Genomic DNA, 288,358 nt, shown 5'->3' on the forward strand with positions numbered 1-288,358 from the left:
ATCTCATGCTTTAGCAGAAAAAGATTACAAGAAGAAAGGGGGAGAAAAATTGATTTCAAAAATTGACAAAGGCAAGGTTGCTTTAACACTAGACAAAGATCTTTTGATAATCGGAATAGAAATTGGCGGCCACTATATCTAAAGTATCATTATTCTGTTATGAATTAAAGAAAAAGAGAGAAGATACAAAGAAGGAACTAGACAAGATAAGTGATGCATACATATCGGTATAGGATTTCGCTTTGAATTTTGGTAAATTTGTTGATGCCTTGCACCACATATTAGAAGTTTATGATTTTGAACAGGTGAAGTAGATAAGATCCTTGAAGGAGATGAAGAATCAACTAATTTTGAAAGTTGAAATTTTACAGAGAGCATACAAGGATTTTGAAGCAATTTTGGCTAGCCTAGAGATGAACATTGTTGATGCTATGGAAGAATTTGCTGCACAGATTTTGACACATGTTGAAATCACTGAGACACTGTTAGAAACATGGGAAAATGACCTTAAATAGTTGAAGTTTCATTTCAGTGATATTTTCTTGAGAATTGCATTGTAAAGACTTCAAAACTCTTATATATATATATATATATATATATATATATATATATATATATATATATATATATATATATATGCAGTTTTTGATGACAAATTTTGATGTAATGTATATAATTTACTTTTCTGTTTGGCATTGTTGTCAAAGGGGGAGTAGAATTAGTTTAAGAATAAAAGTTTTGTATGTGCTATTAAGGGGGAGTAATGAGATCATTTTTGTAATGACATGCAATTGCTAAGGGGGAGTGTATGTCATGGAGTCAATTTTTGTTTCGCACACTTGGTTAACAAAATTTTCCTAAGTGTTGCCATCAATGCCAAAGGGGGAGAATGTTGTCTTGATGATGATTTTTGTATTTGATGACTTTATGTGTTGTCATTGATGGCACACATATGTTCTAATTGTCATAGTCATCTTAGTATACCAGTTAAGGTAAACCAGTACTATTGAGTCATTATATTGTTAACCGGTATCATATGTATGGAGAAGTCTAACCGGTATGAAGATGTCTAAACCGTTATATGTAGATAAGGCAATTGGTTTCAATTAGTTCCACAGTTACCAGTTTTGAGATACAGCAGAGAGAGACAAGGAGATGCATGGAGACAATCACTGAGTATGAATTCAAGTGAATCAGTCTATGAGTTTGAAGCATTCAACACTTAACCGGTATCAATGTTCCAACCGGTTTTCCCAGTTTGTGTGATGAGTTATCATCGGTTGTGATGTGTTACTGTCGACTGACACTTTGGTGACAATTTGGGTTGTGTTAAGAAAGATTGTCTAGATTCACTGAGCCTAGGAAATTATGTCAAGGTTCAGGAGCTGACATGAAATTTAATGTCTATAAAAAGACATTGTGATGAGTTATTTGGTACAGAAGATACAAGTTATGATATATGAGTTGGAGCAGATGTGATTTATTGAAGGTATTGCAGAATATGTCGATAATGTAGTAACGTTTGTGCAAAAAAGGATCTAAACTAGCTGAAGGTGCTATTCTTAGATCATTCCCACTGTTGTTCTCTAACAACTACAACAGTAAAATCCCTTAATCGGGTAAGCTCTAACAAGCTTCATTGTATAAATCCTCTAACAAGGTGATTCATTAACTTGGATCTGAATCCTCCATCGAGGTTATCTTTAACCAGGTATAACTCCTAACAGGGCTTGAGATCTTTAACAGGATATGCTCCTAACAAAGTATTTGTAGACCTTAACCAATCAATTATCTATTTCTGCAGATAGTTAACTTGTGATTTCCATCTCACCGTGGTTTTTCCCAGTTGGGTTTTCCACGTATAAATATTTGTGTTATGGTGAATGTTTTGATTGTGGTGAATGATTTTATAACACTTTGGATTATAGATAAAGTCATTGGTAAATTGATTAAGTGTTTTTACCAGTTTGCAATTAAACTGTTACTATTTTTGCTTTCACTCATTCACCCCCCCCCCTCTCAATGCTTTATAAGTTTATCATAGACATCTGGGGTTATTGAAAAAGTGAGTCTCTCACTTTGTTGGGGTCAGAGAGAAACCAAGGTAGTCTACCTCTTCCTAAGAAATCCAAGATGAATCTTCAAGTAGTCTATCATTCCACTTCACAAGATACTCCTTATACTGACTACTCTGAGTACTTCACCCACTCCTACTGTGCAAACTTTCTTCAATATGATCTGGTTCCTTTCGGGACAACTGTTTCTCCAAGTCTACAATATTGTCCTTACTGAATTATATTTCATGATACTCATGGAGATCTACAACGTTAAACACAAATTAAATACTTAGACTATTTGGTAACTCCACTTCATATGCATTTCCAGAACTGAACTTCCTCAAAATCATGCAAGGTCCAAACTTTTTCATCTGCAATTTGTTATAAGTTCCAACCAAGAATCTTTCTTTTCTCAAATATACCATCACTTCATTGCCAACTTCAAATTCCTTATGTCTCCTCTTCTTATCTAGCTTCTCCTTATACTTGCATGTCCTCCAAATGTTGCTTAACCTGAATATGTAAGGCTACAAGTCTTCTACTTCTGAACTTCTCTGGTCTTCATTGCTAATATCTCTTAATTCTGATATACCTCTAGGATGCACTCTGGTAACAATCTCAAAAGGTATTCTTCTGGTACTCCTATTTGCTGAATTATTGTAGATAAACTTTGCTTATGCAAGGATAAAATCCCAAGTTCCAGTTTTATCTCCAACTAAACATCTCAACAAATTTCCCAAGCTCCGGTTAACTACTTTTGTCTATCCATAAGTCTATGGGTGAAAAGTAGAACTGAACTTCAAATCTATCTTCATCTTTTTCCAAAGTGTTCTCCCAAAATAGCCAACAAACTTAGTGTCTTTGTCTGAAACTATGCTCTTAGGTAATCCATGCAATCTCACTACTTCACTGAAAAATAGGTCTACTACATGAAATGCATATGATGTCTTCTTACAAGGTATGAAATGAGCCATCTTCGAGAATCTATCCACTACCACAAATATAGAATCATTCCATCTCTGTGTTTTAGGTAATCCAAGTATGAAATCCATGCCTATATCCTCCCAACATCTTACCAGTACTGTCAAAGGTTTATACAATCCCACATTCTAACTACTACCCTTTGCAACTTGACAAACTCTACAACTTTGCACATATTTCTTAACATCCTTAATTATGAATCTGGGGCCAAAAGTGTTGCTCACTCACCAATGCTACTATTTTGTCAATACCAAAATGTCCAACTAATCCTCCATTATCATATTCTCCCTCATATAACTCTTAGGTATGCACAATTGAACTCCTTTGAATAGCATCCCATCCTGAATGTAGTAAACCAACCACTTGCTTCTATCTACCATAACCGGTTCTCTACATTCTTTCCAAGGTTCTGCAAAATCTGTGTCATCATCATACAAGGTCTTTAATTCCCCAAATCCTAATATTGTCACTCTCATTTATGTCAGCAGATTTCTTCTCCTACTCAATGCATCAACAACTTTTTTATATTTCCCAGTTCTATGCTTCAACACAAAGGTGTAACTCTGCAAAAGTTCTACCCAACTCATATGTCTTTGATTCAACTTACTTTGATTGTTCAAATACTGCAAGGCTTGATGATATGTATACAACACAAACTCCTTAGGCAACAAGTAATGTCTCCACTTCTTCAAGGATTGAACTATGGCATAAAACTCCTTATCATATACTAATTATCTCCTTCAGGCATCATTCAATTTCTCACTAAAATAGGCTACTGCTCTCCCCATCTGACTCAATACTACTCCTATTGTTGTTCCACTTGCATCACAATCCACTTGAAATACTTTATTGAAATCTGGTAAAGCCAACACAGGCTGCTCATTCACTTTCTGCTTCAATAGTTCAAAACTTTAGTTTGCTCTGGTGGTCCACTTGAATTGTTTCTTATCTCCTCTCATGGTCTCGGTCATAGGGTTGCAAACTGAACTAAAATATGATGAACTTCCGGTAGAAACTAGCCAATCCATGAACTGATCTTACCTCTCAAATGCTTTCTGGTGTAGGCCATTCAACAATTTCTTTCACTCCCTCAAGGTCCATCTTCAAACCATCCTCAGATATCACAAATCCCAAATAGACTAACTCATCCTTCATGAAAGTACACTTCTTAATATTTATCAGCAACTTTTCTTCTCTCAACCTCTGCAAAACTTGTCTCAAATGCAACAAATGCTCTTCTTTTGTCATACTAAAAATCAGAATGTCATCCAAATACACAATAACAAACTTACCCAATAATTTCTTCAATACCTCATTCATCAGCCTCATGAAAGTACTCGGTGTATTAGTTAACCCAAAAGGCATCACCAACCATTCATATAGTCCTTCATTTGTCTTGAATGTTGTATTCCACTCATCTCCTTCTCTGATCCTGATCTGTCGATATCCACTCTTCAAATCTATCTTTGTAAAGTATTTTTCTCCACTCAAACAGTCCATTATGTCATCCATCCTAAGTAAGGGAAATCGGTATTTCACTATGATTTTGTTAATTGCTCTAGAATTGGTACACATTTTCCACTCTCCATTCTTCTTAGGTGCTAATACTATTGGTACTGCACAAGGGCTCGGACTTTCCCTAATCAAACCTTTCTTCAACAACTCCCTCACTTGTCTGTTCAATTCTTCATTCTATGTCAGTGTCATCTGGTGTGCAGCTTTGTTAGGTAAACTAGCTCTAGGAACCAGGTCCATGCAATGACTAATACTTCTCATAGGTGGCAATCCATCAGGCACATTATCTGAAATGGTGTCTTCATATTCTATTAGCAAATCTTTTATCTCTTTCGGTTGTTCCTCCTCATTCTCTGGTTTCTCAGTCTTCTTAGGAATTAAGGCAAAACACACATTCTCATGTCTCAATCCATCCAGGAATTTCCTTCCATCTAACAAATAGATTATAGAATTCGTACAGACTTCACTCTTCAAAGGTTCCTCCAAGGGCAACAAGGTTTGCTTCATCCCATTGGCCACAATAGTGTATATATTCTTCCTCCCATCATGTACTGCCTGTCTATCAAACTGTCGAGGTCTACCCAACAAAAGATGGAAAATATCCATAGACATAATATCACACAAGACTTCATCATGATAATTCACAATTTTCAATTTCACCTAACATTGTTCACTTACTAACAACTTATGTTCATCACGAATCCATGCTATCCGATAAGGTTTAGGGTGTTTCAATCTCTCCAAACTCAACTTATTCACCATCTCTTCTAAAACAAGATTATTTGAACTACTACTATCAATAAGAACTTTACAACACTTACCGGACACCTTACATCTGGTCTTAAATAAATTCTTCCTCTACAAGGGCTCTTCATCTATCTCGGTATGACACAAAGCTCTCCTCATCATCAACAGTTCTCCATCTTCCGGTTTATTGTCTGATCTGGTGGGGTTTTCTTCCACCACTGGTGCTCTTTCGATATTCTCTATCTTCTTACACTCGAAATCATGATGTCCTTCTCCTCTACACATATAGAAAGTTCCTCTAAATGCTCTCTTGTCTTGTCGTCCAAAATTCTCATTCTGGTAGCCATCCGGTTCTCTCCTCCAGTAGAAATTTATATCATCTTTCTAGTATGAATTACCTTCTTTGCTTACTTCCTTGTCCTTGTTTTGATATGTACAGGTACCTCTTCCTCTAGTATATCCTCTTCCTCCTTGAAATCTACCTCCAGTAAACCTTCCACCTCTACCTGTTTGCCTCTGCTTATGTCTTTTGTTTAACTTCTCTTCTACCTTTAGGGCATACTAGTAAGCCTCTTCAACACACTATAATTTGATCAAACTAAGTTCATCCAGTAGAGACATCCACAATCCATTCAAATATCTTGCAACTTGTTCAACTTCGTCATCAACATGTCTAGATCTGATATTCAACTTGTTAAATGCTTCAGTGTACTCCTTCACAATAGATTCTTTCAGTCTCAAATTCTGCAACTTCCGAAACAGATCCACTTGATAATTCGCGAGCATAAATTTTGACTTCAACTTAGCAACCATCTAATCCCATGTCTTGATATTCTCTTTACCTCTCCTTTGTCTATCAACTTGCAAATACTCCCACCAAAGAGATGCATGACCTTTCAACTGGGTATAGGAATATTTCACCTTCCTTTCTTCTACAGTGTTTTCAAAATCAAAATATTTCTCCATCTTCGAGATCCAATCCATCAATTCATCTGAATCCAACTTTACATCATATTATAATGGGGTAAAATGAGGTTTAGTATTCACCCTACTCAAAACCATCAAAAGCCTTTCCTCATCCGGATCAACCGTCGATGGGTTTACCTATTGTCGGTGATTATTTTCCTTCATCTTCACTTACATATTCAATATGTTGGCCTCTTCTCTGGGTTGTCTCCATGACTTCCAATCGGGCTGCTATCCCTCGCAACATTTCCATCACAACAGGGTTTGCATTCCCACATGCTCCACCATTCCTAGTTCCTCTTTGTGCCATCTTCTACGTCAGTCCTCTGCAGTTGCAGGTCGGATCCATAGTCCGCCACCCTACAACAAAAATCTTAGGACACACAACCTCCGGAATGAAAACTCGCTTTGATACCACTTGAAGCAGTCACTGGTTAGGAGGGACCTCAAAGAGATCAATCTAGACTGGTTAGCAAGAGTAAACATAATGGAAACACAAAGATATGATGGAAATAATGTAGAACGGATTGTTTTATTTTATGAAAACTGATTACAACCAACCGGTAACAACCGGGTTATAGAAATCGGCTCACTGACCTGCTAAAACATGCTCAAGTACAGAATAGGTCACAACTAGAACCCTCGATCTTAATATCTATCTTCTACGCTCAGTCTAGCTACTTGATTCTTTGATTGTTATATTCTAATTCTCAATTACAATTATATATATGATCCAAGGGGATCCGGTCGGCCCAAAAAGGGATCAAAACCCGAAGAACAAGACCTAACGTGTATAACCAACAAGGTCGGCCTCTGCCAAGAGATTCCTCCGAAAAATCCAAAGGATGAAGTGTAGATCATGGGAAAAGGTTGGCCAAATGCCAAGGAACATCGAAATCAACACCCAAGGCTCCGCAAGCTTTGGAAGGGGTTCTGGTAGATTACCAAAACAGGTCTAGGCAACTGGTAACAAGAAATTGTCAACCAGTAACAGGAAACTGTCATGGAAATCGATAGTGATAACTTGCCGAAAATGACCCAATTGCAATGGGGTTTGGAAATAAGAAAGAGGATCAAGTCTTCAAGTAGAATCCAACTCCATAAGATCCGGTGAACCAAAATCGGTACACACATAAAGAAATGTTGAAACTGCAAACAAAAAGCAAAACAAAAAGAAAAATGTTTTGGGTTGATGCAAGATTGTCATGAACCACGGATGCTCCTGCATCACATAATATGTTTGATCTTCTTTGTTTCAAGATTTTGGTTCTCAATTATTGTCATTGCAACATGTTGTGAGCCATGAACAATATTTGATTAGAAGATGGATTATCTTTTGTAAGGGGTGTTGGTGTCGTATGGAGCTCTTGGATTTTGCCTTTAGATTCTAGTGAGAGTTTGACATCTTTCATTCTATTGACGAAGGATGTGCATTTAAATTTTCTTGGTTCAAAGATCATGGTTTGACTCTTCCTTTTGGGAGCTCTTGGTTGAGCTCTTTAATCATGTTGAGGCCATAGAGGATCTTCAATTAAAATATGGTTGTCACGATGCCTAGAGAGATTAGATACATGGTTTAGTGGGAGTTTTGGAAATGATATGGATTCATAATTTGATAATGGATAGCTATGTTCATGTGGTTTGGAGATGGTGACATCTTGGTTTACCATAAAGGACCATTGAGTCTTTGGTGAGGTGTTTTTGTTTCTCTTTGGTTGTTAGTATTAATCATTTTCTTAGAGCTTCGTGATTTTGCAGGATTACATTTGAAGTTATCATGAATTGATTGGTAGATGCTCATGGAGACTAGAGAGACTAGGGTGAGGCTATGTTCAAACTCATAATTTTTGGGATCATGTGTTGAGATGGCTACTCTTTGATGAGGATTTCAATAGAGACCAAGGAGCCTACACCTAGTTATGGATGTGAATCTACTATGAACACAGAGAGAAGCTTGTCATTTATTGTAGCTTTTATTGCTTGGTATTTCAAGAACAATACAATATTGTTTCCCACTCTTGGTCTACTTGGCAAGGAAATTACCTAGGAGGTATTCCTCACTTGGTTATCAGATGCATTATTTATTTTGTATCTTGTTTTCTCATGTGAGAGAGACTTGTGTGAGACAGCTCTGATAACCAGTGAACAACTGAGGGGGGGGCGTAAATCAGTTGTCAATGGATTATAGAACTTTAAGAATTAAAACCTTATTACTGAAATACATAAACCAAATACCAGAATAGCAAATATAACAGTTAAGCACAAATATAAACCACAGAACATTTACCAACCATCCACAAAAGATAACACCAAGATTTGTACATGGAAAACCTGGTAAAGGGAAAAACCATGGTGGGAAGCCTACCCACAGGCAGATAATACTCCTACAGTAAGTATGTGATCAAAAAAAGAGGGGAATGCACATGCAGGAAGGCCAATAGCCTAGAGCGCACTGATCATCACAAAAGAAGCCTCACTAATTACAAAATAAATCCAGACTACAATCCGAAAAGAAGAGTCAACTACAAGAATAACATCTCCTATGCCTGAATACAGTTCTAGTTAAGCTCAGTACCGGAGCTCTTAAACCTCTTCCACCAACCCAATTCAATCACCTATAATAGACAACCTTTTCATATGATTACAACCTCATTCGCACACAGATAATCCTATATCTGATGTAGAGTGGATTGTCTCTCACCAGTTTGTGCTACCTTGTCTAGGTATCTCCTCCAATATACACAAGAACCATCCAATGATTCTACTACTCACACCCTCCAAGTGTCTGCAAGACTTGACCTCTTTGACCTTCCCAAGGTCCTTAGGCTAGGATAAGCTCTTGTTGTTTTGTAAGTTCCATTTTCTTGCTTCGAAGACCTTATTTTCCCACTCCCTTTCACACTCAACCTGAGAGTTCAACTCCTCTACCACAGGATCTTCATTCCCCACACTAAACACATTAGGATGGATTATTTTGGATGGATTACCAATCCTACTCCTTTCTCAATAACTTTGACACTTTACCGGTTTGGTGTTTTACAAACAAACTGCACTTTTAAGCCTAATCAGTTTTAGTAGCCCTGTCAGCGAGGTATTCTGCATTCACCGGTTGAACTTATTGAACAACCCTATGAAATATTTTACACTCCAAACACCCTTTTGGGGTTTACTTTCAATATCTCAAAATTGGAGGTGGGTTTGGTCACTAACATATCTAACCCTTACCAGTTAACTAGGCCTAATTGCCCCTTTCCAGGCCTTAAAAATAAGGATTGATCAAAACTCCTTCACTGGTTTGATTGCCTAAGTGAATTTATGATATTTTGGGGTATGTGCTTCCATATGGAATTCCAAACCAATTATACTTCTCCTTCACCCACCAGACTCACCCAATTAGGGCATCTTATCCATGATTCCTAACGCTTGCCAACTCAACGTGCCAAGCTTAGGGTATGGTGGCAAATCTTTGTTTTGACTTTCCCTGTCTCAAATACAAAAAGAAAACATAGAATAAATTTCAACCTAACAATTCACAAGGTTTTAGAGAGGAAATCCACCATGGAACGTTATGTTGGAGCCATTTTACTCTCAAACCCCTGGTTTTTAGGGCTCTTGGATCCGCCTGCAACAAAATGGAGTTTATTCACAAACTACAACACTTCAAGACTCCAAATCAAAAACAAAATGAAGGCAAGAGACCAGACTAATAATCCATGTCCCTGTTTTGGGATGCTTGATCCGTACAGGCCATACAAACTTGCAAAGAACAACACAACTCAATAGAACACACACAAATGGGAAACCAAAACTTGTTTATTTGCTTCAGATCTTCAACAAACTTCAACAATTGTTTGTCATCGTTCTTTCCAAGCATTATACTGGCCTTGGAGTAGTTACAAATGCTCACAACCAACTATGACAACCAACTAATAGTTGGTGTATGAGAAATGTTGCAAAGTTTCTATGAGCAACTTTTGCAACTTTTGCAATTTGTTGCATAGGTGAGCAACTTTGCTCAAACCCAAACTTGGTCACTTTTGCATGACTCATATGATCTTAACAACTTCAAAACAACATCAAACAACCTACATTAACCCAAAAACAACTTATCATATTAAGTGTTCTACCTAGTACCCTTAAGAGCTCACATGCCAACATTGGCCAAACAAAGACTCTTAGGGACCTTACAATCATTTGAGCACACACTCTATGGCCTCTTGGCCTTATTAAAAAACAAAATACATGATTACAACATCCTAGAAATAAACTCAACAAAAAATTGTTGTGCCCCTGCACTATACTCCTGGGGTAGGAAAAACTCAAGTCCCTTTAGTGGATAGGGCTTGAACAATGGTTTCATGCTTCAGTATATCTCCTTCAGACATCCATGTAGCTTCAGATTCAAGTAGACCTATCCATTTAACCAAGTAGTCTCTATAGACTCCTTTCCTAGTCCTTTTGACAATCTTGGTGTCCAGAATGCAGTCTAATGTCATTGATTGGCTTGGAGGTAGGTCTTGTATCCAATATACTTCTTCAATAGCAGTAGTCTCTTCTTGGTTTGCACCTGACTGAGTTCCTTTATGCTGGAACAGATCACATACATTAAAGATTGGTGATATTCCTAAGTTTGGTGGGAGTTCCACCTCATAGGCATTGTTGCCAAACTTGTGCACAACCTTAAGAGGTCCAATCTTCTTCATGCACAGTTTGCTAGGTTGTCCCTTAGGAATTCTTTCCTTTCTTAGATAGGCTATAACCAGATCACCTACCTTGTAGTGTACTTCTCTTCTTGTTTTGTTTGCTTGTGTCTTGTATTTCGCATTGTTCTATTGTGATGTTTTCTTCACTTGTTCATGGATCTCCTTCATATTCTCTGCAAATTTTTCACCTTGAGCACTCCTATGGTCCATAGAACTAAGGTCTCTAAGTTCTAAGATACCCCTTAGATGACATCCATATACAATCTCAAATGGACTCTGGCATGTGCTTCTATTGACAAAGTCATTGTAGGCATACTCTGCTTGTCCCAATACTAGATCCCAAACTTGACCATGTTTTTTGGTGAGACATCTTAGTAAATTACCCAAGGACCTATTTACTACTTCATTTTGACCATCAAACCGTGGATGGTATGTAGATTAAAAAAAAAGGTTAGTACCATTTTCTTCCACAAGGTTCTCCAAAAGTGGCTCAAAATTTTTGTATCTCTATCACTCACAATACTAAGTGGTAAACCATGGATCCTTACAATCTTTGTGAAGAATAACCTTGCTATGTAGGAGGCATCATTAGTGCATTTTCAAGGCACAAAGTGTGCCATCTTGCTGAATCTATCCACTATGACATTAACACTACCATATCCTCTTGGAGTTCTAGGTAAACCAAGAACAAAGTCCATACTCACACACTCCCATGACCTTGTTGGTATGGCTAGAGGCTGATATAAACTTGTATTGTTGGAAGTACCCTTAGCCCTTTGACAAATAGCACATTGATCCATAAATCTTCTAACATTTGACTGTAGTCTAGGCCAATGGTAGAACCTGCCAACCTACTCTAAGGTCTTGTCAAGACCAAAATGTCCACTTAGACTACCTTGATGCTTCTCCTTAATGATATTGTCTCTCATAGAGCACTATGGTATTCAAAGTAGGTGTACTTTAAACAATAATCCTTCCTGCAACATAAAATCAGAATAGGCAACATGACAAGCATTAGCAAACTTTGAGCAAACATCATATGCTTCACCAAAATCTTTGTCACCATGGTAGAGATCTTTGAGGTCATTTAACCCCACACTTTATAGTTGTACTTCTTGAATGGTTAGAATCCTTCTACTTAAGGCATCTACTACCTTATTAGTGACTCCTTTCTTGTGCTTGATGGAATATGTGTAGGCCTGCAAATACTCAACCCACTTGAGGTGTCTTTGATTCAATTTCTCCTGCCCATTGAAAAAACTAAGTGCATGATTATTAGTGTAGACTATGAGCTCTTTAGGTAACAAATAATTCCACCACTTCTTGAGTTCTTGCACCATAGCATATAACTCTAGATCATAGGTAGAATACTTTTGTTTTGCTTCATTAAGCTCAGAGAAAAATGCAACCGGGTGACCTTCTTGGATCAAAATGGCCCCTATAGCCAACTTGTTGGCATCACATCTAGAGTGAAGAGATGATTGAAATCAAGGAGCGTAAGGTAAGGAAGTTCTGCTACCTTTTGTTTTAACAACTCAAACCCTTTGTCTGCTATGCTAGTCCACTTAAACTGACATTTTATCCCACCATTGATGGTGTTCAAGATAGGTGCACACACATGGCTAAAACCTCTAATGAATTTCCTATAAAAAGAAGCTAAACCATGAAAACCTCTTACATCTCCTACTGACTTAGGAGTAGGCCAATTTACTATTGCTTCCACTTTTGATGGATTCATTTTTAAACAACCTTGAGAAACTACACAACCAAGATACACCAATTCATTTTTGAAAAACTCACATTTATCCAAGTTGATCATCAACTTTTCTTGATGTAGATTCCTCAAAACTTGATTCAGATGTTTGATATGCTCCTCCTTTGACTTGCTAAAAATCAGAATGTCATCAAGATAAACAATGACAAACTTACCAATGAACTCTGCAAGAATGTCATTCATGAGTCTCATGAAGGTGCTAGGTGCATTTGTGAGCCCAAAGGGCGTCACCAACCATTCATATAGCCCCTCATTTGTTTTAAAGGTTGTCTTCCATTCATCACTAGGTCTGATCCTAATTTGATGATAGCCCAATTTCAAATCCACCTAAGAAAAGTAGCAAGCTCCACCTAGGTAGTCCATTTGATCCTCAATCCTCGGTATTGGAAAATGGTATCTAGTTGTGACAAATTCATTTTTGAAAAACTCACATTTATCCAAGTTGATCATCAACTTTTCTTGATGTAGATTCCTTAAAACTTGATTCAGATGTTTGATATGCTCCTCCTTTGACCCGCTAAAAATCAAAATGTCATCAAGATAAACAATGACAAACTTACCAATGAACTCTGCAAGAATGTCATTCATGAGTCTCGTGAAGGTGCTAGGTGCATTTGTGAGCCCAAAGGGCATCACAACCATTCATATAGCCCCTCATTTTTTTTAAAGGTTGTCTTCCATTTATCACCAGGTCTGATCCTAATTTGACGATAGCCTGATTTCAAATCCACCTGAGAAAAGTAGCAAGCTCCACCTAAGTAGTCCATTAGATCCTCAATCCTTGGCATCGAAAAATGGTATCTAGTTGTGATTTTTTTTATGGCCCTTAAATCAGTGCACATCCTCCACTTACCATCTTTCTTAGGTGCCAAAATAGTAGGCACTGCACATGGACTTAAACTCTTCTTTATCAACCCCTTATCTAGCAATTCTTACACTTGCTTTGCTATTTCCTTAGTTTGAGTAGGTGTTATTTTGTAAGCAACTTTGTTTGGAAAAGTTGAACTAGGTACGAGGTCTATTTGATGGTCAATATCTCTCATAGGGGGTAAGGCATCTGGTATCTCATTAACAACTATGTCTTTGTACATGTCTAGTAAGGTCTGCACCTCTTGCGGTATCACCGGTTTGGTTTCAGTCTTTGTCTCTTCTTCGGGTTTCACTGCGAGAGCACATCCTTGGTTCCCTTCATGCTTCAACAATTTTAAGAACTCTTTCCCACCAAGCAACATAACACTTGATCCAATGTGTCTTTCTTCACCCTAATCGATCAAGGGATCCATTTGAAACTTTCTACCCTCCTTGGTGATAACATAGGAATTCTTCCCCACATCATGTATGGCTTTGACATCATACTGCCAGGGGCGTCCTAACAACAAGTGACATGCATCCATGGGTAATATGTCACATAGCACTCTATCCTTGTAATCTCCTATTTCAAAATCTACCCAAGCTTGCTCATCTACAAGCACACGTTGACCTTTACTCAACCAAGATACCTTATAGGGGGTGGTATGTGGCAACCTTTTCAATTTTAGTTTGTCTACCATCTCAACTACTACAATGTTCTCAGTACACCCTAAATCTACTATAACTTTACAAATCTTACCATGAGATCTGCAGGTGGTTTTGAAAAGTGTCTTCCTTTGTGTAGGTTCTTTGGATTGTGGTACCTTCACCAAGGTCCTTCTTAGCATCAGGTTCTCTCCATCTAGGACTGGTCCTTCCTTGCTGATTGGTGAGGTAACACTTTGACAATCCTCTTCTTGCACCAACTGAGTTCTCCTATCTCCAATGTGAGAGCTTAAATTCTTTTTAGGACACTGACTCATGGTATGCCCCACTTGATGACAATGGTAGCATTTGCCAGTGAAGACTGTGGTTCCTCTTCCCGAATTGCCAATATGCCTCTAGTTATTTCTCCCTCTAGAGTTTCCTCTAAACTATCCTTCTTTGTTAGGATTATCACCATCGTTCTATGATTGATTGCCTTCATAATTCTTACTGGGATTATAGCCCCTTCCAAAGGTTCCTCTTCCTATGTAACCTTTGCCACCTCTGCCCCTTTGATTATGTTCACCTTTCCTTTTGATCTTATCTTTTGCTCTCAAGACTAACTGAAATCATTTAAGGACTGTGTCAGGTGCTATCATGTTGATCTCATCTTGAATGTTTTGTCTACGGCCATTTAAGTACCTTGCAACCTTCTCCACTTCTTCCTCTTGAGTCCTAGCTCTTAAGGTAAGTTTGTTGAACTCCTCTGTATAAGTACACACATCCATTTCTCTTTGTTTCAAATTCTGCAACTTCTTATGCATCTGCACCTCATAATCTATAGGTAAGAATTAAGTTTTAACCTTGATCTTCATTCTCTCGCAAGAGATGATCTTCTTTCTCCTAGTTTGTTCTCTTTCTTCTTGCATCATGTTCCACCACACTAGGGCTGATCCCTTTGGTCTTGACTTGGCCAAATTGACTCTCTTTTCTTCTGCAACTTCCTTGTATTTGAAACGATTGTTCAAGGCTTCTATCTAATCCAATAGCTCTTCGTCATTTAGGCTTCCATTGTAGATAGGTAAACCTTATATGTTGTCTTTATTGAGTGACTTGAGGGCATCCAAGAAGATCTGCTGATCTTTTTCCAACTCCTTCTTTTCTATTATGACTCATATCACATCTGCATCTTCATCATCAGTTTCATCACCCCATTCAGTGACCTTCCCCTTGCCTTTCTTGGTTTCTTGCTCCCGAGCTTCACTAAGAATATCTTGGACCAACTTCCCGATGGCCTCTTGGCTCATTACTTTTGGTGGCATGTTGTTGGCTTCTAACTCTACCTCTGGGTCTGACATACACCACTTTGTTCAATCAATTGGCTCTGATACCAATATGATGTAGAGTGGATTGTCTCTCACTGGTTTGTGCTACCTTGTCTAGGTATCTCCTCCAAGCTACACAAGAACCATCCAATGATTCTACTCCTCACAGCCTTCAAGGGTCTGCAAGACTTACCCTCTTTGACCTTCCCAAGGTCCTTAGGCTAGGATAAGCTCTTGTTGTTTTGTGAGTTCCATTTTCTTGCTTCGGAGACCTTATTTTCCCACTCCCTTTAACACTCAACCTGAGAGTTCAACCCCTCTAGCACAGGATCTTCATTTCCCACACTACACACATTAGGATTGATGATTTTGGATGGATTACCAATCCTACTCCTTGCTCAAGAACTTTGACACTTTACCGATTTGGTGTTTTACAAACTGTTAGTGCCCCCCTTTTTTTTCATTAAAATTTCAATTCCAAGGTCACCCTTTGATGTTTATTTTCTCTTCGATCATGTATTTCTTCCCTTTGAACCTGAGTCATTGAACCTTTTCTAAGTTCAAAGTTTAAAGTTCAAAGTTCAAAGCGCCCTTTAAAGAATTTTCTTTGCAGCTTAGTTTTATGGAAAAAGTAAGCGCTTTGTTGAAAGTTGGATTGAACTTGAACCTTTGAACCTTTCAGTTCTTCATTCAAGGTTCAAATTTCAAAGTTGATCATTTGTCGGTTATGTTTTGGCTTGTTTATTATCCTTTGTTTTGTCACATTGATTTTTTTATGTGTTGCTCTGTGTTATTTTTCAATAGTGAACTTGAACCTTTGAACCTTTCGGTTCTTAGTTCAAGGTTCAGAGTTCGAAATTCATAATCTGAGGCTTCGTTAAGAAAATGGTGTGTGCAACATGGAGGGAAAATGGCAGCGGGAAAGGAGAATATTCTAAGAAGTTTGAAATATTAGTTTCTAATTATGGCAAGCAATCATGGTAGTTTGTGTGTTATATGATGGAATGACCCGAAATTAAATGCATGTCGGTTATACATCAAATTAGTTGTCAAATCACATGAGTTTACTTAATTAGTACACCTAGGTAGGATTTGAGTGTGATTTTGTCTATTTTTGTTACAAAAGCTAGTAGTTCTTCTAGTACCTTCTCAGTAGTCATGCAAGTGAGGAAAATTGGAGGTATTGTATCTGCATTCAGAAGGTTTCTGAGAATTTTCTGTCGAGATCAGGTTAGTTTCAATCATTCTCTCTTCTGTTGTATTTACTTGTTCAGGAAGCTAATTGTTGTTCATTCCCCTTTGTTGTGTAGAAGATTTCATTTCATTCTTGAAATTATTTGATTAAAATGAGAGGGGCCATTATGAGGCCAACTCTACCAAAATTGGGTTGCACTTCTTGCTTAGTTAGTTCACTTCCAGAAATGGGGCATACTTCATTAGCATAGGCAAACCTCTCTGGTTTTCTTGAGAGAGTTAAGAATCCAGCCCAAAATTCTCTGATGGAGAAGATTGTGTAGAGTGGTTTGGTTGAGGTTGTTGCATTTACCGTCTCTGCACGATGCCCGGAGCTAGTTTTGGAGTGTATGAACTGGTACGATGAGGAGCATAGATGTATCAGGGACATTCATGGTGAAGTGTTATTGAAGATAGACAAGGAGACTGTAATGGCAGCTATGGACATACCTCACAAAGAGCCATATGAAGACTGGACTATTGGGACTTCATACTCCTTCTTTTCTGAGAATAAGAGTACTTATAAAAGTGTGATTGCCAGGAATTGGTTATTGAAGATTCAAAAGGGAGGTTCCAGATTACCAAGGCCACTTACTAGAGAGCACTTCATAACAGAGGTACTGGACATTGTTGTTTTGTTGAATAGATTGAAAGGAAATGCCCATGCCTTTTACTAGGAAGATTGGATGTATTTCTACATCCAAGTCATGTTGAACAGAAGCACCTACCTGGACTGGGGATAGGTTGTAGCAGAGAGATTGCATGAGAGTTTAAATAAATTTGTGGGATTGAGTGGTTTCTATATGTTTTCTTATTTGTTTTATATGCTTTCTTATACCTGAGATTGGAATGGCCTACATCATGAACCCTAGAATGATGGAATAAGAGTATATGAATACTATCCTCACCTGCAGGAGCTGAGATATGTAGAAAATTTCATGAGATGGAATGACATTTTCGCAGAAAGATTACTTCATGAGTTGCAGGGTAATACAAACAGGAGATTGTCGAAAGAAGCAATGAAATTTATTGGTATTTATGGTAGTTTCTTTATTCAATTTACTTAGTTTACATATATTAGAGTTGGTGGTTTTCAGGGTGAACCTTTCAGGTTACCCAGATATGTTTTGGATAGCTATGTCATAATTGAAGTCAGCTGATAGCTAGCTTATATTGATAAGAGAAGTGGAGGAAAGTTTGGGGTGGTCTTTCCAGTAGAGCTTGGATACCATAGTTGTAGACCAATTTCAGCTGCCTTGAACCTTAAACTTGAATTCAAGAAGTTCAATCTACAATTATATGTTGCTAGATATAAATTTGATAGTCGAAGGTTTGCTATAGAAAACTTAAATGTTGATGATGGATTTTGTCATGAACCTCAGCTGGAAGATTATTGGGAAAATAGTAGTGATGAATTTTAAGTTAGAAGAAGATTGTGGTCGAGGTTCATGGTTCAATAAATTGTGACCATGGGTTTGTCCATGAATGTTTCTAATGTGCAAGAAGACGAAGGTGAGGAAGTTGTTGATCCTGAGTTCAATGAGAGAATACAAGGACAACCTATTCTAGAGGTTGATTAAGATAGGAAAGGGGACGATAACATTCAAGCCAGAACTTTCAATGTGATCAGATGAACAGAAAGATGGCTGAAAGATCGTTGTTTTGGACAGCACCCCTATCCGCACCTAAGAGTAGAAAAATTGGTCGAACTCGTGCAACTTCTAAAGGATCTCCTCCTCCTCCTTCTGACATTGTTGTTGATATTCCAGGTAATGAGAAATAGAGAATGGAGAAAACCAAAATTGCAAATTTAGGAGAATCTTCTCTAGGTTTCGCCTCTACTCGTGTCATTGGATCATGTAGTTGGAAAAGCGGTCAGAAAATCCTTGCAAGTTCACTTGTAGTAGACTTGGATTCTGAGGAAGAAACTCAAGGAGCAATGGATGCTCAGATGCAGGACAAACTTATTACAGGTGCAACTAATAAAGGAAAATAAATCCAAGAACCTAAGGATTCAGTGAATACCATGGTCGTCGTCACTACTAACCAGCAATCACCACCACCAAGGGAAACATCTACTATTCCTAAATGGTTGAGTGCCTCGCTCACTAAGAAAAGGAGTGTAATTCCCATCTCAATCCCAATGAAAGACATGGTCAGTAAATGTCTAGGAAGAACATCAAAGTCCAAAAGGCTTAAGACTGAAGTGATGATTGATGTGGATGACCAAACTGGATATTGGATTGCAGAGGTGGCTAGACCCCCAACAGACAAAGATATAGAGAATATGACTGAGAAGGACTTTGTCATTGAAAATATTGACCTAGGGGTGACCTCTCGAGTTGCAGATGATAAGAACTTGGAGACCTCCACCAAACAAATTCTTACCAGGACATGGAAAGATGAGAAATATAAAAATGAAATCAAGCAAATCATCATGCAAATGGCCCAATACATCAATGTTATACAAGATCCTAATCCTCAACCTCTTTCTCAAGTTCCCTTGTCATTTGACCCAAGATCCCCGATGAAACAAAAACTACTTGATCAAGTTCAAAGAAGCCAAATGGTTGCCAATTTTTTTAGCGAATGGCTAGAATGAATTGCTCAGCAAGGAACTAGCTACATTTCCAATCTAGTCAAGGTGTTTAAAAATATAGAGTCCGTAAGTAAAGAATTGGAAACAGAAATAGTTGCTTGGGAAAAGGAGAAAAGCAAGTGGGTGGTTGTATTGAAGCAAATGAGGGATACACAGAGGCATGGAGTAATGAATTTCTTAGCAGAAAAGTTGGTTCATGGTCCTGATGACAATGTACTTTTAGTGTGCAAAGAGAATATTGAGTGGAGAAATTCAATTATTGAGCAGGGACATGAGGAATCCATTAAACTTTTAAAGGAGTTAAAAGAACTGACTAATACTAGGCAGAAAGACATGAAATGTATAGATCTTTAACTCATAAAAGAGGATAAGCAGATGCTTGAGGACTCATCTGATATGATCCAAGCTTTCAAAGATCGAGTACAACAAATCCAAGAAGAAAATTCCTTGACCATATAGGATTTCTCGAAGATTGCAAGAATTGAATCCATGTTAGTGGTTTGTTTCAATCATCTTGAAACGCATAAGGGTAAGGTCGTGCAAGTAAGAAGAAAGAAAGAAGTGTGGAAGCAACAAATTCTACATATCAATCTTCCACACTATCATCTTATTCTTAACTTATCCTTATCTCACTTGGAGTGGCGAAACATTCGAAGCAACCCTTTGTCACAGGACAAACAGGTGGAGGCCATGTCATTGGCAAGAGCTTGATTATATCACTGTTGCTCGCGGCTTATGCCACTTTCCATGTTCAGTTGTTTTTTAGTTTTTAGGATAAACTTCTTTAACTCTTGTGAAGAGTTAATCTTTTACTCTGGTTCAAATATAACAAACTATCGTAGCCCAATGGCTATATATACTTAATTGCAAGCCTTGTCAAAGGTCGGAGAATTTTTGGTTAAGATAGAATAGATTGGCTTTGTCTTCCTTTTTAGCAATACTATGTACTTTGAAAAATAAAGGCAATTTTGTCTGTGAATAAAGTTGCAAAATTTTCCATTTTATAAAACTATGTGATTATGAATTGTAATGTGAGTCTATGTGAGGATTTGATTCAATTGTGGATCTTGTGATCTTTGAAATTCTGTGTACATGAATGTCTAAAAAGAAAGTTTTTTTCGAAATTGTTTATCTTGTTGATCAGAAAAATGAAAGCCTGTGAGCTTTAAGAAGAAATATGTACTTTAAAATATTGCAGTGTTCATTTTGTGTTGACATATGAATACTTAAATGCCTTTAATACTTTCCGGTAAAAAGTGTGCATGAGAATTGTTGTAATTTAAGTTGATTGAAAATCATTCTTGGGGAGTTGTACCCATATACAGAGGTTAACTGTTTAAGCAGTTATCCAACTATTGGTGTATTTTTGTCTTTTTTTATGGGCATGCAGAATTCAAAAGAATCAGAATGTGTAAGGGACAAATCTATTAACCAACACAAACAAACTGCACTTTTAAGCCTAATCGGTTCTAGTAGCCCTGTCAGCGAGGTATTTTGCATTCACCGGTTGAACTTCCTGAACAACCCTATGAACTCTTTTACATTCCAGACACCATTTTAGGGTTTACATACAATATCTAAATACTGGAGGTGGGTTTGGTCACTAACATATCTAACCCTTACCGGTTGACTAGGCCTAATTGCCCCTTTCCAGGCCTTAAAAATAGGGATTGATAAAAATTCCTTCACCGGTCTAATTACCTAAGTGAATTGATGATAGTTTGGGGTCTATACTTACATATGGAATTACAAACCAATCATATTTCTCCTTCACCCACCAGACTCACCCAATTAGGGCTTGTTATCCATGACTCCTAACGCTTGCCAACTCAACATGCCAAGCTTAGGGTATGGTGGCAAATCTTTGTTTTGACTTCCCCTGTCTCAAAGACAAAAAGAAAACATAGAATACATTTCAACCTAACATTCCAAAATGTTTCAGAGAGGAAATCCACCTTGGAACATTAGGTTGGAGCCATTTTACTCTCAAAACCCTAGTTTTAGGGCTCTTGGACCTGCCTGCAACAAAATGGAGTTTATTCACAAACTACAACACTTCAAGACTCCAAATCAAAAAAAAATGAAGGTAAGACACCAGACTAATAATCCATGCCCCTATTTTGGGATGCTCAATCCGTACAAGTCGTACAAACTTGCAAAGAACAACACAACTCGATAGAACACACACAAATGGGAAACCAAAACTTGTTTGTTTGCTTCAGATCTTCAACAAACTTCAACAACTATTTGTCATCGGTATTTCCAAGCATTATACTGGCCTTAGAGTAGTTACAAACTCTCACAACCAACTATGACAACCAACTAACCGTTGGTGTATGAAAAAAGTTACAAAGTTGCTACAAGCAACTTTTGCAATTTGTTCCATAGGTGAGCAACTTTTCTCAAACCCAAACTTGGTCACTTTCACATTACTCATATGATCTTAAAAACTTCAAAACAATATCAACCAACCTACATTAACCCAAAAATAACTCATCCTATTAAGTGCTCTACCTGACACCCTTAAGAGCTCACATGCCAACATTGGACAAACAAAGACTCTTAGGGCCCTTACAATCATTTGAGCACACGCTCTATAGCCTCTTGGCCTTTTTACAAAACAAAAAACATGATTCCAACATCCTGGAAATAAACTCAACAAAAAATTGCTAAGTGCCCCTGCACCAATATCCCATAAAACCCACTATCTACAAAGAGATCTTTGCATCATGTTTATACCAACCCGGGACCTAAACAATTAGGTCGGCCACCTAAAAGATAATACAATAAATTCATAACATAAACCCACAATCCAATGATCAACCAAATTGGCCTAAGACCGAAACAACATAATCCAATCAATAAATCCAACCGGAAACGCATCAGGATCATCCACCAACACGTTACATAAACTGGTCCATAACCTAGCAGAATAAGATATCATTAGGTTTGGTCCTAAATGCAACACCATCAATCAATCAAGGACATGAACAAGATAACCAAAAACATCTTGAAAACCATCTAGAAGCCACACCAACACCACTTATCAAGTGCATCAAAATATCTTCAACAAAGCTTTGTCGATAAAACCCTTACCGGTGACCAAAAGGCTTACTAGAACAAATGATAGCTCCTTAGTCATCAAATCCCAAACCAACTAATCATGATACACATTTGAAATAGCATGAATGACAGATCCAAACCAATTCCACAAACCAAAGCATACCGGATCATACCAGATCAATATCATAATCCAACTGCTCTACAAGAACCTACTGAAAACCGGTAAACAACCAAAACAATCGGTGTTGCCATCAATGACAAAACATCAATGCAAAACATAACCAATTTTCCAACAATCTCCCCCTTTTGTATTGATGGCAACACTAGATGTGAAAAACATCTGAGTGCCAATAAATGCCAAACAAGTCTCCCCCAAAGGAAGACATCCAATAATCTCCCATATGATGATATTACAATGAAGTTAACAAACTCCCCCTGTGAATGATATCCTTGTTAAGCTCCGATCTCTCCCCTTTGATTGATATTATGTTAAGCTCTGTTTTTCACATATCTCTCTCCCCCTTTGACATCAATGCCAAAAATCTAACATAAACATCAAAGAAAAATCATAGATCCACTGAACCACACAACTGACTACTCTCCTTGAGTAGTAGCACCAACACATCAATCCAGAATGAATAGTATCTCTCTAAATGCATACCAGATTGATGCCAATCAGCATCACTCAGGTCTCTACCAAAGGGGCAGAAACCCCCAATCTGCCTCTAAAGTACTCAAATAATTCCGTAGGCAAAGATCTAGTTAATATATATGCAATCTTCTCTTTAGTGTTTACATAAACTAGTTTGACTTCATTTGCTTCCACCTTCTCCTTCAAAAATTTGTACTTGATAGATATGTGCTTTGTCTTAGAATGAAATACCAGATTCTTTAATATGTCAATAGCAGCAGAGTTATCACAGTGAATAACTACTAGTTCATTACAATCCACCCTTATATCCTTAAACATTTGCTTCATCCATAGAACTTGTGTACAATTAGTAGCAGCAACAACATACTCAGCTTCAATAGTACATAAAGAGGTACATGACTGCTTCTTATTGATCCATGAAACAAGTTTCTTTCCAAGAAAGAAAGCTCCACCAGATGTGATCTTTCGGTCATCAACATCTCTAGCCCAATCTGCATCTGTATATGCACATGGTGTAAAACCATCATCTTTAGGATACCAAAAACCATATTCAGTTGTTCCTTGCAAATACCTAAAAAATCCTTTTCACCGCACTCTCACAATTCTCTCTAAGATCACTCTGATATCTTGATAGAATACAAATAGCATTCATTATATCTGATCTAGTCTGAATCAAATATAACAAACCTCCAATCATAGACTTGTACCTTGTAGGATTTACCGGTGTTGATGCATCTATCTTAGTCAATTTCTCACTTGTAACCATAGGAGTACCAACCGATTTAGAATTTTCCATCCCAAATTTCTTCAACAACTCCCTACCATACTTAGTTTGATAGATGAAAATACCTTTATCAGTCTGAGTAATCTGCAAACCTAAGAAAAATTCCATCTCCCCAATCATAGACATCTCAAATTCATTCTTCATATTATTAGAGAATTCCATACATAACTTATCCTCGCCTCCAAAAATGATATCATCAACAAAGACTTGAACAATCAATATGTCATCATCAATGATCTTATAATAAAAATTATTGTCAGCATTACCTTTAGTGAAACCAAGCTTCAAAAGATATTTATTCAATCTTGCATACCAAGCTCTAGGCACTTGTTTTAATCCATATAAATCTTTCCTTAACCTGTAGACCATGTTTTTGTCATCTGAAAGTGAAAATCCATCAGGTTTTTTCAATGTAAACTTCTTCTTCAAGATCTCCATTCAGAAATGCACGCTTAACATCCATCTGATAAACCTTGTAGTTCTTATGGGCGACATAAGCAAGAAATAACATCACAGCTTCAATCCTAGCTACCGGAGCAAAAGTCTCATCATAATCAATTCCTCCCTTATGAGAATATCCTTTACAAACCAATCTAGCCTTATTCCTCACAATTTGTCCATATTCATTCAATTTATTCCTAAAAACCCATTTATTCCAAATAACATTCTTATTTTTAGGTCGAGGAACCAAAGTCCATGTATTATTCTTTTCTATTTGATCTAATTCCTCTTCCATAGCTTTTATCCAACATTCATCTTTACATGCTTCAATTACTGATGTCGATTCAATTTGAGAAATTAAACATACCTCATCAGCTGCCAACCTTCTTCTTGTCATCACTCTTTTATTCTTATCTCCAATGATCTAATCTTCTGAATGATTTAACCTAATATAGTTAGGAGTCTTCCGATTTTCTGTTCATCTTCTTTGATCTTTAGTTACTATTGAATTTTTTGATATTGTCGGAGTAACTGGTTCAACATTTTGTTCTGGTGTAGGCGCTACCAGTTTAGTTATGATCATTTCCACTGTCGGTTCTCTCTCATAAGTTCTGACTGACTTATGTTCAACTCATCCACCTTGACATCAACGTTCTCCACAATTCTCTGCAATCTTTTATTATAACATCTATATGCTTTTCTTTCATTAGAATAACCAATAAATATCCCTTCATGACATCTAGGATCAAACTTTCTAGTGGAATCATCTCTTTTGATATAGAATTTACTACCAAAGATTTTGTAATGCTTAACTATAGGTGTATGACCAAACCATAACTCATAAGGTGTCTTATCGGTGTCTCCTTTGATATGAACTTTGTTGAATGTGTATACCGTCGTGTTCACAACTTCTCTCTAGTAGATATGAGGTAGATTAGCTTCCATCATCATAGTTCTAGCCGCATCCAAGATAGTTTTGTTCTTCCTTTCCACAACTCCATTTTGCTGAGGTGTACGAGGTGCAGATACGTCTCCTTATCCCATTCTTTTCACAATAATTGTTAAATTCACCGGATGTGAATTCTCCACACTGATTTGACCTTAAGCATTTAATCTTCAATCCTATCTTTGTCTCAACTTTATCTTTAAAGATCTCAAACTTTTCAAATGCTTCATAATTCTCCCTTAGAAAAGTAACCCACATCATTCTAGAATAGTCATCAATGATTAGCATAAAATATCTATCACCTTGAAAACTTTTGATTCTAGCAAGACCACACAAATCAGTATGAATAAGATCAATAACATCATTAGATTTGTCTTGTATACTCTTAAAAGAAGTTCTGACTTGCTTTTCCATTTGACATTCCTTACATACCAAATTATAGGGCTTCACAATCTTAGGTATATCTCTAACTGCCTTAGTAGAACTGATCTTTACAATGCAATCGTAATTCACATGACACAACCTCTTATTCCATAGCCAACTCTCATCAATTTGTGCAATCAAACATGTCTTCTCACTAGAGTTCAAATGAAAGATGTTACGTTTAGTCTGAGTACCGGTTGCAATCTTCAATCCAGATCTATTGATAATCTTGCATTTTCCATCCTTGAACTGTAATTGAAATCCCTTATCCACCAATTGTCCTACACTCAAAAGATTATTCCTTAAACCTTCAACATAATAAACATTATCAGTATCATGATTACCATCCAATGATATAGTTCCTCTTCCCTTGATCATGCACTATTTGTCATCTCCAAATCTAACCAGACCGCCATGAAATTATTGCAAAGATAGAAACTTCCTTTTATCTATAGTCATATGATGTGAACGTCCACTGTCTATCACCCATTCATCCTTATCTTCAACTTTAGCAGCAAGGGCCTTTTCTTCAGGTACCGAATCATCTTCCTTGATAACCAATAATACCCATTTCTTTATATTGCCAAATCCACTAGCTGAATCTTGTATCAGTTCATCATCAGAATCACTCACACCTTCCTCATCCGCACAATAGCATGATTTGTCTTTGTCCCTCTTGTACTTATGCTTTTTCTAATAATCATGGTTACGCCTAAAAAATCTTCTAGCTCTTTCCTCAAATCTTGAATTCCTTTCAGGACATCTAGATGCAAAATGACCTATCTTATTACATGAAAAACATTTTAAAGGTGATTTTCCTTCATACTTACTTCTTGTTGGACCTTTAGGTACTCTTCTAGAAAATAGGGCTTAAAGTTGCTCAAATTCTTCATCTTCTTTCTTCATTTACTCTAGTTCCTTAGCATATAAGGCTTTCTGATCACTCTTGCTGGTAGATGATGTAGATGCATTGGTTCAGATTTTGCAACTCCAAAAGGACCAAATTCGTCAAGCTCAAAAGCAGATAACTTCCCAACCAAGGTATCCCTTTTAATAGAGGTGTTTTCCATTATTTTCAACTCATTAATTGCAGTAGCCTTCATCTTATAAGCCGATGGCAAATCTCTTAATACTTTAGAGACTATTTCAACTTCGCTCAGAGATCCACCACAATACTGAATTCCCAGAACAATTTCATTAACTCTCTCCATAAAAGCAGTAATCCTTTCATCTTCTTCCATCTTCAGGTTCTCATATCTCACCCGATAACCATCAAGTTTAGCAATTTTAAGGTAGGGTCGCCTTCATTCAGAGTCTCCAATTTATCCCATACAACTTTTGCAGTTGATTTGTCAGTTAGTCCCATAACTTGCTGATCAGAAAGTGCACACAAAAGGGCTTGTCTAGCTCTACAATCATTTTCAATGTCCTTATCCAAGCCTGCCGGAGGAGGATTGCTAGATGCCAAATTATGAGGTGTATATCCTTTCTTAGTGATCTCCCAAATCTCCTTACCAATACATCTCAAATGAGTCTCCATCTGAATCTTCCATACTCTATAATTTATTCCATCAAGCCTAGGAATTTCTCTTTGGAAAACAATTGCAGATGAACTTGATGAACTTAAACTATTAGATGCCATAGGATCTTCCTCAAGCGGTTAAGCTTCTACAGAGAGGACCAGACTATGATACCAATTGTTAGACAACTCATATATAACCGGTGGACAACTAAGACGGGGGGGTGAATCAGTTGTCAACAGATTATAAAACTTTAAGCATTAAAACCTTATTACTGTAATACATAAACCAAATACCGGAATAAAAAATATAATAGTTAAGAACAAATATAAACCACATAATATTTACCAACCATCCACAAAAGATAATACCAAGATTTGTACATGGAAAACCCGGTAAAAGGAAAAACCACAGTGGGAAGCCTACCCATAGTCAGATAATACTTTTGTAGTAAGTATGTGATTACAAAAAGAGGGGCTTGCACATGTAGGAAGGCCAATAGCCTAAAGTGCACTGCTCATCACAAAAGGAGCCTCACTGACTACAAAATAGATCCAGACTACAATACAGAAAGAAGAGTGAACTACAAGAATAACATCTCCTATGCCTGAATACAGTTTTGGTTAAGCTCAGTACCAGAGGTCTTAAACCTCTTCCACCAACCCAATTCGATCACCTATGATCGACCAAAACCTTTGCATATGATTACAACCATTTTCGCACATAGATAATCCTATATCCCATAAAACCCACGATCTACAAAGAGATCTTTGCATCATATTTATACCAACCCGGGACCTAAATAATTAGGTCAACCACCTAAAAGATAATAAAATAAATTCATAACATAAACTCGCAATCCAATGATCAACCAAGTCGTCCTAAGATTGAAACAACATAATCCAATCAATAAATCTAACTGAAAACACATTGGGATCATCCACCAACACGTTACATAAACCGGTCCATAACCTAGCAAAATAAGATAGCATTAGGTCTGGTCCTAAATGCAACACCACTGATCAATTAGGAATACAAACAAGATAACCAACAACATCCTGAAATCCATCTAGAAGCCACACCAACACCACTTATCAAGTGCATCAAAATATCTTCAACAAAGCTTTGCTGGTAAAACCCTTACCGATGACCAAAAGGCTTACTAGAACAAATGATAGCTCCTTAGTCATCAAATCCTGAACCAATTGATCGTGATACACATCTTAATAGTATGAATGATAGATCCAAACCAATTCCACAAACCAAAGCATATCGGAGCATACTGGATCAATATCATAGTCCAACCGCTCTACCGGAACCTACCGGAAACCAATAAACAACCAAAACAACTGGTGTTGCCATCAATGCAACACATAATCAATTCCTCCAATTTTCCAACATCTTGAATGTAACAGTTTTGAGGACTTGTTGAGAACAAGATAAGTGGTTTTATGGATTTCCATTGTTCTCCTTGTTGTTGGTCTTGAGCTATGGATCTATTCCTAAGGATTTATATAAGAAAAGGTTTGTGGCTTTGGGCATATTTCCTTTGCTGTGGGAATGGATGGTCTGTTTGATCTACCTTCAGTATGAGGTTTACATCTACTACTATCATGTTTTATTTAATTGAATTTTATATTTTGATATCATTTTAGTATGGGAATGGTGAAGGAGATGTTACATTATACAACTTCATACATGCTAGTGTGGAACACGGATATGGCTTGATTTATAAATTCTCTCTTTGGTCTTGTTTTTCTTCTTGGATGTTTGTATTCACATGGTTGAGTGTGAAATACTTGGGAGAGATGCAGAGATTGATGGTGAGAGATGTATTACAACATATTTGGTTGTAGGATTTACAAATCAATGTATGTTTCTTTAATACTATATAATACATAAGTTAGTTGCATCTTCTATGTGAAGTACTATAGATAGACTTTGTCTCCTTTGATTTTATTTAGATTTAACATTACTCATGTATTGGGAGTTTATGGATATATGTCTAATTATCCTCTGTGATATCTTGGTTTGTTGATTACTATTGTGATTATGAGTTTGCATGTTTCATTAGATTTTGATCTAGAAGTTATGTAGTTGTGTAGGTTGATCACCTATCCAATTGTAGTGAGATGACTCTAATGTGGACTATCTTTATCCATGAGATTGTTTCAATGGTGATGCAAAAAAAAAAAAAAATTATTTTTTTGTGGTCATTTGTGCATTGGCATGTTTCTAAAGATAAGAGGTTAGATATAAAGAGACTTGATTGTAGATATAGAGTTGATATGTTAATGGCATGAGGTTTTATCTATGTTGGTATACCTTGGTTTGAGGTATAGTTAGCTTGGATGAATTTAAATTTGTTGTGGTTATTATTCTAGGTGGTATGAATTATTGGCATTTGCATGAAGATTGCATTAATGATATGTTATGTTGTCATTGATGTCAATTGAACCGGTAATGATATTGTTGACATTGTTGTTATTGTTGATATTGTCTTGTAATCGGTAGGAAGAGCTTTGTGAAGGTTATTGTAAACCGTTATCTAAGTTTGTGAGTTGAACCGGTAAGCGGAGTAAAAGGTTAAACCCTTTCTATGTTATGTAACCGGTAAACCCTACCAGTTGTTTTTATTAAACCCCAACTGATTAAGGTTGTTGAATTGGTTATGTTGGTTTATGATCTGACATTGAGCGGTAATGATGGTGAAAAGTAAGGTCATTGTATGAAGACAAGTTCAAAATGTTTTGGAGCGATTGTTTGTCTAGGGAATGAGCAAAATGTATTGCATCTAATGCAAAGCGCATGATGAGTTACTAAGATTGATGAAGTGATAATCAAGGAGCAGTTGAGGTTTTCTTGATTGATGTGTCGACTTGTTTGTAATCTCAATGAGAGGATTAGATTTTTCTTGTGTTACGGACCTAATTGGTTTATATTTAAGGTCGATGAAGTTATTTTGTTTAGTGTTGGCAAGAGTTGGCAGAAATCAGTTGAGTGTGTGATTTCCAAACCGGAGAATGAGTCTGTAGTTTGAGTAAAGGCAGATAGAAGCTTAAATGGATCTAATCAAGCAAATGTAGTGCTATTCAGACAGACCAAGAAACTCATGTTGTTTTCTAACAATTACAATAGAATTGAAATCCCCTAATCGGGTAAGCTCTAACAAGCTTGGTTACTTATTAAATCCTCTAACAAGGTGGTCCATTAGATTGGATTTTCAAATCCTCTACTGAGGTTACTCTTTACAGGGTATTTGCTTCTAACAAGGCATTTGTAGTCAATCCCTTAACTAGGTGATTCCTAACAGGATCAGTTCTTAACAAGACTTTTGTAAAAGCTTTAACAGGCTTGGCTCCTAACAGGGCGAACTTTAGATATTATCTTGTGAGTCTCATCTCACTGTGGTTTTTACCTATTTGGGTTTTCCATGAATAAATACTTGTGTCGTGTGATGATTCTTTTGTGGTTATGATCTTATGATTGATTTGATTAACTATTTTTGATAAGGCATGATAACCGAAAGCATTGAGAAGTGAAGTATTGACATATGATAAAGCATTTGGATGTTTACAATTTAAATGTTGTTTACTGTTAAGTTGTTGTAATAGTCAACCGGTATTCTTATGAGTATTTATCTTGATAGTGGTATTTCATTGATAAGATTACTTTGCATGTTTGAGTCTGAGTTTGGGAAGTTTGTATCAGTTTTTCTACTTACTGATTCACCCCCCCCCCCTTTCAGTAATCTAACGGATACTTATTATTTCATCATACCATCATGAATAAGGAAGTTACTCAGAGGCTTTGTTATCATTTGAATTAGATGCTTATGTTCATGTAGATAGTGGTATAGGTTTCAGTGACATTTGATATGTTTCACCTTTGGATGATGTGAGAAGTTTTTTGGCTCGATGGTGGTTATCGTGGTTGCTTTTATAGGTGTCTTGTTGGAGCATGAGAGCATGGTGAAGATTCAAATGCTACATGGATGACTAAGGGATGTTTTTCCCTTGTCTGTGATTCCTATGGATGTATTTACAATGTATGATGTCAAGTGGCAGAATGTTAGGATTAAGGTGCCATCTACCTTGTAAATCCCATGACATGGCTCCAACATCCTTGGAAAGTTTCATAAGGCATTTAAGATGTGTTGGGAAATCAAACTATAATATTTAATTCTCTCTATTATTTGTAATACATTCACAAGGGGTAATGGGTTTCATTAGCAACAATAAAAGTGGGTCATGAACACAATTATTTAATATTGTTTTCCCCACTTATGGATGTCTAAAATAATATATTTGTAATACATTCATAAGGGGTAATGAGTTTCATTAGCAACAATAAAAGTGGGTCATGAACACAATTATTTAATATTGTTTTCCCCACTTATGGATGTCTAAAATAATATATTTAATGACTTGAGGAAGTGGGAAAAGAGTGACCTTTATGCTCCTCCAAATGGGAAAATGGAAGAGGCAACATGTGTCTCTCGGTATTTGGTCATTTATTACATTTAATGTAATGTTTATCTTGCAAGAATGGGCACTTAAGTTGGATGAAAAATATTGGAAGCTAAATCAAAGTCTTTTCGAGTTTCATGGAGGCATTCCAAGGGATATGGTCATGAGGAATGAAGAGGCTCCTTTGGGAACATTTATTGGTAGTTTTGGAACTCTTGTCATTCTATAAATTCATCCTCTGAATGTAGATTTAATATGCAAAACTTGAATGTAGATTTCTCTCTTGGAACAAAGGATAGGTGGGAGGAATAAGGAGGTTGTTCACATGTGCATAGGTACTGCCATGGTGGGGGAAAATGGGAGAATGGAAGTGATTATATTGTTAGCACATTTATTGTTGATAATGCAAACTTGGCCTCTCTTATTGGTGGATTTTTTCCTGTAAGGGTTTCTCCATGTAAATCTTATGTTACATGTGTTGATATAATGTTGTTGATTTATGCATTATTTTTGCTATATTAAAATGATGTTAATCATATTTTATTGTTGTTATAAGTTCACATAAGATAGGTTGATTAAGCATGATAAACATGATAATTTTTGGCATCATAAGGAAGAAGGATCTAATCTTCATTTTCATAATTAAGGCAACTTAATTTTCAGATTTGCATATGATTTTCAGATTTTTCATGTTGTAGCTATCCAAGCCTTGTATCTCATCCGTGATTACTTTATTTAATATATATTGATCTTCAAAATCTTTGGTATTGAACTTGTTTATTTCATAACAACATTGAGATACAATTAGAATGCTAATCTATGCTTTACATGACCTTTTGTCTGGCACATAACTCAATGTATTCAATATTTCAATGATTAAATAGTTCCACATCATACCACCATGATCACTACTTCATCATTGTTAATATATTCAACACCATAAGAAAAAGAGAAATTAGAATGCCAAGAATAGTTAGAATGCCATTTTGTTTAGTTTTGGAAACTCGCCTATGCTTTTCGACATGATTCACATATGCAATAGAAAAAATAATGACAAAAAAGTTGTTTGCAAAAATTAAAACCTCCTTGCACCTCTCAAATTACCTGTCAAACATTAAACTACTGCATGTTAATGGAAGATGGTAGTACATGTTTTTTTCTCCCTTTATCAATCTCTCTTCCCATATCCATGTCATTGCCAATCTCTTTTGATTTCACATTTTTTATAGGCATAGAAATATTACATGCTTTGATACCATCAAAATTGTAGAGCATAGAACATTACAAGGCCACATCATAAACAATAAATATAAAATGATATTAATTTCAATTAGGTGGTTTTACAATGCATGTTGCAAATGCTTATAAAGCATCACATTCTCGTGATTAACCATTCACAAATAGCTTAGGGGAATGACTTCCCAATTGACCATTTTGTTTAGTACTATTAACTAATTTTATTTATTTATTATTCTAATTTACAATAAAAATTAACCTAATTAATGTAATAACCCAACACCCATAACCCAATAGAAACTATAGGGTTAGGGGCATAACAAAGTAAGGTTTCAAGAGTCACAAGTTAACTTGTACAATTTAAGAGGTAGTAAAATATGTAAAAGGTCAAAAAGTAAGAAGAAGAAGAAGAAATAAGATAGCTTTCTGAGAAAATAATTGGTATTATGAATGTAAAGTTACAAGAAGAGCTCTGAAAGGACTAGATAAAGATATCAAATAAAATTTTGTACAAATATATAATGAAATACAAAAAAGAGGAGTTTGTGAATACACAAAATCTATCTAGGGGAAAATAATCTAAAATTATTTTGGAGGCAAATCTAGTAGATAAAAATGTAAAGAGAGGATAAAATCACAACAATATAATGATTGGATAATGTAAAGTAGTTGCATGGACGTGAACAAGAAGAAGAGGTCCTTTCCACAATTAACACAACAAAAAAATTAATCACCTTACAAGAGGTTAAGGGATATATTAAAAAACTAGGCATAGGTAAGGTTTGTGACATGGATGAGATACAAATCAAATAATTAAAATGAGGAGTGAAAAAACTATCCACTCACATCAAGAGGACATTCAACATCATTCAACATGGTTTTGCAAGGGACTTGGCAACCAAACTAGAAATACCTCTCTTTAAGAGGATATGTATATAATCCTTCTAACTATCAAACTATCATGATTAATCTCCTATTTACAAACTTGTTTATAAGAATGATTGGGCATAGAATCAACAAGCGGGTAGAAGAAAAGGATAAGGGGCTAGTTGGTGTGAATGAGGTTATATCCTAACTAGTTCATAGTTAGAACCTATTTGCATGTTAAGTTTATGTAGGACCTAGCTTGCTTTAAAGTTATTTGTCATATAGTTACTTTATGTAATTTTTTATGCAATAACATTCATAGGATCATGTTAGTTATCCTAGGTGGCATACTAGAAGATATGAGGCCATGTCTCGTTATTTAATTTTTTTTTAGGCATTTATCATTATGAATCGTGCATTTAATGTTTGTGTCAAGGGTAGTTGTCATCCTACCTCATCACTTTGCCTATACATAGCAAGGCTCGTTTATACATTGTATCATATCAAGTGAATCATTTCCATATCTTACCGAGTAATTCAATCCCATGTTCATGCAAGTTCATATTGCAACATTCTATTATGGAAGGCATGTTTCTCGGTTGATCCTTTGAAGTGTGTACAACTTCATTATGGGTTCTTGATCATTCCAATGGGGCCAAAACAATAGGAATATTTTAGAGTAAAATATTTGAATAATACTTGAAAGTGCACTTAAAAGGTATCCAGTCAAAACAACTCAGCCAAAATAACCCACAACATAATAGCCCAGTCACAATAACTCAACGACAAAACATCCCAGGGTAATAATATCCCATCTTCACAATAACCCTATGTTAAATTACCCTAGATTCAAAACAACCCAATCATGGTAATTTCTTGTTGATAATATACTAAGGAATGTTGCTAACATGATGCAATTATTAGAAGTTACACCTTGAAGAAAACCAAACATATTATCATTGAACAATCAATTACAGAAGTCAGCTAATGATAAGAGAAACATTTTACTTGACACATCAACATAAAAGGAATATTGATTATGTATGCAAAATAGTAGTTAGTTAACAACTTATATAATATCAATTAAGGCAAGAATAATATCTATCAACTAATTGATATGAAGACGAACAATAGTGAGAACTTATTAGACGATAACTAATGAACAAGTTGAACTCTCTAAAACATAGAACACAATGTTGGTATTCAAAGAGCAATGATTTAGATGATGTATGCAATATTAATAAATGGCAAGTAGGTTGTATAATAGTTAGGGACAATGTTGAAGATATATTAATTCTAGTTGATGCCCATCAAGGTAGTGATTGATGAATGACAAAATATAACATATGGTCATGCAATTAATTAAGCCCTTAAAGCTCATTAAATCAATCTACTTGTCTTATGAGGAGATGTGATGGAGAGACATAATTAACAAGAGATATGTCTCTTAGAATGTAACCCTTCCTCTCATGCAAGATATAAGATGGAAATCAAACTCATGCTAAGAGGAATCATGGAATCTTAGAAATTGATTGATTGAGTTAATTGTTCCCTAATTCATAAAGGATAACAAAGGGGACATTACATGATGCCTCTTCAATTTTTTAATAAGCCAAAAAGTTAAGAAATTACTTGTTTTAAACGGTTACATATTTTTGATTCATCGACGAAGCACGAATAAAATGATTTGGTGTTGTATGAATTATTTTACAAACAAATGTTCAAGCTGATGCCATACTATGGTAGAAATAGAATTTGGTGATGTGATAAGCAGTACAAAACATAATCATGCTCCAAAACTTGAGATGATCATTATCAAACTTCAAAGGCATGGCGTGCTTGACTCAACATTCTATAAGAAATATCATTGTTGCTTCATGTTCTAATATTTCATTACCCACAACGAGAGAATTACCATCAACTAGTACATTTTCTAGGATGATTCAAAGAAAAATATTAAGGTCCAAAGCACCGCCACCAAATCCTTAGACATCGACATATCTTACCTTACCAATTAAATATGCAATTATTGATAGAGGGGAAAAATTTCTTTTTCATGATAGTAATGAAGAGAACCATTTTTTAATATCCACCACCACACAAAATTTGAAATTACTAAAAGATTTTGAAAACTGGTTCAGTGACAATGCATTCAAAATAGTGCCAAGTATTTTTCAACGGTTGTGTTGGCATTTGCATGAAGATTGTATTAATGATATGTTATGTTGTCATTGATGTCAATTAACCGGTAATGATATTGTTGTAATATTGTTACTGTAACCGGTAGGAAGAATTTGTGGAGTGAACTGGTAACCGGTGTAAACCTTATCTATTGTTGTAACCGGTAAACCCTACCTATTGTTTTTGATAAACCCTAACCGATTAAGTCTGGTGAATTGGTTATATTGGTTTATGATCTGATGATGAGCGGTAATGATTATGACACATATGATTATTGTATGAAGACAATTCCAAGAGATTTTGGCGAGTTGTTGTAACAGTTTTTTTCTAGGGAATGAGAAAATGTATTGCATCTAATGCAAAGCACGTGATGAGTTAATAAGTTTGATGAAGCGGTGATCAAGGAGCGATCAAGGTTTTCTTGATTGATGTGCAGAGATTGCTATGTAATCCAACAGTCATACTTGAACTGATTTATTTGTAATCTGCATGAGAATTAGGTTTTTGTTGTGTTACCGACTTGATTGATTTGTTTATAAGGTCGATGAAGTTATTTAGTTTAATGAGTTGGCAAAGAGCGAGAACAGATCAGTTGAGTGCATGGTTGCCGAACCGGATGATGTATCTGTAGTTTGAGTAAAGGCAAATAGGAGCATGAAATGGATCTGATCAAGCAAGTGTAGTGCTATTCAGACAGATCAATAAACTCTTGTTGTTTTCTAACAATTACAACATAATTGAAATCCTCTAACTGGGTAAGCTCTAACAAGGTGATCCATTAGATTGGATTTTCGAATCCTTTATCGAGGTTACTCCTTGCAGGGTATTGCTTCTAACAAGGCATTTGTAGTCAATCCCTTAACCGGGTGATTCCTAACAGGATCAGTTCTTAATAGGACTTTTTGTAAAGCTTTAATAGGCTAGGCTCCTAATAGGGCGAACTTCAAAAGAGTTCAGATAGTTATCTTGTAAGTCTCATCTCACCGTGATTTTTTACCTATTTTTGGTTTCCACGTCAAAAATATTTGTGTTAAGTGGTGAATGTTTTTGTGGTTATGTTTTCACGATTGATTTACTTAACTACTTAACTATTTTGATAATTCACGATAACCGAAAGCATTGAGAAATGAAGAAGTTATTTACTGTTAATTTGTTGTAACAGCCAACCAGTTTATCCTATGAGTTTTTATCTTGACAGTGGTATTACATTATTATTCTAAGTTTACTTTGAGAGAATGATTTTTGAGATTGGTGAAGTTTGTATCAGTTTTTCTATCTACTAATTCACCCCCCTCTCTCAGTAGTTGACCAGATACTTATTCTTTCATCATACCATCAGGTTGTACATGATCCATGGCTTTAAAACTGATGCAATATTTCAGCTCATTTATATTCTTACGACTAACAAAACAAGAACTACTTATACATAAGTACTTGAAAAATTAAAATAGCTTCAACCTGATCTAAACCCAAAAAATATACTTATTAATTTTGAATTAGGTTTCATGGGAGCTATGTCTAAATTTTTTCCAAACATGTCGATATTCGAGGATTTTTTTCCATTTCTCTCAATGCTTGTGGGGGAAAGTTCAAGAAGAAGGTCTACAAACACATTACAATGTCGATGAAGTCTTTGCATTTGAGATCAAGGAACTTGTTGTACATTAGCTTTCATGCCTCAGATAGACGTAATTGATGCATTTGAAACACTTCTACAATCTCTTTATTATACAAAACATGAGGAGAATTTGCAAGGAATGATTGATTATTTTGAAGATACTTGGATTGGAAGACTAACCAAAAGAGACAACAGACAATCACCCAAGTTTCCAATTGCAACGCGGAATTGCTATTCGACTATTTAGGATGATCTTCCCAAAACTAATAATGCTATTAAAGGATGACATGAAGGATTTAGTGAAATGCTTCAAGAATCACACGACTTGGTTTGGAAATTCATCAAAGTAGTGAAAAAAGAACAGGGTCTCCAAGAGAAAAAAAATAGAGAAATATATGGTTGGATGCACTGGGCAATCGAGCAAGAAAAAATATCGTGATATCAAAGCAAGACTAAAGATACTGGTTGATGATTATGACAACCGTAACATTGTAGATTATTTAAGAGGTATTGCTCATAATTTGGCACTACAATTGAAAATTTGAATAATAAAGTTTTTTCAGTGATGTACTTGTAATTTGTAAAAACTGGCTTCCTTCCTCTATAATCTTACATGGATATCCTTTCAATGAGTTATTTTTATCGGGGGTTATTTTTGCTCATAATGACATAGGGTTGTTTTTACATGGACTATTTCGAACAGGTTATTGTGTTGTGAGATATTTTAACTGGGTTATTTTGTCATGCAACCCACTTAAAAGCTTTGGATCACTTTTGAAAGGAGGTATGTATGCATATAAACACCAACAAGATTAAGATCTTGATCTTCTCCAGCCAAAAGAAATATTATTTTAATTTTTATATTTAAGGGGGTCTCCTAGAAGAAGCAATGATATATAAATATCTTATGATTTACTAAAACAATAAGATTAGATGGGAAACATGAAAAATGGAGAGAATTTTTTGAAGATAAAAGATATTTATTCACTACAAAATAAACTTAGAGAGATTAAATTATGAGACCAAAAAATTATACAAGTTTTATTTATGCTATTGGTATGGGATAGTACTACATTGGAACTAGAATGAATAAATATAGAGATGATTTAGGGGTGTTTTAAGTTACAAGAAAAATAAAAATAAAAGCATTAGTTCCTTATGAGGTTTTTCTAATATAAATAGTTACCTTCCTTGTTGAGAATGCACTTATTGTTGGCATTGATGATTGAACTCCTGCAACACTTTAGAAATGACCTATAATTAAAACACCCTATCACACAAGAGAAAAATAATTGATTTGTTATGAAGCTCGAGATTTTTCTATGGAAATCCAATCATCAACTCTTTAATATCTTTTTTTTTTTTGGTTATCCTCAGGGTATCCCCGCATCTCAGCTCAATGCTCGAACCTGGAATCTTACCTTGGCCATTAACAACCAAGTTGGGGCTCAGAAGAGAGATGAGTTGAGGCGAGACTAGTCCCTGGGGCTACACGACTATCAACACTTGCCCCCAAGTTTGCGTGACAGAATAATTCACGGGCCAGGGAGTCGAACCCAAGACCTCGGGGAGCAAACCCGAGACTCAAGCCAACTCCGCTAGCCCGCAAGGGACATCAACTCTTTAATATCTTTCTAATGTTGTAAGAATCACAAAAAATATAGATTTTGGTAAAAAAGTATGAGTTTGAAAGCTAAAAATGATGATCAAAATTCAACAAACAATAAAATTTATCATTACCAAAATTTTAAAAATATAATCACCACTAAAAATTCCTTGAAACTAGCTTTTTGACTATTATTCAATTTTGAAAACATGATACTATATGCACAAGTATGGAAAAACAAAGCTACCATTGTGAAAATGAGTTAGGGCAAGGTGGATCCCAAGTGGTTGGTTGGTGACAAGTAATTGATGCTACTAGATGGGGTGACATATCACTGTGTGGCTAAGCAATAGTGGTAGATGGATTAGGTTTCTCTTGGAGTGGTGCTTTGGTGGTGATTGTGCCAAAACCAATAGTGAAGGAAACACATTCGAGGGAACCAATATGGCTTGGGTGGCATGAGCTAAGCATTAATTTGATAAGGGCCAAAATTAAACCTCGATGAAGTGAACAACCACATATTTTTTAAACATCACCATATTTTAAAATATATCATCAAGATTTACAAAGACGACTGCCTAAAATTGGTGATGCGATTGCATTATAGGATTGATTTGTTTTAATGTTGATCATGACATTGTGTCCTTCATAAAAAAATGATTTTCTATGTGCACTTTGAACCAATATTGGGGAGATACTTGAAGACTCACAAATCTCTCCATTATCAAATGATCCTTGTATAGATAACCTCATACCCCTCGATGGTGTAGATAACACATCCTTTGATGTCAATACTTTGAAGGAGCTTGAGTATATTACAAGTCTTGCATATTTTGATGGTCCAAAGAATTCTCATCCTATTTAGATCACATATTCATCTTTTGTTGTTTATGACAAGATTGGCATCACTACATCCAAGGCTCATATTGTTTTAATGTATCAAGACATTCATTCTCTTTTAGATATAACTACTTGGAATTCCTAGACACATCAACCTCGTTTGTGGAGTCTCACATTACTAATGTGGAGGATTCATTAGAAGTTTTGTATTCTCTTTTTGATGGCAATAATATTATCACATCTTCAATATTTCCAAATACAGATCAAAATTTTCCCTCTCTTGACCTTCCACTTCTTTAATTGCCCATTTCAATCCTATTTTGGAGGAGACATGTTTTTCAGCACGAGGACACAAGAGTTGCATTAAGAGGTACATATTTAGATTTGGATTCCTTATTTATCAAGATTATGGGAATGTCATGTAATCGTTAGTGGATCTATTTCTTCCGAAAGGAAGAAATATTTTTTCTAGGCAATATGGATTGCATTCTATTTGAATATCTCACCATTCACACATGAGCTAATTCATTGTGGGGGATTTAGAGTTTCATCTTTTCTCTCATATAAGAGGATATACATTGTACATTTGTGACACAAAAAAAAATTAGGGGGTCATGCTGAGTCCTCCTTTCTTTCACCATATGTACACGTGCAAGATTATATTTTTCTTTTTTGGAGAGTTGTTTTTTCTTCTAAGTTCTTTTTTCTTTGATTATTAGATTTAATATTTTTATAGATGGTTATCTCATTAGGCCTTATAGTCAAAATCCATCCATGCATTCATCATTACTACATATTTACATTTCATCATCCTCCCTAAGTTGCTCTTAAGGGAGGTGTTAGATTGAAAAATGAGAAATCATCTAATTAATTATTACTAAGACATATTCACACTAGCATGCTTAATATTACTTAGGTCATGTGATTTTTTGTCTGAAGTCATAGGATTAGGACATATGTAATGATCTAATTATATGTCATCTAGAGCATTGATCTTATTTTTATAACAATTTTTTCATTGTATTGCAATAATAATCTTTTTGATTTTGATGATTGAACTCCGATAACATCCCAAAGATTACTTGCAATTAAAACAATCTATCACACAAGAAAAATAACTAATTTTTTACGAAGCTTGAGATTTAATTAGCTACAAAAGGATTATTATTGCAATATATATTGAAGTCCTTATTATAAGAACATGGAAACACTAGATGAGGATATAATTAGATCATGACATGTGTCCTAACTCTATGACTTCAATGAAAAAATACACAACTTAGTAAGCTTAAACATGCTAGTGTGAATAGGTCTTAATAATTAGGCAATAATCTACCTTTTTCACTTTAATAATTGTGATGGTCTGTCTCTTAAGATATTTGAAAAAAGTAAACATATAAATATACATAGATGGTCTAAAGTTTTCATCAAAGAAATTTAGAACAACAAAAATAAGAAATGGATGAAACAAAACAAGAAGTAGATAAATAAATGAAATAATAACTTGAAATCACCTAAAATAAAATAAAATAAAATGTTATGAAAACTGTGTGCGGGAAAAGTGGGTCTATGAAACTCAAAATGTGAAAATGCAGTCTCAAAGAGCTTGTTCACACACCCACAAGACTTCTTGGTGCAAGTTATGGAGTCATGAGGAATGACTCAACTTCCCAAGGTAGGTTCCATGGTTCTCTATCTCACAAGGTCCCTCAAGCCAATGCCTTTGCTCTCAGATCACTGAGCAAAGTGACTTAGGGATGACGAATGCAAGAAAGGGGGATGCTTTAGATTGATTTTAACATGAAATGCATCCTATCTATGCATGATTCTACAAATGAAGTAAACTAGATTATAAGATGACAAGGTTAGTAGCAATACTATCCTAACATGATATACTAGTTAATGATTTAAGCTAATGATAAAGGAAATACTCTAAAATGTTTATTAGATTCATTCATATTACAAAGAGAAGTTAGATGTATTGATAAATTTGAGCATAAATGAGATACTAAAAGCTTTTATGGATCCTTAAAATGGAGGAATGAGAGCTCTATTTATAGTGAAAATAGGGCAATGGATGGTCAAGATTGGAGGAGTTAATCAAGGGTCAGGATTGAAAGTTATCAATCCATGTTTACAATTTTCACCAATGTAATGGTGACAATTGTCAACACAAGACTGCTTGAGAAGACCTCATGGTAACCTTAGAAGGTAAGGGTTAAGGTTAGGTTAGGGTTATCCAATGGATAAAGCTTTTACCCAAGGGGTAAACTCTTGTGCAAAGGTTAAAGGGATAACCATGGTCAAAGCAATAAATGCTTGATGAGACCCCTGGGTTAGATGAGGGTTAAGTTAGTAAAAAAGTCTCTAACCATGCCACTAAGGGTTAGTTAACCATTAATGATTTGAAGACTTTGGGGACAAATTTATAAGAGTCCTTCCAAATTTGGGGGTATTCAACAAGTTAGCTTGTTGAAGGCATAAAGGCTTTAATGCCTTTTGAAGACTTTACTCCAAATTTGAGAAGTGACCTCAAATTTAGGGAAAAGGGATAATGAATGGGTTTGGGTTAATTGATTAGGATTAGATGGATTCTAGAAGAATTTAGGAAGGGGATTAAGATGCAAGTGGGAGATGTAGGAAAATGCAAGTGGATGAGGAATAATAGGATTAATTAAAATAAATTGCTTTATTTCAATTTGGTTGCAAGTTGTGAATAAATAAATTAGATTTATTTAATTGGGGTAAACTATTAATTAAATGTAAATTTAATTAAAAAGTAGGGAGAAGGGATTTAATTAAATAAAATGATTTATTCAATTAAATGACATAAAGGGCTTAAGCAAATTTAACTAAATAAATTGAATAATTTATTTAATTAAATAGAAGAATGTGGGTGATTTAATTAAATTAGATTTAACTAAATAGAGGAATGAGAATAAAATGAACATTGAATATTCATTTAGAAATATGATCATTTTTATACGTCTACAAAAACATTTTCAATAACCCAAATCAATATTGATGTGAAAAAAATAGATAAAAGAGACAAAAATAAATAATATATACTTTTTGCACATCTAAAATAATTGAAATAGAAAAACTACTTTTTGCACATCTAAAATAATTGAAATAGAAAAACAACTTGAAACATTTTGTAACATTCAAATTGAATATTTAAATATACTTGAAACATTATGTAACATTCAAATTGAATATTTAAATATTTTAACAATTAATTCATTGTAAAAATTTACTTTAAAATTAAGGAAAAAAAATCTATTACCTATTTAATAGTAATTCATCTTTTTTTAAAAATTCCTAATTACATAAGCTACCTTTAGCCTTGTATTCATTGAAAGCCACCTCTCCAATACGAATAAAAAGGAAGCAGCAGCGCGTAAATGGAAGCGGCTTCCTGACCAACCCACTTGTTTCCTTATGAATTCAAAGTGCTTCCTCAGATTTGTGAATCGGGCCATGGATAAATTACACATTTTATGACGTGTATATAATGGGAGGGTGGAGGCTTATCAGACAGGCCGCTCAAACCCTTCACGCTCGCTCCAAAACACTTAATTCCGCTCACTCTTCATTATTACACAGTCGCTCCCTGTGCTCAAACTCACATAATACGATTGATCTAAGCCAATATGCGCCGGAGCTCATCAGAAATTTCTCAATCATCGCTCATGTCGATCACGGTAAATCTACGCTGGCAGACCGTCTCTTGGAGCTCACCGGAACAATTAAGAAAGGCCATGGCCAGCCACAGTATCTGGACAAATTACAGGTACGCTTCTTTAAACCCTAAGCTGTTAAAACCCTAACAGTAGTTTTCTATTTACGCGAAACCCTATTTCTACCGCTCAAAAGCCAAACATACAACAGAAAGAAATAACTCAAATTAATGTCCATAAGTGACTAAACTAGCTGAATAGGTCTCAAAAAGTATGATTGTTATTTCATAGCAGTGCCTTTATAGAAAAGAACCCAAGGAGCTCTTGGGCGTTGAATGTGCTTTACCTTAAATTGTTGCGACCATTTTTGTAAAAGAACAATGTACAAGACATCCGGAGATGTGAAAAATTAAGAGACTTAAGACTTCCGCAGCCAATGACTGGAAAATGAAGCCTTTGGATGAGAGCTATGTTTGAATTTTTAACCATTGACTTTACATAATCCTAAGATGTTTGTGGACTACGTTGTTGATTAGAGTTCCTATTATAGAGAACTATTTGAAGTACAATCGACATCCCATGGGCCTAGCCTAGGAATGGTGTTAAGTATTTATAGTTTTTACTAACTGTTATGTAAGTTGCTCGCTAATAGTTAGAAATGGGCGATTAATCCTATTTTTCCATCTGCATACATAATTTATAAAATAGGTACATTCAATTAATTGTTCCTTAGGTTGTGGAACTTTTAAAACTTTTCGCAAGATGGATCTCACATAAACCCATGTGATGGTTAAGGTTGTTTGGGTGTTTGTTGACTTAAGTAGCTTCCTTGAAATGCCTCTTGTAGCAATATACTTGAGCAAAACACTTTGATAAAGAATGATGACAAAAGACGTTCAAATTCTTTGTAAGTGAATATTGCAAAAAGTATGCAGAAGTTCTTTCAGTATAACCATAAGATTCTCAATATCTAGTCTATCAAGGATAGTGAGAGAGTGTTATGTAGATCCCATCAGTACTTACATGACACTCTTCTTTCTTCACTGTTTATATTTGTCACTGGTAGATTAACTAGCCTAAGTGTCATGTAGACTAATTTTTATGATAGCAATAGCAAACGAAATTTGAATTTATCAAAAATATTTACTAGACAAATGGATTAAAATGATTGGTTATTTGCCACTGGTAGATTAACTAGTCCAAGTGAAGCTAATATTGAATATAGGTATTTTTGAACTTTTGGCATTGGAATCCCTTAGTATTAAGTTTGTAGGTTTGACTAAATCAAACTGAGTTTTGCCCGTCTATGAAGTTCACAAGTTGATGCATTAAGCAAGTTCTTAGAATTTGCTGTGGCTTCCAAATCTGAGCATGGATACATTACCAATTTTTTATAAACCTTGAAATCGTGAATAGTACTTTCATGACTTAGCTTTAAATTTTCTGGCATTGCAGCATTCATTCTGTTGCTTCATGATTCTCTCAGTGCAGCTTACTGCCACTTTATATTCTTGTTTTATTACAGCTATGTATTTTTTATTCAATATGTACTTTTTGGACTATATGCTTCATCTCAATTCTCTTGCTGATTCAAGGCCACTAGTGGAAATTAGTAACTAAATTAAAGTAGTACAGTTTGAAGAGAATACCGACCAATATCAAATCTACCCTGAAATGCATTTTGCACAATGTTTCAGAACAAAGGAAAACCATTTATTTTTAAAGTACCTAACAAGGTCCTTCAAGAGTTTGTAGAAAGTGTAATATCTACATGAAGGGTTACTCATATGGTTTCCAATAGATCAGTCATCCTGATGGTGGGGCATGAGGGTGTGACTTGAAATGCCAATTCTCTCAAAGAATTTGTTTGCATTTATCTCAAAGTTCTTTCTTTCAAAAAATCTATAGCAGTATAATCTTGGAAGTATCTTGTAGTGTAGTATCTGATCAAAAGTTCTTTACCTTTAGGATTAACCTAATGTTGGGCATACCAGAAGCTGCTTTAGAGGGTGGTTGTTGTGGGAATGAAATGGATTATTACCAATTCTGCGATTTCATGTTCTGTTGGAGTAGCTATCATGAATGGAGACCTCAGCATGTGTTCAATTCCAGCTTAAAATGCAGGACAGAGAGTGACAGTCTGCATGAAATATAAGTGTCAAGTTGTCAACATTTGGATTGTTGATTTGGTGAATAACAACACCCATATGGGCTGGAAGAGGGATGGATTTGGATGCATCGAACAGTCAATTAGTTTGATAACATTTACTACCAGTGCAATAGCAAAATGATTGACTCAGAGCAAAATCTTGGGATAAGTAGGACACCAGATTGTCTTTAGTGCGGTTCAGATTCTACAACTTTTACAAAGATACTAAGCTTAATATTTCAAAGGACTTCATAAAAGGCCCAAAGTGCTCAAGGATTTGGACCAGTCTCTGCAGAAACCACGTTTTGCATTCTAAATGATCTGTAATTGCTACAAATGCTGGCATTTATGGCTGCAAATTCACCTAACTACTCATATACTTCACTCTAAAATGTTTTCAATGAATTTTAGTGTTAAACTATGCTCACAATTCACTGGTAAAAACAAAAGCAAATGCCATAAACACTATACACATTTTTAACATGAGAAACACCCAATTTGTGAGGAAAAACTTAATTTGATAGGTGCCAAATAGCAGTCCTATCTTATTTATTACATCTATAATGTCCCTATTTTGAAATAGGATTTAATAATAAATAATAATAGACAAAAAATAATATTATATAATTAAAATTTAATTAAGTTAATGAATGATCAAAAGGCATGGAATGAAGAGTTGTGACTCTCTCAAACATGATATACAAGAGGGAGAAGAGATCATTTGAAAAGGGATAAGGAGGAGGGAAGAAATGAATGAACCATGTGAATCAAGGAAGGATTAATGGAAGAAGAAAGGAATGGGAAGTAGATAAGGTTGTGTCTTTTTCAAAGGTCAAGAATCATGGAGGAATAGGAAAATCATTCCTATAAAAAAAGAGCAACTTGCAGCAGAAAAAGGGCAGATCTCTGAAGTTTAGTAGCAGAAGATTAAATAGGAAATATATGCAGATCTGAGTGAATTATATTCAGGATTTATGAGCAGATCAAAGGGGGAAATTAGGGAAGATAATTCCTATTCAGAGCAGATATAAAGGAGAATAGATTGATCAAACAGTAGGGCCAATAAGAGAAGATCGACCCCTATATATATATAAGCAATCAGATCAGTAAATCATTTTTTATTGCAGGCTGTAGCATTACTGTTCAATTGTGGATCACAACCTGGATCTATCTTGTTCAACAATTGAAATTATATCTCTAATTCTATGCATTCCTTGCTTGGCTTGGAATTGTGATTTTAGGGTAAAAACTAGGGCATTCACAAAAGGGGACATTGCAATTGGTATCAGAGCATGATCCTGCCAGTCTGCAGGGAAAAGCTAAAACAATGAAATGCATTCTATTCAAAAGCAATTTGAAGGTCTGAGAGAGGGATCTATAAACTTAGTTCAAAAATAAAATCAAGTAGACCATCATTGCATGTCTATATATGTATGCGTGTGCTGAGCATGCTTGCTCCATGTATATTTAATATGCGTGCTTTTCTCATGAATGCCTTGTGTTTGCTTCATGTTTGATATGTTTTCAGCATGTATGCCTTGTGTCTTATGTGCATTTATGTGCTGCTTCATGACTGATGTATGTCCACTCCATGAGTGCCTTTCTCATATATGCTTTCTACCTTATGTGTAGTTATGTATTGCTTCGTGCTTTACATGTGTGCTTCATGCCTCCGTGTATTTATGTGAATTAATTCATGTTTTACATGTTTTACGTGTATGCTTCATGCCTCCGTGTATTTATGTGAATTAATTCATGTCTTACATGTTTTACGTGTATGCTTCATGCTTTATGCCTTGCGTGTATTCATGTGTATGATTCATACTTTACATGTAGTCATGTGTATAATTCACATGTATTTGTGTGTATACTTCATGCTTTACGTGTATGCTTCATTTCTTACATGTATTCATGTGTATACTTCAAACTTTACACCTTGCGTGTATTTGTGTGTATGATTCATGCTTTATGTGTATTCATGTGTATACTTGTTGTGACATATTCACACATCGCCCCATTGCAAATGGGGATCCCTGCTTTTTGCTCTCTAGGGTTTGTTTTCTGGGTCTTTTAGGGTTTGTCTGTTAGCCTTTGCATTTTGAGTGTCGCCAGGGGATCAATAGGATGGTAGGCTTTGCTTGAGCCAGGGGAGTCAGCAGGTGCTCCAGGTTAGGGTTTCTTTGAGAGTCTTCCTTAGGGTCTGGTTTTGCCCTTGTTGCTAATTGTGTCTTGCTTGGTGAGTGGGTATCATTCTTGAAGGTCTGAGCTAGGTCAAGTTGGTGAGTGATGAAGTCTGGAATGTCATCCTGATCTTCAAATGCCCTGAAATTTGGCTAAGTCTGGAATGTCTTGATCCTGAAATTTGGCTAAGTCTGGAATGTCCTGATCCTGAAATTTGACTAAGTCTGGAAAACTGAAGAATCCTCCAAAAACTAGATTTTGCAATATAACTCCTGGAGGTCCGAAACCACTCTCAAACATCCTGACAGTATATATGGAATATAACTTAAAGTATAAGTGACTTATACTTAAATGTTATATTCCATAAAATGATCCTGACGGAGAGACCAAAATGTCAAATTTCGCTCCTGACCCTTCCAAAGGGTCCAGAGCGAAATTCTCCATAAGACATTCTACTTTGACCAAAACCTAGAACTAACGCATTCCCAGGCTTGAATGAAGGTAAAAACGCTTGTTTGAATGAAGAAATGTGAAAATGAAGTCATGATCTTGGCCAAGAATAGGGATTTCGCTCTTGACCCTTCCAAAGGGTCCAGAGCGAAAATCCTTGACGACCTCAAATTCTCACTTATCAAGGCCAAATTTCTAGTTCCTAAGGTATGTTTGAAGGTATTTTCGAATGTTCTAGCCTTGTCAAGATTGAAAGATGAAGGATTTTAGTCAAGAAGATGAATTTCGCTCCTGACCCTTCCAGAGGGTCCAGAGTGAAATTCTTGAAAACACTCATTTTTCATTTAGCAAGAGTCAAGACCAAGGTGGAGATGCATGAGGAAGGATCTATGTTTGCCTCCCAAAGAGGATGAAAATAGGAAAAGTCAAGGATCCAACCCAAAACAAGAAATTCCTTCTTGACCCTTCCAAAGGGTCCAGAGCGAAAATCTTAGTAGCCCACATTTCCTTCCCAATTTTGGCTAAGTGTTGGTTTCTAAGGCATGTTTGAGGATGAATTGATATGTTTTTGCCTGGAGATGGAGTTGATTGATTTTGAAGAACAAGATTTTGGCCTAAAAGAGAATTTCGCTCCTGACCCTCCCAAAGGGTCCAGAGCGAAATTCATCATAAACCTTATTTGTTGCCTTGAATGGACTAGAAACCTTGTTCCTAATGTGGAAAATGATCTAATTTTGCCTTAGGAGGTGGTTTGAAGTTTGAAAAGTGAGCAATCTAGCCTGGAATGAGATTTTCGCTCCTGACCCTTCCAAAGGGTCCAAAGCGAAAATCTTCTTGAAGCTCATTTCCTCCTAAGTTTGACTAAATTTTGATTTGCAGGGTATCTTGGAAGGAAGGATGGACATTCTTGTTGCCTTTGAAATGTTTGAAAGCATTGAAAATGAAGGATTTAGGACCAAAAAGCAAATTTCGCAAAAAGCAAATTTCGCTCCTGACTCTTCCAAAGGGTCTAGAGCGAAATTCCTAAAAACTTTTATTTTTGCATTGAAGAAGGTCAAGTTCTTGGTCTTTTATGAATTGTATGGAAGGGAGATAGCTTGTCTTTGCCTCTTGAAGATGTTTTGAATTGAAAAAATGAAGAATCTAGCCCAAGCCAAGATTTTCGCTCCTAACCCTTCCAAAGGGTCCAGAGCGAAAATCTCTCTAAGAGGCATTTCTTTCCTTGTTTGGCCAAATCTTGATGACCAAGGCATGTTGAAGGAGATAATTGACATGTTGGAATCCTTGGGGATGCTTGGAAGTTATGAAAATGAAGGATTTTAGCCAAGAAAGGAAATTTCGCTCCTGATCCTCCCAAAGGGTCCAGAGCGAAATTCCTTATAAGCCTACTTTTTGACCTTTCTTGGACATGAAACCTTGTTCCTAGGGCAATGAAAGATGAAATTCTACCTTGCAAAGAAGTTTCAAGTTGAAAAAAAATGATGATTTTTGGTCAAGAATGAGAATTTCGCTCCTGACCCTTCCAAAGGGTCCAGAGCGAATTCTCTCAAAACTTCTCTTTGCTATCAATTTTTTGCTAGATCAAGTGTGGGATAAGGTAAAATCAAGGAGAAGTTGCCCTTGAGAGTGACTTTAAGTTGCTAGAAACCATGAAAGATGAAGGAATTGAGCTTAAAAGTGATTTTTGCTCCTGATCCTTCCAAAGGGTCTAGAGCGAAAATCCTAAAAACCATCTTTTCTTCCAAAATTTGAGCAAAGTTAAACTTGGACAAGGGTGAGAGAAGTCATTTGGATTGCCTTAGAATGGATTTTGGTCACCAAGAATGCAAATTTTGAAGCCAAATGAGAATTTCGCTCCTGACCCTTCCAAAGGGTCCAGAGCGAAATTCCTAGGATCACCCTTTTTTCCTTGCAAATGAAGTCAAGTTTTTGGTTTTTATACCCTGGAGAGGAGTGAGGCAAGGTGTTCTAAGTCTTGGAGGTAATTTGAAGTTGAAAGGATGGAGAAATAGCCCTAAAACAAGATTTTCGCTCCTGACCCTTCCAAAGGGTCCAGAGTGAAAATCCCAAAATCTACCTATTCCCTTCAAATTTTTGCTAAGCTATGCCTAGACCAAGGTAAAAGATGCTCATATACTTATACATATACATATACATATAGTACTTGAAAAACTAGTTTTGAAAAGATGTATGACAGTATTACAGTGTAAGAATTACATTTCAAATGAGACTATAGGAAATTTGAAATACTAAATCTAAATACCAAGATTTCTAAGTTGTGTTGTTATATGGAGCCTAATCAAACTCGGAGGTTAGATTTTTCCTACTTCTATCGGCGCAGTTTCTCCCTATATTTTTCAACGGGGGTTTGGGGGCAGCGCCCCCAAGTTGGAGTCAAGGGGCATCGCCCCTTGTGGGGTCAAGGGGCAGCGCCCCTTGTGCGTTCCTGTCGCGATACAGGGCGGGGTCGAGGGGCAGCGCCCCGCGAGGCCAAAAATACTTTTATTATTTTCTTAAGACGTTGGGTGTTATTTTTCTATTGGCCCACGTCCAATTAGAGTTACCCCTTAACCCTCAAAAAACTTAAAAACTCACTTTTTTTTTTAAATTTTAATTTTAAACATTGCATATAAGTGGGGGCGACAGGAGACGTCTGGGCATCTCCCCGTCTTTGGAGAGATGTCTGCACGTCTCTTGAAGGACGGGGAGACGCTTGGGCGTCTCCCAAGGAGACGTGGAGGCGTCTCCATGTCTCTCTGGGAGACGCCCAGACGTCTCCCAAGGAGATGTCTCCATGTCTCCTTGGGAGATGCGGGGATGTCTCCGCGTCCCGACGGCGCTTGGGTGGTGGTGGCGGTGGCGGGACGGTGGGGGACGTCGTGTCCCTGTCCCCCCGTCCCCGAGACGTTTCTGACGGGGGAATGCGCCCAAAAAGGGGGGGGACGCGTCCCCGTGGAACACTGTGATTTTAGGTCAGAGGAGGAAAATCGCTCTTGACCCTTCCAAAGGGTCTATGGCGAAAATCCTTCAATCACCTATTTTGCCTTGCAAAATCAAGTTAATCTTGGGTTGGATGAAAGAAGAGAAGTATTTCCTTGCCTTGTGAGGAGAATTCAAGATGAAATGATGAAGAAGGGACCTGCAAAAAGTGAATTTCGCTCCTGACCCTTCCAAAGGGTCCAGAGCGAAATTCATCAAAATCCCTATTTTCTCCTTGTGTCAAGTCAAGACTTTGAGTCCTAAGGCGTAGTTGAGGTTGAAATGATGTTTCTTTGCCCTGTAGGATGAATTGAAGTGAAGGAGATGAGGAATTAAGACCTAAATCTTGAATTTCGCTCTTGACCCTTCCAAAGGATCCAGAGCGAAATTCTTAAAACCTCCATTTTTGCCCCAAATTTACATCAAGCTTGGTGTTGGTTGAGAATGAGGACGTCCTTGGGCATGTATCTAGGCAAGTATGATCACTAGGTGAGAAGAATTTGAGCCAGGAATGCAAAATTCGCTCTTGACCCTTCCAAAGGGTCCAGGGCGAAATTCCTATAGGGCCTATCCCTGGAAAGACTCTTGAACAACTTAATTTTGATGTCTTCTTGTTGACGATTTAAGGTATAAAATGCTATGTTGAAATGAATTTATTATGTGTCCTTAATCATCTTTTTGTTTGTCTTGCAGTTAAAAGGAGACCAGGGCAAGACAAGGACGGCCTTCTCTAGCCCAGCATCATCAAGGACGACCTCTTCCAGTCCAGCATTTGAAGGAAAGGTACACTATCCATCCTGCACATCGAAGACAAAGGAAGTTAAAGCAAGGGTTTGTTGAAGAAGCAGACAGTTTCAGAAGAGTTGATTAAAGTTAGCTTCTCAGCATCATCAAATTGAATATCTACCAAGTTGCAAGTGTCAGACAAGGTGGCATCCTAGTCATCACTCCTCCAGTTGGATTGGTCCACCTCAGCGTGTCTAGATTCAATGTACCTACCCCGGTTATCCATTGGTCAAATATTTCAGAGAAGACATGTGTCCAAATAATGCAATTATTTCATTGGCCAAAATTGAGTTTGTTGTAACAAAACCCTAATTAGGGTTTTCATTGTAAAATCTCGGCCATTGATCTCAAGTTGATCTGAGCCATCGAATTGTATTAAGGGCGCTATATAAGCCCTGGCTCCTCATTTTGTAAAGGCTAACAATAGTTAGTCAATAGTTGATAGTAGGTGAATAGTTAGCTAGTAGTGAATAGTCAGTTGATAGAATAGCAAGAGAAGGCAAAGATTGTTGCCAAGATGTTGTTGTAAAAGACTTGTAAAACTTAATTGAAGAAATGGTGAAATCTATGGGTCGATTCAACAATTTGCATGGTCTTTATACTTCTCAGATTTGATTTCATGTTATTAGATGAGTGGAAGAAATGTGTTTGATTGATGGTGAAATTTGTATATCCATACTACTAGCAGTTTGTTGATTGCAGACTTGCCTTGTGTAGTCAACTGGAATCATTCAGCTTAAGCTTAACTTCAATTGTCGCTTCTTCATTGATATGCATCAGCCTAATGGTGTCTATGCTTGTAGCGATGATCTGAACATCATAAAGCTTTCCTCCAAAGATCGCACTAACCTTGTGGAGATGGTCTTGGGATGTCAAGACAAGACTTAGTTAGAATTTCATCAAAGGTCATTCATTGTTCCTACATTCTTAGTGTCAGAATTAGATCCTTCCCTCGCCCTCATCCTTTTTTCCCCTTTTTCAAAAAATCTAGGCTAGTGAAATCCTGTGTTCCAGCAATATTCAAAGCAAATCAGACGTTTAGGTTGTCAAGTGTAAGTCCCCTTGTGATTCCAACAAAATCACATCATACCGCGAAGAACTTATCCACGAGTAGAGATCCTACATGACAGGAACCTTGAAGCTTCTCCGATTGATCCTTCTGCGATATCTTTAGCATTCGGGAGCTTTATTCAAGAGAGGATAAGGTACCTTTAGGTATTTTATTCTGTGTTTGGTCGTGTACAAAATACACATCAACAATACCTCATACTTTGTGTTTGCTTCATACTAAATGTGTTTCAGCATGTTTACTCCTGTGTTTTATATGCATACCCTTCTCATGTATGCTTGGTGTCTTATATATATGATTCATATCTTACATGCATTTATGTGTTTGCCTCATGTCTGTAATGGTGTGTTGGCCTTCCTAATGTATGCCTTATGTCGTGAATATGTTTCGCATCATGTTTGATGTGTTTTCAACAAGTTTGTTCCATGTGTGTTTTCAAAGCAATTTCATATTGGGAATCATCTTGAACACTCCATGATCATTGCTTGAGGACAAGCAATCTTGGGTGGGGCGGACTGTAATGTCCCTATTTTGAAATGGGATTTAATAATCAATAGTAATAGACATAAAATAATAAAAATATAATATAATATAATTAAAATGTAATTAAGTTAATGGATGGTCAAAAGGCATGGAATGAAGAGTTGTGACTCTCTCAAACATGAGATATAAGAGGGAGAAGAGATCATTTTAAAAGGGATAAGGAGGAGGGAAGAAATGAATGAACCATGTGAATCAAGGAATGGAAAGTAGATAAGGTTGTGTCTCTTTCAAAGGTCAAGAATCATGGAGGAATTGGAAAATCATTACTAAAAAAAGAGCAAACTTGCAGCAGAAAAAGGGCAGATCTCTGAAGTTTAGTAGCAGAAGAATAAATAGGAAATATACTCAGATCTGAGTGAATAAATTTAGGATTTATGAGCAGATCAAAGGGGGAAATTAGGGAAGATCATTCCTATTTAGAGCAGATATAAAAGAGAATAGATCCATCAAACAGTAGCACCGATAAGAGCAGATCGATCCCTAGCATATATATAAGCAATCAGATCAATAAATCATTATTTATTGCAGGCTGTAGCATTACTGTTCAATTGTGGATCTCAACCTGGATCTATCCTGTTCAACAATTGAAATTATATCTCTAATTCTATTTCATTCCTTGCTTGGCTTGGGATTGTGATTTTAGTGCAAAAACTAGGGCATTCACAAAAAGGGACATTACAATGTCACATTTAGCACAAGAAGATGAATTATGATGTGTCACTTGTTTTATCCTTCCTGTTTGGCCAATGAATTGAATTGAGAGTTTGTTCTTTGTATGTGCTAAGTGCACTGTGCTCTCAATTGTCCAACAACCAATTCCTGACTTTCCTCTTCACTTTAATTCAATATTAGGCTGTACTCCTGTGCGTTGCAGTACTCCACCTTCCTAAGCATCTCAAGTGTTATGGTGTTTTGTATGCTTTCCTTTTTTGAGTTAGCTGTTGCAAAACTATTACTCATTTATAGAACCACACTTTTGTTTACGATTTTGTCCATTGTTGTTTTTATGTATTGTCCCCACTTTGAAATAGAATTTGATAATAAAATTAAAATATTAAAAATTAAATTAAAATATAAAAGAATATAATTAAATATAGTTAAAATTTAATTAAGTTAATGAATGGTCAAAAGACATAAAATGAAAAGTTGCGACTCCCTCAAACATGAGATATAAAAGGGAGAAAAAACCCTCATTTGAAAGGGGATAATTTGGGGAATCAGAATTGCAGATCTGATTTAAATAAGAAGTGCAGATCTGATTGTGAAAGGTTGTGTCCCTTTCAAAGGGCAGAAATAATGAAGAGTTGCTCTCTTTCAAAGGGTGCTAATGGTGAAAGGGTGTATCTCTTGCCAAAGGGCATACATGATGAGATATAAAGGAAAGGAATCAAAAGCATCCAATATCATCACCATCGATCAGATCAGATCAGAACTGTTATTAAGTTACAGGCAGTAACATCTTTGTTCTTGGTGGTATGCATGGTGATGTGCTTAATATGTATGCTTATTATACGAAGCCTGATAATGTTCTTATGCAGAATTTAATAGTAATATTAATATAGACTGCAATATGTATGACAGTCATACTTAATTTCAAATGCATTCATAAGACTTGAAAGGTTATTATATTATTGGCCTACTCTTAATTCATCTACCAAGTCCAATGAGGGGATAGGTTGGTGTGTGTAGGGAATGGCGAGTAAAACTATCACAAGTGATGGTGAGCCCAAGATGGGTAGGGGCGTAGTCCTGGGCGTTGAGGGAGCCTCTTTGTAGTTGCTGTCAGCGCCTATGGCAGTAAATCCCCATCCCTCATTAGGATTAGGAAAGAATCTAAGATAGGACTTATTATATTGAATGTTGAATGTGTTATGAATACTAATCTGTGTAATAGTTTAAGAAATATGAATTGAAGCATAATAATGTATAGTAATAAGTGTTAATTCATTGGGAAATAGGCAGCCTTATAGTAGGGAACATTACATTTTAAAACCATCCTTGCTAGAATTGCCGATTTTGTTTGTTGCAAAACAATGAGTACCTGCACTTGTTCAAATTTTGAACCAAATAATTTTATGGAAGCTTGTAAGAACCCTGCTGGTTCTAACTCTCCTGAAATACTATTGCTATTGTGTTTTTGGATTTTCAAGGTTTTTGAACAATTTTAAAGCATAAATGAACACATGTGCTAGGCAAGAATTACACATAAAACCAAATAGAAATAAAATTGAGAGCAACTGCTACTATATTATGAATAAGATACCTGCTACAATAAATCCTACTGCTAATTGCATACCTGTAGGTTCTTAGCTAATTTTAAATGAAACAATTTGGTGTTTGTCAGCCAAAACTGGCAAACTGACCAAAATGGCCGTACAAGTCTGGAACGCACTTTCTCCACGCCAGAAAGTAGACAAATCAACTTGTTAGAGCTAGGCGTTGGGGAATGTGCCACTAAACTGCAAAAAAGGAAGGCGTTTCAGCCTCCAGTAAAAAATGCCCAATATGGGACCCCACGTGCTAAGCTGGAATGGTACGGCCAGGAAGAAAACTTGTACGAATGGTTATTGAATTGATGCAATGCTGCTAATGAGGCGTCTAACCTGTAATGCCTCCTTCCTTATTCCAATTCTGCAAATAATTAACACAAGTAAACCTCTGATGAAGCACATAAAGACTCCCGTGTGAAGCCATCTTAGTTTGCAATAATTCAGCTGATCTTTCACAGCTTCAGAATCACAGATCCATGAAGAATGAACGTTCTTCAATAGCAAACTCTCTGAAACCCTTGTCTCAGACAATCCACTGAGAAAATATCAAGCAATGTCAAATAATCAATAATGGAGTTTGAATTGCTTCCAATTTCCTTATAACCCCAAAATGGCACGATTTTCACTAAGTACGCCCAAATGCATTTTAAATGCATTAAAATGTATTTAATTAACTTTGCATAGTTTGATATGACACCCTTGGTCCATCAGTGAGAACCGATCAGAGATATGTTCCATGGACCAGCGCGGCCCCAGTTGATCAAGGAGAGAAGAATCATGAAGCGTGAAGTGTTGCCTTGTCCGGAGGAAGTTCCTCCCTTTGCTTTTTCTTCTTCCTGGGAACTCCGGAACCCCGAGGTTTCGAAGTTCTTTGCCTTAGCCGCTTTCTTTCCTTCTCCGGAACTCCGGAACACCGAGGTTCCAAAGTTCCCTTCCCTTCCCTCATCTTTTCTCCAGTTTCTCTGGAACTCCGGAACCCCGAGGGTCCGAAGTTCCTTCCCTAGCTTAGCCCCTCCTCTCCTTAGCCTTTCTCTCCTTTTGCCCGGAACTCCGGAACCTCGAGGTTCTGAAGTTCCTTGTCCCTTTTCTCCTTTCTCTCCGGGACCCTGAGGTTCCGAAGTTCCTAGCCTTCCTTTCCTTCGCCTCTTCTCTAGCTTCTCCTTTGCCCAAAACTCCGGAACCCCGAGGTTTCGAAGTTCCTTTGTGAAGTTCCCCATAACTCCGGAACCTCGAGGTTCTGAAGTTCCCTTCCCTTGCCTTGCCCAGAACCCTGGAACCCTGAGGTTCCCTCCTCCCCCTTCTTCCTTCTTCTCCCCGGAACATCGGAACCCCGAGGTTTCGAAGTTCCTTCCCCTTTTGCCTTCTCTCTCGAGTTCCTCCGGAACTCCAAGGTTTCGAAGGTCTTTCCCTTCTCTTCCTCTCTCTATCTTGGAACTCTGGAACCCCATTCCTTTGAGCAGTTCCTCGGAACTTCGGAACCCTGAGGTTCCGAAGTTCCTTGCTCCTTCCCTTGTCTTCCTCACTTCGAGAGTCCGGTCTCCAAAGTCTTCCAAACTACCTCCGACTTGCAACACTTCCGGATGGCATGATCGACACTCAAAGCTTTAAATGCTTCGACAATTTTGGTGACTTTTTGTGGAGCCACAAGGGTGTATTAAATGTTTTGGTAGGATTTCTCTCAAGGGAGGTACGGGGGCCATGCTGGGTGACTTATGTCATGTCTGTCTTTGGAAGGTCAGTCAATCTATCTTCCTCAGAATTGCCTTTGGAGGTATGGCTAGGTTGCTTGCATGTACAAGTCAAGTACATGCACTTCCCTGCACTTCCAGACGGACATGCAGGGGTCATGATCACCATTGTAACCCATTTTTTATGTAAGGCTGTTAAGCCTCATTGTAAAGGGTTCTCTCCCTGCTGCCTTGAGCTTTCTTATGCTCTTCTCTTCTCTTGAAGACTTGTAAATTTTTGCATTTATGCAACTGTAAGATTGGCTTTTGGCCTTATGATTAATTGAAAATCACCATTCTTGCCTCTTTTCAACTTATGTATGTTGTGTATGCTTTCTTACCTCCATCATAGGTGTATGTCTTGTGGTTTTTTCTTTTCATATATGCTGTGTTAACTGGTTTTTTTGAGTGTGACTTGTGGGAATCCTTCTCCCCTCTTGGCATTCAATGAATTCTAACCTTCATATATGCATTGGGGTCACTCATACAACTGAAAAGTTGTGCACCTTCAGGGTGTTTCAGTTAATTACTTGTGTCATTTCGGTAGGGAGAGAAACAATCTCTTCTTGGTGCATCACCTCTTTTTATTTCAAGCATTTCTTTCTTCCCTTTACCTCTGCAATTTGTTAGGATAGGCTTAGGAGTTAGTTTGAAGTGTTGAGTTGGTTCTACACCTGCACCTATTTGAAGAAGGAAGCCGGCCTTCTCCAGAGATTCAACCCCTTGCGCAAGGTCCCACACTTCGGGGTCATTTCCATGTTTCACAAGGTTGCTGAGTTGATAGCTCAGCAAGGGTGCGAGCTTTTGTGATAACAGGAACATATCTGAAAATATATTTTCTCAGCACCAAGGCAGTTCTATATGAAATTGCTTTAGTGAGATTCGAGGGTTTTTCATCCTCAAATTCCTAATCTTTAACTCATTGCTGATCCCTGGCTAGAATCGCTCTGTGGAAGGCAAAGGGTTTTTGTGCTCAGCTTCAGCCTTTTGGGTTTTTGTCTGTTAGGCAACCATTGGGTTTTTTGTCTCACTAGCAGAAATTTGGGCACAAGCTCAAATCTCACAAAGAGAAATTATAAAAACTCTGAATGTCCTCCTTTTTTCTCCCTAGTCTTCTTTTATAGTCTTGTGTGAGACTTTGGATAATATATTTTAAAATCACTTCTGAATAATAATCCTTTTTCTCCAGAAAAGTGACTTAATATTAATTTACTTTTTGGCCCCTAAAAGTCACTTTATAAAAACAAATGTAATATTCACAATTAATTAAATGCAAGTTGCTTACAAGTATTAATTTAAAACAACTCAATTTATTTAATTAAATTATTTTCTTTTTGATCATTGAGGTTGAAAAAAGGTACATTACAACATGCTATGCCTTCAACCCATTGAGTGCATTGATATACGTGACAACTATCATAGTACTTGTTTATTAATCCCTAATTATGTTTATTGTAAGTTAGGCCGGCCTCATTTTAGGGGCTTAAATTGGTCAACAATGCCTATATATAGAAGCTAGTGAGTAGTTGTTAGCATGGTATTGGATGTTTTGTTTTTATTGTAAGATTTTCTGATTTCCCCTTTTGAATGGCTCATTTTAATCAAGTATTTGCATCTATGCTTTTCTTACATTTATCTCTTTTGTTAAGTAATTTCATTGCATTTTCCTTTCAACTTAAATCATTAGTTTTTGGCATACACTACCTTTACATGATAGACAAGCATATATTATCTTGGTCACAAGAAGCAACACTAACGCTTGCAAGTGATTTTTATGTAGTACGGTTATACATATCACCCACAGCAGCCATGGGTCTCAAGGAGAGTGGTATCCCGGGTATCCATTCAAGAAATTATTAAACGTTATAGTAAGGGTTTGCTTAAGGGGCCACACTCTTAATCTACTAGGGCCTTGTTAGGGGCTTGTGGATCTTAATCAAGGTTTCTCAATCCTAGTAAACTGCAAGGCACATAAGTAAGTGCTAGGGTCAATGTAATGTCCCCAACTAGGGATTACCTGAATTTTGTCCTAAATTAGTAATTCCATAATATAGTTTATCATTTTTTCAAATTATGAGAGTGACTTAATCTATTCATTCAATAAACTTACGAATTGACGAATAAATACATGGATTAATAGCACATATATTACAAAGAATGATAAACATGTCTTTCTACCTATAACCAATCATAGTTTAGTTTGGTAGGAAAGCCTTGAGAGGTGCCTGTAAACTGCTCAATCCAACTAAGCCCAAGAGCGCACAGCGTCCCACTATGACAACTCACCTCTTGGCCCACAAGAGGCAGGAACGTCCCACTATGACAATTCCATCCATTGGGGTGGCCTACTTAGCTTGGGAGAACTGGTAAACTCCAATTCCTTAACATACTTCCTCCATTCATTCCTTTGATTGATTACGAGATAAGACACACATATATAAATAATCTAAGAAAATATAATCAAGTATATATATATATATATATATCAAGCCAATATAAATCTTGCTAACATCATTATCATATATAAATCTATTATCCTTATTCTAATTTGAATATATATATATATATATATATATATATATATATATATATATATATAATTATATTACCAATATATTTGGTAATTACCTACTATATAAATTATTAACACCACTTCTACCTATTGTGGCTGTAAAAGCAGACAGATCTGACATGCGTCAGATCCGGTCTGCCACAGTAATGAAATTAAAAATGACTGTCATCGTATTGCAGTGTATATTAATATTATTATTAAATTCTGCATAATAACATTATCAGGCTTCATATATTAAGCATACGTATTAAGCACATCCCCATGCATACCACCAAGAACAAGGATGTTACTGCCTGTAACTTAATAACAGTTCTGTTCTGATTTGATCGATAATATATATTGATCTTCTGCAGTTTTAAACTTAAATCTGTTGTGATGGATATCTCCTCCCCTTCCTAATGAGTATGTGATTCTTATTAAATATATATTTGAATGGTTGAATGGTCACACCCTTTTGTTCGGTGATGGATACAACCTTTCCTTGATCGCACCTTTCCCTTTAGACAAATCGTGCCTCTTGATTAATGCGTTGACTAACAATTAATATTTTTAACATTCACATCGTTGTTGTTAATTATCGAACTTAGTAATCGTTGTTCATTGGTCATCACGAATATCGTTTACTAAAGCATATTAACCGATTGCTGTGTATTGTGTGGCTTCAACCTGAGTGTTCTTTTTTTGACACAAACAAATTCCTAGTTTTCTTGTTTTCTTATCCTTTGTCAAACTTGTTAGCAGATCCCTGTCTTAAAATTCATATATGGTTTATGTAATTGATGCAAAGGCAGACAGATCTGACATGCGTCAGATCTTGTCTGTCACTATGTGTTTATTCCCAAATCTAAATCATTGTTTATTAATGTTTTATCATACATCATCCGTCTTATCAACATTATTGTTGCCTTATAATTACTGTGTATATAAGAATATTAATTTTATGTAATGTTTAATGAATATTTAATGTTAATATGAATGTGACTAATAATCTGTTTATTATGTTTATGAATCTGATTATATAATATTAAAATAATTGATGCATTAGTATATTAAATATAAATGATTATCATTTGACAATATGGGGATATCACAGTCAAGGATTTTTACAAACTCAATATCAAACCTGAAATTTTTTTTGTATCCAGTAAAGGATAATTTGCATCTGAAATTTGTTAAGACTTACCCAAACTTATTAAACCCATTTCTTTGCTGTACTCTGCTGAATGTAAACATTATATCTGTGTGTCTAAAATAAGGTAATCTCTACATTCTTCTGGATCAATTGCCACCAATTGCCAACTATGTTTGGATCAAATCCTGTAGAGCAGCTAGAGAGAACTCTTTCTCTAAAAGTGGCATTTGATGAGAATAGGGTTGTGTTTGCATACTCATAAAATACAGTGCCATCCCCAAATATATCCACTCCTATAAGAATTGAATGAAAATCCTTGAAAAGACTGCAATTACAGCCACATATTTATTTTGAATAAAAAGTGATAAGTTTGGATGCCTTGAACCATAGTATGCTCACAGGGGACTTGTTGATGTGTATTTTGTACACGACCAAACACAGAATAAAATACCCAGAGGTATCTTATCCTCTCTTGAGTAAAGTCTCCGAATGCTGAAGATATCGCAAAAAGGATCAATCGGAAGGACTTCAAGGTTTTGCTTTGTTGGATCTCTACTTGCGGATAAGCACCAGTGGTCGTTGTGTTTGCTGTTTCTTCAAGGGGCCTGTTGACGTGTATTTTGTACACAATCATACACAGAATAAAATACCGACAGGCATCTTATCCTCTCTTGAGAAAATAGTCTCTAACTGCTGAAGATCTGCAAAAAAGGATCAGTTAGATGGACTCCAAGGTTCTTTTAGTGGGGTCTCCACGTGTGGACAAGCTTTTAGTGGTATGATGTGATTTGCTGTTTCCTTCAAGGCTTCTTACGGATTCAATGGTTCGAAGATTTCACTAATCTAAAAGGAACTTTCAAAAAAAATGGAAAAGGGACAGGGTTTAAGAGGTCTAATCTAGCCTAACCCTATGAACGACTTAGCATGAATGAGATTTGGCAAGACTCAACCAATTTCAATTTCGTCATAAGACAACAACTCAACTGAAATTAGTGCGATCTTCTAAGGTAATAATGGTGTTCAATGCATCAAAGACCAAGGACACTACTACGAAGGTACATATCCTAGATGCGAAAATGCTTGAAGGTTAAGGACTCAAAGTGTTTTCCAGTCGACCACGCAAGGCATTCCTACAATCAGCAAGAAGCTAGTGGTTTGGATTGCGAATCCTACCAAATATCAAATCTCACACTTAGTCTTTCTAATTAACAAACTACTTTGATTGAGCGTGATTCAAGTACATCCAACAACCATGAAGATAACTCAAGAAACTTGCAACAAAACACCATAACTTCAATATTTTATTGATTTCCAAGTCATCATATACAACAATTGCTTGAACTTCTCTCTTCAAGACTCAATCTTGCTACAAAATAAAAATTGCTTACAATTCTAATCTCTCTATTTCACTCTTAACTCTATTCTCTATTAACTGACTATTACAAATGAAATGAAAAATGGGGGTATAAATAGCATCCCCAATTACAATGAAAGGTCCAGATCTAAAGCAAATCAACGGACAAGATCATGACACCTAAACCCTAATTAGGGTTTGTTACAAATGACCTCCTTTTTACTGAACAATATTAAATACATAGCCAAATATTAAATTTGGCACAAAAATCTAGGAGGTATCAACCAATGAGAAATAAGATGTCATGTCATCTGTAACAACCTTTCATCTAGAATCTTATTCCCTTTCCAATTTTCCTTCTTAGCATATGCAATGAATTTCGTCACGATTCCTTCGATTTCTGTGATTGGAATCTCGGGAAGATTCTTGATACTCTCTTCTAAGTGGATAACCTGATCAAATGCATCTAGAAGAGCTGTGTCCCAAGTAGGTTCAAGTTCCTTTGTTCTATCAATCAGGAGCATGGTGGCATACATTTGATCATACTGCTCATCTGTAACATCTGCGTCCTTGCGAAAGATGATAGTGATTCTATCCTCAAACTCTTGTAAATCCACATCTGTCTCGACCTCGATCCTTCTGCCAAGAATGGTACGAAGTACCTCAAATACTCTGTCCTGGATCGGATTGATCACCTCCTCAACTTGACCACATCTAACACTGATGTCCTCAAAGAGAACACTCTTTATATGGAGTAAGGTTGACCACTGAAACAAACTGTGAGAATCACCTTCCAAGATCCTCTCTTGTGCTAAAATTCTTCTGGATGTGTGTCTTATAACTTTCAAGACAGGAATGACAACGTCCTTGGTATGGGCAAATGCAGCTACTGTTGCCATCAATCTGTGGATTATCTCAAGGACTTGGATAGCCTGATGGGTGATCTTCGACATCCTTGTAACAAACTCAATGGCCACCGTGTGAGATCTATCCATCCAACCACATGTACGCTGAACCATATTCCTGAATCTTTTTGCCTCATTGATTGATTGAAGGGGCAATGCCTGCAATGGTGATCTAACTGGATCCTGACGTCCCAAAGGTTCATTGATGTGACTGAAATATGTCCTCCATGCACCGACCTCTCTCTCGAGCTTTCTATTCTTTTCTACTTCTTCTCTAAACTTATCCTTCAATGCCTCAAATGTGTCGGTGGCATCATCTAAAGTCTGCTCTGCTGTGGACGGTCCTAACTCAATAGTCTGTATATGATAGTCTTCTGCTAGGATCTCACCCTCATATTTGTCTGCTGCCGGTGTAGCTATCTGCAGTTTTCTAGATCCAGTCTCATCTCGAATCATCTTGGACATCTTTGTAGCCTTCTTCTTCTCTGTTGTCATATGTGAGCGTCCAACAAGGCTCTCTAAATCGATTGCACTGTCCTCGTCCTCAATTACGATCACCTTAGTCAATCTTTCCTTCAACCAATCTGGGATATTTGATCTTGTCTCTTGAACTTGAATTTCTTTGTGTACTACTTCTTCTTGTCTGGGAGGAGATGTTACTTCATTATCATTATCTAAATCATAGTCTTGGAGAGATCCATCGGATGAAACATGCTGTGCCTGTTCTTCCTCATGTCTGTCATTCTGTACCATCGATTCCATGGATTCTTCCACTCGAACTGTTCTATCTTCTGGCCTGGAAGAAGTACCTGGTGTTTGATCTTTGTTAGCACCTTGCTTTTTCTTGGAAGGCTCTTTCTTTTCTGATCTTTCCTTTCTCTTTGAACCTCTCGGATGGAGATTGCCCTCACTGGCACATCGAAGGTTACCTTCTCCTGAATTCCTAGGATTAGGATTGCCTTCACTAACACTGGCTCCACCTTCGGCTGGCTTTTCTTCCAAAGTAAAAGACATGGCTATGCCTTGTTCTCTCAACTTCTGATGTTGAACGTCTACCCATCTGCGAGTACAAGACAAGACTGGTGCCATCAAATCATCTAAATCCACGGCTTCGGGCTCATTCCAATCCAAACTTATTGTTTTGCTTTCTCTATCATATGAAGATTGGATGTGCCTGCCGTTGTCCTGAGCTTGGTCGGCTACTCTGTAAATCTTACATTTCCTGATGAAATCCAAAGGCAATCTAGAATGTATCTTGCGTTTCACTTCAAGATCATCTAGGAGATTCATCATAAAATCTTCAAGTTGGTACTCATGTCTAAATCTTCTACCGACTGTCTCCTCTAAATGTCCATGAGGATCAAAACTATTCCTCCAAGCAAAAGATGAAAAAGGATACAAGGCTAACTCCCTCTCTGCGTCATCCATGGCTGAGACATTGGGACATACCTCAACTGAATTACCCAAAATAATAGGTACCTGAACTCCATTCTGATGTCTGTGTCTGAATGCCTTCACATATGCTGCCAACTGCCTTGTTACTTCAAGTAACACAATTCTATCTGTCGGGTACCTCGGCAACATGTATGGAGGTAAAGGACATCCATACACTCTAATGTAAGTGAACTTGGGAAACTGAATGAACCAAGCACCGTACCTCTTGATTAATTCCTGGGCATCCTGAGATAATCTGTTGTGAATCCCTCCTTGCAACGTCCTGGTGATGTTCATCGTGAAAGTATCATTGATTAACTTGTAGTTCTTCCCTGGTGGATGATGCAAGTAGGTATAGGATTCACAAACTCTGACCTCGCCGGGTCCTCTTCCAATCACTCCTCTGTGAGGTAGTCCTGCGTACTCAACGCTCCTGATTAAGGCATAGATGACGTATGAACTCATGTGGAAGGACTTAGTAGCCCTGAGTCTTCTCAACTGTACGTCTAAGCAATGGCTAATTATCCTAGCCCAATGTATTGTACCCTTTCCTTGAACAATCACCTGGATGAAATAAAACATCCATTTCTCAAAATAGAAGGCATGAGGTGCTCCTGTAACTCTGTTGAGCATGGTAATCAAATCTCTGTACTCCTCTTGGAAATCAATCCGGTGTGGTGTGTTCGGTACTTTGCTCAAACGGGGACGACTCTTAAGTAGTCAGTTCTTGTTGATTATGCTTAGGCAAGCATCTGGATCATCATCGTACACTGATCTGGCTCCTTCAATGCTCTTGTATATCATGTCCCTGTGCTCTGGAAGATGGAAGGCTTCACTTATGGCCTCCTCTGAAAGGTACGCCAAAGTGTTTCCCTCATTGGACACAATTGTCCTGGACTGTGGATTGTAATGACGGGCACACTCGATCATCGACTCGTGGCACCGAATAGCTGGAGGAAAACCGGCCGCCTTGATAATGCCACTCTCTATTATTCTCCGGGCGACAGGTGATGGCTTGCCGATGTAAGGGACCTCTCGGAACTTCTTCGTGCTAAAGTTTCCCAAGTTTGTATCTCCAATGTTGCTCCACTTGGACACGATCTTGGTCTCCACTTCTTCGGTCTTCTGATCTTCTTTCATGAGAGCCGAGCGACTGGTGGATGCTCCCGCCTTTGGGGTCGCCATACCTACACAACATTTCATTATAAGAAATAGATTTTGCAATAAATAACGTAAATAAGAGAGATAGATTTTAGGAAACCTCATGATAAGTCCCTAGAGTTATCATTTCCTAAAATACAACGATTGAGCTAAGAGATTTACAATTCAAAATTTGAAATATGACGATGAATGAATAAAACAATAATAATTAAATCGCCATACCTCGATAGAGAGCTAACTCTAGAATGCAAAAAACAAAATTTGCCTAGGCAAAATTGAGGTATGAAGATAATCTTCAATATGATCCCCTCAAACTTGATTTCGCCACCTCTGGAGAGAATGCGATCTTCAAATTCGCACAAATAAAACACCAAGTCCTTAGCAAATTCGCCTTAGGCGTGGTCTTGGATGGATCTTCAAATTCGCTCTACCTTTGATCTTCAATGCAATTCGCACCTCTTCAAACACACCTCGGACGCCTCACACCACCTTGGGAATGTCTAAGCGCCACCTTAGTTTGAAGTCGCACCACCTTTGGAATGTCTAAGCGCGCCACCCTTGGTCTTCAATTGAAATCGCACCACCTTTGGAATGTCTTCGCCACCTTGGATAAATGAAACTCGCACTATATTCGCCTCTTGTCAACTCGCATGAAGGAAGGTAAAATAATGATGTAGAAAATGATAATTCTACCCCCCTTATATAGCGCTTGCATCCTTTACCCCTTAGGCCGACTTAATAAAAATAAAACCATTTTTTAAATGATTTGCAATGACATAACAAGGCCGACCTCCATATATGAGCGCTTAAAATCGATTTTTTATTAATTAAATAATTAATTATTTAATGCCTTGCGTTTTTTAAATTGCAAATTTCGATTTTTAAATAAGGCAAAAATAATTAATAAATGTTTAACGCCACATTAAATGCCAATAAAAAATGGATTTTCAATTTTTAAAATTGATTTAGCATTTAAAGTAAATTCGAATTGTTTAATTTGGCGCCAAAACTGGAAAATAAAGGGACGTACCTCATCGCTCTGGTCCCTTGGAGAGGGACAGGAGCGATCCATGATTTTGGTCTAGATTCTTGCGTTTTCAACGTTCGACTCCTTCATTTCCACGTCCCAAATCGATCATCTGGTGGTCCTTCGAACTTGGATTTCTTTTCTTGTGCGAGCAAATGCATCCCATGACCATTATCGCCCTGGTCCCTTGGAGAGGGACAGGAGCGATCTCCATGTTTTTGCTTGAAATTCTTCATTTTGGTACGATCCTTTCCTTGCATCATCTTTTGAATGTTATTTAAAACCCTGTGCGTCCTTGATTTTCAAAGAATATCGTGTGTTTTGTCTAACATCGCCCTTGTCCCTTGGAGAGGGACAGGAGCGATCTCCATGTTTTCACGTTCACCTTATATCTTTGACCTTCGAAATATCATTGCTTGTGTCCTTTGCGCTTATTCCCATTCGCTTTTATCATGTGTTTGGATGCATTAAAGGGACCATCGCCCTTGTCCCTTGGAGAGGGACAGGAGCGATCCATTATTTCTCCTTGATCTTGGTGACTTTTAAACTTCGATCCTCTTTGCAATGTCCTCCAAATGTCGTCCTTCGCACTTCCTAACCTCGCCTCGCCTTGATCGTGAAGGAACGTGAGTGTTTTTAATGATATCGCCTTGGTCCTTGTCCAAAGGACAGGAGCGATGGGAGACTTTTAACTCGATTAGCAATGTTTGGACGTTTAAAACTCTTGCAAACTATCTTCAAACGATGTCCTGGAGCATATGTAACCTTGTGTATCTTTGTCTTTACGTAAATCTTGCATGGATTAATCTAATATATCAATATCGCTCTAGTCCCTTCCTGAGGGACAGGAGCGAAGTTCATCATAATGAGCTTGTTCTTGTTTATTTCAACTTACAATTATCTTCAATGCGTGGAATGATGTCCTTTCGACCCTCTTGGTAACTTGAAACTTGTTTGCCTTTTGAAATTTACGTCATTATGTAGATATCGCTCTGGTCCCTTGTAGAGGGACAGGAGCGATCTAGGTCTTTAGAGTGCAAATCCTTCCATGTGATGACCTTTGCAACGTTGCGCTTGATGGAAATGCCTTGAAATGTCCTCGCCATCCTTCGTCCTGACTTGGACCGGCCTTGAACCTTGGAGGGACGACCTTGAACTTTGGAGGGACGCATCATCACCCTTGTATCGCCCTGGTCCCTTGGAGAGGGACAGGAGCGATCCTTCCCTTGTGGCTTTCATCTCACTTTGCCATGCGCTAAGTTTATATTCAACGGATTCGTCCTTCTTCACTCTATCCGCCCATGCCTTGACATTGTTTGTAATTTTGCAAAAAAGGCAGTTATATCAAAAATCGCTCTAGTCCCTTCCTGAGGGACAGGAGCGAACTAGGCATTTAACAGTGGTATGGACGTCCCAAAAATCTTCAATTTATATTCAATGTGCTCATCTCATGTTCTCCTTTGTTTTTGAACGTAAACTTGCCTCGACCCTTGTCTGGATTTTGCAAAATGAAGGAAATCGCTCTGGTCCCTGGGAGAGGGACGAGAGCTACAAGGTACCTCGCCCTGGTCCCTTGGAGAGGGACAGGAGCGATTTAGTCAATATAGGTCATTTTCCTTCGTTTTTTGCATCTCAAATTATATTCATTTGGCAAAGTATCTTCCTTCGGACGTCCTCAAATCATTAAGTTTTCAAAATCTTGCAAGGACAAGGCGAAATTTGAATCGTAGCTCCGGTCCTTCACTGAGGGACAGGAGCGATTTTCCTCCTGGAGGCCTTTCTGCGCTCATGAAAATCTTCAATTTATATTCAAATGAAAGATCTTGTCGTTCTCTATCACTTCAAACGTAAAATTTGTCCGGACTCTGCAAGAATGATGAGATATCTGAAAATGAGCTCCCGTCCTTCACTGAGGGACAGGAGCGATTTTGCTCCTACAGGCCAAAATAACAAGATTTTTCACATTTTAACACTTCACGAGGCGAAAACAAATCAATTCCAATGCTCAGGATCAAACTTCAAAAAAAGTCAAAATTTGGTCAAAATATTCAGTCAGACAAAAATTCACATTGACGGTCATCATTTAGACAAGTTTAAGCTCTGCATGAACATTCCAATTGAAAATTAGACCATTTTGGCGAAATCATTGCATTCAAAATTTGCATTCCAGAAAAGGAAGCTCAAAAGCTCTCAAAAATGACTGGATTTTGGCTTGAAAAGGCAAAATTTAAAACCCTAAGGCTTAGCCCTAAATCCAGACAACTAACTGACTAACAAAACCCTAAAAACGAAAGCGAAAACAAGCGAAAAACAAGCAAAAAGAGGGGGTCCCCATTTGCGATGGGGCGATGTGTGAAATGGTCACAACAGGGCCTTACGTACTTTCAAAGAAAGCTTGTCCGTGTTACTATCTTTCCAAATGAGGGAACATGATTTTCCTAATACCAACAGATTTTCAAAAAGATCAAAAGATAAGGGTTTCAAGGAAAAGATACTTAAACTAATCCTAAGAATGACTTGATGAAGGCTGGTCTTGATAAGATTCTACCAATTTCAGTATCGCCAAAGGATTACAACTCCACTGGAATTGGTGCGATCTTCTAAGGGTATTCATGATTTTCAAATTACCAAGGAGATAGATACTATCAGGGAGATACGTACCAATACTTCCAATGATAATTGAACTCTTAATCAATTTCAATGTTTCTAGTTGACCACACAAGGCGTTCTTACAATCAATCAGAAGCTAGTAGTTTGGAATGTGAGTCTTATCAAAGATCAGGCACAACATTCGTCTTTCAAACTTAAAATCTAAATGATATTTCTACTAAGAGTGATTCAAGAAGATAAACAACCATGAAGATAACCACAAGGATTGCAACAAAACACCATAACTTCAATATTTCATTGATCTCATAGCCAAATAAACAACAACTGTTCAACTTTCTCTCTTCACTACTCAAATTTGCTACTAACAAAATTAAACTTATTTCTTTCCAACTTTCCAACTTTTTCTTTCTGTCTGTAACTCTTTCAAAATGAAATGAGCGAGGGCTTATATAGCATCCTCAAATACAATGAATGGCCCGGATCAAAAGAAGATCAATGGCTGAGATTTTGACACCTAAACCCTAATTAGGGTTTGTTACAAAAAAGTCCCCATTTAGATAAACATTATTAATCCATAGACAATACAAAATTGGCACAAATACCGAGGAGACATAGACCAATAGGAATTAAGTTGCCACATCATCCTATAACAACTTTTCATCTAGAACTTTGTTCCCTTTCCTATGCTCTTTTTTAGCATATTCAATGAATCTGGACACAATTCCCTCAATCTCAGCAATGCGAATCTCAGGAAGATTCTTCATTCGCTCTTCCAAGTGAAGGACTTGATCAAAAGCAGTGAGAAGAGTCGTCTCCCATCTAGGCTCAAGTTTTTTGGTCTTCTCAATCAGGAACATAGTAGTATACATTTGATCTCGTTGCTTTTTTGTGATGATGTTCTCTTTCTTGCAAAAGATGACCTTGATTCTGTCCTCCAACTCTTGGATGTCCACATTTGTCTCGATCTCGATCCGCCTGTCAAGGATGGTACACAACACCTCAAACACCTTGTCTTGAATTGGATGGATGATGCCTTCAACTTGGCTGCATCTGGTGTTGACGTCTTCAAAAAGGACTTTCTTCATCTAGAGCAGAGCTGACCACTGTAGGAGGCTATGGGTTCCTCCATCCATTATCTTTTCTTGCGTCAGAATCCGTCTTGGTGTTTCTCTTATCACTTGTAAGACTGGGATGATAACATTTCTAGTGTGAGTGAATGCAGCCATAGTTATCATTAGATTACGGATAATCTCAAGGACCTGGATAGCTCGATGAACTGTCTTCATCATTCTTGTTGCGAATTCAACGACTACCTTGTGAGATTCATCAATCCAAGAACTCATGAGTTGAACTAGGTTCTTCGCCCTTTCTGCCTCACTTATTGATTCAAGAGGAAGTGCATGTAAAGGAGATATTGCTGGATCCTGTCATCTCAAAGGCTGGTTAAGATGGCTAAAATAATTCCTCCAAGCTTTGACCTCCTTTTCAAGCTTCTTATTCTTTTCCACTTCCTCTTTGAGTTTGTCTTTGAGTGTTTTCAGTGAATCGGTTGCTTCTTCCATAGCCTGCTCGGTGGTAAGTGGACCAAGATCAAATGTTTCTAGATCATATTCTTCTGCTAGAATCTCATCCTCATATTTGTCCACCACTGGTTTAGCTATCTGCACTTTTTTGGATCCTGTCTCATCTCTAATTACCTTTGACATCTTTGTGGCCTTCTTCTTCTTTATTACTTCATGAGAATTTCCTATAAGGCTTTCCAAGTCAAATACATCTTCTTCCTCTTCAACCACAACTACCTTTGTCAGCCTCTCTTTCAGCCAATCCGTAATGGCAGATCTTGTTTCCCTCACTTGTATTTCTTTAGGTAGAGGTCTATCTTCCTGGAAAGGAGATGTTGCTTCATCATCATTCTTTTCTTCATGTTGCTCATTAGCACCAACTTGGGGAGATTGACTTGATGAATGCTGAGGTGTCTGTCCTTTGCCTTGTTTATCATTTTGTACCATGGATTCCATAGACTCATCAATTTCATATACTATCTGCCTTTGATCTTCTCCTTGACTTGCTTCCTTTTCATGCCTAGAGGATGTGCTTGGTGGGCGATCAGGATTTATTTTTTGCTTCTTCTTGGAAGGTTTTATCTTCTCAGGTCCTTCTTTCCTCTTTGAGCCTTTGGAATGAGAAGTATTCTCACTCACACTTGCCTCTCCTTCTTCTGGCCTTGCTTCCAAGGTGAATGTCATAGATACATTCTGCTCCTTCAACTTTTGATGCTGTACATCCACCCATCTGCGAGTGCAAGATAAAACGGGAGCCATCAAAGCTCTCAGGTCTAAAATCTTGGGCTCATTCCAATCTATCTTCACTTCTTTATCTTCCTTCTCATAGGATGACTGGAGGTATCTACCATTGTCCTGGGCTTGATCGGCTACTCCATAAATTTTGCATTTCCTGATGAGATCCAAGGGTAACCTGGAATGCATCTTTCTTTTTACCTCGACATCATCTTGGACATTCATCCAAAAGTCCTCCACCTGATACTCATGCCTGTACTTCTTCCCAACTGTTTCTTCTATATGGCCATGAGGATCAAAATTCTCTCTCGAGGCAAAGGATGTGAATGAGTATAGAGATAATTCCTTCTCTGCATCTTCCGCGGCTTGAGTATTAGGACACACTTCAACTGAGTTCCCTAGTATGTTGGGCACGGGAATTCCATTTCCATGCTTATGTCTGGATGCCTTCGCATAAGCTGCCAACTGCCTAGTCACCTCAAGTAGTACTATCCTGTCAGTAGGATATCTTGGCAACATGTAGGGAGGTGAAGGACACCCATGAACTCTGATGTATGTGAATTTTGGAAATTGAATGAAGCATGCACCATGCTTCTTCACGAGCTCTTGTGCGTCCAGAGACAGTTGATTGTGAATCCCACCTTGCAATATCCTAGTAATATTCATTGTGAAGGTGTCATTGACTAGCTTGTAGTCACTTCTGGGCGGATGATGTAGTTGAACATAAGAATCACAAACTCTTATTTCTCCGGGTCCTCTTCCAACAACTCCTCTGTGAGGTAGTCCTACATACTCAAAACCTCTGATCAAGGCATATACAACATATGAACTCATGTGGAATGACTTGGTAGGCCTTAGTCTTCTCAACTGCACGTCTAGGCTGTTGCTAATGATTCTAGCCCAATTGAGCATTCCCTTTCCTTGGACGATCAGTTGTATGAAGAAGAACATCTATTTGTCAAAGAAGAAAGCTCGAGAGGCACCCGTGACCCGATTGAGCAAGGTTATCAAATCCTTGAATTCTTCTTGGAAGTCAATTCTGTGCGGTGTATTGGGAATCTTGTTTAGGCGAGGTCTGCTCTTGAGTAGCCGATTCTTGTTGATGAAGTTCAGGCAAGAATCAGGATCATCCTCATAGATCAACCTAGCTCCTTCTAGACTTTTGTAAACCATGTCTCTATGTTCCGAGAGATGAAAAATTTCACTTATAGCTTCCTCCGAAAGATAGGCTAAGATAGTTCCATCCTCGGCCACGATCGTCCTTGAGTGTGAATCATAGTGCCGGGCACACTCAATCATCAACTCATGACACTTGACTGTGGGAGGAAAACCTGTAGCTTTGATGATGCCACCCTCAATTATCGTCTTTGCAATAGGTGACGGCTTGCCGATGTAGGGCGCTTCCCGAAACTTCTTCACATTGAAGTTTCCTAGGTTGGTGTTTCCGATATTGCTCCACTTGGACACGATCCTAGTCTCCAATTCGTCATTCCTCTGATCCTCCTTGATGAGAGCCTGTTGAGTAATGGATCCTCCGGCCTTGGGGGTCGTCATTTGACACCTACACAAAAGCTTAAAGTTAGGATTTGAGCATAATATCTTCATTATAGGAGATTTGAGACCTTTCAAGGAAATAACTAAATATTAATTTGAAAATAATGATAAATCTAAGAATTATGGATTTTCAAATTAAATTAAAAATCAGATTGTACAAGACTTAGATTTTCAAAATGATTACTATGGAAAAATCAAACTAAATCTTGAATAAAAAACTTCAAAAATCTGATTCTTCATACCTCTTCCTTGGATTTTAGCTATCAACCTTGAAAAATGAAAGAAAGAAGATGATGAATTTGCTGGGCAAGGATGTTTGATCTGAATTTCTGGTCTTCCTTTGGATGAATTACTTCAATCAGCCTTCAAAAGAATTTCGCTTTCTACTAGCCTTCAAATACTTGGCAAATTCTGGAAATTAACCTCCAACTAGCAAGAAATTCGCTCCTCCAACTTAGCTAGAATTCGCTCCTCTAGATCTGCTCTTCAAGTGCACATGAGAATAATGAATGAATGATTTAAATTCATCAAAATACCCCTCCCTTATATAGGGCGCTTAACTTAATTCTCCTTGAGGCCGACTTGACAAATATGAAATAAAATGAAATAAAACCCCTTTCAAGGATGGCCGACTTGACAAATAAAGGGAAAATAATAAGTATTGAGCGCTCAATCATAATTTTTTATTTTTTAAAATTAATTTCAAAGCTTTAAGGGTGGGTTTTTCATCTATTTCAAGGCTTAGAAATTAATTAATTAAATTATGAATGCCTTAATTCATGGCGAACTTGTTTCAGCCTCCCAAATGTCTTGTAATAGGCTAATTTTAGTGAAAATTTATGGGCTAGCTTAGGAATGTCAAAACTTGATTAAGGCTTGATGAATTTTTTATTCTCCTTAGGCATTAAAAATACCCAAAGTGATGTAGGTCTAAATCCTTTCAAGGCTTGTTTGGACCCCTTTTCTAGGCTTGTTCACTTCATGAATCAAAATCTTTTCAACCTAAATTTGCAATCTCCCATGTCCTTGTCTTCACAATTTTGCAACTTACCCTTGATTCAATCTAACTAAGATGAAAAATAGGTGTTTTTGAGGATTTCGCCCTGGACCCTTTGGAAGGGTCAGGAGCGATTTTCCTGACTAGGCCATGAATACCATACTTTCTTCACCTCTAAATCTTTCGGAAGGCGAGCTTACGCTTGTTTTGGCCTAACAAAGTCTTGGATTTCAATTTTTAGCTCTTCACATGAGTAAATTGGGTGAAAATAGGTATTTCGCTCTGGACCCTTTGGAAGGGTCAGGAGTGATTTTCATCATTTGGCTCAGTTCCTTCAAACTTGATAATTGTTGACCATTCAAGGACATGTCTAGAGGCATCTCTAATCTTGACCCACACTAGACTTGGCATAAATTTGAGGGAAAAGATAGGTTTTGAGAAAATTCACTCTGGACCCTTTGGAAGGGTCAGGAGCGATTTTCTTTTTTTTTAGGTCAAAATTCATCTTTGCTTGATCATTAACTTCCTCCAAGGCAATCTCCAGGGTCTATTCATCTCAACCAATAAGTTAGCTCAACAGGATTTTGAAGGAAACACTGCTTTTTAGGAATTTTCGCTCTGGACCCTTTGGAAGGGTCAGGAGCGAAATTCATCTCTTAGGGCAATTTTCCAATCTCCTTCACTTCAATTCATCAACATTCGCTCAGTTTGAACCCACTTCCCAACCTACTAGCATTGGTTTGATCTTCACAAGGCGAAAAAGGTCAATTTTGCTTAGTAACCTAGCCAGGGACAGGACCTATCCAAAATTTCGCTCTGGACCCTTTGGAAGGGTCAGGGGCGAAATTCTCTCTTGAGCTCAAAATTCACATTTTTTGGAGATCCAAATCTTTCCAAGGCATTCCAAATGGCTTCTTTCACTGCAATCCAGGCCTAGTTTTACTCAAACCTTGAAGGAAAAGGTGACTTTAGTGTTTTTCGCTCTGGACCCTTTGGAAGGGTCAGGAGCGATTTTCTCTTTTTGGAGCTCATTTTACATCATTCCCACTTCAATCCACCTCACAAGGCTAGGAAATAGTTTTCTTCTTTCACCCAATCCAAGTTTGATTTGGTTTTGCAAGGCAAAATAGGAGATTTTAGGATTTTCGCCCTGGACCCTTTGGAAGGGTCAGGAGCGAGTTTCCTCCTTTGGCCTAAAATCATCAGTCTTGGAAACAAACATCAACTGAAAGGTAGTCTCAAGGGCATTTCTTACCTTAATCTAGTCTTGTCTTGGCATAAATTTGAAAGGAATAGTTAAGTTTTAGGATTTTCGCTCTCGACCCTTTGGAAGGGTCAGGAGCGAAAATCTTGTTTTAGGGCTATCTTGCCATCCTTTCAACTTCAAATCACCTCCAAGGCATAGAACATCTTGTCTTTCTCCTTTCCAGGGTATAAAAACCAAAATCTTGTCTTGAATTGCAAGGAGAAAGGGGAATTTTAGAAATTTCGCTCTAGACCCTTTGGAAGGGTCAGGAGCGAAATTTTCATTAGGCTTTCATATTTGCATTCTTGGCAACCAAAATCTACTCTAAGGCAATCCAAATGCCTTCTCACACCCTTGTCCAAGCTTGGCCTTGCTCAAAATTTGGAAAAAAAATGTTTTCAAGGATTTTCGCTCTGGACCCTTTGGAAGGGTCAGGAGCGAAAATCACCTCTAGGCTCAATTCCTTCACCTTTCATGGTCTCTAGCAACTTAAAGTCACTCTTAAGGGCAACTTCCTCTTGATTTTGCCTTATCCCACACTTGACCTAGCAAAAAATTGATAGCAAAAAGAAGTTTTGAGAAAATTCCCTCTGGACCCTTTGGAAGGGTCAGGAGCAAAATTTTCATTTTGACCCAAAATCATCATTTTCTAAACTTGAAACTTCTTTGCAAGGTAGGATTTTGTCCTTCATTACCCTAGGAATAAGGTTTCATGTCCAAGAAAGGTCAAAAGGTAGGCTTATAAGGAATTTCGCCTTGGACCCTTTGGAAGGGTCAGGAGCGAAATTTTCTTTCCTGGCTAGAATCCTTCATTTTCTCAACTTCTAATCATCCCCAAAGGCTAGATCATGTTCATACTTCATCTCATCATTGCCTTGGACATCAAGTTTTGGCCAAATAAGGCAAGAAATGTCTCTTAGAGAGATTTTCGCTCTGGACCATTTGGAAGGGTCAGGAGTGAAAATCCCTTCTTGGGCTAAATCCTTCATTTCTCCTTTTCAAAACGACCTCAAGAGGCAAAAACAAGTTATTCTTCTTCCATCCATGCCATAATAAATCAAAAACTTGACTTCCTTTATTGCAAAAGTAAGAGCTTTTAGGAATTTCGCTCTGGACCCTTTGGAAGGGTCAAGAGCGAAATTTCCCTTTTTTGGTCCAAAATCCTTCATTTTCAACACTTTCAAACCTTTCAAAGGCAATAAGAATGTCCAAGCTTCCTTCCAAGATACCCTGCAAATCAAAATTTAGCCAAACTTAAGATGAAATGAGCTTTAGGAAGATTTTTGCTCTAGACCCTTTGGAAGGGTCAGGAGCGAAAATCTCATTCCTGGCTAAATTACTCATTTTTCAAGCTTCAAACCACTTCACAAGGCAAAATTAGATCATCATCCACATTAGGAGCAAGGTTTCTAATCCATTCAAGTCAAGAAACAAGGTTTATGATGAATTTCGCTCTGGACCCTTTGGAAGGGTCAGGAGCGAAATTCTCCTTTAGGTCGAAATCTTGTCCTTCAAAAATCCACCAACTCCATCTCAAGGCAAGATCAAATCAATTCACCCTCAAACATGCCCTAGAAAGCAACACTTAGCCAAAACTGAGAAGAAAAGGTGGTCTAGAAGGATTTTCGCTCTGGAACCTTTGGAAGGGTCAGGAGCGAAAATCAAGATTTTAGCTTGATTCTTGACCTTTTGAACTCTAATCCTCTTGAAGAAGTGAACACAAACCTTTCTTCACTCATCCCCATCAAGATCCTGCCTTTTGCCAAGTACAGATGAGAGCTTTCAAGAATTTCGCTCTAGACCCTTTGGAGGGGTCAGGAGCGAATTTCATTCTCTTGACTAGTTCTTCACCTTGGTTCGTTTCATTTCCTTCCTGCAAAACTCTCTCAATCATCATTAGGTGCATTCGCTCATTAGTTTCTGAAATAACCACTCCGATCTCCATCTGATCACTGACTTTGCTCAATCGACTCAGACCTGGAAGCAAACAGGACTCTAACAAGAAAACCATCAAACTGGACCTACCCTGACCTTAGACCTATCCACCTTGCTCTTCAATCTCACCATCCTGATTCTCCTGAAAGGAATACTTCATTTAAGGTTCCAGGCAAACGACTAATGACCCTCCCAAAACTAGGCCAGACTCAGCTTGAAAGAAACCCTAAAGCGGGCCCTCAGAGATTAACCCTAAACTAGCCAGCCCAGGCAACCACTCACTCACTACGAACCCAAGCAAGCAGAGAGAAAAACTAACTAAGGGAAAGCAAAACCCTAAGAAAAAGAGGGGGTCCCCATTCTGGTGGGGTGATGTGTGAAATGGTCACAACAGGACTGAAGCGTAAACTTCAAATAACTGAAGTAGAGTGTAGTGATGCCCTAATCATGAGCTTTTGATAAACTTTATATTTCATCATATTCATCCACATAAACACCACTCAAATGCCGTTGACTATGTATGGTCAGTCAACATATTAGAATAAGACTCATCAAACCTACATAATATCATTCCTTTTTATCATTGCTATCTCTTTTGTTCTGTTGAACCTTGCATAATGACAATCAAATTTGTCCCCTTTAATAAAGTGCCGAGTTCTTAACAAAGGTTATCTAGGGTCACTACTCAAAATAGCTTAATAAATGTTATGATCCACCTTCTAAATGCAAAAACACCAAACAACTATGGTATACACAAACAACTTATATACATGTTAAATATGAAACCAAAATAAACATCCATGCAACATTCATCAAACATATGTGAGGTACCTATATGGTGCATGCAACATCGTCATTTCCTCAGTTTTGCTCTTTCCGCTGTTCTTCACTGTGATGCCTTTTCCCACATGATACTCCTGCTCTTGTCCTTCCATGTGTTCCTGTCACACACATACAAGAAATGGATTAGTACAAGTATTACTAAAATCAGACTTGGCACATGTATTTGCTTGGCTGAATTTTAATGTACTTGGCAATATGTTAAAAAATCGGCCCATACTTTGCCACACTTGGCTAACCTCACTGACTCTGGCAAAACAAATTGGCAGCACTCATTTTGGCCTTCTTGGACTTGAAATGGGGAGATTCACTGATTACTTGGCAAGTCTTGTAACAATGGTTAGCACCTCATTATGATAAAAATCACATCAGGATGCATTACATCAAAAACATAACTGAAAATACATCCATACATAAATCTGTGTAATTGAAGGCCTTTAAGTTTTTTCACGTGATAAGTCATACCGATTACATTTGATACAATAAACTATGATTTGATTCCAAATAATTAAAGTCTGTTTAGAATAAACCAGTAATTAAATATCATAATAATAATCATCAATGTTGATAAACAATACAATAATAATTAATAATGTGAATATTTTTGGGGGTTATATTTTTTCGTTTACTTACATATATTTGAAAATGTATCTTGTTGAATTCCTGAGTTCTAAATTTCAGATTCTTATACACCTGCATAACATCATGCATTATGTAGCCTTCGATTCATCCATTTTGTCTGAATCTTGCAGTTCTTTGCATGTGTTGTATGGTAAAGAAATTTCAACAACAGTATGAGCTTTATCCTCCCTTTTTGTGACTGATTTTTGTGAATATTCAACAGTATTTTAATTGGGATTGTAGGTTTCTGAGAATGGGTTTTTCAACAGAAGCAATCATATCAGCTAGAGAAATGACCTCTCATTAGGGTTTAAATGATGGACAATGACAATCTTCGGAAGGAAGTCCACATACATGCTTTTGAAGATATATCTAATGCTGAATTCCTTTAGGCCTCTGACCACAAGTGCCCTTGCAACCATGCCTTGTGTAACTATGGATCCATTCTTCTTGCCAACAGACCTCTTCCAATCTTGTTGGGTAAGGAAATTGCTTCAAAATAGTATTTTTTTAATATTCCCGTTGTTTAATTGAATACACAAAATCTTTTTCCTTTCTGTGGTCAATTTTCTTGAATACGTGTTAATATTTTCATTGGGATTGTAGGTTTCTATCTTGAGTGCTTTCATCAAGTTGCAGCACATGCAACAGCTAGACAAATTACAATTGAACTTTTGATTGGGTCTTGTATGAGGTGGGTAGCATCAGCATTCTCATGAAAATTATGTGTACCTCTATAAAGAATGTCTGTAAGGAGTGGGTTGGAGCCGTGTTGTCTTGAGATGATAAAACAAAACTTTTTATGATAAAATTTTGTATGGAAGAGTGAGAAATTTACTATTTGGCAAATCAGCGATTTCTATTTTGGGCATATTTATGCAAAACTTATAGTTGGATTTAGTTATTTATTTTGGAACTAGTGGCATAATTCATTCTGTGGATAATTATAGACTATAGCTTTAGGAGTTCCATGTTTGTTTATCCTTTTTAAAAAAACCTCAAATTTGATATTCTTAATTACAGAAGTTTCCTTGCCATTTATGGTCTTTTGGCTTTTAGAATTGATGCTCTAGTTTATTGTATGATAACTAGAGCTCAAACACCCAAAGAAACAGTGACAACTCCCAAAAAAACTATTCAAACTTCTCACAATTGTTTTTATCAGAAAAATACATGAAATTAGTCCAGCAACAGCAAAACCATGGTCTTAAGGCTGCCAGTGGTTTAATTTAACTCGGAAATACAAATAACACAAACTACTAACGAACCCACACCAAAATGCATAGAGGAAAACTGTGAAATCTGAACCTTCAGCACAATGGTAACCTCTGAGTGAGATTCCACTACGATTGACCTCTGACTCCCATCCTTAATCCACATAGAAACCCTCAAACATCCCGTTCTTGAGCGTCCTTCTCCACAGGTTTGACAGCCTTTGAAGAACAGCAAAACAATTAGCAAAATATTAAGAGAATGAATGAGAAAATGGTACCAAAACCCTCTAAATAACAAGCATATTCAAAACCCATGGCCAAGAGGGAAGATTCATTGCAATTCCAAGAATGAAACTCCTCCTCCACTTGTCTTCCACCTCCTAACTCTCCGGGTTATAACCTGCAATTTGCCCATGTTGTCAAAAGTTTCCAAATGCCACTTAACATTCCAAAAATGTACTTTACATTTTCCCACACCATCTTTTGCCTCCAAAACATTTCAAATGTCATTTATTGATTTAACAAAATATCTAATTTAATCATTTAACCATGAAGGACAACATTTCCCAGTTTATCTGTAAGGTCTTGATTTACTATTTCTGGATAACCGGGCTTACTATAAATAGTAAGTATTATGTTTGGAAAGGAGACATGACATTTAGTAAGCATTTTTGAGAGTTATGTTATATTTTTGTTCGCCATGTTAAATCGTCTTTCCATTTCATACTTTTTTGGATCTATGTAAATGCATCGGGAATTCCCATGGATTTATATTTTTAATTTTTGTTGAAATTTTTTGGTACCCAGATATTTTTTAGGTTGAAGCAACTCATTGTTTAGATTGTGAGGCAGGGTAAGGACATGGATAAGTGTGATACCAGTGTTCTACAGTCAAAATTGTTTGACTTGCAGCAAGGAGGACTAATGAGGAAATTAAGTTACAGAAAAATTTAGGGCAAAAATGTGATTGAGAAAGGAGAAAATTAAAGAGTCATTTGTGACATTGTTAATACAGTCTATATGTGTTTCCAATGGTTTGGGTTAATGCAATAGAATTTTTTGCTAGAGATAAAAATTAGACCTTTGAAGCTCATCACATAAATTGATTAAAATTTAAACTGTATAAATACCATGGTGATGATAGAGTGGACAGTTTATGGAGTGTGGATGGAAGGAAGCTAAAAATGGGGTTAGGCTACAATTTCACAAGATTCCAAATATTAGCAAAGGTCTTAGTATTCCAACTAGTTGTATGAAAATGAGAAGGATGGGGGGTTGTAAGATGATTTTGGTAGATTTCTATATGTTAAAACAAGTCTTCACAATGGTTGGATGGACAGGTGTTGTAGACAATGATATAGACACAATGATATAGACACAATGATTTCTCTTTCACTGATTTTATACAAGTAAAAAATGATGATGCAGCTGATATTTTCTTAACACGGGAAAATAGTAGATAAAGAAATTATTTGAAAATATGACCGTCCAGATTGCTCTCTGTTATTATACCAATTATAGGGCTCGACTCACCCAACGAGCTAATGTGCAAGGGACAAGGATACTGGCGTTCTTCTCTACTCGACAATATAGTACCATTGGATAAACTTACTTATTTAGACTGGCAAACTGTTTTTATTGATGAGTAATCCAATATTGGTTGATGATTATAACCCTGCAGGAATATTTTAATCTTTTTGAATTAATCAGTTGAATATCACTCAGATATTAACATGATGTGCAAAAGATATATATCAGGTCAATGAGCAATACACTTGCTTTTCTCACGTTTCTTCTTTTTATTTTGATATTTTGCTTTCCCTGCATTGTATTTGCCTAATTGTACAAACAATTGATGTTCTTTCTAATATACGTTATTGCATGTTTTTGATGTTTCTGCCTGTTGTGTTTATCCCTTTGATTATGGTTTGTAGTTGTTTCACAATGGTCAAATAGTTTTATAATGCAGAATTTTCATTTTTATGTATTAGGTGGAGAGGGAAAGAGGAATAACAGTGAAAGCCCAAACTGCAACAATGTTCTTCAACTGTAGTTCAAATGGCAACACTGGGATTGTGTCAAAATCATCTCAAAATTTTTTACTTAATCTGATTGATACACCTGGGCATGTGGATTTTAACTATGAAGTATCCAGATCCCTTGCTGCATGTCAGGGAGTTCTTTTGGTGGTTGATGCTGCTCAAGGTGTTCAAGCACAGACAGTTGCCAATTTCTATCTTGCATTTGAAGCCAACCTTGCCATCGTTCCAGTCATAAATAAAATTGATCAGCCCACTGCTGATCCTGATAATGTTAAAGCTCAGTTGCAATCAATGTTTGACCTTGATCCTCAAGATGCTCTCTTAACTTCGGCTAAAACTGGTGAAGGTCTTCAGCATGTTCTTCCTGCTGTGATTGAACGTATTCCTCCCCCAAAAGGGCTAGTTTGCTCACCTCTGCGAATGCTTTTGTTGGATTCTTATTTTGATGAGTACAGGGGAGTTATTTGCCATGTTGCAGTTATTGATGGTGCTCTCAGAAAGGGAGATAAGATAGCATCAGCTGCAACTGGGCAGAGCTATGAAGCAATGGATGTTGGTATTTTGCATCCTGAACTTACACCTACAGGGATGCTTTTGACAGGTCAGGTGGGGTACATCATCAGTGGTATGCGCTCGACAAAAGAAGCTAGAGTGGGAGATACATTGCATCATGTGCGGAGTGTTGTTCAACCTCTCCCTGGTAAGATGGATTTTATTAAAGCATAGGTTAGGTGCTCTTTTCGTTGCAACAGCAGGCATATACTTTCATACTGAGGAATGTTGCAGCCTAAATTTTACTTTTTGGTAGTTGTTTGTGAGCATTAGTGATAAAGCAAAATCTTCTAATGACAAGTTAAATATTTTAAGTTTTTCTAATTTGAAATTATTTAATAATAATTGTTTCCATAGCAATTTTGTTTCTAGCTTGAAGATACAAAATATCTTAGACAGGGATATACTAAATATTACTTGTCTTTTGTGTTCACAGATCTCATTGCATCTATTGAGTTCGAGTGCTTGAAGCATGTTTTTTATTTTTTTTGATAAAAGAGGCATAGCCCCTTAAGCAGATATTTTATAATAAATTGAAGCATGTTATTGTACTTAAACATCTCTAATTCCGGCAAAATTGCTAGCTGATAGGTGTTTAGGAACACTACTGGCTTAAAAAAGTAACAGGTTCATGGGTGAATAGGCATGGCAATCAATTTCCGAGTCAATAATGATGGAATTGACGGGTAACTACATAAATTCTTATGTTCACCACATGTTGAATACATTAGTTTAACACACCATAAGGTGATAAATAATACAGTAATACTTAAATAACATTGTTCAATTGATATTAAATTATATCATTAGCTTGAGTAGGAGGTTGGTAATAATTCTTAGATTGAACTATTGGAAACAAGTACAAGTTTACAGTGCATATTTTTATGTTTTCAAGCAACTGTTTATTTGTGATATTGTTGTTTTAGACTCCATTTAACTTTCTCTAGTAGCAAAGATTTTTGGTATATTTGTAAAATCTGCCCCTCGGTTGCCATAGTTTATTATTTTATTTACTTCACAACAATTACCAACCATTCATCATGATGGTGACAACTCAACGTCATTGCTTATATGCTTACACATGAAAGTTATAAGCTCCCAAGGTTAGGGTCATCGCTAGACCTAGATCTAAACCTTGAGGGTTCATTTGTAATGAGCTTGCCTACATATTTCCTTTGGGAAATCTAAGGCTTTGTAGTTTGTACTCTAATGCTAGAGGGAGTTCATCCTCTTCTCTTTAATGGGATCTCCGATCTTGCTACTCATAACTATTAATTAGTGTAAGCATTTAAATTTAGTCCAATTATAATAGATTGATAACAATTTGCTATTGAGCGTTGGTTCCATACCACACAATAGTTTACAAACACACTTCATATAAGGGTCATATCATTTCATAATCTCAAGTTCACATAGTGACTACATTGAGCATACATCGCATATACACAAGGTGACTAGCTCATACATCACAAGTACAACAGTGACCAGCTCATACACATCACAAGTACAATAGTGATTAGCTCATACACACATCACAAGTATAATAGTTATTGACTCATACGCACATCACAAGTACAATAGTGATTGGCTTATATGTACATCACAAGTGTTGTGCGTTGCACACACTCCCCGTCGCCGGTAGGGTCCCCCCTTTTTCTTTTCTGATTTTTGTCTCGCCCCCAATGTGGGATTTTGATTTTTATCCGCCATTTGAGGTGCAACAGGTAGTAGTGAAGAAGTGATCCTGCAGGAGAGTGAGCTCGCCCGGTTCTTGAAGTCCTCAGGAGTTCGTATCAAAGGTCAGGCATGATCTCGTCTGGAATGAGAGGGTTGAATCATGAGCCGTACAAGGAGATGGGGCGTTTGTTAATTTAAGTTGTAGGGCCAAGGGGGTGAATTTGCAGAGAGTCGTAATTTTAAATGTTCAAAATTCTCACAAGGGAGACTAATTAGGCTAAGTAGGCTAAGTAGGCAAAAATGTTAGTTATCCGTGAGTTTTGCAAAAAGGGCTTTTCAGGCAGAATTTGGCTATAACTTAAAAAACATTTTTAAAGACCCTTACAAGCCGGAAAACACAAGTTAGGAAGGAGCGTTTTAACTTGGTAACTTTTTAAAATGGCCTTTTGACCCGAAAATAGAGAATAAGAGTAAGGCGTCATTTTTACGAACTTTGCAAAATGGCCGAAAACCCTGAAAATGATGTAAAGCGTTTAACTAATTAATTTTGCAAAATTATTCTTTGGGCCGAAAATGGACATCGCGGTGGAGGGAAAAGTTTTAACTTTTAAAGTTTGCAAAAAATGCTTTTGGCGCGAAATGCAAGTCATGATAAAAGTGTTATTTTTTGTAACTTTTCAAAAATACCTCCCAGCCCGAAAATGAGTTAGGCGTCACTTTTTAATGGCTTGCAAGAAATCCTTTTAGCCCGAAAATGCCAATGCAAGGAAGGCGTTAACTTAAAACATTTTCAAAAAGTTTTTTTAGCTCGAAATATAATACATGGAGAGCGTTTTAACTTTTAATAGCTTGCAAAAAATGCTTTTGGCCCCAAATCGCGAAATATATAAGTGAAGGTGTTAAACCTAAAACTTTTCAAAAGCCTTCTTCAGGCTGAAATTCGCGAAAACGCCCAAGAAGCCAAAAAAGTTAAGATTTACATTTTATCTTATCAACTCGAAAATCGCAAAAGAAAGAGGCGTTTTAAAATAAAACTTTTCTAAAGGCCTCTTTAGGCTGAATTTCAAGCATGAAGAGAGACGCTATCTTGAGAACTTGTTAAAACTCCCTTTTCTAGCCGAAAACGCGAAATTTAGTTGGGCATTCACAAAGTTTTCAAAAATGGGTTTTAGCCCGAAAATGGACAACACGAAATCACGAAATATATAAGCAAAGGTGTTAAAACATAAAAGGCTTTTCAAGCGCCTCTCCCAGCTCGAGGTCGCGTGAAGAGAAAGAGAGGTATTTAGTTCAACCGCAATTTACAGGGCCCTCTTTTATGCCAAAATACAAAATCGCGTAAGGAAAGGGGGCGTTGTTCTTAAGTTTTCCAAAAACCTCCCTCAGCCCTTGCAGTTCGAAGTCGCGTAAAAGGGAAAATAAGAAAAGGCGTTAAACTTGGCAAAAGGCCCTTGCAGTCCGAGGTCGCGCAAAAGGAAGAGAAGGGAAAGGCGGTAGACTTTGCAAAATCGCCGAAGTCTCCAAAGTTTCAAGAATCGCAATTTGTAGGTGGTCATTTTTGGCTGAAGATCATTCTGCGTTGGGCAGTCCGCCAGGTAAGATTCAATTCTCTCCTTCAAATCACTAATTTATGCAAAATAAATCATGATTTTAAAAACATCAAGCATAGCATGCAATAACAATAACCAGCTAGGGAAATTAACCGTTGAAATGAAAATTCAGACTTGGAGAAATTTTGAAAATTCAAATCTAAACAATCGAACCCCGAGTTGCAAGCTAGAACATTTGCTCTTGCCGTCATAATCAATCAGAAGCGGCATTTTTGAAACCTGCTCCAAGCAGCGAAATTTAAACAAAACCAACTTAATTTCCTGTTTCAAATAGCATTTCGTTTCCAAATAATCAGGCTCTTTTTATTGAAGCGTCATGCTTTTTCAAATTTGATTTTCCCATTGATCATTGGTTTTATGCGCTAACGTCGTCCTCTGTTTTGGCTAACCTGTTCTGTTGCTTTATCTCGTCTCGTAATCCGTGTTTGGTTGTGCAGGATAGATGCCTAGATTGGCAGTTGAATCCTCAAAGACACTTGGTGCAACCGGAACGTCTCAGGTTTCCAAGTTTGACGTTCCCCACAAAGGCGAGAAAATGAAGTACCAATACCAAAGAGGAGGAGTTAGGGAGTCCAAGGTCCAAAGTGTATGGGAGAACATAGGAGACACAGATTTGGGCCACATAGACATTCAAGATTTCTGGAACAGGGTATACTCTCCAAAAGTCTATGGCAAGCCCATGCGGATGATGGAGAGTGGTATTGCTCAGGCAACTGGTTTCCCTCCGGCTGTGCTGAATTATGAACTAGTGGTTGAGGCTGCTAGACATTATCAACCAAAAACCAGATTAGTGGTGCTAGAGGGGATGGTGCTAGCTGATTTCACACTCGAAGCCATTGGGGAGGCATTTGATATCCCATTTCCAGATAATCCTATTGCTACAACTATTGATGAGGCATAGGTCTTTTATGACATAAATCCTGCTAAATGCAAAATGTTGATAAACGAAGAATGGTACAAAGAAAGAAGACCCCCAAGCATTAGAATCAGTAAAAAGACCCCCAGAAGTGATTTTCATAACGAGTATGGTGATATGGTTACCTTACTTTGCCGGGTTATGGGACTCCCTCAATTTAATTTTTTTGAGGAATGGATGTTCTACTTTATTGAGCAGGTCTTCGCTGGGAAGTCCAAGTTTGACTGGGCTCAGATCATCAGTGACAATGTCCATACACAACTGGTCGAGCTTGAAGAAAAGAAGTACTTTACCATGACTTCCTACTTGATTTACATGTTTGCTCAACACCAGCCATTGACAGGGTTAATCAAGAAAGGTGAGATCGGGAATGGGCCGAATCAGGTGAAGGTGTACGAATGCTACCCTCAATTACATTATTATGACATTGCTCAAAGAGAAAAGAATAACATTGCCTACGCAGTTGGTCAGTATGAGTGTATCAATGATGCCTTTACAATGCGCCTAGCCAGATTAATGCAAGGAGGATTGCACATAAGGCTCTCAGAACAGGCTATCATTTTGATCCAGAAATATGGCACATGGTTTATCTAGTTTCCTAGGTTCACTTACATCAGAATAGCAAGCTTTGAGGGAGCACCATTTCGGCTTCCACGCTATCCGTCAGATAAAATAGTCCTCATGGAAGTTGCAAGACAGGCACACCCAACAGATAGTCTACTCAGAGATAAGAAGCAATCTGGGTTCACCTTCCCCATGATTTTGGGTACCCTTGATGTGCGTTTCAAAAATTTGGTGCAAGCTAAGGAGTCGTTTGCTGAATTGGTGTCCTATGGCCTACAGGAACATTTCCCTAGGAAGTGCTTCGATCATGATAAATTGGCAATTGTTTCGATGACTTTAAAGTCCGACGACGTGGGTATTCTAGGCTAAGTGTCCAGCAAATGTGGCTTTACGAGTACCGTCAGGTCCCAGATCAGGTGACGGATTATGATAATTGCTTGCAAGTTCGAGAATTTGAGGTAGTTAAATACCTCTTGCCAGGCATTGATTGGACTCAGGACCCAATCACTGATTTTGAGGCAGTCATGGAAGCTCCAAGGAGGTATACTGATTATTGGCTATCCCAACAAATTGAGAAACTGACCCATGAAGGGACCCAATTCACATACAATCTAATGGGCAGTCTCGATTCCCAGTCTTCGGAGGATGAAGCAACCTCAAGCACACCAAAGGAAGAGGTTGAGAAGCCTGGAAAGAAGAGGAAGAAAGTAAGAGCCAATAGAGGGACTCAGACATCAAAAAGAATAAGGAGAGAAAAGATCCCTATCAGGAGGTTGGAGGTTAGTTCCTCATCCAGAGACCCCAGTTCAGAGGATGATGTGGTTGAACTTAACTACATAGCCGCTTCGCCTTCAAAGAGTGATATTGATGCATTCGAGGCAAATAATCCTCAGGCACAAGGTGAGCAAGATGCAGAGGTAAGGGTCGTTGGCCTTGATGAACCTGGGAATCAAGTTGAGGAAGGAGAGATTGCACCTAATCAAGAGGCTGGTAAGCATGAGCTCACACAGGAAGTAGGCATGAATTGCAATTGAATAGTGGCGGCAAGGATGACACCACCATTGAGGGAGAACAAAAGGATGATGAGACTCAAGAACCTGACAAAATTGAAGAGCAACCATCACAGGAGGATACCCGACAGTTGTTCAGCGAGGTAGGAGAAAACTCAGCCATGAGTAAGGGATTGGATACTGCATCCGTTCCTTCGATGACCGATCAATTGCAGGTAGGCAGTGAGCTAGCTGATGCCTCCAAGGGACAAAATGGGAATTTGGCAATTACATCTGGACAGACCATCCCTCAAGACTAGCTGATTGCTCGTGTACAACGAAAAGAAGCCGTCAAGCCACTGATCAACCTGGAGGATATCTTCTCTTGCATAGGAGAAATAAAATCCAAAGGTAAGAAAAAGCCCAAGACCTACTCCAGGATCACTAAGGATGAGCAAAGGAACCACACCATTCATATTGCCACCCCACTTGCAGATAAACCAGCGGATCAGATTGCATTAGCTGATTATAGTATTGCGACCATCCCAATAGGGCGAGCCGCCAAAGAGTAGGAATGGGAAGAGTTCAAAGATTTCGTGCAGAATATGCTCAGATAGCTCGACGAATTGACCGCTGAGAAAGACATGTACCGAGCTCGTGTTGAGCAAGTTGAGGGGTACATTGATCACTTGCTGAAATTGTTGCAACATGTTGCTGAATCCCATGTTCCCCCATTGGCATTGGCACAAAGGACTACAACCGAGTTTGAAGGAGTGTGTGATACCGCCAAGGCCGTCAAGGAATGGATTCGGGACATTAAAGAAAAGGGAGAGCGGATCATTGAAGATGTGAAGGAAATGGCCCACCACCGAGAGACCATTCACGTCAAGATGTTTGAAGTGAAGAGGGAATGTTTCAAGGTGCACGAGGTGGTTGGTGTGATTCTTCCCCTCATAAGGGCTCTTTTCTGGACCCACACGCAGATTCTTACGTTGCCTACCATCCTGGATCCCTATGACATCAACACTTTCAAGGAGTGGTACTGGACTGCCAACATGAAAAATGATATGAAAGATACCATTAATAAAGAGCAAGAGGAGTGCAAGGAAATTTTGTCAAACATGAGGGATCTTGGTGGAAAGATCCTCAGATCAATGGTCCTTGGCTGGAAGAATAGTATGTCCGATAATGAAGTACAACCAAGCTGGGAGGATAGGCTAAGAATTGATAAGGTAGCATACTCCATAGGGGACCTGGTATTTGCCAGTGGGATGCATATGGACATATTAAGTTTTGAGGCTCAACGGTCCGATTGGAAGGATGGATTGAAGCATGTAGATCACCACCTGGAGGGTGTGCAATACAAAATACGCCATCCTTCTATGCCCCCAAGCATGGTGCTGTTCCAACTATGCATTAGATTTTAGGATTACGTTCGAGCAGAGCGTACAACAGGTCGGGACATCTAAAAGGAGTATTTGCACGGTGAGGCTGAATTTTTGGAAAAAGAGGGTCCACAACAGAGAAAGAAAAAGTGCTTTCCTAATGTATATGTTCCTTTTTAAATCATAAAATGCACTTTTTTAGACATAAAGTTCTTTCCTAACTACCAAAGCTGTTGTAAATTTTGAGCTCCTTGCATGTTCACTTTTTGGAGCAGCTTTTTGGGTAGTTATTGATTACCTTTTTGGTAGTTATTGTTTCCCCCTTTTGTTGTTGTTGATATTTTGCTTCCCATTTATGGGTATGTGCAGTTTTGATAGAGGATGAATCTGGCCCACTTGTTTAAGTTTAATCTTGGCCATTTATCCATTTTGAGAACTCTATATAAAGGAGTTAGTTTCTCCTTTATTTCAGGCAGAAAGTTAAAGATTGTTGCAAAAACTCTGGCAAAATATATACAGAATTTAATGGATGTTAAAGCTGTGTCTTTTTTTACTGTGAGTGCATGGTCCTCTCCTCCATCTATTTTATATTTCTGCAATTGTATTTATTTTCAGACAGTTTTTTTATGCATGTATTTGATGGAAATCTTGGTTTATACCATTAGGAAATAGTTTATTATTATTCCCTCTGCATGGTTAGTCTGAGCCTTTTTTGTGCTAAGTTCGGTTATTAGATTTGGATGAATGGGTGTAAGAGTCCATCATTTGTATTTAGTATCTTGAAAATTCAAAATCCCTAGATGTTTGCTCTGGTTTTTACCTAGTTGTACTATTTAGTTGGCAAAGTAATTTCTAGTTATTTTAAGACTTCCATCTATGTGTTCAAATATGTTGTCTTAGTTAAGTTAACTAGCTGTTCTTATTTACTCTTTATCCTTATCCCCCCTTTTCCCCCTTTTTATTATTAAAAGAAGCCGGCAAGTCAAGCTGAAGTAGCATCAATTAGAAGCAAATCAGATGAAATAGGATTGTAAGATTTTAGGGAACCTGTACGAAACCAATTCCGTCTAATCGTAAGTCCCCTTTGTGTTTCCAGCAAAACACATCAACTACTAAGCTATCCTGCAGTCAAGATCTGACAACCGAAACATTGAAGTCACCCCCATTGATCAATTTAACACAACATTATGGATTTCCTTATCTCAAGAGAGGATAGGATACTTAGCATTCTATTCTGCGTTGGCCGGATGAAGTCGTAGTTCCGCGACTTTAGACACGTCAACAACAAGTACAACAATGACTAGCTCAAGCATACATCAGATATATCTAGTGTGAATGATCCACACAATACATCACATGTTCACACAAAGAACAATCAACCTATAACATGTATCATCCCACTACTTGATTCACAATCACATAAACTTGTAAGCAAATCTCACTTGAAAAAGTAATGTTAGTGCATCCCATTCTTTTTCCAGTCAACTGTCATTTGTAATGGCAATCAAGCAATCCATATACTTGATGTCATCATTGGAAAGGGCATCAACAACAACGTGCACAAAACTTGAGGCCATTTACGCAAGTAAATAGTAAGTGACTAACATATGCATAGTGAGTGATTGACACATCCAAAAAGAGTGATTGACACCTACCCATAGTGCATCCCATATAGAAAAGGAATGTCAGTGCATTGTGCGCTAGATTGTGGGTCCCATCCATTTCCTTGGTCTTTTTCTCCAGTCATGATGATGACAAGCATCCCATACTCCTTTTGACACCAACAGATGACAATGAAGAGGATTCATTGTATTCCATACTACATCGGGGTCCACTCCATGCCAATGTTTCAAGTTAGATATCCACAAGAAGTGAACCTATCTAGCTCAGTGGATTCAAACTTCAATTGCCTACAAGCCTCCAATGACAAGTTTGTCCACTTAGGAAGAAGTAGCTTCCGACATATACCACCCTATGACCTTAGTCATATTGTTAACTATCTTCTTCACAACCCAGGCAATACTTGGCATCGTTCACCTCCATGCTATAGGTGATTGCTTGGTAGCTAAAGTTGCATGGACATGGATACGGATACAAATATGGGTACAGTATTAGATACGGATACAACCATTTTTTAAGACCCCCAATATGGATACGGTTGGATATGTCATTCATAAAAAAGACATGCATATATTTAACACAATTTTGTAAGTTATTAGAGGAATTTTTTATTACTTCAAAAGCAATATAGACACATAATTGCTGCATAAATTATTATAAGTTGATTTAACAATTTACAATATGCAAAAATAGTAGAGTTCCATTGGAAGATAACCCAAAAAATGGGTCACTGAAATAGAAAAACATTTCATTTGTCTTTCTCATTTGGTGTAGGTTTTGTTTATACCATTTTTTATTTATTTTTAATGCATGAATGGAGTTTTTTAAAATTAAATTAGGAAGATTTACATGATTTTTTAAAAAAAATCAAATCACACGACATCCAACATGGTTTGAAAATCAAGGTTTTTTGGGCATGTGTGGGTACAGTATCTAATGTGTATCTGGGCTGTATTGGGTACATATCCGTTTTGGATACAGGGATATGCGTGCCCGGGGAGGGACAAAGGAGTTTCCAGCTACTCTGTTGCTAACCCTCCTGATACAATAGTTAGCTACGGCTACCATTACTTGCACAATAGGGTAACTACTCGCCCAACCTTTTTTGTATTATAATTAGGGTAACCTTCACCTTCATGAACCAAATGAGTGTCGGCCAATTCTCTATAGTAGCCAAGGCAGCGATCATTAGCACGGTCCAATGACTACATGTCATTGCTCATTTTGATCAAGTGGACATAGATAAGTATGTCACAATCAATTGATTCAGGAGCCTATACTTAGAGTTGAATTTTATAAATACATAAGAATCGCATTGAACCAACATGAGATGGCCTCTATTTAACATGCACACACAAGCAAATATTGACTATAAAGTAGTCAAGCCCATTTATTTCATTCAAATTATAATTAAAAAACACATTATGTATTAAACACAAGCTATTAGGGTTTCTTAACTCATTCGTAACCATCTAATACCTATTACAGCCTCAAATTGAACCCTATTGAATAGGGAAGGTCAAATAAGTTAGGAACAACTCCAAACCTTATAGTTATCACCAACTAAACCCTCACCCTACAGACTTCACGTCATAGGGGCATCCTTTGCCCAAGGACTGCCTACATACTTGCTTCCAAATGGGATCAAAGTCATATGTAGTTCTCTTCACAATGTTTCTATCAAGGTACATATACTTGGAATTCTTATAGATAATACTGTGTCTAACTAATGAATAAGGGTAATACCATTTCCCACCCAAGGGAGTTAATTAAACCTTAGCAGATTAATATTAAGTGTTCCTTGCAAACCCACTATGGTTCTATACACATTAAGATTCTCTTGTGCAAGAGAATACAAGTGGACTAGGTTTTTGTCAAGAATATTGTTATCCACAATATATCTTTCCAGGCAAGTAGATCTAAACATACCGAGACACCAATGGCCATGCAATCCAAACTCAATCTAAGAACAAATATCAATAAAGAGTGTATGTTCCTACCAAGTAGTCAAAATATCATTATCATGCATAAGTTATGCCAAAAGAATTGATGGGGGTCCATGTGAAGCCACCCCTACAATATTGTTCTATAAAATCAAGTATCATAATCATATAGAAGTTTAGAACATCCCTCTAAACCTTGAAATATATATGGCAATAGATACATAATTTCTCTAAACATGAAAGTCATACTTGCAACCAATGGGCAACATTGTATCCTTTATATCATTGTATGAAGATGTACATTCGACAATATGAATAATAATATTCTTAACCCTCTATTCTCATCCACTTTATGGTGCAATCCAATACTCTTATACTAGTCCATTTCATTGACTATATAACATTTGCACTCATCACTTATGATTAATTATGATCTTAATAGTCAACAATAAGATGTTAGAAGATGCCATAACGCTTGATTGTAGATGGTTTGTCTCTTAATTGAATCTCAACAATGCCATTGAATTAAATCATAGTTTCCTTCTATTTAATCATGCAACAATTAGTAAAACTATAGTACCCTTCCCTTAGTTCACTTGATAGGTACACTATTAGGATTCTTATACTTAAGAGGTGTATTGTCATCATGTAATGTATAGAGCCTACATCTCAAATCTGAAGTAGATTACCAAAGGTATCAACTCACAACATATGTTTAATTTAATGTAGTTCTAATGCCATTAAAGGAACTCATTTTTACTTATATTATCATGCAATGTGCAAACCAAGCTTATACTAAGTAAATGTTGTTCCTAGTTCAATAAATAAGGATATAGTTTTTACTATATATTTAATCTAAAATTCCTTACCACCTTATTTGATATACGCTCTTAAGGTAAGAATATACATGACCATCACTTTTGTTTACAAGGTAGTTCAAACGTTCAAAAGTGAAATAATTTAACTTTTTTGGGTTAATCCCAATAATTCCTTTCTAAAAACATAGTCTTACAAGGCAACTCTCTCAATCTCGACACCCCCCCCCCCCCCGCCTCCTCTCATGAAAAGAATATTATAGAATTAAGTACAATTGTTTTTGGAAGAAAGTAATATTAGGGGATGTATGTACTTAGCTATAAGAATATGGAATATATTTATGACTTAAGCATTAGAATCGGCTCTTTTTATGGTGGCTAGTCAACAAAACTTCACACTTTATAAATACACTTCTCTACTATGCTGCTTTGTCATCCAGCTCTATCTGGCCATAGACTTTGTTCACTTTATCCATTATTTTCCCCAACAAAGTCTCGTTTGTAATAGGCCCACAACCATTGGAGGTCTTGTCGTAGGTTGAATGCAAGTGACTGGAGGTCCTTTTGGTCTTTGCTTGGGGGTATTTGAGTAGATTGTTGAATGGGCACAACTACCCATTGGGGTTAAAATATTTTTGGTGAATTATGGGGGTGGAGGTGGTGGATTCCCTTCAGTGCCTACTATGTAGGAGATAAAGCATCCTCTCCAAAAATTTGGAAAAGAAACTTGTAAATTAAATCTAAATATATTGCTTCCAATTCAACTTTGTATCACAAACATGTAGAGCTTCTTAATTAAGAATACACAGATATGCAAGATTTTATGTGTGCCAAACAAAGTCAGAGCATGCTGATCAAATGCCTTTTCAAAAGCTCTCCTCTCTTTGCACCCCCCTCTTACGAAGTTCCTGTTGTCACAAAAGTTTTCACCCTTGCTGAGCTATCAACTCAGTAACCTTGTGAAACATGGAAACAACCATGAAGTGTGGGACCTTGTGCAAAGGGGTTGGATCTCCAGAAAAGGCCGACTTCCTCCTCAATCCAAGTGCAGGTGTTGAACCAACTCAACACTCCCAATTCTACTTCTAAACCTATCCTAACATGTTGCAGAGGAAAAGGGAAGAAGGAAATGCTAAAATGAAAGGAGGTGATGCACCAAGATAAGAGATGTTCCTCTTGCCGCCTCAAAATGACAAAAAGAATCAATCGAAATACCCTGGAGATGCACAAAATTCAGTTGCATGAATGATATGTGTATGCTTTTGGATTTGATTGTGTGAGTTTTTTTGCATCAACGTTTCAGATCACACTCTGTGATCCATCATCAGGATGATAGTAGAGAGCACAAGGAGAAAATAGATAATGTTGCAGACCTGGACACAATAAAAAGATAGAGAAAGAGAGGCAAAATATTAGAATTTGATGAATGTCAAAGAGGAGAAAGTTTCCCACAAGTCACACTCAGAACAAGTTAACACAACATATACGTGAGAGAAAGCCACAAAACATACACTTATAATGAAGGTAAGGAAACATACACAACATGCATAAGTTGAAGAGAGGCAAGAATGATGATATCAATTCATTCTCAGGCCAATGGCCAAACTTGCAGTTGTTGGAATGCAAGAAAATTATACAAATCTTCAAGAGAAGTCAAAGAGGGCATAAAGTAGCTCAAGCCATCAAGGAGAGAACCCTTTACAATGAGGCTTAACAACCTATATATAGCAAACTGGTCACGAAGAAGAGACCAATGGTCAAAGAGGGGAAGGCTTGACCCTAGTGTATGCAGAGGAATGTCAGTTCGGGAAGTGCAAGGATCTGACATGGTTTTGCATGCAAGAAACCCATCCATACTCTAACATGGCAATCCCAAGAAGAAAAGACTTCTAGAAGGTAGATTGCTTGACATACCAAAGTTAGAGTGTACATACTTGACATGAAGGCCATCAAGTAACCATAAATAAACATGGCCTTGGACTCCACTTGATGACAATCCTGCAAAAACATTAAATTCACCCCTGCAGCTCCATAAATGAAAGTAGACAAGTCGCAAGAGTTGGTGGAGCATTAAGAGCCTTGAGTGTTGATCACACCTTTTGGAAGTATTGATGTTATTGGAGGTCGAACATTGAGCCTTCAAGAAAATGGTGCAAGGGAGAGGAGGCAGTAACCTCGAAGTCCAAAGGGATGAGAGGGAGGAGAAAGGGAAGTCCGAGTTTTGGGGAGACGAGATACCTCTTCCCAAAAGCGAAGGGGTAGACTGGTTCCCTGAATCCCGAAATCTAGAATTCTTAAGAAGGAAAAGGGAAGGAAAGAGGACCAACGGACTCCAAGGTGCGAAGGCAAGATGCAAGGGGAAAGGGGAAGGCCCAAAGCCTGCCTCACGACGAAAGAACACTTGAGCATTTCATGATTCCCTTGGTTTTGTGCTTGCTTAACTGGGGCAGTGCTGGTCCATGGAACATATGTCTAATCAGTTCTTGGTGATGGACCAAGGGTGTCATAGAATGACAACATTTTGGTGACCTCTGCGAGATGCTTTCCTGCTAAGCACGATATCCAAAGGTCTTGAGCATCCATTGGGCACTGAGTCACCGAGAGGACCCAAAACATGTGTGTGCCAACACTTAGAGGGAAGCTGGAAACTAGACATACACCCTCTTAAGGAGAATGTAGTAGGTGCAAAAGCACTTATGAAAGCAAACCAACCTCCGATCTATTATTTACATTGTCATCAAGACCCTCTTTAGAAGAAAGGTTTGAGATGAATCCCATTCGCTGGGATTGGAAGAAATTCACCATCAACCTTGAGAGATGAAAAGCATTGGCCTCCTTGCAATTGGTGATGACATACGAACCACTCTAGATAGCATCAAATTTGTAGTGTTGTTTGGCTTTGGCTCTATTTGCATCCCACTTGAGAACTAGGTTTCCCTCTTTGAAGACCCTATTAGTAGCCTTTTTGTCAAAACTTCTTTTGACCTGCTCCTAATGAACCTCAAGTGTATGCATGGCTTGGTTTCTAACTTCCTCTAGCTCCATTAGCTCAGCTAGCCTTACTGTCATGGCATCATTCTCTGTCAATTCTAGCTGATGTGCTAATTCAAGAGAGGGTAACTCTAGGGAAGATGGGAGTCTTGCTTCCTTCCCATACATTAGCATGAAAGGGGAGTTACCAATCGTCCTCTTGGTTGTGATCCTGTCAGCCCATAAGGGTGTCCTCAACTTAGTATTCCAAGACTTCTGATTGCTTTCAATTGTTCTTCTGATTATCCTGATGATGTTTTCATTGGAAGATTGAGCTAAGCCATTACCTTGAGGGTAATAATTGGATGATGTCTTTAAGTATGTACCATGCTTAACTGCCCAAGCATTGATTTGTGCTCCAACAAATGCCTTGGCGTTGTCTCATTTGATGGTGGAAGGGACATTGAATCTTGTTACAATGCCATCAAGGAATTCCAACGTTGAGACCTTTGTGGCATCCTTCAATGCTACCACCTAGTGAAGTAGTCCATAGCTGCCAAGATCCGCTTATGACCAACACTAGAAGGTGGATTTATCATGCCAATGAAGTCTAAACCCCATTATGCGAATGGCTGGTCTTCTTGAATAGGGTGGCGAGGAAGGGCAACTAGCCTATGCTGTCCTGAGAAGAAGGTACATTTTTTGCAATTCCTCACCCACCTATGCATAACAGTGAATAAGGTTGGCCAGTAATAACCAACCCTCATTACTTTGATAGTTGTAGTCCTTGCAGAGAAGTGGTCCCCCAAAGAGCCATCATGAAATTCTTCTAATAATCTGCTGACTTGGTTGTGCTCAACACATCTTAACAAGACTCCACTAGAGTCTTTTATGAAAAGGATGCCATCCACTAAGACATAGGGAATGGACTGCAACCTGAAATGTCTTCTTTTGGTCCTATCTAGACCTTGGGGATATCTACCTTCCTTTAAGAAGGTGGTCATGTTGCTCACCCAATGGAAAAAGTGTTGTTGCTAGATGGTTGATCCTCTTGTAACACAAGGGCCACCTCTGAAGGGGTTTCAAAAGATGAGACAAGCTATTCACATAGGTCCTTGCCTCTTGGAAGCTTGGTGATCTGGATTTTGATGTCGTATTCCATGACCTTGGTTATCTACCCAACCCTCGTCTCATTGATGTCCATGTTTAGAAGAAAATCCTTGACACTTGCATGTGGGACTAAGAGTTAGATCTTGTTGTTAGACAACATGTGTCTAAACTTCTTCCATGCTCTTACAACAATGATGACTTGCTTCTCTACATAGCTATACCTAAGATCATAATCCTTTAATCCCTCATTGAAGAAGGCAATAGGTTGCTCCAAGTTATCGTTGTTCAGTTGTGTTAGGATAGCTGAGATGCTAGATTCTCCTCCAAGGGTATAGAGGATAAATCCTTCTCATAGTTAGGATTGATAAGAGTAGGTGCCTGAGCAATTGCTTGCTTGATTTCTTCAAATCTGGCCTTTCCTTCGTTGGTCCAACTGAAGGCTAAGTTTTTTTTAGCATGGAGGTGAGGGGTTTTACCATGGTGGCAAGGTTGGGAATGAATCTCCTCATGAAGTTGATACTACCAAGGAAACTCTGTAATCCTTTTTTGTGACTAGGGAGTGGAAGAGAAAGAATAGGCTCTACCCGCTCTGGGTTGATGGCTAAGCCTTCCTTAGTTACAACGTGTCCCAACAATCTTCCTTGATCAGTAGCAAATACACATTTGCTTGGGTTCAAGGACACACCATATTCCCTGCATTTCATGAACACCTGCTCAAGATGATCAAAATGATCAGCTGTATGCTTTGAATAAATAGTTTTATCATCAAGGTATATAACCACAAACTTTGCTAATACACCATTGAAAGCCATGTCCATTGCCCTTTGAAAGGTGGCACCTACATTGGTTAGCCCATTAGGCATCTTACAATAAGCATAGGTACCCTACTTAGTAGTAAATGCAGTCTTGTATTGGTCTGACTCTTGGACCAAAATGATTGTAGCCTGAATACCTGTCCAAGAATGAAAATCTTTCTAAGCCACTGACCCTTTGTAGAATTTGTTCCATGGAGAAAAGGGGATAATGATTCTTAAAGGAGGCTCTATTGAGGTCCCTAAAGTCTACACATAGTCTGATTTCCCCACTCTTCTTTCTTATAGGGACAAGGTTAGCCACCCAAGAGGAATGTTTGATAGGGAAGATGATATTGGCTTCTATGAGTTTGGTTAATTCCTTCCTCATTAGTGGCTCAATTTTGGGGTTTATTAGCCTTTGCTTTTGTCTAATTGGTTTTGCATCCGGGTTTAGTTCTATAGTATGCTGGGTTAAGCTAGGGTCAAAACCTTGCTAGGTCCAAGCAACTATGTCATCATATTTTTGACAAAGCTTAACAAAGGCTTCTTGTTCGGTTGAGGAACATACCTTTCCCAAATTTAGTGATTTACCCTCGGTAACAACAATTGGCTTATAATCACCTTTCTATGCAGCCAGGTTTATCTCTTCCTCAGTCGATTATCTGAGTTGAATATGCCTTCCAATGTAACTAGACCTTTAGACAGCTTGTTGGATTTGAGTTGCATGATCTGATCTCCATATTTGTCTTGCAACATAGACTTATTTTGAGCAGAAAATTTTACTTCATTTTGCAAGAAATTGACTATCTGCTGATCACTTTCGAATACCTGCCAATTTGCTTGATTGTCTAGGACAGCAGGCCTTACAACCAGCCTGATTTGTCGTTCCTTCTTGCTTGTAACATGCGTTGGTATGTCAAGCTGAGCACCAACTGCTGCAAGCCTATCAACATGCTTATTCTGATTCCTAGGAACGTTCTGGATGTTGAAGGCTTCAAATCTTTCAATCAAGTCCCAAACCCTGTGTTTGTATGATTTGAGTAAGTTGTTCTTTGTTATTATTTGAGCTTTGATATGCTTAACAACTAACTCATTGTTCCCAAATACTTGCTAAGATCTGATCTTTCTTTTTTGTGCAAGTTGGAGACCTTGGATCAAGGCTTCATATGCAACCACATTGTTGGTGCAGCCAAAATGAAGCCTAAAAGAGAAGTAGTATTTCTCCTGCTTAGGAGAAACAAGCATTATACTAGCACATGCACTGATCTTGTTTTTTGAACCATCAAAAAACATGCTCCATAACCCCTCTAGATCTTCTTGTGTCTTGATGAGGTTAGGAATATGAGTATTCTCCTCATGAATGCAATAGGTGCCAAGCTAGGTCTCTTCAACTTCACTTAATGGATCAAATTGAAAAGCATTGGCCCATTCATCTAGTAAGCAATCAGGAACCTCCTTTAGAAGGGTAGTAGTTTCTTGGACAATACACTCCTCCCCCTCTTCACGCAAAGTGCAGTTCATGGGTTGGGGGTGTAGGGCTCAATGTGGTTTTGTGAAATGGGTTTTTCTTTTATGGTAACCTTGGTACCATACCTTGCTCGAAATAGCATGTGAGACCAATTTGAAGACAAGTATCCACCTATCTTTGTGGTGAAGTCTCTAGACAGACATATGGCAAAGAAGGCAGGGAGGTCTATGACTAATATGTCTTGTAAGATAGTGCAACCAAGCCATGTGTGCAAGGTTAACTTCAAATTTTTAACAACCCCTATTGTCTTAATAAAGTGCCATCTAGTTGGACAACCCCCTTAGTCATAGGTTCATATTCTATGCCAAGAAGATCAGCTACCTTCTTAGGCATGACTAAGCTACTAGCTCCTAAGTCTAACCTGCAATTGTGAACTAAGTTACCCCCTATGATTAAAGAGAGATAGAAGGGAGGTGGCTTACTGATTTTGCTTGAATCTTCTTTCTCCCTGGGTTGTACCAAACTGGTTGGAACTGTCCTCTTGTTGACCGTCGTCTTATCATTTGATTGGTTGATGTCCTTCAATGCCTCCTTCAACAAATCCCTTTGAGATGGGATGGAAAAGGCTTCCCACATAGTGACATTGAGGTTGGCCTTATTCATTTGGTCGACTATGTTAAAAGGAACGACAATTGTTTTTGAAGGCCCCTTTGTAGCAAGGTCTATCCTTGCTCTTGGGGTGACCTGAGGCTCTTGCCTCTTGCTTCCTTGAACAACATCCTGATTTGTATCCTAGACAACTCTCTTTTTTCTCCTTGTGTATTGTACCATAGCATCACCACTTGTCTGGTTTATACCACAAAATTTTGCTTCTTGCCAATTGACAAAAGTAGAATCTCCCTGTATATGAGCTTGATTGCCAACACTTGGCTGATTTGGATCATATTGCTGGCCGGAGGTGGTTGGCTCATTCTGCACTACTAGAGCCTGGACAAACTCTCCATTTTGGCATGCTCTTTGACTTTGTGGCTGATTGCATGGTTGACACCAATCGTGTTCTTGGGCGAGATTGTTTTGCATCAGAACTATTGCCTTTGAGTTACTTGCAGCTATAGGGTTCACACTATTCAAGGGCCTTGCATGATTCCATTGGTTTTGTCCTTGAAAAGGTGGCCTATTCTTTTGGTAATTCTGATTTTGTGCTTGATAAGGCCTGCTATGTTGAGCCTGTTGCCTCTTTAGTGTCACCAAGTCATTGCGAAAGTTCTGCAATAGAGTCTTGACCTCATGGAGCTCATTTGAGGATGAAGTGGATGTGGATGGCTGACATGTAGAGGTGATTGGAATAGGAGCCAAAGTGGGCTGTTGGGTAGGAACTTCTGGGAATAGAGGCATTGGCGGCCTTGGAGCTATCTTCCTAGCTTGTATTAAACAATTTTCTGCCCTTATGGCTATATCTTCCTAGCTTGACATAACTTCTCCCCTAATTCATCCCAATTGTGAATGGAGTTAGGTTGCAACCCCCTGTACCACTGCAAGGCTTTTCCTTTCAAGGATGTGGCCAAGAGTATGACATCAACATTATCCTCGGTGACATTATGGAGGGAGCAGTTGTTTGCAATGTCTTGAATGTGCTCTATGGAAGTAGTAGTTGTTTCACTAGTGAAATAGGGTATACTCTTTAATACAACCATTGGTATATCATTTCTTTGGGCTAAAATGAGAGGACTCCCCATTGAAGGCAACAAAAACCTGATTTCTAGCCATGTGAAATAATGGTCTATCGATATGAGTGGTGGGAGCCCTAGATTGCAATGGTAATGCAAATGGAGGGGTAGAACGAGACCTGGGTGATGGAGTGTTTACAACCTTAACATCCTTGATTGGTGACAATGAAGGTCTACCTCTCTGTCTTCTAGAACTTGAAAATAAAAGTTCTGAAAATTGGAAATTATCTCTAGAAGATGCCCTTGTATGAATTTGGTGCATGACTTCAACAAGAAGTCATGAACAAGAGACCGGATCTGTGAGCAAAGTCCCCAAGTGCTTGAATGATGATTGCCTCGAAAAGCTGAGTCGCTAAGAGAAGCATTGAATCCTTAGCATGAAGGTTGGAAGTCTGTGCCATCGGGCATGCCATAAACTGTTGTCACAAAAGTTTGCACCCTTGCCGAGCTATCAACTCAAGAACCTCGTGAAACATGGAAACAACCCCGAAGTGTGGGACCTTGCGCAAAGGGGTTGGATCTTTGGAGAAGGCTGGCTTCCTCAATCCAAGTGTAGGTTTTTGGCCAACTCAACACTCCAAATTCTACTTCTAAACCTATCCTAACAGCTTGCAGAAGAAAAGGGAAGAAGGAAATGCTAAAATGAAAGGAGGTGATGCACCAAGATAAGAGATGTTCCTCTCCCCACCTTGAAATGACACAAAGAATCAATGAAAATACCCTGGAGATGCGCAAGCTTCAGTTGCATGAATGATCCCAAACACATGTATGGAGGTTAGAATTTGATGAATGTCAAAGGGGAGAAGGTTTCCCACAACTCACACTCATAAGCAAGTTAACACAACATATACGTGAGAGAAAGCCACAAAACATACACTTATAATGAAGAGAGGCAAGAATGATGATTCTAATTCTTTCTCAGGTCAATGGCCAAACTTATAGTTGCAAAATGCAAGAAAATATACAAATCTTCAAGAGAAGTGAAAAAGTATAAAGTAGCTCAAGCCAACAGGGAGAGAACCCTTTACAATGAGGCTTAACAACCTATATATAGCAAACTGGTCGTAGAGAAAAGACCAATGGTCAAAGAGGGGAAGAAGTGCACGGATTTGACATGGTTGTGTGTGCAAGAAACCCTGCCATACTTTGAGATGGCAATCCCAAGAAGAAAAGACTAATGGGAGGTAGATTGCTTGACATTCCAAAGTCAGAGTGTACAAACATGACATGAAAGCCATCAAGTAACCATAAATAAGCATGGCCTTGGACTCCACTTGATGGCAATCCTAAAAGAACATGAAATGCGCCTTGTAGCTCCATAAATGAAAGTAGACAAGTTGCGGGAGTTGGTGGAGCATTAAGAGCCTTGAGTGTTGATCACACAATTTGGAAGTGTTGATGTCGCCAGAGGTCGGACGTTGAGCCTTCAGGAAAACATTGCAAGGGAGAGGAGGTGGGAACCTCAGAGTTCGAAGGGATGAGAGGGAGGAGAAAGGAAAGTCTGTGTTTCAGGGAGACGAGGAAGGGGTAGATCGGTTCTCCTAATCTCGAAATTCGGAAGGAAGGGAAATGCATAGTTTTGGGGTTCGAGGAGATGGGATACCTTTTCCCAAAAGGGAAGGGGTGGACCGGTTCTCGAATCTCGAAATTTGGAAGGAAGGGAAAGGCCGAGTTTCAAGGTTCGGGGAGATGGGAGACCTCTTCCCAAAAGGGAAGGGGTAGACCGGTTAAGGGAGTGGTAGAATGGTTCTCCAAATCTCGAAATCCAGAAGGAAGGGAAAGGCCGGGTTTCTTGGTTTGGGAAGATGTGATACCTCTTCCCACAAGGGGAGGGGTAGACCAATTCCACGAATCTTGAAATCCGTATGGAAGGGAAATGGTAGACCGGTTCCCCTTATCCCAAAATTCAGAAGGAAGGGAAAGGCTAGGTTTCAAGGTTCGAGGAGATAGTAGCTCTTCCCAAAAGGGGAGGGGTAGACCGGTTCCTCGAATCTTGAAATCTGGGAGGAAGGAAAAGGTTGGGTTTCGGGTTTTGGGGTTTGGGGAGATGAGATACCTCTTCCCAAAAGGGAAGGGGTAGATTGGTTTCCCGAATCTCGAAATTTGGAATTCCTAAGAAGGAAAAGGGAAGGAGAGAGGACCAACGGACTCCAAGGTGCGAAGGCAAGATGCAAGAGGAAAGGGGAAGGCTCGAAGCCCACCTCATGATGAAAGAACACTTGAGCATGTCATGATTCCATTGGTTTTGTGGTTGATCAACTGGGGCAGCGCTGGTCCATAAAACATATCTCTAATCGGTTTTCACTGATGGACCAAGGGTTTCATAGAATGACAACAGTTCCATTACCATTTATGCTTTTGATGGATGACCATAGCTCGTTTGTGGGCTCTAGTTGCTGCATAGGTAGGGAGGATATTGGCAATAGTTGCAAAATTTAGCTTTTCACCCGGTAAATACATTTCCTTCCCATTTCTCCCTTTTAACGAATGATTTCCTCTCTCTTGAGACCTAGATGGATGTCCCTAACCTGTTTGTGAGGTCTCATGGTGACGTAGGTGAGAAGGATGCAATTGAATGTTGTGGATTCTATATTTACACCTGTGGATTTTCAAAAATTTCTAAATTCAAATTATGTGCATATCTTGCGATCACGGTATTCTCTAAGAACACCTTACTTTTGATGGATTTCGCTCCATCTTCGTGCCTGCCCCTTGCTCTTATATTTTTGCATATATGTATGCCAGGGTAGTTGCAATGATTTCCACATCCCCCTTCCACTCACGTGTTCGACTTCTTCTCCTTCCTTTCTCTCCCTCTACCCTATTCACACGTTATTTTCCCCTTCATGTTTTTTTTTGCCTTTTTTTCTTTGCATTCAATACTCTCTTTCGCCTTTCTACCTTAGTGCCTATCAAAGCTCTCATATAAATGCATACAAGGAGAATGCTAGCAAAAGTTGTGGAATATGGCTTTACACTTGCACATTGCATTTGCTTAAAAATTTCTAAAGCCTTTTCAACAAATCCCTTTCATTCATATCCTGCAATCATGCATACCATCGTCCTTCTTGTAGGTAATTAATGCTGAGTGATGGATGCCATTCCTCCATTATGATGTGAAGGGTAGATTTCCCTCTCTGTCCTTACTAAGTGTCCATGCTTGTGCCTTACCTCCCCATCTCTTCTTCCTATTTCAGCAGACATGTAATTTATTTTTTTTGGAAGTATTTCCTAGATATTACATTAACGTCTAGAAGTGACCAAAGTAGGTGAATGGGACCCGAACATCCATTTATAATAGAAAAGTACTAGGGCGTAAAAGTTCCGGGTGCTGAAAAAGCAACTAAGAATCAAATCGCTAAAATGACAAGACAAAGAAAGCAAAGCTAAGGGACATAAACCCAAACCAAGTGAACCTTAAACTTTAGCCATAATATACCAAGCACAAATATAAAAAGGCATGTGAAGGAGCATATGTTTTCTTAAGATAAAACATAATTGTTCAGATGAATAAGGAGTTCTGATTTTTTTCTCATTGTAAATTTTTTTCATTGAGATGGAATATTTAAGATCATTGCACAACAAGTTTAGAGACATGGTGGTACACTCTGAGCCCTGTGTTTTCATCTAAATTCAATTATGGAAGGAACACAAAACGGCAAGTGACGAACCATAAAAGTTTCAAAACGGCATTCATAATGACAAGCATAAATAGTAAAAGCAAAATTTACAAAGAAAGCCTTATGTCAAGTATCAACATATCTAATTCTTGATGCAGATGCATGTCCTTATCATCTTTGTTTCTGGAAGCAAAGATAGGACCAGACATTTCCTTTGTACATGGGTTCCTCTTGTTGGCTTTAGCATCCAATCCATCATCGGAATGTCATCTTTTGGGAATGAGTTTGATGCATCAAGGGTTCTGATCTTTCATAGATACCCTAGCGCCTTTAATGAGGCCTCTCTGTATATTGATGTTATCCCCAACTGTGGAAGGGGTGCTTCTCCAATATTTAATTTATAATGTTAGAAATTTAGAAATTGTGAATCCTCCAATTTTTCAATTGCTGTGAGAGTTTTATTTCTATTTTTTGCTTATAGCTTGTTTTAAACTATGAAAGGATTCCAATGACAGCATTCTCCAAATAGATATTTCTTGAAAAATATTTTTGCCTGTATGTAGTCCAATCAACTCTTTGTTGGTGTTAAACTTCACTTCTTCTGAACGGTTTCTGGTTTGGTTTGGCTTTCTTATCTAGCCATAGCCATATTGAGCTTTTATGCTTATAATTGGACTGATGTTTTTCCTTTTCCCTGTTTGTAAAATGGATTAGGATATATTGATTCTTGATACTCAATATTTGTGATACTTGAAATGATATTGCATCAATTTGACCTCTTGTAGAGAGATAGTGAGGCGAATTCTCTTGTAGATCCCTGCTTCTGTCATGTTTCCATTACTAAGCTCTGTTTGACCATTCATCAGATGCCTTCACTTTATGTTTTTTATTTAAGATATATTCTCTGGGGAACCTGTCTCTGATTCCATCTCAGAGGGTGAGGATGCAGCTTTAGTCTTTGTTTACTTAGTATTTTGTATGTTGTTTGATGCTACACAAATATTTTTTGCATACTTTATGCTGCTATTAGTATTAAATGATTAAGCAGCAACAACCAAGCCAATAAATAGGCCCAAACTGTCTGTATTTGATTCTCTGCTTTGATGTGTTTAACAGCGGACCAAAATCAAGCTGGATCAGTATCATTTCTAAGTCCAATATCATATGTTCACATTTCTGCCTAATTTTACCCCTCTAGAAAATACTGGTTGTATCCTCTTCAGGTACCTATAATAAGTTTTCTGCTATACATTTATTGAATCATTTATCGTTTGTGTTTAGGCTAGTCCTTACAAGAGCTCCATAACACCTATATACATACTAAAGATTACTTCCTTTTTGCTGTCAGTTGCTTTGCATATATTTTCAAGCTGGTCTTTAGCACATATTGTGCTCTTCCAACCTATTAGAATGTTTAATCTTTTGATCATATTCTTTCGTTGCTCAATTCTTGGCTATTACTTTTATTTTCTGTGCCACTTCTTACTTTTCTTTTTGCTTCTTCTGTTTCCACTTTGAACTTTTCTGCTTTATCCTTTTTCCTTCATTCCCATCCAGTTCTTCTGTGTGATTATCTTATTCTTGCATTTCTTCACTGTGAGCTGTTTCCATCAAGTTCTTCCATCCTTTGTTCATAAATCATTCTCTATGGTAAATTGGTTGATAATTTTATGCAGCATGTTGGGAATATTAGTCAGATTTGATCAAGTTTTTTCATCTGTTATTCTTATATTCTTTTCTATGGTAAGTTGAATGACATAATTTAATGTAGCTTGTTGGAAATATTTGTCCGATTTGATCAAGTTCTCTTCCATCCTTTGTTATTACATTCTTCTCTAGAGCAATTTGAATGACATAATTTTATGCAGTGTGTTGGAAATATTAGTCAGTACAATATGTTTTTATTTGTTACATGTCTACAAAATATTATAATAGCTGGCAGTACTGTAATAATGTTTATTTTTATTAATTCAGCCTTTTGTTCTTAAGGTTTCAAACCAGCAAAGCATATGGTGTTTGCTGGTGTTTACCCTGCTGATGGATCAGATTTTGATGCTCTTAATGGAGCGATTGAAAAACTTACATGCAATGATGCTAGTGTCTCAGTTGCAAAGGAGAGCAGTGGAGCACTTGGTTTGGGCTTCAGGTCTGCTTCCCTTTGTAACAATTTTTTTCAATTTTATATATCTTTTCCATGTAATATCCTCTTTGGATGAATTACTTCTAAATATATCCACACCGAATGAAAAGGTCTCTGCAGAAAGAAGGGCAATTGAAAATTTGAAATACATAGTAGAAAGAAAAGGTCGTTATTCTATGTATTGGTATGGTTAATCGGATATATAAATAAATGGAAATGCATTTTATTGTTTTTCTAATTTATTTGAAATGGGGTTTTTCATTTAGATGTGGCTTCTTGGGACTTCTTCATATGGATGTGTTTCTTCAACGGCTTGAACAAGTATGGTCTCCTATATCTCTTTTGCTATTTCTTTTCATCAATTGTTTTTCTGCATACAAGTTCACAATTAGTTAGAATAATTCATCTAGTTTGATTTCTCACTGCTTCCTAGCTCTTGCTTATCATTGGCAACTGCTGAGTATAAATATTTAAATTCCATAGTTTTGCATCTAAATACCTTCAAGGGAGTGATCTGACTAAATTGGAGTTTGAAAATTAGTGAATAAACATTTTAATTTGACAAATCATTCGTCTTTGGTAAATTTCCTGTCTATTACAATTTTCTAATTTGTAGAATGACTTGAATCAATCCTCAAAAAATTGTCAGTTGCTATTCTAATGGAGGCCATATCTTGAGTTGCTGCTAGAGTATATGATAACAAATTCTTTTTGGATTCCAGATTGATGTATAGACATCGCCAATTCTACTTTGAAATTTCTATATATGTGGAGGAAGCAATTCCAAAATTTAATGCTTATGATGTTGTGAAATATCTCTAGAACTTGATACTTTTAACGTTGATGTGAAGACCATGATTGCTTTTATTGCAGCAACATGTTACTCTTGTTCTTTTGGGAAACTTTATTGAGCTAGGTTTGCTAGTAGTTGGACATATTATTTTGGCTCTGCTTATATGTTGTATCTGTATGAAATTTTTCATAGTGTCAAGTTGCAAACCAGAATTCGGTTGTTACTTGTTCATAAGTCAAATCTATGCCCTTGTTCCCTATACTTGTCATCATTAATTCAAACTTACATCTTCTAGGACTCATGAAATGTGTATCAGACAAGGTCATTCACCAAATTTGGATATGAGGAAAGGCGGTGAAGTCGTTGTCATGGATTTTCAGAGACATTTGAACTTAGGAAAAGGTAATTGAAGCCGAATATTAAGTATGGAAAAGATACACAAGTGGTCTAGAGTGTCCAAAGAAAGAGTGTCATACAAGGAAGTCAAAATCACTCAAAAGTGACGTCTAGGTTTGCCTTAGGAGGTCAAATAATGTGTTTTGAGTCAAAAATCATTTAATTGATAAAAGTACTTGCACGTTTAAATGTCAATGACAAATTAGATCGCTGAAGTGCCCTAAAAAACTCTTTTCAGTATAAGGCAAATGTCAATGAAGAATATAATGAAAAGATGACTTTTTGACTTTTTAAGTTATTAAAGTAATTATTTATTAGTTAATGGTCATTTATGTAATTTTGTTAGTTTTAGAATCTTTCTGTTTGTTTCAGTTTACGATTGTTTCTCTTATAGAAAACATCGTTTCTAAATTGTTATTTAAGGAGATCGAATCTCCTTTGGTAATTAATTAATACCTTACAATTTCATGGTATCAGAGCCAGTTATCTTTTTTGGCAGGATTTTTTTAAAAACAAAAATCTTGTGGTCATCCTGAAAAATGTTATTTTCAGAAGTTTTTTTGATTTTTTCAAAAACAAAATTGCTAGTTTCAAATCGTGGGAGCTAGTTTGTTGTGTTTCTGATCAAGGGTTCTAACACTTAACCGTTCGAAGATCACGAGTTTTCTTGATTTTAAATCACAGATATCTTCTTCCTCCCGCGTGGGTGCCCTTCGTGCGAGTCTTGGGTTTGTTTTCTTATGCGCGATCTCTGCACATCCACGACGAACTAAGGATTTTTCAGACGGGAAAGATTTTTCTAGGTGCCACATGAGTGTCTTCGAGTTGTGAGAATAGTATCCACACGATTATTGAAAATCATGCATTCTTTTTCTAAACGTGACAACTCTATTTCATTATTCGAGGGTTTTCTGGCTCATGGGTCTCTTGCAACCTATAGGTTTTTTGATTATTTTTGTCTAGATCTTGACCCAGAGTTTTTGATCCCAGTTTCAGCCAATGGCTAGGTTTTCTTGTGAATTTAGGTGTGTTATGCGAATTTCAAAGCTTCAAACTTAGGGTTTGTGCCGTATGCCTAGGGTTTTGTTGGCACATATCCCGAGGTGATCAACAAAAAAAGACTCCCCTTGATGTCTCTCTCCCTTCGCACTTCTCTCTTTCCCCTTGGCCCTCTTGCTTCTTCTCTCCTCTCCTCTTCCTTTCATTTGGTCCTTCCTTTTTTCAATCTTTGCTTTTTGGTAGCCTTCGTTTAAGTTGTTTCATTGCTTTGCTTCTTATCCTGTCTGGCGTAGGCGTTGGTTTGCCTTTTTTCTTTGTCTTTTTTGAGTATTTCGTTGTCTTCTTATCCTGTTTTTCTTTTTGTTCTTCTTTTGTTTGCCTTTTGATTGCGTTGTCTTTTTTGTTCTTGCTTTGTTTTTTTGTTCTTTTTTCTCATTTTAATCTTTCGCGTGTCCTCTTATTTTTCATTTCTTGGTTTATTTATTTATTTATTTTAATCTCTTATTTATTTCTTTTTAATCATGCTCATTTATTTTTTGATGTAAAATAATTTCCAATTTTTTTGGTTCTTTTTCTTTTTCTGTTTTCTTTATATTTGATTTTTATGGTTATTATTTTTGTTATCTTTATTATTTTTTTCTCATTCTTTCTCTTTTTTATTTTTTAATTAATTTTGTGTATTTTTAATTTTTATGTTGGTTTATCCTTATTCTCATTATTTTGTTTCTATTTCATTTTCTCTTTTTATTTTATATGTTTGGGTTTGTTATTAATTTTGTTATACTCATCTTTATTATCATTTTTTGTTTCTTATTCTTTTTCATCTCATTTTTATTTTATTTTATTCATTTTATTGTTTATTTTCTTTTATTATTATATTGCTCTGTGTGTGTGTGTGTGTGTGTGTGTGTGTGTGTGTGTGTGTGTGTGTGTGTGTGTATTTGACTTAGCAATGTCACCAAATTGGATTCATTTCATGGAATGAATATTTCTATTATGTTATCTTTAAATTTCTATTGAATGCTAAAGAATGATGGATTCATTTGGAAACTCTAAAACCAATGGGTGACCATCAATCATAGGTGCGTCGGTGAGCTGATTTGCAATGACTTGTCCTTTTATGTCACATTGGGAAATCGGTTATGTGTTGATCGGGGCTTGAAACCCGACCAACACAAGATATATGTTGGTTGGGTTTCAAACCTCGACAAATACGAGATAAACAATGTTTGGTGGTAAAGGGTGTTGTCCAAAATTTAGAACTTGGCCAACACAAAAGCCGTGTTGGTCATAATTTGAATCCCGACCAACAATATGTGCTTGGTAGTGTTGTGACCAAATCACACATCACCCCATTCCAAATGGGGACCCCCTACTTTTTTGGTCCTCATGGTCTTTTGGTTTTGGTTTTTGGGGTCTTTTTGCAACAATCCCTTTAGTCTTCCCGGTCTGCAAGTGTTTTGGTGAAATTTGATTAAGTCTGCAAGTTGTTTGAGTGAATTTGGCCAAGTCTAGAACCTGTTTTGCCTATTTTAGGCTTTTGCCCTTCAGACTTAGGTTTGAGGTCTTTTCGTTAGGGTTTTGGGAAATTTGAACGTTGCAATGAAGTCAAACCCTTCAAGGGAGCTACCAGTGAAATTTGAGCAGATTCTGAGTACTTACTATTTTTAGTAAGTTTCAGTGCGTCCTAGATTGGCCTAATTTTTGCCAAAAATCAAACTTACTATTTTTAGCAGTTTTTATTTTTTAGTAAGTTTCTATTTTTAGTAAGTGTCACCTTGTCCCGGTTTGCCCTAATTTGACATTTGGAAGTACTTATTATTTTTAGTAAGTCTATTTTTGGTAGGTCCATCTCATGCAGTGGTCAAGACATTGAGGGCAGAGCATTCTTGAAAATCCAAGTCTAAATCCAGAAAGTTGAAAAAGCAAACAAGTGGTAAAAGAAAACTGCTAAGTATGAAGTTCTTTTTGAAGTGGAAAAAGCATGAAAAATCATTCTAAGGCAGAGAAATCTACCGCATTCCAGAAATGGCACCCAAATCCAGATGATAACCAATAGTGGACAAGTGTAGAAGAAAATCCAAAAAATCCTTTACCATGGCAAAAATGTGCCCAAATCCGAAAAGGGGCGCCAAATGGAGGTCAAGGAGGAATTCCTTGAAACTTCAAAAAATCCTCCATCACGTGGTTTTAGTGCCCAACATAAGGATGGGGCGCTAGAGTAGGGTGAAGGAGGAATTTTCCTGCAAACATAAAATTCCTCCACCAAGCAAGAATTCCGTCCGTGGATAGTAGTTGGGCGGCAAAAGGACCTCAGGGAGGAATTTTCTTCCTTAGTCAAAATTCCTGCATCAATTGAAAATGCTGTCCAATTGGTGGTTAGGGCGCCAAACAAGTGTGAAGGAGGGATTTCCAAAGCAAAGTCAAAATCCTCCTCAAGGTGGAAAGTGCGCTCCAAGTTGGGCAACGACGCCAAAACATGGCGATGGAGGAATTTTCCTCCAAGTACAAAATTCCTCCTACATAGCTAATTTCCGCCCAAGCAAGTTCAAGGGCGCTAAAAAGGGGTAAGGGAGGAATTTTCTCCTCCAAGATAAAATCCTCCTCCTAGGCAAAATACCGCCCAAACATGAAGATGGGCGCCAAAATGATATAGAGGAGGAATTTCCTCTCAAAGACAAAATCCTCCACAACATGAGATTGACACCTAAGGACAAAATTGAGAAGGAAATTCAAAACAAAGGAAAAAGTCAAAATTCCTCTCTTAGGGATAGTTTTCGCCCAAGAAGAAGAAATTTCAAGAGTAACGTAAAAATTGACCAAGAGAGAGAATTTTCTCTCTGAAATTCCAAAGCTTAGAACAAAAAAAAATTCCTGAAAATAGGAAAAGTGATTGATTGATCAAAATTCTCCTTTAGAACAAGATGAACTCAAAAAACATGAAAAAATTCCTTCAAGATGAAAATTTCTCTCTACAAGAATTCTCTCTCCAAAAATCCAGACAAATAGGATTCCTGCCAAAGTGGATAAATTTGTCAAAATTCTTTCAAGGAAGGAAAATCTTTCAAAATATCCTTTTGAATCCAAAATGGAAAGATTTTCACAATCGGCAAGTTGGCGACATGCAAAGGGAATACTCCACATTTATGGCACATAACTTAAGAATTTATGGAAATCTCCATTTTGAACTCAACGTTGTCAAGGGAAACATGACGCATTTTAAATGCAACTGTTGAGTTTAACCTCTCGCCAACTAGCAACTTGTTAAGGAAATTCTATTTAAACGATGGATTGGATTTTATTTCTCTCGCAGGTTATTGGACAAATTTGAAGTTAGAGAGAGGTGGAGAAAAGTCAGAAGCGAAGAATTTATTTATTTCTAGGAAGTTGTTGTTCGCGGAGATTCTATTTTTTCCAAGTTTGGAATTCACACGTTGGAATTCCTTCACCATTTTATTAAATTCCTTATGATGATTTTAATGTTAATTTATTTTGTTTTGTAGGAATGGCGGAATCCAGCAAGGCTGCAAGCACTTCCCGAGGCACAAATCAAGAATGAGATGAAAGGATTCCTTCCAAAATCAAAGATTATTTCAAAGTGGAAAGAGATCAGTGGCGCCAACTTAGGGACTTTCCAGTTGGGAGAATTCTAGAACAAAATATTTGGAACAGTAGGACGTGCTCCATCAGCCACTTCTATCATGTTTGTCAAGAGTGGAATTGTTTCAGCTACCGGTTTCCCTCTAGCCGTCCAATGTTCGAAGCTGATTATGGAATCCGCGAAACACTACAATGTTGAGAGAAGAGCGATTTTGGCACCAAAGGACAAGCTCTTGGCCAACTTGACAGCTGAAGTAATTGGAGAGACATTTGGAATCCCGACATTCCAATCTATTACTTACAAGACCAAAGAGAGGGCGAGAATGATATGTGATGCTGGTGTGGAAAGATGTGTTGGAATAATTGACAAAGTTTGGATGCAAAAGTCAAAACCGCATGTTTCCAAGATGCCCAAGCAGATCACCAATTTTGACTTCAAGCAAGAGTATGTTGACCTCGTGATGATGTTGAGTAGAATTATGGGATGTCCACATGCCTTCATGTTCGAAACTTGGATGTTTTTCTTCACCAGTGAGGTAATGGAAGGCAGTGAAATAGTGGATTGGGCAAGATTGATCAGCCACTACTTGCATGATCGGTTGAAGAATTTGAAGTAGAAGCAGACTCAATCTTTTTATATGAGTTCATATGTTATCTATTCACTAACAATAATGGGCAAATTCAATGGCTTGCCTGGAAAGGGACCCATGGGATGTGGACCAAGTCAATTGAAGGTTCACAAGTGCTATCTGCAGTTGCACTTGTACGACACTACTTTCAAATTCAGTGGCTTGCCAGGAAAGGGACCCATGTGATGTGGACCAAGTCAATTGAAGGTTCACAAGTGCTATCTGCAGTTGCACTTGTACAACAGTACTTTCAAATTGGTAAACGACACCTTCACAATGCACATAACTAGGATGTTACAAGGTGGACTCCACACAAGGTTGCCATAGGAAGCTAGAAAGTTGATACAGAAGTTTGGAGCTTGGTACATTCAGTTTCCAAAGTTTACCTACATCTGAGTCCAAGGGTTTGCCTTTCAGCTGCATAAGCTACCGAGGTATCCAACGGACAAGATGGTATTGTTGGAGCTCACCAGGCAATTGACTGCCTATGACCAAATCCAGAAGAAGAAGAAGCTGCCAATTGAATTTCCTATTGTCTTAGGCGATTATGCAGAAATGTGTCTAACATTGGCAGCGGTTGAAAAGTCCGTAGAACTCTCATTTTATCACTTGACATCCCATACGGCCAGATCCTACTTTGATATGTAGAACAAAATCAGGATGGTTGCTGAAGTGAAACATGAGCATAAAATCCAGTTGGAGGATTACTGGGCAAATGCTAGGGATGATTTTGAAATTAGGAAAATGATGTTCTCTAGATTGTCCCTTGACATGATAAGTATTTGTGAGATTATTCAAGTGCCAGATCAAGTCAAGGAAGATGAGAACGTGGTTCAAACGGAATATGAAAATCTGAAGGATAGGCCTATTCAAGCTCCAGATTGGTTAGAGCCGGAAGTTGATGATTTGAATGTTTTAAGTAGGCCAATTATAAAATCCACAAGGCACTGGGTTGAACAACACATTGCGAAGTTAAAAGAAAGTGATGCTCGCCTAACCTACTAGCTAATGGGAGACCTGGATTCCCATAGTGAAGCAACGAAAGGGCCATCAATTGCCTAAGTTGGAGAAGTTCCACAAAAAGGAATAGAGCAAAGTAAAGAGAAGAATGTTCCTAAGAAGTCAAGAACAAAGAAGAGAAAAGAAGTTCAGCTGGAAGAGCCGCAGTAGAAAAGGCCAAGGGTGGAGGAAACACAATCATAGGAAAATGATAATACTGCACAGGCTCAAGATATTCTTGGCATTGGTGCCTCTCATAGACTTGTTCAGCCGGAAAATCAAGGGCAGGAATTTCCCCCCAATCCAGAATAGCAAGATCAGGATGGTTTCATAGAAACAATTCTTGGAGACTTGGAGGAAGTTTCACATGAACAAGTGCACATGGAGGTTCAGGATTAGTCAGCAATTGCTCCAGATTTGCTGAAGGAAAGGATGAGAAAGGAGCCAGAGGAAGAAATTGATCCTGCATAGGAGTTGGAAGAACTTCTAAGCAGAATAGACAAACCAACAGAAAAGAAGGCGGCTAGGAAGTTTTCCAAAATTACAAGAGATGAGATAGGATCCAAAACACTACATTTAGTTGCCCCCAGAGTGGAAAAGGACAAAAGTGAAATCACCCCTGACGAATATGAGATCAAAGAAGTCAATTTGGGGTGTGCTTCCACGACACAAGTGGTGGAAGATTTTGATGAATCTTCTTTGGCATTGAAAGAGAAAATGAAGAAGATGAAGGAAAAGAATAAAAGGCCGAAGAGCGAAAATAGGGCCTTGTGTGAATATGTTCGAAGCGTAAAGCATCCACTCAGAGAGGAAGATCCATTCTTTGTTCTTCCCCCTTTTCTTCCCAAAGAATCCATTGATGGCATTGAAGAAATAAGGAGAAGAGTTCAATATTCTAAGGAATGGGTGGAGGACGTCTTTGTTTTAGCTGGAAAATTCAGTGAAGACAACTCAATTTCAATGGAGAATTCATGCCATCGTGAGTAGGCTGGAGAGTGCACATAGTTTATGGGAAGATGTGCACATTTATCAGGATTTGACTATTCCGTGACTAAGAGCATTGATGAAAGTTCCTCGATAGACTTTGATTGATGGGAAGGTTGTCTAGGAGAACGATATTTATGACTTCCCAGGGTGGTTCTATGCCGTTTGCACTGGAAAGGAATTTTTTGAAAGATTTAGGATGGAGTCTACATTATTAAAAGACTTAGTTAGGACGATACAAGAAGTCTTCAACGTAGTTGAGACATTATTTGCTAGAATGTTGATTGAGGAGGAGCTGACAATTGACTTCCCGAAGGACAGATTGCACGAGTACTTCTTTGTGGAATCCTTTTCCAAGAGGCATTTGGAAAATGTTTCCGTGTTCTACAACACGATGCGAAGAACTCAAGAGTCGGCTGCAAGCTGGGAGAAAATTTTCTCCAAGTGCGAAGAGGATATTTCCTTGCAGGAATTCAAGACGGATTATCTACCGAGTGTCTCCGTAGGAGAATTGGAGGTTGTCATTACAAGATTCATTGCATTTGCCATTAATGAGTGAGATAATGGTCATCCTTTCTCTTTTGACCGCATGATGGCATAGTGGCGCATTCATTGCCGGAAACATTTGACCAAGGTGGCGGCTAAGTCATTGCATGACAACCATCATACTTAATGAAATAAATGAAGCATCTTTTGCATGTTGGGCAAATATGGATGTAGCGGAGCATTAATTGCATAGTGGCCGATCTTTGAGGTAGTGGTGCATTGATTGCACAATGGGGGAACTTTGCATAATGGTGCATTTATTGCATTATGGGCGCCATTTTTGGTAGAAAGTGTAATTAATTGATAATGGGTGTAGTGCATCATTAATGTAATTTCCCACTATGTGGTGTCATAAACTTGGAATCTTTGGTCAAACCCTAATTAGGGTTTGCATGTTGAATCTTAACCTTTGATCGATTTGTAATCTAGGCCGTCCATTTTCAAGCTGGAGGCCTATATAAGGGGGTCACCCCTTCATTGTAAGGGGGGAGAGTGTATGAAATTGCTGCGATAAGCTATTGAAGTAATAAATTGTGATACATTGTTCTTTGATGGTGTACACTTTTGTTATTTCTTAGCTTGCATGGTTTCACTTTCCTCACTTAGAGTAGATTTATTTCAAGCATTTAGATGAACAAGGTTGATTGCAATGTTTTAAGGTGAAGATCGCTTGCTCATACCTTTTGTTAATAGACGATTTTTATCAACAGTGCAAGGTTGGACTGAGCTATTTTATGTGTGTGCTTAATATAAATTGTTGGATGAGCATTGTTCTTTGATGGTGTTCATTAATAGTTTAAAATCCTTCGAACACAACCCCTGAAGATTGCACCCGCTTCGTGTAGTTGTCTTCAAGTGGCGAAGTGAAGTGTGGTTGATCTCATCCAAAGCATTGCCATCTATTGAGTTCTTAGCTTTAGAGTAGTTTTCTAAACCCTCTCCCTTTTACTTTTAGTATTATCCAATCGAAAAGTCCCAAAAAAGAGCCATTCATAGCCAAAACATTTACAAAAAATTTCCTTGAAAAATATAAATTTGTCCAAGTCTTCTTCAAAGTGTGCGTAAGTCCCCTTGGATTACCAACAACATCTACCACACGAGCCTACATCCACATAAAGTCGCTAGTACGTAGTTGGAACCTTGGAGTCATCGTATGATCTCCCTGTAATCTTGGCATACATTTGACTTTGATCAAGAGAGGATAGGGTAGCTGTTGGGAAACTTTATTTTGTGTTGGGCGTGGTCACAAAATGCACATCAACAGGTTGTAAAGATGGAGGAAAGGGCATGTTGGTTAGGACTTGGAATCCGACCAACATAGTACACACACACACACACACATATATATATTTCTTTCTGGCTTTTTACATTTTTCTTTTATTTATTTCATTTTGTTTTTCTTTAATTTTTATTTCGTTTTATTTTAAATTTTTGGTGCTTTTGATTTATTTTTCTTGTTTTCTATCTCTTCACTGTCTTTTGTGAGTTTTATTGTTTTCTTCTTTTTTATTGTTGACTTCGTATTGTTATATTTAGTTTCTATTTATTTGTTCCCTTCTTTTTCCTTGCTTAGTTCCTTTGATGGTTCTTTATTTCCTTGTTTTTATTTTAATTTTTCTTTTTTAATTTTCTTGTCTTGTCACCCATTCCTCCTTGGTCTTTGTGCTTCCTCCCTCCCTCTTTTTAGCCTTCCTGGTCTGCTTCTTGGCTATTTTTCAATTCTGCTTGCTCTCTATCATCCTGATGATGGATCATGGAGTGTGATCCAAAACGTTGATGCCAAAAAATTTCACACTATCTAATCCAGAAACAGCTGATTCTTAACATTATTCTCAACATTTGTAATACTAAAATGGGTATCAGATTAATCATTTGATTCTCTCTGTCTCTTTACTACAGCAGTTTTGTATTTGACAATTATATTTAAAGTTCTGAGTTTACACATTCTAATCATTAATTGTATGCCATAATGTGACAAGTGACAATACCATTCAACATTCAGCTCCTTTTAATAAAAATATTAATATATAAGTTTTTAATGACTGTCTGCTGGTCATCCCCAAAATCAGGGAAAATTTTTGCCGTCCCCAAAACCACACTCCATCCCTGAAACTTGGAGAAATACTGCTTTAATGATAAAAACCCTCGAATTTTAATGACAAACCTTGCCTTCTGTGTGCCAAAAACAAACCCTAGGATGTTAAATGAGACAGTTTATTCTCTTATTAGGTTGTATATTGAAATTTTTGTTTAAGTCAAGAAACTTAATGGTAAATTGTTAGTGGGGTGTATGATGTTTTACAAAACAGTTGCAGATCAGTTATTTTAAAGTGGAACTTCTCTTGTGATTATGAGATGGAACAACACAAGTTTTCGTAAAACTCAAATTGATACTAGGAAGAGAACATGTAGGCTTTCGATAATAAGTTATTTAATGTGATGATGGAATGCCATTGCATTATACCCTGTGTAAGCAGCAAGCTTATGTATGGATTGAGATGGATTCCTGAATTGTATTCTTCAAAAGAGGTTGAAAGCATTGAAATGACACAGCCAAATTCTTTTTTAACCCACCAGACAAATAATCCATCTGGTCCCTTGAGATGCGCATTTTCATATGGATGTTTTTGACAGATTCTATGTAGTAATATGTGGTCTCAGTTCTTCCCAATAAAATATTACTCTAAATTTACTCTGTAATGTCGACTTTGTTCCTTTCTGGATTTATAGTGACTTAGTGACTGTTTATTAAGCTAACAAGGTGCATTTTTATACAGGAGCATGGAGCAACAGTTATTACCACCACTCCCACAGTGCCCTATATATTTGAGTACTCTGATGGGAGGTATTGAAATCAAACATTTAGTTGGATGTAAATTTTTGTTTATAGAATTCACACAATTCAAATATTTCCCCTTCGATATCTGACTTTTAGCAATCCTTCAGTAAGGTGACCGTGCATAATCCTGCCTCTTTATCATCAAATCCTGGAAAAAATGTGGAAACATGCTGGGAACCAACAGTGATTGCAACTATAATTCTTCCCCGTGAGTAAGTGCTAAGCACTACATATTTTTCTTGTCATGTTGAAGTTTTGTTTTTCTTGCTGATGCAATGCTATGATTTATTTCTATGAGGACAACTTGTTTATGTTGTGCATTAGCTATGTCATTTGCGAGTGTAATGGTAAGAGCTATTTTGGTCTGTTAGTGCCTGTTTATTTTGTAATTAGCCATGTTCTTCAGCAAGTGTATTCATTAATTTGAGATAACGCCTTCAGATATGTGGGTGGTGTACTAAATCTATGCTCAGACAGAAGGGGCCAGCAGTTAGAACACTCATTCATTGACAGGTTTTCTATTTACTTAAAAACTATTTTGTGCTTATGATCTATCATTGAATTTCTTATTGATCTTTATATTGTGGATACGTTATCACTGCTTGTGCTGTTCTATGTAGTCAAAGGGCCTTATTGAAGTATCGGATGCCTTTAAGGGAAATTGTTGTGGATTTCTACAATGAACTGAAAAGTTTGACATCTGGCTATGCTTCATTTGATTATGAGGATGCTGAGTAAGTCCACCCATTTTCTCTGTATTCTGTTTACTCTATACAAGCGCTCATTTATATTTTTTGCTGTCTATTAATCAATGTGTATTATTTTATGAATTTTGCCTTAGGTTGTTAGTATGGCCTGTAATAAATTACTAATCACATTAAAATTTACTTTTCAGAGAATGCACAAAATAGCTATGTAGTTGTTAATTTTATGAAATGGCTTGTAAACTTGTAATAATTTGTTAAGTTTATTAAAATTTACTTTCAGAGAATGCAGGAAATACCTACGTGGTTGTTGTTTGTTAATTATAGAACATGGTATTCACCTTCTTGTTCTGGAATTAGTTTCTTGATCATTAAATTTTTGAACTCATTTTTTAGTCGATTGGAAAAGGTTTTAAATTGCTTCTTAATCCACGAGAGTGTCACTACAGGCATACAAATTTTTCATTCATAAGATCAATACCATAACCTGAAAGTTGCAACTGCCAACAAAGATCTGTAAAATAATCAAGTGACTTTATAGGCGAAGTGTAACACAGTTTATGAAACACATTATCTGGCGTATAGACACTAGGAGGAGGAAAAATGAAGCATTCTAGGCCACAGTGTGAGACTGCTGGTTTTGCTAGGCGATAGTTATGTAACTGCTGTGGCATCCACAGTTTCATACTGGAGTTGCTATTTCATTACTGCACATTGTAGCATTTTTGTTACTGTACAAAGTGGCAGTTTCATCACTGCACACCTAAGAATGTTTCAAATTTCATTCCAATTTGACTTCTGGCGATTCTTGATGGGTTTTTGGTTTGTACAAGCATAATAAATTTGGCATTTATTTGGATTCAATTGCAAGAATAGAAGGGATTGAAGTAGGGCTCCTTGAGGATGCATCCACTGGCTTGGCACCCCTGTTTCCTGCAGGGGATGTTTCAAAGACTCAAGGATGCTTAGGAAACACCTCTACCACCCTGTCCCTGATTAGTGCTGAAAAAGGGAACGTTTTTGACACCTCTCAAAAATGATTGGGTATGGCAAGGGATGTCTTGGCATCCCTCGATTGTCGTAGGGGTAGCTAGCCGTCCCCTATGGCCCAACAGCTAATTGAGCTGCATTTAAAAAAACACATTTTAAAATAAAAAAGTGATTTGCAGGTGCATAAGGACCCCTCTGCCCCCCAATCCCTTAAACAACATCTAAACCTAATTCATTTATCAAAACTACAAAAAAGAAAAAAACTCTCATTTTTCATTTGCAAACTTGTGTTAAAGAGCAGCGGTTGAAAGAGGAGAGAAAATCAGTTGAAATTGGAGGATAGGACATCAAATCCATTACGTTAGAGGTAAGTTATTCATTATACATTTGTTTTGCATTTTTTTGAAGTCAATACCTTCCACTTGAGCATACCCTTTGCAAACTAACCTTGCTTTATGCTGTATTATCTTGCCTTCTTTATTCATCTTATTCCTGTAGACCCACTTGGTACCTATGACATTCTTGTCTGCCGATCTAGGAACAAGGTTTCATGTTTGATTCTTCTCAATTTGTGTCAACTCTTCATCCATGGCATCTACCCATTTCTCACTTTTGCTAGCTTCATCAAAAGTTTTGGGTTCAAGTTCTATCATGAGGCAGAAATTTACTTGCTCATCATTCCGGGCTAGTCTTCTTCTGGTTTGCACACCTTCATTTTTATCTCCCATGATCTGTTCTTTCGGATGATTCTTTTGCACATACCGGTTGGAGTTCTTGCTTGGTGCTTCCTCTACTGGTCCATTTTTAGATTGATCTTCATGCTCATCATCTGAAACATCAATATAGGGTGCCGGTGTAGATTCTTTCTTGTGTAGGTCTTCATCTATTCTCACATTTATATTATCAACCATTTTTCTCAAATTCTTGTTGTAGCATTTGTAGGCTTTGCTCTTGGTTGAGTAGCCCAAGAAGATTCCTTCATCACTTCTGTAATTAAAACTTCCTAATCCATCTTCATCTCTCTTGATGAAGCACTTACTTCCAAACACTCTAAAATGCTTGAGTGATGGTTTCCGGTTGTACCATAACTCATAGGGAGTCATTCTACTGTTTACTCTTAGCTGTACCCGGTTTAGTGTATAGACAATAGTATGAATTGATTCCTTCCAGTATGTATCTGGTATGCTAGCCTAATTTAACATTGTTCTAGCCATTTCCTTTACTGTCCCATTCTTCCTTTATGCCACACCATTCTGTTGTGGTGTTCTTGCTGCTGAAATACTGTCTCCGGATTCCATGTTTCTCATAGTAGTCAATAAACTCATTTGAAGAATATTCTCCACCTCGGTCTGATCTTAAACACTTTAATCGGTGTCCACTGTCATTTTCAACCATCCTTCTAAAAATCTTGAATCTTTCAAATGCTTGTGATTTTTCATGCAAAAATGTCACCCAAGTCATCCTTGAGTAGTCATCAATGAACAACATGAAGTATCTCTCACCGGTCAGAGCCCTTGTCCTTGATGGCCCACACAAATCTGTATGCACTAATTCTAGAGGTCTTGAGGTATTGTACTCTTTTGTTTTGCAACTTACTTTGATTTGCTTGCCTCTGATACATTCATCACAAAAAGTACTTGCTGGTTTTGTTATTTGTGGAATGTTTCCTTTATACCGGTTCTTGCTTAACTTCACCAGATTGTCAAAGTTCACATGATCTAATCTCCGGTGCCACAACCAACTTTCATCAACTTGTCCCATCATGCATTGGGACTCATAACATTCCTTCAAATTGTAGATATTTCCATCTGTTCTCTTTCCTTCTGCCACAACCTGATCGGTACTCTGCTTTCTTATTTGACAACCGGTAGAGTCAAATGTGAACTTGCATCCTTTGTCACACATCTAACTTACACTCAACAGATTATGCTTCAGACCTTCCACGTAGTACACATCATGAGCCTTAAGCTTGCCATCAATATTCAATGTATCACGACCTTTAATCTTGATGGAGGAGTTGTCACGAAAACGAACAGAACCACCATTCAAGTCATCAAGCTTGATGAACTTTTTCTTGTCTCCGGTCATGTGATTTGAGCAGCCGCTATCAACTAACCATAAATTCTTCCTTTCAGCGTGTAGAGCAGTTTGCACAATCAAGCTTGACACTGTCTTGTTCTTCTCCTTCTCTATCCAAACCTGTTTCTCTTCTTTCTTCTCCTCTTTTGTCATCTTGTGTTCCGGTTTAGTCTCTATCTTCTGATCCGGTACAATTTTCTTTTGCTCACCAGTTATCAGCTTACAATGCCTTGCTATGTGACCAAAATTTTGACACTTATAACATTTTATATTAGCATTGAAAGATGTATCCAAAGCATTCTTGTAGCATGCTTCTCCTACACTCATAACTCTTATGACCAAACTCATTGCAATTATAGCAAGTGACATTTGTACTTTGTAAAGCAGCAAATGAGTTTCTACTCTCAAAACTAGGGTTTACATTCATTTTCCTATAGTTTGTCATTCTATGACCGAACTTATTACACCGGTGACAATAACCATGAAAGTTTGGAACATACCGGTTAGATTGTCTTGGTCTTGCAAATGACTGTCTCGTCGGATGTCTTCCTTTCATGCTGCTGATTTTGGTGAATCCTTCATGATCAACTCTTGCATTTCTCCTTTGATCTGCATGTTGGTGCATTGAGTATGGTCTCCGGTTCATTGATTGTGTATACTGGTTTGTGTGACGGTTCTTAACAACATCTGCATATCTTCTTACTGGTATCTTTGCTTATCGTGAATGTCTTCTTCTCTTCACCTTCATTTGAAGAAGTAAACAGTATCTCCTTACTAGATGTGTCTTTGCTATTTGAACTTTGACCCTCTTCAAATCCTAAGCCACCAGTATCCCTAGATTGCTCTGTTTGTTCAACATCTCGTCTAAAGCTTCAGTGCTGCCTTCATATTTGCTTCTCACTTTCATTTCTTCCTTGCTTTTCTCTACTTCCTTCCGAAGCTTGACAATTTCTTCTTCTAGGTTCTGAGGCTCTTTCTCCTTTTTACTCAAACCGGTGCTAGTAACTTCACAAATCCTCTTGGCTTCTTCCAATTGAAGTTTTAGATCTGCAATTGTTTTCTTGGACTCTTCAAGAGATTTCTCCAACATCTCTTGTTCTTCAGCTGCAACCTTTTTCACCTTTTTCAGATCTCTTCTTGTTTTCTTCAGCTCTTCCAAGGCACTGATGAGCTTTGCTTCAAGATCTACTTCTCCTTCTTGCTCTTCCTCTTCTCCTTCTTCAGGTACTGGAACTTCTTGGGCCATGAATAGGGTTGCACTGACATCATCTTCACTGCAACAGTCATCTGAGACACTTTCCTCATCTGTGGTATCATTTTCATGTGTGTAAAGACTGTTCTGCTTCCGGTTGCCTCTTCTACCATACCGGTAGACATTCTTATTCCTGTCCTTACCATATGATCTGTTACCACTTGATTGATCATCTTCATTCTTATCACCATAGGGACATTTGGCAGCAAAATATCCAATCTTTCCACAGTTGAAACATTTCAGGGGCAACTTGCCTTTGTATTTTCCTGAACCCTTCTTGAGTCTTCTGACAAAGTTTGCCATGATATTATCAGAGTCTTCACCGGTTCCATCATGAGCAGACACTTCTTTCCCTTTTCTTGATGTTTTGAATGCAGCTTCTTTCTTCACAGCCCTAGTACCGACAGTCCTCATTTCATAAGCGGTTAGGGAACCATACAACTTATCCATTGTAAAGACTTTAAGATCTTTTGCTTCTTCTATTGCTGAAACCTTTGTATCATACTTAGGTGTGAGCGATCTAAGTACTTTCTTCACTACCACCTCATCTTTTATTTCTTCTCCAAGCCCGCTAATGGTGTTTGTTGTTTCATCAATCCTTTGAAGAAAGTCAACAATCTTCTCTTCATCTCTCATCTTCAAACCCTCAAGCTGTGCTCTCAATGTCTATAACTTGGCTTTCTTGACTTTAGCATCGCCTTCAAATATTTTCTGCAACTTATTCCAAGTTGCTTTGGTAGATGAGCAGTGCATGACCTTAACAAAGTCATTATCAGATAACCCACTAAGAATAGCATTTTTTGCCTTAGCATTGTTCTCATATTCCTTCTTAGCATTTGGATCAGTTGGAGGATTATTAGGGACTGTATACCCATTCACAACCGACATCCATACATCACAACTTAGAGAGGACAAATAGGTTTCTATTCTTCTACTCTTTTACTCCAAAAGGCATAGTTGACACCATCAAACATAGGGGCTTTTGAGGAGGCTGATTCATTTCTTGCCATTGTGAACACTTAACAGGATCTACCCAAGCTAGAGAACGCTTTGACAAAATAGGGAACCTGGCTCTGATACCAATTGTTGGACACAATGGATCACTGAGAGGGGGGTGAATCAGTGATTTAAACAATTTTTACTTAATTAGAGCTATACCGGTTCAATATGAAATACACAAGATGCAGACCGGTTACCAACACAATGCAAACAATGTGTGTAGGAGAAATAAATAAAGGATTAATACTTCACACTCATGAAGATGCAACATAACACCACATGTACAAGGAAAACCCAATGTGGGAAAAACCTCGGTGAGAATAGTTGCTGGAGATCTTCTGCTCCAATCTAGCCTCACAATGAAAATATCTGATTACAAATTTTAGGGCACCAACCCAAGGAGCATCAACCCTTGATTTATGAGTACCAACTTAAAGGAGCACCAACCCCTACACAATTTATAGGCTACAACCTAAAGGAGCTACAACCCCTGTACTAAGCACCTACTCAGTGAAAGTAATATAAAAACTTAGATATACAAATGAGATCCTTGCTGCAAATGAAGTTTTGCAACCCTTCAAAGCTCTGCACTACCGGTTTCTATCTTACCAGTTTGAATCAACTCAACCCTCACTGCAACTTACCCTTTCTGCTAGTTCTAACTCTGCTTAATCTTCTCTCCCTCAGTTCTGCTGAATTCAAATCACACTTGGTCACTTTCTATCAGGTATTGCTTCTTTCAGTTTGTCACCTTTACATTCTATGCTCACTCTATTGGTTTGTTCCTTACATCGGTTTACCCTGTTTCTCCTTACCGGTACACTCTTCACTCTCAAACACTTAGAGCGTTTTTCTCTTCGGCTTTTAAACATCAATTTCACTCTTTTGTTCACCCTTCAGCCACTACACTATCTATCTTAGGTCGCCATATTTAAACTGAAGCTTTCTTGCCAAAAACTAGTTCAAACAGAGGGTGGCTAGGGTTTCCTTCTCCCGACCAAATCTACATCCAATCTGATCCGATCCGCCTTGGATCGCACCCCTGCATTGGAGGAATAAGCCATCACGCGTTTTTCATCTGTCCAAGGTATGTTTGCCAAAAATAGCAAACACGACCATGATTTCCAGCCTTGAAATCTGTCGACTCATTTATGACCCAGCTGTTTCCTTCTCGAGGTTCTCTTGCAATCCGATTTCTTTGCTTCGATCCAAGTGCCAACAACTCCCTGATCTTTCTTTGTCATTCATTCTCCCTCGAGCCGCATCAATCTGTTATCGACTCGTGATTTGTGGCTGTTTCATTTAATGTCGATGGAAACTTCATCGACCTTTGCATGCTCGCCACCTCAGCTCCATGTGGCATCACATCAACATACACTCAGCGCACCAACATAGGGTCAGTTTAAACTTGAACATTTAACAAACTCATATCGGCACAAGCACTTACCGGTGAGACCTTCTCGTGCTGCTAAACGACAGTATACACTATACCAGTAGCACAACTTCACCTCCGTTGGTTTGTGATCTCTTTGTCACTCTGCCTCTTTATCATAAACATTATCACAAACAAACAGCCAGCCTTTATACCGGTTACAACTTGTCATGCCAACACACAACTTCATATCACCTCTGACCGGTGATGTTACTGACAGTCTCGATACCTGCTTGTTTGCCACACCTTCATGCCGGTTTTGTCGTCCACCATACCGGTTGACAAGCCTTCATGTTAATTTTTCTTATGCCGGTTTGACATACCCTACCGGTAGCCTTCAATACCGGTTGACATCAATGATGACTTAATGCCAACAATGGTATGGGGGTGGGATTATAACTGAGCTGATTGATTATAGGATTGAATTGTAGGTAATTAAAGGTAAAAGGAAATTTAGTCTTATGGATAGATTTTTTACAAGATTGACCTTGCAGTCAAGCTATTTACTCTCAATGACACAAATTAGATCTTGGCTTTAATCTGATATGAGGGACCTTTTCTTTCAACCATTTCAAAGTTTCCTGCGTGAATTCTCTTGCTTTAGGTAGCGAGGATGGCCTGAATATCTTAGTGAGAAATCTTAGTGATTAAGAGAAGCATGGGCTGCATTATGTTAATAATGGCTACCTGTGATTGCTATTTAATATTTTCATACTATTTAATAAGAATAGTTAGAAGACATTACATTTGAGATATGGTGCTGAGATATGAACCTTATTTACTCCCTTCGTGCTTAGGGCTCAACAATTTTATAGTACATTTCATTTCGCATTTTCTGGATAACTAACGTTCCTTACTTATTTTTGATGCACAGTTGTGCTGCAGTTAGTTCCTAAGAGAGTTTCCTGATTTTATGAATATGCAGTTATCAACCATCAGACCTTGTGAAGCTTGATATACTTCTCAATGGTCAGCAAGTCGATGCTATGGCTACCATTGTGCATAAGTTAAAGTCTCAGCGTATTGGTCGCCAACTAGTAGAAAAACTTAAAACTTTTATTGACAGGTAAGTTTCTTAATAAATATTAGTACTAGGTTGATTTCACTTAAGAATTATTATATACTGAAATTGGGTGACCATTAAACTTGCAAATTATATTAAGCAGTATTTGGTGATCCTAAGTCAAATTGTGTATTATGTACTATGTGATTATTAAATGTATAGTATAATTTACTATTTTGTGTCACCACAGGCAAATGTTTGAGATCTCTATACAAGCAGCTATTGGATCAAAAATCATTGCACGAGAAACGTAAGAAGCTATAACTTTTTTCAATGCTGTGGCATATATAGTAATATCTAGCTAATAGAATCATTTTTCCTAGTACATAAAAGACTTCTAATTTATCTTAATGTTATTGTGACGAGAGAGCTAGCCAAAATAAATCAGATTCTAGTTTTAGTTCTATTTCCTTACACCAGTTTGAAGGGCATAAAACCAAATATTGTGTAGTTTCATATTCATGTCGGGAATAAATTCTATATGCATGTAAGTGGCAGTTTTTTAGATAGATTAGAATTAAGTTTCATCAGCCAGGATAATGCCTAATTTTTTTGATGTGATGAGCTTGGTTTTCTATCTTAATTTTACCACTTTTAACCATTCCAATTCTTCAAAAAGAGTGCATTCAGGGTTAGCTAGGGTGAGTTAGGTTTTTAAAATCTTATTTGTGTTTTTTAATCAATTAATTAAAAATAAACTTTTTTAGATCCTCTCAGGTTTGGTGAACTCATTGTTTGTTGCAATTGCCATGGTGTATTCCTTATTGTTAGAACTGCTAAACCCCTTTTTTACACCTAAATCGCCAAGGCAAACCATTTCTTTGCCTGTTTCAAGCTGGTCTTTGATAAGGGATGACAAATACAGTTGAGCATTATCATACGTACTGAGCTGGAGTGGTAAAAGTAGAAATTTACAATTTGTCTGATTTGCAAACAGGCAGGCAGGCATTGGAAGCAAAATCAAACTTTAATTGATTGATTCAGATATCTAGGTAAAATACAAGGTTACAAAAATAAAATAAAAAATTACCTGATATTAACTTAAACTTATTTTTTTAATTGAAGTTAAGAATGAATGAAGAGGGTAATGTAAAGGTTACAAATGAGTGGTTTTGTAATCGACAACATGGGGATTGAAGGTGATTTCTGCACAGTTGAAGAAGTGGATTATCATTTTTCTTTGTATTTATTGTTCTGCCCACGATAGTAATGAGGATTAGAAACCTGCAAACATTTATGAAAAGAAAATTTATATGTTGTAGGGATGACTTGCCAACTCCAGATGCTCTTTGTAGATGTGAATGCCCCCAAGGACATCCTATGCATTTTTAGGTGCATTTTTGGGTCATCTTTGGGATCAACCCCATTAGCAAGTGGCATTGAAAGGGACGACAAGGGATGTTTTGTTCTCATCTCACTGAACAGAAGGAAAATCCTTTTGATTGCTTTTAGTTTTTAGTTGCAATAGGCTAATCAAATAATGTCTTAGGAATTGTAGATAACTTGAAGGATTTGAAAATGTGTATCCTTAGCTTTTGTACCTCATGCTACCTGAAACAAGAGAAAATAAATGAGAGTCCTTATTGTATGTAGTAAACAATAAGTTCAACTCTGTTTTTGTATTTCTATTATGGGTTCCTTCAGCTTAAAGTTACAATAACAAGGAGTTTAATATGTTGGAAAATCCAAACTTTAGTAGTGGAAATGAAGCAAAGGAAAGTGCAGCCGAAGGGAGCAATCAAAAAGGTAGTTCATTTGTGAGTGTCATGAATTTTAATATATCTAAGATGATGTAAAAATTTGTTGAGGGTCGATTCAATAAGAAAAGCCTTTTACATAAAAATTCAACAAGATTAGATGTCAACAAAATTGTTAATTCATGTGATACTTGCCTATTGAAATGCCATTTGTGTGGCCCTGAATACCATAGTAAGATTTTACGACAGTGAATGCACACGAGTTGGGGTAAGTGGTTAGCTCTAACTTCAACAAAGGAATGAGATAGTGTAATTGTTTTAAGATGACATCTCCATACCTTATATTACCTTGGCATTGGCATTGGCACCTAGGACTATTGGCACTTGACATATGCGAGTTCCATTTTTCTTTTCTTTCAAGTGAGTAGAGCTTGTTGGTGATCTGAGTTAGTAGGCTGCAAATCCCTTAGGCTTGCTAATCTCCTAAGTTCTAGGGGTGTCAAACTTGGGAAGATCACCACAAACCTATATTTAGGTTTGGTAGTTGAGGACCAATTGTTGAGGTGGGTAAGATCTTCGCTTTTGGCTTTGCGAAACCAAGGAGGATTTCCCTAAAGTGCTAGGATAGATTTTACCATATGAGCATAGTACTTGTCATAAACCATACCTATTTGCATAATGCACTCATATTTTGGTTGTCACTTTGTGCCTATATACTGGTTTAATGAATACAAGGTCAACATATAATTGCAGCAAAACACATGCGGTACAAGTGTCTGAAAATGTATTTTTATTATAACCCCTTATGCTGCTACATACATTTAGACATGACAATGGGTCATACACACAAGTTAAACTAAAAGAGGTGTTGTAATAATCTAGATGTAGGCTGGGTTGGCCAACCAGCTCATAGGCGGTGTTAATTAAGACCCCTTTCTTGTGCAAGCGATTATTTAAAAAAATAATAAATATATATTAATCAATAAATAAATTATTAAATAAATGCCAATTATTAAATAATTTTTTCTTAGGCCAACTTCTTCATCGCGCAGGCCAATTTGAGGTTGGATGTTTGGCATTCACAAAGGAGGGCATTGAAGATTTATGTTTGCTGGCGCATACTACACATTCTATGTTTTCTAGGATGGAACCTCTGAAGACAACGATCAGGTAGTATGTCATCCCTACTTGTAACTCTACCTTATTTCAATGCATTTTGATCATTTGAGAGGTAACGAATTGTAGGCTGGATGTGATTTCAGGATAGGAGTGGCAAGGCGCAATTGGTTATTTGTTGCTGGTGTAACTTTTTGTAGACAACAATTAGCTTTCTTTGGTGTGTGTCATCTGAAACGAGTAAAGCAAAGGAGATTTGTGTAAGGAAGTGTTGGATTGAAAGTTGATATAGTCGGTTAAAAGGCACTGCTCTTGGCATTGTCTTAGTTCTAGTGAGTCATCTTTGTGAGTGATCCTGCGTATTTTGAGCTCCATTCCTTGGTACCAGTTTATAAATTTATACACTTAAGTTCCACTGGTCTTGTCGTTTGAGTCTTGGAGTGCCATTCTAATTCGTATTGTTGTGTTCTTACAATTCTGTATTTGAGAATATTAGAATAATATCATATTATTTATTATTAATGGTCAATATTGTAACTTATGTAAATATTAGGTAGTTTCTATTTTTACGATTGTGTCATTATGGAAACATCGTTTTGTAATTCTTTAAATGATCTTTCGATCATTTCTTTAATTCATTCAGTTTTTTACCAAAACATGGTATCAGAGTCGAAAATAAAATAATCTTGTTATTCAAACAAAAAATTTGAAAGGGAATTTTTGAAGAAATTTGAAAAACAATTTTTCTGCTAAAAATTTTCTTCCAACTTTGCTTCTGGGCGGATATTTTTTTTCTTCTAAAAATTGCTTTTTTGCTGGGCCAATTTTTTGTAGGGTCATGTTTTTATTCAACCCGCGAGTCGTGTTCTTCTTCTGGAGGTATTTTTTCTGCTCAATGCAAACTATGTTTTGCCCTTTCTGTGCGTGTGTTTTTCCTGACTTGGGTCTGTTTTTGGCGACAGACTTTGTTTTCTGGTCTGCTCTTTCCTCTGACGTTTTTCTTCTCAGAGCTCTGATGCGATTCGACGCGATTTTCTACATTGTGTCTAGTGTCTGTGTGCGTGTGACGAAATTTCTTTTACATGTGACACGATTTCCAGCTCGCAATTTCTTTGCAATCTCCTGCATTTTTCTTTACCCTGCCTACGACGAATTTCTCGTCTTTTGGCGCGATTTTACCTACATTCCTGCTCGATTTTGGACGAGATTTTTTGATTACCAACAGCTAGCTCAACCTTCCAATTTTTTGCTATCTACGGTTTTCGCATTGTGCACAGTTTGTTTTTTCAAAAACCTGATTTGTGTTTTGACAACTAGGGTTTTTGCTAAACCCTTTGTCTTTTTGCTGAAATTAATTTTGAACAGCAGATTCCTTGTGGGGTTTTTTCCATATTCTTTTGGGTCTTCGTCGGAATTTTCTAGGTTTGCAGACATCTGTACCTTGGGATTCATGCCAATCGTACTTTGTATTTTCGAAGTCTGTACCCAAATTTGCTTGTATTTTTGCTTTGGGATTTGTGCCTTGAATTCCGTAATCAATTTTTCACATCTTTTAGACTTTTTCCTTTTCTGTGCCTCAAAGAGTGTGCTGGTGTCATTGACCAACATCATGTTGGAGGTCAGTCAGCTATTCAATGGCAAAAATTACAACACATGGAAGTAGCGGATGATGACCATCTCTGTATATCACTGCCTTGATGATCTCGTTTTGGGAAAAGAGACTTGTCCTACCATAGCTGGACAAGATAAGTTGGATGAGCATAACTGGGAAGCGGTCATGCTTATCAAGCTTGCAGTTACTGATGATCAACTTCCGCAAGTGCCATCTAGTAAGACAGTTGCAAAGATCTAGACCATTTTGAAGGATCTCCACGAGACATTAGATAAGAGCCGTGCGTTCTTCTTGAAAAACCAGTTACTTTCTACAATGATGGATGAGCGTATGTCCTTACAGGAACATTTGACAAAGATTAAGGACATTCGGGATCAGCTCGAAGCAATTGGCAGGAAAAGGGAGGAAGAGGATATGGTAGCTATAAGTATAACCCTTAAGAGTCTACCTAAATCCTATGAGCACTTCATCAAAACACTCAACATTACTTCAACGATTGTTGACTTAAAATTTTGAGAGTTGTGCACCAAACTTTTGCAGCAAGATTGTTGTAAACAACAATTTGGTAGCAGTGCCACTTCGTTCTCCACCAAACAAGCCTTAGCAGCCAAATCCTTTCACAAGGATAAAGGCAAATCTCAGTCTTCTTAGCAGAAAGGCCCCACTCAGTCTCAGGATAGCTCGAAGAAGAAGAAAGTGCAGTGTAACTATTGTCACAAATATGGCCACTTGATAAAGGATTGTCGGAATTGGATAGCTTCCGAACAGCAGAAGCAGGGAGGGTCTCAGCCTAAGGCCAATGTCGTAGAGCACTCAGAGCAGAAAGAATTTGCATTCTACGCTTTCATGGTGAAGCATCTTGTAGATCATGTGAAATCTTCTGCCTGGTACATAGACTTGGTGGCTCTCGACACTTCACTCATTGGTGTGATTGATTCATAGACTTCTCACCTTTCAGTGATTTAGTCATTTTTGGAGGAGGTGAAGAATATATTGTTGTCGGCAAGGGCAACGTTCAGATACAGTCTGGTGGGAGGAATCTCATATTCCTCAATGTATACTACGTTCTCGGCATGGAACTGAACCTTCTCTTAGTGACCCAGATTATGCGGCATTCTCCTCAACTTGATGTGGTATTCAGTTCACACAAGTGTTAGATTGTTGATCGTGCGACCCGCACTACTGTGACTGTTGGCATCGAGGATCATGGTCTATACAAACTTGTGGATACAGGTGATTCTCTCGTACATGCCTTTGCAGCTAAATCATCTTCTATCATCAATCTCTGGTATCAGCGGTATGATCACTTGAACATTCACTACCTTGCTCAGCTTGTTCGAGAGGATCTTGTTCTTGGCTTACCTGAGATTCAGACTTAGGATATAGTCAGTGGTAGAAGGGGACCCACAACATGTAGGATCTAGTGTGGAATCATCGAGTTTGTGGAGCTTGTCAGGTTGGGAAGTAGCATAGGACACCATTTAAGGATGGTGACTCATGGATAGCCTTAGGTATTGCAGTTGGTGTATGTGGTCCAATGAATACACCTTCTGTTATTGGTTCAAGGTATTTTTTGCTTTTTGTTGATGATTTCAATCGTAATATGTCAGTGTACTTTCTTAGACAGAAATCAGATGTGTGTACTGTATTTCAGAAGTTTAAGGCCTTAGTAGAGAAAGAGTCTGGCTGTCCCATAGTCACTCTTAGGCTAAATAATGGGAGGGAGTTTTGTTCTACTGCTTTCTCCAACTTCTGTGATATACACGACATCAAACGCCAATTAACCACACCTTACACTCCTCATTAGAACGGTGTTGTAGAATGTCGCAACCGCACTATAATTGAAATGGCTAGGTCAATGTTGGAACACATGAATGTTCCCAAGAAATATTGGGCAAAAGTAGTATATACTTCGGTCCATCTTCTTAATCGGTCTCCCACATAGGTTGTTAAGGGGAAGACTCTCGAGGAAGCTTGGATTGGTCACAAACCCAAGATCAGTCATCTGAAAGTCTTTGGCTCTTTAGCATATGTATGGATTCTAGATGCCAAGCGCTCCAAGTTGGATTCCAAGAGTTAGAAACTTATGTTTACGGGTACAATGACAACCACAAGGCTTACCGGCTGATTGATGTAGACACTGATCATCTCATGTTCAGTTGTGATGTTGTCTTTGATGAAGAATGAGGACCTTTTCAGCTTTTCTCGTCTAAGTAGAATTCTGAGGATCAACCTTTGAAGGCTACTGATTTGGGTGTCCGTCTTCCATTTGGTTCACATGATGGGAGGGATGATATATAATCTGAATTTGATGATGCACTACCTAAATTTCCTCTGGATGATGCTAATATTCCACCTGTTTAACCTGTTCTAGATCTTATTCCAGTTATTCCTCTTGCACCTGATGTTGGCTTGTCTACTCTCCGATCTAAATGGTGGGCTAAGACCATAAGTGATCTTCAACATGATGAGCTCATCGAGGGTAGATCTTCCAGAAGCAAGAGCAAGCAACAAAATACAGTCAACTTTGCTCTCATGGGCAACATTCATAGTATTTTTGAGATTCAAACATATTATGAGGCTAAAGGAATTCCTGAGTGGGAAAAGGCTATGGAAGCTGAACACCAAAGTCTTTTGAAGAATAACACTTGGGTCCTTTCCGATCTTCCACCAGGGAAGAAGCCCATTAGTTGCAAATGCATGTATAAAGTTAAGTACAAAGTTGACGGAACCCTTGACAAGTACAAAGCTCGTCTCGTTGCTAAGGGGTTCTCACAGAAGGAAGGCATTGACTATGAGGAGACTTTTGCTCCTACAACCAAGATGAGTACCATTTGGCTTGTCCTTGCCTAAGCAACTCAGTTTGGTTGGAAAGTACATCAGGTGGATGTTAAGAGTGCATTCCTCAACGACGAGTTGCACGAAGAGGTCTACATGACGTAGCCTCTAGGGTTCAAGGTTGTTGGGAAAGAACATTAGGTGTGCAGGCTGGTGAAAGCACTCTATGGCTTGAAACAAGCTCCTTGGGCTTGGTACATCAAAATTGACAAGTACCTGACAGATAATGGCTTTTAGAGGAGTCCATCTGATTCTAATCTGTATTTCAAAAAAATTGGTGATTATATTCTTATTCTTGTTGTCTATGTTGATGACCTCATTATCATTGGTAGTTCGACACTTTTGATCGATCAGATCAAACAGAGTCTGTGCCTGTCCTTTGACATGACAGACTTGGGACTTCTGCACTATTGTTTAGGTGTTGAAGTTTGGCAGACTGAAGGTAGTATCTTCATATCTTAGTCTAACTGCAGTCTGTTGGACAAGTTTTGGATGCAAGATTGCAAACCTGCATCCACACCTATGGAGAAAGGGCTGAAGCTGACAGCCAAATTAGATTTACCTATGGTGAATGAATCAACATTCATGCAACTGGTGGGCAGTCTCATCTACCTTATTGCTACTAGGCTTGATCACAGTTTTGCAGTAAGCTACATTTCACGCTTCATGACAGCTCTGAAGGTTGATCATTGGGTAGCAACAAAGCGTGTGTTGCGTTATGTGAAGGGCACTTCTGATTTTGGTCTTCTATACAACGGAAGTCATGATCCTACTCATTGGTTTTACAGACTCAGATTGGGCAGGTTCCATTGATGACAAAAAATCAACTTTTGTGTATGTTTTCAGTTTGGGATTTGGTACAGTCACATAGACTATAAAGAAGCAACAGGCAATGGCTCTTTCCTCAACAGAAGTTGAGTATCAAGGAACAATTAAGGTAGCTTGTGAGGCAGTTTGGCTTCGACGGATGCTTTTAGACATGCAAATGTTTGAAGCAGATCATACTCCCCTTTACTGTGACAATCAAGGGGTGCTCAAACTGGCCAAGAATCCAACCTACCACGAGAGAACTAAGCATGTTGAACTTCATTGTCACTTCATTCGGAGGCTGGTTGAAGATGGATCAGTTTAGTTTCTGTATGTTTCAATGACGGATCAAACAATAGATATTCTCACCAAGTCTTTGTGCCCGAACAAGTTTGTAAATTTAGGGGGCAAATTGGTGTAGTTGATACCATTAAGGGAGGGTATTAGAATAATATCTTATTATTTATTATTAATGGTCAATATTGTAACTTACGTAAATGTTAGGTAGTTTCTATTTTTTACGATTGTTTCACTATGGAAACATCATTTTGTAATTCTTTAAATGATCTTTTGATCATTTTTTTAATTCATTCAGAGTTTTACCAAAACAAAGAACTTGTCAAATTAATATTAGAGACTTGAGATTATTACTAAACCTATGATGTCATTGTTGGACATTTTTGTTGTTGATTTTTGCAAATATAATAATTGAGTAAAAGGAGGAAAATTTGTTCAGGAGAAGGATAATAGTTTTGTTGGTTGTTTGGGAATTTTAATGTTGTGCATGCTGTTTGAGTATTTAAATTATGCATACAAACTCTGTTAAAATTTGCTAAGGATATTTCAGTTTGTATTAGAACTTGGCGTCCTGCTAGCTTGTTTTTGATTCATGAGTGATAGAGATCAGAGATATCAGCAATGAGAGAAGGAGGCTTCCATGGGTGACAAAGAGGATGACAACGCTTAGGGATTCATCAAGGAGACTAAAGAGTTCTAGACTAGCATGAGAGATACTATGGTGTAAATTGTCCAACTTCTAAGGGGTTTGAACCAGCAATTGGGTGCTAGTAGACTTGTACAAAATGAAGCATCTCTGGTGGTGAGAAGGCCTTCGCCAATACAAAACTTTTTAGGGCCAAATTTCTAGGAAAATGAGCAACAAGCAGAGAGGAAGAACCACTTGAACAAGAGAATAAAATGACAAGGCTACATTTTGAATACTATACCTTAAGTGTTGCCATACATAGAGATATGAATTTCACAGAGCTCTATGAGATGAAGACAAGGAATGGGCATGGTAGGAGAAGGTATGAAGCAATGTTCCACAAAGTTTCCTGATTGGGGGATGAGGGGATGGGTTTTGGTGATAGGGGGACCAAGGGCCTAAATTTGGGGACGACAAGGGGACGATGGGGGGACGTTGGGGGAGTGGTGGTGGGTGGGTGGTGCTGATATAAAAAATAGAGGTGAATTGAAATCTTCAAGGAAAAATCTGCAATATAACATCTTTGTGAGTGTCCCATGAAAGGCTTACTAGTTTTCATGAAGTTAAAGGTGGCAATTAGAAGTTAAAGGTTGCAATTGGTATGTAATGACATGTGACATATAGCAAGCAACCTAGTGGCATCCCCGCCAAAGGTGGCGGAGGTGGCAAAAGTGGTGGTGTTGTGGGGGGATGTTTCCCCCAAGTCTCAAAAATGTCCCCCTATAGGAGATGCTTTTTTTGGGGGCACGCATCTTCGTGGAATGCTAGTATGAAGAGAGGAAGGACATTCAACACTGCTCGGGAAAGATAACCATTCCAACTTTTGATGGTTTCGCTAGCTCCTTAGCAAGGGCTTGGTTGTAGAAATCAGACTCATATTCTCATTGAATCCAATGTTTGAAGAAGAGGCTATCAAATTTGCCACCTTGCATCTTGAAGGAATAGCTCACGAATGGTGGTATCATGGTATGGTAACCCAATGGCATGACTCAATCACTACTTTGGAAGACTTAACCAAAGATTGACAGAGAGGTTTGATAGAAGGGATCTAGAAATTCATTTCAGGGAGTTAGCACAACTAAAGCAAGAGGGTAAGGTAGAAGACTATGCAGCAGAATTTTAGAGGCTTGCAATGATGATTCCAGATGTAACGTAGAGTTGACTCCTAGTCCTTTTTTTAGAAGGCCTAGTTGAACCCCTCAAAGTTTTAGTAAGGGCATTTGATCCAATTTCATTGCAAGAATCCATCAAGAGAGCTCTTAATTTGGAGGATTTGGTGACTAAGGATAGATTATACTCCAAGAAAGTACCACCTATTTTGCCAAAGAGAACTTTTTAGAAGAGCATGCCACCTACTAAGGTATTTTCTCCTAAGCCAAATCAAACAAAGGTGTCTTAAGAATGAACTTCAAAGCAAAAAGCTACGTTTCACATGTAGAGAGCCATGGCAACTCAAACATAGGTGTTTGGGGAAAGGACACATACATTACATAGAAGTAGTTTCTGATGAGGACATAGACAATGATGAGCCTAAGCCGGAGAAATATGGTGAAGAGATTGAGCATGAGCACCAAGGAGAAGAGCATCCAGTAGGTCCACTTGTAGCACTATCAGGGGCACCTAGATATAATGCTTTTTGTGTTAGGGGAGTTTTGCGTTGACAAAAGGTTATCGTTCTTATTGATAGTAGGGCTACTCACAATTACATTGATGAAGGGCTAGTGACTAAATTGGGACTAAGAGTAAGGACATAAGACTTTGAAGGGTTTAATGTTACAGTTACAAGTGGGACAATTCTTCCTTGTAATAAAAAGATTTCGCAAATGGAGTTTTTATGGGAGAATATAAGATGAAAGATGATTTCTATATTATTAGTATGGGAGATACAAAGTTGGTATTAGGAGTGCAATGGTTGTACTCACTCGACTAATATGAATAGAGTTATTGGACTATGGAGTTAGCATTCCAATCTAATGGGAAGAAGATAGTCCTACATGGTCTCTCTAATGGTGGACCCATGATGGTTTCAACCAAGAGGATGGAACAAGCTTTTTGTAGAGATCAAGTAGCGTGGGCAGTTGAATGTTTAATTATACACATGCCCATCGAAGGATGGGAGGTCCTACAATGTGGATATTTTGTCCATTTTGGACAATCATAGCAAGGTTTTTGAAGACATTCCTCCTGGACTACCACTGGATAGAGGTTTTCAGCGTATAATTGAGCTTGAAGGAGCAAAACTAGTCATCATGACTCCATATCGCCATCCCAAGATATAAGGAAGAAATTGAGAAGGCAATCAAGGATCTATTGAATATGGGGCATATAAGGTCTACTTCATCGGTGTTTTTTGTTATTAAGAAGGATGGGACTATGAGGATGTGCATTGATTATAGAGCCATCAACAAAAGGACATTAAAAAATTGCTATCCCATACGTAGGTTCAATGAATTGATTGATGAGCTTCATGGAGCAGTGCATTTCTCAAAGATTGATTTGCATTCGAGGTACCACCAACTTAAGGTATGGGATGAGGATGTGCACAAAATAGCTTGCAGATTTCACTATGGGCATTATGAGTTCTTGGTCACGCCATTTGGATTAATCAATGCATTTGCCACCTTCTAATCATGCATGAATTAGGTATCCTTTCTTCAGTTGAGGAAATTTGTATTGGTTTTCTTTGATGGCATTTTGATTCACAAGAAGACATGGGAGGATCATGTGAAGCATTTAGATGAAATTCTTGGCATACTTGAGCAGCATCCTTTTTATATGAAGGTCCCAAATGTGAGTTTGGATTGACCAAAATTTTATATTTGGGGTTCAAGATTAGTGCCCAAGATGTTAGTGTGGATGAGGAGAAGATCAAGGCAATCTAGGATTGGCCTAGACCAAGGAATTTGACAAATTTGAGAGGATTTGTGGAACTATGCAGCTATTATAGAAGATTTGTGAAAGGGTTCTCACAACTTGCAGCTCTTTTGACAAATTTGACGAAGAAAGGAGCATTCTCTTGGAGTCCAATACCCCAGTAAGCTTTTGATAGACTAAAGGGGGTAATGAGTTCATGTCTTGTTTTGACAATTCTAGATTTCTCACTTCCTTTTGTTTTAGAATGTGATGCTTTAGGAGAAGGCATTGGGGCTGTCTTAATGCTAAATAAACATCCCATAACATATGAGAGGGGGAGACACCAACAAGTATGTGGCCTAGGCCGCTCGAATAAAAAAATAAACAAGGTAAGTGATTCCGTCCCAAGCCGCCTATTAAATACGTATGTGCCCTGCTCGAATTAGGAGGACAAAGCAGGGAGAATCACAAATTAAACACATCGACTCTTTAATGAAAACATAGAGGATAATAAAAAGAAGAGAGAGAGAGAGATGGCGATTTGAACCACAAGGGGTATCAACTGTTCTTCAAGGAATTTTGGAAGATCCAAACAACCACACAGGAGTCGATTTGGCTCTACCAACCAAATCGACTTAGAATGTTTCCTGTCTGCAATGGTATTAACTTGGCACAAAATAAAAACGAGAGGTTATTCACATCGATTTAGATTATCAAACAAAGACCTGAAATAAAACTTGGGAAACTTCAACTGTGAATAAAGAAATGGAGAATTTACATTACCAAATCGGTGCAAGGGAAAAGTGTACATATATATATATATATATAGTATCAATTTTATATAATAGCAAGTTTATTAAAACTACTGTCAAGGAATTTATGCAGACCAATCCAAAAAGGAAGAGATTGTGGTAATAAAGTTTGATAAAAAATTACCCTGCAAGATATCACCTTAGGTAGTAGATGGATCTAATAAGCCATGAGATCAGCAGAACATCAAATCAAACCATATTATATTTGCAAATTTTGAGCAAGGAGGAGGCATCGATTCAACATAAATGCAATAGGAACAAAGGAAAATAAGGATGGGGCAATACCGCTTGTTGCTTGGGAGCCGATTCTGCCAAATCGACTTGCAGATTTGACAATTTGGGAAGGGAGGCGACACTATTTGTTGGGGTATCGATCTGGCATCCAAGTCAAATTGGAGCTGATTTGATTTAACTTGACAAATGAGGTGATGGGGTGGGGGGGGGGGGGTGTGATAGTAGACATGGGTCTCCTTCAGTGCTGTACACCAACCGAACTTGCCAGTAGAGCCTAAGATAACATATGAAATTGAAAAAGGAGAAAACCAGCTGAATCGACCCCTTTCAAGTTGATAAGGATGTGGGGAGAGAAGTGAGTAAAATTCGATTCCTTTGGGCTTTTAATTCTTTCTTGTTTGAGAGAATTGATCCTCAGATTGTGGATCTTGACTGAGAATTCAGGATTGTTTGGAAGTGGAAATGAAGAAAACTCAAATAGATTTGCCAGTTAAGAAAGTTGATCAAGAGTTGGACTAAATTGATTAGCCAGTCAAGAAGAGCAAATTGTTAGTTGACAGGAAGTTACTAAGAGTTTAACTTTCCATCAAAATTTGAAACTCTAGTGTTAAATTTAAAACATGCTTGAATTTAAATAAGTCATTAAATTCGATTTAATTTTTTAATTCATTTACTTATAATCTCTTATTTGACATTTAAGTTTAAATTTAATATTTTATGCTTCAATTATATCATAATGTTATTTATTATCGACTTCCAAAATCAATTTTATTATTTAATTAATTTGTTTAATTATTATGTGTGTGTGGGTGAATGCACATGCCACATTCCTTGAGTTACTGCCGACGAGCTAAGAGACCCCTCCTTGGTCATATGTTCGTTGTCAACGATTGACCTTGCACCCATCTCTTACTCGACGAAAAAGCGTCAGATCATCATGATAAAATTTCCATAATAAAATTAACATTAAATTAAAATTGCCATATCATGTTGTCAAGCATCAATGATCAATTAATGTCATTCAACATCAAAATAATATCATAATGTCCTCAAATACTTCAATATCATCAAAACATCAAATGTCAAAGATAACTAATATCATCAAGCATCAATAATAACAATATCTAACTTATCAACCTAGTTTAAAAGTTGTTCATCTAAATCGGGTCGTGACACCTAACAATGACCTCATCCAAACAATAGACGAGAGTTGTGGACTTAAAATCTGATCTAACCATGACGAGATGTTAGTAAACATTCCTTGAGTCTTGCATTTGAACACAAACAAGGAGATCACCCAAAAAATTGTCAAAATTGTGCTTGGGAATGGCCCTGTCAAAAAAGGGCTTGCAAAACATTAAATGGGACGTGGGTATTGCAAATCTTTCTAAATACCAGAGTTCCGTGACTTGCGGCGAGTCAACGGGCCGGGTGACCTTGACCTGGGCTCGAACGGGTCAGGGGGCGTGACTTGCCTGACTTGCCGAGTCAGCGAGTCACTCCTTGACTCGCCGAGTCCGAGGGTCCCGACCCGACCGACGTCACTTAAAAAAGTGTATTGAAAAAAACAAAAAAAACATAACATTTTTTAATGTTTTTTTTGCCATTTCCCTTTCTTATAACCCTAAAAGGGATTGGCCAGGCAAACAGAGAGGTTGAGGCTGTGGCTATGGCAGAGGAGGAGGATAGAGCACGATCAGGCACAACACCTATGGCTACTCAGACTGGCACATCACAGGCAGAGACTATGGCTACTCAGTCATCCATGACCTACCTTAGACGCCTTTCTAGGAGGCCGATAGACGAGGCTGAGCCATAGACTTGTTTTTGTCTACACTTTATAGTTACATATATGTTTGGGAACATTTGAAGTCATGGATTTTATATACATTGGACAACATTTATAACACTATATATCTATGTTTTCTAATTCCTTCAGCTACAATTTACATTTCTACGCATGTGATGGATGTATGTTTATGTATGTGATCAAATTAGCTTCTATTTGATGATGTTATAGTGTCTTTAAGCTTAATTCAATAATGGGTGTATGAAACAAGTTTTAATCGTTAAAAATCTCTAAATTTCAAGGGTTTACTTATTTTGCCGAGTCCGAGCCGAGTCCGAGCCGAGTCAGAGTCTGGGAACTTTGCTAAATACACACCAATCAACATTAAAATCTTTTCACAAAGCTTGACATATCAAAACTAGGTGGTTGTAATAGTTGCTGGGCATTTGGTGCCTCTAAGAAGATAAGTGGCCAAAAGCACATCATTGCTGGCTTCTCATAGCCTATCAAAATTCTGTGCTCTTTTCTTGCCCCTTATTGCTTTTTAAAACAGCCATCAGAGCTTAAGGGTGGAACATGAATTGAGTCGGCGGTTCCTATGGTTTCTAGAACTGTGGGAACTATTGACACCTTTACTTGTACTTTGCCTTGCCTCATTCTTTGACACACTTGGAACATGAACCAAAATTGATTGGCAGTTCCGAGTGTTCTCGGAACACTTGGAACCTTCAATCTCTTGATCTTCTAATTTTATTATTTCCTTGACTTTATTCATGCCCACCCATTTTTTAATGTCCCCTTTCTAGCAGACATGCAGATGAGCATGGTTGGCCTACTATCTGGGTTCCCGTAGGTCAACAGAGTGGTTAGGGGACCCATCCAGGGGTCATGGAGATTTGCAGGGGGCTTTGTAAACCATTTCAGGCACATAGATGGCAGTTCCTATTTTTAGGAGGGTTCCCTATTTTTTAGGGAATGATTGGGAGTTGGTCCCGGGGTGTCTATGGACCATTCTGGATGATTTGAGGCCATCTCCTAAATTTTGGGGGGGGGGGTACTATTTTTTAGGGAGGACTACCAGTGGACTGGTTGACCACCCATAGTGCCTCGAAGCAGAGCAGGATCTTTTTTTTGAGCATTCCCAGATGATTGGAGCCAGTCTCCTACTTTTTAGGAGGATCCCTACCTTTTAGGGGAACACTACTAGTTCTCCTGCTTCAGTCACTCATTATTCTTGGACAGGTAGCAACAGTCAGAATTCAGTTTGGAGTGCAGATGAACAGTTTACGAATAAATTGGGAAATATTAAAATATTTCGTAAGTTGGAAATAAATAAATAAATAATGATAAAAGTCAAATTATAAAATCACTTTATATCTTAATAATTTAATAAAGTACCATATTATAATAAAGGGGCCCCCTTCTGCCATGATGATTAGGAGAGATGAATTAAAACAACTTAATTCTATTAAGAAAGGGGGAGCCTAAGGAGACCGTACATCTTGAGGGAGATATAAGGGAATGAATAAAGTTAATAAAGTTTGCAACCCTAAAATCAAATTAGGGTTTAGAGTCAATAAAAAGATATATTGGAGGTCATTTTCCATGACGGTGAAATCATTTTTTACAGCAGAATTTGGAGAACAGAGCTCTGGAGCATGATTTGCATGCAGAAATCAGGTCTTGGGAACGAAATCTCCCTTGGAAATCCGAGATTGGACGAAACCCCAGTCTTGTTACAGCAATTTCTCATCATAGCATTCAATGGCAGGTTGAATACAAGCTGCTGGTAGATTATTTTCAGTGATTAGCAGCAGCAAGGGTCATATTTTTGAATGTACATTAGATCTGGGTGTATTTTGGAGCACTATCAGTCATATATCAGCATTGTTGAGGGCAGATCAAACACAGTTCAGACACAATTCAGAATTTGCATTGAGTTTGGGAAGGGTTTAATGTGATATCAGCAGATCAGAGGTTACCATCAGTCAAATTCGTCATATAATCCTTGTTTAACCCTAGCCGTACCATTTTCAATGCTCCTAGCAGCAGCTCCTTGCTTGGCGTTAGGGTTTGGTGGTTATTAGAGGTGCTGATCAGATTGTCTACAGTCTGAAATTCCTTGATCAGACTTCATGTTTATGTCATTGCTGAAGAAAATGGTATGTAAATGGCCCATATGCCTCAATAAAATTTATCTTCAGTTATTGGTCTCATAGTTCAATTCTTCCAATCATTTTCAGTCAAATGTATTGTGCATTTATTTCATTCAGTTGAAAAATTCAATCAGCATTCAAAACTCAGAAAAGACAAAAAATTAGAAATGCACTAGAACTAGTTGACAACTTCAAATGTTCTTGGACCACTCGGAACCTTAGATGCACCATTTTGAGCCTTATACTCTTTACCTCTTTTCTTTCCCCAGTCGGTGGTAGGCAAGGAACTGGGAACTTGTTGGCAGTTCTGATAGTTCGAGGAATCGTTGTAGGCATTGACGAAGGTTCTTGGAACTAGGAAAATATAATGTCCCCTTTTGGGGATGTTCCTAAATCTTGCCCTAAAATCACAAGCTCAATAAAAATAAGAAATATAGCTCATTAAGATACAACTCACCAATTGACAATTTCCTTTCCAACATAAACTTTGGTTTAACCCCTGCAATAATGTTAGTCAACATTTGAAATATAATTCGTTAAGGCGAATTATTTTCGTAAGTGTTAGGAATCCAATAACATATAAATGCATATATAATCAATTGCTTTAACAATCAAATAGATATTTAAGTTAAGTAACATCACTCATTGGGATCTAATCTATAGTTGTATTTCCAAGAATCAACCATTGTAGGGAATTGAGAGGAAAGCACGATTGAGCGCTCGGAACCATTCGCCACAACTATAAGCCCAAGGGCATGGAGTATCCAACCAAGACAACTTGACCCCGTGGCCCACAAGTGGTAGGACCTCTAGTCTATCCAACTTGGGTGGTCTACTTATAGGGGGAACCTATATCTGCTTTGTCAACCATGTCTCATACATGATTTCTTCTTTCACTTCCCATAACCAACCATCATGGGGATTGCAATGGATAACACAAAGGGTGCCCGGGACCATTTGCCACAACTAAGCCCAAGGGTGTGGAGCATTGTCATGTCCCCTCCTTAATAATTATATATATCTTAAATAAAACAATTATTATTATTAATTAATATAATAATTACCAACGAATGATTATTTGAAATTTATTTATTTATTAAATATTATTATTTAATTAATATTTATTACTAATAATATTCTCGAAATATTCAAATAAAAATAAATTAATATTATATTATAAACATCATTCATATATTATAAATTATAAACATAATTGACATATTCTTAATATTAATAAAGAAAGACAAATGAAAGGCAAGTGGAAGAACAAACATTCATTAATGAGTGCGACGAGTTAAGACAAGTCAGTAATTAGACAAGTTAGATTTGTCTTAGTCAAAAGAAGCAAGCAATTACAAAGTCTTCACAAGACATCGATCAATAAGGGAAGGGGGAGTGATTGATATACAAAAGCAAATGCTGGAACAGCGTAGAGGAGATATTATTATAACCGAGCAATGATAAATAATGAGCAGCGATTAATTTATGGAGAATAGCAATTAATAAAATAATTATTCAAAGACAATTCACTTTGTTTTATAAGAAGTCAAAGCATCAATTAATATCAGGAAAGATCAAAGTGCGATTCACTAAAGAATATGATTATTTAATATTCTAATCGACTCACACATAAGCAGCGCTTACATTATGACAGCATTTAGCATCACACAAACTAAGCCAGTGATCAAGGAGAATAATTGATACCAAAGGGTGCGATTCATGAGAAGAGTGTGTTTAGAAACAAAGCACATATTATTGATTAAAGCCATCAATTCGTGAGGAGTACGATTTGATTTTAGTAAAATAAAAAACAACAATTGATAATTAAAAGACATGTCTCTTAATGAAGTGTTCATCCAAAAGGATATGACTCTTAGAGATTTGAAGATTAAATAAAGCTTGAATAGAGAAGGGGGATATAAAAAAAAAGAAAAAAAAAGAAGGAAATATATATTATCTGGCAGCCATTGATAAGATCAGATCAGAACTGTGATTGAGTTACAGGCAGTAACATCCTTGTCTGGGTGGTAAGCATTGGGTATGTGTTTAATTATGTTTAATATATGTAGCTCGATAATGTTTGTATGCAGAATTTAATAATAATATTACACAGACTGCAACATGTACAATAGTAATACTTAATCCATAACAGTGGCAGACCAGATCTGACATGCGTCAGATCTTCCTGCCCTTTTACCAGCCACTAAAAATATTTATAACTAATGTTTTAAGTAGTGGTAGTTTCAGTACTGTATATAATAGGTAATTAGCAAATACATCAATAATTGGTTATAAAATTTAATTAATATATTTATTTATGTGTATTTATTCAAATCAGAATAAGGATAAATATATATAGTAATGATGTAATATTAATAAGGTTATATATATATACACATAATTTCTTAATCAGACAAATAACAATATTAGATTGTAATTCAGAAAAAAACTCGTAGGATAATAAACGGTAAGGAGAATATGTTTATATGTATAATCCTTGTTACTACTGTTTGTGTGTAAGAAGTTGGGAAAGGAGTTGTTTCCATGTAGGGACATTACAATTGGTTTGACACTTGCACTAAGAATTATGGATGTATGATAGATGAACAATTTATTTAATAAAAGTTAATTGATTGAGCAGTGGAATATCATTGATTGGATTTTGGTCAAGGTGTAAATGCCACCTAATATATTTAGTTTGAGTCAGAAGTATATAAAAATCGATTAATTATGGTTAAAACATGTCTAAACCTAGTAGGGGACATTACAAGCATCCAACCAAGACAACTTGACCCCTTGGCCCACAAGTGGCAGGAACATCCAACCAAGACAATTCCATCCAACTTGGGGTGGCCTAGGGGAAACCGTATCTGCTTTCCCAATCGTTTTATCTTGCCAACCCCTACCATGATTGTTTGTAGGAGAATAAATCGATTAAATAAATAATATAAGAGTCTAGATGGTTAGCAATTCCCATTCTTAATCATCTTAATACTATATATGGGATTATATGTTAAGCAAGACCCTCACGTTGCATACCAATTACTTACTAAATCACAAGTCTTTTTTTGCAGGTTCTGTATAATTGATCTGATCCAATTCCTTGATGAATGCAGATTTATTAATAAGAACTTCTGCTCTGATTTGATAAATGCAGATTTATTAATAAGAACTTCTGCTCTGATTTGATAAATGCAGATTATATATGTAGAAGAACTTTTAATCCCCTTCAATCTGCTATTTCTGTTTTTAGACAATCTGATCTGATTCTCCCACATCTTTATTTCCAATTCCATTTTCTTCCTGTTCAGCTTTCTCCTTCTATTCCTTTTATACTTTCCTATTTTATTGAGGAGACACATCTCTTTGGAAAGAGACATCCATTTAAAGGGTCATGTCTCCTCATTGCTGCCTTATTATTCAAATCAGACCTGCACTTCTGATTATAGATTAAATGCTGTTTCCCAGTCCTTGATATATGAACTTCATAATTTCAGGCTGTTAATATTAGATTAGGTTCTGCTCTTAATTTCCTTATTTTCCGATGTCTTTTTTTTTTTATTCTCTCCCCCCTTGCTTGATGAATTGCTCCTCCTTTTATATCTATTATTCGGTGGTGGACAGACCTTTGCACAGCAACCATTACCTTTGCAAGAGGTGCATCCCTTCATGATTTGTCTTAATAACTCTTTCTTAAGTCGGCTCTCTCTAAAAATATAGTTATTTCTTAAGTAGCCGCTGATCCCTCTTTAATCAGGTGAGCCCTCTTAATGAAATCACTGCTTTTAATCTGTTCAGCCTATCTTAATTAATTATGGCCAATATTTATCACTTTTTTTTGGGTCGGCCCTCTTTCACCAATTCATTTTCTCTGAGTCAGCCTTGTCTTTTATTAATTTAATTACCCAAGTTTATTATTTACAACTGTTTGTGACCAGATTAGATTGAGGCTATGGCTGCTTAAGCGGGGGGTATGACAGAAAACCTATGATTGGCCATAACCCGACTGATTTTACTTCAAACCTCATCAAATTCAAAATGCAGGCACCCATTTAACTCTCCTTTAAGCTGAATCACAAAAAATTGCATGCGACCTATACTCCTTTGCCCTGTTGGCGATCTCCACTCTATTAGGAGCAAATTTGCTTCACATTTACTTGTCACTTTTGTTGGCCATTGCTTCATCATTGAAGTCTTCTGAATCGTCCCCTTTGGTATTATAAGCTTAAGCAGGGTTTGGGTAATCGAAAGGTAGTGAGGAAGTCAATAGGCTGAAAATGTTATACGTAGGAGGAATTTTAAAAGGACACAAATGAGGAGTTGGGCTGATAGAAGATGTATGGTGGGAGGAAGGACCTTGAAAGCTTGATGATTGAAACACATTAGACAATTTCCCTACCTTAGTCAAAAGGCCAATTTCATGAAATCTATTAAGATGTACAACATAAAAGAAACTGCATTGATTTGAGACAAGCGGGCCATATTTGCCAAACTCAAGGACCACATGAATTTGACAAAGATAGATGGTGAAACTTTGGTGTAGGAAAACCTAGTGAGTTGGTGATTGATTTTTATTATTTCTTTTCTGTTGAGAGGAATATTTCTATACACAACTACGTCCGCTTTATCAAGACGAACATGCTGACCTCTAGGAAAGTAGGAAAGCTTATGTTTTTACAAAGTAAACTTGTAAACTTGTTTGGACTTTTTCCAATATTTAAGCAGTAGAAAATCTTAAACAAGATGTATATGTTCTCTAATGTAAACTTGTTTAAACAAACTTCCACTCCTTATTGGGAGGGATATGTCCTCTTGAATTCATAAATATTCACTAGGTACCTCAAAGGTCTATGGGATATGATGTCATAAACACTCGAAATTAATTGGCTCACTTTAGTTCTTATGCCTTAACTCATGTTAGAGCTCTACTTATCTCCAACCATTAAAAATAATGTCTATTATGCAAGCAACTTATAACTCTTAAATGTTAAAATAACTATCGTCTCAGGCCAAAATGGGTGAACATTTAGGGGCAGTCTATAAACATTCAAGTAGGGATACCAATTCATGATAGGGCAAAAAGCAAACAATAATCAAACACACCTCCCTCTCCAGGAAAAAAGAGTCCCTTTTTGGAAGAAATGAAAGTAAAACATTAATGGGAGGAGGTTAGGGTTCAATGGGAAGGCAGTACTAAATTATAATCTTAATCAAAGATGCTCATATGACGAACATGAATCAATAAAAACGCATTGTAAAGTTAGTCATCCCTAACAAACACGAAAACAATATCATGCCATGCATCATTTCACCCTCTCATGCTCCTTACAAAGTCCTTGGCCATTGCACTAAAATTGCCCTCTAGGCCTTATTTTGATCTTCGTAATCTTAATTTTATTTAATAATCCTCACTGTAGAATGGCCATTTTTTATTTGCTATTCTGTGAATCTTCATCTCTTTAAATTTCAAAAATCATTTGGGAAAAAATCGGCAAATCAGAAGTATAAGATTTTTTAGATTTTTTTTTAAAATCGGATTTAAAAAAAAATATAAGAATTGTAGAAAAAGAGGCAAAAACTATTTTTTTAAAAACTTAAAGGATATTTCCATAGCATAGAGATACACAGAGCAAATAAAATAGAGTTTAACCCATGAGTTTGTAGAAAATAATTTTTTGTTGACTTTTGAAGAGGACAGTCACCCAAATACATCAAATAGTTGTCTAAGTTTGAGATCAAATATTAGCCAAGTCTATGAAGTAATTGAGATCAAAACTTAACAAATAACAATTTGGCTACCGTTAAGAATTTAGTAAAAGTGGAAGCCATTTTTAAGTGTGATCCAAGAATTTTATTGCGATTGAGGCAAGGAGTTTTGTAGGATTAATTCAATATTTTAGAAAGCTTATCAAATCATATTCCACAATTGCATTGTTTTATTACATAGTAGCAAATATCGTTTGGGGACAAGATTTTTTGAAAAAAATGGGTAAAAAATTAGATTTTAAAAAATCGTAAAAAAATTGTAAAAAGATAAACATAAACTACTTTTTTTAAAAAAAGCTTAAGGGCATTTCCATAGCATAGAGATATAGAGAGTAAATAAAATAGAGTTTAACCCATGAGTTGTAGAAAATATATTTTTGTTGTTTATATTCATATTGCTGATTACATAGGCAAATTTTCAATTGACTTTTTTAAAGGGCAGCCACCAAATACACCAAATAGTTGCCTAAGTCTGAGATCAAAGATTAGCTAAGTCTATGAAGTAGCTGGGATCAAAATTTATTAGACAGTGATCCGGCTATTGTTAGGAGTTTAGTAAAAGTGGAAACCATTTTGAAGTGATCCAAGACTTTCATTATGATCGAGGCAATGAGTTTTCTAGGTGTAGTTCAATATTTGAGATCATATTCTACAGTTGCAATGCTTTATATTCCTTGATGGCAATTGGTAAGTCTTTTATATGGGGTAGAATTCAACAAAAGACATTTGTCTAGTTGAAGTAAAAGATTAGCAAGCCATTGTTTTTGGCAATACCTAGTTTACAACTGCTCTTTAGGTAGAGACAAATTTTAATGATTATGTGTTGGAGGCTATTTTATTACAAGTATGTAAGCTTGTTTGTTGTCATTCAGATTTATTTCATGGAGCACTTTGGATATATTTCTCACGTAATGAATTGTATGTCTTTGTTTGAGCAAAAATTAACTATATCAATTATAAATTAAAAATCATATATCTTTATCTATATATATTATATGTCTTTGGATGTTTAGTGTCATGGTAGAAACACTTTGTTGGTGAGTCAGCCACCAAGGTTCAAACTCCTGTTGGGCCATTGAGCTCGCAGGCCTTTTGCCTTTGTTGGGCTGCTGAGCTCGTGGAATGGAACAAGTGAAGTGTGGGGAATGATGACCCCCCAAAAATGGCCTCATGGGAAGAGATCTTCTGTAAGTGGTCTCTTTGGGATCAGACCAAGCTAAAAACCCGAATTTCCTCCATTGAAAAAATATATATATTATATGTTATATTAAAAATTATGTACATTATAAATTTTTCATTATTTTTAATTTATAGTTTATTTTATAAGTAATTTTTCTCCAGTAAATTAATAGGTGCTTAGGGGTAACACCTGTTATATTAATGTCAAAAAGGCCATTACAATTGGTGGTGGCACCAAAAACTTCCTTTTGCGGTCTGATGTTCTATCCCAAACTTTCTTATATTGCAGTGACTCTGTGAGCTGTCCAGGATCATCCTAAATAGGTGGTCAAAGCAAACCAGACAACCACCTCACAACCCTAAGCCGAGTTTATTATATAACTATTAATATATATTCATTGTCTATAATAGTTTAAATTTTAAAAGTTTTTAATAGTACTAATTATAAACTTTAAGGGTTCGCTCCTTCCCTGTCAAAGTGTCATCTATAATAGTGCATATTAGTATTAATTTTAAAGCTAGTGTACAATATTAATTATATACTTGTTCGCAGCAAAATCCATGGAGCAGGGTGTGCAAAGAGCTTGAGTCATATTGAAGCTGTGATTTAGAGCAGATTTGTCAGCTGCTTCAACACTCTCTCATATACCCTGCACGATTTAGGATGATTGAGGCCCTTTCAAATTCGGCTGATGACTGCCATTGCTCCTCCCACTCCTTTATTTAGGGATTTTCAGAGGTCGGAAAGAAAACTAAGGGACAAAATAACAAATTATTTTAACATTGATTCTACAAAATAACAAACTATTTTAACTCTGATTTCGTCTCGGATTGGCCCTATATCTGAGCAATTTAATAATTTCACAAGTTTTTCTAGGGTTTTGAGAGTTATTTTAGCGATTTTTTTCACCTTTTTTGCCTTTCTTTTGGGTTTTTATTATTTAACACAATTTAAATGCAAAAAAATTGTTGAAAATTTGGTCAATGAGTTTTTCGTGAATTGGGACTTTTTTGGAGAATAAATCAGCTGGCTCTTGGATTCGGGATTAATCAGGTTTAATCAAGATTTTTTGGCAGACTATTGCTTCTTTGAAATGTGCTTTAAAGTTTGCTCTTGGATTCGGGATTAATCGGGTATAATCAAGATTTTTTGGCAGACTATTGCTTCTTTGAAATGTGCTTTAAAGTTTGGTATTATGACACTTCTAATATATTTTGTGATATTTATGAAATATCTTTTTTCCTGCAAGTGGATGAGCTTCTTTCGTAACTTAAGCCGAAGCTGTTGTTCATCATACGATTGTAGTGTTGATCTCTATATATAGTTTTAGATAAATTTCATGCCATATGGCATTTGATTTTTTATAAGCTTTTCAAATTGTAAAGCAAATTTAGAATTCGAAGAATTGCATGCAATTTAATTTTCTTGATTCTAGCATTTGCTTTGTAAATAACTATTCTGTAATCCTTTTATAGGATGTAAATTAGGTTCTCGATACATCGATTATGGCGTCATACTTAAAAGTAATCATTTAGGTCGTTGGTTTAGTGGATTAAAATTATTCATGGCTAGTGTTTTATGTTCTAATATACACATGTTTCAATGAATCACATGTGCCATATTTAACATGTGTGATAAGAAATAAACCATTTGCATGAATTTAATTGTAGTATACTTATATTGCAAACGCAGGAAATAAAAGAAAAATATAGGGGAAGAGCTTTTAACATAATGAAACAGATTGGTTAGATGGCAAGGAATGAGTGCTTATGTAAGATTGGTTAGCGGCTTGGGATGACTACCTATGGTGTTAAAGTTGGACATTTCAGTTGATAATTACATCATGTTTCTCCTGAGTACAATAGGAAAAGGAAAATGATATAGATGCATGAAAAGTTTGTTGCTTCAAAGTCATTATCAACCTACATGTACAAAATTCTATGAATGCATTTGTTTATACATGATTATTAAGGTTTATTTATACTCAATCAATTTCAATTTTATCTTATTCTAAAGAACAAATTGTAACCTTTTAAAGGGCTATGTTGGTTGTTGCATGCATAAGCAAAGTATGAACATGTAAAGTTTCCAATTATGCTCATTTAAATTTATTTTGATCATTGTGCAGATTGTCAGCATTGCGAAAGAATGTTCTTGCTAAATGCTATGGAGGAGATGTTAGCCGAAAGCGAAAACTCTTGGACAAGCAAAAAGAAGGCAAGAAGCGGATGAAACGGATTGGATCTGTTGATATACCCCAAGAGGCTTTCCATGAGTTGCTCAAGGTCTCATAAATTTCAAGTTAAAGAAACAACTAGTACATTAGAGCTCGTTTGGGAATTTAACAAATTCTTGAACTCGATGAAAATTAAAAATTGAGTTCATCAATTGTAAAAACTGTAGTTCATGCATGCCATGATGAAAATTTTGCATGTTATGCTTTTCTAATGTAATCTCTTCAACAATTTCTTTCTAAATTAACCAATATTTGTAATTATATGTTAAAATTTTTAAAGTTAATTTGATGGGTAATTTTTCTTTTCTTTTCATCTTATTAGCTATGGACTTTTCTAATGTAATCTCTCGAACAATTTCTTTCTAAAATAAGTAATATTTAATTTTTTAGAGTTCCTTTGATGGATAATTTTTTTTTTCATCTTATTAGCTATGGACCTTTTCTCATGTAATCTCTCGAACAATTTCTTTCTAAAATAACTAATAGTTGTAATTAAATGTTCAAATTTTTAGAGTTCATTTGATGGAAATGTCCTTACCACATACATGGTTCATTTTTTAATTTATATATATGATTCAGGTATAAGTTGAGAAGCATTGTGAATAAGCTATGATAAGTCAGAAGGAGGTATATTTTGAGATATCTCGTCCTAAACATGACTTATATGGATTATTCGCTATTTTTTTTTAGACAATTTAATATATTTTACCAGCTCAATTACATTTGAACCCATTTGCGAAGAAAGTTTATTCACTATCTTTAGGGATTGATGATATTTGCTGTTTATTTTTGGTTTGCAAGTGTGAATGGTTGCATGGTATCTTCTATGGACAAATGTTGCAACATTGGGTTGTGGGTGCAATGTTGGCTTTATGAATTTCTCTGTGAGTGACTCATTTTAAGAGTGAAATGTATTGTGCCATTAATTTATATCGATGCAAAGTTGCATAAATATTGAGGTTGGAAATATCTAAATATTAGGTATGACATTTAGTAAATAAAAAAAAAATTTGAAATTATTTTTAATAAAATCTTGATAAGACAATAGATAGTTCAAAAAAATCATTCCAAGTGATTAGGAACATGTTAGATTTAAGGAAATATTAATTGCAACAATAAATATGCCATAGGAACAAAACAATAATACAATGACATAAATTTGAAGCATGTAGAAATAAGAACGTTCCAATATATTTGTATCAAGATGAAAAGCAAATGAAATTGACTATATTATAGGCTTTGGGATGCCCTTGTCAAGGTGACAAATTTCATAAAGGAGTTGACTCAAAATGTAGGAGCAATGTTGTCAAGAGAGCTCATCTTGATGAGGGAGTGGTGACACCTAACTATTGTCAATAAAGAAGTGAATGTGATAGAGGTGACACAAGGTTCCCATCAATCATGGGGATGATGTGTTTATTGTAATGTCCTTAACCAAAAAATCAGAAATATTTCAAATTTGAAACTTTGATTTACAATTGTTATGTCAATTTCATTAAAAACATCACAACTAGTCATCTCTTACATAGAAATAACACTGAATTAAATAAAATCTCATAGAATACAATTGAAATGGATTTTTGATCTCAAATAATATTTGATTAAGTCTGAAATTGATTTATTACAGTATCATGATTTAGCTTCATACATCAAAATTCAGCCACTTGTACAAATGATATAGTTTCATTAACCAAAATCCTCACAAAACTCATGTAACTACGACAAAACCAGACCACTCGATTTGCTCCAAACACTCTAAATTAAAATAGTTTATTCCTAGATGGAAATAACAACATATAAATCCTAATTACAACAATAATAACAACATATTGTTGTAGCACATCTACAAGACTCAACACATCTAACAATTAATACAATTATCCTTTGAAGAACTCCCAAATCACAATTGAAGAACAATCTTACAAACACTAGAAAATAAGATACTAACAATCTTACAAATTTCCTCTAGACCAAATGACATCTATAGGTGAGAATGTCTTCTACAATCAAATGGTTTTCATACTTTGATCGCCCAAACCTCATGGATTTTCATCCACAAGCCTTCTTCACCCACTGAAGAAGCTTCTTGCAAGTATGCAAATATGAGGAAGGTCAATAATCAACATACCTTACAAAACCTCAACGTGCCATATTTATAATCATTTAACAAGAGTTAGGTGTCCAAAATGATTGTTGATTTTCTGACTATCGAGTTACCCCAAAGACCTTTTCATTTGTAATGATCACTTCTTTCTTGAACTTCTTGCTACAAAACCCAAAGCTCGCAAATTCCAATGCCCATTATGAGTAATGCTAAATTTAATATTTAATCAACCTCTTGATATTGCAAATATTTGGGCAATAATAAATATTTAATGGATTATCACTCCTATGCTTACCGTACCAATCCATGGAAGGATAAAATGAGTTAATATCGATCAAAATCCAATTTTGAGCAAAAGGGGACATGACAAGTCCTCCCTCCTAAAATTGCTTGTCCTCAAGCAATTACAAACATATAGCTCCAAGGTCCCAATGTTAGAATGATTTTTCATGATACATTGTATGGCAAACATTGATCTTGTTCTTGTATGGTGTAGCATCTTTTGCTATGGAACACTATGGAAACTTGAAGACTTATATTCTTTTGTACCAATGCCATAACAAGTTAACCAAAAAGATTTGATCAAACAAAATAACCATGTAATATGAGCTCTTGGATGCACAAATATTTGATGCATTCTTTCTCTACTCCATAAAGATTTACCAAATGCAATTTTTTCCATCTCCCTTCCTAGCTTTTTGAAAATTCTTTTAGCAATGAACAATTTGAATGTTATTGATGTAGCAAGCACTAAGGTGTAACCAACATACCAATGCTATCAATCAGCATGTGATATGTCTCCATTCATTTTCCATCAATATCCTTCCTTTCACAACTTGCTTTTCTAACTGTGTATATTCGCCAATGTGAGACGAGTCAATCCCGAAACACTTACAAATTTGCTCAATGATATATATCCGATTTTCGCTACTTGTAGGATTGTTATAAGAGTCATTCTATTCTCCAATATATAAAATATAAAGTTTAAAGATAGCCACTTCATTTCCCTTTACAATGGTGAAATATACATTGCAGAAATGTACAACAATAGACCCATAGTTAACCTCACACTTAGAGATGTTATTGATAGCTTCATGTAATGATCTATAACAAGAAGAATTCGATGGAGTGGAAAATAGTGCCATACAACAACAATATATATTTCATAATTCTCCAAAAAATGGAAATTTTTTCCAAAGCACACTATATTACCAACATTATTTTGCTTTGAATTGATAGAATGAATCAAATTTTTTTGAAGTTGATATGAATGGAAAAAATAACAGTATATAATGATCTTCATTAGCATCAAATTGAATTATAACAACAACATACTTCATGTTACACAATACCCACAAATCCCCACATAATTTCACTTGGAACCTATAGACAACACATACATATTGCATAACCTACCTAAATCTATTCCAATTTAGTATTATGATGACTAAAGTAATTGTCACTAATAGAGAATAACTTATACTAACATCACCGAGCAAGAAAACTTCCACCAAATACACCAATATAAAATTATTCATGTTTGAAGTAATCAAAATCAACAACCTATAAATGATGCAACAACTCCAAGAATGACAAACCTACATAAGAATCATCCATTTGATCATAGTAACATTGGTGGGAAACCATATGCGAGCAAAAAATATCTCCACAAACTTTTACACACTTATGAAAATTTTCAAAATTAGCTACCTTGAAAATTATTGTTCAATTGAATGTAGAGGATTGCAATAGCTACAAACGAAACTAACAAGTTTTTCATAGTTGGGAATTTAGGGTGAACTTATTTCTCTTCCTCATCATGATATATGTCTACAACATTTGGAATTAATTACTGTAATGGTGAAAATTAGTGTAACAAAACCACTAATTTTGCTTAAATAACCATTACATTGAAAGAGAGAGGGACCTGATAGATCTAGGCTTAATCCTTCTAGGAAAAAGTCTGAGAATTTTGATTAGGTTCACCTCTGTTAGGGTTTTGATTCCCACTTTCTAAGTTGAATTGTGAAAATGCTGAAATTAGGGTAAATGGGTGAATATTGAAGAGATCGGGCATAAACAGTGAGCTATAGTCGTCGTATAGAGACACCAACTTAGATTTGGGCAAAAGAGGATGTCTCCTAAATTTTTGGGACTGTGCTTCTCCAATTCGACTTGATCCTCTAACTCTCTCACCGTCAAAAGATGAATTTGTTCATCTTTACGAATCCTTTGATCTTTCTGAACACAACTCTATACCTATTTCTTGCACATAGAAAGAAGGGGTGTAATGCCCCTAGATTGGAAATTGTAAAACTCAGAGCAGGCAAGCTGAAAAGTTGTCGTGGTTCCTAGTGCTAGGGTACTAATCTTAAAGACCTTGAAGGAACCTAAAAGGGTAAGGAAAAGGACAAAAACACAACGACAACCTCACTTTGGAAGATGTTCTCGAAAGCGCAAAGTTACTAAGGCATCGGTCTATGGAGGTGGTTGCGACAGTTATAAGTAACTGCATTTCAGAATAGACTGTCATGTCAAGCTTGGAATCATGTAGGCGGCTATTGAAGGAAATGATATGAATCTTTATAGTGTTGTAATGACAGGACGATTAATATTCCATTTGCACATAACCGAGCCTATTAAGGATGGGCATGTCTTACGAGCTATTGCAGTCATCTGTGAAATTCGATTGGCTGAGTCATGGGTCTTAGACCAGGCGTCAAAGTGATCTCACATTAATCGCCTCACATATTTAGATAAGATAGTCGACCAGGTTTGAAAAGAGAGTTAAGATTACTGCGGGCCTTCCAACATTGATGTTTCAGCAAGCGCTGAAGACCCCTAACAGAGCCGCCATTGAAGATAGCAAATGGGCGTCCATCAGTGAGTTAAATAGTGGAGGAATTTCACTGGACAAGCTGTGGTTGACAAGCATGCAAAATATAAAAGCACAAGCAAGGCCAGAGGTCTACCCATTTTTCTTTGAGAGAAATGTACCTGCTCTATCTCTTTATCAAATCCAATTTATGCATATCTTGCAATCATTGCATCCAATGAGGTGGCGTCTCCTTGAGGTATTTTGTCAAACACTCCAAGTGAGTTATCTATGATTTTCTTGTATGCCTGCTAAAGTATTTTGAATTGTATGTCTGATGGAAAATTTCCATACTATTTTATGTGTATTTATAATGGGTCATAAGTGAATGGTAGAGATTATTACGATGCATTAGAAAAAGAATTCTTGTTTTGTTTTGAATACAACATCATTTCATTACAGGTGCCAGCATTACAGGTGCCAGGATTAGCGTGTGGGCTACTCCGTTGGTGTCCGTCTTTGCCCACATGCCCTCATTTGTAGATTCCCCCCCCTCCCTGGCGTGGGGGCTGCTGGCCACCTTCCCACGCCCTCCTATTCTGTACCGGTTCTCCCTAGCTTGTCTGTGGACGTTGTCTCTCCTGACGCAGCTTTGGCTGGCTCGGACCTTCCCCCTTCTCTCGTGGGTTTTGGGGCGGGGGGTCTTCCCTTTACTAAGGGCACTGCTGCTTTTGCTGGCAAGGGTGTGGATGCTCCCAGACCACCTCCTCTTTCTAGTGGAAGAAGGTATGTTCGTGGGGATAGGGCTTCTACTATTAAGGGGGTTCGTCCCCTTCCCTGTGCCAAATCTTCCCCTGTGGTGGTTTGTGGCCAGGATGTTGTGGACAATATTGACTTCTATCAGAGTAATGCTTTGGTGTGTAGATTTTCTGGGCTTTGGCCCTCTCTTCCAGACCTCCATCTTTGGGTGAGTAACTCTTGGAAACCCCTGATTGCCCACAACATTGAGCTCTTTCCTTGTGGGAAGGGTTTTTTTATTGCATCCTTTACTTCTACCTTGGATAGAAACTTGGTTTTGGACAAAGTGTGGGCTTGGGGAGATCACTCTCTTTTTGTTAAGCCCTAGACAACCTCTTTTAATCCCCTTACTGAATCATTGTCTGTGCGTCCAATATGGGTCCGCCTTCCTAATCTCCCTCTCCATTTTTGGGAACTCTCCTGCTACGAGGCCATTGGCAACTCCATTGGTCGTTTCTTGAAGGTGGATGAGGCCACGTCTTCTATGGGGCACTCTACCTTTGCTCGCTTGTTAGTCTACATCGACATCTCCTCGCCTCTCCCCAAGGATGTTGTTCTAATGGTTGGGGATAGACCTTGGTCTCAGACGTTGGATTATGAGGGCCTGCCCTTCCATTGTCGAAAATGCTTCTCAACAGGGCATCTTGCTTCAGACTGTTCTCTTCCTCGTGATAAGGGTGTTGCTTCTTGGTGGAAAGATGCCACTCTTAACATTTGACTATCAGTGCATTGGATTCTACTTGTTCCTCTCATGAGGATGATGTTTCCTCTTGTGATGAAGAGCCTCTCACTGCTGCTGAACCTTCTACTGGTCCTCTCACTGCTGTTCAACAACCTTGTTCTACTACTGTTGAGCCTGCTTCTGGTGCTGCTCTGCTTAGACAACATATTTCTGCACCCCTGCAACAATCTGCCGCTGTTTCTCAGCTTCCTATTGTGGTTCTACAACAACACTTTGTAGCTACTTCTAATCACAACTTTGTTGAATCACTTCCACCTAATATCTCTCTTGGTCCTAATGATTGTATCACTCGGACTGTGGTTCGTCGTAGGCGAAAGAGGAGGTCCTCCCCCCTTGTCCTAATGTCTCCCTCTCAATGGTTGGGTGTCTCTTCCCCTCCTTGAGTTGGGTCTAGTTTGTTTTTTGATCTGACATTGTTGTAAAAGGGCTTGCTCCCTTGGTTTGTTTTGTCTTTTTGATAGTCTCTGACTATGTTAAGGGTTGACACCCTAGTTAACACTTCTTTTTTAATCAAAAACATCATTTCATTATTATTTTGTTTTATTCATCAATCAAATATTTAAATATATGTATAAAATGAATTAGATAATATTATGATAGTTCATAATTCATTTCTGTCTTAAATACAAGAAAAGGTCCATAAATTTGTTGAAATGTAGAATATGGTATCCATCAATATTATTCTTTTTGAATTATTTTTATGGACATATCTTTATTATAATAAGTCCACAAAATTGTTAAATGATAGATTTGAGTATTTATTAAAAGAGGCATTGTTACTCAATAGCTAGTCTTGTAATTTAGGAAATTCTCAATTTATTATTTTAGTACACTTTTGGTTATATATAAAGCCCACAAGATCAGTAGTAGAGGCCTTTTAAACATTATATAGAACCTTAAAATATCAATGCTAATTAATGTCATTGCATTCTTACTGTTTTAATTTTTTTAAAAATAAAAAATTTGCACTCTATTCTTGTGTTTTAGTTTTATCCCTTCGGGGTTTCCTGGCAGGGCATTACATATAACATCATTAATTATATTATGATACATTGAGTTAACCTTAAGTTTAGATTACATAACGGAAGACTTAACTAACACCTAAAGGGTTTCCCATCATGATTACTTGATTCAACACTTAATTCAACTCATGCTAATTAATCCAATTAAGTTGATTAACTTAATGCCATAATTATACTTAAACAATGGTTAAATTCATTCGATAGGTTAAAATATAGATAACACGATTAAGTTCATTCATGCAATTTAACCATACATTACATCCATTCTTAAATTAAAACATATGCCATACATTTAATTTCCATACATACTTTGTTTGCATTAAAGAATGATAAATACTTAGCATTACACTAAACCTACATTCTTCATGATCCATAATACTGCATTTAATAACTTCATGCATGCATTTAAGATTAATATAATCTAATCTATATTATACATTTTAACCATAAATCCATTCAAAATAAAAGGAACCAGATGAACACATGCACCACACAACACCAGATTGATATCGGAGTTCACCCCTACTGGACTACATCTCCGGGTCTGCTCAACTGCAAGATCCCTTTAATAAATAATAGGGTAAAGAATACATAAGGTTCACATCAATTACATCTGACCAATAAGGTGTACATAAACAAATAATACATATGACCATATCGGTCCAAAAGATACATGAGTGATCCAAGAAGGAGAAAGATGATCCATTTGAAACATGATATGGAGCAAATACAAAAGAACAACCAGAGCACCAACGAAATTAAAACCTCACAACCCATCATAAGTATCCCATGGTCTATCATGAATATTAGGTACTCTCAAAGGCATAAGAAATCATATATGACTCCACAATAGTGTTTTAAGCGAAGACAACACAAACTACACACTAGTGAACATAAAGGACGAGTGTCATCACATAGCTTGGTATGGTTACCTTGACAGGTCTCCATAGGTCCCGACCCCATCTACTGGGTCACCCTGGCAACCTCTCCTGAACCTCCGACCCCATCCAAGTCTCATGTGGACCCAACACATCCTTCCGTGAAGAGAAGGTTGTTGGTTTGCCATTTCAGGCCTTCTCACTGCATCCTGAGTCTGTACTAGCACTCATCCCATGCATGAGGCACAATTATCTTACTTAGTGCTTTCATCTACTAAACTCCCTAATATACTATTAAGTTATCACTTATTTAAACACACTTTCGATGGGTTACCCTGCTACCACTTTGGGCACGACCCCTACTCGAAAGCCACTCTCCCATATGACACTTGACTACAAAATAGACGAACTCCCAAAACCAAGGTAAACACAAGGACTAGCATACAAAGTTCAATACAATAGGAAAACCCACTTGGCCAAACAAGTCCTCACACGAGGTGTACTAACAGATGATTCTCTGACTAGAGACATGACCAACTACACTGAACCACATAACAACATCCAACCCTCGCATTTAAGGACATGAGCAGTTACAAATCAATCACATGAAAACAGTCAATACTTGAGATCAAGGACATAACTAGTTACAAATTAACCACATGACAATATCCAACGCTCACAATCAATGACTTGCCTTTTTTTTGAAATCAAATGCGAATATAGAAAATTAAACATGCATTAACATTAATCTATAATGACAATCATTTTTCTGTATCGCTAAAAATACAAATCGATCAAAGTTTTCTAATTGATCTAAATTTCTAAATACAATATTTGAACAAAATCACCCTTACATAATAATTTCAATACCAAAATGACAATTATATGATCTTTGCCTATTTTCCAATACATATAAAAAAACATTAATAAATGTATTTTCTCATCTAATATCCATATTTCATTAAGAGAAAAAGCCATTAAATTTCTAAGTATATCTATCCATCTTCAAATTTTCCCAAATAATATATTATCAAATTCCAAAAAATTCCAAATTAAATATTAATTAAATAATATAATAATTCATTTTCCAATTTCTCAAATACTATATTATTTCCTTTCTAAAATTTCCAAATAACATATATATTTCATTTCAATTTTTTTCCAAATATCATATATATTATTTCTTTTCAAAATTTTTCCAAATAACATATATATTATTTCTTTCTCCGAGCATATATTTAAAAAAATATACAAACTTTATATAAATTTAAATATATTTTAAATTGAAATTAAATACATAAAAAAATAACTTTTTTTTTTAAAAGAAGGCAGGTGTACCCCACATCCGTGGTTACCACAGACTGTGGATTCCTCAACCACGAAGAAACTGTGGCCTCCACAGCCGTGGTGCCACAGGCTGTGGTCACCACAATGGGTCGTGGGTTGAGCCATGGCTACCCATGCCCAAAACAATATGCAATTTTTTTTTATTTAATTTTTTTTTAAAAAAATAAACAAAACAATTCCCAAATATTTCTGGCTAGTCTCAGACTGAGAAAATTCTGAGAAAATAAATTTTCCAGAATATATATATATATATATATATATATATATATATATATATATTCTTGAGGTTTATTAAGCATATTGCCTGATTGTCTTGAAAGCATATTGTTCATTTTATATTTTTATGTCAATTACCAATATCTCCGTCTTGGCTATCTATGGAGGTGGTGCTAGAAAATTATTGGAAATTGTTGGAAATCTCCAATCTAATAAAAATATTGATGCGATTAAATGCTTAGACTATACTCAATGAAAAACTGTGACTATATGCAAATTTAAAAAATTAAGTTATCTTAATATTAAAAACCATTTAGATATTCATCTTTGTCTTTAAAAAACCACCAATTTTAACATGCTTTAATAAACCTATCTTAGATTAACATAAAACATCATGTAAATGAACATTATTTCACCATAAGATAAAAACAATAATGAAGTATAAATCAACAACACAAGAAGAACATCTCACAACATAGGATTTACTTTGAGAAAACCTTTTGGGAAAAAATCCACCAAGAAGAGAGGCCAATGCTTGTATTATCTTCATGAAATAGAGATTACATACAATCCTTTCCTCCTCCTTTTCAACCTTCAATCTAGCAGCACCTGTGTACAAAAATGAACTCCCATGATTTGTCCATCTCAACCCCTCAATATATAAACTTATGGAGGCCCAAAATACCATCATAGAACATTGCCCTGGACCAAAACAAGGTTCCAAAATATCATGGTAAAAATCCATATGACCCACCTTCTTGGAATCATGTATTGTTAGAAGTATGAGCTTGCATGGTTGTCATTGATGTCAAACATGGTTATCCAAATGGATATTAGTTCAGATATGCTTTGTTAGACCTTGGTTATCTAGATGAAGTTTGGTCTAGATACTCTTTTGGTGTTGGTTGTGACATCCTATATTTAGGGTGGTTTGGAAATCTTTTGGTGCCCTCTGGATATGTTGTTGTTTGCATCATGGTTTAGTGGATCATATTCATTTGGTTCGAATATATTCTGGAAGATGTATTGAGGTGATTATTTGGGTCTCACTTTCGCTTATGGAGATCTGCATGGAGTATTTTGCATTGGAAGTGGTTATGTGGCCGATCGGTTGATTATATTTACACCTTATGCTTTGTAATGTCTTTTGGGATATGTGTTAGCATGGGTTTGTTGGATTGTTCATGGGATGATGTATTATGATATGTTTTGATTCCCTCTTTCTCTTGGAGTGGACTGATCTAATTATTTTTGGTCTAGGTTTCTAATTTTGTCTTGGCTGACCCTTGTTTAAGATTTCAAAATTGTATCTCATATATAACATGTGCAGAAGTATTTGAGTATGGATGAGAAGTGAATTATGTGAGAAGTGTATGCAGATGATTTGCAATAAGATTTGAGTTTTTGGTGATGTGAAAGAGTGTTTGGGAAGAGCTTTGAAGGTAATATATTCTACCAGATAGAGTGTTGTGAGAGTGGAGATTGTTAGAGATGTTTGCCATGTTATTGGTCACTTGTTTACTATTCAAGAAAAAATTCATAATCAAGAGAATCCCTCTCAAATTTAGTTCAACTATTCCATTCATTGTTGATTGATAGTGAGTCCTTCGACAACAATTTGTATCTTGTCCTAAAGAAGTGTTCTTTAGCTATAGAAGTCCTTTGTATCTTTCCTAAGTTATTGCACCTTAGTTCTGCAAGTCCTTCAGGTGTTGGTGTGTTGTCTTAATTTTTGAACTTGCACAAATTGGGATGACCCCACATATTTTTGCTTGAAATTTGAGATTTTAAGGATCTAGATATGTTTTCCAAGGCATTTTTCCATCACCTAGGAATCCATTGATGAATCCAAGTCCTTCACCTCTGTTTTTGTCAATTTTCATTGTGTTAAAGTTGGATTTTTTGTTCAATTTTGGGTTTCAAAGCAGTCACTGCAAGTAGGAGATTTTAATACAAAATTACAAGATTTTAAGGCTCTAAGGCACTCTTTTCAAGGTGAAAAGTTTAAGTTACTTGATGATAAATCAATCACGAGCTTGTCTTCCATCTCCGTGAAAATTTTGGTTACTTTTGGCCCTCATTTTGGCCATTTTATGTGCAATTTCGTGTTTAAGATCAGTCACTACAAGTAGGAACTTTTAGACATCATTTCAAGTAAAGTCACTGCAAGTAGGAACTTTTTGTTCACATTACAAGTTATCTTTACTTGCAAAGTAGAGTTTTTAGCATCTTATTGCAAGTGGGAGTCTTTTTGTTGTGATTGAAAGTTAGACTTTAACTTGTAATCGGGTCTTCAAGACTTGATTGCGAGTGGAATCTTTGTTTTAAAAAAAAATGAATTTATGTAACTTGTAATATTGACTTGGAAATCCAATTTATGTTATGATGTCCCAAAAACCCGAAATTGACTTAAAATGACCTAAAATCAGGTTATGTGAACCTAGTTACATCATATCATGACATTTTGTCAAGTTTCCTTCCAAATACATGTTGTTATCACATGTAATTAGTCCTCCAAAACATGAAATTGTTCCGAAATGCACTAAAAAACACTTGAAAATGAGTCTCTAGGATCCAATTACAAGTGTAAACTTGTATTTTCTCATTACACATATAAAGTTGCATGTTCATTCTCCACAATTACAAGACAAATGCTCTTGTTTTTCCTCATATGTAATGTAGTCCTCAAGATCCGAAATTCTCATTTCCACTTCTTCCCTTTGCAAGATCAATACTTGTTATTGGGTCTTCAAGACCCGACTACAAGAAGACACCCTTTGATGACTTGCAATCGGGTTTCTAAGACCTGATTGCAAGAGGTTTCAATGGTTATTTTCATAGTCAAAGGAAGCATATCAGTCCTATAAACTAGTGAAGGACAATCCCACAAAAGAAATTAGGGAAAGAGCAACAATATTGTTTGTCAATACCATGCAATCAATTTTAAATGAAGGTGTGAAAAAGGGGTAACAATGCTATCACAAAAAATGGAGAACACATCAAAGAGGTAGTATTACAGTCACAATCAATAAAGCAAAAGTTGATTAGCAGACCCCTATCATTGAAAGGAAGACCATAGATCTGAGAGAAGACACAATAATGTGGGGAATAGAATGGCAAAAGAAAGAGGGTATAGTCTCTTAATAGTCATAAAACAACTACAACAATTCAAACAACGAGAAGCTTCTTACACAAAATGAATATAGTTGCTATTCATGAATACAAAGAAAAAAGAAGTAAAATAATGCCATGTGAGCGACATGATAATCAATCCATCAAAGAAATGAAAGGTAGAGAATAAATAAGGCATATACAATTTGGTGGCAAATGACAATGCCTTAATGGTGGTAGAATAGTCCAAGGTACTATGATAGTAGTGTAAGAAGCCTTATATCTACTAGAAAGATAAACATGTGAATTAATAAAGTGTTCATAATAGTCATATGCACAAAGAGGACTTGACAAATGAAGGAGTAATGCAATAGGGGAATGCTTTTTAGCAACGTTCACTATTGCTACCATTCATGATCAAATGATGCAAGTTGATACCTTCACCCATCTTGAATAATTTAAGTGTCAACATCTTGTAGCAACATGAAGACCTTCTAGACAGAGGATGATGTAGTTAGAGTCGTGTCTTCAGACACATAGAATAGTTTCAATTGTGTATTTGTAATTATGTTTCGACAAGTTACATGTAAAAACAAGTTTTGTAATTGGAAGTGTCACTGTCACTTGCATTTTTGTAAAATCTAATTACATGTAAAGCAACTACAAGTTGAGTTAAATTAAGACTGTAGTTAGAATAAGTCATGGTGGTTGAGATAATTTCTCAAGTTAGTTGGGATCCTCCCACCTTTTTCTCAAGGCTCCTCTCCTATATATACTTGAGAGGATCTATTGTAATCTTTATCTTTTGGCAATGCAACAAGACTCTGCGAATTTGTATGTACACTCTAAGACTTTGAGCTTAGTTGTAATCCATATTGTAGTCAATTAAAAGAGGGAAATTGCTCTCAAACTTTGTGTTGATTCAAGGTATTATGTGATGACATTTTCTGGAGATTGATTGTGAGTTTTGAGATGCTATACAAGAGGGATTCAAGCTCAATGTTGTAGACTTTGAGCTTCTTATTACGTTTGGAGTTTTGGATTGGTTTTAAGAGTTGATACTGTAGATTTTGAGTTGCTTGTCATGTTTGAAGCTAGCATAGAAAGCTCAAGTAAGGAGATAACTTGTAACTTTTGTGTTGCTTTTATTTTTAAGACTTGTGCATGTAAGGTTAAGTGCATCATATAGACGAACTTTGAGCTGTTGTGTGTTGTACACTATTATCATTTTGAGAAGGTTGATAGGACAGTAGGAGTGTTGAGAATGTTGTACATTAATTTCTATTTTCTCGTCTTGGGGAAGTGATGAAAGTTTGTACTTTCATGGAAAATTTTCTTCCCTTTATGTTCTAAAAATCCCACAAAAAGATTCATTTCTATATTTACTGTTGTTGCTGTATCTTCTTTCTTGAAATATGAGAAAGAATATCGTCTGTTCTGAAGAAAGAGAATAAGATGTCATCCCACCCAAATTAGATTAGTGTTAGTAGTAGTAAAGGGGGAGCCTTCCCTAAATTAGGAGAGTTTTATACTCACACACTGTGACTGAAACAACAATTTTGCAGATCCTCCTGGGTGTACAAAATTTTCAACCAACATAGTGCTTCTTGGCTATAAGCCTAAAAAGTTGTAAAAAATGTTATTATATTGTGAGTTAGATTGTTACCATGGTTTTTCCCTATTTAGGTTTTCCACATATATCTGGTGTTCATGTGTTTCTGTTTGATGTATTGATGATTAATGTGTTGATATTGAATAAGTTTATTAATAATTAATTTTAAAGTTCTGGATGGATTCAACCCCCCTCTCAATCCCATTGGGTGTTCAACAATTGGTATTTGAAGCAGTCACCGGTGAGGAGGGACCTCGAGGAGATCAGTCCAAACCGGTCAGCAAGAGTAAACACAACAAAAACACACAAATATGATGGAGGCAATGCATAATAGATAGTTTTTATTGCATGAAAGTTAATTACATCCAATCGGTAACAATCGGGTTACAAAATACCGGCACACATGCTTGGTAGAATAGGTCGCACCAAGACCTTAAAGCGAAAGAACTATCTTCTAGGCACAATCTATCTATCTGATACTCTTGATTTTTGAATTGATTGCATTCTAAAGCATGATTACAAATATATATCGATCCAAGGGATCCTGTCAGCCAAAAAGGATCAAAACCTAAAGAACAAGACCTAACGTTCAAAATGAATAAGGTTGGCCTCTTCTAAGAGATTCCTCTAGAAAATCCAAAGGATGGAACACAGAAGGTCGACCACATGCCAAGAAACATCGAGATCAACACCCAAGGCTTTGCAAGCTTTGAAGTGGGTTCCATAAGATCATCATAATAGGTCTCAGGCAACCGGTAACAATAGAACAATTGGTAACAAGAAACTGTCAATGAAACCGGTAGGAAACATAAAAGAAAATGTTTTTTGGTTGATGCAAGATTGCTGTGAACCGGGGATGCTCCTGCAAAAGACATCCAGGGTTAATAAAAAGTGAGCCTCTCACTTTGCTGGGGTCAAAGGGAAACCAAGGTGGTCTACCTCTGCCTGATAAATCCAAGATGAATCTTCCACTGGTTTGTTCTTCCACTTCACAATATATTCTTTGTACTGAATGCTTTGGGTACTACGCTCAATCCTATTGTCCAAAATGTCTTCAATCTATTCTGGTTCCTTTTGAGGCAGTTGATTCTCCAAGTCTGCAATACCGTCCTCACTAAATTCTGGTTCATGGTACTCATGAAGATCTGTAATGTTGAATATAGGTGAAATACTTAGACTATCCGGTAGCTCCACTTCATATGCATTTCCAGAACTAAACTTTCTCAAGATCTTACAGGTTCCAAATTTCTTCATCTGCAACTTATTATAAGTTCCAACCGGGAATGTCTTTTTTCTCAAATAGATCATCACTTCATTTCCAACTTCAAATTCCTTAAGTCTCATCTTCTCATCTGCCTTTTCCTTGTATTTGCTATTCATGTCTCCCAAATGTTGTCTAACCTGAATATGAAATGCTGCCATGTGATTTGAAAATTCTTCTGCTTATGAACTCTTCCAGTTTTCACTGCTAATGTCTCTCAATTATGCTATTCCTTTAGGATGCACTTCGGTAACAATCTCAAAAGGTGTTTTTCCAGTACTTCTATTCACTGAATTGCTACAGGCAAACTCTGATTGTGAAAGGATCAAATCCCAACTTCTGGTTTGATCTCCCACCAAATATCTCAACAAGTTTCCCAAACTCCGGTTAACTACTTCTATCTGTCCATCAGTTCGTGGATAAAAATTAGAACTAAACTTCAAATCTATCTTCATCTTCTTCCAAAGTGTTCTCCAAAAATAGCCAACAAACTTAGTGTCTCTGTCTGAAACTATGCTCTTAGGTAATCCATGCAATCTTACCACTTCCTTGAAAAATAGGTCTGCTACATGCAATGCATCTGATGTCTTCTTACAAGGTATGAAATGAGCCATTTTTGAAAATCTATCCACTACCACAAATATAGAATCATTCCCTCTCGGTGTCTTAGGTAAGCCAAGTACAAAATCCATACTTATATCCTCCCAAGGTCTTACTGGTACTGTCAAAGGTTTATACGATCGCACATTCTGACTACTACCTTTTGCAACTTGACAAACTCTACAACTCTGCACATATCTCTTAACATCCTTATGAATCTGGGGCAAAAAGTACTGCTTACTCACCAATGCAACTATTTTATCAATGCCAAAATGTCCAACTAAACCTCCACTATGCTTCTCTTTTATTAGGTTCTCTCTCATGGAACTTTTAGGTATGCATAACTGAACTCCCTTGAATAACATCCCATCTTGAATGAAGTAATCCAACCATTTGCTCCTATCAACCATAAGCGGTTCTCTATATTCTTTCCAAGGTTCTACAAAATCTGGGTCCTCATCATACAAGGTCTTCAAATCTTCAAAACCTAATACTGTCACTCTCACCTTTGTCAACAAATTCCTTCTCCTTCTCAATGCATCAACAATTTTTTTAGATTTCCCACTTCTATGTTTCAATACAAAGGTGTAACTCTGCAAGAACTCTAGCCATCTCATATGTCTCTGATTCAACTTACTTTGACTATTCAAATATTACAAAGCTTGATGATCTGTATACAACACAAACTCCGTAGGCAACAACTATTGTCTCCATTTCTTCAAGGCTTGAATTATGACATAAAATTCCTGATCATTTATTGAATATCTCTTCCGAGCATCATTCAATTTATCACTGAAATATGCTATTGCTCTCCCTTCTTGACTCAAAACTGCTCCTATTGCTATTCCACTTGCATCACAATCCACTTGAAATACCTTATTGAAATCCGGTAAAGCCAACACAAGCTGCTCAGTCACTTTTTGTTTCAACAACTCAAAACTTTTATTTGCTTCGGTGGTCCACTTGAATTCCTTCTGATCTCGCCCTCATGGTCTCAGTCATAGGGTTACAAACTGAACTGAAATTTTTGATAAAATTTCGGTAAAAACTAGATGAAATGATCTTACCTCTCCAATACTTTTTGGTGTAGGCCACTCAACAATGGCTTTCACTTTCTCATGGTCCATCTTCAAACCATCCTTAGATATCACAAATCCTAAATAGACTAACTCATCCTTCATGATAGTGCACTTCTTGATATTGATTAGTAACTTTTCTTCTCTCAATCTCTGCAAAACTTGTCTTAACTGTAGAAAATACTCCTCTTTTGTCTTACTGAAAATCAGAATATCATCCAAATACACAATAACAAACTTACCCAAGAATTTATTCAAAAAATCATTCATCAGCCTCAAGAAAGTACTCAGTGCATTAGTCAGTCCAAAAGGCATCACCAACCATTCATATAATCTTTTAGTTGTCTTAAATGCTATCTTCCATTCATCACCTTCTCTGATCCTAATTTGATGATATCCACTCTTCAAATATATCTTTTAAAACTACTTTGCTCCACTCAAATAGTCCATTATGTCATCCATCCTAGGCAAGGGAAATCGATATTTCACTGTGATCTTTTTTATTGCTCTTGAATCGGTACACATCCTCCATTCTCCATTCTTCTTAGGTGCTAATACTGCTGGTACTGCATAAGGGCTCAGACTTTCCTTGATCAAACCTTTCTTCAATAGCTCATGCACTTTTCTATTCAGTTCTTCATTCTCTGCCGGTGTTAACCGGTGTGCGGTTTTGTTAGGAAAACTAGCTCCGAGAACTAAGTCCATGCAATGACTAATACTCCTAACAGGTGGAAATTCATCAGGTACATTATCTGAAATGATGTCCCCATACTCTGTCAGCATATCTCTTATCTCTGTCGGGTGTTCTCTTTCCAGTTCTGGTCTCTTAGTCTTCTTAGGAACTAAGGCGAAACACACATTCTCATGTCTCAGTCTATCTATAAACTTCCTTCCATCTACTAGATAAATTCTGGTATTTGTACAGACTTCATTCTTCAAAGGTTCCTCCAAAGGCAACAAGGTTTGCTTCATCCCATATGCCACAATAGTGTATGTATTCTTCCTCCCATCATGTATTGCCTGCCTATCAAACTGCCAAGGTCTTCCCAACAAAAGATGACAAATGTCCATAGGCATAATAACACACAAAACTTCATTATGATAATTCCCAATTTTCAATTTTACTAAACACTATTCACTTACTAACAACTTATGTTCATCCTGAATCCATGATATTTCGTAAGACTTAGGGTGTTTCAATCTCTCCAATTTCAACTTACTCACCATCTCTTCTGAAACAAGATTATCTGAACGACCACTATCAATAACAACTTTACAACACTTACCAAATACCTTACATCTGGTCTCGAATAGGTTCTTCCTCTGCAAGGGTTTTTTATCTCCTCCGACATGACACAAATCTCTCCTCATCATCAACAACTCTCCATCTTCTGGTTTATTATATGATCCAGTGGGGTTCTCTTCCACCACTGCTTCTCTTACGGTAGCCTCTGACTTCTTACATTCAAATGCACGATGTCTTTCTCCTCCACATTTAAAACAGGTTCCTATGAATGTCCTTTTGTCTTGTCTTCCAAAGTTCTCATTCTGGTAACCATTTGGTTCTCTCCTCTGATAGAAATTTCTATCATCCTTCCGGTATGAATTACTTTCCTTGCTCACTTCCTTGTCCTTGTTTTGATTTGTAATGGTTCCTCTTCCTCTGGTGCATCCTCTTCCTCCTTGAAATCTTCCTTCGGTAAATCTTCCACCTCTACCTCTCTGTCTCTGCTCATGCCTTTTATTAAATTTTTCTTCAGCCTTTATTGCATACTGGTAAGCCTCTTCAACACTCTTTAATTTGATCATACTGAGCTCATCTTGTATAGACATCTGCAATCCATTCAAATATCTTGCAATTTGTTCAATTTCCTCATCCACATGTCTAGACCTGATGTTCAACTTGTAAAATGCTTCAGTGTACTCCTTCACACTAGATTCCTTCTGTCTCAGATTCTGCAACTTTCAGAACAAATCTACTTGATAATTTTCTAGGACAAACTTTGATATTAACTTAGCAATCATCCTATCCCATGTCTTAATCTTTTCTTTACCTCTTCTTTTCCTATCAACTTGCAAGTGCTCCCACCAAAGAGATGCATGACCCTTCAACTAGGTACAAGCATATTTCACCTTCCTCTCTTCTGTAGTGTTTTCAAAATCAAAGTACTTCTCCATCTTCGAGATCCAATCCATGAATTCATTTGAATCTAACTTCCCATCATATTTCGGTGGGGTAAAATGAGGTTTAGTGTTCACCCTACTCAAAACCCTTAAAAACCTTTCCTCCTCCAGATCAACTATTAGTAGGTTCACTTGTTCCGTTGGGGCTTCTTCTCCTTCATCTTTGCTCACATCCTCAACATGTTAGCCTCTTCTCTGGGCTGTCTCCATGGATTCTAACTGAGCTGCTATTCCTTGCAACATCTCCATCACAGCAGGGTTTGCATTCCCATGCGCTCCACCATTCCTAGTTCCTCTTTGTACCATTGATCCATGCTAGTCCTCTGCAATTGCAGGTTGGATCCACAATCCACCGCCCTACAACAAGATTTAGGACACACAACCTCTGGAACAAACTTCACTCTGATACCACTTGAAGCAGTTATCGGTGAGGAGGGACCTCGAGGAGATCAGTCCAAACCGGTCAGCAAGAGTAAACACAATGGAAACACATAGATATGATGGAGGCAATGCATAACATATAGTTTTTATTGCATGAAAGTTAATTACATCCAACCGGTAATGATCGGGTTACAACATACCGACACACAAGCCTGGTAGAATAGGTCACACCGGGACCTTAAAGTGAAAGAGCTATCGTCTAGGAACAATCTATCTATCTGATACTCTTGATTTCTAAATTGACTGCATTCTAAAGCATGATTACAAATATATATATTGATCCAAGGGATCCTGTTGGCCAAAAAGGATCAAAACCTAAAGAATAGGACCTAACGTGCAAAATGAATAAGGTCGGCCTTCGCCAAGAGATTCCTTTGGAAAATCCAAAGGATGAAACATAGAAGGTCGGCCACATGCCAAGCAACATCAAGATCAACGCCCAAGGCTCCACAAGCTTCAGAGTGGGTTCCAGAAGATCATCCGAATAGGTCTCAGGCAACTGGTAACAACAAAACAATCGGTAACAAGAAACTGTGAAGGAAACCGATAGCAAACAAAAAAGAAAATGTTTTTTGGTTGACGCAAGATTGTCGTGAACCGGGGATGCTCCTACATTAGTATCAGAGCATGGTTCCTCTATGAAAAGATTAACTACTTGAGGTAGATCTAAAGATGGCACAAGACCTTCATGTTAAAGCTTCGATGTTTGATGGAACTAACTACAACTATTAGAAGGAAATAATGGAATCATATTTGGTAGCATTGCAAAATGGAATCTGGGAGATTATCTAGACTGGTTATCAATCATCTCATAATAGACCATCAACTCTGGATGAGATTAAAGCTTAGGAAACAAATGTAAAGGCTATAACAATTTTGATTAGCTATCTTAACGATGAAGTTTTTTGAAAAGTCAAAGGGATGAAGAAAGCTAAGGGAATTTGGAACAAGTTGAGTTATGCATATGAGGGTGATCCAAAGACACAACAAACAAGACTCTTGAACTTGAAGCTGAAGTTTGAAGGTTTCAGAATGACTGATGATGAAAGTGTTGAAAGTTATATACATATAGTAAATGATACAACAAAGGATATATGAGCTATTGGTGGAATGCTTGAAGAAAGTGATGTTATCAGAATGATCCTGTTTACTTTGACAAAACCCTATAAACTAAAGAAGTGTGCAATAGAAGAATGTCACGATCTAAATGTAACTACACAATTAATTATATTATTGGTACATTGTCTGCCTATGAGATTGGTGAGATGGAAGATATAGATTCCTATTGAAGAGAAGCTGCAACTAATGTTTCAAGGATATTAGGAGATGAATAAAAAACTATTGAGATTCTAGAGGAGATTGAAGCAAACTTTGTAAGGCTTAAGTGAGAAACTGGGAAGTATAAAGGTAAGTTACCCTTGAAATATTTTAATTATGGAAGAATTGGTCATTAAGCTTCAAAATGTACATATAAAGAAGATTATATAAAGTTAGAGGATGATGAAAAGAAAAGTAGGTTTAGAAGAAATGACTTTAAGATAAGAATAGATGATAAAGGGGAAATGAGTTTATATTCCTCTGAATCACACTCATATTAAGAAGAAGATGCTAAAGACTTGAATGAAGAATCCTATTTTTGGCAATTGAAGAGAAGTATCAAGAATGTATCAGAAGATTAGAAGGGAAGACTATATTGGATGCTAAAGTTGAACCTAGAACACGGATCATTGAATCTAGATGCTCAAATCACATGGCTAGGGACAAAGATGAGTTATTACCCTAAAGAAGTATGATGGTGGGTCTCTAAAATTTGCAAGAGAGGAAGCCACATCGATTTGCGAGATAGGAAGTATCTCTATTGATGGTAAGCATAAAATTGGTGGTGTTTATTATGTAGAGGGATTGAGAATTAGTTTGTTGAGTTTTAGTAAGATGTGCAATAGAGGTTATGAAGTTGTGTTCATAGAAACTGGATGTATGATTAGAAAAGGTAAAACTAGAAAGCTGGGAGCAAAAGGAATCAAGACAAGTGGAAATTTTAACTACATAAAGGACAGAAGTGGAAACACATGTTATTTGAGTCAGAGTAATGAGTGTTGGTTATGACACAAGAGAATGGGACATGTTAACTTTAAAAACATGATAAATATCAATAAGTATAAAGAAGTGAGAGATTTACTAAGGATTAACAAACCTATTGATGTTGTGTGTAGGCAATGTCAGTTAGGAAAGCAAACAAGGATAAGTTTCAAGAAGAAGGAGTATTCTACATCACACCCATTGGATATAATTCACACAGACTTATGTAGACCTACAAGGACATGCATTCTCAGTGGTGAAAGGTATTGTATGCTACTCATTGATGATTTCTCTAGAGTGACATGGATTATATTTTTGAGGGAAAAATCTAAAGCTTTTGAAAGATTTAAAGTTTTCAAGTCAATGGTAGAGAATCAGGTTGATGCTAGAATCAAGTGCTTGAGATCTAATAGAGGTTCTTGAAAATTTACTTCAAATGAGTGACAATTTTTGTGAGAGGTATGGGATTAGGAGACATCTTTCTACTTTGAGAATTCCTCAATAAAATGGTATGATAGAAAGGAAGAACATAACTATTATTGAAATGGCTAGAAATATGATGAAATTATTGCAAGGTGTGCGCCCTTGGTCCCCTTGTGTTGTGTAGTGCAATGCTCAGGTTTGTGACATGGCTTAACCACCTCCTACAGATTATATAAGTCTAGTGGTTGTATCGGGCATTAACAGGTCGATCTTTTGGTGCAATGACAACCACACTTGCAACAAGTGGTATCAGAGCTTGGTCATAGGTTCAAATCCCTCGGTTGCACTAGGGGGGATTGTTGTAAGGTGTGCACCCTTGGTCTCCTTGTGCTGTGAAGCGCAACACTTGGGTTTGTGAAATGGCTTAACCGCCTCTTGTGGATTCTATAAGTCTAGTGGTTGTATCAGGCATTAACACGTCGATATTTTGGTGCAATGACAACCACACTTGTAACATAAAGATGATAACATTGATTGGAAAGAAGCTATGCATACTACTATTTATATTCTTAACATAGTTTAGATAAGGATAAATCATGCAAAAACACCTTATGAGTCATGGTATGGAAGACCACCTACTAGGAAGTACTTCAAAATCTTTGGAAGCAAGTGTTATACCAGAATTGATGAGAATGATCTTGGAAATTTTGATACCAGAGCTAACAAAGAGATATTCTTGGGATATGAAACAAACAACAAGGCTTATCAGTGTTACAACAAAATATTGAACAAGATAGTGGAGAGTACAAATGTGAAAATATGCGAAGCATGGGATCAGATTGCCTTAGAGCCTATTCAAGAAGCTGAATTTGAAATCATACCCATTGATATAGAAGAAAATACTCCTCCCATAGGAAGCAATGAGGAGAAAATAGATGAAGCAGAAGAAGAAGATAGAGATGAAGTGGAACAAGTGATCAAGATGCCAATGCATGTGTAGAAGAATCATTTAGAAGATTAGATAATTTGAGACAAAAATAAAGGAGTTCAAACAAGAAGTGTTTCAAAGGTAAACGATCAAACTAATTGTTGTTTTCTTTCACTTATTGAACTAGAATAATTTGAGGACACAAGAAAATAAGAAAGTTGGGTTAAAGCTATGAAATAAGAATTGCATCAGATATGAAAGAATCAAAATTAGGAATTGATACCTAGATCATGCTGCAAATATAAAGTTGATTGATGTTTCAGTATGGTTGTCATTGAGGTCAACGTACTGATTCTATCTCAGTGTTTGGTTTTACTCCAGATGTTTTGACTTATTGCAGATATATTCATGATATGTTGGCACATTGTTGGATATTGTCTTGAGATTCTTCTCTCATGTTTTGGTGGTCTGGAATTCTATGTTGTGGTGATGATGTTTGTTTGATTGAGTTTGAAGAGCTCTACATTACTCCACATCTTCAGTTCTCTTGTTGCATTTTTGGATTTATGCTTCTAAAGATTGTATCTTTGTTATGCTGATGCAAAATGTGTTGTTGTGCTCTAGAATTATTCTTAATTGGTCTGGTTAACCTCAACTGCTCTATCTTTTGGTCTGGTAATTGCAACATTTGGATAACATATTGTTGATTTATGGTGTGGTCCACTTTTCATTCCTCTCCACTGCGGGAATGCTTAGTGAAGATCTATTTTGAATTGTGTTTTATTATCTCCATGGCCAACTTGGAAAGTCTATCTTTGAGATCGGTATATATATAGTATGTTTGTAAGGTAATATCAATAAGAAGGTTTATGTAGATAGACATTAATTGTAGAAGGAAGATCTATCCTTTGTGATGCGAAGTGGTTGATCGGTAAGGTTGTGTGCTGATAATGTTTGGTACTAGTGGCAATGAGCCTAAGGTTTCTTTTGGCATTGAAAGAAAGTGGTAGTAGTGCCTTTATGGTGGATTCTTTCTTTCTTCCTCTGGGCATTGAGCCCTCCTTTTTCTAGCGGTTTTAGTCGGGCAATGAGCCCACCTGTAGTGAGAAATTCTGGCAATGAGCCATCTTATAAAAATCACCTTAACCAGTGTCACCCTAACAAGTGTTTTTATTCCAAGAACTAACATTCTCTATGGTTTTTCCCTTCTTGGATTTTCCACGCCATATTTGGTGTTTCATGTGTGTTCTTTCATGTTATTATTTGTTCATGGTGAAGTAATTTGAAATTTAAATTGTCGGATTTGTTTCTATGAAAAAATAATATGTTTTAATTGACAACTGGTTCACCCCCCTTCTTAGTTGTCCATAACATTCAACAAATTGGTGGACAAGAATGTGATTGGAACAAAGTGGGTGTTTAGGAACAAACAAAATGAACAAGGATAAGTCACAAGGAACAAGGCAAGATTGGTATGTAAAGGCTATTCTTGGGTAGAAGGTATTGATTTTGAAGAAACTTTTGCCCTTGTTGCTAGGACAAAAGCTATTAGAATGTTTCTTTCATTTTCTACCTACAAGAAACTTTAGAGTGTATCAAATGGACGTTAAATTAGCATTTCTTAATGAAGAGTTGGAAGAAGTGTACATTGAACAACCAGATGGATTCAGGCTGTTAGAAAATATGGATATTGTTTACAGGTTAAAGAAGGTATTGTATGGACTTAAACAAGCACCTAGAGCATGGTATGCAAGACTGGACAAGTACTTGTTGCAACAAAATTTCAGGAAAGGTACTATTAACATCAATCTTTACTTCAAAGTTGAAGATATTAAGTTATTTATTGTTGTTGTCTATGTTGATGATATTATTTTTGGAGGAAGTGATAGTTTGTGCAAAGAGTTTGCTAAAGAAATGCAAAAAGAATTTGAGATGTTTATGTTTGGTGAAATGTCTTTCTTTCTTGGGATTCGATTTACTTAGTTGAATATCTAGAATTTTCATTTCCCAATCTAAGTATGTTAAAGAAATGTTGAAGAAGTTTGATATGGAGAATTGTAAACTTGTTACTACCCCTTTAGCTATTGGATGGAAATTAGGGAAAGATGATACATCTCCGGATATTGATTAGAAGAACTATAGATCTATGATTGGAGGACTATTGTATCTTACTGCTTCTAGAATAGATACTATGTAGGCTATATGTTGGTTGCAAGATTTCAAGCTAATCTGAAGCATACTCATGATCAAGTAGTGAAAAGTATCTTCAAATATCTGAAAGGAACTTAGGATTTTGGCCTATGGTACAAAAGAGATTTAGATTTCATGTTGAAGGCATATACAAATGTTGATTGGGCTGAAAGTATTGATGATAGGAAGAGTACAAGTGGTGGAACATTCTTTTTGGGAGACATACTCGTTTCATGGATTAGTATCCATACCATTGTCCACTGCTGAAGCTGAATATATTGCAACAACATTATGTTGTACACTCAAGTTTTATGGATGAAACTGACTCTTAAGGATATCAGAGTTGTATATGATGAAGCTATTCCTATCCTATGTGATAATAACAATGCTATAAATATTTCAAAGAATCTAGTTATGCATTCAAAGAATAAACACATTTTAGTATGTTCTCATTTATTGAGAGAGAAGGTTGCTGAAAAAAAGTCAGACTAGAATACATTTCTACATCAGAATAGATAGAAAATATTTTTACAAAGGCTTGGCGAAGGATACTTTTGAGTATCTTAGACATAAGTTAGGGGTCATTGTCCCTCATTCTTCCAGCTAGATGCAGTTTTGGTGATGCATCTTTCCAGGGGGGACTCAATGCTTATCTTTATTTTTGGATTGATGCTATTGCTGCTCTTAGAGGGAGAATTAGTGCGAGTGGTCAGTATGTTTCTGTTTATACACCCTTTCTTATTGTTTTGAAAGGGGTAGATAGTTGTTGTGAGATTATCAGTTGACGTCTGTTAGTTGTTTATTGGTGTTTCTATCAATGACAAAAGGGGAGATTGTTAGAAGCATGAGCTTGTATGGTTGTCATTGATGTAAAACCTAGTTATCCAAATGGATATTGGTCTGGATATTATTTGTTAGGCCTTGTTTATCTAGATAAAGTTTGGTTTGGATACTCTTTTGGTTTTGGTTGTGACATCCTATATTTAGGGTGGTCCAAAAAGCTTTTGGTACCCTCTAGATATGTTGTTATTTGTATTGCAATTTAGTGGATCATATTATTTTGGTCCATATATGTTTTGGAAGATGTGTTGAGGTGATTATTTGGGTCTCATTTTGTCCTGTGGAGATCCACATGGAGTATTTTGCATCGAAAGTGGTTATGTGGTCGACTAAGTGATTGTAATAACCCACCATACTTAACTCAACAAAATGTAACCTCTTTTTTTTGTGTTTAATTTAATCATTGTGTTTGATTCAATCGCATACTCTGGGCATCCATCCATTTGGATTAGGCATTCATCCATCCGGGATGAGCATCTAACCATATGGGTTAGGCATCTATCCATATGGGACATAAGATTTCATCTATCCAATATGGGATAGGCATCTACCTATATGGGGTAGGCATCTATCCAATCGGGATAGGAGGTGCTCTGGCCAGAGACTTAGACTCATTGGGACCATTCGGGTCTCGAGACACTCACTAAGTACTACACTCTTCTAATAGGAGTGCATCGAGGTCACCGTCCTTAGGAGTATTTAAATAACATAATACAAGCTTGAATTCTACCTTAGAATTTGGCTTAAAGCCTCGAGAAGTCAAGCAAATCCATACGGGATTCCTTCCAAGTATGCAATGAATTAATTTTTCCTTTATATTATACTTATCTTTCAAATTAGGATTCTTACTCAATCCTTCTTCTTACCAAGCCTAGACCCCACCCACGAATGCCTGAGTACGAGGGACAACTCCGTCCCAAGACTGCCTACATACTTGCTTCGGCACGGGATCAAGGCGTAAAGTATGTAGTTCTATTTTCTACTCTATGGTTTGATGTAAACTGATTAGTGGGTATGCAACACTTTGTAGGGTCAATGTCCCAGACAATTTCTTTGCGGTTGCTACCCACAATGGTATCACTTAAGAAAATGCTCAAGATGGCCTATTGCTTGTGGCCTAAAACAACTAGATCCTAATTCTTATCATGAGCGTCACCCTTGACCAATTGCCAATCAACAATAATTCTTTGAGATTAAATCAATTTGATAAAAGCATTTCACTCATCATCCCTATAGGGGTTTACTATGGTTTAACTCAGCGGATGAAGGATCATTTTAGAATTATCTTATTAAATTATCGATCCAAGGGGGATTACTCATGTAATGCCCTGCCAGGAACCCTAAAGGAAAAACATCACAATCTATGCAACTGAGGGTGAAGTAAATTTTTTGTTAAAAGAACAAGTGCTTGTCTTAAACCATTGCACATCTAATAACACAGCGGAAGTCTAACTCCTGAATTTCCTAAGGGTCACCAATGAAGATTATTTCATAATAATATTAACACCACGGAAAAACCTACTGTTCAACTTTATAGGAAAATTAAATGTTTAAGATAAATTTTTCACAATGAAAGAAATTCAAAGTACTCCAAAGAAATCATTTAATATATACAAAAGAATTAAGTAACTAAAATAGCATGCATTCCAATTTTTCTCTCTATTACAATATTCAAAAATACATGTTTTCAAAAATTACATCATGAATTAAAATGTTACAAAATGAAGGTTACATAAAATTTTGATACAAAACCTCAAGATTTCAACTGAACAATGGTCACGAACAAGAGCTGGTACATGAACCATGAACCAAGAACATTAGCGAAGCCCTTCCTTGCCTGAAGATACATTCTAGTACATCTGATGGGAAGTGACACTACCATTCGACCATGTGATTCCGAAAAGGAACCACCCCACCGTGCTAGAGATAGTAGGTAACCCTCAAGCAAGCAAAATAAGACAAGTACGAAAGGACTACAAGACTCCACACACATCCATGTGACTCAACTCACAAAACACTAGTGACTCTAAGGAGAAAGTGTCATCGCATGTCATATGGTAGATACCATGGTACAACCTCCATAGGTCCCAACCCCCATCCTGGGTTATCCTGGTAACCTCTCCCGAACCTCTGATTCCAACTAAGTCTCATGCAGACTCTACCAATCCTTTCATGAAGACAAGGTGGTAAGTTTGCCATTCCAGGCCTTCTCGCTACATTATGAGCCCTGTACTAGCACTCATCTATGTGCGAGACACTTTATTTTATTTAACATTTATTCTACCCTCCCCTAATCATTTATTAGGTTATCACTTTCTTAACCAACTTCCGACGGGTTATCCTATCACCACTTCGGGCATGACCCCCGCTTAGAAGCCACTCTCTCTCATAGGACACTATAGTATAGTTCTCTCTATCGGAACTCTATGGTGACATAGACAACCATACCTAATCCTAACATACCACAGGTGAAAGATACATAATTACTAACCTAAGGTTGACCATTTGGACCAAACTCACAATGGCTCATTTCCTTAAGGTTATACATCTATACCCGACCAAGAACACAGTAACACAAGACATAATGACCACATAACTCAATGTATGATAAAATTTAGACTTGACTGCAACCATCATTTAAATAAATCAATCTTACGTAAAAACATCCAACACATAAATAACTTGCAGTAAGAATAAATGTTGCCATTTGGTTGAGAAAAGAGATAATTTAACCTAAGACTCTTTAGGATAGTTTAGACGGCATAAACATAGAATTTAATACCTTACAACATGATTAAGAGATCAATTGCTCTTGTTAACTACTATAGGAAAGCAACATTATATTATGGCAACCTTGATAATTTCCAAATTCTACTTATACCATAATTTAGGATCAAAACAGATATATTTATTTCTTCATAGAAGTCTTACAAGAAGACATAGTACATTTCTCAACTTATAATAGATAGAATGATGTCTTTATTTCTTGACACTACAAGGGATACAACACGTTACATCACTCTTTTGGAGAAGACGAAGAAGTGCACTCGTTAGACTCTATAGGATCTAAAGGAGTATAACCTTCAGATTCGCTTTCACTCAGGGGAAAATAGCCCATGGATTCATTATCGCTTAAGGGGGTATACCCCTCCGACGAGTCAGAACTTATAACTATTAGCCTTACTGGCGAGCACTCTAGCTCAGGCTCTTTTCCTTTTTCAATAGTAATTTCTTTTGTTCGACACTGAATAGGATCTTCTCCTATCTCTTTTCTCTCTTTAGGAGCTGGGTTCACCTCAGTAGGGATGTCATCCAAGATAGGCTTGACAGGTGTCGGAGAATCTTTCTTGACTTTCAGACTATGGGCATATCCAGCTATGGATTTTCGAGCTGTTTGTTTGACACTCACCATTTCTATAATGTTTCAACAATAAGCCATTACTTCCCAGACTCTCCTAGAGCAACATCTAATAAATCTTAATAGCTAGGTTTTGAATGCAAGCCTAAATTTGTTTAACAAGTGTGCAATATGTTCTTTAACAAAATTCCACTACTATAGCTATAACATAATTACACTTAATATTCTATGATTTTTTTATAAACTAACCCAAACAATAAATGATACTTTACCAAAACTATACATAAGCAAGATCATAATTATTACCTATAACTAAGACTTTGTAAATAATAATGATCCAAAACCTAAAAAAATTCCCAACCTTTTTGCAAAGTTAACCCGTATGCAAGACCTCAATGCCCTTCTGCCGAATGATAGAACACCTTGCTTATGGACCTTATCTTCAATATACTCCAAAACTTTATCACAAAAACCAACTCTCCTTGATACTTCCTAAAGTATTCTCTCTATCTCTCTATTCTACTCTATTTTTCTCCTCTATTCTAATTCTTTCCTTTTTAGTCCACCATCCTTCCTTTGATTTAAAATCAATCCTCCCTTCCTCCTTACTCCCACCTCTATATACACTAAAATTACCCATGACTTCTCCTATGTCTAACGCTCGGTTATGGAGTTTGATAAGGAGTCTTTAATGGATTACTTTGAGTTTCATCTTCACTTAAACTCAACTATTTGATTATTCTAGCTGTTTATCGATCGTTAACCTTACACGTCTACAAGTCACTACAGTTTGTAGAGCATGGATCGACTATGCAACTCTCCCTATCGATGATTTTCCTATTACCATGACAAACTACTCTATTATCTGATCCACAACTGGTAGTGCAAGTATCGATCACATGGGTTATGTTTTGGAAGGAGTAGTTGCTGTAAGTTTAATCCTCGCGAAGATTTCAGTCTGCCTCCATGATTAATGGATAAATCTGCAACTTCCCTTTAAACATGGCACCACGTGCCAATCTACTCCTCTCAACTAAGGTCTCTTATGAATCTTCACAGCTATTGAATCCTTAACGAAGAGTTTCAAATTCACCGTGGCCATTTGGAAAACAATTATCATGCAAAGTCGCAGTAAACGTTTAGTTTAACAGTGAGCGAGAGGGAGGGGGTGTCGTTATATGCTGCACGTGGAGTAGTTTAGTAATATGAAGGAGACATGAATAATGGAAGGGAGGAGGATGAGGCATGCGAGATATGAGGGAGGAGGGTGGTCGGTGGTAATACCGACCCCTCCCTTTATTAAGGGGGTGGTCGATATTACTATCGGCTACCCTATCCATTAGTTAAATTTACTTAACTTTATTAAACCCGTCACCTTCCATTATTTAGTTTTTAATTTATTTTAATTTTATTATTATATGTTTAATATTTAATTAATGACTTCCATTAATATAAATATTTAAACCTTAATCCTCCATTATAGATGCAAAAATATATATTTTGATTTCCAATAATTAGAATTAATGACTTTTCATATATATATTCAAACAATTGAATTATATTCATGCATATTTAAAAAATATAATAGTTTAAATTGACGATATTATACAATGATAATTCAATCACTTAAACATTATTTCAAATAACTACATATAAATGGCAGTCACCCCCCTTGTGTATATAATATATATACATATATTCAAACGATCAAGTCACAATTATCGAACTGACATGCATAAGAAACTCATATATTTGTAAACAACGTTAAGACACTAGATCACTTAACCCTTTGTTTACTTCCCAAATATAAAACTACTCTTTACTCTTATAGACGAAATAAATGTAACAATTACCAATAACATGCAATAATTAAAAAAACACAAAACACACGAACTGAGCAATCATCAAGCGACTTCTCATAAAGGTCAAACAACCAAATATGAAGACCGAAAAAATTGACGGAATGACTAATTGACGACACTCACCCGAGTGTAACTGAATGAAAATAGGGTCAACTACTATCTCCTTCACTTCCATCAGAAAATATAAGGCACACTCTGACCTGTGTAGCCAGGTGGAGACGATACCCCGTACCTACCTGGTACTTGTACCTGCAATATCCTGCATCACCGAACCACACATGCATATATACCATATAGAAAATACAACATACACACCGATGAAGGAGAATCACGACGTTCCCTGTCTCACTGGAATGAGTGAAGGAAAATCGTCCCCTTGCATCCAATACACTCGCAGACACACAACATACATTGCATAAATAAGGTAAAGTGTCAGTACATTGCAATAAACCATACAATGCCATAAATCACAAGTATAGAAATACTGTAAATAAGTCATGCATCTCATAATCGGATAAAACATGGAATAAAGTCATATAAGTCTGAATAACAAATCATGGTAATGTATCCACTGAAAAAGACCAATAGTAAAATATGAGTTCAAACGAGTAGGGGTACTACAACCTGCCCCTTGGATTTTAACTTCCAAGTGTCCCTTATTACTCCCCGACGATTTATAGGGACGATGCCACAGACGTCGTTGATGCAACTTTATTAGACGTTAAGTGTAGTAGTTCAACATGACGACATTACCCATAAGCGTGACCCAGAGGCACTGTATATACCGAACGCTGCTAGGTTTTGGTTTCCAACTTCCTTTATTTAGTTTTCTAACTAAGAAGCTATGAAAAACATCATGCTTGAAAACAATTATAAATTGACTGTATGCATTGCAAAATTGAAATAACTACTTCGATGGCATTCAATTACCACTTGATAGAATTACCATTCTTCTACAACTAAACTATTTAATATATAATTGCACGATAAAGGCAATTATGAACTCACGTATAAGAACGTGTAATTAGCATAAAAATTGATGGAAATGTAACTTGATCATGAATGCAAATTAATATATAAGTAATTCGATGATGTAAAATTAGTGTCATTTGCATACAAAATAAAGCAATGTTTACTTCTATCACGAGAATAATTTAATTACAACATTACTAGTTCAAGATGAACAATTAGTTTAGACTTTGGGCAATTTTGAATCTAATCATAATATTATGACTTAAGTTTTAAATGAATCTGAAAATTATCGACTAAGTAACCCAATAATCTCCAATGGGTTGAGAGATTTCAATAATACACATAAAATTTAAAATTTAAAATTTATTACCCAATATCCTAATTAATTATAATTTTTTCTAAGTTTAATTTACTAACTTAAATTTACCTTAAAGTAATTATTAACAATCTTTAATTTTCAATATATATATATATATATATATATATATATATATATATATATATATATATATATATATATATAACTAGTTAAATAAACAATTTTTATTTTTTTAATTTTCAAAAACTAAAAAAAAATGACAAAAAGCGAATCTTGTTTTAGGAGTAATGGGGAGTGGGGACCCACGGGTCCTGTCACCCCTGCGGACCTGCAGGTGTAGGCCTGCAGAGGTGAGGGGACACCGTGGGCCCCTCCACTCCCCCTATGGTCACTGTCGTAACAGTGACCGCAGGGGTAGTGGAGGGTACCACTACCCCCCGGTAGTTACCTATTATCGCCTTCCCCCCCGCACGTTGCCCAAGGAAAATAAATTCGATTTGAAATGCGAATTAAAATTCGACGTTGTGAGGTTATTTCAAATACGAAAGTGATTAATTTGTATATGTAAAAATATATGGTAATTTATTAACTTTGTCCATGAGAATATTAATAACGGTATAGATAATAGTGAATAAATTTAATAAGGGAAATCTATGATATAATTCCAATCTCAGGGGTATAAACGGTTCATGTATACCCAGAGAAAGATCCCCTCTTTTTTTTTTTTTTTAAGGCTATTGAGATAAGGAATGAAATCTTTCACAATATAGTTGGAAAATAGAGTTTTCCCAGGAGGAATTTATTTATAATAAACACCTAAATGTACACAGTTTTTGTCACAAAGAGAGGGATTTATTTCCACAGAGAATAATGAATACAATTTATATTTCATTATCAGAAATTTTTTTGTTCACAGAGAAGTAAGACTGCTCATAAGGAATTTAAAATTTATGATCAATCTACATTCAGAGGGAGAGATTTATATTTCATTTTGCATAGAGAGAGATTTATACTTCTTTTTTCACAAAGAGATGTACATAACTAGATATATAAAAACATTAATGTAACCAAATGAGAATAAGGATTTATTCACAGGAATGAATAACATAGAAGATTATTCACAGAGAGAAATATATAACCAGATATATAAATGAAATAAATTTTTTAATGTAAACAAATGAGAATAAGGATTTATTCACAGGGATGAATAACATAGAGGATTATTCATAGGGAAATATATTCCTCAACTAATATTCACAGAGAGATTTTATTCAACTAATATTCACAGAGAGATTTTATTCAATTAATATTCACAGAGGGATTTTATTTAAAGAATGAGATTTTCTTTTAGATTTCCATTCGAAGAGCTAGAGAAATGAATTTGAGGGAAGAAATAAAGATTAAGATTCAAATCACATAGGGAAGAGTTTTTAATCTCAGAAAAAAGAATTTTTAAATAAGGGAAACATGATTCTTGGATAGATCTAAAATCTTTGAAAAAGAAAAAAGCAAGATCATGTGCATATTTCTTAAGGAAAATAAAATAAGTAATAAAACTATCTTTTACATGCATTATGTGAAAGTAATTTATCAATATTTATTCCTAAATAAGAAGAAAATATTTACAATAAGGGAAGATTTAGAAACCATATTTGGGATAATACCATTTCTCATATGTGAATGTGAAATAACAAGAAGAGAACTTGGGTTATCAAAGCTTGATGTTGAATCCTCTATCTATCCTTTTGATCCTTCCTTGCAACTTGAGAGAAATCTTTCAAACAACAACTTAAAAATCCCGCAACAAAATGAGACTACCAAAGAAGATCCTACTACTAAAAACTTGGGAAATTTTCTTCAAAACATAATCAACCCCCTTCTTTGAAACTTGCATACAATTTTATAAGAAAAATCCCTCAATTCCACTATCTAGAGAATTTAATTAAAAAAAGAGATTCTTTTCCAATATTGGACTCATGCAAATTGATTAAAAACTTAGTGGGGGAGTTACATGCAAGGTGGTGGAGATTCCTCTAGAAGCTTCTAATTCCTCCTACAACATGTGCCATAATTGGGAGTAAAAATAAAAATAAATAAAGCTTTTTGAATTATATTCTCCAAGTGTGTGTGTGTGTGTGTGTGCGCTTATTATTATTCTTTTATATTATTTATTCAATCATTTTAAATAGTTTAACCAAAAATTATATAATAGAATTGTATCAAATCAAAAGTGATAAAGGAGGGTTGTGACATTGATTATATCTACACGCTATGCTTTGTAACATCTTTTGGGATATGTGTTAGCATGTGTGGTTTGTCAAATTGTTCATGGGATGATGTATTATGATATGCTTTATTACCCTCTTTCTCTTGGAGTGGACCGATCTAAGCATTTTAGGTCCAGGTGGCTTATTTTGTCTTCGTCGGCCCTTGTTTAATATTTCAAGGTTGTATCTTATATATAAGATGTGCAAAAGGATGATTTGAGCATGGATGAGAAGTGAATTGTGTGATAAGTGTATGTGAATGATTTTCAAGTAGATTTGAGTTTATGGTGATGCGAAAGACAGTTTGGGAAGAGATTTGAAGCTGATATATTCTACTAGACAAAGTGTTGTGACATAGGAGATTGTCAGAGATGTTTTCCATGCTATTGGTCATTTGATTATTGTTCAAAAATAATTTCATGATCAGGAGAATCCTTCTCAATTTCAGTTCATCTATTTCATTTGTTGCTAATTGACAGTAAGTCCTTCAACAACAATTTATATCTTGTCTTGAAGAAGTGTTCTTTAGCTGCACAAGTCCTTTGTATCTTACCTAAGGTAGCACACCTTAGTTTTGCAAGTCCTTCAAGTGTTGGTGCTCCTTGGCTATAAGCCTAAAAATTTATAAACACTGCTATTATATTGTGAGTTATATTTTCACCATTGTTTTTCTTTATTTGGGGTTTCTAGGTATAACTGGTGTTCATGATGTGTTTCTGTTTGATGTGTTGATGATTAAAGTGATGATATTGAATAAGTTTATTAATATTTTTTAAAAAAGTTTTGGATTAATTCACTCCCTCTCTCAGTCCTACTTGGTGTTCAATATGCATGTAGCTCAAAATAGCCACTTACAGATTCTCTTAGAGTTGTCATAAGGCATCTCACCAAATTGGGCACTCGGGGACCAAGATAGTAATATCTTGTCATAGATGTCAGCATAGAATCTTATGACATCTATCATAACAGTCATAGTCGCTCTTCTATATTACATGTGTCCCTGTTGTATATTCCATTAGTTGCACTCGTGTGATTTGTTTTGTTATTTTTTAGTAGTTTGTTATGACTAGGTTTGTATAATTTGTTATTTGGTTGAACCATGAGTTCTATTTTAAAGCACATAGTTCACCACATTTATTCCTATTTATTTGGAGATTGTATTGAATGGAAGACAATTTTTTTTATTTGATTAAGCGTTCTGCTAATCCCAACAAATTAAAAATGGGAGATTCTAAATGAGACAACTATTTTGTCCTTTATCCAAAGTCCAAACAATAATTTTAACGGTCTTTACATTAGATCTTTTATTGTTGTTGGTGAAATAGTTTCATCTCTTTTAGGTAATTTACAAATAACACTAGGAAAATAATTAATACAAGGATTTACAAGGTTGATGTCATCTTAATCCTAACATTCTCCCACTTGACACCATACATTATAAAACACCCATAGAAATACAAATAATCAAGTAAAATAATCAAGGCTCAAGGCCTTCCTACAACAACAAGGGAAAGACATCCCTTAGCCACATATGCACCACTCAATTATTCATCCTTCTCCTATTATCCAAAAGGATACTTGTAATAGAAACCAAGGTAACCACCATCAAGCAAAAATACCTCCTTACATCCTCCAACATGCCACCTATGTAAGAAAAACAACATGCTAAGGTGAAGCATACCAATTGTCACCGAGTCATGCAACAATATATAGATGAACACAAGAATCAAATTCAAATGATAATAAAGGCTCTGAGTAACTACCTTACTCATACCACTTGGAATAGCAACCACAACAAATTATAATTCATCCAAGCTAACCATACCTCAAAACAGAGTATACCAACATAGATAAAATTTTGTGCCATTGACATATCAACTCAAAAATTCAATCATGTTTTAGTATATCCATATTTATATCTCAATGCAACATACCAATGCACAAATGTCCAAAGATAAAACCAACTAACAAAGTCCATAACAACATTGAAACAATCTTGTGGATATAGATAGTCCATATTTGAGTCATCTCACTGCAACCAAATGGGTGATCAACCCACACAACTGCATAACTCATTAGATCCAAATCTAATGAAACATTCAAACTCATCATCACATTAGTAATCAACAAACCAAGATATTAGAGAGGATAACTAAACATATATATATAGAAACTCCAACTATATTAGTAATGTCAAATCAAAAAATAGATCAAAGTATATCAAGTGTATCTATAATACTTCACATAGATTGTGTGGTCAATTCCTCTATCACATAGAGTCAAGTAAATGTACACTGATATGCAAATATTGCAAATAAATATGTTGCAATACCTCTCTCACTACTAGTCTCCATAGCTCTTCCAAGTTCTTAATACTCAACAACAATGTCATGGGAATACAAACATCTAGGAAGAAGAACAAGAACCCATAGAGAACGTGCAAAAAAAACCATACACTTATTCCACACTAACATATACCAAGTTGAGTAAAGTAAGATCAAGTTCTCCAATCCCAAATTGAAAGGATATAAACATATAGCATTCAAATCGAATGAAACGAGGTAGTAATATATGTAAACCTGTCATGTTGAAAGAAGACCAAATAAACCTTTCATTCCCACAAAATAAAGAATATGCCAAAAGTCACAAACAAATTCTTGTACCTCTCCAAATAAGTCCTCAGAACTAGATTCATAGCCCAAGACCAACAACAAAAATCCATAAAACCATGGATGCTCTTCTTAACAAGTCCTCAAAATATCTATATTCAAGACTTATGTCATATGGGAAAACAAGATACAAAATAAGAATGCATATGATGATCAAGTGAATAATACCTCTTAGATCATTCACTTGTCAAGTAGACCAAGAGTGGGATTCAATATTGTCCTATGTACATAACACGGTATAAAATGCTTATAATAAAGGGAAATATTCTCTTTAGGTCCATTTTGGATTCAGATCCATAATCAAGTAAGGCTCCTCGTTATTTTTATTGAAAACCGCATCAAAGATTAACCAATTCAATACATGATCCCATAAACAAGAGATCTCATAGCCTCACCCAAGTTTCTTTAACCTCCATGAGAATCCACCAATAATTTCATGCCAAATTAAAATGCAACCCCACATAATCATGAAGCTTAAAGGAAATGATTAAAACTCAAAACAAAAGAGAACCAACAAGACCACTATCAAAGTTCCAACTGTATAATTATGAAACATAACATGACATCATGATCTAACATCTCATCAAAGGAAGATCATATGATCCAAATAATATATCATGCTTTCAAGAGAACTTGCATCATGCCAACAATCTAATTTGAAATCAAGGGTATATCATGGTATAATATAAACCATTGTCTAAACCATTAAAAATTTTTCTCCAAACATATGAAGATAATAATCTTCTATCAATAAAACCCAAGATGTCAAAGAACCCTCAATGCATATAAAATAGAATCCAAGAGTCCATCCAAGACACCAATAAACACTAAATAAGATCATCCACCATCCAATGGTGAATCAAAATCATTACCACAAGCTCCCACTAAAATGTGTAACCAAGTTCTCCAAGAATTATGATAACCATCTCCTAACTGAAGATCCTTCGTGGCCCCAACACAATCAAAGAGCTCAATAGTGAGAGCTCCCAAAACAAAGAGTCAAAACACAATCTCTAAATCAAGAAGATACAATACTGCATAACCTTTGTTAATAGAGCTAAAGATATCAAACTCTCATTGTAATATGAAGATAGAATCCAAGAGCTTGACATGACACCAACTGTTGGATTGGTTAAAGGACCAAAATATTGAGAGGGGAGGGGGTGTGAATCAATATTCCTACAGCTTCAAAAAATTCTCCAAAAATTAATCCTTGCTGATATATTAAACTTCATCAATTAAGCATATACAACATGAAATAGAAAATGTAGAGTAAACATGAAACACAACCATAAAGGAACACTGAATTTTATACGTGGAAAGCCCAAATGAGAAAAATCATGGAGAGTGAAATCTCAAGAGAATATAACTAGTTATATGGTGTTTACAAAAGGGTGGCTCATTGCCAAAATTACAAAAATGACTCATTGCCAGAATTCTCACTGCAAGATTACAAAAATGGCTTACTACCAGAATGCTCACTGCAACAGGAAAGATTGAATTGAAGAAAATTACATCTCCAAATGCATGAGATCAATTCCAAGTTAATCTCATATCACAATTCACAAACCCTACAGATGATCTGGTGAAAGATCTCTGTACAACTGTCCTTAAAGACTTGCAACAAATCCAGTGAAGGATTAATGCAATGTTGTCCGCACTCTGATTCTGCACCAACTGCCTTTAGTGTCTGCAACTCGCACTTTGCACTATGATACTTGCCTGTCTTCTATCTCTCTTAACCATTGTCAAACTCATATCACATACTTCCATATATATTCTAGAAGATTCACACACTGGGATAATGTGTCAACCTAACTCAACACGTTATCAAATAAAGCCATGAATATAAACATGATAACCAAGTCGGCCTCCACAAGATCTCTATACATTTCCTTTTACATAATCCATTCACTGATGCATATACCTAAATTATTAGAATGGGATAGGGGTCATCTGGAACTATAGAAGTTGACCCATAAAGTCAAAACTCCAAGAATACACATACCATAGATACTGAACCACGAAACATGAAAAAGATACATTTGCCATAACCAAAAATAGCTGATATTGGATACCAGGACCAATATAAACACAACTCAAAATTCTAGATAAGGATCTTCTGGAAATAACTCCAACAGATCAACTACATCTTATTGTATCATATCCAGAAGCAATACTAGAACTCGCATCACTTGCTCATAGAAAAACTCCACACCCCAACTGCATACTTCACACAACATCTAGACCAAACTGAATAACTGACTTGACATCAATATATTACATATACCATCCAGACCAAATCGGATAACTAGTTTGACATTAGTGACAACAATATTCACACAAGTTTAACACCAAAAACCATTGCAAAATACCATCCATCTTCTAAAGAAATATTAGGCTTACTATACAATGTAACATCAACAACTTAGAACCAAAATCTTGAAAAAAAGAAGATAGAACATATAAAATAACTCCATAAATCTCCCATTGAAGTGATATCACATTATACATGACATCACTATCAATATCATTACCAAAACTCCATTGAAAGTGAACAAAGCTTCTCATGCACAATTACCTATTACTAAGATTCAAATGAACAACTATATTAGGTATTTCAAAAAATCATTTCCTCAGTGCAATCAACATACTAATGAAATAATGGTGACCAAGAATAAGGCCAACTAGATAAAATCCACATTAGTAACATGCAAAATAGAGATAATCAAGCATAATATGTGGATTTCCAAGACTCCAACATCAGAATCAACGCTAGATCTGATTTTCCAAACAAACCCACATAGGAGTAGCCATAGATCATTAAGAACCCTCTAAGAAGCCATGCAAACCTATAACTATCTCCATCCAGATTACCTTGAATTTAGTCTCACCACAAATTTTTTTTAACATGTAAAACCTGCAAAATCATCTTAAATCTTACCGCTCTCCTTCTCAGCTAAGGCCCTGAATGCCTTTAACTTACCAAAAGCTTCAGTCTTATCCTTCAAGAATGTGACCCACATCATCCTTGAGCAATCATCAGTGAAGATCATAAAATATCTATCACATTGAATACTTTTTGTCCTTATTGGTCCATAAAGATCTGTATGAACCAAATCTAACAAATGTTCTGCTAAAAAAGATTTGCTCTTGAAAGTTGAGGATGCCATCTTTCCCAACTAACATTCTTTACATAGAGCATTAACTGGTTTTTCCAACTGAGGCAAACCTCTCACTGTCTTGGACTTACTCACTTTAACAATGTTATCAAATTTTATATGATAATGTCTCCTATGCCAAAGCCAACTATCATCTATTTTTGCAATTAAATAGTTATTGACTCTAGGATTAAGGTGAAACAAGTTACCTTTAATTTTCTTCACGGTTGCAATCAGTTCACCTTTTCTGCCATAGATTTTGCACATGCCATTCTTAAACTGCAATGGGTATCCTCTGTCATTGAGTTTTGCCACACTCAAAAGATTGTGCTTTAAACCTTCAACTCAGTAGACATTATCTGCACTGCTCTTTCCGTTAAGAGAAATAGTTCCCTTACATTTAACCATGTAGAGTGAGTCATTACCAAATCTTACAACTCTGCCATTAAATTCCTTCAAAGAGAGAAATTTGCTGTGATCACCAGTCATGTGATGTGAACAACCACTATCAACAATCCAATCATCAGAGTTATCCATCCTGGATACTAATGCCTTCTAGTTTGATATCTCTTCTTTAATGGATACAAACACAATGTCTTCATTAGCATCACCGTCAAATTCTTCATCAGTGATACCACCATTAACAACAATAAGACAATATCTTTTGCCTTTACCCTTATACTTCTTGAATTTCTCTCATTTGTGCTCATTATCACCATTAGGACAATTAGCAGCTATGTGTCCAATCTTGTTGCATGCAAAACATTTCAAAGGTAATTTACCTCTATATTTACCTATACCTCTAGGCAACCGCTTGGAAAACAATGCTTCAAGCTCAACTAAACTATCTTCATCATCAACTTCTCTACTGGTTCTGGATTCATAATTGTGATTGGCATCTCTACTTTTCCTCATAGATGGGTTAGAAACACAAGCTCTAAATGCACACTCAGATTTCTGTACACTACCATCATAACCATTTAATTCAAAAGAAGTAAGCTTGCCAATGATGGAGTCAAGAGTTACCTTAGTTTTGCCAATGGAATTTAGCTCCCGAATAGCTGCAACTCAGATAGCATAGACCAGTAGTAGGGTTCTCAATACCTTACTGATCACTGTGGCATCTTCCACTTTACCTCCTGCACTCTTAAATTCACAGACGATCTCCTTTATCCTTTGACCATACTGTTGGATATTCTCTCCTTCAGCCATCCGCATGTCATCAAACTTTCTGTTAGGGTTTCAAGCAAATCCGAAGCAAATATGAACTAACAATTATATGCAGATTTAAATACAAAAATATAAAGAAATAAAACAAGACACAGATAACACAAAGATTTAACGTGGTTCACCCAGAATGGGTTACGTCCACCATACACAGCCGTCCAATCTTTCTTATTATCTAGAAAAAATAGTACATCAACCTTACAATGCCTTAAGCATCCCAGCCACTTATAACATGCATTTTTAGGGCAACAAACAAAGTCAGCCTTTTTAGGGTTTTATTACAATGTCGGTTTTCATCAACGAAAAATGGCAAATTTTTTTTTCTCGGGGGCTGCCGCCCCCGAACCCCTGCCTAGGGCCCAGCCCAGCCCCGAACCCCAATGAGGATACGTGCTGAGTGTACAATACTTTGCTAATCAGTCGCCACATTTCAACAATCTCCCACTTGGAGACTGATACTACACGACACCATTGTACATGCAACATCCGCTGGATAAAACACTAGGAATTGAATGGTATAAATTCCACAATTATCAATCAAGAAGAGCAACAAAAACTGATGAAGAAATCAGCTTCTCCTGTGGAACTGCCTTTGTGAACATATCGGTAGGATTCTCACTTGTGTGAATCTTCTCAAGCCGTAACTGACCCTCCTCCAAAATAGTCCGGATGAAGTGGTACCTGAGCTGAATGTGCTTTGTCCTTGAATGAAAAGCAGAGTTCTTTGCAAGATGAATGGAACTCTGGCTATTAGCATATAATGGGCTATCCTCTTGTGTCTGACCCAATTCCTCTAGAAAACATTGCAACCAAATCATCTCCTTGCTGGATTCTATAGCAACAACATACTCAGCTTCAGTGGTTGAAAGTGCAACAACCTTTTGTAGCCTAGAAATCCAACTGACTGCAGTTCCCCCTATAGTAAAAACATACCCTGTAGTACTCCTCCATGAATCAATATCACCCGCTAGATCAGAGTCAATAAATCCACTCAGAGCAGCATTAGATCCTTTGAAACATAATGCCTTCGTAGTAGTTCCTTTCAAATACCGAAGAATCCATTTCACAACATTCCAATGTTCCATACCTGGATTACTCATAAACCTGCTCACAACTCCCGCTGCATGTGCAATATCTGGCCTTGTGCATACCATTGCATACATCAGACTACCAACAACTGATGAATACGGGATGTTAGACATTTTATTAACCTCTTCCTGTGCCTTTGGGCACATCTCCTTAGTCAATTTGAAATGACTAGCCAAAGGTGTACTAACTGCTTTTGCATCCTGCATGTTAAATCTTTTCAACACCTTCTTTATATACTCACTTTGGGACAAATTCAAGGTTCTATTTTTCCTGTCCCATGTAATCCTCATATCAAGAATTTGCTTAGCTGCACCCAAATCCTTCATAGCAAATGACCTGGCTAATTTCTGTTTAAGATCATTTATATGTTGCATGTTAGACCCAAGAACAAACATGTCATCAACATAAAGCAATAGGATAATATAACTGCCATTATCAAATCTCTTAAAATATACACAATGATCAGAATGACATCTATGATAACCATGTTCAGCCATGAAACTCAAATTTTAAATACCATTATCGGGGTGCTTGATTTAGGCCATACAGACTTTTCTTCAACCTGCACACCAAGTTTTCCTTACCTTTGACCTCGTATCCCTGTGGTTGTAACATGTAAATTTCCTCCTCCAAATCTCCATGGAGAAAAGCTGTTTTGACATCTAATTGTTCAAGATGTAAATCATTTTTGCAGCCACAAGACTAAGTACAGTTCTAATTGAAGTCATTTTTACAACTGGAGAAAATATTTTATCATAATCTATACCCTTTTTCTATGCAAAACCTTTTACCACAAGTTTGGCCTTATATTTTTTTTGACCTCCTTCCTCCTCCTTCAACCGATAAACCCATTTGTTAGGCAAGGCTCATTTTTCTGCAGGTAAAGGGACTAAGTCCCAAGTCTTATTTTTCATCAAGGAGTCCATCTCCTGTTTCATGCCTAGCTCCCACTATTGTTTGGCATCTACCTGCATTGCTTCTTCATATTCTTCTGGTTCACCAGAATCCGTTAATAAAATAGAATACAAAGAAGGAGAAAATCTTTCAGGGGGTCTACTTGTCCTCGTAGAATGTCTAACACTTGTAGGAGTTTGTGGGACAATCTGTTGTTGCTGAGCATCAGGTACCTGTGGCATTTCATTTTTAGGAATCTCATCCAACACCACATATTCTTGTTTGTTCTGTTCATGCTTCTTTTCCTGCATCTATTCTTTATACATAACCTTCTCATTAAATATAACATCTCTACTTCTAATTATTTTCTTATTTTCAAAATCTCATAACCGATAGCCATATTCATCTATCCCATATCCAATGAAGGTACATTTCTGAGATTTAGCATCAAGCTTGGTTCTGTTTTCTTTATCAACATGGACAAAAGCTTCACAACCCAAAGTTTTTAGAATAGAATAATTTACCTTTTTACCAGTCCATGCCTCCTCTAGAATACCACCATCCAAAGGGGTTGAAGGTCCTCTATTTATCAAATAGACAATAGTATGTACAACATCTGCCCAAAAATGTAAGGGCAATCCAGCATGCAATCTCATGCTCCTCGTACGTTCCATAATAGTCCTATTCATTCTCTCTGACACATCATTTTCTTGTGGAGTTCTTGGAACTGTCTTCTGCTTTCGAATCCCATTTAAGGAACAGTAATCTTCAAATGCTTTTCTGCAATACTCACCTCCATTATCCGATCTGAGACACTTCAACTTTTTTCCTGTCTCATTCTCAACCAAAGCTTTCCATTTCTTAAAAGTTTCAAAAACATCTGATTTTTGTTTTAGGAAATATACCCATGTTTTTCTAGTTGAGTCATCAATAAAAATAACATAATAACAAGAGCCACCAAGAGATGATACCTGAGCCGGTCCCCATACATCTGAATGTACAAGCTCTAACTTCTCACTCTTCTTCTCTTTCCCAACCTTGAGAAATTTGACTCTTTTCTGTTTACCATAAACACAGTTTTCACAGAACTCTAAATCAATCTTCTTTAGTCCTAACAATAGATTTTTGGAGTGAAGTATTTTCATCCCTTTCTCACTCATGTGCCCAAGCCTATGGTGCCACATTATCGAATCTGTTCTTGCAACATTTATTGTTGTTGTCCCTGCAGTAACTTTATCTGTAGCAGCTAAGGTAGAGTAAGTGTTACCAGTACACAGATATAATATGCCTACCTTCTCACCTTTAGCTACTACTAATTATCCTTTAGTGACCTTCCACATATTGTCTGAGAAGGTAACTATGCAACCTTCACTACCTAGTTGCCCTGCAGAAATTAAATTTCTTCTTAAATTAGGAACATGTCTTACCTCTTGCAGAAACCAGTCATTACCATTCTGCAACTTGATCTTTATCTTTCCTTTTCCAACAATTTGACAGGGCTCATCATCACCCAAATATACCTATCCAAAATCACCTTGAACATAATCTAAAAAATATTTTCTATGGGTTGTAGCATGAAATGAAGCCCCAGAATCTATTACCCAGGAATCATTAACATTATCCAAACATAAGATTAAAGCATCTTGTAAAGTATTACTTGCAATATTAGCTTCCTTACTGTCATTTTCATTTTTGTCTCCTTCTTTGTTTTTTCGAGACCAACAGTCTTTCTTTAGATGACCAAGCTTTCCGTAGTACTAGCAATCTTTCTTTCCTCTAGATTGAGAGCGTCCTTTCTTTGACTTCCCTCGTGACTTCTCATTCCCAGGGCCTTTCCCTCTTTCCTTTGATCTTCCTCTATTCTCCACATTCAAAACACTACCCGATGATGTTGGAGTCTCACCTGTGCTTTTCCTTCGCATTTCCTCGCTTAGGATAACACCAACAATATCATCAAATACCAAAGTATTTTTACCAGAGACAGAGTTACTTACAGCCATAACCAAGCTATTCTAGCTTTCTGGCAAAGAACATAAAATCAAGAGAGCCCTAACCTCTTCTGCAAAGGTAATTTTTACTGAAGACAATTGACTGGTAATTGTATTAAATTCATTTAAGTGCTCCACTATAGATCTTCCCTCACTCATTTTCAAATTAAATAAAATTTTCATAAGAAATACCTTATTCGAAGCCGAGGGTTTCTCATACAGCTTAGCCAATGTTGCCATCAAATCTATAGTCATTTTTGCTTTTGTTATATTGAATGCTACAGACAACACAAGGCACAATCGAATGGATCCCAGTGCCTTTCTATCTAAAATGTCCCACTCTTCATCTGATATTGTGGTCGGTTTCTTTGCCTTTCCTTCCAATGGCCGCCACAAATCCTTTTGATACAGGTAATCCTCCATCTGCATTTTCCATAACTGATAATTCTGGCCGTTAAACTTTTCAACCTTGAATTTGGAATCCTCCATTGCTCCCACTCAAATCTGAAAGTCCTGCCAATTACAAAAAACCTCGCTCTAATACCAATTGTTAGGGTTTCAAGCAGATCCGAAGCAAATATGAACTAACAATTATATGCAGATTTAAATACAAAAAGATAAAGAAATAAAACATGACACAGATAACACGGAGATTTAACGTGGTTCACGTAGAATGGGTTACATCCACCATACACAGCCGTCCAATCTTTCTTATTATCCAACAAAAATAGTACATCAACCTTACAATGCCTTAAGCATCCCAACCGCTTATAACACGCGTTTTTAGGGCAACAAACAAAGTCGACCTTTTTAGGGTTTTATTACAATGTCGGTTTTCATCAACGAAAAATGGCAAAATTTTTTTTCTCGGGGGTTGCTGCCCCTGAACCCCCGCTTTTCTTGGGGGCTGCCACCCTCAAACCCCTGCCCGGGGCCCAACTCGGCCCCGGACCCTGGCGAGGATACGTGCTGAGTGTATAGTACTTTGCTGATCAGTCGCCACATTTCAACACTTTCCTCTTAGACTCTCTTCTTTAGCAATCTTAACATGTTCATCACCGCTATAAATCTCTTCAAGGTTTTTCCATACCTCATATGTAGTCTCTAGACCATGAGCATCTACATAGTCTGCATCAGATAAAGAACTGATAATGGCCTCTAATGCTTGATGATTTTCTTGTTTCTTTTTCTTCTGATAATCAATCAACATCCCAATAGGTGCAACATATTTAGTATCAACATGTTCCCAATATTGGCTTCCCAGATTCTTGATATAAATTTTCATTCTATCACTCCATATCCTATAGTTCTCTCTATTAAACTTCGGACCTTCCTTCTTCATCATGATCTGCAAGATCTTAACCTCAAGCTTTTAGGCTTAGATATTAGAGGACTCGATAAGATTTGATACCAATTGATGGTATGATGAAAGAATAAGTATCCGGTCAACTACTAAGAGGGGTGGGGGGTGAATCAGTAGATAGAAAAACTGATACAAACTTCACCAATCTCAAGAACCAATCTCTCAAAGTAAACTTAGAACTATCAATGTAATACCACTGTCAAGATAAAAACTCATAAGATAAACCGGTTGATTGTTAAAACAAATTAATAGTAAACAACTTCAAACTCATAAACATCCAAATGCTTTTTCATATGTCAACAAACTTCATTTCTCAATGCTTCCGGTTATCATGAATTATCAAATTAGTCAAGTAGTTAATTAAATCAACCATAAGAATATAACCACAAAAACATTCACCAGTTGACACAAATATTTTTGATGTGGAAGCCCAAATGGGAAAAACCACGGTGATATGAGACTCACAAGGTAACTATCTGAACTCTTATGAAGTTCACCCTGTTAGGAGCCTAGCCTCTTAAAGCTTTACAAAAGTCCTATTAAGAACTGATCCTATTAGGAATCACCTACTTAAGGGATTGACTACAATGCCTTGTTAGAAGCAATACCCTATAAGGAGTAACCTTGATAGAGGATTTGAAAATCCAAGCTAATGGATCACCTTGTTAGAGGATTTGAATAGTACCAAGCTTGTTAGAGCTTACTTGGTTAGGGGATTTCAATTCTGCTATAATTGTTAGAAAACAATAGGAGTTTGCTGATCTGTCTGAATAGCATTATACTTTCTTGATCAGATCCATTTCATGCTCCTATCTGCCTTTACTCAAACTACAGATACATCATCTGGTTTGGCAACCACACACTCAACTAATATTTTCCAACTCTTTGCCAACTCATCAAACTAAACAACTTCATCGACCTTATAAAAAAATCAATTAGGTTGGTAACACAACAAAAACCTAATTCTCATAGAGATTACAAAAAGGTCAGTTTAAGTATGACTGTTAGATTACATAGCAATCTTTGCACATCAATCAAGAAAACCTTGATCGCTCCTTGATCATCGCTTCAACGCACTTAATAACTCATCACATGCTTTGCATTATATGCAATACATTTTCTCATTCCCTAGACAAAAACCATTACAACAACTTGCCAAAATTACTTGAAATTGCCTTCATACAATAATCATACGTGTCATAATCATTGCCACTCATCATCAGATCATAAACCAATATTAACAAATCGCCAAAATTAATCAGTTAGGGTTTATCAAAAACAACAGGTAGGGTTTACCGGTTACCGGTTCAACTCTCTAAATTCTTCCTATCGGTTACAAAACAATATTACAATAATATCAACAATATCATTACCAATTAATTGACATCAATGACAACATAACATATCATTAATTCAATCTTCATGCAAATGCCAACAATGATTGTGCAAAATAATCAATGCAAAGGAAATAAATCATCATCAACAATCTGCAACAAACTCCCCCTAAGATCATGCACAATAAAGTAGTTTTTCACATGACTCTCTCCCCCTTTGATAGCAATGCTAGAGACAGAATAACAATTATGCTTTCTTGCAAAGCTCATATTCTAAGAAGGACAATCTCCCCCTTAGGATAAACCCACAACTGAAAATATAAACCACACACTTACTACTTTGGCTGAGTAGCAACACCAACTCATCAACCAGGATAAAAAGATAATGCTCTGACATCCATTAGATTGATGCAACTCCATGCATCTAGTTCTCAATAGGAGGGATAGAGACCCCTAACTTGTCTCTCAAATAAGAAAATGTATCTGTAGGCAAAGTCTTAGTGAAAATATCTGCAATATGATCCTTTGTATATACATATTCCAATCTGCCTTCTTCATCACTGACCTTCTCCCTCAAGAAATGATACTTTATGGACACATGCTTTGTTTTAGAATGCAACACCAGATTATTTGAAACATTGATAACACTTGAATTGTCACAATATATAATAGTAGGCTCATCATAAATCACCCTAATATCCTTCAACATTCGCTTCATCCAAACTACCCAACTACAATTACTAGCAGCAACAATGTATTCAACTTTAGTAGTAGACAAGGACACAACGTCTTGTTTCTTACTGGACCATGAGATCAACTTCTTTCCCAAAAATAATGCTCCACCGGTAGTGTTCTTCCAGTCATCAACATCACCAACCCAATCAACATCAGTGTAGGCACATAGTAGGAAATCATCATTCTTTGGATACCACAAACCATAAGATCTAAAAATCCTCTTCATAGTAGTAACATGAGTCTCTTTAGGATCTGATTGAAATCTAGCACAGAGACAAACAACATGCATAATATCTGGTCTAGTCTGAGTTAAGTACAATAATCCACCAACCATAGATCTATACAAGGTCTGATTAACTTTATGAGATTCATCATTCTTAGATAACTTGCATCCAGTCACCATAGGAGTTCCAACAGGCTTAGAATCAACTAACCCAAACTTGTTCAATAATTCCTTCACATACTTAGACTGGGAAATGAAAATACTTTTACCAGTCTGAGTAATTTGCAATCCTAAGAATAATTTCATCCCACCTATCATAGACATCTCAAATTCCTTTTGCATATCATCAGCAAACTTCATACTCAAATTATCATCACTACAAAAAATGATATCATCAACAAAGACTTCAACAATCAAAATGCTATCATTCTCAACTTTGAAATATAAATTACTATCAGTACTACCTTTACACAATCCCAACTTCAACAAATACTTATCCAATCTAGCATACTAGGCTCTAGGGGCTTGCTTCAATCCATACAAATATTTCTTCAATTTGTATACCATATCTCCTTCAACAGATAGAGAAAATCCATGTGGTTGCTCAATGTAAACTTCCTCTTCCAAATCACCATTCAAAAAGGCTAACTTGACATCCATCTAATATACCTTGAAATTCTTGTAAGCAACATATGCAAGCAACAATCTAATAGCTTGAATTCTAGCTACAAGAATAAAAGTTTGCTTTATAGTCAATACCTTGCATCTGAGAACAACCTTTGCATACCAATCTTGCTTTGTTTCTGACAACTTCACCAGCTTCATTCAGTTTATTCTAAAACACCCATTTAGTACCAATCACATTCTTGTCTTTAGGTCTTGGAACAAGCTCCCAAGTGTCATTCTTTTCAATCTAATTCATCTCTTCTTCCATTGCTTTTAACCAATTTTCATCCTTGCATGCTTCTGCAAAATCTTTAGGTTCAATCTTTGAAATCAAGGATATGTCTTCAACAACAATCCTTTTCCTAGTCATCACACCTTTATTCTTATCACCAATAATCTGATTTTTTAGATGATTCAATCTAACATACCTCGGTGTCTAATAATTGTTCTGATTTTCGGGCTCTTGCACTACTTCACTAGCAATAACAATATCCAGATTACCTGTCTCCACTAGATCAATCTGCTTCAAGATCTCAGTCTGCACGAGCTTAGGAATAACATATTCATCATCAAGGTCATAACTGCATGGTTTGATCTACTTTCCAAGATATTCATCTACCTTTCCATTTACACTCCCAACTATCTTCTTCAGCCTCTTATTGTAGCACCGATAGGCCTTGCTCTTAGTAGAATATCCTAAGAAGATTCCTTCATCACATCTTGCATCAAACTTACCTATATCCTCATCTCTCTTGATATAACTTTTACTTCAAAAAATTTTGAAATATCTAACTGTAGGAACATGACCAAACCATATCTCATAATGATTCTTACCATAATCACTTTTAATATGCACCCAGTTGAATGTATACAATAGTGCTAACAACTTCTCTCCAAAAGGTCTGTGCAACATTTCCTTCAATTAGCATAGTCCTTGCAACATCTAAAATAGTCCTATTCTTTCTTTCAACAACTCCATTTTTTTGAGGGGTTCTAAGAGCAGATAACTACCTTTTAATTCCATTCCTCTCACATAATCTATCAAACTCTCCTGATGTAAATTATCCTCCTCTGTCAGATCTCAAACACTTCAGCTTCAACCCTGTCTCAGTCTCCACTCTAGCTTTGAATATCTTGAATTTCTCCAACGCTTCCGATTTCTCCCTTAAGAAGGTAACCCACACCATCCTTGAATAATCATCAATCAGCGACATGAAATATCTGTCTCCCTACATGCTTCTCACTCTAGTAGTGTAAGGAAGTTAAGTAGCGGAAACAACTTCCCACACTAACCTTGAGAGGAGGGTAATGCAAAACTTTTTCAGATCGTTATAACAGTTACAGAAAATAGAAATAGATATAATAGCATTCATACCACAACACAATGATTTACGTGGGGAAAACCCTTTCGGGAGAAAAACCCCACCCTCCAAAAGCAGCTCAATATTTTATTCAGCAATCAAAAATAGATTACAACATACTTGCAGAGAAAGCTCTTCACAGGAGTACCACTAATCAGAGATTCAGAGGCAACTCAATAGCCATAAGACTCTTACACACAACCTCTATCTCACACACCTCATAAATAGGAGATACAATACAAGAAACCGGCAAACGGTATTACAAAACCATGGGCTAAAACCACCCAATAAGGTGTAGCCGACCTTATCTCCCTTCTAGATGCCCTATGACATGTTAAAGCACACATCAACATGTGTCGCTCCCTTTTACAGCTCATTTATGTATCCGATACAAATTATTTTTCCTATTTCAGGAGTACAAACTTCCGGAGGCCATAACTTGAGAACCGGGTGTCCAATTGACGAACCGTTTGAAGCGCCGGAAAGCTCGCGAAGTGCTCTATCACCTTGTAACCATCTTCGCTGGTTACGGCCACTTTTTAGGGCGTTTCAGAGCCTCTAAAGTCCCCAAAATTAAGTTTAAATATTTTATTGCACCCCTCCAAGACGAAAACTTTAATATCTTCAAAACTAGCTGTGACCTTGCAACGCAACTTTACCGGAATGCTTATCTAGCCAACCAGAAGCTTCAGGGAGAGTTTCGCACCATTTTGTGCTCAAATGAAAACTTACTATAAATAGTAACCTCGCATAAATGCAAGGTTGAGACACCATTTTTCCAACAAGTAGGACCACATAAGTCGGTATGAACAAGATCTAGCAATCTATTAGATGAATACAACTTGCTCTTCAATGAAATTTTTGTTTTCTTTCCCATCTGACATTCCTTACATACCAGATTAACATGCTTCACAATATTAGGCATATCTCTAACAAATTGAGTATAACTTATCCTTACCATGTAGTAAAAATTAACATGACACATGTAATGCCCCGCCAACAACCCTAAAGGAAAACAAAACAACTAGGCAGCTAAAGGGTGAAATATTTTTTTTTTAAAGATTAAGCACATTAATTATAACAATAGCACGTTTAATAACACAACAAAAGTCTAACACATGATTTTCTAAGGGTTACCAATGAAGATTAATTCATAGATTATATTAACACCATGGTTAATCCAATTGTCCATCTAATTAGGAAAATTAAATGCTTAAAATAAAACCTACACATACATCTAAATTCCATAATGAAAGAAGCAAAGTATTTCAATGCATTTATTTATCCATAAACCATTTATACAAAAGATCAAAGCAACTGAATTAACATACATTCCAACGATATAATATTACAATATCCATAAATACATGGTTTCCAAAAATACCACGAAATCCAAAAATTACAACATCAAGGTTACATAAAAGTTTGATACAATGATCATGAACAAGAGCTGGTACATGAACCACGAACCAAGAAACACCAGCGAAGCCTTTCCTCGCCTGAAGATACAATCCAGAACATCCAATGGGAAGTGGCACTACCACCCCACTGTGCTAGGAGATAGTAGAAGACCCTCAAGCAAGCAAAATAAGACAAGTACGATAGAACTACATGACTCCGCAAACATCCATGTGACTCAACCCACAAACATTAGTGACTTTAAGGAGAGAGTGTCATCGCATGGCTTAGGGTGGTTACCCTGGTAGGCCTCCATAGGCCCCGAGCCCCATCTTGGGTTATCTTGGTAACCTCTCCCGAACCCCCGGCTCCATCTAAGCCTCATGCGGACCCTACCAATCCTTTCGTGAAGACAAGGTGACAGGTTTGCCATTCCAGGCCTTCTCACCACTTTCTGAGCCTATACAAGCACTCAACCATGTGCGAGGCACATTATATTAATTAATATTTAATCTACCCACCCCTCTAATCAATTATTAGGTTATCACTTCTTAACTGACTTTCGAGGGGTTATCCTACCATCCACTTCGGGCGTGACCCCCGCTCGAAAGCCACTCTCTCTCATAGGACACTAATAGGAAAGGTCTCTCTCTATAAGAACTCTATGATGAAACAGACAACCATATCTAATCCTGACAAACCACAGGTGAAGGATACACAATCACTAACCCAGGATTGACCATTTGGAACAAAACACACAATGGCTCATATCACAAGGTTGCACAACAACACCTGACCAAGGGGGTATAACAACATATGACATAATGACAACTCAACTAGAATTACAATGAAATTAAGCTTGACTGCAAATACCATTTATACAAGATCCTAATATAGGCAATCTTTTCTTTAAACAACCAAAAGCATAAAATACTTGCAATTAAAGATTTTTGAGAAAATAAGAAAATACACCTATATTAATACAAGGAAATCAATGTTGTCATTTGTCCAATAAGGTTAAATAAAATCACATAAAAATTAACCCCCTAATTATATGTTCATGATTAATTTACAAATAAACTCGATTCGATTGTATCAATAATCTAAATTAAATTCCAATTTAAAAAAATTATATATAATAATATAATATAATTACATAAATATATATATTCTTTGAATATAATATTATATAATTATATCACATTAAAATATATAATAAAAAGAAGATATAATTTTGAAATATCTTTCATTTCCAATAACATAATTAAAACCACAGAAAATATTATATATATATATATAATTTTTTTTTTAACATATTAAAAATTAGATAAAACTGAATTATATAACATTGGCACGAAACCCGAATGTACCAAACTCTGCACAAAATTTAACATAGGGAAAAGCAAATTCATTATGACCCCCCTGCTACTATAGGTAGTACATGCTACCTTAAGGTAGCAGGTGCTACCACTGGTAGCACTGCTACTGCACGGTAGCCGTTGTACTACCGTCAGTAGTTGCTACCGACCCCCCAAACCAATTTTTTTTTTTTTATATATATTTTTAATTTAAAATTTACAATAGCATAAGAATGTAATAAATTTCAATTCCCAATAAAATCTATTTCTCACAAATTTATTTAATACAATTTTCCCCATAATAATTAAATAAAACAATTTCCCCATAACTTTAATAACCCAATAAATTTAATTGAAATTAAACTTATTACCATAGTAACTAAATAATTACAAAAAGATACACAAATATTAAAAAGGACTGCCATAGCCAAATATCAAAACAAAATCAAACAAGAGGGAATATTTTCTCCGATAAATCCCATTTCTCCCAAATCTTGCAATTTTCACGCACAATAAAAATCTTGGCCAAAATTTGCCATATTAACTTTTCCCAATTTTCTTCAAAATTTTAATCTACAAACACCCAGGAAATAACTTCTTTGCATAAACTAGAAACTAATTTCAGGAATGGACTTTAACCAAGAACAAGAAATAACCAGAAAGGATTTTAGATTTGACAAATATTTTTAACACACATCATTCAAAAAGAGGGAAGAAATATACATATTTTCTTAAAAAAAAACAACCAGAAGAAGCCACCCAACCTGGTATAGCTTTCCTGGAAGAACTTTGTAGGAGAGATTCAATCCTTCAACAAGCTTCCAATAATTTTTCTTCACCAAAATCTCTGCCTCTTTCCTGTGACTTTTTCATAATAAAAAGATATATTCCCCTTTTAAACTAAAATTCTAGGTTGCATATATTTTTCCCCAAAAACCCTAATATTTAATTTTAGTAATTAAAAGCAATTTTATTTTTCTTTTCTAATTCCTAACAAAGGAATAAATTAACATGCAATAATCAAAAATCATTTTTTTCTTTTCTTTTCTCATGCAAATTAATTAATTTCCTAAAAAAAAAGGAATTAAAGCAATACTTTAATTCTAATCTCTTTTTTATTCATTTATTTATTTTTTCTGTTATTCTTTTATTTATTTAAAATTCTAGGAAACAATAAATGATTAATCTAGTTTATTTTTCACTAAAATTTAAATAAAATATATTTCTAATATCATGCAGCTTGCAACTTAATTTAATAATTTCTTTTAATTAATTAAATTTATAATCTCAATACATAAAATACAAAATTCAAAAATACCAACTATGAGATAACTCCATAAATTTAATTAATTAATTAAATCCACTAAACACACAAATTGAACAAACCCCAAGCAAAGACTCCTAAAAAGTCAAACGACAATACACGAAGGTCGAACAAATTGACAGGGCGACCAACTGACGACACTCACAAGAGTGTAACTGGTTCAAATAGGGTCAACTACTACCTCCACTTCCATCAGACAATATAAGGCAAGCTCAAACCTATGAAGCCAGGTGGAGACGATACCCTATACCTACCTGGTACTTGTACCTGCAATATCCTGCATCACCGAACTACACATGCATGTATACAATATAGAAAACACGACATGCACACCGATGAAGGAGAATCATGACGCACACCGATGAAGGAGAATCATGACATTCCCTATCTCACCGGAGTGAGTGAAGGAAAATCATCCCCTTGAATCCAATACACTCGTAGACACGCAACATATAATTTCACATTGCATAGATAAAATAAAGTGTCAGTACATAGCAATAATCCATAAAATGCCATAAATCACAAGTACTGAAATACCGCAAATAAATTATGCATCTCATAGCTAGATAAAGCATGAAATAATGTCATATAAGTCTAAATAACACATCATGATAATGTATCCACTAAAAGTAAACAATAATAAAATATGAGTCTAATGAGTTTAAATGAGGAGAGGTACTACAACACATTCTCCTATGCCACAACCAACTTTCATCAATCTAAGCAATGAAGAAACTTTTCTCACTAGCATTCAAGTGAAAGATATTACCTTTAGTCTTAGTACTTGATGCAATCTCTATACCAGAGGCATTCAGGATATTACATTTACCATTCTTGAATTGCAAATCATATCCCTTGTCAACCATTTTTCCAACACTCAAAATATTATGCTTCAATCCTTCAACATACAAGATATCATTAGTATTATTCTTACCATTGAAAGATATAGAACCTCCACCACAAATCACACAAGCTTTGTCATCTCCAAATTTTACTATTCCACCATCATACCTTTCCATATTCACAAATTTACTTTTATCACCTGTCATATGATGTGAACAATTGCTGTCAATCACCCATTCATATTTCTCTTCAATCTTAGCAGCTAAAGCTTTCTCCTCAACAATGCAGCTTGTAGGATTCACTAATACTAGATCATCTTCCTTGTTAGTAATAAATACAAATTCATCTTCTGAATTTCTATTATCTAATTCCTTATCTGTCACACCTTCATCAACAACATATTAGCATCTCTTTTGATTTCTGTACTTCCGGTAGGGCTAATAGGGCTTATCATACTTATCATGCTTCTCATATCTTTCATTCTTATTAGATCTATCATGCCTTTCAAATTTATCATGCTTATCATATCTAGACATTCTCTCAGGGCACTCCTTTAGGCAATCTCCGAAAAATAAGGGCTTTAAGCTCTTCCAATTCTCTTTCTTTCTCTTCCATCTCTCTCTTTTCTCTTTCAAATTTGGATGCTCAACTAGAAATTTCTCTCAGATCATACTTCTTCTTCCCAGATATAGTGGCTTTGAATGCAGTTTCAGATTTACCATGTGATTCTCCAAATTCACTCAACTCAAATGCAGTAAGCTTCCCAACCAACATACCTCTAGTCACTGTAGTCACACTCTGGATCTCATCAATAGAAGCTACTTTGTGTTTATAAGCAGGAGTCAATGATCTCAACACCTTGGCAACAATCTCATCTTCTTGAAGGGTTCCACTAACACATCTGATATTCATGACAAGATAATTCACCTTAGCCATAAAGGTTGATATATTTTCATCTTCTGCCATCTTCAATGCTTCATACTTCCATTTCAAACTCTACAACTTAGCAACTTTAACTTGCGCATCTCCTTCGTACAAGGTCTCTAGCTTCTTCCAAATCTCATGTGCAGTCTGCAAACCCATCACATTAGTCATCTCTAAATCAATCAAGGCACTCAACAATTCTTTCTTCGCTCTTATGTTATGTTCAACATCCTTGATCTCAGTAGTATTAACTAGTCCATTCTGAGGAACATTATAAACATTCTTTGTGATATTCCAATACTCTTCTCCAAGACATTTCAAGTGAATTTCCATCCGGTCCTTCCAAATAGTATAATTGCTTCCATCAAATCCAGGACTCTCCTTCTTGAACACATAAGTTGCCATCCCGGATCTCCTCAAGCGGTCAAGCTTCTTTCAGAGGATCTAGCTCTGATACCAATTGTTAGCAGCTACCAAGAAGGAAAACTGAGAGGGGGGGGGGGGTGAATCAGTTTTCACCAGATTAAAAAAATTAAGCACAATCTCAGATCTAAACAACTACAACAAGAATAAAGATAAACATAATAGCACCAAGACACATAACACGAAGATTTTGATGTGGGAAACCTGGTTAAGGGAAAAACCATGGTGGGAACCTACCCACAATAAGATGACACTATGCAGTAGTATGTTTAAATACTACAATGGGGAATGTACATGCATTCAGGCACACTGCCTAGAGCTCATTTCTCAAAATAAGATGACCTAGAAGGCTACGACACTCAGAGAAGGCTCACTACCTTACAATAAGACTTAGACTACAATCTAGATTACATGAACTACAAATATAGCATCTCCTTATGCCTGATGATAGTTTCAGTTAAGCACATTTGTCTGCCCTACAACAATCTCTGCTCAATAATCCACATCGAAAGATAAATTCGCTTATGTACCACATATAACACTCATTGATAATGTAGACACAACACCGATACCCAAATTACATGACTATACCACCTATTTATACAATTCATCAACCTTGACTACAAGGTCAACCAAACCCTCAACTCTCAATTACAAAATTACATCACACGATATATAAATGAACCACTGAACCAATATAATGATATACACAACATAACATGGACCTAAATCAAATATCCAAACACGCATCACCATTGGAGATCTCGCCAAGATCAACTGCAACACACTACACCACCAAGAATACCACATAACATGAATAATATTAGTGGATCAACAAAATCATCAAGAATACACACAAGAATCAATGTGGACTACCAAAAAAAATAGGACACGATCAAGAAACACCAACAAACATATTAGAACCATCCGCAATAGCTACACCAACAACACTTATGCAAATCTTCATCGATCAACACGCTAACTCACAGGAACACTCAACAACAATAATTCAGACTAGAAAGATAACTTGTGAAGCACCAAATCATGAACCATCTGAACTGAAGATACCCATGAACATAAAAAATATTCTCCCAAATCCACAACCAAAGATATGATCATACCGGAGCTCACCAGATCAAACACCAAATTCTGCCAACCACTGCACAAAAAGACTGAACTACAAACCGGATCAAATAATATGATCAAGCAATCTCCCGGATCACTGAAACCAATAAAGAATGAAGTAGAGATACTGGAGATAATTCATTACTGAACCACAAATCCTCAATCCAACCAAATCAATGAAATGCAATCACCAGAACACCAGGCAAATCTTTGCAACATGGGAATATGTTGACATCAATGACAACAACATATCCTAGCAACAACAATATCTAACAGACTTGGCAACGATGGATTTAAGACTTGCGGGAGTGCGATAAACATCCTCTCTGATTTGAACAAGCCTCTCATACCCCTACCTATGCCTTCTTCTTCCAATTTCATAATCCAAGCCAACAAATTTCCTTTTCATGTTCATCTTGCTTGATTCTGCATCTGTGTATGTTGACATCAATGACAACTCAATGCCAACAAATTTCTCATAATTACACATTTTCTTGAAATAGATAAGATGCAACAAGTTAATTAGTAAAACTAAGATATAACGTGATCCACGTGGTTCCATTATTCATAACCTAGTAGTGGGCAGTTTTGTAACCTAGCCATATGAGAACAATTTACCTACCCACCTAAATAGGACAAGAGAACATGGATATAAAAACACCAAAATAAGACTCTTTGACCACCTACTAATACACATTTAAAAATAGAATAATCAACATGAATGGAATTGTATATCATCAAAATAAGAAAGGAAGGTCATAACAAGTTAAGATTGTGGAGTGTCTTGCACCATGACTCTACAAGTCCATGATATTGAATTAGAGACACAATATGTCTCAATAATAAGTATTGATTTTAAAATGCAAGTTTCATTGTTTACAAAAATAATTTAAAACTTATTTACCTATTAATAACATTTTGCATCAAACATACTTAATGAATTTGGAAGAAATGTTTCTATTTTGCATCAAATTCATTCAATGAGTTTGAATAAATGGTGACTCCATGCCTCCTATACACCTCATCAATTCCTAGATAACTAAGAAGGTCAATTACAATTCGACTCTTAGGAATAGTTTAAGGAACACACAAAAGCATTAAGCAATACCTATGCCTAAGCTTTTCCTTTTCTAATTTATATAAAAAAAAACCATGAAATAATTTCATTATAAGTTATTTGAAGTTTAAACTTATATATTTTACTATTTCCACTAAAAGTTAACAAAAACACATATTTTGCATTTTTTTAGTTATCAATATTTCTTCAACAAAATTTTGAAAGAATAAGAAATTATTCATTTCAAGGTACATGATAAGCATACTATTTACCATTCAAATGAAAAAAAAAAGAAAAAAAAAAGAAAAAAAGAAAAACAAACAAACAAACAAACAAACAAAACTTTTCTTCTTCAAGATTGAATCAAAGGCTTTAAAATTAACACTATACTCCTTCCAAGTGCAATTCAAACCTCCAAGATCCAAATCCAAAATAATTTCTAAACACAATCCTTTCTCCGAAGATTCAAGAACACACTTGGTAATCCTTTTCCAAGCTCTTTTTATAAAAAACTCAACCAAAGAATAATGCATACACAAGTATAATGTAACTCTTCACCTAAGGTTCACAAGGAGTTAAAATACTACAACTAACTTACCTCAAATTCACACAAATAAATCAATAACAAGTGCTCACATTCTCAAACATGATAAAGAGTCAATAAGATATTGAGGAAATTAAAAACAAACGAATAAAATAATCACCTTTTCTAAAAATATTATTTTATATAATAATAAAATATTATACAAACTTGTTTTACAAATCAAACAAATATTTGTAGACATTTTTAAACAAAATTTATGTGTGTACATACATATATCACACATACATATCTATTATATAAATAATTGATATTCATCGATTTGTAATGAGATGGAAATGTTAGATAAATCATTTAATTTTTATCTTATCTTTTTTATTAATTAAACTTTTTTTAATTTTAATTATAAAAAAAAATTAAAAAATTAAAAATTTAAATTAACTTTAAGAAATCAAAGTTTCATCAATACAATTCTTTAAAATAAAGAAATATAAAACTTCGTAAAGATTAATATATTGTGAGGAAAGATAAGGTCAACCATTTTCTTTTTCATAAAACAAAACATTTCATAGAGATGTATTCTTATTTTGTTTTATTAGTTCCTACCGATAGGCAGGAATACTTATGCATCCATTAGATGCAATTTATTTCTTTTAGTTGTTCAATCATATCATTGAATTTAAAAAATTCAATTGCATTTCTATAGTTCTATTATTTCTACACATTTTAATAATTTTATCAAAATTATTTATTTTATTTCCTATTGGCTTATACTTGCTACTGTCATGATACAAATTGATTATTTTTCCTTTTATTTGAAGAAAATCATTTATTATTATTATTTCTATAGTGTCAATAGTTAGGGTGGAAAAAAGTAAGTCTAGAAAGATCCAAGAAAGTCAAAAAATCTTATCTTCTTCTTTAAAGCAAGGGCAGAGGATCCAATAGGATGTAACCAGTTGTTTGAGCAAATTTGGAGAATCCTTGGAAAAAGAAAATCTGGAAAAATCTTATCTTCTAGAAGAGACTAACCTAATAAGATTCAGCCATATGTTTTAATAATACCAGAAATCTGAAAAAATCTCATCACATTGAATGCCAGAAAGACATGAAATTATTGTTGGCTACAGAGTTTTTCATAACCTTCATTTAGTGCTCACAGTCGATTCAAAATTGTGGGTACAATTCTTTTTGTCTATGAAGTAATGGCTATGGGTTTCCTATAGGTCTTGCTCTTGCTTTAAACCATCTCTGGCCTTCACTGGACCCTCATTCACAAAACATCATCCCCGACTTTCTACATGAGGGGAATTCTGACAAAACTATCATAAGAAGCAATTTTTTGAAGGGTTTTTACCTGTAATTTTTGGTATGATTTTTACCAGCAATTTTCACATTTTTAAATTTTTCCTCTAACTTTTTTGCAGGGTGTAGTTTAAACTTTTTTGTAGGGTGCAATCATGGCATGATTATATTTCATCTACACCCTTAGTTTGCAGAGACTATTTTTTTTTGTAGATCGAAACTGCGTGAGTGAACAAGTTTGTCCTAAGTGGCTAAGAATCCTATATTGTCAACCCTACAAGCTAATTCTGTACAGTTTGGAAAGATTGTTCTTGCTGTGGAAATGAGTTGTTTCTCTGATTTTTGGAGCAGAAGAGCTCGTTTTTCCTAAGTTGATGGTTGAATTCAATTGTGATGAGTTTTCCTATTATAGCTGGCCCTTTAACAACATTCATGCAAAAAAATTTTGGTTGAGGTGTTCGCTGGCACACTACTTTATTCATATTTTTGTTATTTGTTATTCAAAAGTATAATTGAGGTCTTTCTTTAGGGAAAATGCCACAATATGGATATCTCATAATTCCAGCACCAAATGAACTATGTTGTGCTACCATAGGTCCTAGCCTATTCAAATCTCCTACTCAAATTATATGCTTAATCCTGCATACAAAAGAAATATACTCAAATCTTTCAATAATTTGTTTATAGTGCAGATACAGTATCTTGAGGTTTATCTAACATACAGTAAACTCTTTCAACTTAAAGTAGCACTTGAAATTATAGAAAATATGGATGGTCTCCATAATAAATGACATTATCTTCAATTTAGTTATATTGAAGAACAAACATAAATTTTAGATATTTATAAAGGATAATGCCCAAGAAAGGAGTGAGTTATAGGAATTTATATTAACAAATATACCACAACTATACTACAAATAATACTATATCTATTGGAGATATTTCAATTCAGAAAGACACAATGAATTGTAATGAAGAGAAGGATTTTACCAAGCTCCACCAGAGTTGAAGGTCCCTTGTCTTTTGATGGCCACAAACTGATTTTTTTTTTATAGAATTCCATTGATTCCACCAGAGATCTATAGAGCATAAAGACATGATCGAGAGCCAACAATGGCAAAGCCTCCTACTCTTCTTCTTTTATTCCATTTTCACTTTTACCATTTTACAAATTTGAACTTATGGAAGGTGCAACCATTATTAAGTTTTTTCTGAATGTTGAGATTTGAAGATTTTTCAATAAACACGAAGGAAGTGGGTGAATTGGAATTTATTATTTGAAATATATCAGCAAGCTACCATGTGGGCATGTAGACTTTATACGTGTTTTCCTAACATTCTCTGCAAAAATTGTTTATTGAAGGAATTAAAACTTGATACATTCAATAATATTGTTAAGGGAATTTATGTTTTGTTGATTTGTTTTAAAGGACACTTTCATTACATATTGTTAAGGATCTATGTTGAGTTTAGTACTATCTCTAATCATTATGTGTGAGTTTGAAATATCAACTGTATTTTAAGATGTATTAAATATACAAATCTACATTCAATGTCAACACATCAAATTTTTAAGAAATTATATATGCTTAAAGGTATGTCTAATTATTTTTAGATTGGAAGATGTTATTTTATTTATTTATTTTCAACAAAATTCATACATTATGAATAGAATTGATTACAAGTTGTAAAACTCTACCAAGTTAATTTTATATTATGATTTCATTCTAAATGATTAATTCCAAATTACTATTTCAACTTATAATTTTGAAATAACTATTTCTAAGAGTAATATCACCACCAAATTTTTAAATTAAAACAATATCCTATGCAACTTTAATAACAAATTTTTTTTAGAGTAACATCACAATTAAATTTTCACATTAAAAGAATATCCATTCTACTTTCTATGTCAAACCATGTTCAATACATACTCACTATTTGTATTTATGAGACTAATTATAAACTTAACTATGCTTTTAAAATATTATCTTTTATCTTCAAGAATGTATCTAAAATTAATTTATTATTTACATAATTATTTCTATGATATTTTCTCCAAAACTAATCTAAATTCTCCTTCTATTAATTCCTCAAACTCATCCATAATATTACAACAATGGCAGGAACTTGACACAATGCGTCTCTTGTTTGATTTGCTTCCAAAGTAATATATTTTAAATACTTAAATAGAGTTTATATCCATTTTGAAAAGTTCAACCCAAGTCTTGAAGAAACTTCTTTTACTTGTATTTACTAAATGCTTTTTCGAAGCTTTTTTTACCACTTAAGCTACATAAAACTAGTTCTTTTAGTATATGAGACGAATATGGGTATCACTTTGAAATATACCCATTTAAAATGTGTGTTAGGATAGAAAAGTTTAGCCACTGCTTCGATAAACTATAAATTAAAGTATGCCATAAAGTCTAGCTAATAATAATAAAAGTTATTTAAAGTTGCAACCAGTCAATAATTTATGAATTGTTTTGTTTGCTCTAAGGTTGATCAGTGCAAAGTACAATGAGACCGGTATGATGAAAAGAATGCCACATGGGAAGATACTAAGGAAATGCAGCAGTTGTTTCCTTTTTTGTTTTAATCATGAACTATAGACTCTTTTGGATGCATTCAATAAGTGCATCGGGATGATGCACAAATTAAGGGGGGAGGATGTCACAACCCTCCTTTATCACTTTTGGATTTAAAATACAATTCTATTATATTTTTGGATAAGCTATTTAATGATTGAATAAATGTTATAAAAAGAATGAAAATAATAATACACACACACACACATGGAAAATATACATTATTTTTATTTATCTATTTTCCACTTCCAATTATGGCACATGTTGTAGGAAGAATAAAAAGCTTCTAGTGGAATCTCCACCACCTTGCATGTAACTCCCCCACTAAGTCTAATCAATTTGCATTAAGTCCAAAATTGGGAAAGAATGTCCTTTTTAATTAAATTTTCTAGACAGTGGAATGGAGGGAATTTTCTTATAAAATTATATGCAAGTTTCAAAGAAGGGAGTTGATTATGTTTTGAAAAAAATTTCCCAAGTTTTAGAAGTAGATCCTCTTTGGTAGTCTCATTTTTCGTTGCAGGAATTTTAAGTTGTTGTTGAAGGATTTCTCTCAAGTTGCAAGGAAGGATCAAAAGGATAACCAGTGGATTCAACATCAAGCTCGATAAATCAAGTTCTCTCCTTGTTATTTCACATTCACTTATGAGGAATTAGTATTATAAAAAAAATAGTTATAGATCTTCCTTTATATAAAGAAATTCTTTTATTAGATTTCAAATCTTTTATTTGGGGATAAATAATAATGATAATGCTTTTATATAGTGCATGCAAAAGATATTTATTTATTTATTTTATTTCCCTTAAGAAAATATGCACATGATCTTGCTTTTTGTTTTTTTTCCAAAGATTTTAGCAAAAAGGAAATCATATTCTTTTATTTGTTTAAAATCTCTCTTTCTGAAATTAAAATTCTTCCCTGTGTGATTTGAATCTTTATTTCTTCCCTCTAATTCAATTCTCTGGTTCTTCGAATGAAAATCTGAATCTCATTCTTTAATCTCTCTGAGATTATTAGTTAAATAATTCTTTCTATGATTATTAGTTAAACAAATCTCTCTATGAATATTAGTTGAATAAAATCTCTTTGTGAAATGAGTTGAATAAAAATCTCTCTGTGAATATTGGTTGAAACTCTGTGAATATCAGTTGAATAAAATCCTCCTATGAATACTAGAAATAAACAATTCCCTTGTGAAATCTGGAAATAAACTTCCTCCCTGTGAATGCTGGAATAAGCTCTCTCTCTCTCTCTCTCTCTCTCTCCATAAATGTTAACCTCCTGTTTACTATAGAATCAATCTAAAACAATTGTTTGGTCATCTATTTTATCCATGTTCTTGTTTTCATAAATAAATTCTCTTTTGTTTTTATATATCATTAAGTAATTGGGAATATGAAACCACACACACACACACACACACACACACACACACACACACACACACACACACACACACACACACACACACACACACACACACACACACACATTAAGTTTATATTAAAATATATTAATGTTGCATTATAATTATATTAAGTTTATTTCAAATGTTAAAATATATTAATGTTGCATTATAATTATATTAAATTTATTTCAAATGTTAAAATGTATTAATGTTGCATGTAATTATGACATGGTCTTCAAAAAATATTCGAATGCATAACGGTAGCGTACAGGGGCGGTAGGTATTGTAACCGCTGAGGGCAGTGGTACCCCCCACTACCCTGCAGTCACTGTCACGGCAGTGGCCACAGGGGAGTGGAGGGGACCACGGTGTCCCCTCAACCCTGCGGGCCTGTACATGCAGGACTGCAGGGGGTGATGGGACCCGTGGTCCCCACTCCCCCCTATTTACTATTAAAACAATAAAAAAAAAAGGAATTCGCTTATTTTATTTTGTAAATAGTTTTTTTTTATATATTCTTTTTAATTTTCAAATTAGAATTTTTTTTTAGTAATTACTTTGCGGTTAAATTTCAAGTTAATTGCTAATAATTATTTTTGTTTAAATTTTAAGTTTAATTGCTAATAATTGCAATTTAGGAAATGTTAATTCTTTCCTTAGTATAGATTTTAAGTTGTTGAATTTAACTTAGAAAAGTTTATAAATATTGGGGATTATCGTTTAGTGAATTCATGATTAAATTATCCTTGGTAAATTTTATATTTGTAAATTATATTTAATTAGAGTTATTCATTCCATTTAAGATCCATTGGGCAATTAGTTGGCCTTTAGCAATTAATTCACATTAATATGATTTGAATCTAATGCCTAAATTAATCACTATTTTTGGATTGCTTAATCATGCACATAAGTTACACTATTCTTATATCATGCAAATTACTTATAGATTAACTACATTTATTTGACGTTATCATCTCCATGCAAGTACACATGTAATTATTAATATGCAAGTTATATTTCAAGTTATGGTTTTTATTCTACGTAATTCATCAAGTAGTTATTTCAATCAATTAAAATTATGCACGTTCAATTAGTAATTGTTTTCAAGCATGATGTTTTCATAGCTTCTTAGTTAGAAAACTAAATAAAGGAAGATGGAAACCTAAACCTAGTAGCATTCGGTATATACGGTGCCTCTAGGTCACGCTTACGGGTAATGCCGTCATGTTGAACTACTACACTTAACGCCTAATAAAGCTACATCAACGATGTCTGTGGCATCATCCATATAAATCATCAGGGAGTAATAAGGGGCGGGTAATCCCCTTTGGATCGATAATCTAATAAAATAATTTTTAAATGATTTTACATCCGTCAAGATAAACCATAGTAAACCCCCTTTAGGGTTGGTTAAGTAAAATGCTTTTATGAAATTGATTTTAATCTTGAAGAGATATTGGGGATGGACAATTTGGTCAAGGGTGACGCTCATGATAGGTGTTAGGATGTAGTTGTTAGGCCACAAACAATAGGCCATCTTGAGCCTTTGTTTAAGTGCTATCACCATGGGTAGCAACCGCAGAAAAACTGTCTGGGACATTGACCCTAGAAAGGGTTGCATACCCACTAATCAATTTACATCAAACCATAGAGTAGAAAATAGAACTACATACTTTATGCCTTGATCCTGTGCCGAAGTGGGTATGTAGGTAGTCTTGGGACGGAGTTGTCCCTTGTACTCAGGCGTTCGTGGGTGGGGTCTAGGATTGGTATAGAAGGATTGAATAGAATCCTAATTTGAAAGATAATTAAAATGGGAAAAAGTAATTCAATGCATACTCAGAAGGAATCCCGTATGGATTCGCTTGACTTCCCGAGGCTTTAAGCCAAATTCCGAGGCAAAATTCAAGCTTGTATTATGTTATTTAATTACTCCTAAGGATGGCGACCTCAGTGCACTTCTGTTAGAAGAGTGTAGTACTTAGTGAGTGGCTCAGGAATCGAATGGTCCTGATGAGTCTAAGTCTCTAGCCAGAGCACCTCCTATCCCAATTGGATAGATGCCTACCCGCATGGGTAGATGCCTATCCCGATTGGATAGATGCCTACCCCATATGGGTAGATGCCTATCTCGTATTGGATAGATGAAATCTTATGTCCCATATGGACAAATGCCTAACTCGTATGGTTAGATGCTCATCCTGGATGGATGAATGCCTAATCCAAATGGATGGATGCCTAGAGTATGCGATTGAATCAAACACAATGATTAAATTAGAAAAAAAAAAAAAAAAGAATGGTCAATTTTGTTGAGTTAATTATGGTGGGTTACTACAAGAAATGTCTAATTTGGAATTGAAAATTTCTCATGATATGATATTTTCCTAAAAGATTCCTTAATTTCTCTCCTTCCAAATATATCGTATAACTAAGAGTTGGATATCCATATGCTGAATAAAATATCTTGTAGAGAAAGTAGTTTACATGACAAATAACTTAGAAGAGTTATGAAGAAGTAATGTATAGAAGTTTAATCTTATGTGAAGCCAAGACCTACACTTAGTAGTGAAAGGGTGGTGAAGATGAAGCTGATTTGCATTCCATTCCTAATTATAGAATTTATGTAAATAATCATTCTTTAAGAATATGACATTTCAAAAAAAATTACTAGCGAACTTGAGTTTGGATTAGGATCATTTAGGATAAGCTATCTCAATTTTAATTTTTAATTTCTCAGTTTGGATTCAACCATTTGGTTAGGTTTGGAGAATTCAAAAAAAAAAATGTACTAAGTTAACATCCTTCAGGATGGAGGAGCATCCTCGATTCTTGGCAATCTTGCATCAACAAAAAATATTTCTTTTCTGTTTGTTTCTTGCTTTTGCAGTTTTAGCATTTCATTCTACATTTTCTGGCATTGGCTCACCGGATCTTATGGAGTTAGATTTTGCTTGAAGACTTGATCATCTTCCTTATTCCCAAACAATGGAGCATTTGGATCATTTTCTGGCAAGTTATCGCTACGGTTTCTAAGATAGTTTTCTGGTACCAGTTGCCTAGACCTATTTGCATTGGTGATCTACTAGATCCCTTTCGTAGCTTGTGAAGCCCTAAGCGTTGATTTCAATGCTCCTTGGAATGTGGCTGACCTTCCTTGAGTTCTACACTACATCCTTTGGATTTTCTGGAGGAGTTTCTTTGGTGGAGGCCGACCTTATTTTTTTTTAACACATTAGGTCTTGTTGTTCGATATTTGATCCTTTTTGGGGTGACCGGATCCTCATGGATCGTATAAATAATTGTAATTTAACATTAGAATGCAATCAAGGAGTTAGACATAACATAGAAGATATATATTTAGATTTAAGGTCTCGGTTGTGACTTGTTTTGTAATTGAGTGTGTTGTAGTAGGCTAGTGAGCTGGTTTCTATAACTTGGATATTATTAGTTGATTGTAATCAGTTTTCATGATATAATTCATTTTGTTCTACATTGCCTCCATCATATCCTTGTGTTTCCATTGTATTTACTCTTGTTAATCGGTCCAGATTGATCTCTTTGAGGTCCCTCCTAGCCCGTGACTGCACCAAGTGGTATCAGAGCGGATTTCATTGTGGAGATTGCGTTGCCCTAAGAATTTTCTTGTGGGGTAGTGGATTGTGGATCGACTTGCAGCTGCAAAGGACTGGCATGAAGAGGAAATGGGAATGGTGGAGTGCATGGGAATGCAAACCCGACAGTGATGAAAATGTTGAGAGGAATTGCAACCCGGTTGAAAGACTTTAAAACAACTTAGAGAAGAGGCTGACATATTGCGGATGTAAGTGAAGATGAAGCGGAAGAAGCCCCAATAGAACAAGTAAACCCACCGACAATTGATCTAGATGAAGAGAGGTTTTTGAGGGTTTTGAGTAGGGTGAATACTAAACCACATTTTACCCCACTAGAATATTATGGAAAGTTGGATTTAGATGAATTGATGGATTGGATCTTAGAGATGAAGAAATATTTTGTTTTTGAGAACACTACAGAGGAAAGGAAGGTGAAATATGCTTGTACTCGGTTGAAAGGACATGCATCTCTTTGGTGGGAGAATTTGCAGGTTGATAGATAGAGAAGAGGTAAAGAGAATATCAAAACATGGGATCAGATGGTTGCTAAGTTGAAATCAAAATTTTTGCCAGCTGATTATCAAGTGAATCTGTTCTGGAAGTTGCAAAATTTGAAGTAGAAGGAATCTTGTGTGAAGGAGTACACTGAAGCATGTTACAAATTGAATATTAGATCCAAACATGTTGATGATGAAGTTGAACAAGTTGCAAGCTATTTGAATGGATTGTGGATGTCTATACAAGATAAACTTAGTTTGATCAAGTTGCAGAATGTTGAAGAGGCTTATCAGTATGCCCTGAAAGCATAAGAGAAGCTAAACAAAAGACATGAGCAGAGAAAGAGAGGTAGAGGTGGAAGGTTTTCTGGAAGAGTATTTCAAGGAGGAAGAGGTTATACCAGAGGAAGAGGAACCTATACATATCAAAACAAAGACAAAGAAGTAAGCAAAGATGACAATTCATACCGAAAGGATGACATAAATTTCTACTGAAGGAGAGAAATGAATGGATACCATGATGAGAACTTTGGAAAAGATGACATAAGACAAGATAAGAGAGTGTTAATAGGAACTTTCTTTAGATGTGGAGGAGAAGGAAATCATGCTTTCAAGTGTAAGAAGGTGGAGAGTACCGAAAGAACAACAGTGGTGGAAGAAAGCCCCACTGGATTAGCTAATAAACCTGAAGATGGAGAATCGTTGATGATGAGGAGAGATTTGTGTCATACCAGAGGAGATAAAGAGCCCTTGCAGAGGAGGAATTTGTTCAAGACCAAATGTAAGGTATCCAGTAAGTGCTGTAAAGTTGTTATTGATAGTGGTAGTTCAAATAACCTTGTTTCAGAAGACATGGCAACTAAGTTGAATTTATAAAGATTGAAACACCCTAAGCCTTATTAGATAGCATGGATTTAGGATGAGCATAAGTTGTTAGTAAGTGAGCAATGTCTGGTAAAATTGAAAATTGGGAATTATCATGATGAAGTCTTGTGGGTTATTATACCTATGGATATTTCTCACCTTTTATTGGATAGACCTTGGCAGTTTGATAGACATGCAATACATGATGGGAGAAAGAACATATACACTATTGTGGCCAATGGGATGAAGCAAACCTTGTTGCCCTTGGAGGATCCTTTGAAGAGTGAAGTCTATATGAATGCTAGAATCTATTTAGTGGATGGAAGAAAATTCCTAGATGGGATGAGACATGAGAATGTGTGTTTTGCCTTAGTTCCTAAGAAGACTGTGAATCCAGAGCATGAAGAAGAACATTCAGAAGAGATAAAGGAGTTGCTAACAGAGTATGAAGACATCGTATCAGATAATGTGCTTGATGGATTACCACCTATGAGAAGTATCGGTCATGGCATGGACTTGATTCTCAGAGCTATTTTGCCTAACAAATCTGCACATCGGATGACACTGGTAGGGAATGAAGAATTGAATAGACAAGTGCAGGAGATATTGAAGAAATGTTTGATCAGAGAAAGTTTGAGTCCTCGTGCAATACCAACAATATTAGCACCTAAGAAGAATGGAGAATGGAGGATGTATACCGATTCTTGAGAAATAAACAAGATCACATTAAAATACCGGTTTCTTTGCCTCGGATGGATGACATAATGGATTGTTTGAGTGAAGCCAAATAGTTTACAAAGATAGACTTCAAGAGTGGATATCATCAGATCAGGATCAAAGAAGGAGATGAGTGGAAGATAGCATTCAAGACAAATGAAGGATTATATGAGTGGTTGGTGATTCCTTTTGGATTGATTAATGCACCGAGTACTTTCATGAGGTTGATGAATGAGGTATTGAAGAAATTATTGGGTAAGTTGGTTATTGTATATTTGGATGACATTCTAATTTTCAGTAAGACAAAAGAGGAGCATTTGTTGCATTTAAGACAAGTTTTGCAGAGGTTGAGAGAAGAAAAGTTGCTGATTAACCTTAAGAAGTGTACTTTCATGAAAGAAGAGTTAGTCTATTTGGGATTTGTGATATTTGAGGATGATTTGAAGATGGACCCTAAGAAAGTAAAAGAAATTTTTGAATGGACTACACCGGAAAGCATTGGAGAGGTAAGATCATTTCATGGATTGGCTAGTTTCTACCAGAAGTTTATCATAAATTTCAATTCTATTTGTAGTCCTATAACTGAGACAATGAGGGGAGATAAGAAGGAATTCAAGTAGACCACCAGAGAAAACAAAAGTTTTGAATTGTTGAAGCCGAAAGTGACTGAATAGCCTGTGCTAGCTTTACTAGATTTCAACAAAGTATTTCAAGTATATTGTGATGCAAGTGGAACAACAATTGGAGCAGTCCTGAGTCAGGAAGGGAGAGCAATATCTTATTTTAGTAAGAAATTGAATGATGTTCGAAGGAGATATTTAGTGTATGATTAGGAATTCTATGCCATAGTTCAAGCCTTGAAGAAGTGGATACATTACTTGTTGCCTAAGGAGTTTGTGTTGTATACTGATCATCAAGCTTTGCAGTATTTGAATATTTAGAGTAAGTTGAATCAAAGACATATGAGATGGGTAAATTTTTTGTAGAGCTACACCTTTGTGTTGAAGCATAGGAGTGGGAAGTCAAACAAAGTTGTTGATGCATTGAGCAGGAGGAGGAATTTGTTGACATATATGAGAGTGACAATATTAGGATTTGAGGAGTTGAAGACCCGGATTTTGCAGAACCTTGGAGAGAATGTAGAGAACCAGTTATGATGGATAGAATAAAGAGCTTGGATTATTTCATTCAGGATGTGATTTATTTAGAGGAGTTCAGTTGTGCATACCTAAGGGTTTTATGAGGGTGAATTTGATAAAGGAGAAGTAAAGTGTAGGATTAGCTGGACACTTTGGTGTTGACAAAATAGTAGCATTGGTGAGTGAGAATTACTTTTGGCCCCAGATTCATAAGAATGTTAGGAAATTTATGCAGAGTTGTAGAGTTTGTCAAGTTGCAAAGGTTAGTAGTCAGAATGTGGGATTGTATGTCTTTAACAATACCGAAAAGACCTTGGGAGGATATAAGCATGGATTTCATACTAGGAATGCCTACGACATAGAGAGGGAATGATTCTATATTTGTGGTGGTGGATAGATTCTCAAAGATGGCTCATTTCATACCTTGTAAGAAAAAATCACATGCAGTGCATATAGATGACCTATTTTTCAAGGACGTGGTGAGATTGCACAGAATACCTAAGAGCATAGTTTCAGACAAAGATACTAAGTTTTTTGGTTATTTTTGGAGAACACTTTGGAAGAAGATGAAGAAAAATTTGGAATTCAATTATACTTTTCACCCATAGACTGATGGATAGACAAAGGTAGTAAACCGAACTTGGGAAATTTGTTGAGATGCTTGGTTGGAGACAAATCCGGAAGGTGGGATTTGATTCTTGCATAAATAGAGTTTTCCTATAATAATTTAGTAAATAGGAGTACTGGAAGAACACCTTTTGATATTGTTACTAGAGCACACCTTAGAGGTATATCAAAATTGAGAGATATCAGCAATGAAGACCAAAGAATTTTAGAAGCTGAAGAATTTGTAGATCACATAAAGGACTTACATATTCAGGTTAAAAAACATTTGGAGGACATGAACAACAAGTATAAGGAGAAATCATATGAGAAGAGGAGAGATAAGGAATTTGAAGTTGGTGATGAAGTGATGGTGTATTTGAGAAAATAAATATTCCCAATTGGAACATATAACAAGTTGTAGATGAGGAAGTTTGGATCTTGTAAGATTTTGAGGAAGTTCAGTTCTGGAGATGCATATGACGTGGAGTTATCAGATAGTTTGAGCATTTCACCTATATTCAATGTTGCAGATCTACATCAGTATCATGAACCAGAGTTTAGTGAGGACAATATTGCAAACTTGGAGAAATAGTTACCCTGGAAGGAACTGGATTAGATTGAAGACATTTTGGACAATAGAATTGGGTGTAGTACCCAGAGCAGTCAATATAAGGAGTATCTAGTGAAGTGGAAGGGAAGACTAGTTGAAGACTCATCTTGGATTTTTGAGGTAGAGGTGGACCACCTTGGTTTTCCTCTAACCCCAACAAAGTGAGAGACTCACTTTTTATCAACCTCGGATGTCTAATGTAGGAGCATCCCCGGTTCTTGGCAATCTTGCATCAACCAAAAATATTTATTTTCTGTTTGTTTCTTGTTTTTGCAATTTTAAAATTTCATTCAATATTTTCTAGCATTGGATCACTAGATCTTGTGGAGTTGGAGTTTTCTTGAAGACTTGACCATCTTCCTTATTCCCAAACCATGGAGCATTTGGATCATTTTCTGACAAGTTATCGCTACCAGTTTCCAAGACAGTTTTTTGGTACCGGTTGCTTGGACCTATTTGCATTGGTGATCTACTAGATCCCTTCCATTGCTTATAGAGCTCTGAGAGTTGATTCCAATGTTCCTTGGCATGTGGTCGACCTTCCTTGATTTCTACACTTCATCCTTTGGATTTTCCAGAGGAATTTCTTTAGCGGAGGCCGACCTTGTTTTTTTTTTTACATGTTAGGTCTTGTTCTTCGACATTTGATCCTTTTTGGGTCGACTGGATCCCCGTGGATTGTATAAATCATTGTAATTGAACATTAGAACACAATAACGGAGTTAGACATAACATAGAAGATAGATCTTTAGATTTAAGGTCCTAGTTGTGATCTGTTCTATAATTGAGTGTGTTGTAGCAAGCTAGTGAGCCGGATTCTGTAACCCGGATATAACTGGTTGATTGTAATTAGTTTTCATGATATAATTCATTATGTTCTACATTGCCTCCATCATATCCATGTGTTTCAGTTGTATTTACTCTTTCTGACCGGTATAGATTGATCTCTTTGAGGTCCCTCCTAACTGATGACTGCACCACTTCATCTGTCTCCTTAATAGTAGGATCCATGTGAAGGCATGAGGTTTTTTCAACTAATCAAGATGAAGCCCATCTATGTACCCAAGGTCTAGAAATCCTTTACTATTTAACCCTATGACTAGGAGAGGATCTTCCTAACTTCATTAAATAATTTTTTATTAGCTAGTGCAAGATAGTCTCATTGAGAGTCATGTTAGAAATCTTATATCTCTTCATTCTTGATCTCCTAGGATAATTGATTGATAATAAATGATGTACAAAAAATCATTAAATTCCATATCTAAGATTCAAAAGGTGGGTTTGTAGTGGCAAGTATCTTGGAAAGGTCTTTGAAATCTAATTATTTTACACTACTTTGAATCTAAATTGGAGTACATCCCTCAAATCAATTCAGATTTTATTTTTCTAGATTTTTAATGGCTATGCCATGATTTTTTTTTTTGGTCTTACATAATTTTTTTTCATGCTATAAAGAGACAAGGTTATTCAATTATCAAATATGAACTTCAGATTGGATTCTATTTCAATATCAATAGAAATATATTAAAGAGATCTATAATTTTTTTATTCTAAAATCTAGCAGTTTTGCACAGATTAGTCATTTTTAAAAGGTGATGAAATATAAATATTTTGATAATAAAATAAATGTTTCATAATTTTTGCATAACATTTTTTTTTTCATAACATTTTATTTGACATCCATTTTGTATTTTTTAACTCATTAGAAATAAATTGAAGATACCTACAACTTAAATATTATTCACTTTTGAAGATTTTATTTTTTAGAATTTCAATACAATGCAATATAATCTTTTAAGACATCTCAAATTATTATTATATATTATTTTCAAATAAATTTGAAATAATCAAAACTATCCAATAGTAAAGTTATAAATCTCTTCGATATCTTTCCATCAATGGAAGAATTGCTCAAAATGAGGTTTGGAGAAAAAATATTATGTTAAAAGTATGAATATCTTAAAAATTATGATAAATATAGAATGACCCACCAAAAACTTATATAAATTTGTATTTCTATTTAATAGATTTGCGGTTCAAAGGGAACCCAAAATAATGCTTATGGTTGAATATTAAGATAAAATTATATGAAATACACCTCGATAGAAGAATTTTGGAGATGGAATAATCTTACCAAAATATTTTTTTGATTGCTTATTTCATGCCATTAAAAATATATCATAGTTATTTCTATATTCTTGGTGATTCTTATGGAGTTTTGAGCATAAAAATGGGAAAATCAATAGAACCATGAAAAAAATTCAAAATATTATCTTTCCTTTCGTTGAGATAAATTTATATTTCCATGATGATAGCCTCCCTTTGACAAAATGAACTAGGGAGGTTTGAAGAGAGGCTTGGATAGTTCCAATAATGAGGGAAACACTCAAATATTTGTTGGAAAACAAACTCATGTGGAATCCAAAAGTTTATTATATCTTTGTAGATACCTAAAATTGTCCTAGCTTAAATAAATAAATATTTTATTTATTTAATTATTTTATCCCAAGCCTTCTATTAATTAAATAGATTTTTATTTATTTAGCTAATTCATTAATCCTTTTCTAGCCTTTTCTTATTTAAATAAATATTTTTATTTATTTAAATTATCATTTCCCTAAAGTAAATAAATATTTTATTTATTTAATTGGTCCCACTTCCTCTATTAATTAAATGAATTTTTATTTATTTAATTAATTCATTATCTTTTTCTTTTCATGACACATGTCATTTATCTCTTGATTTTACTCTACCTACCCCCTTCATTATTTTATTATTTTCTTATACCTACCCTTTAATCCTAGCCGACCATTTAATTCTTTCTTTTCAGCTCTTAATCTTATCCCTTCATTTTTCAAAGTGTCTTCTATATAAGAGGATTATTTCAACCTTACCAACCCTAACTAATGCATCTATCAAGATTTCTTGCAATCAAGTGACTTTACAACCACAATCTGTTCTTTGTTGAGCTCTTGTGCACATACAAAATCTAAGAGAAAATATATCAAACAAGATCAATGGAGATCAAACCCTACTTGGCATGTGAATGGTATTATTGTTTAAATTTGTTAATTTTCATGATCTTAGGTTTCTTCATTAGTGTATGGTGAATGTTTATTGTAGGACTAGGGTTTTTTGTGGTTGGATCTTTGTGGTTTTGAAATAGTTTGTCATCGTCATTTTTTACCTCACACAATCTTATCCTCGAAGAAAGGGTGAACATTAGAAAATAAATAGAGTAACTTGAGACATTGGGGTACGTTTAAAATATATTTTTGGTGACCTGTACGATTCCCTAAATGAGGCCTTTCTAACAATTATTATGTTGCTAGTGTTGATAATTGAAAATGTTCACCTAAATGTCAAATAATCTGCTTGTATTTCATTTAGTTGTGATATAGTGGCCTAGAACCTTTGAGGGGTGTTGAACACACCATAGGATTGAGAGGGGGGAGGGTGAATTAGTCTGGACCTCAAAAAAATTCACTCTTGATCTATTAAACTTTAAACCACAATTAATTTGCCACTACAATTAAAACACAAAAACACAAAGCATAACAAACACATGAACACCATACTTACCTGTAAAACCCTAAATATGAAAAAAACATGGTGAGAAACACAATCACAATATGAATAAATGACTGCAATATTTAGGCTCAAGGCCAAGGAGTTCACTTCCCCTAAAAGGAATTGCAAGACTAAGGCGCACAACCTTAGGGAAAGATACAAAGGTGCACAAATTGCCAAAAGGAACACACCTTCTTCAAGTAGGTGCAAAGGAACAAATGAAATGAAATGAATAAGATCTCCTAGTCATGAAACTATCCTTGAACCACTATGTCAAGCGACCAATATCATGGAAAACATATCTGATCACAAACACTATCTAAGATTTCTTCTTAGCTGTCTTTCACACTTCTGTAATATCAGATTTCTTACGCATCAGTCACATCTACTCCACATCAATTAATATTCATCACATGCTCAACTCATACATCCACACTCCCATTTATACAAGATAATTAATTGAAACCCTAAACTAGGTCAACCATACACAAAATATATAATATTACACAAATTGAGCCATCTGGACCTATAAAATCATATATAATCCACTCCAAGAGATATGGGGGACCCAAACACATCATAAAACAACCTTTCCAACCGATTCTGATGAACCACACATGATCACACATCCTCCAAGGTCGACACCAAGTGAAACATGTAAGTAAACAATGTAGCACACCAGCTAGTTGAGCCCAAAACATTCTCCAAAGCACACAACTTAATGAAGATCAACACTCGCCATGGTTAGAGCCATATCAACATAAAAAAATAATCACCAAAATATGTTTGGACCGAAAAGGCATGATCTAGATAGAACATATCACCTCAGTTATTTGGAATCCAGATAAACTAATAGCATTGAACTCAAAACATCATAACTTTATTTTTTGGCCGAACCATCAATAGAAAATTGAAACATGTCCTCCAAGCTGTAGCACTGAAAACCACATGTCAAAGAATCGCTAAGAATTCTCCAGATCAGTTCTGACAAACATTTCACTATTAGAAACAATAACTAACTCAACCATCTGAGCAACTAAGGACCTATAAAACTAATAGTACAATATACATAGATCATAAACATTATATCCAAAACCGCACTCCATAATCTTCACATATCAGAGGAATGCAAATCATTCTTCCATTGGGACATTAAATACTTTATACATAAATATTGTTTTTTGCATATTAGACCTTCTACTATACCAACCTTCTAGTAACATTAAGGTTTGTGGCAAAGGTGTATCCTAGAGAAATTTTTTTGAACTACACTATAAACCAACAAGTTTGAAGAGATAGTGTTGGTGTTGTGGGAATATTGTATTTGGGGTTTCAAAACTCAAAGATCATGTGGAAGGGTTATTAGACATGTATTAGCGCTTTCAAGGTGAAGTGCAAGGAATAATTCCCACCTTCTCATAGGGAAGAGGTGACATTGGTGGATGCTGACAACAAAAGAGCAAACCTAACCCTATAATAAGAAAAGAAGAAAATACAAAAAAAAAAAGAACAACAATAACTGAAAGAAAAAGGAAAATAAGACAACGAAGAAAATACGTAAAAAACCTTTGATGGAGAGCAGTCAAAATCACGATGATCTCACCATGATGAAGGTAGGGGCAACATGAGAGCATAGGAGACACAATCAAAATAGAAATAATGAGGGGGAAATGAATAAAAATGAGTTTAAAATTAATTTAAACATGACACTTGAGTAGGCATTAAATGCCACTCATGCAAAAAAAAGGGTGTAGTTCAGGTTTTAAAACCCAAACTACAATGTGTAAGAATAAATGGGTGTTTTGGTGGGGAAATTTTCTGTTACTACACTGCGAACCAAGGAACAAGTGCAGTTGCAATAAATTTATCTGTCATTGCACTAAGAGGAAAAAGACTAACTCCTAAAAATAGACTTGACACAATTTACAAAAAGACAAACGAGAGATCCAATCAAGGTGATTTCCTGAGGGATCTAACTATGCATGAGAGGAATTGAAATTTTCCTTGATATGTGTGCTTATAGGATGTGGGCTATGAAATAGACATGTTTTGTAGGGGTTGTCCCACAATTTGAGAAAACTAAAATCAAGAATATATATATATATATATATATATATATATATATATATATATATATATATATATATGCGCCTAAATAAAATAAAATAACATATATATATATATATATATATATATATATATATATATATATATATATATATATATATATATATATATATATATATATGTTATTTTATTTTATTTAGGCGCATATATATATATATATATATATATATATATATATATATATATATATATATATGCGCCTAAATAAAATAAAATAACATAATACAACATAGAAACTACAGTCATGAGAAAAATACTCAAAATGTACTAAAAGAAAAAATATTATAAAAAAAACTAAAACAAATTACTATATATAATATGATATTATTTTAAAAATATATATTATAATTTAAAAGAATATTGATGCCCTCCTAAATGGCACAAGATTAGTCCAAGATCAATCAACACAAAAACACACAAACCATTAGTGTTAATCAATCGAAAACTAATCTAAAAAGGCATACCAAAAGAGAGACTATAAGCATGCAAGCATATTTAACTATCAAAGCAAACATGATGAGGCATCTCCAAATACCTCCTAACATACTCCTAGCTTCTTCTCCCTTATTCCTCTCCTCTCCAAGTTCCAAAATAGTGTAGCTCTCAGCAGCTTTTTGCACTATGGATGCTTATGGAGGATTGAGATTTATAGAATAGCTCTAAACATGAAATGAAAAGCTATTTTTATGCTAAAATGATGTGTTTTAACCAAAAAGAGAATATTTAGTTATGCTATGCTAAATGCTCTCTAAAATGGCTATAGTCTAAATGCTTACAAGTTTTCAGGATCTGGATTATGAAGGAATGAGCTCTATTTATAGGAAAAATGAAGCAATGGATGGTTGAGATTGAGTAATCTCAACAAGGGTCAGGATTGAATGATTTCAAATCCATGTGAGGGCTTTCAACCCAATCCCAGGATGACAAGTGTCAATGTGAGATAGGTTGAGAGGAGAGGGAATAAACATTAAATGCCTGACATGACTCTGGGATTTTAGAGTCAAGGTTGGTTGAATGAATAAACTCTTTATTCAAATAATAAAGCTTTTATTCAATGGATAAACTCTTGTGCAAATGTGAAATGGATGAATATGGTCAAAACAATAAATGTTTGGGGAGACAAGTTTGAAATAACCATAAATGGTTATGTAAGAGACATAAATGGTCATGTAAGAGCCATTAGTGGTCTTGGAAGACTTTGGAGGTTAATTTGTTGAACACACAAAGCATTAAATGCTTTTCAAAGACTTTGGAGTCTTTGAGAAGTGACTCCATTTTGCTTAGGAATGTGACAATAATTAGGGGATGGATTAAGTTAATTAGGAAGGGGTTAGAAGAATCTAGAAGGGGATTAGATTTTGCAAGTGGATTTGGTGGGTGAGGGAAAATAGGATTTTAATTAAAATAAAAATTCATTTATTTCAATAAATGTGTGCAAGTTGCATTTGTAGGAAAATGCAAGTGGGGGGGGGTTTTTAAAATGATTTAAATAAATGTTAATTTATTTAAAAGAGGAAAAGGGGGATTTAATTAAATAAATTGATTTTATTTATTTAATTGATGGGAATTTGATTTAATGAATTAATTAAAATAAATTGAATAATTTATTTAATTAATAGAAGAATGTTTGGGGATGAATTAATTAAATATTAATTTAATTAATTGATGGCTAGTGGATTTTTAATCAAATAAATACAAAATATTCATTTAATTAAAATGGACAGATTTATGTGACTACAAATATATAAAATAATAACATGTAAAAAATTACATAATATAATGTAATATTATAATTATATAATATAATGTACAACAATTGTTATATAATTTTAAATAAAAGCTTAAGAAAACAAAAGAATATAAACATACAAAATGAAATATTAAGAAAATATATTGAAATAAACTAAAAAATTAAAAAGAGAGAAATGTTTAAAAAAAAAAGAAACTATATCAATAATAACTATTGTAGACACCTAAAAATGTCTCATTGATCATGTACTAATTATTCCTCTAATTGATTAAATAATCTTTATTATTTAATTAAGTTAATTAATCTTATTCTTCTAATTTCTTCTAATTTCATATTTTTTCATAATCTTACTAATTATTCTATTTCTTGTTCTATCATCATTTAATCATTTCAATCATTTTCTAAATATTAATTAAATATTAATTATTTAATTAATTATGTTTAATTCTCCAATTTAAATAATCTTTATTATTTAAATAAATTAATTCTCAATTTCTATCTCTAATCATGAACCCTTTTCTAAATATTAATTAAATATTTATTATTTAATTAATTGTGATTTAGTCCTTTAATTTAAATAGTCTTTATTATTTAATTAAATTCCATTTCTACATAATTGAATAGTTTCTTTAAATTATTTAATTAACTAATTAATTCTTCTAGTTCCCCAAATTCTAATTTCATTTAATTTCTTATTCTTCTAATTTCTTCCAAATTCAATTACATGTGCATGATTTCAAAAACCAAATTGAAAATCAAAATCAAGTTCTAAATATATTCAAATGCTAAATTGAACTAATAAATTCAATTATTTGAATAATATCTCATGCAAAGATTAAATTAATAATCTAAATCTAAATGCAAGCATATTCTAAATTAATTAATCAATTAATTCAATTAATTAATTAAATCATTTATCTCTCCAACTTCTATTTCTATCTTTCAGTTAGTTTTTTCTAAATTAAGCTCTTTGTGTCATCCTCTTTATTTCCTACAATCATTCTTTTTCTTCCTTCAGTTAGCTTTTTCTCAATCAGTTGACTCAATTAATCTATTCAATCTATTGAGTTTCACTATTGAGTTTCACTCCTACAATCAACAGTTCAACTATCAACTTGCATTTGAGCTCACCTAAGTTCACACCTCTTGATCAATCTGTTCCACCTTTCAATCAATCCTCTTCAATTTTCTATAAATTGAGCATCCAATCTCCATTTTCAACAATCACGAACTTTGAATCTTTGTCTCAATTGCAGGTTACTAGTGCAATATCTGAGAACCATCATACCACGAAGAGGAGAAGAGAAATGGAAGCAATACGTAGTCACATAATAGGGAGTTTTTATAGATTGAAATCATAATTCCTATTTTGGCTTGATTGTATCTTTTCATTGTCTAGTTTGTTAGATTTGTTGATTAGATATGGATTCGTGATTTCCCATGTGCTTCTAATTGATAGCTTTGTTTAATTGAAGAATGAATTCTAGCATGCATTAAATTTTGGTGAACCCGATGTGAACTAACAACAATTTAACCTTTTCTGTGTTCCGTGTGATTTTTGCAGATTGTGCAGATTCTTCATTTTTTTTGCAGGTTGCACAAATTTCAAGAAAAGATATTTTTGTCACGCAATCGAGCTTATATCGTCACGCAATCGAATAGACAGATTCATCCATTCATGTAGACACCAATAGGCATTCATAGTTTTTCATTTTCTGGTTTGAGTCACGCATTCGTTAATATTTTCACGCAATCGCCTTCATATTTTTATGCATTCTGCTAAGTGTCATGCATTCACCCAGACATCATTACGCATTCACCCAGATACCATTACGCATTCACCCACACATCATTACGCATTCACCCACATATCATTACACATTCATCCACATGTCAGTTTTACGCATTTGCTCTATTAGTTTCACGCATTCGCTCTGTCAGGATTACGCATTCGGCCTGTAATTATCCCACAATCGCTCAGGTAGTATTACGTAATCGCCTCTGTCAAGTTTTGAATTTTTTTTTTCTGTTGGTTTAATTTTGCTACTAATCTTTTGTTTATAGCCTGTGGTGGATTCACAGAGAGGATTAGATTAGTAATTTGGAATGCACACTTCACGCTTCAATTTTTAGTGCTTAAAATCAACAACAGTTAAAATGGACATGCATGGATAATCTCACACTTCAATTTTTAGTGCTTAAAATCAACAACAGTTAAAAAGGACATGCATGGATAATCTCACACTTGAATTTTTTTAGCGCTTAAAATCAACAACAATTAAAAAGGACATGCATGGATAATCTCACACTTTGTTGTTGGTGTTTAAAATGAACATGGGCTAAAATTGACATGCATGTATCTCACACTTGGTTTTAGTGCTTCAAAATCAAACAAATGGTTAAAATTGACATGTATGCCTTCATTCTTGGATTTGGTGTTTAAAATTGACATGCACATGCGGATCTAACACCTAAATTTGGGTTATAAAATGAACGTGAATCAGGATGCATTAGATTAAATCATTTTCTTTTTTTAAGGTAAAGAACTTTTCATTGTGTCTGGGGTGGACCTACAGTTGCACTAACTGACTTTCTACCCACCATCGGGCTTTTGGGAGAAAGAAGGAAGGTGACAACGACATCCAAAATTTTCTTTTATTCTACGTAGTGAGGGGTATCTCTAACTGGGAATTTCATCACCCCACAGAGGTACTTCGAATTGGGATGTGTTGGGGATATCATCTCTCCCAGCATACTCTCGAGCTAGTTTTTCAAGCCACTATATAAATATACTGGTCAGGCGGCTAGAGTGTTGAGTGAATTCGACATATGTGGGGGCCTTCCCTGCACCAATAAGCTCAACTAAAGCCTTAAGTGGCTTGCTCTGAGAATCCATCGTTGGATTGGGATCCCTCGAAACCTAATACTAAGAACCAAATTAGTTGTCAAAAATTCTACATTTAGTGGTTCCGGGAGTGCGGATTGTACCCCATAGATACCCCTCATGTACCTTACATTATGAGACAGAAATACCTCAGTGATAAGATCTTTGGATCTTCGGGGTAAGAGAGACTGGCATGCCCGAGAAGTGTGTGCCGTGGAGTGGAGAAATTTCTGCCAAACTCTCTATCTGTCCATCTTGTTTCAGTATTTTGCTGCAGGGGCCTCACTAAATGGTGTCCACTATCTAGCCTAAGATTGTATTCTGTGATTTTTTATGTATCGTTGTGATAGACCAGTATTGAGTCAGTCCCTTGGGCTATTTTTAGGCCCTATCCCACGTATCTCTGAATTTTCTGAGATTGTATGAAAATTGAGTCAATCAGCTATACATACCTACCAACCATTGTTCTCAGACTTGGAAAACTACAAAACATTATCCTACACACGAAGTTGCCAAAAACAAAGTCCATTTTGAAACTGATTTTCAAAACATCCTTACATACTTGTGACCATAGTCTTTTGCATAGTCCCATTTATCATCCTAAGTCCTTGCATAGTCCTTGCATAATCTTCAGTATAGTCCTCATTATCATCCTCATATACGTCCTTGTCTAGACCTCATATACCTCTATCTTAGTTCATCATCATTTGCATAATCATCCTAGAAGGTCATACCCCAAACATCCATAACACAATCAGAGGATCAGTCAAACTCAACCTCAACTCAAACAAATTGGTCAAGTTCAATCAAACATTGTCACATTCAGATAAATGGAGAAAATATCTTATATTTTGTGAACCTAGTTCCAAATCAAACAAGCAAACATCATGGATTCTAATTATACATTTCGTAGGGAAGGTGGAGGATTCATCCCTTCCATTCCTATTCCATATCCATCCATAGAAATATTAGCTCAACAAATCAAGACTTTGCAACAAGTGACAGACATGGCTAGTCCTGACAACCATAGGGGCTGGTTAGAAAACATGATGACAGAAGTAATGGCCATGAGGGGATCAGTATCAGACCAACCTTCTTCTTCTTGTGAGACCATTCAAACATGTCAACCTTCATTCTTCAACAAAATCATTCAAACCTCATTCAACCAAAATCAAACATGTCAACCTTCATTCTTCAACAAAATCATTCAAACCTCGTTCAACCAAAATCAAACCACATTCAACCAAATTCCAAATCAAAATTCATACCAACCCAACATTCAAACCTCATTCAACCAAAATAAAACCACATTCAACCAAATTCTAAATCAAAAATCATACCAACCCAACATTCAAAACCCTTTCAACCAAAATCAAACCCCATTCAACCAAAGTCCAAATCACAATTCATACCAACCTAACATTCAAACCCCTTTCAACCATAATCAAACCCTATTCAACCAAAGTCCAGATCAAAATTCACACCAACCCAACATTCAAACATCTTTCAACCAAAATCAAACCCCATTCAACCAGATTCCAAATCATAATTCATTCAACCGAAGTCCAAATCAAAATTCATTCAACCAAAATCAAACATCTTTCACCCAAAATCATACTCCTTTCAACCAAATCCCAAATCAACCATATCTATCCACCATTTCATCATCCCCTAAAGTTACGCAAGACCAATCCATGCCATCTCTATTGAATAACACAACCTCCCAAGGGGTATCCATAGCACAAAACCAATCCAATCCAAGTCATGATTTAGAGAGTCTCATTCAAAATCCTTTCTCATCAAGTCAAAAGGTTGAAACATTCCAAGAATCTCCCATGAATATCCAAACTCCTTCCCCATGTCAAGATGATGATCCAAAATCAGAAAAAATGAGTCCTGAAACAAATAAAGATCAAGAACAACCACTTCCATCCTACCCAATTTTTGATCAAGATCCCACCGACCAAGAATATTATGATGATCCCCTCGCTCTTTTCTATTCCATTCATAATCAAACCCTTCCATCTCAAGAACAAAGTGTCATTTCAAGTCCCATCAAACATCCACCTCCTAAACAAGATCAGGACATCTCTTCCATCCTTCATAATAATCCTTTTCCAAGACAAGATCAAAGCATACCTTTACCTTCATGTCCTAAACAAGATCCCATTATTTCTCCAAATCCTAATCAAGATCTCTCCATCCCTTCATCTCCATGTCATAATCCTCCATGTTCTTCACAAGATTTCCTCTCAAATAAACTTTTCGTTTCTCCTCATGATCCCAATCCCTATACACAAGTTGTTCATGAACCCCTTATAAATCAAATCACCAATCCAGATCATACTACACAGAACAACTTGTCAACAGTTGTTTCATCATCCTCTTCAAGTGCATCAATAAAAATAGACATAACACTCGCTCATGTCATAACTTCGAAACCAATTTGTCTCATACACTTGCACTTGAAAGACCGGGGGCAAGAGAACCTACCACAATTGGATTTCTTTGAAAATGATAACGCTATAGCTGAATTCATGGGTTCTAGAGATGGATTTCCCTCCGATGATCCACAAAATCCCAAAACTAAAGAAATCAACATTGGAGATGCTGAATGTGTACACTTAGCTGAGTCCTTATCTCCTATTGCAAAAGACATCTTTATCCGACTTTTCAAACAAAGGCCAATGAACTACCTACACAAATATTATACCTAAAGGTTGGGTTAGTTTAGGTTTTACTTTCTGCATTGCATATCATTTTATTCAAAGCACTGCAATGCATATAAGCACCATCATATTTAGAAGTCACATTTGCAAAAGTTTTTGCATTTTCATATAGCAGCATGAATAAAATAAGGCAACTATTCAAGTTTATCATCTGTTTGCATTCAAGAGAAGCAAGGGTCATCTCCTTTCTTAGATATTTAGACATGAAGTCTTTGAGGTCCTAAGGTCATTCATTTTCAACATTACCCTGTGATGACGCTTTAGTCATGGTTGGGTAGTGATTTCACTATTTAAGACTTGTTAACCCAAAATCTATCAATTGCTATTTCTCAAACACAATAAATCTCTAATTCACTCGAGACACCTAGTTGATCATATGACTAGTGAAAAATCTAAAATTTTACTTCAATGCCACTGTAATTGTCACACCTAAGTAGGTTTCATTACTTAAAAGTCAAGGAAAGAAAATAAAAAGAAAAAGAGTTAAGCCAAATTCATCTCAAGGCAAAAGAACAATGATATATAACTGAAATATCATACATACAAATGCGATAAAAAGCTTGACTATGGGAACATACAAGTAACTCTATCAGGGCTATGAACGCCTACTGGCAATGGAGTAATATTTGAGAAAATACAGTCTATAACCTTGTTGGAGCTCTCAAGGCTTGCTGGCAGCGAGGCTCTATTCGGGATGCTTTTGAAGTTAGAATAATCCATGTATCTAGTCGTATAGGATGCTAAGGATCTTTAGTGAACACAAGAGCGGGAATTAACTCATCTGCACACACATGGGCAAAAGAATATCAAAGTTTCAAGAACCAATGGGGAAGTTTTCCGCGTCTCCATTTGTAAAACCTAGTCACTAAGTGTGTTGAGATGAATGTTCCGAAGGGCCTTAGAGATTGATTGACCGCTTATCTATGAAATGTTTTTCACCTCCATTTCAATTGGTGTAATCAAATGCAAAAACTAACACAGTCAACCTTGGTCAAATAGGAAATGCATCTTCATCCTGCATATTGCATTCACATAGGTCATGTCAAAAATTCATTTATCTCCATATGCATTCTACAGATCATCATGTCATACAGGTCGGCAAACTGGGGGCATAACTGAAAAAATCCAAAAAATCAGATAAAGTCCTGAAAAAATCCAAAAAATCAGATAAAATCCTGAACAAATCCAAAAACATTGAAAAACTCAAAACCCAAAAATATTGAAAATCATGAAATACCAAAAACATCCATATAAAGTCTTGAAAAAATCATCCAAAAACATCCATATAAAGTCCTGAAAAATCAACCAAAAATATTCAATATCGATCTACATAATCCAAAAACATCGAAAAAGCTACAGGAAAAATTTGGAAAAGTACCATGCCACTAGTCCCAGCAGGTCTCTGATATGAACGTACTCGGTCCGACAAGTGCAAACGAGCTCTATAACCAGCCATGATGATCAAATACTCAAAAACATGCATTGAAATTGCAAAGATAACAAGGAACTATCAAATCACAAATGAACAAATGAAATCCTATAATTCTCTATTTATAGCTCAAAAAATTAGGGTTTTATGACACTTTGACGCCCGTGGTCCTTGCTAGCTTCAAAAAACTTGTAGCCTACTCAAATGATCTCGAAATGACACAAAATTTCACATGCTTTCTCTTTACACTGGTATCAAAAACATGGTCTCAATTTTTGAATTTTTCGACCACCTTTTCCAAGGGGGCATATTTACACTATATAGCAATACCAAGGCATATTGGGGTAGAATTTTTCATTTTCTTTGAAACAATATCATTCTGACATCGTCTCAAAGAGGGGCAAATGTAGACACCTAAAAATGTCTCATTGATCATGTACTAATTATTTCTCTAATTGATTAAATAATCTTTATTATTTAATTAAGTTAATTATTCTTATTCTTCTAATTTCTTCTAATTTCATATTTCTTCATAATCTTACTAATTATTCTATTTCTTATTCTATCATCATTTAATCATTTCAATCATTTTCTAAATATTAATTAAATATTTATTATTTAATTAATTGTGTTTAATTCCCCAATTTAAATAATTTTTATTATTTAAATAAATTAATTTTCAATTTCTATCTCTAATCATTAACCCTTTTCTAAATATTAATTAAATATTTATTATTTAATTAATTGTGATTTAATCCTTTAATTTTAATAATCTTTATTATTTAATTAAATTCCATTTCTACATAATTAAATAGTTTCTTTAAATTATTTAATTAACTAATTAATTCTTCTAGTTCCCCAAATTCCAATTTCATTTAATTTCTTATTCTTCTAATTTCTTCCAAATTCAATTACATGTGCATGATTTCAAAAACCAAATTGAAAATCAAAGTCAAGTTCTAAATATATTCAAATGCTCAATTGAATTAACAAATTCAATTATTTGAATAATATCTCATGCTCTAAATGCAAGCACATGCTAAATTAATTAATTCAATCAATTAATTAATTAAATCATTTATCTCTCCAACTTCTATTTCTATCTTTCAGTTAGCTTTTTCTAAATTAAGCTCTCTGTGTCATCCTCTTTATTTCCTCCAATCATTCTTTTTCTTCCTTCAGTTAGCTTTTTCTCAATCAGTTGACTCAATTAATCTATTCAATCTATTGAGTTTCACTCCTGCAATCAGCAGTTCAACTATCAATTTGCATTTGAGCTCACCTAAGTTCACACCTCTTGATCAATCTGTTCCACCTTTCAATCAATCCTCTTCAATTTTCTATAAATTGAGCATCCAATCTCCATTTTCAACAATCACGAACTTTGAATCTTTGTGTCACTTGCAGGTTACCAGTGCAATATCTGAGAGCCATCATACCACGAAGAGGAGAAGAACAATGGAAGCAATACACAGTCATGGAATAGGGAGTTTTTATAGATTGAAATCATAATTCCTATTTTGGCTTCATTTTCATTGTCTAGTTTGTTAGATTTGTTGATTAGATAGAGATTCATGATTTCCCTTGTGCTTCTAATTGATAGCTTTGTTTATTTGAAGAGTGAATTCTAGCATGCGTTACAACTATATAATAGAATATTATGTTGCCTAGAGAATACATACTAAGAAATACATGATAATGTTTCCCATTTTTTTATATACTGAGAAAAACAAAAATTCTAAAACACGCTAAAATATTACAAATAACATAAACTATATATATAACATAAACCACGCTAAAATGCTCTAGGTTGTGATGCCAACAGGTGTGGTGCTGGCTTTTTTCTGTTTGTGGTTGTGCTAGCTTTTGGCTGGTACTACACAGATGTGATGATTTTGTTTGCTGATTTTATTTGCCTATCTTTTTGGCAAAATTTTCTTTGTAGGTTCCAGATCCTGGCAAAATCTAAGGGTTTTGGGTCCTTTAAAACCTGGTGTATGGGGTTTCTGGTCCCCTCAAAACCTGTTTTCCCTTAATAAAAAATATAATATATATATATATATATATATATATATATATTAAAAAATACAAAGGAAGCAAACTAATAAAAGGAAAGAAGAAAGATATAAATCTATAAGATCTAGAGAAGGAAACAAAAAATCTAAAAAAAGGAAAATAAAAGGTTAAAATATAACAAAGTAAATAAGAGAATGAGAGAAAAAGGTAACTAAAAGAATCCAAAAGATAACAAATAATAACAGGAAAAAAAGGCTATAAGCATGTCAAAATAATAAAAAGAGAAAATAACAATGAAACAAGTCATGGTAATGAGAAATGGGTTGCTAAAGAAGAATTTGAGAGAGGAGAGGGAAGGAGACAAGGTGAAGGGAAAGGAGTAAAAGAGGAAGAAAAGGGAGGAGATGGTATAAAGAAAAAATGGGGAAGGAAGAACACTCAAGGTGAGGAGCCCAAATGAAGCTGTAAGGAAGGATTGGGAGAGGAAGAAGAAAGGGGAGGAATTTTTATGTGGGTTCATAGGGGTTTTCAAGAAAAACTAAGACACCAACCCACATCCTGATCAAGGTTGGAGGGATATTGGTTGATTTCGATGTCCTCTTTGAGTTTCCTTATAAATAAATTGTCTTCCTTGTCCAAGATTTTAGTATTGTCCAATGAAATATGGTTCTTGGTTAAGGAGGAATGTTAAAGAAGTGTTGACTTAACAATCCACTCATACATGATGTCAATGTCATGTTCTTTGATCCTAGTGTCAATAGACTTCCCCATTTCCCCAATATATGGTGTGCTACAAGAGCAGGTTTCTTTGCAGACACCAATATGGTGGAGACAATCAAGGGGGTCATTCGGGGAGGGGATGCAGTACCTTAGGGTATAGACAATCTTGAAAGTTCAGTGAAGGCCTTTAATTCGAAGAATCATAAATTTTTTGTAGGAGATACCTTTGATGAAGGGGAGGGAGGCAATAGGGAGGTCAGTGAGGAGAGTTTTGGAGGGTTTAGGAGCAAACTTGGTGCTAGCTTGATTGATAGCCTTAAGTATATTCTTTCTTTTGCACCCATTAAGATCAAAGACTTGAGTTAGGTGGGCATAGAAGATTATAGAGGGGTTGGGGTTAGGATTTCAATGTGTACCTAGAAACACAAGTCTTGTTCCTTAGATCCCAAATTCACTTCTAACCCCATAGCCTAGGAAAGAAATATAACACTCCAAACATAGACAAACTTAATATTTCCTTAATGATAGATACTCACAATACATGTCAAACTAAATTTCTTATATTGATATTTAATGGTGGGGTAAATAGATAAAGTGCGACAAAAGGGGATACAAAGCCAACAATTTTTGTAAATTATTGAGGCCTACAAGTTTGAGCACTAACACCATAAAATTTTAAAATTTAAACCCATAATTTTCATTTGATTTTAGGCTTGGAAAAGAGTTGAAAACCTCATCCTAAGCCTTGGACCTAAAAAAACAATGCCATGGTAGTAACTATAGTGCTCCTCCCTTGTTCATCTTTCCTTTTTGTGCATCATTAGATTACATTGGCATAGATTAGACTATTTTGTGATATTTTGGTTAGATTCTTATGGATTTATCTTATGATTTAGATGCTTCATTATGTATATTAGACATATTGTATTGTGTTGACATCATGATTACATGTGGATGATGACATTTCTAAATTATTGTGATGATAGATTACTCTTTGATGATTGATATGTGTGCTCATTTCTATGTGTGTTTCATGTTTTCTCTATGTTGATTTGATGACATTATATTGCATACTAACCCTATCTTATGATGATGATGACTATGATAATGCTTATTGATTGCGAGTGTCTTCTACTACATTCGTGATAAGGGACAATGTCATACCACTCATTCGTGAGCATGATATGACATTGTGATTTCCTTTCACTTGTCTGTTTATTTCATGATATGTTATTGTATATGTTGTTGTATACGTGTCAGTGATGACAAGTTTGCAGGTACCATACATCAACTCCACCTGGCTTCACAGGTCTGAGTGTGTCTTATCCCAATGGCAAGTTGATCGGAGTTGACATGGAATCTCATTCTATACTCTAGGTTTAAGTTGATCACCCTCGTTAGTTTAGTGTCTTGGTGTGAGTTGTTGTTTAGCATCTAGTGATTCCTTGGGTTATCCTATGTTAGATTGCTTTGTGTAGTGTTGTAATTTTGATTGGTTTAATTATTAATTAATTGATTAAATTGATTTATATAGTTTAATAATGTTAAATTATATTAATGCATTAATATAGTTTATAATAATAAATTAAATAAATAGTTGATATAAATATTTAAGTGTTATAGCGTGATTATTATTATTATTATTTATTCTTTGGTTTAATATTTATAATAATGATTTAATATCATTATGGTTTATCAAGGATTAATTAGTTAATTATTATTTATTTGATTATTTGTGGGTATTTATTTATATACTTTTGATTATTTAATTATTGGGATTTTATGATTATTTATGCCCATGGTTTTATTACATTGGTTGATTATATTATATAATTTTATTTCCTTTTTACCCTCTTGGTTATTTAATTAATTGGTTATCCTACCTACCCTATTTTATCATTGGTTGGGAGCTTGGTAAGCTAGATAAATATTATTTTATATTAGTTGTGCATTGATATATAGTATGGTAGGTTGGAAATGTATTATTTTGCATTATTTCTATTGGCTGACATTTTGTATAGTTTAGGGTTTGATTTTCCTATTTAATTAATTTCCTATGCATTCACCGGGTTGGTCTTCGAGAAGGATTTTTGCATATTCGGATGTGGATTGGATTTGGATTTGCTTGGCTTGGCTGGAGTGTTGGATTGCTCTTCATCAAATTCCTTTTGGTCATAACTTCTATTGTTCTAGGTTGGATATTTTAGCCAATGTTCTTTGCATTTGGTTTTCAAAAGATTGTTTTCTCAGTGTATGTGATGTTTGCTCGGGCTAGGTGAAATAGAAATGTATTTCAATAGTATTATACATTGGACTAAATTTAAATAAGGGGGATTTGATTTATATATATTGGTTTTGCCATGAGAGGCTTTCTGTATTAGTTACAGTGAATTTCATGTGTCTTCTTTGTGTGTTTCTTATTTCAACTCCCTGTGATTAATAGCCTTGGAATTGTGCTTTGATCTCTTTTATTATCGCATTATTGCATCTCTCTTTATTATTGTGAAATATGGGAATCCTTTTGTGAACTTCTGGGTGTGTATGAGATTGCATATTGATGTTGGATTCTCTTTGTGAGTTTGTAATTCCTTATTTAAGAGTTTTCCCTATGATTTTCAGCATCCCACACCTTTTGGGAGTGATACTTAGTCAATTTTCAAGCCTGAGAACCAAACTGAGCATTTTCATCAAGTTCCGAGTCATTTTTATGTCATTTTTCCTCTCCATTTCAAATGCATTATTTTAGGAGTCACATGTGCTAAAACAAGTTTCATATGCGCTAATTCACAAGTCATATGTATTAATCTATGAATCATATGCACTAATATGGGTTTTTGTTGGTTTGTCTTCTCAGTTGATTTTTTTGATTTTGTTCTTGTACCAGAGGCTTTTGTAATTAATTTGAAGATGTCAAAGATGTCTTGTGATTTGGTATTAATCATTTCATATTTGATTTGAGCTCCAGTGAGATGGTTTGTTCCTTACCATTGAGGGTTGTGCTTATGCGATGCTTAGCTCCAGCAAGAGGGAGAATGCCTTGCTGTTGAGGGATATATTTTGAGATCTCTAGTGAGAGAATTGTGGCTCACTATTGAGGATGTATTTGGATATGTTTGAGTAATAGGATTGCATACCTTACTCATGTTTATTGTTATGCTCTGATTGGTGAAGGCTCTTGCTTTATGTATTGGCTTTATGGTTCATATGTGCTTTAGTTGTATCAGTGATGTTGTGTTGATAGATTCATTTCATGTTGAGCCTTCATGATGTTATTTTGATGTCATTATGTTATGTTTTTCCCTAAAGGTCTAGGTGCATGCTAGGGGAGAGGGGGCTTCCAAATGAGTGACTGGGATTGCAAGGGGGTAGACAGTCAAGTTACCTGGGGTCTAGATCATCGTATATCTCATTGAGAGTTTTACTTTGTAATCAAGTGATAACTTAATATAATAATTCTTGGGGTTAGGTAGCATAGTTCATTTTAATAAGATAAGAATTGGTTGGTGGCTCCTCTGCCTTGCCTAGAGGTAGTGATCTGGGATAGGATTGGGAAGGCCTTGGCAACCCAAGTTAGCTAATCTCCCTTACCCCATTAAGGTTGAGATGGCTCTGCATGTGCATCTAGGATGGTCGGGACAAGCGCCCAGGTTCCCATTTGTCGCACGTGATGACACTCTTTTCCCTACATGTAGGTTCTAGTTCCTTGAGCCTTGTTTTGATGTGTTACCTTTGGAGGTTTCATATTGAAGATTTTATGATTTGCATTCTTGCACTTGTTTTGTATCGATCTTTCCTTTGGTTGTTAGGTGTCGGCCTAGATCTAGAGTGTGAGTGGAATCTTATGTCATCTCTTAGCATGGGGGGTGGTTCCTTATGGTTCCACATGGTTGGGTGGTTTGACACCTTCTTCCATTGGGATGTTCATCGTTGGATTCTCTTGTGTGGATGTGGATCTTTTATCTCTTCAGCTATGGATGGATACTCATAGTAGATTAATGTATATGATTCTCATGGCATATGTATGTAAATGGATTCAAGATGCATTGGCAAACTATGTTCATGGATGTAATGGATAATGTATTCATGTAAATGGTAGGCAAGATATATTAGGATAGCTTAATGACGTAACATGAGTATCATGGATATTGGTATTAATGGAGTAATAGTATGGATTTATTGATATTTATTGGGGTATTATGTAAATCAATGGAAATGTGATAGATCATCTTGGGATTAGTTTATGATGTTAGAATGCATAAGTGATTGGGATTAGGAACATTTGGAATTGGTGTTTTAAAATGAACTTAAAAGGGGTTGGTTAATGTATGCATAGTAGATGGATGTACTAATAACAAAGTATAGTGAATGTTATATGTACTTGCATAGAAGGAATAAATAATGCTAGAGTTAGTATGTATTAGATCATGGTGGTAAATGTTTTATCATGCTTATGATGTTATGTTATTGCTTATGGTTAGTTTAGGTAATGGCGTTGAGATACCCTAGGGAATGATTATATGTATTGTGATTATTTCCGCTTGCGTTATGTGTTTCTATAATTTTGTTACGATGGTTAAATGTCATTTGGTTAATGGATGTTTATTGCGCATGAGTAGTTGGTTGTAATGGTTGCATTAGTAGATGTTTTAAAAAATATAATCTATTTGCATGTTAGTTAGTGTATTTCTCTAAGGTATTTTGGCGGGCATTATATTAACAAGAGTAAAAAATAACTTTGGGAATATGGTCAATAATTTTTTAAAATTTTTTTGAACTAAAATAAAATCCATTGCAAATAATGATATCTAATTTTTAAATATGTAATTTAATTTAATTTTAAACAAAAAGTCTCATAAACTTGAAATGAGATATATTATCATGTTTTAATAAATTTTGATTTTAATTAAAAAAAATGTTTGAACAATCTTGACAACATTCTATACACAAAGATTATGTTATACTAATTTTAGGTTAAAGAATGTGGGCATGAGGATTTTATAAAACACCTTAATCCTAATAATAAATTAATTAAGAAATAATATTTACTAAAAAAATATAAAAGAATATTTTGACCTGTTTTTAATATCATACGTATCTTTTTACAAAAGATTTTTAAAAATAATTTTCTTTACTACTTATTTTATGAGTCATATATGAGAATATTTTAGCATTTAGGATACTTTATTAAAATGTCACTTTTTATATCTTATACAAAACCAACTTTATCATTTGAGTATTAGAAGAAATTACATATTTTTTGAAAACTAGAAACAAAGCCATACATTTCATCATTTATACTATGTTAATATTCTATTTATAAGTGCTTCAATTTTTTAATCCCAACTATGAAATTTTTTGGTTTCCGAAAACAAAGTTGATAAAAAATTAAGGTAGCTTCATATCTTTTTCTCATCTTTTTGAAAATAATTAATTCCCCATAAGCTATGGTCAAGGTGGTCAAAGTGATCAAATTCTTTGTTGAGCTTCTATAGAGTTTGGACTGATGGAGGTGGTAGTAAGGGACTATGATTTGTAGATTCATGAGCTTTTGGTGGTGGGTGCAAAATCACATGATTAGTTTCATTGGGTACCTTCTATAAGTTATATCACTGTTTCAGGGTTCTCGCAAAGAACATAAATTCCATCCATGGGATCATAAAAATTGGCGACTTGGAGATTTATACTAGAAGTAGGGTGTTGAAATAGATTTAAATCCCTTTTATTGAACTATTTCTCTATTTGCCAACCATAACAATTATGAAAATACTCTCCAAACTACTAGATTTTTATTTTAATTATCAATAAAATAGATTTTTTTTTTTATGATATCTATAAATAACTTATGATTACTTTTTTTAATATATGAAAATCAATGTTTTACAATTAATCTAGCAATACTTGCCTATTTCATTTTGTCAAAGTAGAGTTTCCTCTCTTTGACAAATCTAAAACTCCTAAACTCTTATGTAATTTTAAAAATCTTAATCTTAATATAAAAAGTGTATGTGTAGACACATATAATCTACCTTGGCCGGGTAGATGCTTCTCTATTCTATAAAGTTGTTTGAAAAGAAAGGGAATATAAAATAAAAAATACAAATATTCAACATGTAAAATAGAATGTATGGAGCACATCATCATTTAATAATGAAATACCAACCCAATTTTTTACTATAAATTCCAAATCAATGCTCCCATCCCAACAAGATTAGGGCAAATAAAATACTTTCTAAATTAATCGTAGAAAAGAAGAAAAGCAATGTAATATTATCATGTGATCTTTATGCCATACTTTTCAATTAGGGCAAATAAAATACTTTCTAAATTAATCGTAGAAAAGAAGAAAAGCAATGTAATATTATCATGTGATCTTTATGCCATACTTTTCAATGAATGATTGCCACTTTAAATAGCTTTTATGATTATTTCTTAGACTTATGCCATACTTTAATTGAAGCAGCAGACTAAACGTCACTATCCCAATCTATACTTTAAATGGGTATATTTCAAAGTGATTCCCATTCTCGTTTTATATAATAAAAAACAAAGCATTATGTAGCTTAAGGAGAAAATATGCTTAGGAAAAAATATTAAATAATAGTAGTAGGAGAAGCTTCTATAAAAGGCTTAGGTTGAGATTATTAAAAATGAGTATTAGGTCGTTAGCCATATAAAATAATAATAAAATATTGTTCACTTTCAAAAGAAAATAAATAAAGGAAAATGAGAATACATCTTTATGAAATGTTTTTTTTTTAATGAAAGAGAGCAAAGTAATATGTTCCCACACACTTTATTCATAAGCAAGCACTTTGTTAAAAAAAGATGTGACATCACTAAAGCTGCCAAAAGGTTTTACATTCCAAACATACTAAATAAATTTAAAGGAATAAAAATGTCTTTATAGAAATCTAGGTTAATTCAATAAATAAATTTAGATTTAGTTGAGTTAAGATTTTGTAGTTGTAATAAATATATGAGGGGATAGATGTAATTGGTTTTAGATATCATGCTGACACATTAAGTTTTCTCTTATAAAAGTTGTGTTAGCTAGGGTGTTGACTCTTAACATAGCCAAAAGTTATCAACAACACATTAACAACATAATATCAAACTGAAAACAAAAGTCTACTAGCAGAGAATGAAAAGAGCAACGAGGGCGTACCCTGTAAGTCTATAGAGATCCATGAAAAACAAGACAAAAACTAAACAGACCAAGACCTAAGGAGCTGGCTTACGAAGCACCGCCGAACCCATGACATTGTCCCAATCCTTTGTAAGGAACTTGTAGAATTCCTTGTAGGCCTATTTATCGGCATCTTCTTCAACAACCTTATCTTGCAGTAGGCAGAGGGTTGTAGCCGAGCTATGCATAACTTTGAGGCAATTTTTTTTGACATTGACAAGTTGTTTGTCCCTAGAGTTCCATCTGCTCTTCATCTCCTTTATCTCTTCCCTCAAATCTTGTAATTCCTCATTCATCTTGTGTCTATCCAGATGGCCCCTTAGCTCTCAAACCTCATGTTTAAGGGCCTAAATCTCATCATCTCTGAGATGGTCGGTGGCCTCCACATGATCTTTCGTCTTCATGTTCTGATTGTCCTCTTCCACAGCATGACCGCTCCTTTTTTCTTTTTTCCTCCCCCCCTTTTTCTTATCGCCTTTCTTTCCCTTGTCAATTTCATCAACAACATCCCCTTCCTTACCTTCAACCCCTTCGATACCCAAATCAGACGCCATCACCATGACTGGGTCAACCTTCCGTAGAATTTTGTCTGGGGCCACATCTTCCAAATTATTAGCAAGGTGCATATTTGATGCAGGAGCATCGGTGTAGTTCTTACTGGGTGAGCAGTTAGCAGTGGAATTTCTTGGAGATCATGACATTTCTTCTTGTTTGAGAGTTTAGAGTTGCGGATTTGGATTTATTCCCTTGAGTTCGTGGTCTTTGTCATGTTCAAGTTTCATGGCATTTGGATTTGATTTCGGTGAGATATCAATTCCAGTATTGGCCCGATTGATATGTTCTTACCAGTTAGTCTTGCATTGTGTTGAGCAAAGTTGGATCGGGTTGTGGTTGATCTTCGTGACTTGCAAATCGTTGATTTATGTTTCGTGTGTCTTTTCCAATGTTCTTGGAGGACTGCGTGATGTTTTATGCATTTTGGAAGTTGTTCTTAATGATTTGAGCCGACTTGTTATTGTTAACATGTTTCATGAATCGGTTGGTCTTTGGGCCGAATTGATAAAGTTATTATTATTTGTGGACGCTATAAATAGAAGTTTGCTAATCATTTGAGAAGACAAAAGATAGGAGATAGAGGACATAGTTTAGAGATCGAGCGAAGATGTAGAACCAACGAGATTCTGGTCTGGTGGGCTGAAGCCGGAAGGGCTGAGGTCTGGATTAGGGTTGAACCAACAGATTATTTTCAGAGACCGATTTGATATGTGGATGATCTACAGATCTTATGTCTGTGTTGCAAGCATTTTTTTTGTATCCTGGACTGCGATCCAACATGTGGCATATGTAATTCTTCAATCTGTTATAAGAATTGTTTATACTGTTTACCGGTTATGTATTTTGTGATGTTACTGGTTGTTCTTTTTGCTATTTCTGGCATTGTGTTACCGGTTATCGGTATATCTTGCATGGTGTTTGTGTTAGGCTGCAAGGATGGGTTGTCCTTCATTGGATCTCCCTACCTTGACTGCATCAAATGGTATCAGAGTTGGTTTGTGAGCCTATTGTTGGAGCAAGACTCGGTTATGCACCGGTTGGTTGGAGAGGAAGTTGAGGCAACTTGTGGACATGTTTAGATCACCGAACGTGAAGTAGAGAAAGGTTTGCAGGTAGACAGCCGATCCTAGAGCTTGAGGCAACTAGTGGGTGGAGACTTGAATAGATTGCCGATTGAGGCAGGCTACAGAGTGGACCATTAGATCGCCATGGAGAGGCAACCAGAAGCTGTAGTCAGGTCGCTGAACCCCTGAGGTAGTTGCAAGCACCTACTAATAGATTGCCAAACCAGATCAAGTGATGGGACTCACTTTTCAATTAACCCCGAGAGTCTGATGTAGGAGCACCGATGTAGTTCAGTTAGCAGTAAAATTGCTTCGAGATTGTGGTATTTCTTCTAGTTTGAGATTTTACCATTGTGGATTTGGATTTAATCCCTTGAGTTCATGGTCTTTGTCATGTTCAAGTTTCATGGCATTTGGATTTGATTTCAGTGAGATATCGATTCCGGTATTGGCCCGGTTGATATGTTCTTACCGGTTAGTCTTGCAGTGTGTTGTGAGAAGTTGGATCAAGTTGCTGTTGACCTCCGTGACTTGCGGATCATTGATTTTTGTTTCTTGTGTCTTTTCCGATGTTCCCAGAGGATTGTGTGATGTTTTATGCATTTTTGGAAGTTTTTCTTAATGATTTGAGTTGACTCATTATTGTTTACAAGTTTCATGAACCGATTGGTCTTTGAGCTGACTTGATCAACTTATTATTATTATTTGTGGATGGTATAAATAGAAGTTTTTGAATCATTTGAGAAGACTAAAGATAGGAGATAGAGGATAGAGTTTAGAGATCGAGCGAAGATGTAGAACCGATGAGATTCTGGTCCAGTGGACTAAAGCCGAAAGTGCTAAGGTCCAGATTAGGGTTGAACCGACAGACTGTTTCCGGAGGCTGCTTTCATATGTGGATGATCTGCAGATCTTATGTTTGTGTTGTAAGCATTTTTTTGTATCCTAGACTGTGATCTAGCATGTGGCATATGTAATTCTTCAATCTGTTATAAGAATTGTTTATACTGTTTACCAGTTATGTATTCTGTGATGTTACCGATTGTTCTTTCTACTATTTGTGGCATTGTGTTACCGGTTACCGGTATATCTTGCATGGTGTTTATGTTAGGTTGCAAGAATGGGCTATCCTTCATTGGATCTCCCTACCTTGACTGTATCAATATTCTTTTTATCCAAATCCTGATGGCCTAGTAGGGGGTCAAGACCACTCGTATTGCCAACATCAATAACCCCAGTATCAATCTCCTCACCCTCAGGTATATTAAGATTTCTACCACCCTCATCCCCTTCAATATCCTCTTTGGTATCAATAGTAGTCAGTTTCTTCTCATTTTTCTCACCAGTGCCTCGTGAGGCAATTATTCGTGATCTTCTCCTTCCCTCAATTTCCACATTAGGGTCCTCATCATCCGTGTCCTCAGAACTGGAATTGTCAATTATGATTATTTTCCTTTTTCCAATAGATTTTCTCTTACCCTTAGAGAAAATGGTTTTCTACTCGTTAGCATCAGAGGGAGATGGATGGGTAGGAGACCCCAACTTCATGATGGTTATAGAGGAAGATGGGAGAGGAGAGGAAGCAAAGGCTTTGCTAGCGAGCTGGAAAAATCTAGAAGGGGCAATTTGGCCCTCAAAAGCTGCCAAGGGGTGAGAAGCATGTATGGGGGTTGAATTGACATAATGTTATGAGGAGGGTACAAAGTTGAGTGGTAGCGATAGATCTTGTATATCAAACCCTGATGGAGAGGGATGGGTTGCTTTTCTGTATTTTTAAGGTCAATGGTCTCCTTAATGGAGCTTTCCAGTGAATGAAGCAGATAAAAAGGAAGGAAAAGAAGATCATGGTTCCTAAAATGATTTAACAAGGGCATATGATAGTAATAATAAAATTTATGATGTTTGTCGAGGGTAAAGTATTTCATGACCATTAAGCCACCTTGCAACTTGATAGGGGTCTCCTTCCCCTTGAAGAATTTGTTAAGGTTGTCATTTTTTGTAACATGGCTAGTCTGCTTCCATCTTATTCCTTCCAGAGAAAGGCCAGTAGCCTAGGCAATAACCTCCTTCGAGACTTCAAAAGAGATTCCCCCAATAATCACCCCTTGATTATTCTAGGACGTAGCAAACTGAATTGAGAGTTATTCATCATTCCTTCGTAGGTTCTCCATATAATCCGCCACAACACCTTCAATGCAGTAATGCTAAACTATCAATTCTTAAAGTCATCGGGCTTATTAGGCTTAAAACACGCTCTATCTTCTCCCATGGTGGACTCATTGGTGTTTGCAACCAAGGCTCTTTCACTCAGCATTAACCCTTTAGCAGAAGAGATAGCCAAAAAACATTGCCTTGTTAAAGTGAGATTGATCTTAATAATATTCTTAAGATTTTTAAAATCATGCAAACCAACAGTGACATAATTACTCTAATTACCCTTTGGATTGCATGGTAATGTCATATAGAATTTAGTTATTAAATGTAGAAAATAGGTTCGATTAGTTTAATAAATATTTTAGATTTAGCGTGGTAATATTATGTAGGTTGAATTCAATAGTTGTAAGAACGATTTATGAATCATGTGAAGGATATGACATAAATTTGTCACAATGATTCCTTTACCTTCAAATTAGCCTTATGCCTAATTTTTTCAAGGCACTATACCTTTCCCTCTCTCCCTCTCTTGTGGCTCCCCTCTTTTCTTGTTTCCTTGTTTGTGGTTCTTCATGCTCTCTTTGTTTCATCTTTCTCATTCCTTCTTTTTTTTTCTTTCGAGGTCGACTCTTTTTGTTTTTAAGCTCTTTAATGTCTAATTTATTTTCTTGCATTTGTTCATAGATCTCTTCTATTGTTTTTATTTTTTTGTCTTTATCTTCTTGTAGTTTCCTTCTATCTCCTTATTATTTTCTACTTGACACTATTGTACAATTTTATTCTAAAATATATAGATACTATTTAATTGTGTGCTATCCCTTTTTATTACTAAATTATTATAAATACTAAATTCTATTTCTATAACTATTTTTCTTCTTATACTAATTCTAAATATTTTTCATCTTTTAGTATTAGAGATCCCATTAATTTTTTAATAATATGTATGTCTTTGTCTATTAATATAATCTATTATATTTAATATCTATATAAGATAACATATAATGTGTTATCTTTTATTTTTAATAGTATCTTATTAGTATAATTATGGGTAGTGTATCTATATATAGATTGTTGTATTATATATTTCTTAATTAAGCATGTCTTATTAGTTGTTGTTTGTTTTTTAATGCTTCTTATTCTTAATTTTTCTAATAGTATTATTAATGGTACAAATATAATTTTTCCATGTGGTTTATTAATTATATTGAGAGGCGTACTCACATCATGGATTGAAGAATGTCTGTCAACAAAAAATCTATTTGATTTAAATTGATGCTCGTTTACTTTTTATTTCTACAAAATCTCATTATAATATAAAATAACCAACATTTCTATTAAACAAGATCTCATTATATTAAGAAAATAATTTTATGACAATTTCTTAACTATTTTATAGGATAAAATAAAAGAGACTAATATTTTATTACTACAAAACAAGATCTCATTATAATAAAATAAATCAACATTTGTCCTACTTTTTATTTCTGAAAAAAGATCTACAACTTTATACATCTTTTTATTTTTTAAAAATAAAATAAAGGAATGAACAAAATAGAAATTGATTGAAATAGTTGCAAGTTTTAAATAAAAAGTATATTAACTACTTTTAATAGTTGCAACTTTCTACATCCTTCTATTTTTTAAAAATTAAATTAAATGAATCAACAAAATAGAAAGTGATCGAAATATTTGCAACATTTAAAATAATCTTAAAGTAAATAGTTGCAAGCTTTAAAATAAAAAAAAGTATATTAACTACTTTTAATAGTTTCAACTTTCTACATCTTTCTATTTTTTTTAAAAAATTAAAATTAATGAATGAATTTTAAGGGTCCATCTTTCTATTTTTTTAAAATAAATGAATGAATTCAATAGTTGTAACTTTTTGTTTTTCAATTTACAAATGTTTTCATCTCTAATAATAGTTGGAGTTTTGCATCTAATGTTTCCATCTCTGAAAATAATAGTTGCAACTATTGGAATACAAGGAATCCAAGAACACTGAGAGAGGGGGGTGAATCAGTGTTCTGTCGGTAATATAAGATTTTACCTTATTACAACATACACATATAAAATGGTAAATGAAGAAACATATAACATGAAGTAAATAAACCAACCACATGAATGAACATCATAACACACTGAATTTTATACGTGGAAAACCTGAAAGAGGAAAAACCACGGTGGGATTTGTGACCCACAATATCAACTCACTGGCCATAAGAAAGATATTACATAGTATGGGGGCCTGCACATGCAGGAAGGCACACTGCCTAGAGCACACTGCTCAACACAAAAGAGTCTCACTGACTACAAGCTTCTGCTGAGATAAAACAATAATGGTGAACTCACAAAATGTATCTGCAATGCCAAAAAGAGTTCCAGTTATAGCTTTGTTTTGTATTGGTTCATAAACCCTAAACCCTTTTACCGGTATATCCTTTCCTCCAAGAATTCCTTACAACCATCTACTGATCATTGCATGATATTATGTTCGCACACAAATGATCTACATGCATATCCTTCGCATCACATTGTTCTACTTCCTTGTCTTGTTTCAAACTAACCTAATAAACTGACTTATATACCCTTTACAAACGATATGCCTTATGTTGGCTTACATCACTGTAGCGTCCTAAAATTGTGACACTTGCAATTTTGACTGCATTTGGGTCTTCACGATGGCGATGCAACACGGAACCTGAATGGAGACCCCGAAACTTGTCCACAACATCAAAAACTGCATTTTTCCAGCACCCTGCCTGATCCCTCCTTGCACCCTGCTGTCCCGGGAGGTGGGACCAGAGCGCCCAGCGCCCTGGTCCTTCAGGACTAGGGTGCCCAGCGCCTTGGTCCCCCAGGACCATGGTGCCCAGCGCCCTGGTCCCTGGCCCTATTTTGGGCCCGGTCTCCTATGGGGCTTCGGGTCTTTAAGTTTGCAAATTGGAAAATAACACTTCCTGGTCGGCCCAAGGTCGGAAAAATCAGTCTATCAGCCCTAATTGACAAGTATATAAACTACATTTTCCTCTCCCATTGGGGGTAGATGAAAAGGAGGAAGGACATATGTGTACAAGATGTGGAAATGATATTCAAGCATTCAAGCATTCAAGCATTCCTTCAAGCAATTGATCATTCTAAGTCTCCATTCAAGGCTAAGTGTTGCATTCAAGACAAGGATTCAACCATTGAAGAGGAGATCACATATCACATACCACATACAACATACAACATACAACATACAACAACATCTACACCTTCGCATGTAAGAATACAAACATTCTTACAACAAGGTACTAGTACTTGTTTTACAATCATTTACATTTACAACATTTCTCATTTCTTGGTTAATTCCAAAACCGGGGTTTGACCTAAGGGCAAACCCCTAATCCCTAACCCCCCAATCGTCTTCGCTTTTCTGTGTGTAGGTTGCAGGTACGCGGCTGAAATTGAAGATCTGGAATCCTTGTGCAGAGATGAACAGATCCCCCTTCGTTTCGCAGATTTTTCGGAGGACCGTGTGCACGCCGGGCACCATCGTCCCGTCAAATTTCGCTCAAATTTGCAGAACAGCACCGTCTCAACATTTTACTGCTAATTCCAGGTCCGCAACTTCATATCATATCCCTATCTCTGTTTATAAGCGAATCTTTCCTACTTTACATGCATTCCTAGTTCAATCTTTCTATCGACATTTCTTTACAAAAGAGGGTATCCTTGCTATCACAACCCTTGAAACTCATATAGAATCCAATCTTGCATTGCGTGGGATTGGATCTGGTGGGTTTCAACCCCTCTTTTGAATGTAAAGTCCCTCCTAAGTGAAAACCATCAACCCTAGTGACTCTCCCTTCTCTCTCCTCGGAGTTGGGAAGGGGAGAACAACTAGGGTTCGATTTTTCCGCTTTACATTTTGGTGAACCCGACGTGAACATCCTTTCTGATTATTCATGGTTAGATCTGAAAATTTTGCTTTCCTAATTACATTTCCATGTTTGATCTTTTGCAAAATTTTAGAGGTTAATTACATAAAAACCCTAAATTTTATTTTTAGTAATTGAGCTTGTGAAATGTTTAATTGTTAATGCTTGTTTCAGATCTGCCCTTCTATTACAAATTATCAATTCATATTTGTGCTTTAATTTTGAAAATTAAGTGGTTAAATGTCAAAACCCTAATTTTTAAGACCTTGATTCAACCTTTGTCCGATAATTTCACTGATCAAAACATCTCCAAATCAGCTGTAACTTTGGATTCCGCAATAAAATCATAATATCTTTCATCCCTGAAAATTTGGAAAAAAGTTGCGAGGACCGTGTGCACCTCGAGCGCCATCGTCCCCGACATTTTTTCCGAAATTTCGGGAGCTAGATCTTACTGTATTTTTCTGCTAAAATCTAGAATTTTGGCTAATTTTATCAATTTTAACACTTTCAAAATTACAGTCAAAGTTGGTCTAGCGATTGCTTGGATTGAGGCTTCTAATCATTCAAAAATTGTTGAAATTGAAATTTGTGTCAAAATTGTGTTTCTTACAGTCCTAAATTTGAAAAGTGTGTTAGCATTCATTCGAAATTTCAGTGCTTTATTCAAATTTTTTGCAGTTTGTGACTTTTGAAATTAAGTGCTTAATTACAACAACTTTGATTTCCGCTTTCAAAATTGAATTTTGCGTGAAATTGAGTCAATTGTTAATTTTCAAAACTTGCATTGCTTTCAGCATTCCCTCTAAAATCATAAAATTCAAAGTTTCAGTTTCCCTCTTTTTTTCAAAATTCAAATTTTGCATTTTTCGACAATCTGGGTAGGGTTCAATTTTGAGATTGCAACTTTAATTTGGCCTATCTACAGATCGTAAAATCACTCAATTTTTTCAGGTTAGCTATAAAATCATCATAACTTTCATCCTTGCAAATTTTGAAAAAAGTTGCGAGGACCGTGTGCACCCCGAGCGCCACGGTCCCAGACATTTTTTCCGAAATTTCGGGAGATTGTTCTGATTGTATTTAACAGCTTAAATCTAGAAGATTGGCTGATTTTACTGAAATTTGCTACCTCTAAAATTCAAAATCTTCTCTCTTTCTTTAGTGCATGAGTTTTACAACAATAAGCCCTACTTACACTATTCCCGTTAGACGAAGCCTTAGAATTAAGTCTTTCCAAGGTGTAATTACCGAGGAGATGGAACCTAATTTGAATGGCCTTTTTAATGAGGACATGGGTAATTCCTCTAATCCTCTTAATGATGAAGAAGCTCTCCAAGAGGTTTCTGTAGAACAAATTTCAAAATTAGATAACCAATTTGATGATTTTCGACAATGGATGTCTCAAGAATACCCCGATAGTCAAGCTCTTTCATTAATTGAGGGTCTAAAACGTATGGTTCAAAGTGATAAGAATGGAATTGATATTTTGCGTGGTATTGCACACATTGTGGATTCGAATGTGATGCCTATGAAAAGTTATGCCGAAACCTTAGGTTATACACAACCTCCTACTCAAGTTAATCATTCTATTCCTTTGACGACTCCTATTGCTAGTATACCTACTTTTACATCAAACATAATGACTACTTCAATACAAGACATTCCACCTATGATCACCAGTCATGGGGGCAATCCCTCTTCTTCAATCAACCCTCTTCCTTCATTCAATCTGACTTCTTCATTCATTCCTTCAATAAGTGTTCCTATTATATCACCACAAATGAACATGACACAAGGGGGCAATTCGTTTTCCATTCCTCCTTGTAGTGTTCCTCCTGTCCAATCATCTCCTATGACTAACTATCATAGTGTCCCACCACCTTACTCTCTACCTTCTTTCAATAACATAACACCTCCATCACAATCTAACACGTCTAATAAGAACTTTTCGACTGAAGCGACCATTAACAATCTTGCACAAACTGTCTCTTCTTTATAGCAAAAAATTGCCTCTATGAATCAATCTAAGTTTAGTGTGCCCACATTTGATGTTGCGAGCCCACTTTCTCTTGATATTGTTTGAGCTATTCCCCCTAAACATGTTGAAATTCCACATTTGGAGCTTTATAATGGTAAGGGTGATCCTCTAACACATGTTAAGACCTTTCAAACAATATGTACTGATTTTGCTTATGACCAAAGGTTGCTTGCAAAACTGTTTACTAGAACATTAAGAGACAAAGCCCTACAATGGTATTGCTCGTTGCCTTCCTATTCTATTTCTTCTTTCGAACAACTTGCAAATGCTTTCATTCAACAATTTCAAAACAATATAAGTCCTAAAGTTACTTTGATTGATTTAATGCATTGTAAACAAGGTGTTAAAGAAAAAGTGACTGATTTCATTGGTAGATATAAGCATTTGTATGCTCAAATTTCTTTTCCAGTGCCTGACAATGATATTCAAAGAATCTTTATTTCTAATTTACAAAAAGATATTAGAGAAAAACTTCTGTTTTCTGAGTTTACTTCTTTCCAACAGTTGTGTGCAACTCTTCACAATTATCAACTGACTGTGAGTCAAATGGAACAATCACATCCTATGGCTCCGAGTGATAAGGGTGATAGTAGTCAACAACCATTTGGGAAGTTTAAACCGAACAGAGAGTCCGTTAAATTCAATGAAAACATCATCAACAACAATGTGAATGCAACATCAGGTGTGCCTCCTATTTCTAAGTTTTTCAAGAAAGAAAGAAAGTTTACTCCTTTGAATGAATCATTGCATAGTATTATGAATAAGTTATTGGAACAAAATGTGCTTACTCTTCCTCCTATAAGGCAAATAGATCCTGCAAAGATTAATTCACCCTATTTTGATAACAAATCTTTTTGTCAATTTCATCGTCAACTTGGGCATGATACTGAAAAATGTTTTGCTTTAAAGGGTAAAATTCAAGATTTGATTGATAATAATACTATCTCTGTTTCTGGTGTGAATGATAAAGGCAATACATCTGTAGCTCCTCCTAACCAAAATCTTCAGATTTTTACTGATCCATTACCTTCTCATACCTCTAATGCGATTGATACTAATGATTCCTCTATCTCACCTGATGATCTTGTGTCCATGACTCCGAATGTGATTAACTTTGTAGAGCAGCAGAAAATCCCTAAAGAACTTTCCATCACCTTTGATTCTAGTGAAACTATCAGGGCACCTGATGGTCCTTTATATATAGTTGCAAAAGTCAAGAATACACCTTTCCGTGGAGTGCTTATTGATCCTTCTTGTATGGTTAATATCATTACTGAAGAATTTCTTTTTACTTTGCAATTGAATCAAGTGATCTATGATGAAACAAATGTGGCTGTGAAACTATTTGGTGCATTTTCTTCTCCTACAATTGGTTCTATTACTTTACCTATTGAGGTCCATAACAAATCCCTTGATGTGGACTTTGCTATTATTCCATCATCCAAACAATTTCGTGTGAAGCTAGGCTATCCTTGGCTATCTTCCATGAAAGCTATTGCCTCTCCTATTCACAAGTGTTTGAAATTTCCCCATAATGGTGAAGTTGTTACTGTCAATCATAGTCTCTTTAAACCAGCTGAAAGAACTTCTAGCGTTCCTATTGATTATTTTTGGCCTAAACAATTCCAATCTCTTCCTCCGTGAAGTGATTATCTTTTCAAATCTTATCAAAAGTGGAAAAAAGATATGATCCTATCTCTAAGTGAACCTAGAACACCCAAACTTGACATCCCTATCATTCTTGAGAAGGAAGTTCTTCCTTTGAAAGATAAAACTAATGTCTTTCCTCAAGAAGATTCCCAACCCATTCCTATGGATGTGACTATGCCTATATCTAATAAACTTCCTAAAAGTAGACCTATCCCTCCTCGTCATGATGGACTTGGTCTCCTTCCTAAACCAAATATTCCTCCTTTATATGGAGCAATTCCTCCTCCTTCCTCTTATGGAGAGAAAAGACCTTCCTCTTCTCCTATTTTTCAACCTAAGAGACCACAACCTAAACACCCAAGTGATAAGGATGAGAACATTCCTCCTCCTCTATCTTTTCAACTTCCTACTAAGACTAGACGGAATCGTTCTGCACGTGAACACTGGCGAAAGCATCGTCTTAGAGCTCAAACTTTACAATCCCCAAAAACACCTTCAGCCAATATTATTCCATTTTCTCCTCAGCTAGAAATTGAGCCAAAATCTCCTAAACATAAGATGCATGATGGTCTTGATCCTGTGCGAGTTAAAGATCCTATTTTTATAAATCTTGATGATGATATAGATGAAAATGTTATTCATGATGAAAATGTTACTTCTCTTGCTTCTGATAGTGAATATGAACTTGTTGATATTGATAACCATTTATCTAATGAATTTTCTAAAGCACTTGTCCTAGCTCCTAGACAAGAACAACGTGGCTTGGAACATGAACATAGCCCTTGTTTGGATCTTGTGATAGCTCCATCTGTTGTGTTGAATGTTCCTCCTCTAGCGTGTTCCTTGCCTTCCCGAAACGTTGATCAGCAAGATCGGGGGGTAGATGACATGCTAGACTAGTTCATTAGCATAGCAGATTCTCTCCTCCTCTCTTTTGTTACTTCTTCTATATGTTATTCTCATTCTTCTATTTGTTGTCCTTAGTGTTGTCTACTTGAGGACGATGCAAAACATTGAGATCTCTTTTGGTCTCTCTCATGTTGACTCAAAAGACACATGTGTTCCCCTCTTCTAGGTGACCTTCCTTGATTGGGGAATGAAGAACAATTATGCATACATACATATGATATACATGAATTATCATACAGCATACTGACCCCGAGGAAAGCGAAGTCACCTTGTGCTTTGTGTTTTGTGTCTATTATCCTTGGGCTTATCTCACACTTGGGGGCTAAATCCTTGTGATAACGTGCTCCTTTCTCATTTCTTATATGTATCACTACCTTAAAGCAATCACCCCCAGTGAGGCGTGTGCGATCACTTTAACGTAGGGGGGCATACATCCCGTTCATATCTTTTCAAGATACTTGAAAATTTCTTGACAAATTTAGCTTTGTCTTGAAAATTTTTGATATCTTTCTTGCATGACTCATAGTGAGGGAACCTTACTACTGACAGTCATGGTTCTCCCTTGTGATCTTCCCTTTTACTTTGTCAACCGAAGTCGTAAGATCCTTAGTCCACTGGGGGCTTGGTGTATCTTGCCTCCTTGACGTGGTGAAAGTTTTTCAATGTTGTTTCCTTGTACTTTACCGGAAGTATGAGCGTACGCATATACTCCCGCTAAAGTGGGGGCTAAATGTAGCATCCTAAAATTGTGACACTTGCAATTTTGACTGCATTTGGGTCTTCACGATGGTGATGCAACACGGAACCTGAATGGAGACCCCGAAACTTGTCCACAACATCAAAAACTGCATTTTTCTAGCACCCTGCCTGATCCCTCCTTGCACCCTGCTGTCCCGGGAGGTGGGACCAGAGTGCCCAACGCCCTGGTCCTTCAGGACTAGGGCGCCCAGCGCCCTGGTCCCCCAGGACCATGGCGCCCAGCGCCCTGGTCCCTGGCCCTATTTTGGGCCCGGTCTCCTATGGGGCTTCGGGTCTTTAAGTTTGCAAATTGGAAAATAACACTTCCTGGTCGGCCCAAGGTCAGAAAAATTAGTCTATCACCCCTAATTGACAAGTATATAAACTACATTTTCCTCTCCCATTGGGGGTAGATGAAAAGGAGGAAGGACATATGTGTACAAGACGTGGAAATGATATTCAAGCATTCAAGCATTCAAGCATTCCTTCAAGCAATTGATCATTCTAAGTCTCCATTCAAGGCTAAGTGTTGCATTCAAGACAAGGATTCAACCATTGAAGAGGAGATCACATATCACATACCACATACAACATACAACATACAACATACAACAACATCTACACCTTCGCATGTAAGAATACAAACATTCTTACAACAAGGTACTAGTACTTGTTTTACAATCATTTACATTTACAGTATTTCTCATTTCTTGGTTAATTCCAAAACTGGGGTTTGACCTAAGGGTAAACCCCTAATCCCTAACCCCCCAATTGTCTTTGCTTTTCTCTATGTAGGTTGCAGGTACGCGGTTGAAATTGAAGATCTGGAATCCTTGTGCAGAGATGAACAGATCCCCCTTCGTTTCGCGGATTTTTCGGAGCACCATGTGCACGCTGGGCGCCATCGTCCCATCAAATTTCGCTCAAATTTGCAGAACAACACCGTCTCGACATTTTACTGCTAATTCCAGGTCCGCAGCTTCATATCATATCCCTATCTCTGTTTATAAGCGAATCTTTCCTACTTTACATGCATTCCTAGTTCAATCTTTCTATCGACATTTCTTTACAAAAGAGGGTATCCTTGCTATCACAACCCTTGAAACTCATATAGAATCCAATATTGCATTGCATGGGATTGGATCTGGTGGGTTTCAACCCCTCTTTTGAATGTAAAGTCCCTCCTAAGTGAAAAACATCAACCCTAGTGACTCTCCCTTCTCTCTCCTCGGAGTTGGGAAGGGGAGAACAACTAGGGTTCGATTTTTCCGCTTTACAATCACATTACAAAAGATATTCAATGTTGGCTCTATACAATTATTAAAAAATGATTTTACAAATAAAACCTTTCGGATCCTAAACTGATGTCAGCTTCACTGAAGTGTTGGACATCGGTGCTGGTGATGACCCTGATTACTCCAATGCCGATATCTATCGGTGTATGCCTCCAATGCCGGTATCTGCCGGTATATGCCTTCTATAGAATCTTGTTTCCATCAATGATGACATATGAATCCAATGAGTGTCAATTATCAACAATCTCCCCTTTTGGCATTGATAGCAACACTCATGTGAAAAATGGATTCCCTGCCGGTTCAACTGAAACAGAAACATGCTCCCCCTGAACTGATTGACTATGTTTGCAATATACTCTCTATTTGATATCCCCCCCCTAGGATTATATATATATTTTTCACATACATATACTCCCCCTTTGGCATCAATGCATAAGACTGGTGAAAGAATTGTTAGGAATTTGTGCAAAAGAATGAATGATTACAGATTACTTACTGGAGCTTGACCAATTTCAATATTTTAGGATAAGCTTTCTCTAATAACTATATATAGGTATCCCAACTGGTTTTGAATGTTTCAGATATGGATACAAGTCCACTCAGTAAATGTGCAAGTGTTTCTTTCTCAGTGACTTCTGCCGGTGTGGGCTTCCCAAGCATATCCATGCCTTAAAACACCAAGTGAATCCAATCTTGGACTCACCAAACCTCTGAGACTTCTTTCTCTCTGAATAATCTTATCTCTTTCCTTTTCAAAAGCTAAAATTTGTTTCTCCAAAGTCAAAATTTGTCCATCAATAGATGTTGTAAGTGAAGTTAGTCCATCAAATTTTTTTGCAATATTAGCAATATTTTCTTGTAACTCCTTTATCCTCTTATCTACATTTGCTCTAAGAATTTATATATTACATCAGACCCTGTAGATGTTAGCACATTGTTTCAAAGAATTTTGAATAAGTATAAGTTTCTCTCCAATCTTCCTTTTCTCTGTCTCAATAATTTGGTCAAAAGTGGCTTTCTTAGCCAAAGTAAATCTTTCAAGTGCTTGCCGGTCGGAAATTTTCTGTAATGATTGAAAGTTTTTAGAGATGTGCTTTGTTAATGCCTTAAGCTTTCCGGAAGGGCTTGCTTCATTTTAAATCATACATTCAAGAATCAATCTATGCAAAACTATTATCGATTGATCTATTATTCATTTGTCTGCAGATCCCTCCTTCATTAGCTTTTGAGAAGCCATCATCATTAGCTCTGTGGGACTCATCTCTGTGATTGATTTCTTCTCAACTTGAGAAGTGTCAATTGCCAAAAGTTTTGATGAGGAATCAACTACCGGTTTAGTACTGGGTGTTTTATGAGTCTCCTTTTCCTTTTCTTTCTTCTCCTTATCCTCTCACGGTGTATCCCTTATCTCAGCCTCTTTTGCACCAGTGGCTTTGCCACTTGGTGTAGTATATGTCACTGTTCGTGGATCATTATCCACAATATTATCTGTATCCTGTACATTATCTATTTTACCTTGCTTAGACTGTACAAATACTGTCTTTGTCTATTTAGCCTGTACACTCTCATCAATTTTAGGTTTTTTCTACTGGTTCACTCAAAATTTGATCTAAACTTCCCAAAATTCATTTTCCTTTAGATTTTTCCAGAATCATGGGAGCTGTTGCCCTAGCAAATTCTTCTTGAGAAATAAAAAAATTAGGATTCTTTTGGAAAAATTTAGCCCAACCATCTCTGGTCTCATTTATTATTTCATTGACTCTACCCATCATTAAGCTTATTTGTTGGGGTTTGCTGCTAAAGATTGTTCTATTTGCAACTTCTATACATCTTTTCATTTCCTCATTATTTATAGTATCAAAAACACCCAAAAGTTCAACTTATTTAATCTCTATGTCCCTTTTGATTGCATCTAATCTCTTTGCATCTAACTTATTATACAATGATAATGGAATTTCCTTCAAAATCTCTACCAAAGCCTTCTTATATATGTCTGAATGTAACAAAATTGCTTCTTCTATTTCATTTTGTTCATTGTCATCTAAATGCTCATATAAATTTGATACATTCTTCAAAATTCCATCTTTAGTTACCTCATCTATTAATTATGCACAAGTCATATTACCAGATTCAGTTGCTTCATCACTCTTACTCTTCTTCTTGCTGGCGGTTGCAGGAGTGGATGGAGGAGGCTTCCTCTTCTGAATGCAAGAGGTTGATTATCCTCTATATCAGAGTTAGAAGCGATAGGAGATATGAAAGTTGTTGTCCTCTTTACCTCAGGAGCACTTTTCACTACAGTTGTTGCAGTTGCCATTGCCGGTTGATCTAATAGTTTAGATCTAGAACCTAGTTCTGTATCTATCTTGTGAATAACATTTTGAACGAATGCAAACATTTTGTCTATTTTATTTTCCCTTCTTTTCTTGTTGAAACCAATTTTAACTTCAAGAGCCTTCTCCTCAGCAGTACCAAAGTGTTCAACCTTATAATCCAAAGGAGCATCAATCAACATTTTAGCATATAGTTCAAGATATTGTCATCAACTTCATAACCCAATTAAGTGACCAATATTGTTCTAGGTTCCACCACTTCCATGAGAGTCTCATCTATTTTTACCATGAAGCAGATTTCAGTGGAGTATTTCTCCATAATGTGTTTGGAGATTCTCTCCCTTAGTCTCATGTTCTCTTGAAAAGATTTAAAGAATCCCCATAACTTCTCATCCCTGTTGATGCCAAGACCGGTGATTATATCTTTAATCTGCATGCCTGCCAGTATGTCATGAGCCCATCATTTCTTTCCCAAACCCAGTAGCTCATTCATGAAATACAACATTAAGCAAACAATAAGATTGCCAAACCAGAATGTTCCTTTCTTAATACCTTTGATTTTTCCAAGATTTATCATTAATTCACTTCTTAACCATTCACACAAATCATACTTTCCATCATTCTTTATCATTTGATATGCAACATGGATACATGAATTGGCAATAGAGTTTAATCAACTTGATTGTGTTACCTTGTAGCCGATGATCATGCTGGCAAATTTTACATTTGTATCTTTAATGGTTCTTACCCTCATTGACCTTCCATCATGGGTTGTGTAGGTGATCTTTTCAACCTTAGTGTTGGAGATCTTCTTCCCTGGTTTCTTCTTGACTTTAGGTAAGCCAGTGACTGCCTGAATTGCTTCTTTGGTGATCATGTGAGGCCGATCCAGCTAGATGAATTTATTATGGACCCTTCTCAGAATATCTAATCATTTTTTCCTTGAATTCTAGTATATACAAGATTTTGGTTAACCCTAGGTCTTCAATGATTTGATATTTCTGCTTGATTGTTCCAGAGCTACCTAGTATCATAGATTGATACATTCCCTTGATTTCCTCAATGCCTAAATCCTCCAATGTGCAGTGAATATAAGCCCTGACATCTTCCACATAAACTACACCATCAAGAACCCTCGAGAATGCGCTAGTAGAGTATTCCTTCATTGCAATTTGAGGAACTTCCTTGAAAATAGGTCTAAGCCTATCCTTAACCTCAACAATAGTGGGATTCACAAATGAAAGTAGGAGCAGATGATGATCCAGATGCCATTTCAAAGAAATACCTGGATAACGATTGCTGGTTGAAAGATCTTGATTACTTCTCAGATAACTGCTGGAAATCTTTAGAATTCTCTTGCTCACTTTTGATCGCCTGTGATTCACCTTTGCTTCACTCTGGTTTGCTTGAGTGTTGGGTGAGTGAAAATGAGTTGATTTCCCCTTTTTATCAGTGAGTAAACCCTAGTTCTTCACTATCATAAATGCTTAGCAATGTGCCCTACCGAATGCCGGTTTCATAGTTTTATACCGAATAAACCTTCATCAATGATCAATACCACTCTCCATATCTCTTCCAGGGAATATGCAATATTTGCAATAAATTTTCCAAACCCTAAGGCATATGCCTCAGTTACTAGTTGAATTTCCTGCCGGTGCAAGAATACTCTGTTCTACCGGTGGAGTTATTGGTGCAGTTACCGGTGTAGTTGCATCTCCACTTGGTTCTTCAGACTTTCTAACCCATCTCTTGGTGTGATCTTGTTGTAATTAATCTACCTTCTGCTTTCCTTTCTCATTTGCTTTGTCATTGCTAATTGGTTTAGTCTTGCTTCTGCAGTATTTAGGAATATGACCTATTTTGTTGCATGCATAACATGTAACATTGTTCTTTTGAATTGCTTTTCCATATCCAATGTCATTCCTTGATCTGCATACTTTTCTAGTAATCAATACATCCTGCCCAATCTGCATCAGTATAAGCCTGCAAAGTGAATTCTCCTTTCTTTGGATACCATGGGCCATAATTGATAGTTACTTGCAGGTACCCAAAGATTCTCCTAACTGCATTTAAGTGAGACTGTTTAGGAGCAGCTTGGAATCTTGCAACCATGCAAACTGCTTGTACTATATATGGTCTAGATGTTATTAGATATAACATACTACCAATCATAGACCTATACAGTGTATGCTCTACTTCTGGTGACTCATCTAGTTTGCTCAATTTACAATTGGTAACCATGGGAGTGCTTATCGGTTTGTTGTCCTCCATTTGAAACTTTTTCAACATGTATTTAACATACTTGGTTTGTGAGATGAAAATTCCTTTCTCTCGCTGTGAGACCCACAAACCAAGAAAATAGGACAACTCACCCAACATGGACATCTCAAATTTTTTCTTCATCTGATCTGCAAATTTTTTGCACATGATGTCCTTGTCTCTACCAAAGATAATGTCATCCACATATACAACAACTATAATCATATAATCTCCATCTACCTTGATATACAAGTTGTTGTCTGCATTCCCTTTCTAGAATCCTTTCTCTTTCAAGTATTTGTCTAACTGGGAATACCATGCTCTAGGTGCCTAATTCAAACCATACAAGGCTTTCTTTAACCGGTATACAAAACTCTCATCATCATGTAATAGATATCCTTCTAGTTGTTCCATTAACACCTCTTCTTCAAGATTACCATTCAAAAATGCAGATTTGACATCCATTTGGTAAACCTTGCATCCTTTATAGGTAGAGAAAGCTAAAAACATTCTTATTGCCTCCAACCTAGCAACCCATGCAAATATTTCTTCAAAGTAAATACCTTCCACTTGAGCATACCCTTTACAAACCAACCTTTCTTTATGCTAGATTATCTTTCCTTCTTCATTCATTTTGTTTTGGTAGACCCACTTGGTACCTATGACATTCTTGCCTACCGGTCTAGGAACAAGTTCCCAAGTTTGATTTTTCTCAATTTGTTTTAGCTCTTCATCCATGGCATCTACCCACTTTTCACTTTTTCTATCTTCATCAAAATCTTTGGGCTTAAGTCTTGTCATGAGGCAAAAATTTACTTGCTCGTCATTTCGGGCTAGTCTCCTTCTGGTCTGTACGCCTTCATTTTTATATCCTATGATTTGTTCTTCTGGATGGATCTTCTGCACATACTGGTTGGGGTTCTTGCTTGGTGCTTCTTCTACTAGTCCATTGTCACATTGTTCTTCATAATCAACATCTGAATCATTCTCTTATGTAGGTCTTCATCTATTCTCACATGTATACTATCAACCATTTTTCTTAATCTCTTGTTGTAGTATTTGTAGGCTTTACTACTGGTTGAGTAACCCAAGAAGATTCCTTCATCACTCCAGGAATCAAAATTTCCTAATCCATTAGCATCTCTCTTGATGAAACACTTACTTCAAAACACTCTAAAATGCTTAAGTGATGGTTTCCATTCATACCATAACTCATAAGGAGTCATTCTACTAGTCACTCTTAACTGTACCCACTTTAATGTGTAGACAGTAGTATGAACTCCTTCCTTACAGTATGTATCTGGTATGTTGGCCTCATTCAACATTTTTCTAGCCATCTCCTTCATTGTCCTATTCTTCCTCTCTGCCACACCATTTTGTTGTGGTGTTCTTACTGCTGAATATTGTCTCTGGATTTCATGTTTCTCATAGTAGTCAATAAACTCATTTGAAGAATATTCTCCACCCCGATCTAATCTTAAGAACTTTAACCGGTATCCACTATCATTTTCAACCATTTTTTTAAAAATCTTGAATCTTTCAAATGCCTGTGATTTGTCATGCAAAATTGTCACCCAATTCATCCTTGAGTAGTCATCAATGAATAGCATGAATTATCTCTCATCGACTAGAGCCCTTGTCCTTGTTGGTCCACACAAATTTGTATGTACTAGTTTCAGAGATCTTGAGGTATTGTACTCTTTTGTTTTACAACTCACTTTGATTTGTTTGCCTCTGATGCATTCATCACAAGAAGTACTTGTTGGTTTAGTTATTTGTGGAATATTTCTTGCATACTGGTTTTTTCTGATCTTCATCAGTTTATCAAAGTTCATGTGGCCTAATGTCCGGTGCCACAACCAACTTTCATCAACCTATCCCATCATGCATTGGGACTCATAGCATTCCTTCATATTGTAGACATGTCATCTATCCTCTTTCCTTCTGCCACAACATGACATGTACTCTTCTTGCTTATATGACAACTGGTAGAGTCAAATGTGAACTTGTACCCTGTGGTATTGTGTTGTCATTGATGTCAACTGGTATAGAAGGACAATCGGTAAGGGAGTATTGTTGACATGCAGTTATTGATGTCAACTAGTGTTGCAGGTCACAGGAAAAGAAGAGAATGTCATTTAGAGGAATGACCACTGGAGTCACTGGTACAAAAGTTAGTGCTTGACTTATGTGAGTGATATGGACAGGTTACTAGTATAGTCTATCACTAGTAAGGAAAATATGTCAATTGGTAAGTGATGTGTTGACATGGAGAAGACAAATCAACCAAGTGAGTGGTTGTCAACTGACAAACATATGACCAATGTACAAGTAGGATGAGTGAGGTGCTTGATTTGTTGTTTGTGATGAAGAGGAGGAATATTACATAAATCACATCAACACTACAGGAGAAGGATGTGTACAGGTTACCATTATGTTGTGTGGATGCAGAATAGTAAGACTCCCACCGGATAGAGATGCAGTCACCATGTGAAGAGATGATTGATAGTGAGTGTGCTCCAACTAGATCACATGTGACTATTTGAAGATATATTGCACAAACAGGGAATGAAAAAGATCCACTCCCACCAGTAAGTGGAGCTTATCTCCTATTATGCATAGTGTGCATCATAGTTTGGTAGATAAGGAAGAAGAGGTAAAGGCAACTATTTGAAGGCTCACACTAGATCTACCAATAAATCAAAGGGATGCCTCAAGTGCATGAAATCAGGGATATGCACTAGACCAACATAGAAGGCATGATAAGCCATTGTGATAGAAAAAGAAGAGTAAAGAAGTGATGGGTTTGTCACCTTGACAAACTGGCTAAGATAATGTCCAATCTGATGATGAAGAGGGCAAAGTGGAGTAGCTATAGATAGAGAGTGAAACTGGCATGCAGATGCCTCAGATGGAAATAGCTGAAGGTTGATGACATGGTGTCATAAAGGTGCCTATCGATAAGTATGAGAACCGATAAGAGAGAAAAGAGGCTAAGTGATGAGCTCCTACCTGATGAGAATGTGCATGCTATGAATAGGCATGTCTGGCAACCGATTAAGGTGTTCCACTGATAGATCAGCAAAGTGCAGACATGAAGGGTAATTGATAAAGTGTGAGATACCAGTAGGGTTAGAGAACTGATAGAAAAGAAGGACCGGTTGTGTGTTGATTGTTGATGATCGAGTCTAGCCGACACAGAGATCTTTGCTAAAGTGGACGCTGACAAGGATGCCACATGGAGTTGAAGTGGCAAGCTCATAGAGGTCGATGAAGTGTCATGTCAGTGAGGTAGTTGGCCATTGGTCAACATTAAATGTTGACTCCAACAATCACAGAGGAGCTAAAGAATGTTTGCGTCTTGATGCAAACCAAAGATTTGAGTGATGCCATGATCGATAAAATATATTCTTCTACAGATCGGATTTGGTAAAGGCAACTGCGAGATCACTAAATGTGATTGACAAAAGTAGGTCAAGGAACATGGTCGTGTTTTCTAAATAAAGAAAACATGTATTGAAAGGCACGTAATGGCGGTGATGTGCAGGTATTTGTCTTGGAGATCAAATTGAATGAGATCTTATTGGATTCGATGCGCCTCGTGATCAGTGAAAGAAACCCTAATGGCGCCAAGTTCAAACTCACGTCTTGGCAGGAAAATGTGGCTATAAGTATACGAGCCATAGATATTGTGTGTGTTTTTGAATGATAGAGTGTTGTTACTACATGAGAGAACAAATCAACCAAGTACTCAATGAGAATCAAAAAAAAGACTGAGTGTGTGAGTGAGAAATGGGTTGAAGAGTTCAACCATCAATAGTGAGGCAACCGGTAGTCGGCCATTGAGTCTGGCAAAGAAGAGAACCGACAGAGTTCAGACTAGCAAAGAAAAAGTGAAGAAGACTACAGAGAAGGAGCAGACATAGAACCAGAAGAGTGTTGTATCGGTGGAGAGAAGGGGCATAGCAGAGAGAGAAGAGATAACCAATAGAGAAGAGAAGAGGTTGAACCAACCAAGGTTGCAGTAGTGTGTGGGTTAACAGAGAACCAATAATGAACTAGATAGAAGATCCAATAGAAAGATTTGCAGAAGAGTTACAAAATCCATTTGTAACAAGGTTATTAACTACTAAATGATTATGTTTTGGATTCATCGAGTTGTAGCTCAGTGTAGGGGTTGTTGCTCCTTGGGTTGGTGCCCTAAATCAAGGGTTGGTTCTCCTTGGGTTGGTACCCTAAAATCAAGGGTTGTAGCTCCTTGGGTTGGAGCCCAAAATTAGGGGTTGGCGATCCTTGGGTTGGTGCCCTAAATATTGTAATCAGAGATTTATTATGAGGCTAGATTGGAGCACTAGACTCCAGCAACATTTCTCACTGAGATTTTTCCCATCTTGGGTTTTGCTCGTATATGTTGGCATTATGTGATGTCCCTTTGTGTGTGAATACATTTTTTATTAGTCTCCCCACTAACCAGCAAGTCTGCATTGAGTTAGATCTGATAACCGGTATACACACATAAGATAATTAGAGGGAAAATTTTGAGAACTGATTCACCCTGTTGGCATATGCACACTCCAATGAGACATTGTAGGTGATTGAAGGTTTTGTCATTTATGGCAACCTTACAATCCTATGGCATTGGCAAGGCATTACACCGGGACTAGGAAGATCAGATTCTGCACCGGCACTCAGACCACCGACACCGGTAGAGAAAGGAAGCATACCGACACAGAGGCCGACAGGATTTTTGTTATATTATATTTTATTTATTATTGTAAAATATTTGTAAGCCGACTTGGCATCATTGTAAAATGACTCTTATATAAGAGAGATCATTATAGAACATTTGTAAGAAAAAGGAAAGATTATATTTAGGCGAAATAAGACAGACCTATCATGTGAATTATAGGTTAAGGGTTTATGTTAGAAGCAGAGCAGAAACCGGTACTGGATCTGGCATTATAGATGCTATTTTGAAGCAGTACAAGATACTGTATTTATATAATTCATCATTGTAAGTCAGTGAGACTTCCCATTGAGTAGCGAGCTCTAGGCAGTTGGCCTTCCTGCATGTGTAGGCCCCTCTTATAGTAGTAATATTCTCTTATTGGCCAGTAAGTGAATATTGTGGGTCACAAATCCCACTGAAGTTTTTCCCACACTAGGTTTCCTCGTTAAATCATTGTGTTATGGTGTGTTTTTTATGTGGTTGCTTTTAATTCTATTTATTGCATTATTTCTTGCATACCAGTACACTGTTATAATATGTTCTACATGTTTTAAATTAAGAAATTCAATTCACCAGTTAGATACTGATTCACCCCCCCCCCCCCCCACCCCCCCCCCCTCTTAGTATCTGTGGGAATCCTAACAATTGGTATCAGAGCTTGGTCTTCTATTTTCAGAAGCCTAAAAGCTTGAGGAAGATCTTGACACTGGTAAAGATGGAAAATCTGATGAAGCAACTAGAAGCAGCTCTTTCAGACTATGATGGAGAGAAATTAAAAAATATCAAACTAGAAGATGATCTAAAGGTAGCCCAGAATATCATTCAGGCACTTCAAGAAAATCTTACAAATTCAAGAAACAAGAGAAGAGAACTTTGTGAAAAGATGCAAAATGAGAATGATGAAAAGGAATCAGTTAATGATATGATAAACAAGTTGAAACAAGAGAACATGACAACAAAGAATGAGATGCAGGATATGACTATGAGATTTTGTAAAGAAATTGAAGATAGAAAGAAGAATGAAGAAGATTTGACTAGAAGACTAAGTGATGCTGCAAATGAAAACACAAGACTTAGTTATGAAAATGATTTGTTGAAGACAGATCTGATGCACACTCAAAATGACTCAAATGAACTGATGAGGTAGAAAGAAGTCTTAGAAAGAGAACTAGATACTGCAAATCAACATAAAGAAAAATTCAAGAAAAGCTCAGAGGAACTTGGTAACTTGCTGAAGAATCAAAAACCTAAAGGTGACACTTCTGGAATTGGTTTTGAAGTTGGTGAAAGCTCTGGTACTGCAAATACATAGGATCATAGAAAATCGGTAAGTCAACCTAATGCTTATAAATTCAATGGAAAATGCTTTAACTGTAATAAGTATGGTAACAGAGAAAATGAATGTAGATCTAGAAATTATCAGAATATCAACACACCCACCGGTCAATGTTCAAAATGCAACAAAGTTGGTCACAACTCTGAAAATTGCATACTGAATGTGAGATGTTATGTTTGTGGAAGATTTGGACACCTATCTAATCAATGTAGAACACAAACTGGCATAGGTTATGGGAAAGCTATTCAGAAGAATAATGTGACTTGTTATGCATGTAACAAGATTGGGCATATTGCAAAATTCTATAGAAGTAAAAGATCGCTGGCAGATAACAAAAGTTCTAGCTTGAAAGGTAAAGAAAAAGTTGAAGAGGTTAAGCAAGAATTCTCAAAACAATGGATTAGAAAGCCTGACCTAAATATTGTTGGGAATACTCCTCCACCGGTAGAACCAATCAACACTTCACCGGCAGGATAGAGTGATGCTTCACCGGTAGGACAGAGTAATACTCCACCGGCAGGAAGCTCTTCATCAAATTGAAGAAAAATTTCTTGAGGGTTTGGCAATCAATGAGACATATGCTATAATTCCCTTGGTTAATGGTGAGAAGTTGGAAATTACTTCTATACCGGTAGACAATGTCAAGTGACTACTTAACCGGCATACATTAAATGTGGTAGATGGCAAATAAACATTATAAATTTGTGGTTTTGGCTCTGTTAGCCCTATATTTTTGCTTGTTCCTAAAGCCTCATGATTAACTAAAAATCAGCTATTTTTAATATTTTAATGTTGAAGTTTTTGTGGCCAAACTCCATATCAGCTGAGAGATTTTAATTCTTTAATATTCGAGTTACCCATATGTCCAAATAATTAAATCTCAAGTCTTATGTTTCATATGCCAAAATTATTTCTGGGTTATGCTCTACTTGGCTCATTTATTCTATGGTTAAAATTTCACAAGAAATGGAGTTTTCACTATAAAGTTATGAAGGTTTTTCTATGGCAGCCCAAAGGAACAATTATCATTGAACTTGAACCTTGAACTTCCTTAAGTTCAACCAGTTCAAAAGGTTCAAAAGGTTCAAAGGTTCAATGCGTAGCCAGATATGAAAACAAAGTGATAAATCAAATATAATGTGGGTGTAATTTATGTTTTGAACCTTCTGACTGAACCCCGCAGGTTCAAGGTTCAAGCGGTTCAAAAGGTTCAAGCAGTTCAAATTTCAGGTTCATTGTAATTTTTGGTCTTTGAACTTGAACTTTGAACCTTCTTGGTTCAAGCCCGCAAGTTCAAGCATGCAGGTTCAAGGTTCAAGGTTCGATTCAAGAGGTTCAAATTCAGAGTTCAGAGATTCATCAGATGCTAGTTCAAAGTGTGTGACTTCAAAATTTCAGTAAATTCAAAATCCAATAATATTGGCATGTTTAATGTTTGTGATTTTCAAAGTAATTTGGAACCACAGATTTTCTGAGATGGAAAAACGGAGGCTTGGTGCGAGGGGCATAACTTTTAATTGAACCATTGGATCATGCTGAAATTTTAATATGATTTGAAAAACGTAGCTTTCTAAATTTTCACCAAAGCGATGGGACAAATATTATCTCAATCAAAAGTTATTTATCTCTGAGTACGGGTCTATTAAAATTTTGAGATAAAAAGATTTGAAGATTTAAAACAAAAAAAGTTATCAGGAAGAGGATAAAAGATAAAAGAAAAGATTGATTAATTATCTTTTCAAGAATCAGTTATTGATAACTGAAACTCTCTTTAAAGAAAGAGAGAGACTATATATATGAGGAAAAAAGAAAAGAAAGGGGTTCCGAAAACTCTGATTTTGGGAGCAACAGATAATATTTTGGTTATCATATGAATTGTTTGGATTACAGAATGACTGGTTATTAATGAAATGTTGTGTTATCTTTGAATCTATGCGTTCATAGATTTGCAATCTTTCTTAAGATGATTATGGGCACAATATAATTTGATGATCAACTACCTCTGTAATTATTTTCAATTCATGTTTATTATTGATTTGCTTGATCCCGCTTGCTCTGTGAAGCATGAGAGAGTATCGATCGAGCCATTAGTTTTTGCTGAGTCTCTATTTTGCTTTGAATTTATACAACAAGAATGTTATGAGTCAGACTCTGTGAACTCTCATTTGAATATTTTTTTCAGAAATTTCTTATGTGTGTAGTTTTGAGGGCATTTATTTGTGTTGATGGATAAATGCTGAAGCCTTTTGATGCTTTCTGGTTAAAGGTGTTAGCGTATCAACTGTATAATAAATTCATAGTAAATCTTGTAAAGAGGGAGCTATACCTCTCAATTCAGAGGATGATTATCAATTCAATGATAATCTATCCAACTGTTGGTGCTCTTTGTCCTTTATCCCAAGCATTTGGAGTTAGTATGTGTATGTATTTGTTGAAGGACAAATCTGTTCACTAACAGGCTCCATTTCACTTCACCGAGATTTCAAACATTCGAAGAGCACAAAATTTGCAGATCTAAGGGATTTCGAGCAAAGAGGCAAAGCACTTCGGCAATCAATCCATCCAAAGGCAGAAAAAGGTATTTATCATGGGATCCTCCTCTACACCTGAATTCATAGAAAACCCTACAGTAGTTGAGGTTATAAAATGCCCTAGGCCCGTATATCAGCTAGTTCTCAAGGTAGCTAAGAAAGATGACAATGTAGGTGCTTTTTCCCAAATTCCAAAGGGAGTTGTTTTCACAGAAGATCCCTGAATATATATACATTGCAACATAGAGGAATTAGGAGATGAAGAAATTAAAAGCATGTATAAGACTGTTATATGTGACAATTCTAATAATGTAAAACCTGAACATAAAATTGTCGAAACCCTAAGATTCACTGAAATCCTTTGCATTCCTGAATTTCCCAAGGAGGTGATTAGGATAGTTTTAAGTAGGGTACATGGTTCATTCTTTTGGCTTGATTTAGTACACAAAATTACAAAGGAAGCTGTGAAAGCAGTAACAGGGTTACCTTCCACCAATAATAGACCAGACGAGACTAAGAAGGTATCTAATGACCTAGTAATGAACTTAACTAGTGCAACATCCAACAGAAGGTCTCTGAGAGTTAATGATGTGACTGATATAAATGTGAGATTTGTTAGCATGATTTTAGGGTACAAAGCAACTCATGCAAATAGACTTAACTTAGTTTCTAGTTTATGCATTAAAAGTGCTTATGACATGGTTAAAGACAATGTAAAAATTGATGTATGTGAATGGTTAAAAGATGAGTTGATTGATAACTTAGGTAAAATCAAGAAGGATAAGAAAGGAACTTTTAGATTTGGAAATCTACTTTTATGCTTGATGCTACACATAACCAAACAAGTTCCCGGTATAGGCAGTAAGAACCTTGGATTTGATATACCAGTAGGAAAACAGTTAACAGATCTATTCAATAACATGGGTGAAAACAAAGAAAAGAACATTCATGACTATTTTCAAGCACTAAAGGTTAGGATGAACAAAAGAATCAGACTATCATAGAAAATTGTCAACAAATACAAGGATGATATATGTTTTGTAATAAAAAAGGATGAGATCTAGATGGAAGTAGTCATCCCAAGATCAATTTGGGTAACAGAGATGGGTTATGAGACTGATGATCATATAATTGAGAGTTATGCTAAAGCACTTCTAGAAGCACCAAATGAACCAAAGGAAGAAGTATTTGGTAGTGCTGAGATCATAGAAAAACAAATTCAATCTAAGAAGAGAGTGAAAATCTTGAAGCAGTTGTGAGAAGAGGTTCTAGACAGGCTAAGGCTATTAAAGAAGATGTATTGAAACAAACCGGTATCACTGACGATGAGTTATGAACTCTACAGCCTGAGACTCACCTATCACTGGTAGCTACTTCTTCAAAGAGTGACATGCCTGCAGCTTTTAAAAGAGTTGTAAGGAAAAGGGATCCTTCATTGGCATCCACACCTTCGCCTAGAAGGACTAGACAAAAACAATAGGTAGTGAGGTCTCCGATTAGAAAAACAACACCAAAGAAAAAGTTGACACCAAAGAAGAAGAATACTAAACAAAACATGGCCCATCTTGACAAATTGCTATATGAAATCACAAAGGAAGGGAAACTCAAAAACATAGGAAAGATATATGATACACTAACAACATTGACAATACTGAAAGAAAAGTTGAAGTTGATAACACAGAGAAACAGGTAGAGACTCAGACTGAGACTGAAACAGAGCAACAAATAGAGAGACAAGTAGAGCAATAGGCTCCAGAACAGAACAGGTTCACATGGAAATAGTGCCACTGGCAATAGGAGAAGATCAAAAACCATTGCTTAAAGAAATGGAAACACAAACTGGCCTAACAGAGGTCACTGCAAGCTTGGTTACTTCCTCCACTGGCAAAATTCAGAATGTTGGTTCCTCCTCAATAGGTTACAAATCAACAAATGTAATTGAAGTACTTTTGGACTCCATCAAAAAGATAACACATTGTAGTTCACAGGATTATAAAGCTATAGATGGCAATCCCAATTTTGGAGATGATAGCTCCTAACTGTAACATAGACAATAAGGATTCTTTAAGACAACTTGACACTTTGTGTAAATACATCACCGAGAACACAGTGACTATTGAGAAAATAATGGAAGAGACATTGAAGGATAAGGTAGAAATTGAAAAGCAAAAATTCTTTGAAGATCAGATAAAGAAGTGTACTAGGGAATTTGACACACTTTTACCAGAACTATGTAACTTATTGAAGGAATTGAAAACTCTGTACAAAGATATTTGCAAGACAAACTTTTTGACAGTAGACATAGATAACAAAATGAGCAAGGTACAGGATGAAATCAATAAACTTGCTGACAATTTTGTTAACTCACCTGATACATTATCAGTTTTTGAGCAAAGGATAACAAGTTTTGAGGAAGAATTACTTAAGTTAGAAAGAGAAAAGGAAAGAATAGTAAATAAGGCAAAGCACTTGAGACTAAGATTGAGTCCAAGATTGGACTATCTAGCATCATTACGGAAGGAAATATCTGAGGCACTAGTACAGGGACGAAGAACACTAGCAGAGCATATGCAGCACCTCACCAGTATAGTTCAAAGAATAGAGACATCAATAAAGGACAACAAGAAGTTTATGGAAAGTATAAACTTGATTTTGGCAGATCTTTTTCAAATTTTAACCACCTAGTTACAAAGTTGAGTGAGACTACAACTCTATTAACATCTTGACAACCTTTGTCATTGATGCCAAAGGGGGAGTAGTAGTATGAGAAAATAACTGACAGAAGACTTATTTGCTCAGGGGGAGTTCTTATATTTTTGGAAACATTTTTGGATTACAAGTTTTGGATACACTTTTGAATTTTCTCATGAGTGTTGCCATCAATGCCAAAGGGGGAGATTGTTGGCATATGCACGCTCCAATGAGACATTGTAGGTGATTGAATATTTTGTCATTGATGGAAACCTTGCAATCATATGGCACTAGAAAGGCATTACACTGACACTAGCAAGATCAGACTCTACACCGACACTTAGACCACCAGCACCGGCAGAGAAAGGAAGCATACCGGCACATAAGCCGATAGGATTTTTGTTATATTATAATTTGTTTATTATTGTAAAATCTTTGTAAGCCAACTTGGCATCATTGTAAAATGACTCTTATACAAGAGAGATCATTATAGAACATTTGTAAGAAAAAGGAAAGATTATATTTAGGTGAAATAAGGCAGACCTATCATGCGAATTATAGGTTAAGGGTTTATATTAGAAGCAGAGCAGAAACTGGTACTGGATCTGGCATTATAGATCCTATTTTGAAGCAGTACAAGATACTATATTTATATATTCCATCATTGTAAGTTAGTGAGACTTCCCATTGAGCAGTGAGCTCTAGGAAGTTGGCCTTCCTGCATGTGTAGGCCCCTCTTGTAGCAGTAATATTCTCTTATTGGCCAGTAAGTGAATATTGTGGGTCACAAATCCCACCAAGGTTTTTCCCATGCCGGTTCCTCGTTAAATCACTGTGTTATGGTGTGTTTTTCATGTGGTTGCTTTTAATTCTGTTTATTGCATTATTTCTTGCATACCGGTACACTGTTATAATATGTTCTACATGTTTTAAGTTAAGAAATTCAATTCACTGGTTAGACACTGATTCACCCCCCCTCTCAGTATATGTGGGAATCCTAACACACCCCCCTCTGAGTGGTACATTGTGTCTAGCAATTGGTATCAGAACATAGGATCCCAGTCAGACAAGCTTTGTCTAGCTTGGGTAGATTTTGTCTTAAGGACACAATGATTTGTTTAGTGTCAATCCCAGCTCTGGTGTTTAATGGGTCTAACTATTCCATTTGGAGTTGTAGAATGGAAGTTCACTTATCCTCTCTAGGGTATTTGGAGTTGTAGAATGGAAGTTCACTTATCCTCTCTAGGGTATGAAGTCTGGATGTCTGTTGTAAATGTCTACCCTAGTAAAGTTAGTCATCCCACTGATTCAGATGTAGAAAGAAGAAACCAAAGTAATGAAGCATCAATGAAGGCTATACTCTGTGGGTTAACAAATGATGTCTCCTCATTGGTGGATAGATGTGATGAATCAATGATGAATAGTTAGTACCAAATTGGTACTGAGAGGGGGGGTGAATTAGTACAGACAAAAACACTTTTCTTTGAACCGGTTTGACTGAAAAACATTGTACTTTACCGGCAAGCAATATCACTGGTCTAAACCAAATTACTACCAGTTAAACACAATAAGAATGTGAAAGACATAAACCGGTAACACTTAGCTTTCCACACAATCTAACATCTTATTTCCACTTCACCCTTATGCATATACAAGTACTCTACCATTAGAATTTTTAATAACTTGCTAGTTCAACATGATTTACCACTTGACAAAAAATAACAAAGCATCACATGAAAAGGCATCACACATGACACACATATTTTTCACGTGGGAACCCAACTAGGAAAAACCACAGTGGGGATGAATACCCATAAGTTGTTCTTTGAACCCTTTTTAAGTCCACTCTATTAGGAGCCTAGTCCAGTTAAAGACTATTACAATAGGTTGTGTTAGGAACCGATCCTCCTAGGGATCACCTGGTTAAGGGATGGCTAGAATACCCAGTTAAGGGTTAAACCCTATTAAAGGTTACCTTGTTAGAGGATTTTAAGAACTCAATGATTTTGAGTCACCCTGTTAAAGGATTTACAGCAAGGCAGTTAAAACTACCATGTTAAGGGATTTTCCAACTGTTGAAGTGGTTAGAGGTCAACAGGTATTACAATGATTTGGTAACAACACTCAATGCCAATGAAGATCCGCTTTAGTTCCTTTCTTCAGCAGTCACACTCTGCAGGTATCTATTCTTTTATCTGGTCAGGCAAGAATCATGTATCTCTGCACTTAGATACACACACAACATTTGCCAATAACCTCAACATGAAAAACAACTTCGACCTTATAGGAAGTAGATAGGTCGGTAGCATAAACCCTAAACCCTAAACATTTTAGGTTAAGCAATCTAGTCGGTTCAACACTAACCATTGAACACATTGCATTGAATACAATGGTCTTGAACAGATCTCAAGACGTTCTCCAATGTTCATTCTTCACTACTTCTTGAAGGCTGATAACCCATCACGCGTTCTCCACCGTTTACAGAAACTTCACACATTCTTGAGGTAGAAAGGTTCAATCTCCTTCATGCAAGATCCTACACGCGCACAAGGCTAACGTGGCAACACAATCTGTTCTTCATTACAATGCTAACGCATCACACGATGTTATCGTTTGAATCACATAGGCATGGAACACTTCAACTGAAAACCCTGAAGCTGATACTATCAACCAGTAGTCATACCATATGAAACCTTGATACAAAACATTCCATATACCGGTTCACATTCCAACATACCGATTCACTTGGACAAACATACCGCTCCACTTTTTTACATATATCGATTCACTACATCATACTGGTTCTCTTGACAATTGCTTGCTTCAATATACCGGTTCACTCTGTAGCATATTGACATCAATGACAACACACAATATCATCATGTCATCATACTCTGCACATATGCCAACAATCTCCCCCTTTGGCATTGATGGCAATATACAAAGATATCTCATACTGCTTCACATCTTCTCCCCCAATACTGCAGATATCTTCTCTACTTCACATCTTCTCCCCCTTTGACAACAATGCCAAAGAGGAGGCATAGACATCTATGTTCCACTATGTTGCTCCCCCTAAGCAGTAGCATCCTTCAACCCACCAATCTTGAAAAAGATATATCAATGTAAGACCTGACTGATGTGGAGCACACAACTTTAGTTTACCTCTTGAAGGGGCAGCACCCCTAATTTACCTCTTAGATAGGTAAATGTAGCCTTCGGTAGAGTCTTGGTGAATATGTCTGCTAACTACTCCTTACTGGAAACATTTTCCAATACAACCTCTTTGTTATGAACCTTTTCTCTCAAGAAATGATATTTGAGTTTAAAGTGCTTGGTTCTAGAATGTAAAGCCATATTCTTGGAGATTTTAATTGTACTTGTATTGTCACAAGATATACTTATTGGTTCAGATACAAGAACTTTGAAGCCTTATAATACATGCTTCATCCAAATTGTCTAAGTGCAATTCATAAAAAGTGCAACATACTCCACTTCTACTATAGATTGAGAGATACGACTCTACTTTTTACTCATCCATGAGACTAGTCTACCACCAAGAAAGAATGCACCACCGGTTGTGCTCTTCCAGTCATCCACATTACCAGTCCAATCAGCATCTGTAAATACTTTCAAGTTGAAATCATTATTGTATGGATACCACAATCCATAGTCAATAGTTCCCTTCAGATATCTCAAAATCTGCTTGACTACTACCAAGTGGGATTCTCTTGGGCTTTTCTATAACCATGCAGTAATGCCCACTATAGGTGCAATGTCCGGTCTGCTATGTAGTACATAGTGCAACTTACCAATCATTGATCAGTATTCCTTTTCATTTACGAATGCTATGTCATCCTATTTTTATAATTTACAACTGGTCACCATTGGTGTACTAACCGGCTTGTTGTCTTCCATGCCAAAGGTCTTCAATACTTCTTTAACATACTTGGACCAAGTGATAAAGATTCCATCTTTCATTTATTGAATCTATAGTCCAATGAAGAACTTAATCTCCCCTATGAGTGACATCTCAAATTCCTTCTTCATCTCATTTGCAAAGTCATGACTCATCTTGTCATCTCCGTCAAAGATTATTTCATCAACAAATACTTCATAGATATGAATCAGATCTCTTTCTG

The 288,358-nt window shown here is 36.1% G+C and overlaps 1 protein-coding gene across 7 annotated transcripts; it reads left to right on the plus strand.

The window, feature by feature from the left end:
* The first annotated feature begins 43,384 nt into the window (after positions 1–43,384).
* On the plus strand, positions 43,385–155,413 carry LOC131075895 (translation factor GUF1 homolog, mitochondrial). 7 transcript variants are annotated; one of them, XM_058012840.1, is made up of 13 exons: positions 43,699–43,833; positions 79,783–80,039; positions 80,166–80,253; positions 82,765–83,515; positions 108,565–108,721; positions 108,982–109,036; positions 120,439–120,506; positions 120,608–120,712; positions 120,942–121,013; positions 121,121–121,234; positions 128,882–129,022; positions 129,210–129,269; positions 154,993–155,413. In XM_058012840.1, exons 4-13 carry the CDS (start codon positions 82,810–82,812, stop codon positions 155,156–155,158), a joined length of 1,644 nt encoding a protein of 547 aa, XP_057868823.1. In that variant the 5' UTR covers positions 43,699–43,833; positions 79,783–80,039; positions 80,166–80,253; positions 82,765–82,809; the 3' UTR covers positions 155,159–155,413. The 7 variants fall into 7 exon arrangements, 5 of the variants coding, with proteins under 5 accessions (XP_057868819.1, XP_057868822.1, XP_057868820.1 ...); XR_009113279.1 differs by lacking the exons at positions 79,783–80,039; positions 80,166–80,253 and adding an exon at positions 131,769–131,886 and having other exon boundaries at positions 43,385–43,833; positions 154,993–155,129; XR_009113278.1 differs by lacking the exons at positions 79,783–80,039; positions 80,166–80,253; positions 154,993–155,413 and adding exons at positions 131,769–131,886; positions 131,979–132,165 and having other exon boundaries at positions 43,385–43,833.
* Positions 155,414–288,358: the final 132,945 nt, after the last annotated feature.

This window comes from Cryptomeria japonica, chromosome 3, assembly GCF_030272615.1.
Source record: "Cryptomeria japonica chromosome 3, Sugi_1.0, whole genome shotgun sequence".
Classification (NCBI taxonomy): Eukaryota; Viridiplantae; Streptophyta; class Pinopsida; order Cupressales; family Cupressaceae; genus Cryptomeria; species Cryptomeria japonica.

Excerpts from the sequence above, each read along its gene's own strand:
- LOC131075895 (XM_058012836.1), top strand. The coding sequence starts at position 43,555 with ATGGGAGGGTGGAGGCTTATCAGACAGGCCGCTCAAACCCTTCACGCT. Across the intron at positions 43,834-82,764 it reads AGTATCTGGACAAATTACAG|GTGGAGAGGGAAAGAGGAAT; the intron begins GTACGCTTCTTT and ends TTTATGTATTAG. Across the intron at positions 120,713-120,941 it reads ACTATAATTCTTCCCCGTGA|ATATGTGGGTGGTGTACTAA; the intron begins GTAAGTGCTAAG and ends TAACGCCTTCAG.